Source organism: Mesoplodon densirostris, chromosome 4 (assembly GCF_025265405.1).
Source record: "Mesoplodon densirostris isolate mMesDen1 chromosome 4, mMesDen1 primary haplotype, whole genome shotgun sequence".
Lineage (NCBI taxonomy): Eukaryota > Metazoa > Chordata > Mammalia > Artiodactyla > Ziphiidae > Mesoplodon > Mesoplodon densirostris.
Genome location: NC_082664.1, coordinates 125,013,661 through 125,251,026, shown reverse-complemented (window position 1 = coordinate 125,251,026; position 237,366 = coordinate 125,013,661). Strand labels below are relative to the sequence as shown.

The 237,366-nt window shown below is 47.5% G+C and overlaps 1 protein-coding gene across 1 annotated transcript; it reads left to right on the top strand.

The window, feature by feature from the left end:
• Positions 1-41,373: 41,373 nt before the first annotated feature.
• CORO2B (coronin 2B) lies at positions 41,374-176,560 on the top strand. The gene is made up of 12 exons (XM_060095203.1): positions 41,374-41,425; positions 107,794-107,994; positions 151,292-151,408; positions 164,042-164,191; positions 164,872-165,036; positions 166,941-167,057; positions 167,189-167,293; positions 167,830-167,926; positions 171,380-171,492; positions 171,821-171,911; positions 172,118-172,257; positions 176,429-176,560. Exons 1-12 carry the CDS (start codon positions 41,411-41,413, stop codon positions 176,558-176,560), a joined length of 1,443 nt encoding a protein of 480 aa, XP_059951186.1. The 5' UTR covers positions 41,374-41,410.
• Positions 176,561-237,366: the final 60,806 nt, after the last annotated feature.

Genomic DNA, 237,366 nt, shown 5'->3' with positions numbered 1-237,366 from the left:
AAGTAACCGCAGGCAGTTGTTTTACCTAATGCTTCTCCACTGCATGGATCACCATCTTTCCAGCCTCCAACATCAGTTTTCTCACTGTCTGCCACGGAACTCTTAAGAGTATGCCACATCTTTTTGTTTTTTGTTTATTTCAACAACACCCCACTTTCAAATACAAATTTCTGTCAGTCAGAATAGGATAGGCTAAACCATGCTAACAACAACCCCCAGATGAACAAAACTTGATTTCTGGCTCACACTTCATGTCCAGTAGGAAGGGGACCTCGCTCATGGTAGTCACCCAGCAACCAGGCCACCCTAGTCTCCATCTCAACACTTGCTTTCACAGTTGCCGAGCAGGAAGGGGACACTGCCAAAATTGTACACTGGCTCTTCAAGCTTCCCAAGAGAGTCATACATTACTTCAGCTCACATTTTATAGGTCAGGGCAAGTCATATGGCTTCACTTAATTCCCAAGGAGAGCAGAGATTTTCATTCCTACCATGTGCCAAGAAGGAGGGAAATGGGAATATTTTCCACCAACCCCAATGCCCACTCACATATTGTGTAGCTTCTTCTTTGATAATCAGCAGTCAGTATCGATATGTGATTTGTTGAGTGATACTCCACTACCCGGAATATTTAACAAGAAATGCCTTGTTCCAGACTTCTGCTGGGTTGTCAGAGTTTATTGCAGAACAGAGGAAACTTTTAACTACTAGGGCAGTGCAGATCTGAAAAGCATCAGGCTGGCCAGGTGGAGATAACTCAGGAAGGCTTGGAGTAGGGGAGGCATCGTGAACTGGGAGCACCCACAATCACAGTGACCCTGGGCTTAGTTTCGACGGAGGCATTTTCCAGCACTGGCTCTGCTGCTGCCATGTGATCTTGAACAAGTCGTGTCCTTTCTGTAGCCCTCAGCTTTCTCTCCTCTAAAAAGGGAATAATGTGTGGAAATTTCCAGAAGAGTGGCTGGCTTGCTCCCTCCCCCACCCCAGGGAAACGTCTCTTGCTCCTGGACCCGAGCCTGGGGCTGATTCACAGTCACTATCAGCATCATTCTCAGGCTGGGGCAGGTCAACAAGTTGTTTATCTTGGTGTCTGAGCCCATTCCTGACGTTGCAGAGACACAGACGCTAAAAGCATTCGGGAGGCTGGTGGGTCCCCACCCCCACCTTACCACCCTCTCCCCTCCCTTGTCTCTCACCCCAGGGGCTTGAGGGAATGACAAAAAATGCTACTAGAAGGCCAGCAAGGCCAGTTTCCCAGGGACAGAGTCAAGTGGTTCCCATAGAGACCCTCCCGTTTGCTTCCAAGGATCCATCTCTTGTAATGGCTCTTGAATTTATGCCTCCTTTCCAGGCCCTGTGCCTGTCTCTGAGCTCAGGGCTTCCATTCCTCCCCGCAAGACAATTCTAGAAATCTCCCCTCTGTCCTCCTGCCCTGTTCCCTCCCCTCTTCCCCTCGTCCACCACTGCCTGTGATTGCCAGTCCTGTCTCCCCAGCTTCCCCTTTGCGGCCCCCTGCCCAGCAGCCTTCACTGGCTGCCCAGGTAAGGGGATGAAGCCCTCCTGCAACTCCAGATCCCCCCCTCTCCTCTCCCCAGCCCTCAATTCGGAACAGTCTGCTGGACACGTGGCGTGTGTTCCTCCTGGAATATACCCGCATCCCTTTCTCTGGTTGTCTAAAGGGTATCTCAGACCCCACCCTGGTGTCCACACCAGCCCAACCCAAGCTCTTATGCCCCCTGCTGTAGACAGCTAGCTGTGTAGGGTGGCGGTTGAGAGCAGGGGCGCCGGCACCCCGACTGCGAATCCACACCCTGGCTCTCCTCCTCCTGAGAGAGTGGCTGTATCTCTGTGTGGCTCAGTTTGCCCATCTGTAAAAAGGAGACCATGATGGTACTGATCTTGGGTGGCCTTGGCCTGCAACGGCTTGAAGCAAGATTTTGGTTTCTCAGCCAGAGATTGAAGTCAGGCCGTGGCAGTGAGAGCGTTGAACCTTGCCACTAGACCAACAGGGCCAGTGGCCAGTGACAAGGCCCTGGCCTGTTGGCCTGTTAGCATTCATTGAAATAAATTCCCACAAAGACGGAAAGTAGGGAAACAAGTAAAGTGTTTATTAGGAGGAAAGAGGGTACACATGGATAGACTCACACAGGCGAGATCAGAGAGAGAGCCACACCCTCATGGTAGTTTGAATCACTTAAATGGGGCGTTTTTCCTGTGTTTCCTCTGGCCAGTCATATTGCATTGCCTGGCTCTAGTCCATATTTGGTATATCTGGGGGTCCTCCCATGTGTGCGCACGCATCTCTTAGCCAAGATGGATTCTAGCGAAGAGGCCTATGGGTTAGTTGACATCACATACTATGGGGTGGCGCCCCCTCCCTTTTTGACCCCCAAGGAGTCTTTCTGCGCATGTGTAGTCGGGAAGGTCTCCTTGACCTCGAGAATGAGAAATATGTGGTCTCTTTATCTCCCATCTGGACAGGGCTCAGCTCTTCTCTGCCCCTGCTGTTATCTTAAAGAGTCCACTGGAGGCAGAGTCCAGCTGTTTACCCTGTTCCTGTTGTTATTTTTATCTGGAAGTGTAAACAGGAGGCTTGCTGTAAATGTCTAACCTGGAGCCCATCTATCTCCTGCCTCAGTACCTCCCTTAGAGGGTTACTGGGTGGAGCAATTGCAGGACAGCATGTAACAATACGCAGTGTGTGTGTGTGTGTGTGTGTGACCAGTGACCAGTGGCACTAAGCATCATTTATTTCATCTATTTCATCCATTGACTTACTTACCCGGCACCTGTGTGCTGAGCCCCACATTTTTGCCAGGCTCTGAGCTAGTTGCTGGGGATGCAGAGAAGCCTAGGACTCAGTCCAGGCCCTGAAGTGGGAGCAGAGAACAAGGAATGACCCTCTGTCTGGGGGACAGCACCTGAGCGGGGCTCCCAAGGTGGCCCGGGGAAGGGCACCACACCCCAAGTTGACCCTAAATTCTTAAGAGGATGGGGATGGCACAGTGACATCTCCGTGCTCCCTCTGGCCCCTGGCACCAGGCCCTGCTCACTGCAGGAGTCGAGCAATGGAGTCAAGTCATTGACTAGTAGTGACCTTGCTGTGCCTCATTTTCTGCATCTATGAAATGGTGGAAATAATAGTTCCTCCTTCGTGGGACTCTGAGGCTTGAAGAAGTTATTATGATAAATAAAATCACAATGCCCAGCACCTGCAGAGTATTCAGTCAATGAGGAAGGTACAAATAAATGAAGACCTTGAGCCTTCATGGATTTTCCCCTAACTTTTCAATCTAGGGGCTTAGTTCATTTATTTTCACTTTTTCACTGCATTGATATATAAAGGCATTTGGTGCTATAAATGTTAGGTCTGGGGTTTATATGACTCCAAAGTCTGTGGCCTCCCTATTGCACCCAGCCCAGTCCCTGGCATCCATGAGGTAGTAAATTCAATCCTGTGAATTGAATCATGAATTGAATTGCATTGCCTGTCTGGGTATGGTCGCTCCCCACATTTTCAAGTTCGTGAGATAAAGAATGGGGTTTCCCCACTGACCTCTCCCACCAGCCCAGAAGCTCTCCGAGGCTGAGACCCAGTACTCCCCAACCAGACTCTCTCCTTCCTCCCCTTGGAGCCCTGCCTGGACCAGGGTAGGAAGGGTGGTAATCCTGGGAAAGGGGACAGAGTAGCAGCCAGGGAAGCCCTTGAAGGAGCCAAAGAGGTTTCCCCTTCCTTTGGTCCTGGCAGAAACATTCCTTTTTCAGGAGAGAGAAATCCCATCGTCGAGGTCAGTAGGGTAAAGATCCAGGGTAAATGAGGCCCGTCTGGGAGGCTGTGGGCCCCCCAGGGGGGTGGGCGGCGGGAGCCGAGGTCGCCTCCTGGGCTCAGGCCCAGACATCCCCAGCCCCCAGCCAAAGGTCGTGCTGCGGAAAGTGACGACAGCTGTGCCCGCGCCCAGGAAGCCTGTCAGGGCCAGCGGCCACTCAGAGACTTGGCATTTCCTCCAGAAAGGTCCCATTTCCTCAGCACGGGGTCTCCTAAACACCCAGACCTCACCCCACTCTGCTGTTCCTCTCTTGCCAGCTTGTGTCACTCATTTTCCAGGGCAAAATTCCAACAGGAATTGTGTTGGCTACCCTCAGTCCTCCAGGTGAAAAATGGGCTTGAGGCCCTTTTCTGAATATAGAACCACTGTCTTGTTGATTGTCCATTATATTCCACTCCTCCCCCTTCACATTTCCTGCCTGGAGGTTGACCAGACAAGGAATTGTAGTGGTCCTTGCCAATGAAGAAACCCGTCTAGAGGGCTTCCCTGTGGTGCAGTGGTTAAGAATCCGCCTGCCAATGCAGGGGACACGGGTTCAAGCCCTGGTCTGGGAAGATCCCACATGCTGCAGAGCAACTAAGCCCGTGCGCCACAGCTACTGGGCCCGCGTGCCACAACTACTGAGCCTGCGTGCCACAACTCCTCAAGCCCGCGTGCCTAGAGCCCGTGCTCTGCAACAGGAGAAGCCACCGCAAGAAGCCCACACACCACAAGGAAGAGTAGCCCCCACTGGCCACAACTAGAGAAAGCCTGTGCACAGCAGCAAAAACCCAACACAGCCAAACATAAATAAAATTAAATCTTTAAAAAAAAGAAACACATCTAGAGATGAGTGACTTGCTCCTAGACTTCCCCGAACTCGGTGTAAGGTTCTGTCATCTCATTTCAATGTGTGTGTGTGTATGTGTATATGTGTGTGTGTGTGTGTTTGTGTGTGTAGAGTGACTTTCTGTAAATTGAATCCTGGCTCAGCTACCCCAAGGACTTCAAGGTGTTCAGGGACCTGCATGGAGTCCTGTCAAAGTGGGAACAGTCAGCTGCCTCCAGCCCAGATCCTCTGCCACTCTGTGTTGGGTTTTGGTAATTCTAGAGCCTGGGGGTCTAGGTGGGCCACCAGCAGCTGCTGCTAGCCTCCTACCTGGCCTGTCTTCACTGCCCAACACAGTGATTTTTCTTCTTCTCTCGCAGCCTGCCTGCCTCTGACCCAGTGCCTGGTGCTCAACAGTTACTTGGTGAATGAAAAAGAATGAATGAATGTTGCCTTGTTATGCTCTTGATCCTGCCTTGGTCCTGCCCCTTACTGGTCTTATGCTGACCTTTTCCTCCACTGACTTTAGCCTTGACCTTAGCTAGTATTTGCCCTCTGTCCACCCCACCCCCGGTCCTTTAGGCCAGGACAAAAAAAAAAAAAGCTACAAATACTAGCTAATGTTTTAGGTAAGCAATCAGGATAGTTTCTCTCTCAGGTTGGATCACATCTTACATATCCGATGGATTTGAAAAATAAGAGAAATCACAACAAAGGGGAAGTAGTGGTAAGAAAGGGAAGATAAAATAAGGAATGAGGTAAATGCAAACTGGGAGATCCAGTATAGTTGCTAGAGATAGGCCAGATAGCTGCTGCTGAGCTTCCTGGCAGCCAGTGCAAAGAGGACAACTTTATTAGTTACAGGATTGATAAAGACAATCAGCTAGAGAAGCCCAAGTACTCCTGGAATTATGCCTCCTCATAAAGCGAGTTCATGTGAATCAACTGCACCCAGTAACCACAATTAGAGCAAGAAAGTTCATAGCACTGCTCCCTTTTTTAAAAAAATATAGAAAATAGAGACCATCACAAATATGTGCAACTCTACCATCTATAATGATAGTCATTAATACTTTGTCAGAATTATTTTAGTAAATAAAAGAAATAAAACACCTCACATAAAGTCCCCTATCTCCTTCTTCTCACCTTCCTCTCCCCAAAGGCAACTACCACAATGAATCTGGTGTTTATTCTTCCAGTCAATTTAAAATACAGACATATGTTACATAAATAGTATTAATTATCATTTTTAATCTACATAGCATCCTACTAAATATTTCAGTCACCTTTTTTTTAACAGTGTGATTTTTAGGTCAGTCCTTGTTGATATATAAATCTAATTCTTTTCTTTTAATGTCTGTGCACTATTTTATAGAATAAGTATACCACATTTTATTCATCTCTTCTATTAATGGACATGTGGATTAGCCAATGTCTTTCTATTACAATCAAAGCTGCAAAGAGCATCTTTGCAGTGGTGTAGTGGTAAATGTTTAACCATCAGCTTTCTGTAAAAAAGAGCCCTGGTCTGTAGTGTTTGTTAATTTCCAGGGTATAAATAATCTCACCATGACTGATTTCAAGCTACTGACGTGACATCACTGAATGCAGAGTTGGGAAGAGTTGACACAATCCATCTCATGAGCTGGTGCAAGTCAGCTCCAGCACCACCACTGCATGTACATCTCCCTGCACATATATGTGAGCATTTCTCTAGGGATACATGTCAAAATGAAGCTGCTGTGGGTACTCTCAAATTTATCACAATTGCCAAATTGCTTTCCAAGTTGGCCTAATTTACACTCCTAGCAGCACACGAGAGTGTTCATGTGTCTACCTCTTTACCAATACTCAGTGCTTTTCAGACTTTGCCATTTTTGCCAGTATGATGAATGAGCAGTGGTACAACAAGTGAGGGTGAACACCTTTTCACGTGGTTATCAATGACTTGGATGTCCTCTTTTGCAAATTGCTTTTCATATTCTTAGCCCATTTTTATCTTGATTTATTTATCTTTTTCTTATGCTTGATAGGGGTTCTTCCTACATCATATCCTAATCCCTTGTCTGTTATATGAATGGCAAATATCTTTAGTCTAACTTACTAATCTTTTTTTTACTCGTTTATGATTTTTATAGTTTAAGGAATTCCTCCTCTTCCCCAAATCATAGATACCCTCCTTCCTTCTTTCTTTTTTTGCAGATAATTTTTTTTTCTATTACAAGAGCAATGCAGATTATTTGCAGAAAAATTAGAAAATACATATAAGCAAGGAGATGAAAAATCACTTATAGCCCTACTACCCAAAAATAACACTGTCAGTATGTTGGTATATTACCTTCAGTTGTGTATATATCTGTCTACACTGTCCCTCGAGGTGGCCAGTGACATCAGTGACATCGCACCACCGAGGGCATCTTGCTCTGTGGTGTGCAGCTCTCTGAGACTTTGCTTTAGCAGTTTTTAATCTGTCAATCTTCCTTCCTGGCATTTTAGAGCTGGACTTTACATGCTTGTTTTTTTTTTCCTTTTTATTGGCGGGTTGTTTAATGTGTCTGCTCTTGTGGCACCAAAGCCTCCTGCTGTCTTGAGCAAAGACTTCCAGCTCCTTCCCTCCTGCTCCCACTCTGGCCCTTGGCTAGCCTCTGGCAGAACCAGCTCAGCCTTCTGTGGGGCAGGGGGGAGGGGCCCCAGGGAAGACAGAATGGGAAAGGCCCTGAGCTGGCAATTGGGTCGCTCCACTGCAGCCCCAGCTCCTCCACGAAACTGCTGGTGACCACGGGCAAGTCACTTAGCTTCTCTCAGTCCTACTATGCTTCCTGCTTCCTGGAGGGTGCAACCTACTCTTGGTAGATTTTCCAGACCTGGAAGAAGGTAGAGCCGGCCAAGAGGTGGAGAGGAGAGATGCCAGGCCCCAGGTGTGCTTGCAGCTGAGAGAGCTCTATAGAGAAGCCTCCTTGCCTCAGGCAGATTTGAAGCTACTTCATTTTGCCACATGAAAATGCAGCGTTGCTCAGATGGGCCCCAGAAGCAAGCTTGGTATAATGCTCCCTCTAGTTGATTTAGATTTTCTCCCAGCTTTGTCATTGACTTGCTATGTGGCCTTGGCAAGTCACTCTGCCTGGGCTTCAGGACTCCTCTGAAACTTGCCCATCATGGAGGCTACTTAGTGATGTGAGGGGCTATGGAGTCAGAATGGCAGCATTGAATTTCAGCCCCACCTAAGACCATCTTAGGCAAATTATTTAACCTCTCTAAAGTTCAGTTTCATAATCTATAAAATTGGAACACAATAGCACCTATCTAGTACAATTTGCTGTAAACTTTTAACGAAATGTTCCAGGTGCAGAGTAAGGCTGAGCGGGTACATTTTGACACCACTGAGTTCTGGGATCCTAGGGTCACCTGAGAAAGGATGGGCATCATTCCCAGAATGGCCAGCAGGTGGTGCTGTCTCAGAACAAATCTCCCAGTTGCTCCAGGGGAAGGCTTTCTCCAGCAGACAGGGGAGGACCCTCTGGAGCCAGAGGACATTTGAGACGGAAGGGGTTCTGGAGAGTCCAGCTTTTCCAGAGGGGGACCCTGAGACTAAAGAGGGCATGCTGCTTTCCTGCAGTCATGACAGCCAGGGATTGAACCCAGGCCACATGCATCCCAGAGGGAGACACTTTACTCTCCTTATACCTCCCATCTCTCTCCCACCTGCAGGTTGCCGCCTCCACCACAGGTATGGGCTCTTTGGTGGGCAGAGCCTGCTTGAAGAGGTTGCGATGATCGGCTTCCCACAGCCGTGCTGGGTGTGTGTCTGGGTGGAGAGGAGGCTCCTGACTCTCCAGGGGAAAGGGGCCCAGGGTGTCCGCCCCTTCAGTGACCCTGAACGGGGTTCCCCACTCATCATCTGCCAAGGTGGGTGGGGAAGTTACAGCTGGGAGAAGCTAAGGCATGACCCCAAAGAGAGGCAGCTCAAAGGGCGCAGAGTCAGGATGCTCTAGGGCCTCATTCAGTGTGAGTGCCCAACCCCCAGCCCAGTCCACCCCAGTCCTCACTCTCAGTGTGCTGGGCATCGGTAGACCCAGAGAATGACCCCTAGGCGTCCTCAGTGCAGGCTTAAGGTGCAGCCTGGCACTACGGGTGGCTTGTATCTTGGAGCTCCCTAGGCCCCAGATCCCCACATGGACTGTGCATAAGGTAGTATTGCTCCCAGCTTTGGGAGCAGAGGGATCAGTGGGTGTCTGGGCAGCCCCTCCCCCAGCTCTGCCTTCTCAGCCTCAATTTCTCCTCAACACTCAGCTCCCCTACTGCCCCCCACAGACCTGGCCCTTGACCAGCCACATCACTCCCTCTGAAGGTCCCACATCATCTCCAGGCCACCCAGACCCCCAGATCCCCTGGAAGGGACACTGAGCAGCTAGCCCCCTGGAACTGGCGAGCTAGGACCCTCGCAGGTAGACGGACACCTGGGCTGTTTTCATTTCTTTAGACTGAGGTATATTTGAAAAGTGAAAAATGGCAACTAGAGTTACAAAGACTGCAGCTTATTTTAAATGCTTATGATAACTGATTAATACTTTTCACTTATGAAACATGAGAGTGACTAGAACCTTCTTTGGTATGACATCTGCAGTCTGGATTTAGGGTCCTTCATCAATGTGATGCTCAGAGCCAAATGGCCCTCCTTCCCACTCTCCCCATAGACCAAGACCAGGGGCTGCAGGGTTACTGGGGTAGGGTGGGGCAGACCCCTGGCTGGAACCTGGGGTCTGGTGTCTTGTCCATCTCTGCCCCTGAGGTTCTGGAATCACAGAATGTCAGGCCCAGAAGGGGCCTTGGCTATCAGCTTGCCCAAACCCTCCTGTCACAGATGCAGAAACTGAGAAGGAGGGAGGAAATGTCCTTTGCTCGAAACACTCAGCAGGCGAGAGGCAGATCCAGGCCACGGCACCAGTTCTCCTGACTCCCAGGCTGGTGCTCTTCCTGCTTCACTTTAGTAAAATGGAAAAGGAAAAACACCCAGGAAAGAGAGAGGCTGAAACACCTCCTCGTTCCCCTCCTCAGCTAGGCCACCTCGGTCCTCCTCTCTCCTGACGCTGAATCCACAGCCCTGACCCCAGCCACCGCAAAACAGCCCTTTCATCTGTTACTCTTGGCATTTGGACACAGAGGGAATCTGGCCCCATCTAAACACTGGAGCAATCTAGAAAGGGCTAAAAGCTCCCAAGGGGCAGAAATGGCCATAGGAGGGATGGGGGAGGCAGGGTCTTGTTGCTGGGCAACCAGCTTCATCTGTTGCCTCGGTGACAGCCCCATCAGAGGGAGGCTGTGTGCAGAGTGTGTGTGCTCATGAGTCTCCAGTCTTTTTAGCACCAGCTGGCTGGAACCACCTCCTCCCCAGGGAAGACTGCCTCCTGCACACATTTGAGGCACCCCAAACATGATAAGGACCCTTTCTGGCCTCATTTCTAGCCTCCTCCTCCATTCCTTATCGCAGAATCTCAGGCTTCAGCCACCCCAATTTGTCAGCCTCTCTGATTACAATATCGTTGGTCTTACCTCCAGACTTTTGCTTAAGCAGTTCTCACAACTTGGTGGGCTGGCTGGGGTCTCTGCCTCTGAGCGGCAGAGATCAGGGAAGAGGGACGCTTGCAGCCCAACCGTGGTGCTGGGTGGTTACAGAGACTTCCCACGAACTGGGCTTCTTGCCGCCAGCCTTTGGGTGATTGAAGAAGCAGAGAGGTTGCCATTCATTCACTTGACAAACATTCAGGGAGCACTGCTTACACGCCAGGCATGGTGCCAGGCCCTGGAACATAGGGGCACATAAGACAGCCCAGTCACTGCAGCTCAGCCTAGCAGGGCAGTCAGACAAGAAAAGGGAGAATTGCATAGAGGGAGATGTGCTCCAGTAAAGAGGAGATCTCAGAGAGCTGTGTAAGCACAGAAGAAATGCATCTCATCCATAACCGAGGGAGAGGGGGTGGTGTGGTAGGCTGAATAATGGTTCCCCCCAAAGATGTCTGTGTCCTAATCCCCAGAACCTGTGAACATTACCTTATGTTGCAAAAGAGACTTTATAGATGTGACTAAATCAAAGATCTTGAGATGGGAATGTTATCCTGGATTATCTGGGTGGAACCAATGTAATCACAAGGGTCCTTATAAGAGGGAGGCAGGAGGGTCAGAGAGAGAGAAGAGACAGATGATGGAAACAAGAGAGGCTGAAATGATGGGAGGAAGTGGCCACGAAGCAAGGGATGCAGGTGGCCTCAGAAGCTGAAAAAGGCAAAGATCAGAACCTTCCAGAAGGAGTGCACCCCTGCCAATACCTTGATTTGACCCTGTGAGACTCATTTTGGACTTATGGTCCCCAGAACTGTAAGAGTAAATTTGAATCCTTTTAAGACACTCAGTTTGTGATCATTTGTTACAGCAGCCACAAGAAACTAATAGGAGGGTGAAGGCTTCTTGGAGGAGGTGATGTTTAGCAGAGTTTTGAAGTGTTAGTAGGAGTGAGTCCAGCAAAGGGGCAGAGGAAGCAGCCCGGGCAAAGGCGAAAAAGTGAGAGAGCTCCTGGCACTTTCATGCCCTAAACGTGGTACAGTGAGGATTGCAGGTGAGGGGAGCTGCCAGAGATGAGCAGGGAGACCAGGGCAGGGGCCAGACCACTCAGGATCTTACAAGCCATGAAAAGAGGTTTGGATATTTCCTAAGAGGAACGGGGAGCCATTGAGGACCGAGGTGGCCTAGCTAAGCAGGGGAGGGCTAGATCACATTGGAATCCTCGAAAGGTCCCTCTGATTTCCTAAGGGAGAAAGGATTACAGGGGACAAGAAGGATGTGGGGAGAGCAAGTTGGTGGCTGTGCAGTATTCCAGTGGGGAGGTGAGCATGGCAGTGACAGGCTGGAGAGGCGGTGATGGTCAGAAGAAGCTCAGCAGGTGGACTGGTCAGGTCCTGGTACTATTGGGATATGGGGAGAAGGAGGGAGAAGAGGCAAGTAATACAGAGATTTTAGCTTTGCCAGTAGGTGGTGCCGTTGGTCCCATTTGGGGAACTGGGGTGTGCAGCTGGAGGAGGTCAAGGGGACTGGACTCAGAGGCAACTGCTGGAAGGACCATCCAGGGATTCATGCCTCAGGACCGGGAGCAGGTGGGGGCAGTCCTGAGCAGGCATCTTGGCTGGGTTCTGCCAAGGGCCCCAAGCAAAACCCTCAGGAGATGCCCACCTGGAAACCAGGGAGTTCCCCCCAGAGAATGTGGCTGCCAGGACTGAACAGATCTTTACCTTCCTCCCCGGCCCCTTCCTCTGCACAGTCCTAGCAGGAGAAGCGTTCCAGTCCTAAGACCCGTGACTGCCATTGCTCAGGCTGGGACATTTGTCCAGGTTCCTGGAGAAACAACCCTGCCCTCTTATTCCAAACTCCCTGTTACAGCACATGCAGAGTCAGGCCTGGGCTTTGGGGGAGGCAGGGGCTGTAGAACTGTTAACTCTCACACCGGCAGATCCCCACAATGGAGGAAAGCTGGGGGCTAGAATATCCCCTTCACACCCTGTGTGACCCCGGCCTTAGGTTAGAGGCTTTGAAGTCTCCATTAGCAAATGACAGGAAGCACATGGAGAAAGATGCTAACCTTCATGAGAAATCAAAGAAATAACTATTAAGCTGCAAAGCATCCTCATATTCAGCGATGCCCCGTGCGGGGTGGGACATTGGGGCGTGAATTGGTAAATCTGTCTGGAGAGCAACTTGAGAATCTGTAGCTTAGAAATGCTTGTTTCCTTTCACCCAGCAATTTCTCTTCTAGGAATGTGTCCTAAGGAAATAGGCACAGATGTATAAGGAAAGATTTATGTTAAAAAATGTACCTCACGACAGTTCTTATAATTAGGAAAATGGAAACTGTTCCACAGCAGGGCAATAGTTATGACTCTAGGGCCCCTCGGAGGAAGGACTATTATGAGGCCCTAAAAAAAAGATGTTTGCAAAAAAAATTTTAATGATGTGAGAAAATACTCATAAATATGAATACTCATAATATAAATAAATATATATCATACAAAATTATCTTAATGGTATAAACTCAAGTCTGCCAAGAAAATTGCAAAGAAAGAAATTTAAAAGCAATATGCCAAAGCAAAAACTTGACTGACCATATATTTGGTACTTTGGGTGTTTTGTTTTGTTTTTGTTATTTTGTTTTTTCTTTTTCTTTTCTTTCTTTTCTTTCTTTCCTTCTTTCTTTCTTTCTTCCTTCCTTCCTTTCTTTCTTTCTTCCTTTCTTCTCTTTCTTTTTCTTTCTTTTTCTTTCTTTCTTCTTTCGTTCTTTCATTCTTTCGTTCTTTCTTTCTCTTTTGCTTTTCTATAATTTTCTGAATTTTTTCCTCACATTTTCTACTGATATTCATAACAAAAAGAAAAAAGTTTAAAACCAAAAAGTCTATTTGGAAATCAGGAGCTGGTGTGTTTCATAAGCTCAGGGCTTTCCTCAAATAGATGAGGGTCTAGCCCTCCCCTTCCCACTCCCCAAAGCGGGCAAGTGAGTGACCATGAGCTTCCAGGAGAAGGTGGCTTACAGATAAATCGATCACCTGGGTGCTCCCGGCTCTGATACAGTCACCAGTGCCCCAAGGGAGTGAGTTGACATCTCCGAGTCTCGTTATCCTTGTCTGGTGTTGCTCTCACTTTGTGGATGAGGAAGCTGAGGCTCAGAGAGGTTGAGTAAGCTGACAGTTAAGTTACTCAAAGTACTAACAGCCAGGAAGGGGCCCCAGTGTTTGGAGCCAAGGTCAGACAAGGCCACCCTCCACAGCTAGTAAATGGCAGAGCTGGGATTTGAACCCAGGCCTGTCTGACTCTGAAAGGTGTGATACCACACCCAGGGGTATCAACACGGAAAGTTGTAGATTGAAGGACGTGCTGCTTCTCAGTCCAGGTGCACAGGAAAGCCACCTGGGAAGCTTTTCAAAACTACAGATGCTGAGGCCTTGTCCCCCCAAGCGAATTAAGCCAGACTTTCTGGGTGGGGCCCTGACATCTGCATTTTAAAGTCTCCATGTGGTTTCAATATGCACCCAGGAATGAGAACCACTGAGCTCGATTCTCTCAAGTCCCTTCCCACCTGAGCATTCCCGGGTGCTGTCTTGTCCAAGGTCACACAGCTAATTAGAGGTGGAATAAGAAAGTGGGCCCAGACATCAGGCCTTCCCAGCAGGGCTCTGTCTGCTCCCTGCCCACCCTGGGGCTCAGGTTCGAGGAGCCAGAGCCCCTGTGCTGTTTCCTGTTTCTGGTGTCTTCCAGCTCTTCCCAGCCAGGCCTCTGCTAGTCCCAGTCCTGCAGGGCTGTTGTTTCCATTCTGCTCCTCCACGACCCCCTCCAGGGCCTGGCTCCCCCCCACCTCACCCCGTCCCCCTGCCCCACAGCAGGGGCTGAGGTGGGAGGCCCCCTCTCACACTTTCCAGCCTTGGGCAGGCCCGGCCGTCCCATCACAGGCACCAGCCCTCTCCCTGTCCTCATAGTCACTGAAGACGTTGTCTCAGGAAGGGCCCCTGGCACTGCCTGTGGCTTCCCTGATGAGCTGGCAGGACAGATTGGCATTGTGGGCCCTGAGGGCTGGAGTGGGAAGAACCAGAGCCTCCGAGGAACAGCCTCAGTGAGCCCTGCCAGACAAACCACAAGCTGGGGGCCCTCGCAGCCTGGGCGGGGGGGTCCCTGCAGTGGGACCACGCCTGAGGGGTGTCTCTGCTCTCTGCAGCCCCTGTTAGGGAGCAGCAGTGCCCAGTAGGGAGTCAGTGACCTTATGCAGCTGAAGTCGTTTGTGAAGTGAGCAAACTAAGATGATTTCCAGTCCCTGTGTCAACCGAGAGACCAAGCAAAAATGACTTAGTTACTTGCTCCAGGAATGTTAAGACTATCTACGATGCTAAGACTGTCTGTTAAGACTGTCTGCTTATGAACTGTCTACTCACAAGCAGATCATCAGGACTCACTTCAAGATCCTCACATCCCTGTGGTCTGCAATCGAAAACTGTAAATTTCCCCCAATCCCAACCACTTCCCTGCCAGCTTTAAGCAAGCACAGGCCTTAATGTCCTATCTGTGCTCTTCTGTGACTGCCCCATTTTGGACACAGCCTGTGAGGGTGGATTCTCCTTTACTGCCAGCGGCCTAGGAACCAGCTCTACTTAACAGTTCTCTTGTGTCTTTTGGGCAGTCCACCATCAACTTCTTGCTGACAACCTTGGCTGGTGTGCCAGTGTTGTAAAAATATGTATATATGGTCTTTGTCCCCCATTTCTGGCACAGAGCTCCTAAAACCCTTGGAATTTCCTGAGTATTAGGAGTCTCTTTTGAGCACACCTGCCTGTAGGCTAATGAGATGACTTAGGGTGGGGCTCTAGACAGCCTCAGGATGGGGCTGGTCACCAGAAAAACCAAGTGATTAGAGGGTTGGAACCTCCAGACCCACCTACTGACCTCTGCGAAGTGGGGGAAGGGCTACCGATTAAGCTCTATAAAAACTCTTGAAAAACCAGAATGGATGGGCTTCTGGGTTGGTGAACACATGGAGATTTGGGGAGAGTGGCGTGCTGAGAGGGTATGGAAGCTCCGTGCCCTTCCCACATGCCTTGCCCTGTGCATCTCTTCCATCTGGCTGTTCCTAAATGACATCCTTTTATAATAAACTGGTGGATGTAAGTAAATGTTTCTCTGCGTTCTGTGAGCTGCTCTAGCAAATTGATCAAACCTGCAGAGGGGTTGTAGATACCGCTGATCTATAGCCAGCTGGTCAGAAACACAGGTGGTAACCTGGGACTTGTAATTGGCGTCTGAAGTTGGGGGAGGCAGTCTTGTAAGACTGAGACCTTAACCTGTGGGATTTGATACCATCTCCAGGTAGATAGTGTCAGAATTGAGTTAAATTTTCTGGGTATCCCGTCAGTGTCCGCTGAGAAATGGAGAATTACTTGGTGGTGTGGAAAAACAATACACGCTGGGGTACCTCGATAAATTAGGCTCAGGAAAATAAAGACCTCGTCCACCTTCTTACGCTTTGAGAGCCTGGATTGAACCTCCCCTACTGAATAGTGGCCTGAATAGGTGGGCTAAATATGAGCCTCCAGAAGGAAGCGGCCCTGAGGACACCTCGATGTTAGCCCAGCGAGACTGACTTTGGACTTCTGGCCTCCAGAGCTGTGTGATAATAAACTTGTGCTGTCATTAAGCCTCCAGGTTTGTGGCACTTTGTTACAGCAGCACTAAGAAATGACTGCACCTGCCGTGTCAGATAAAGGTCAGTGCGCAGGCTCGGGGAGAGGAGGGGAGGAGGATGTGAGCCAGGCTCTGAGACGGGCCATCGGGCGCAGGGGGCTCAGTATATGTGGAAGAAACAGCATCACTGGCTGGGGACATGGGGCTTTTGCAATTTTCGGGTGCTCGGTGACAACTGGGTGAGGGTGCGGAGTGAGGGAGGTGGGACCCACTGCAGTGGGCCTTGCAGGTGGGATGCCACAGTGGGCTTTAGGCTGGAAAGGAATGGAGTTTGACTTGAGATCCAGGAAGGTCACCCTGGCTGCAGAGAGGTGGGTGGACCAAAAGCACCTATGGGAAGGCAGGCACAGGGGTCCTAGGAGTGGGGATGAAGGCCAGTGTGAGCAAGGATGCCCACCAAGGAAGGAAAAGAGGGCACAGCTGATGGTACCCACGCCAGCACACACAAGAAGAGCTGAAGGGACAAGATGGGGGGCAGAGGAAACGACCTTGGTGGTGGCAGGATGTCCCCCACGGCCTTCTATGTGTTTGATCCTTTACTCCTCTGGGCCTCAGTTTCCCTGTTGGTACAGTGATCCCTGAGGTTCTCACAGCGAACAGTCTCTGAGCCCGATGCCTCAGGGAGAGCACGCCATGCTCCCCACCGGCTGCAGTATGGAGGTGTAGTTCCACAGCGTGTCCAGCAGGGGGCGGGGCGGCCCACATCCTTCTTAACTCTAGGGCTCACGAGGAACTGTTTCTCCCAAAAGTGTGGCGTGTGCGCGAGGGCCCACGAGTGTGGCTCTTGACATCTGTGTCAGTTTGGGCCCTCTGGTAAGCGGACATTGAGATGGAGTTAGGAGTGCAAGATCTTGGCTGAGGCTTAAACTTGTGAAAGATGGCGGGGGGGGGGAGGAAGCAGGATTGGCAGGAAAAGCCTCAGACAGAGATGCAGGTCTGACAACATCTCCACCAGCCCCTACCCACAGGGAGCTCTGGAGCCCAGACTGCCATCCGAGGAGTCCTGCTGTGGGCTGAAACGGGCAGGCCCTTGAAACTTGCGGTGCTTAGTCATTGGCTGAGGGCTGCTTGGGAAGATAAGGCTTAATATTCTGTGGACAGAAGGTGCTGGAGGCTGTCAGCTAACTGCACTCCCTGCAGCCAATCTGCCCATTCTTTCTTCAAGAGGGATCAGGGATCAAGCGGAACACACATTCTCCTCTCTCTCAAAGCACAGTCCTCCACGACCAACCCATGTTCTTCCTCTCTGCTCCTTGCTAGTGGGGCTCCTCTCTAGCTGCCCTCCCTAAACCCCTCGCTTTCAGGTCAGCTTTCCGGACCTCGAGGGCAGGGAGCCTGGCATAAGCTGGTCTTCGTATTCATGTGTCCGATATGACACATGAGACCAGCCCTCCTCACCCTGTTTGGGGTTTGCACAAATTAGCACCCACTCTTTATGGAATTCCTGTAGCACAATCAGGGTAATCTTCCCTACCAGCCACCAAGGATAGGATCCAAAACAGAAATGTAGGAGGGGCCACACTCCCCTCAAGGGATGGCACACAAAGAGCACAAGAGCCCTGGTGGTTTTAAGGGGTCTGTGCCTCTCCCACACCCCCAGCACAACTTCACCTCTCAGCACTCGTGGGGGCCCAGGAAAGGGAGCTTTGAAAGGGACTTTTCCAGAACCAGATCTGAGGGTGCTCAAGGAGATCAGCGGTGGGTTACACTGGGGGAGTGGGGGGTTCTCCTGCATATGCCACACTGGGCTGCCCCTTCTTCCCAGTTCCTCTCAGGCACCATGATGCCCATCTGCCACTTTGGAGGACTTGGGCAGGGCCTGCAACTCCACTCTCCCAGATCCAGATGGTCATCCCATCCCTTCCTCCCCCTACTCCCCCCACTGGCCTCACCCCCAGCCCCACTCAGAGCAAGGACCTGGGCAAAAGCCAACACTGCCTCCCAGCACCTTCTCCTTCCAGAGAAGAGGGTCCTTGGTTGTCACAGAGACCAGGCCCACCTGCCCATCGTCCCCCAGCCTTCCTGCAGGGAGGGAGGCAGACAGCTGGGGTGGGAGAGTGGAAGATGGACAGTTATCCAGATAGAGATAGCAGGAAAAAAATGTCCCCCTCCCCCCTACACACACACACACACACACACACACATCTAGATCTTGAGAAAGGATGGGCAGAGAGTGCGAGGTTTGTTGTGACTGTGATCTTTTATTGTGTACAGCGTTGAGTGAGCGGCAACAGGGATGCACTCATGTGCATGACCATGTGTCGGTGTGAGTGGAACATGTTTCAGTGGGTCTGCATGTATGAGACCATGTTTATCCTGCTAGTGTGCTTGGCAGCCCTGTGTGTATGGTAGTGTGTGAAAATGTGTATATAGTAAAGGGTGTACCTCTGAACATGAGTGTGCTGTGGTATGTGCACACACACGTGAAAGTGAGTGATTTGGGGGTTGTGAGTGTCCTGTTTTCCCACAGACCTTGTCCCTAATGTGGGCTAGCTGGGACTTCCCAGTTCTACAATGAAGTGAGTGGGGGGGAAACTTGGGAGACCCATGAAGGAGCAGGCACCCTGAGGCAAAGGCCTGGCGAACTCCCCTTACCTCATGGTAAGATTGTGCAGCCTCTTCCCATCTCCATTCTCCTCCTTGAACTAGGAGCCTTGCCAAGGTAGGTCCTAATTTTCCCCCTTAAATCAGAAGTTCTCAGAGGGTAGGGCCTATATCTTTAAATTCTTATTGGAATAGGATTCCCAAATAAAATACAGGATGCCCACTTAAATTTGAATTTCAGATTAAAATATGAATAATTTTTTTAGTATAAATGCACTCCAAATATTGCATAGAATATACTTATACTAAAAAATTACTCACTGTATCTTAAAATTGAAACTTAACTGGGAATCCTATATTTTTATTTGCTAAATCTGGCAACCCTATACTGGAAACCCCCCCCAAAAGACACAAATAGGCTGAAAATGAATGGATAGAAAAAGATATTCCATGAAAATAGTAACCAAAATAGAGCTGGCTGGCTATACATACTAACAGCAAACAAAATAGATTTTAGATAAAAAATTGTTACAAGAGATTGGGATGTTATATATTCATAAAAGGATCAATCCATCAAGAAGATATAATGATATAAACAAAAATGCTCCTAACAACAGAGTCCCAAAATATATAATGAAAACACTGACAGAACTGAAGGGAGAGATACACAGTTCTATAATAATAGTTGGAGATTTCAATACCCCACTTTCAATAATGTATAGAACAACTAGAAAGAAGATCAATAAGGGAATAAAGGACCTGAACAGAGCTATAAACCAAATAGACCTGACAGGCACATACAGAACCCCCCACCCAACAGTAGCAGAGTATACATTCTTCTCAATGCACATGAAACATTCTCCAGGATAGACCACATGTTGGGTCACAAAACAAGTCTCAATAAATTTTAAAAATTTAAATCATCCAAAGGATCTTCCCTGACCACAATGGAATGAAACTAGAAACCAACAACAGAAGGAAAGCTGGAAATTTCACAAATATTTGGAAATTAAACAACACACTCTTAAACAACAAGTGGGTCAAAGAAGAAATCACAAGGGAGATGAGAAAGTTAGAAAACACTTTGACGCAGTGAGAACAAAAACACAACATACCAAAACTTCTGGGATTCAGCAATAGCAGTGCTTAGATGGAAATTTTAGCTGTAAATGCCTACATTATATTAGAAGAAAGATCTCAAATCGGTAACTTCATATCTTAAGAAACTAGAAAAAAGAGCAAACTGAACCCAAAGCAAGCAGAAGGAAGAAAATAGTAAAGATTAGAGCAGAGATAAAATAGAAACTAGAAAAATAGAGAAAATCAATGAAACAAAAAGTTGGTTCTTTGAAAAGATCACAAAATTGACACATCATTAGGTAAGAAAAAAGAAAGAAGACTCAAATTACTAAAATCAGAAATGAAACTGGGGACTTTACTACCAACTACACAGAAATGAAAAAAGATTATAAGAGAATATGAACAACTGTATGCCAAAAAACGGAATAATCTAGATGAAATAAACAAATTCCTAGAAAGACACAAACTACCAAAATTGACTCAAGAAGAAACAGAAAATCTGAATAGATCTATATGTGGTAAAGAGACTGAAGCAATAATAAACAATTTCCCATCAAAGAGAAGCCCAGAACCAGATGACTTCACTGGTGAAGTCCACCAATCATTTAAAGAAGAATCAACACTAATCTTTCTCCAACTCTTCCAAAATAATAGAAGAGGAAGGAATACTTTTTAATTCATCTTATGAGGCCAGCATTACCCTCATACCAAATCCAGACAAAGATGTTACATGAAAAGAAATCTGCAAGCCAACAGCCCTGTGAACATTAGATGGTCTAAGTTCTAAATAATTGCTGTATTTATTGTTGAATGTGTGTGGGGAAGGGGTGCATTGTATGTTGACACTTTTTATTATTTACCCTTTAAAAAACATTGTTTTCAACATGTAAGCTCCCAATTATACAGTGGGCCTTGACACACCTAATCCAAGCTTCTATATGGGATGGTTTGGAGATCAATTTAATTATAGTGAAATCCTTCAAACCATCTTCTGACATAGTTTGTATCTCAGTAGATTCAAAATTATCAATGATTACAATCATAAAGATGAAGAAATAGAACTTGAGTTACTCAATTCTGTCATCCTTTTAAAGCCATAGGTCAAATGTTCTCTGTTTTTCAGCCACTTTCCCTGATTTTTGGAGAAGGAAAACTTCAGAAGTTTTTCCCAAATAGGGTGAAAAAAATTTCTGGTGAAGATATTTTACAGGAAATTTTTGACTACAAAAAACATATAAAAAACACTATTTAAAAAAAAACCCCACTATAATCAGTACCAAAGAAACAAAGATATAAACAGTATTGCAATTTCTGGGATTTGTTGTGACATGGAATTTTTAGAATTTCTACCAAATCTATCCTTCTACTTTTCCTAACTGTTTATTTATCTATTGCTTCATGTAAAAGTAATTTTTAAGTTAAAAATAATGGGATGCACTGGTAGTAGAGGTAGAGGCTCTCCAGAGAGTCAGGTCCCCGATGCCCTCTAGACTAACCAAGGAGTTCCATGAGAGATCTAGAGGTTTTAGGCCTGTTAAATTCATCAAAGAATTTCCTAGGTTTGGGGATCATGGTGCAAGTCAGTAATACGGTTCCAAATTGCTTCTCTTTATATGGACCATTTAAGAGCTTCTAAATGAAGCTGATGCTGATGCAATAAGGATCTACTATATCTTGAATGAAGGCAGCAAGGCAATCAAGGACATCTTCTATTTCTTTGTTGAAGACAGTGCTGTGTGGGTGACAGGGTCTTGGTGCTCTGGCCGGGTGTCAGGCCTGAGCCTCTGAGGTGGGAGAGCCGAGTTCAGGACATTGGACCACCAGAGACCTCCTGGCCCCCATGTAATATCAATGAGTGAGAGCTCTCCCAGACATCTCTGTCTCAATGCTAAGACCCAGCTCCACTCAAGCTTGCTCCACAGCAAGCTCCAGTGCTGGACACCCAATGCCAAACAACCAGCAAGACAGGAACAAAACCCCACCCATTAGCAGAGAGGCTGCCTAAAATCATAATAAGTTCACAGACACCCCAAAACACACCACCAGACGCATTCCTGCCACCAGAGAGACAAGATCCAGCCTCGTCCACCAGAACACAGGCACCACTCCCCTCCACCAGGAAGCCTACACAACCCACTGAACCAACCTTACCCAATGGGGGCAGACACCAAAAACAACAGGAACTATGAACCTGCAGCCTGTGAAAAGGAAACCCCAAACACAGTAAATTAAACAAAATGAGAAGACAGAGAAATACGCAGCACATGAAGGAGCAAAGTAAAAACCCACCAGACCAAACAAATGAGGAGGAAATAGGTAGTCTACCTGAAAAAGAATTCAGAGTAATGATGGTAAAGATGATCCAAAACTTGGAAATAGAATGGAGAAAATATAAGAAACATTTAACAAGGACCTAGAAGAACTAAAGAGCAAACAAACAATGATGAACAAAACAGTGAATGAAATTTAAAATTCTCTAGAAGGAATCAATAGCAGAATAACTGAGACAGAAGAACAGATAAGTGACCTGGAAGATAAAAGTGGAAATAACTACCGCAGAGCAGAATAAAGAAAAAAGAATGAAAAGAATTGAGGACAGGCTCAGAGACCTCTGGGACAACATTAAATGCATCAACATTCAAATTATAGGGGTCCCAGAAGAAGAAGAGAAAAAAAAAAGGGCCTGAGAAAATATTTGAAGAGATGATAGTAGAAAACTTCCCTAATATGGGAAAGGAAATAGTCAATCAAGTTCAGGAAGTGCAGAGAGTGCCATACAGGATAAATCCAAGGAGAAACATGCCAAGACACATATTAATCAAACTTTCAAATATTAAATACAAAGAAAAAAATATTAGGAGCAGCAAGGGAAAAGCAACAAATAACATACAAGGGAATCCCCATAAGGTTAACAGCTGATCTTTCAGCAGAAACTCTGCAAGCCAGAAGGGAGTGACAAGACATATTTAAAGTGATGAAAGGCAAAAACCTACAACCGAGATTACTCTACCCAGCAAGGATCTCATTCAGATTCGACACATAAATTAAAACCTTTACAGACAAACAAAAGCTAAGAGAATTCAGTACCACCAAACCAGCTTTACAACAAATGCTGAAGGAATTCCTCTAGGCAGGAAACACAAGAGAAGGAAAAGCCCTACAATAACAAACCCAAAACAATTAAGAAAATGGTAATAGGAAAATACATATTGATAATTACCTTAAATGTAAATGGACTAAATGCTCCAACTAAAAGACATAGACTGGCTGAATGGATACAAAAACAAGACCTGTATATACGCTGTCTACAAGAGACGGACTTCAGACCTAGGGACACATACAGATTGAAAGTGAGGGGATGGAAAAAGATATTACAAGCAAATGGAAATCAAAAGAAAGCTGGAGTAGCAATTTTCATATCAGACAAAATAGACTTTAAAATAAAGACTATTACAGGAGACAAAGAAGGACACTATATGATGATCAAGGGATCAATCCAAGAAGATATAACAATTGTAAATATTTATGTACCCAACAGAGGAATGCCTGCATACATAAGGCAAATACTAACAGCCATAAAAGGGGAAATTGACAGTAACACAATCATAGTAGAGGACTTTAACAGCCCACTTTCACCAATGGACAGATCATCCAAAATGAAAATAAATAAGGAAAAACAAGCTTTAAATGACACATTAAACAAGATGGACTTAATTGATATTTACAGGACATTCCATCCAAGAACAACAAAATAAACTTTCTTCTCATGTGCTCATGGAACATTCTCCAGGATAGATCATATCTTGGGTCACATATCAAGCCTTGGTAAATTTAAGGAAATTGAAATCTTATCAAGTATCTTTTCCAACCACAACGCTATGAGACTTGATATCAATTACAGGGAAAAAAACTGTAAAAAGTACAAACACATGGAGGCTAAACAATACACTACTAAATAACCAAGAGATCACTGAAGAAATCAAACAGGAAATCAAAAAATACCTAGAAACAAATGACAATGTAAACACAACGACCCAAAACCTTTGGGATGCAGCAAAAGCAGTTCTAAGAGGGAGGTTTATAGCAATACAATCCTACCTCAAGAAACAAGAAACATCTCAAATAAACAAACTAAACTTACACCTAAAGCAATTAGAGAAAGAAGAACAAAAACACCCCAAAGTTAGCAGGAGGAAAGAAATCATAAAGATCAGATCAGAAATAAATGAAAAAGAAATGAAGGACACGATAGCAAAGATCAATAAAACGTAAAAGCTGGTTCTTTGAGAAGATAAACAAAATTGATAAACCATTAGCCAGACTCATCAAGAAAAAAAGGGAAAAGGCTCAGATCAACAGAATTAGAAATGAAATAGAAGTAACAACTGACACTGAAGAAATACAAAGGATCACGAGAGGTTACTACAAGCAGCTCTATGCCAATAAAATGGACAAACTGGAAGAAATGGACAAATTCTTAGAAAAGCACAGCCCTCCGACTCTGAACCAGGAAGAAGTAGAAAATATAAACAGACCAATCATAAGAACTAAAATTGAAACTGTGATTAAAAATCTTCCAACAGGGGCTTCCCTGGTGGCGCAGTGGTTGAGAGTCCGCCTGCCGATGCAGGGGACACGGGTTCGTGCCCCGGTCCGGGAAGATCCCACATGCCGCGGAGTGGCTGGGCCCGTGAGCCATGGCCACTGAGCCTGTGCATCCAGAGCCTGTGCTCCGCAACGGGAGAGGCCACAACAGTGAGAGTCCCGCGTACCACAAAAAAATTAAAAAAAACAATCTTCCAACAAACAACAGCCCAGGACCAGATGGCTTCCCAGGTGAATTCTATGAAATATTTAGAGAAGAGCTAACACCTATCCTTCTGAAACTCTTCCAAAATATAGCAGAGGGAGGAACACTCCCAAACTCATTCTACGAGGCCACCATCAACCTGATACCAAAACCAGACAAAATGCCCCCAAAAAAGAAAACTACAGGCCAATATCACTGATGAACATAGATGCAAAAATCCTAAACAAAATACTAGCAAACAGAATCCAACAGCACATTAAAAGGATCATACACCATGATCAAGTGGGGTTTATCCCAGGAATGCAAGGATTTTTCAATATATGCAAATCAATCAATGTGATACACCGTATTAACAAATTGAAGGATAAAAACCATATGATCATCTCAATAAATGCAGAAAAAGCTTTTGACAGAATTCAACACCCGTGTATGATAAAAACTCTCCAGAAAGCAGGCATAAAGGGAACCTACCTTAACATAATAAAGGCCATATATGACAAACCCACAGCCAACATCGTTCTCAGTGGTGAAAAACTGAAACCATTTCCACTAAGATCAGGAACAAGACTGGTTGCCCAGTCTCACAACTGTTATTCAACATTGCTTTGGAAGTTTTAGCCACAGCAAGCAGAGAAGAAAAGGAAATAAAAGGAATCCAAATTGGAAAAGAAGAAGTAAAGCTGTCACTTTTGCAGATGAGATGATACTATACATAGAGAATCCTAAAGATGATACCAGAAAACTAGTAGAGCTCATCAATGAACTTGGTAAAGTAGCAGGATACAAAATTAATGCACAGAAATCTCTGGCATTCCTATATATTAATGATGAAATATCTGAAAATAAAATTAAGGAAACACTCCCATTTACCATTGCAACAAAAAGAATGAAATACCTAGGAATAAACCTACCTAAGGAGACAAAAACCTGTATGCAGAAAACAATAAGACACTAATGAAAAAAATTAAAGATGATACAAATAGATGGAGAGATATACCATGTTCTTGGATTGGAAGAATCAACATTGTGAAAATGACTATACCATCCAAAGCAATCTACAGATTCAATGCAATCCCTATCAAACTACCACTGGCATTTTTCACAGAACTAGAACAAAAAAATTCACAATTTGTATGGAAACACAAAAGACCCCGAATAGCCAAAGCAATCTTGAGAAAGAAAAATGGAGCTGGAGGAATCAGGCTCCATGACTTCAGGCTATACTACAAAGCTACAGTAATCAAGACAGTATGATACTGGCACAAGACAGAAAGATAGATCAATGGAACAGGATAGAAAGCCCAGAGATAAGCCCACACACATATGGTCACCTTATTTTTGATAAAGGAGACAAGAATATACAATGAGAAAAGACAGCCTCCTCAATAAGTGATGCTGGGAAAACTGGACAGGTACATGTAAAAGAATGAAATTAGAAAACACCCTAACATCGTACATAAAAATAAACTCAACATGAATTAAAGACCTAAATGTAAGGCCAGAGACTGTACAACTCCTAGAGGAAAACATAGACAGAACACTCTATGACATAAATCACAGCAAGATCTCTTTTGACCCACCTCCTAGAGAAATGGAAATAAAACCAAAAATAAACAAATGGGACCTAATGAAACTTAAAAGCTTTTGCACAGCAAGGGAAACCATAAACAAGACGAAGACACAACCCTCAGAATGGGAGAAAATATTTGCTAATGAAGAAACTGACAAAGGATTAATCTCCAAAATATAGAAGCAGCTCATGCAGCTCAATATCAAAAACCAAACAACCCAATCCAAAAATGGGCAGAAGACCTAAATAGACATTTATCCAAAGAAGATATACAGATTGCCAACGAACACATTAAAGGATGCTCAACATCACTAATCGTTAGAGAAATGCAAATCAAAACTACAATGAGGTATCACCTCACACCAGTCAGAATGGCCATCATCAAAATATCTACAAACAATAAATGCTGGAGAGGGTATGGAGAAAAGGGAGCCCTGTTTCAGTGTTGGTAGGAATGTAAATTGATACAGCCACTATGGAGAACAGTATGGAGGTTCCTTAAAAAACTAAAAATAAAACTACCATACAACCCAGCAATCCCACTACTGGGCATATACACTGAGAAAACCATAATTCGAAAGAGTAATGTTCTACAATGTTCATTGCAGCACTATTTACAATTGCCAGGACATGGAAGCAACCTAAGTGTCCATTGACAGATGAATAGTTAAAGAAGATGTGGCACATATATACAATGGAATATTACTCAGCCGTAAAAAGAAACAAAATTGATTTATTTGTAGTGAGGTGTCTGGACCTAGAGTGAGTCATACAGAGTGAAGTAAGTCAGAAAGAGAAAAACAAATACCAATACCGTATGCTAAAACACATATATGGAATCAAAAAAAAATGGTCTGAAGAACCTAGGGACAGGACAGGAATAAAGACGCAGACGTAGAGAATGGACTTGAGGGCACAGGGAGGGGGAAGGGTAAGCTGGGACGAAGTGAGAGAGTGGCATTGACATATATACACTACCAAATGTAAAATATATAGTTAGTGGGAAGCAGCCGCATAGCACAGGGAGATGAACTCCGTGCTTTGTGACCACCTAGAGGGGTGGGACAGGGAGGGTGGGAGGGAGATGCAAGAGGGAGGGGCTATGGGGATATATGTATACGTATAGTTGATTCACTTTGTTATACAGCAGAAACTAACACACCATTGTAAAGTAATTATACTCCAAAAATTTGTTTAAAAAAAAATAAAATGAAACTTTATAACCTCGGAATTAAGTCTTAAATTCCATGTACATATATACAGATAATAAATAATTAAAAATAAACAAATAGTTTGTTTCTACACAGATATATATGCATGTTTTAGGTTATTATGTATATATGTATACATAGGACTCTATCAAAAGAGAAAAATATTTTGAGTCATTTGGAATGGCTGGTTACAATGTTTCTATATTCTTGATGAGATAAAATAGTTTCAAATTCAAAAAAAATTAAATTAATGAGGTTCTTTAATGAATTATGAGCAAAGATAGATGGGCAAATATGGCTTTACTGTCCACTGAACATGAATTTGAGAAGATCAATTTGGACATTGTCATTCACAGATTTACAGAAACTGTAATGTTTTTATTTGCCGCTGTGACTAGTATAGAAATACAAGTTTTTCCCCATTTTCAAAAACACGTTAATGTAGTTGGAACGTATTAATCAGTACTATCTTCCTTTTTTGTGTTTTTATTTAAAAAATTTTTTATTGGCATGGATATATATGAAGTTCAAAAAAACATTTTCACCATCTGCATTTTTTTCCAGCCATGTTTATGATTTCTTTTGGTGCAAGATTATAACTCAGAGTGTTTGTTGTATGGAGGAAGGGATGACCCCCTCACTCTGGGTATCAGATGCACTAGGAGGGTGACTGACTGGGAGAGGCATTTATCTAAAGCCCTGAAGAACAGGCCTGCCCCAGGCTCCATGCCCACCTCACTTCCTTCTGGATCATTCCTGCGTTCTAAAAATAATACCTGCTGGGGCTCCGCTGGTGCCCCCCAGCCTTAACCGATGGTTCGACAATATCCCCCTTCCTCCGGCCTGGCTGCTTCCTCTGCCACGTGGTTCCAGGCCCCCAGCCAGCAGGGAGGCAGACCAGGGTGAGAGCAGAAGGGAGCCTCACGGTGCTAATTGGTGTTAAAGAATTCCCGCAGCCCTCTCTTTCCTCCACAGCCAACGGGAGGCAGCTGAGAACAATGCCAGCTTTGCACTTTGTAGCCTAAAGTCAAGCAGCCCCCATCCCCACGCTCTAGGTGCCCTGTTTGGATGGGGAGAAGGGGCAGGGAGAAGGAGGATGTTAATAATAAAAAGCCAGCCCTTTCTCTGTGCCAGGATCCTTCCTAAGCACTTTTTATGTGTGTTACTCATTTAACCTTGATGACAAAGTGGACTATTAGGAATCCCATTTTTTCTTTTTTTTTTTTTCCTTTTTTTTTTTTTTTTTTTTGTGGTACGTGGGCCTCTCACTGTTGTGGCCTCTCCCGTTGGGGAGCGCAGGCTCCGGACGCGCAGGCCCAGAGGCCATGGCTCACGGGCCCAGCCACTCCGCGGCATGTGGGATCTTCCCGGACCGGGGCACGAACTCGTGTCCCCTGCATCAGCAGGTGGACTCTCAACCACTGCGCCACCAGGGAAGCCCAGGAATCCCATTTTATACCTGAAAGAGGCTAATATGTTCTGAGCCCCTGACCCAGGCCAGGTACAGACCAGACTTTGCCCTGTGGCTTCTGTCCTTATCCCCATTAGATAGAGGAGGATACTGGGGCCCAGAGAGGCTAAGTAATTCAACCAAGGTCACACAGCCAGGGAGTAGCAGAGGCAGGATTTGGACTCAGATCTGGGTGATGCTAAAGCCTTTTGTTCCTGATCACCACACAGAACATCTTCTCTGAGGGGTCCAGTTTAAGGGGTCCACTTAAAATCCAGTCTTGGATCCAGTGGATACCAAGAGGAGGTGCCCATAGGGATGCTGGCCCCTCCCCTCCCCTCCAGCCTCGGGCCACACCTGCTGGGAGTCAGGACGCTGAATGGACTTGCTGGCCCTGGATGCTTTGCTTCCCTGGGCTACTGGCTGCCCTGTCCTCCCACTGTGGCCCATTCCTGTTCCACAAGCCTCCTCTGTGTTTAAGAGGCAAGTTAGGCTCCAAGCTCCTCACTTTCCTTCCCCGGCCTGGAATATGGGGACAAAAAATTGTTCTGGGTGGGGGAAGGGGCCTGTACTGCCATGAGCTCCTGGGGTGAACGCAGCAGAGGGCAGGGCTCTGGAGGCCCAGGTGTGGCCTCTCTTGGCTATTGATTTGGTGGGTCCCAAATGGAAGTGTTGCAGCAACAACACAGCAAAGTGGGCATTATAGACACACACACACACGCTCACTCACTCACTCACTCACACCTGACTTGACTGACCTTGCAGCAGCTGGAGGACCCAAGCTCACCTGGGGGAAGCAGAATGTCCAGTAAAGGACTCGGACCAATTGATCCCCATATTCCCTCTTGGGTCTGACATTTTCTGTTCTTTGAGTTGTTGGCTTCAGTTTGCTCATCTGTAAAATGGGCATAATGATAGTACCTACCTTGTGGAGTTACTCTAAGAACTAAAGAGGAACAGGGCATGTCACATGTTTAAGAATAGTCGTGGCTTATAGTAAGTCCTACAGAAATGTTGGACATGGCCATCATTTGTTACGAAGCCGGTCCCCAGTCATCAGGCAATGGGGCCACCACATGGGGTGCCCTCCAGGGTCAGCCTGGGCAGCGTGGGGGCAAAGCTGACGGTTGAGTACAAGCACTGACTCTTCCAGAACCTACTTTGCTGCTGACCAGCTGTGTGACCCAGGGCAAGTTGCCTGTCCTCCACCCCCCAGCCCTCCCCTCTTCCCCCAACCCCATGCTTCAGTTTCTCATCAGTAAAATCAGGACAATTGTAAGGATTAAATGAGATAATGTGTATAGAGGGCTGAACACAGTGCCTGAGCGTAAATGGTGGCCACCACCACCACTACCACCATCATCATCATTATCATCGTAAGTTGCCACTTACAATCTGAGAGGTTGTCATGGGGATGGGAACGAAGAACAAGCATTATCGTCTTGGTTTGCAGCGAAGGCCATTGGGATGCAAAAGTCAAAATGACTGACCTGAACTCCCACTGCAGAGCTCTGGCACAGCGGGGATTTAAACACATAAGAGTATCAATCTCTTATATCAGTAAACCAATTTGCCGTCCGCAAACTGTTTCCACCGGCATTAGCTTCTTTATCCCAGCCTGAGACCTGGGTGGTTTTGCCCCACTTTTAAAAATAGATTTTTATTTTTTAGAGCAGTTTTAGGTTCACAGAGAAATTGAGCGGAAATTACAGAGCTTTCCCATATACCCCCTGCCCTCACACAGACCCAGCCCCTCTCTATCAACATCCCCCCCAGAGGGTACATTTGTTACAATCTGCGAGACTACCTTGACACATGATGATCGCACAAAGTCCGTAGTTTATATTATGGTTCACTCTTGGCGTTGTATGTTCTATGGGTTTTGACACGTGTATAATGACATGTATCCACCATTACAGCATCATACAGGGTACTTTCACTGCCCTAAAAATCCTCTGTGCTCCACCTATTCATTCCTCCCTGCCCTTAACCCCAACTGCTGATTTTTTTACTGTCTCTAAGGTTTTGCCTTTTCCAGAATGTCATATAGTTGAAATCATAGAGTATATAACCTTTTCAGATTGGCACCTTTCACTTTGTAATATGCATTTAAGGTTCCTCCATGTCTTTTTATGACTTGATAGCTTATTTCCTTAGCGCTGAATAATATTCCATTGTCTGGATGCACCACAGTTTATTTATCCATCACCTGCTAAAAGATATCTTGGTGGCTTCCAAGTTTTGGCAGTTATGAATAAAGCTGCCTACTCCTATAGACATCCATGTGTAGGGTTTTGTGCGGATGTGTTTTCAACTCCTCTGGGTAAATACCAAAGAGTGCGGTTGTTGGGTTGTATGGTGAGGATAGGTTTAGTTTGATAAGAAACTGCCAAACTGTCTTCCGAAGTGACTGTACCATTTTGCATCCCACCAGCAATGAATGAGAGTCCCCATGGCCTCACATCCTCACCAGCATTCAGTGTTGTCAGTGTTTTGGAGTTTAGCCCCCATTTAGCAGATAAGGAGACTGAGGTACATAGAGGTTAAAGGCCTTGCCCAGGTAGTGACAGATTGCCTCCCACTCCACTGCATTCCTACACACGTAACTCTCACAGTGTGCAGGCTGATGTGTGTTCTTTGGCTAAGGAGTCATTTCCCAGTGGGGCCTGTGCCCTTCACAGCAGGCTTGGGGAAGCGTCTCACCTGCAGGGAGAGGCTACTCTGGTGAGTCACCTGAGCAAGGAGTCTTGCAGAGGTGACACTGAAACGAAGGGACAAACCTGCAGGGTCAGCTGTTTCTATTTCCGTCTGTGGCTGGTTGGGTGGTGTGATAGAAGGAGCTGGAGTTGGAAACAAGTCTGAATCTTGGCTCAGCTACTCGAAGCTGTATGACTGCATGTAAGTCACTTAGCCTCCGCACATTAGTTTTCCCACCTGAAAAATGGGTGCAACTTCGTGGGGTTGTTGGAAGGATCAAAATGTCTGCATGTAACACAGCAATTATTTAGAACTTAGACCATCTATATTCATAAGGGATATTGGTCTGTAGCTTCCTTTTCTTGTGATGTCTTTGTCTGGATTTGGTATCAGGGTAATTCTGGACCCATAGAATGTGTTAGGGGCTATTGTAGGTCTTGATCATGAAACTGTAAGACTTTAGGGGAAACTTCTGGGTGGTGATTCATAAACTGTTGTCCTCACTTTGAGACAAGACCAGAGGCTAAAATGTTGGGAATAAGCAAAGTGCCCACAAACTGGGCTGGTCAGAGGGCCTGGGGAACCCCAAGTAGGAAAGTAGGGGTGCTTTCAAGCTCTCCTTTTGTTCTTCCCTGGGGTTCAGTGAAGTCTTGGAAGCTGAATCCCAGCTTTGCTGAGGAGAACACAAGTACCCGGACCTGTTGGGGCCAACAGTGCCATGTAGGCAAGGTGCCTGAGAGCCTGGACTGGACCCTGCCTGGGGCCCCCATTTCTCTCCCTTGGGTATTCTCCGACCTTTCCCCCAGACATGGAGTTGGTGCAATAACGCTCCACCAGCAACCCCAGGACTCACACACAATGGGAAGCTGTCCTAGAGCCCTTGGGGCCAAGCTCCGGGTCTAAGAGAGCGGTCTGGTGAGCTGGTTGCTCCCACAGCCTGGCTGGTGCCATATGACTTTTGCAGGATTGAGATCCTGAGACACTGGGCCACTGAAATGGTGCTGATGTGCTGATTTTGAGTGATCCTCACATCAGACTCAGGACAAGTTCCGGCTTCTGGGCTACCATTAGTCCACTGCTGACCCCAGGGCTTGAGCCCCGTGTGTGGGTCTGTGCGGTGGCTCTTGCCCATCTATGCTTTGATCGTGGTGTCACCTCCGGCCTATACAGCACCAAGAGTGGCAGGGGTGGCAGCAAGCATCCTTTACCCTGGTGCTAATTTCCAAGAGCACCCAGGGCATCCCCCACCCCATTGCAGTCTTCTATGGCCTAAAGCGTTTGTCATTTACACCCGAACATTCTGAACGGTCAATTTATGACCAGAAAACAAATGATCCTTCTCATTCTCCGGCACATTGGGTAAGACTTGCATTTATGGTCATCACCAGTGAAGCTGACCCTTTGAGAGAGTCACTGGAAGCCAGGATTCATGGCAATACAATGGATGATGCAGGGTCAGGAGTAAGGCTGCAACCAGCATTAAGTAAAGGGTAGAAGGAAACTGCAGAGGCAAAAACATCCACGTTGTTTCAATACAAACAGGTTCCTGTGAGCCATGGCATTGTGCATAATAACAGCATTCTCACTTTTTCTTTCATGATGGACGAAAGGAAATTAACCAGGAATGACATATTTGACAATAAAGAACATGAAGAGATGGTTCCTGGACCTGAACAGGAAAAGCTGTTTCTTGGATCCTACAAAGAATCTTCACGTGCACTGATTGGACAATAAACAAATATGTTAAGACCTTTTCTCTACCCATTTGTTGATAAATCACAATACCTCATAAGGGCCAAGAATTTTGTATTATATTTAAAAATCAAATTGTTGATCTAGACAGGGGTGTTAAAGAGAAAAACCGCATGCTCCAAATGGCGTCGCTTGTGTTAAAGCCCACGATACCAAACCTAGATTTAATACCTAACCTAATTGCAGCTTCAATCTTCACCAGAAATGTAATCATAATAAACCAGTCTGGAATTTTCTGGTCACCAACAATGAGGTAATCTGTCACGTAGGCCCTCTCCAGGCCCCAGAGGAAAAAGAGGCAATCTGCATGATAAAACCCTTGCCAGTCCCTTCCCTACAAAAAGAGGACGTCCTGACCTAAAAATAATCCCCTCTTTTCTTTTGTGAATTGCCTCGCCTGTCTTTCTATAAAAACCTTCCATTTTGTACAACCCCTCGGAGCACCCTTCTAGTTGCAAGATGGGATGCTGCCGATTTATGAATCACCTAATAAAGCCAATTAGATCTTCAAGTTTACTCAGTTGAATTTTGTTTTTTAACAAGGGTCCCGCAGACACAAGGCCCTACACATGCTAAGGGCAGATTTGACTGAGAGAGATAAGAGTTGTTCTTGTGAACTAGAGTTCGAACATCTTGGAGCAGGCAGAGAAGGGCTTGGCGACATCTGGTCCAAAGCCTGCTCTTTACAAAGAATGAGGGACTGAGACGCAGCAATGGCAGAGGCCTCGGGGTATTTAACATGGAAGAGCTGCTACGTTCTGGGAGCGCAGTGGAGGGAGGGGACAGAGTATCCCTGCGGCTTTCTGCTGAGCCCTGAAGTGTAGCCAGATCTGGCCAGCCCGGAGGAGAATGGAGGAGAGCTGCCCTGGGGGCAGGCACAGAGGGCCAGGGGTGAGCAGGACCAGGGGTCCCTGCTAGGGGCTGGTCTGGCTGAGGGGCATCTGGGAGAGGCTGCTAGACTCTAAGTGGATCTCCAAGACCTTGCTTTCAGGCTCTGAGACCCCAGCCTTGTTCTCCCACGAGCCTGTCAGGATACTTGCCATTTCCACTCCTGGGTGTAACTTCAGGTTCAACCTGAGAGAAGCAAGTGGGGCTAAACCAGGACAGTACCTGGAGCCACTAAGTTTGCACACAATTTCAAGCCAAAGCAGGAAACGTCAAAGCTACAGTCCCTTGCTGGAGCTGTTTCAGGCACCTGTTGTCACCTTTCTGCCCCCTGCCATACTTGTAATCTTGTCCTCAGAGGAAAGATTTTGAAAGCCGCTGGTTAAGCTATTGAAGGCCAAGTTAAAATTCAATTATATTACCTGAGACATAGAATTTATCTGACGGGGTGCTCACGATACCTTATGATGTAAATCAGTGACTCTCAGAATCCCCTGGAGGGCCTATTTAAACATACTGCTGGACCCTGAGTCAGTAAACTTGGTGCAGGGCTCACAAATCTGCATTTATAACAAGCCCACCTGTGAAGCTGATGCTGGTTTGAGACCCACACTTTGAGAAGCACTGATGTGGGTGTTATCAAAGGTTAGATCCAAAGGATCTAAAGGCTGGAAATTCCCAGGGCCCAAGTGGCTCTATACAAGGGACTGCTTTCGCCTTCTGTTGGTTATTGGTGGCATGGCAGGCTTTTTTTCCTTTTCCCAAACATTTTTCATGTTAAATATAATGTTTGCCAATTTATAGTTCTTAAGTACATGGGTTTTTGTAATCCCATTCTATAAATGAATGAACCATGGCTTGGCTGGGAGATGGGGCTTTGGTAAACCACATGCTTATATGCAGCAACGCTTGAGCAAGAACTCAGATTCCTGACTCCCACCCTGGAGGGGCCCTAATACACAAGATGCTCAGGCAGACACTTGGGGTTGTGGAAAGTGCAGCAAAGACAGAGTCAGGCCTGGGCCCTGGGCCCACTCTGCTACACGTTAGCTGTGAGCCTGGGCAACCTGCATCATCTCTCCCAGCCTTAGTTTCCTTTCCTGAGAAATGGGGAAGATAATAGTTGTTTAGTCCAACACGTACACATATATTATATTTATATTAGTATTAACAGTTCTTGGCACATAATCAGTACTGTATAGATGAACAGAATGATGATGATGATAATGATGGTGATGGTGATGATGACAGTGATGCTGATAATGATTGGCAAGATGTTCTTCCCTATAATGCATATCCTCACATTAACAATTAATTACAGGGCTTCCCCGGTGGTGCAGTGGCTGAGAGTCCGCCTGCCGATGCAGGGGACGCGGGTTCGTGCCCCGGTCCGGGAAGATCCCATGTGCCGCGGAGCGGCTGGGCCCGTGAGCCATGGCCGCTGAGCCTGCGCGTCCGGAGCCTGTGCTCCGCAACGGGAGAGGCCACAGCAGTGAGAGGCCCGCGTACCGCAAAAAAAAAAAATTAATTACAAATTTTAAAAAATAGTTGTTTAGTCCACCCTGACTTAAAAATTATGAGGACTGAAGGATTGAACACCGTTCAAGGAACACTGTTGATTTCTCATAATAATAACAGGATTTATGGACTGGATACACTGCCCCAAGTGCTTTCTCTCATTTACACCTCATAACAGCTCTGTGAAGCCAGAGTTATTATTATCTTCATGATGAAGAAAAGGAGATGGAGTACAAGGAGTTCAAACAACTGTCCTGATGACATTGTTCGGGAGCTGGGGTTTGAACCCACATATGACGGCTCCGGAGCCGGGTGCTTAGCCACTGCACTATGTGAGAGTGCACAGTGTTTCTGAAGCACATCTGTCTCTGGGCTGCACGCACGTGCAGGCTCTGCCAGGGAGCCCTACCAGGGTGAGCCATCTGTCCTCCCTGTGAGTGAATGTGTCTGTTTGCCATCATGGCCCCAGGAAGAGCTGGGAAAGCAGAGCTCCGGGGAGGCTGACCCCGAGGTTCCCTCACTGAGCCCAGTTACGAGGCTCCTCCCTCCATCATCCATTTCCATACCCCCCACCTAGGCGCAGTACACATATGGATCCATCCAGTCCCACACACATGCGCACAAGCTCCTAGAGTGGATTGAGAGCAAAGAGCCTGCTGCCCAGGTGAAGGCATCCCCAGTGAAGGATGCAGCTCTCAGAGGCCCCAGACCTGCCTGCTTCCAGGTGGCTCACCGGTCATCACCTGTCAGATATGGGGTGAGAGAGGACACCCCGAGAGCAGCCCAGCATTTCTCCCACACCAGAGTCAGCATGTGTATGTTGTACAGAGGCCACGGAGAAAGGGGGTGAGGGACAAAGAAAGAGAGCGAGGGGGACAGAGAAGAGAGACAGAGCCACAGGGAGAGGGAGAGGGAAACACACAGAGATGAGAAAGGCTGTAGGACAAAAACAAGCAGACGTGGTGGGATGATAGAGCTGGAGGAGAGACAGGAGGAAGAGAGAAACCATGAAAGTCAAGGGGAGGTGGAGAGGGGAGAACCCCACACCCAGACATGAAGAGCAGCAGAGGGGGTGCCAGGAGGGGAGGGGGCAGAGTGGGAAAGGTAGTCACTAGGGGTTTAGTGAAGAGGCGTGGGGAGGTCACAGACATACAGACTTGAAGCATGGAAAAGTAGATGCACCAGTGGAGACAGGTAAGGGGGAGAGAGCATGGGGAGACAATAAAAAAGAAAGAAAGAAGGAAATGAAGACCAGAAGAATTATATGCAGGGAAGGGTATTGAATAAGGCACTTGCTGTGTGCTGGAATTACCAAGAGAAAGAGCCAATCCCTGTCCTCAAGCAGCTTGTTCTCCAGCAGGAAGTCAAACACACAACCAGGAAATGATAAAAACAGAAAACAACAAAAAATAAAACAATGCAGAAATACAGAAAAGAAGGAGGCTCGGGGAGTTATGGAAAGTAGCACAGAGACTGGGCATCTAAACCATCCCAGTCACAGTGCAGGAGGGCTTCCTGGAGGAGGCAACATCTGAGGAAAGAATGAGGAAGAGTCTGGAAGGTGCTCAGGTGGAAAGAAAGACAAGAGTGTGATGAGAGAGACAACACAGAGATGCAGGGGTTGGGAAAGGTCTTGGAGGACCCGGTTTGGACCTCATCCCAGAGGCAGCTGGGAACCCCTGATGGGTTTCAACGAGGCAGATGTGTGTGCGTTTGGTCAGGGGTGCATGAGCTGCCGGGTGGAGAATGGATTGTTCGGCATAAGGCAGGAGGCAGAAGGACCAGTCAAAACACGATGCTGTGCTAGGGCAGTAACAGCAGAGACGGAGAGGAAGGAAAGGAATTGAGGGACAGTAAGATCTGCAGGGCGTGACACTGAGTGCCTGAGGGCAGGTGGTATATGGATGTGTGTCGGGGGGGTGGCATGAACGAGGCAGCCAGTGAGGACTGGAGGAGAACCTCCCTCCTATGGGCTCCACAGCTTTGGGAATCTCCCTCCCACTGGCCCCGTGCTACAGTGCAGCTCCCACCCATGGTCTGGGATGTGTGCTCACAGCTGCGGGTCTTTCCTAGGAGACTACAAGCTTCTTGCAGGCAAGGACCAAGCCCTCCTCACTCTGCACAGTGGCACCCAATACGGAGCCTGGGAAAAAGCTAGGCAAACAAACATACTGAACGGGTCAGAGCCTGATGTCGAGATGCCTCCCTATGGCATGCTGGGATTTGAGCCAAGGGGTTATTAAGGCTGAAGCTACAGGTGCCCATGGCAGCCCTATTGGATTGGTTGAGCAGTTATTCAGCATCTCCTATGTGTCAACTGCTTTTTGTGATTAAAAAAAGAAAGAGACAGAACACATGGTCACAGCCCCATCAAAAGAGACAGGACAAATATATTTAATTATGATAATTATACTACAGTGTGAATCAGGCAACCGTGGAGGTAGTATCAGGGCAGCTACATAGAGGTAGTGCCTTCTGAGCTGCGGTTTGAAAGATGAATAGGAGTTTGCCATGCAGAGAAAGAGGTGTAAAGGCATTCAAGGCTGAGGATAGAGCATGGTTTACAGCACTGAGGCATGAAAGAGTCTAAAGGACACCAGAGCTTCCACTGCAAACTCTCATTTATTCCACAGTTTTTAACACGTCCCCTCAGCCTCCCTCCAGTTTCACCTGTAGCTCAGTGGATGGTCCAAGAGAGCTCAGACTTGAACAAACAGCATCCCACCTCAAGTAAGAGCTGGTGGGGAGGGGGTGTCTTTCTACTTTCTGCCCCAGGGCATTCTCCAAGCTAAAGTAATGCCATAGGGGCAGCCCTCAAACAGTGGGGAAGAGGGGCCCGTGGATGAATGCCCACTGAATGACTCTTGGCAGGCAATCTGGACACATCCCAGATGCCTCCAGGGAAGTGGGCCCCCTTGGCTCCAGCAGTGACCTTGAGAACACACAATATAAAGCCAATTTTTATGTTGGCTTTTCCTCCTTCCCAATCTCACTAATTACCCCATTCACTCTTCCACTCTTGCTTCCTGGGATCGCCTTCCAATTAAGCCACCTGCATCCAATTCCTTTCTCAGGCTCTGCTTTGGGGAGAATTCAAACTAAGATGGGCCAGGTCGCAGGGGACCAGGAGGCGGGAGGTATTGTGGTATAGACAGTCACACCACAGAAAATGCACACATTTCTGAGTATCTCCTAGGGGCCAAGCCCTTGACTTGCAGAGGGAACGCCAAGTTCTTTGAGAGGGTCCTAGCTCTGCCAGACCTCTGTTCTGATTGGGGAGAGTGACAGAAGGGGCGAGCCAGCAGCATGTGAGGAATCAGAAACATTTTCTTTCTGCTTTGGGAGTGTGTCATGTGGGTTGTGGGCAGCAGATTGATGTTCCTAATTACATTTGGCTTAAGCTGATATTAAGTATTTGTCTTGTTCCCAGAGCCCACAATGCTGGCGGATGGTGGGGAAGGTGCCAAGAGGCATGCTGGGTAGCCGAGGATGACAGTCTGAGATTTTAAATATCCATGAGAGATAAAAATGGATGAGTCACAGTCATGGGGGCAGGGTGACTAGTGTTCCTAAGTTGCCCTTTAACGGTTTCCAGGGGCTGGAGGGGCCTTGGAAAGGTTTTGAGGTCCATCCTCCTGTCTTGAGGCTGACCTGCCCAAGACAGCCCAGACAGGGAATGTGACCACTTCTGATGCTGGAGAGCTTGCTAAGGGCAAATGCTTTCATGTATCCTATTTAAATTTCTTCTGCTGCAGGTCGAAGGTCTATTTTGCTTAATTTGTTCTTGGTGGCATTAAATATTCACTGAGCACCTACTGGCATTAAATATTCACTGAGGGCTACACGGTAAGAGAAGGCACGCCTTGGTGCTCAGAACGCCTGTGGGCTCACAGTCTATATTGACCAGAAGCTCATGAAAACAAGACCAGACACTTGGACCCAAATGCAACACGGGCAACCAGGGGGTTGGAGTTGTCAGGGGTTTGGCAAGGAGGTGGGCCATGAGAGGCTGGGAGGGTTTGGATCAGTGCAGAATAATAAGGAGGGCATTTCTGGCAGGCGAGCAATGTGGTCAAAAGCATGAGGTCCAACATGGGAACACAAATAGGAAGGGTCTGCACAAAGGAGATGCCTGAGGCTTGCGACAACATCTGCTGCCCAAGAGATGCAGTTAAGTCATTCAAGCTCCTCATGGGTGAAAACAGGACTACTAGCTGTCCATCCACCTCCCAAGACAAGTGTGAAGCTCAAATAAGGCAGCAGGTATGAGTGGCCCTGGAATTCACAGATCCAAAGCACAGTGCTGTGCTTGACTGAAAAAGACTCTGTTCAAGTCTTGGGTCTGTCACTGTATCATCTGGGGGAGGTCCTCGCCCCTCTCTGTCTGTTCACTCATCAGCAAACTGAGAATGGTAATTCCTTCTTCATACTGTTGCACTAATTTAGGATTACAGGAGAAAATGTAAATAAAAGTAGCATGATGATCCACAAAGCTCTACAGCTGCTGATTACTTTATTACTGTTGCTCTAAACAGTGGGCTTCTTGAAGGCAGCCATCCGATCTCCTCTCTGTTCTTCCGGCACCTTCCACAGAGAAGGTGTGCGCACCACCGCGACCACGTCGTCTAGTTAATTGAATTGCATGATCATCAGCAGCAGGAATCCAGCACTTCCGGGCGTGGAGGGAGATGGTGATGCGTAGCCGATCCCTCCGCCTCCATCTCCGCTAACCCCGCCCCTCCGCAGTCTCAGCGGTTCAGGAGCTGCCGAAACCGGTTCTGCTCAGGTAGTCGGGAGGAGGACTCGTTTCAGAAGACTTGCGGGGACACTTTCAGGTGATTGTCCCTCAAGTCCCTGAAGCATCTCCAGGATATGGTGTGACTCAGGTTAGGATTAGTTCGCCACAGAGGACGCACCTGTGTTCCCCCAAAGCCGCGCCGCACCCAGGGGTCGTACAGACACACCTGGGACAGGGCCCGTCCTCTCTCTAGAACGCAGCTTTTATCACAGGGGGTCCAGTACAGAGCTTGGCGGCGACGAGGAAAGAGCGGGCTCCTGGAGAAACGCCCGCCCGGCTGCGTGCCGTTGTCTAAGTCACTTTCCACCCTGCCCCTCAGTTTCCTCCTCTGTAAAACTGGCTACGAGCCCCTCTGGGCCACCGCCTCGCTGCGGGAATGAGACTCAGACCAATGCTGGCGCCTCCCATCCCACGCCCCTCGGGTCGAGGTCTGCGCGAGGCAGGGGTGCGGGCCGAGCTCCGGGCGGGCGGCTGCCACGCCCCTCGCCGCCAGCAGCGCGGCACTCCTGGCCGACTTTGCGAACCTCCAGGGGGCGAGCCCGGCCCTCTTCTCAGCCCAAGCGGCGCCTCGGCCGTCTAGGGTGTGACTTCACCAGCGTCCCGGGGCCAACAGGGCACCGAGAGCCCGGGTCGCTGCCCACCCCCCCACCCAGCAGGTGCCAGGACCCAGCCTTGCCCAGCCGCGTGGCGGCCGTGGGCCTGAAGGGGTTAAGGCCGCGGGCCTGGGCGCCGGCCCCCGGCTTCGCCAGCAGCGGTGCCCGGCGGTCGGCGACCGAGCCCCGAGGCGAGGGGCACGGCGGCGGGCGGGCGTGCGCTTCCTCCTCCTCCTCCTTCCGCCTCCTCCTTTGTAGCGAGTTCCCGGCCCCTCTTCCTCCCCCCCGCCCCCCAGCCCGGGCCCTCTCCCTCGCTCCCTTTCTTCCTGCCTCGCCTTCCTGCGGCGAAGGAGGCTCATCTATTATAAATGCACATTCGGGGCTGACATCAGCGACGAGCGGCGGGCGAGCGCCGACGAGCGGTCCCTGCGCGCTGCCCGCCCGAAGTGCTGCCCCCAGGCTCGGCCGAGCCTCCCGCGGGGCGCGGGTAGCGCTCGAGCCGCGCCGGACCCCTTCCCGCCGCCTCCCGGGGCCCGCCGCCGACCCCGGCCGCCGCCCCCGCACGCCGCGCCCGCGCCCCCGCACCGCCCCGGAGTTTCTGCATGACTGTCACAAAGGTAGGCGCCCCTCGCCCGCCGCGCCCGGGACCCGCAGGCGCTTGCAGCCCCAGGCCTGGGCTGCGGGGGGCGCGGGGGTGTGGGCGTGGGGAGGGGGCACTGGTGTCGGGAAGGTGCTGCGTGCGCTTCTCTTGCTCCCCCAGTCGCCCGAGTCGCTCCGGCCCCCCGAGGACCGCGGAGGGAAGGGGGAGGATGCCGCTTTGGCAGACGCCGTGGTTTGGACAGGATCCCTCGCACCGGCTCAACCCCAGGACTGCATTTTTAACCCTTGTTTAGGATGCTGCATTTTTAACCCCTGGAGAGCAGTGTGGGGCAGCTCCGTGGGGTCCCGTTGGTGCGGGCCGCGGGGAGCGTCGCTGGCAGGGACTGGAGCTGGGCAGTGGGTGTGGGAATGGGCTTGCCGCCCTGAGGAGGCCCGCCGAGGTGAAAGCCCACCCCACCTGCCGGCTTCTGCCGCTAATCCCAGGAACTCTGGCCCCACTCCAAAGGCAGCCTGTGGAGAAGGTGCTCCCCAGTCCTGGGAGTTGCTACCCGGCATGGGAAAGGTTCTGCCGTGGCCGGCTTGAAGATATGGGGAGGGACTGTGGCGAGGAAGGGAGCAGCGCACAGTGGCAGCTCCCATGTTGGAGGAGAGTTTTTGGACCTTGTCATAGGTGCCCAGGTTTACTGGAGAGACTTTGGGAGCTTCCCTGCTGTGGGGAAGAAAGAGTTAAGTGGGAAGCAGACCTGGATAGTGGAAAGTGTCCAGGGTTTAGGAGACCTGAGTTCACTCTCCAGCACTATCCCAAATCCCCTGGGTGACCTTGGCTGGGCCCTTCTGCTTTGGCCCTCAGTTTTCTCCTGTGGAATGTGAGGATTAGGATGATAATATGGACCCTGGGGGTGGTGACGGGCAGTTGAAGAACCAATAAAATCAAGGGTGTGAACCCACACTTTTCAGACAGCTCTGTCAGGGTAAGGAGATCACAGCCTGGGCTTGGCCTTGGGTTTGTCGAGCCATGTACCCAAGGCCAGACTCCACCAGCTGCCCCGCTGGCTCTCGGAATTGGAGAGGTGGAGGCCAAAGTGGGAAGGGCAGCTTGTTTGTGGTCGGAGCAGTGGGCCAGATGGTGGGTCAACCATGGAAGTGATGGGAGAGGTGATTCTGGCTCCATCTGATAAGCCAGGGGCTACCCATGCCCCCCCTGAGATCTGCCATAAGACAGTGTGTTCATTCAGGGTCTTTGGGCTCAATTCCGAGATCAGGACTTGGAAACATTGTGGGAAGATGAACTTGGGGGCTGAGGGGCTACCTTAGCTCTGGCTACTACTGGCAGGGCTGCTGAGACCCACAGGGTGATTTGAAATGATACAAATGCTGTTTGTCTGGGAAGGATTATTGTCATTAAGGTTATTAATGTCAAAGACGTAAGCAGGTTGGAGTAGAAGAGTAATGGATGGGCCTGGATGAGAGAGAAAGGATGTGAGATTTGTAATAATAGCACCGAGATTTGACTAGATGCCTCCCCTGTGTCTCTTTATGTATGTGAGCTCAGGCAGCCTTCCTTCCCAGGAGGCCTGCAGGGAAAGTGTGTTCAGGCCCCTTTAACAGAGGAAGAAGCTGAGGCTCAGAGAGGTAAAGTAACTTGCCTGAGTTCACACGGTGAGTAAGTGGCAGAGCTGGGGTTTGCCCTCAGGCCTATCCTGATCTATGGCCTGTGATCTTTCCATCGCCCTGCACCTTGGAGACTGGGTGATTCCAGTGGTAGAGGGGCACTGCTTAGAGGCCTGGGCCCTGGTGGGGGGAGTCCATGAAGGTGAGTACCTGTCTGTTAAACCCATTGGCAGGCCTGGCCTCTTGGTATCCAGTGATTATTCACTAATGCACCCCGTTCCACCCCATCCCCCACCAAATCCCTCTGTCTCTCTCTTCCTGTTCTAACCAATGTGGCATCAGTTTAAGCCTTCTCAGAGGATTAAATAAAACCCCCACCTTAACCCTGTCTTCTCTTCCTTTGCCAGCCCTTCACAGACTAGTGGAGAGGGCTGGAGGAGCAAGAGGGCTGCAGGGGAGGGGCCTGGGGGCAGGCCTAAAAGCCTGCTGGTAGAGGCTCCTCTCTGAGTTTGAGAAGAAACCATAGTGCTCTGGGAGTCTGAAGGCCTGGCCTCTAGTCCTAAATCAGCCACTAACAGGCTGTGTGACCTTGGACCAGTCACTTCCATCTCTAGGCCTCTGTTTTCCCATCTGTGAAATGCAGGAATTGGTCCCACCTTCTGCGGGGCTTTGGGACAGCTTCAACTCTGGCAAGGAAGTCAGCTCTGGTGGAGACCAGGAAGCTCTTTTTTCTCTGGAGTTGGTCTGGTTACAAGAAGAACCCTAACGGGAGTCTGGGAGGTGGGATCACTGCTTAGTGGGGTGGTAGGCTGGGGAGGGAATGGATTAGAGGGTGAGGCCCTGGCTCTTGCTGCCTCTAGGCAGAGTCACCCCTTTTGGGCAAGCCCCAGCTTCCTGCCCCTTGGACCCTTGCTTTGAGCCTTTGTGTCACACCCCCCACAGGGCAGATCCTCAGGGCCAGGGTTAGGTGTGGATTGTATCGTAGGAGGCAATCTTGTTAGCTCAGAGAGCCTGGGAAGTGGAGAAGAGGAAACCAGATGGTCAGTTGCTAGATCCTCAGTCGCACTTCCTTGGGGCAGAGGGGCTCTGTTTTCCGTTTGCCACCCTCCCTTTCATACATACCCCTAGCCCCCTTCATTGTGGAGTACAGCTGGTGAGGCTGCATATAAAACCTGGGGGTTTTCTGGAGGGGCTCCTGCCCTAACACTAGAGAGTCAGAGCCATGCAGATTTTGAATTGTGACCTTCTAGCCTGATGGCATTTTTCCTGGTTATGATGTTTTAAACTATATTTTATTCTGTGTATTTTAGTAAGCTGCCTTAGTTTCTTTATGTAATGAGGAGGAGAAGAAAGGAAGAAAAACTAGAGAGGAGAGGGAAGGACCAGATGCAGCTTCCCAGCCTACAGATATCCACAGGAGGTCAAGGCCCAGCCTTCTCCCAGTTTTGGTCCAGTGTCCTTCCATAGGGCAAGTCAAGTGTGAGGGAGTGAAGGCGGCCCTCCCAGTAACAAGATGATTTTATTCCAGATGATTTTATTCTTTGAATCCTTGTGCCTGATTTTTATAATTTTTCTGTCTCTATTCCATTTCAGTCATATACCTGACTTAGCACTTAGCAGTGCTTCTCTGTGTATAAATATGTTTCTAAATTGCCCTCACCTGGAAAAACAGAACAAAATATATTAGAAATGTGTGTAGAGTACTAGTCAGTAGGCTATAAGAAAAGCCTGTGAGCTGTAACGTAGGCCTTACCACATCCTTTTCGCTGCTCAGGGGTCCTTTGGAGTGATTTCTTGGCTTTTGTCTGTGATGTGACCAGAGATGCAGCTTCTAGGTAAGCAAGGTGGTGGCTTCTAGTGACTGGGTAGCCTTGTTCCCAGGTGTGCCTTGTTAAGTTAGGCGCTACTGAGCTCAGTGCTTTCCAAGTTCCCCAGGCTAGCTCAGTGGGCCAGGGGGCCAAGAACAAAGTACCCTGGGCAGCAGGAATGCCTGCTGCACCTAGGAAGGACTTAGGAGAAGGAATGTGGGCAAAGAGAGGACACCAGATGCCAGCATCCCCCTCTAAGCAGTCGATTCCAGGTCCACAAGCAGTATTGTCAGCCACGCCCTGGCCCTTCTTTCTGCAGGTCAGCCTTCCTCTCCTGCCCCTGTTCCAGTAGAGCTCAGCTCGCTGGTGAGAGCCCCTGGCTCCTGCTGAATGTGATAGGACGGTGTTGTCCTGCCCAGGTAGCTAATAACAGTTAATTGTTTGGCAAAGATCACATGTCTCTAGGGCCCCTGTGGAGCAGCTTATAGGAGAACAGAATGTTCAAGCAGTTAAATCATCCAATTCTCTCCCCTGACAAATGAGGGAACTTAGGCTCAGGGACCAGAACTGTGATTTGCCTAAAGCCACTCAAGCAAGTTTGAGGCTGGAGGGGCTGGAACCTGGGTCCTCCTGACTCCTGATCAGTGCTCTTTCCGCCTGGCTGCCCGGTGAGGGGGGACTTCAGGCAGCCCGAGCAGGAGCAGGTGTTTTTGCCCCCCTGCATCGCCCCAGCCTGGACTGCTAGTGTCTGGGTTTCCCTCTGCTGGGCAGCCTCTCCCTTTTTTGGGTCCAGCTGTGAGGGAGCCGAGGGTCAGGATAGGGAAGGGGGTTACAAGCCCTTCTGCTTCAACTCATGGACCCAGATCCAGTCTACCTAGGGTGCCTGGACCACCAGATATCCCACTTCCCAGTACCTTTTTCCTGTCTGGCTCTTACTGCGAGAAGAGATGAGAGAACCTCAGTTAAAAGGCTGAGAGGTACCAGCACAGACCCAGCTCCCAGACGCGTAGGGGTAGTGTGGGGATTCTGCCTTCTGTACACTCCATGCACTCACTATACCTCCTCCTTCCCCACAGTGCTTTTTCCAGATCGCTAGCATCCTCATGCAGAAGGTATCTAGCTAACATTCACTCATTCGTTCAGCCAGCACCCTCTGAGCTCCTGCTCTGGGCCAGGCCCTGTGTTACGCATTAGGGTCACAGAATGCATAGCCACAGCCCCTGCTGTCCGGGACCTTTGAGGAGATGGATGTGGAAGGAGGTATCTCAGCGTCCTGGGTTAGGAGTGTCAAGGGCCAGTGGACACAAGCTGGGAGAGGCCGGTCTTGGCTGCATGCTATAAGTGCTTAGTAAATACAGGCCCTTTCCTTCCTTGCTGTCTCTCCCTCACTCTCCAGAAAAGCTCTGGTGAGTTACTCCCTTCCTCAGTGTGCCCGGAGGCCCTGTGTTCTCTTGGCTGGGGGGTGTTGCCACCTTGGCATCTATGGCAGCGCCTAGAGGCATCTGGGAAGGGTTGTGAGGCTTCCCAGGGCCCCAGAATCACCCCACAGCCAGCCAGGCCTGTGGAGTCAGCACAGACATGGGCTCGGCCAGTTTGAGTGTACGGACACTGGCTGGACCAATGGCCTGGCAGCATCAGACCCTGGCAGCTCAGCGATGGAGTGAGTTTTTCCACTTCTCTCCCGGGTTGGCCAGCCTGGAGCAGACATGGCCTCAGCTGCCGCCGGCTCCTGGCACCGGGGCAGCCCAGATTCTGATTTGGATACGCTGGCCACAGAATTTGTCTGGTGTCCAGCAGATGAGAGAATGTACAAATTCCCTCTGTGCCCAGCCCCCTCTCCTTCCCTCTTCTGATCAGCTCGTTCTGTTCCCTTCCTTTCCCTGCCCCTGTACCCCGCAGGTTCAGGCCCCAGCCCCGAGCCGCCTGCAGCCTGGGAAGCTCGGAGCAGCTGGCTGGGAGCAGGCCCTGCCAGGGAAGGACAGATGCAAATCCGGTGGCTTCCACATGAAAAGAAGCTGTTTAGAATGAGCCTCTCCTTTGTGGGCCTGGAGTGTGGGACCAGCTGCGAAGGAGGCACAAGTAGGGTGGGAGGTGAGGGGGGGGATTGGGGGTGGAACTGCCACTCACTCTTCCTCTCTCCCTCCCCCCTGCTCCCCCCCCCCCCCGCAGAGGCCCCTGGAGGGACTTGGTAATTGGTTTCTGGCTGGCACCCTCCTTCCCATTAATTAACACAGCGATGGGAGGCGCCCAGGTTTGCTCATGACTGTCCTGTTTACCGAACACAAACATGGGTTACTGCAGTGAATCCCTACGCCCGTCCCATGGTGGGGAGGGTTCCCCCTATTTACAGATGAATAAACAGAGTCTCTGAGTAGAGAGATGACCACACCCTAGTCACAGAGCTAATGTGGGTCAGAGCCGGGGTGCACACCCAGATCTTCTGACTTTGAGCCAGAACCTTCTCAATCTGATCACATAATGGTCCACATCCTGTGAAGATGAGAATAACAGTTTTTAAGCAGGCATTGGACGGGCATGATTGCATTTACTCTGTTCACCATGAGAGTGATTCTATTATTGGATGATCCCATTTTCCAGAGGAGGAAACTGAGGCTCAGTGAGAGTAGGTGAATTGCTCAAGGTTGCAGGTTTAGCGGGTGGGGGAGCAGGGATCTATACCTGGGCTGTCTGACTCCAGAGCACACATTCCTCTGACTTCCAGGCCTCTCCTGCTGGGGCTCTGTCATATTCTGCAGCCCCTACCCCCAAAGCGTAGGGCTCCTGCCTGTGTGTCTGTGTCCCTGCCATGGAGGTGTGCTCGCCTTGAGGGTGACACTCGTGGGTGTATCATGCTTAGACTTTCCTGTGGCTTTTGCTGGAGCTGGGAACAATGTGAATGACTCGGGGAATGGTGCTGGTTAAGGAAGACATCCTGCACGTGGTATCCGGCATTCGATAAGGCTGCTTATAGGTAGGGCGGCCAGCACAGCAGCAGAACAAGGTGGGGCAGAGACAGGGACTTCTTCATTTCCACGAAGCTAGCTTTGTATAGGGAACGCAGGTCTGTGGTCCAGGCCCGCAGCCCTTACCAGAAGCAGCCTTCTCTTGAGATGGCCCTTGATTCCCAGGGGGTGCCTAAGAATGCCAGCTTTCGAGTCAGACAGATGGCACTGTATCATTTACTTGCAGTGTGTTCTTGGGCAGGTTGCCTAACCTCTCTGAACATCTGTTTCCCCATCCTTTAATTGGGATTGATAATAGTAGTACTTAAAAGGATTATTCTAAAGATTAAATGAGCTGATCTGTGTGACGCACTTACCACATGCCTGGCAGTTAGTGTTAGCTATTAACATCGGGAAGACAGAAAATTAAACATATGCTGACAGTGAGTGTCCTGGGGGTTATGAAATGAGCAGTACAGGGAACTCTGGGAATAATAGCAGGGGGCCTGACCTAATCAGGGGGCTCAGAAGTGACTGTTAGCTGAATCATGAAGGATGAGTAGGAGGTAGCAGGTGAAATGGGGGGAGCTGAGGAGAGGATAACAGGCAGAGGGAACAGGGCAGAATAAGACGTCTGGAGTCAAAAACAACTCTCCGGGATCGCTTCCTGCATGCCAGGCATTGGTGAGGGCTAAGCCCAGGTATTGGCTCATTTAATCATCAGAGAGACTTCATGGCGTAGATTACTGTTGTCATTTCCACTTTACAGATGAGGAATCACGCACAGAGAGGCCAGGTAAGCTGCAAAAGCTCGCCCAGTGAGGCAGAACAGAGGTGGGTCCAGACCTGGGCCTCCTGACTCTGGCACTCTTTCCTTCCTCCCTCCTGCAGCTTGAAGATGGCTTGTCACTGGGCCACTTCTTAAACTGACCTGAGGGGTGTGGAAGTGCCACATGCCATTGCCCAGCCTTCTGCTGCCCTCCCAGGGCCTCCCCTGGCTGCGTAAGGGAGGGCAGGGGTCCTCCTGGCTCGCAGGCAGCTCTGGGGAGGGGTCATTTTTTTTTTTTTCCCAAAAGGAAACTTTGCTCTGGCAGGAAAATTTCCACCTTCCATTTTTACTGGGCCCAATTATGACTGATTTTGTTTTTTAAACCTTTCTGATTATCTGGATTGGGCCTTGGTCTTTACAGTAAAACCATAGGGACAGATGCAGAATTTTTAATGTTGGAAGTCTGTTGGGTGTCTGCATTTTGGTTTCTGCCCTGCCCGAGCTCAGAGAAGGTGACATTTTTCACAGGCTTAAACTTAACTGGCCCCTGAGTGAGACAGATGGTGACACTGTGGGAGGCTCTGGCTGCCCGCAGATGGGAATGTGGGGAGGCTCATTCTGCGTGGTGCTCACGCTAATCCCTGGGAAGAAGCCCCCATGCTCAGGGTTTAACTCTAGAGCCGTCTGAGGTCGTCTGGTCCAGCCCTCTGCCTTCGTGAACTCCACACTTTCTAGGAATATGAGAATGACTCCTAATCGTAATAAATACTAATTTCTTAGTAGGCTGTTTGGAGCCTTTCACCAGGTGTTAAGTCCCTGCTTTCAAGGAGGTGACAGTGAAATAAACACAACAACAAACGTAGCTAACCCTTCGAGGGTGCTTAGTTTATGCCAGGCACATAAAAAGTGTTTCATATGTATTTACTCATTTAATCTTCCTGATTACCTCTGAGGTCTGTGCTATTATTGTTCCCATTTCCATAGTAGCAGAAACAGGCCCAGAGAGGGCAGTGAGGTAACTTACTAGGGTCACAAAGCTGGGGAGGGCCCGAGCCTACCTCCCGGGCCTTCTGGCTTGCCATTCCATCAGGCTGGAATGACCCCAAAACAGGGGACCAGAGCAGGGGGCCTGAAGGCAGAAGATCCAAGCCTTGCTCTTGCCTCTTTTTCTTACCTTGTGACCTTGGGTTTGTCCCTCAACATCTCTGAGCCTCTGTTTTCTCATCTTTGAAAATGGAATTAGGACTCAACCTTACTAGGGTGCTGTAATGTGTAAGTAAGGCCGTCGTAGATGTCATGGAAGGGGATGGTTATTGTCATGTCTAATTCGCGCTCCCTCCCGCCCCCTCCCATCACCAGCGTTTCATGGCCTTCGGAATTTGGCAGCTCCATCCAATAGCTAACCCACTTTTCCTGCGCTGTAGTCGTGACTTCAGAATTGATTCATACTCTGTTGGTATGAAAAAGAGGAGTACATCTCTTCCAAACAGCCTCTATCTGTTTTTACTACGTCAGGCTAGTTGGGTGCAGATAAAAAGTTGTTTTTTTCTCTTCCTATTCTATTTTGGCTGTTTTAATACGCTTGGGATAAATAATCTGGCAGTAAAAATTGGGCATCCTGATTTCATTTGAAAAGTGAGCCAAATAAAGCATCCGAACCTTGATCTGTATCATCCTGGTTCTCTGCAAGCCCCAGCTCCCTGTGGAAGGCTGGGGAGGATGGGTCCCAGAGCACAGTCTTGCCTGGGTCTCTGGGCAGAGAGATCCCATCCTGTCCCCAGTGGCAAGTGACCTTGACCTTTGCTCCAGACATGTCCTTATGCCTTTGGGGCTCAGACTTGCTTTTCCTTTAGGTTTATGGAAAGGAATATGCTCTAGTAGCTTGAAGCATTTACAGCAAACCGTTTAAACACCTTAAGTGTGATTTCAGAACTAACAGCTTTATGATCTGGGATCTGGCGGAATTTCTAAGACATGGAACAGCTGATGAAAAGAAAGGTGTTGGTGGATGGGGACAAAACGATTTAATTCTTGAGGTTTTTTTTTAACTTCCTAAAGATAATGCTGTTTCTGCCTGCCCTGCCAACCTCCAGGTGAAAGATCAGTTTGCAGGAATGCATGGGGAAATTTGGGATTCCGAGAAATTTGGAATTCTGGGAAAGGGGATTTCTGTGTACCTGAGGAGCCATCTGATAACTTTTTATTATCACACATCTGTCCTCTAAAGCCCAGGGGTCTACCTTCCTGCCTTAATCATTATTATATCTGAGGACAAACTCAAGTTGTTATGCACTGAGGCTATTTCAGGGCCTCAGTTGTCCTGTTAAACTGGCCTTTTCAGGGTCTGCATCCGTGTTAATTTCTCTGTCCCAAGAACACCTGTAGCACCCAGTCTCCACTACACCAGATACAAATAAAAGCCCAAGGTGTTATGTTGTTTGCTGACTGCTTTATGAGCATGAACCTTGACTCCTTAATTATGAGCTTCCTGAGGCCAGGGATTACATCTGATTCTTTTTAGTACCTTTCACAGTGTTGTGCACGGTAGAAAAGGTGTGATATAGACCTGGTGTAAAGGTGCGAGATGGGGCAGAATTTGAAACAAGCCTAGACTATTCCCTGGATGTTGCTGCTTGGGCTAAGTCCTTACTCCTATAGATCTACGGACTGCTAGAACTGGAAGGGACTCTAAAGAGATGTAATGGGCTCCCTCATTTTGCAGAGGAGAAAACTGAGGCCCCAGAAGGTTTACCCAAAGGGGCACCAGTGGCTGAGCAGGAACTGGGGCTCCCTTCTGCCTAGTGGCAGGTTTGGGTTGGATGAACTTCAGTTTAGTGGGTTTTTCTAGGCTTCTACTAGAAATGAAGCCAAGGACTGATTCAGAAGTGGGGGTGGGAGAAAGTTCCAGAAAGTAGACTTTCAGAACTCAGTCTAGCTGGCAGTGGGCACCCAAATGAAGAGGACTGGCTCCCCAAGTGACCAGCCAGGAGCAGCCTGCCTCAGGGCCTGGTTAGGCCATGGCAAAGGCAGAAGGAATGACTTCTGAGGCTCTTTCTGCTCGGCCGTGGGGCTGTGATTACCCAGATCTGGTGGCCCATGTGTCCTACATGCCAGGCCGCCACCTTGGCCTCCACAGCGGCCCATGAACCTCACTCTCCCTCCTGGAAGCTGGCCCACCTGGCACGCAGAGCTGCAGGCAATCTTTCCCTCCTTTGTTTCTCTGAAACCATTAGAAGGGCCTCTGGGTTGGGAGTCCGGGTTGCTAAGAGCTTTCCTCTGGCCAGGCCTTATCACTGGCTTGAGAAGTCTCCAGACAAAGTTTTCCCTGGAACTCTGGCTTGGAGGGATGGAGGGAGGGAGGAAGGGAGAGTGGGCGGAGGGAAGGAGAGGGGGGCTCAGGAGCCACAAACAAAGCCGGGCCTCTGCAGGCCCTGGGAGGACCAGAGTGCTGGGGCTGGCCGTGGGAGCTGCAAGCTCTGTGGGCCTTTGCTTTAGAAAAGCAGCAGGAATCACACTACTCTGCTGAGCCTGCCCCCCACACTGGCCAGTGCACATCCATTATCGCACGGTCCCCCGCACTCTGCTGTCATTCCCACCTTACAGGTGGGGAGACTGAGCCTCCGAGAGGGCAGCACTCACCCTGGCGCACACAGGGGGGAAGGATGAGCTGGGACCTGAGCTTGGTATGTCTGATTACATAGCCCCACGGACATGCAGAAACTTAGTGGCACGCTGGCCTGGCAGTGGACGGCTGATCTTGCAGTGTGGTTGTTTTTTTAAAGAATGCCCTCCCAGTCACCATGCCCAGAAGCCACTATAGAATTCAGTTCCTTTGGGCCTTCTAGATGTTATTAAAATATAAATTCCCCTGGGAGGGATGATGCCTTAGCTTGCTGATAGCAAGACCCTAAGCAATGAGACTCAGGAGAGGCTCCTGAGGGGGAAGGTGAGACAGGAGGGGAGAGCTGTTTGCCACCAGCCAGTTTTGCCCAGGGAGCGGAAGTGGAGAGGATGACCAGCCTTGTTCTGCACACCTCTGCACCCTGGCCGCCCTGCTCCCTGACCACCGACCACCCTCCCCACCCCTCACCCTCACGAAAATCAAATGAGGCCTTAGATTCATTCAGAAAGCATTTGTTGAGCACTTGTGTGCCAGGCCCAAAGCACGTGGCATTGAGCATGCAGGGATGAACCCAGGCTTTCCCCTCCTCGGGGGAGCGCAGTCTTGTGGAGGAGATGGTGGCTCAGAAGGACACAACGGCCGCAGGGATGTGGGGAAGGGAGGCCGGTGAGCGGGGGAGTGGAGATGTGAGCACAGAACTCTGAAGCCATGGGGACGGGGGCGGGGGGCCAAGGACGCTTTCTGGAGGAAGAGATCTCATCTCAGCTGTCAAGGATGAGTAGGCAGAGGTGGATGAAAGGAGGGGAAGGCATTCCAGGTAGAGGGCTGGCATAAACAAAGGCATGGAGGGGGATGCAGTTCTGGCTTATTCCAGGAGAGAGGCGAGTTGTATGTTGCTGGGTGGAAAGGGTAGGACGGCAAGTGACGAACAGCCTGGGAGGCAGGCAGGAGCTGGGGAGCCAGGGCTGCCCAACCAATGAGCGTGAACTTTGCCCCTGGTGGTGCCAGGAGCCCCCAAGGGGTTTTAAGCAGAAGAGTGATGTGGTCCGACTTGCACTTTATTTTTTAATAAGTTTATTTATTTTTGGCTGCGTCGGGTATTCGTTGCTGCATGCGGGCTTTCTCTAGTTGTGGCGAGCAGGGGTACTCTGTCGCGGTGCGGTGGCTTCTCTTATTGAGGAGCACGGGCTCTAGGCGCATGAGCTTCAGTAGTTGTGGCACACGGGCTCAGTAGTTGTGGCTCACGGGCTCTAGAGCACAGGCTCAGTAGTTGTGGTGCGAGGGCTTAGTTGCTCCGCGGCATGTGGGATCTTCCCGGACCAGGGCTCGAACCCGTGTCCCCTGCGTTGGCAGGTGGATTCTTAACCACTGCGCCAGCAGGGAAGCCCTGACTTGCACTTTAGATGGTCCACCCCAACCCATGTTGCCCTGGAGGCGGAGCGGCGAGTGGACATTGACAAAGCCCGTGTATCATGAGGTAGGAGTGCGGGTTCTGGGCCCCCGGCCCAGATTTCCTGCTGGCATCTTCCCGTGCCTGGGTGAGCACAGCACGTGCCCCTCTCTCCCCCAAGGAAATACCCCTGGCTGGGATCACTGCATGGTTCTGGCCTTTCTCATCTGCCTCTGGCTGCCAGAAAGGTTGAATCTGGGCTTGAGAAGACAGGGTGTGGGGAGGGGGCAGAGAGGCCCTAAGTCTCCTTCTTATGGCCTGGTGAGAAGACTCCTGGAATGGGATTTTGGAGCCCCCTGCTTAAACTCCAGCTCTGACACCATGTGGCTGTGTGATCTTGGGTTGATCCCCTCTGGTTGGGACTCAGTTTTCCCAACTAGCTTAGTATAGTATCACCTGGTTCGAGGCTGGGTGCAGGAGTGAGCTTACGGATGTGCTTATGCCCTATTGCTGCCCAGCTACCCTCCCCCAGCTCTCCCAGACCCTACAGCCAGTCTCCTTCTGAGCTGTCCTCCAGCGCGCGCACACACGTTCACTCCAGACTGCTGAGGGTTTATGAAACTTGGAGGTTGAGACCAGAGTTCGAGTCCCAGCTCTGCCCCTGGCTTGCCCTGTGCCTTTGAGCAAGTCGCTCAGCCTGTCTGAACCTTTGTGCCTACCCCCTCCCATTTGGTGTAAACATCAGCCCTCCACACACAAGAAGGGAATTTTATGAGTCAGCCTCTTCCACATCTCTTTAATACACCCTCCCCTGTGCTGATTCTGCCCCCTTCAGCCAGAGGCCTTCTTTGATGAAAATTCTTTCCAGTTTTCAGTGGTGACCTGGTTGGGGGTTGGGGGTGTAGTATTCACTGGGATAGCGCACGAGAGAACCTTCTGGAATGATGGTGGTTAGGTGAATGTGTACATGTGTAAAAATTTTGCAAGCTGAACACTTAAGACTTGTGCTCTATAGGCATGTTGGATCTATTTTAATATAGGAATATGAAAACATTAATGTTTGGTTTTATATAAAGTAATAATTATTCTATTTATTAATAATAAACATTAATAATTGAATATATTTTTCATGGAAAAAAGATTCTTCTCAGCTTTCTGGTTCCAGCTCCGTATCTCTCCATCCATTCATGTATTCATTCATTCTACAAATATTTGCTTGTGCCCCAGGCAGCCCAGGCTTGCAGAGGTGAAGGAGACGCAGATGCATGCACTGTCTTGGGAGCTCAGAGGTGCAGAATCTTCAGTGGCTCCTCGTTGCCATTAGCGGTGATTCTAATGCTGGCTGCAGACCACCTGGGGAGGTTTATACGCTTGTGCTCAGGGTCAGTGTCACAGGTGTGTGACCTGTGCGATGCTTGGTTTAGTATTCTGCTGACACTGTCTTGAAATTCTTCATAATTTTTGATCAAGCGGCCCTGCAGATTATGTAGTTGGTCCTTCCTGCACCCACCCACCCTGGAACAACAGAATCAGAATCTCTGGGAGGTAGGGCCTGGGCATCAAAATTTCTTCAGAGCTGAGTTTCCTTCTGGAGCAGCCCTGTCCAGATGCAGCCCTCATCCTCAGACACTCGGCTGAAACGAGAGCTAGAGCCTGGCTCTCTAGACGCTTGTAACTGAGTTGGAACGATAAGCTCTCACACATGAGAGTGTCACAGGAGCAGTCCCCAGGGAGGCAGTGGTGGCAGTGAACCACGAAGGAGCTCAGGGGAGAGGCAGGATCACTGTGGGGTGGGATGGTCAAGGAAGGCTTCATGGAGGAGGTGGCGCATGCACCATCCTGAGAAGGGCAAGAGTAAAGAAAGAGAGGCAAAGATAGAACAGCATTTAGGAGAGGGAAAGCCTCCTGGGGGAAGGGCTAACTGGAGTGTGGAGTCTGACTTGGGCAGGGAGAGATGTGGTTGGGAGGCTGGGGTGGGGCAAGGTTGGGAAGCACAGGAGGTGACAGTCTGAGAAGTCAGAGTCCTGTCTGCAGTGGGGAGCCGCTGAATGTTCCGGGTCCAAGAATAATGTGCTCCATGAGCGTTTGAATGGATAAATAAGAGGATTGTTTGAGGAGGCTTGGGGGAACTGGCCCGATAAGTTGCCGAGGTCTCCAGCCAGACTGTGGTCCACCTGTTCTGGGAGGCTCTGTGCCCCCTTCCCCGTAGGTGGTGCCTGTCTGTGTGGAACCCCCTGTCCCCTGCCGTGTGCTCTTGGGCAGCAGCGACTGAAGCGTCCCCAAGAACAATAGACTCTTGGCAGACCATGTTCCCCATTTCTAGGAATGGCAAGTGGTGAGGGGAGGGGCACTTCTGGTAAAACTGGGCTCTGCTCTCCGGCTCCCACCAGGTTCCCCAGCCCAGGTGAGGAGCCACCGTAGGAAAGTGGCTCTCCCTGCCGTCTTGTATTTCCCACGGCCTGGTGGACACTGCAGTGCCTGGGGAGGGGGCGGGGGTCCTGCCTGGGATAGAGGAGTCCTCCTTTCTGAGTGGCCAGCAGATCAAACACAGATCTGTTTGTTTCTTAGTCTCTTGAAATATTTATGCAGGAAGATGAGAAAGGAGCTCTGTTTATTGAATGCATCTTCCAGGAAAGAAGCCACAGGGAATGGGCTGCTTCCTGAGTCTGAGAGCCAGTGAGCAGAGATTTCTTTGGGTTTGAAGCCAGACAGAGCCTGGGTACTTGCAGAATAAAGGGGAGTAGAATTTCTGGAGGCGACAAAGCCCTCTCAACCTCCTGCCTCCAGCCCCAGGAAAACCTTTCAGCACATGCTTTCCTGGTGACTCCAAATGACAATTGAAATCTCAGCCTAGTTTCTATTCTGGGCTTTGTTTCTAACATGCTCTGTGACCTTGGGCAAGTTGCTTAACCTCTCTGGGGTATCAGTCCAGTTCTGTTTGCCCCTTGATAGTGTTTGGAGAGTCAGATGAGCTGTGCAGTGGGTTTGCTCTGAAGCAGTGAAGGGGTAGGAAGGGGTGTAGGGAGCATTGTACCATGCATAAGTCCCAGCCATGCAGTGTTCAAGGCCAGAGAACTGACCAGGAGAAGGATTGAGTGGCCAGTGCTGCTAGCGGCCTCAGCTGTGGCGTGTGGGGTCAGGCCAGAGGGGGTGCTCTGGGACCCAGGCCCACCCTGTGGCCCCTTCCCTCCTTCCTCCTTCAGCTGAGCCCTGCTGTCCCATGTCCCTGAGAATGCTGGCCGGATTTCCTCCCAGGAAGGGGACGGGGGTGTCGGCTTCCATCCCCTGGGAGTTGCAGGCAGCACTTCTCCCTGACAGTGGGATCAGCCTTGTGTTCAGATGTGGAAGTCTGTGGCTCCATGCCCGAGCCTCATGGCCAGCCTCAGATCATCTGCTGTCCACACTCAGGGAACCTGGATCCCTGCCCTCAGTTTGGCCCCTGGGGCTGGGCTTCTGTTCTCAGCTCCAGGGCTGGCTTGCTGTTCCGTCTCCTGTGGTGGACCTTGTAAGAGGTAACAGTTAATAACAGGTCTTAGCATTAGAACAATCTGAATCTTAATATAAACTACCATCCACTAAGCACCTGCTCCATGCCAGGGACTGTGCAGCCTCGGGGGACACACAGAAGAGACCAATCTCCCTGACCTTTAAGGAAGTTGAATTCTGCCTGGGAGGCAGACACAGATACTGATGGAGTGTTTGAAGTAGCGCTGAACTCAGGTCCTGAAGGCCACAGAGCCCTGGGAGACTGGACAAGGCTTCCGAGGGGAGGTGGTGTTTGAGTCTGACTTTGAAGGGTGAGTAGGATTTGGGAAAGGGTGGAGGAGGGAAGGCACAGATGAGTAAAGACAAGGGCAGGGTCACTCCTGGAATGTTCTGTAGCTTCCAGGTTGTCCAGGGAGGCCTGAGCATAGAGGGTCAGGAGCTGGGAAGGTGGGGAGTGCACTTGGGGAGTAGCCAGAGGGGAGGTAAAGGTGGAGGCCAGGGTGAGTTATGCATGAGTTGTACGTGGGAAATGGATGTGATCCCGTCATTAGATCCCACGACAATAAACATCATTAAGCACGTACTGTGCCAGCCACCGTTCTAGATGATGGGACACATCCACACAGGTGAACAAAACAGAAAAAGTCCCTGCCCTCAGGGGACTGGCCCTGGAGGGTGGGGAGACAGGACAGAACACAAATACATAAGCACTAGGTGTCAGGTGGTGGTAAATGCTCTGAAGAAAAATGCAGTGGGGTCAGAGGGCAGAGCGATGGGAGGGGCTGCTTTAGACAGAGCAGCTCTGAAAAGGGGATGTCAGGGCCCAGGGTGGAACGAGGGGAGGGAGGAGGCACGTGGAATCTGGGAAGATCCTTCTGGCTGAGAGAGCAAAGAGCTCCCAGGCTCCGAGGAGGGGGCTGCCTCCCACTCAGGGCACAGCTGTGAGGCTTTTGTCTGGGGAAGCACGAGGGGAGAGGTCAGAAAGGAGGGGCAATCTGGGCCTGGGTCCCTCGGAGTCCTCCTGCCTCCCCCAGGCTAGCACGGGCTTCCTGCTCGCTCATGTTTGTCAACTGACTAAATGAGAGTGACCCCTCAGGGGAGGACGGGCAGGAGAGGGAAAGGCTGGAGGCTGGGAGCTGGTGAGTGTCTGAACCAGGGCCGAGACAGTGGGCCCAGGAAGAGGACTCTCCAGGCCTTGGTGACTGAATAGGAGGAGAGGAAGATGACAGCCAGGGTGGTCCCGGAGCTCCCCGGAGAAGAGCTGGATCATGAATCCGTGGGCATCCCCGCAGTGGGCTTCCCGCACCCCATTCTGTGGGTTACCTGAGCCAGCCTGGCCCTGATCTGGGGCCTGTGGAGTGCAGCCAGAGCCTCCCATCCCTCCTGCCCTCTTGAGGATGCTCAACACTGGGCCGCACCCTTCTGCAGGGCTGGCAGAAGTCCTCAGGGGCTGCCCTCCCCTGCCAGCCTCCCTCGTCTCCAGGCTCATTAGTATTGTGAGCAGAAGCATATTTATTTTTTCCTGTGGGGAACTGGTGTCCTGCTCGTTTCAAATTGAGTAAAACCAAAGAGCAATTAAGAGGCCCAGCCTTCCTGGGTCAAGGAGGAACGACGGAGGGAAATGGTGTTGCCGCTTTGCTGGCTGCTGAGCACATCTGTTCTGGGCTGGCCTGGGTTTGAGCGGCAAGGAGGGCGGCGCTGTAGGACTGGAACCCACCAGTGACAAAATACTAATGATAAATGTTTACTTAGTGCTGACCGTGTTCCAGGGACTGTGCTGTTTTACATGCATCTTATTATCATCCTTTCGACAGCCTGCGAGCCACAGGGATGGGGGAGGGAAGGTGCTACTGTTATGTCCATTTTGTGGATGAGGATACTGAGGCTCAAAGGAGTTAAGTAACATGCCCACGGTCACACAACTGGTAAACTGAGATGGAGCCAAGATTCTGTCCCATCCTTGATGCACCCCAAGGCCCATGCCCTTAACTGCCTGGCTCATTAGTGCCTCAAAAGCATTTCATTTAACCAATGGCTTCTCCCTAAATTGTTTCCCTCCCATTAAAAAAAAAAAAAAAAAAAAAAAAAAAAAAACCAACCAAACAAAAAGCCCTTCCGTTGCTATGGAACACGGAGGCTTCGCCAGAGTTACTGAGGTGAACCAGGGCAGAGAGTGGGCACCGGCCAACATTCCGTCTGGGCTCTCGCTCTGTCCCCGTTCCTCTCCTGGTGGACCGCACAGTTAGATCCATTGCGCTTGGTGGGCTCAAGGGCAGCAGACCCGTTGGGGGCCATTGTGATGGTCCAAGCACGAGGCCTGAGCTGGCCAAAAGAAACAGTGAGGGCTGGAGAGGAAACAGGACTCGGGGTGATGTTTTGGAGGTTGATGAGCCTGTGGAGGTGCCTGAGAGGTAGAAGTCAGTGGGGGTCCAGGGGCTCCTGGGAAACCCAGGAAGAGTCTTCTCTGGTCAGCAGTTCTGTGTCCCAGATCCAGCCCCCCCTCAAACCAGACCATCTCCCTTGTTCCACAGACTTGGCTCTGAGAGCATTTTTGGATTTAGAACATCAGATCCCACAGAGGCTGAAGCTCAGCGCCTCAGGCTTTGTAGGCAACCCCAGGAGAAGAGGGGCAGCAGCCGGCTGGAATTGGGGTATCCTGGTTTCCGGGGAACGGAGCTGGGTTCCTGGCCAGAGAGAGATTGGGGGTGGGGATGGGAGGAGGAGAAAGTGAGAGGGAACAAACAGGAAGTTTTGCCATCTCGGCTTCTCTATCATGCGGGGTCAGTGATTTTTGCTAATAGCAAACTCCTGGGAGAAAAAATTGATCCAAAGACGGTAATCCAGTTTTCTCAAGAGAGTAGGCCTGCCTTCTAAAAAAGCATGGACCTTCAAGAAGCCAGGAGGAGCTTAGTGCCCTAGAGAGGCAAGTCCCTGATAAGCGTTCCTCCCCAGAGCCCGCCAGGCCCAAGTTGCCCCTCTTTGCTGCTGTCTTCTCTCCCCAACTCCTTCCTCCTTACTTTTAATCCTACAGCAAACCTTAACTCTCCCCTCTCCCTGACCCTCTCTCTACTGGGCACCAAGGGGCTGGTCTGTGTTTAGAACACTGGGGGCTTTGTGTAGGAGCCTGTCAGAGGAGAGTTTTGATTCTGACCGGAGCTCCTGGAAGCCTGGAAGGGTGACACTGATTGAGGGAAGCTGGTGGGGATGGGAGCTGGGGCTGCCGCACTGGGAACCTGTCCTGGGTTCAGGTCCAAACTGGGCTTGGGACTGCCCTAGATTAGGGGTGCGTGGGGTTGGGGTCTTATCAGCCTGGACTCCATTGCCCACCTGGGTGGCAATATTCTTTGGCTTCCCCCTGCCCGGGCCACTTAGCTGAGCATTCAATGCCTTCCCTCTAGAGCCACCATTTACCTCCTGGGCCCCTGCCCAGACCCTGCCCTCCAGCCACACTGGTCTGCTGGCTGCCCCCAAACTCAACTTGTGCTTTTCTACTCCCTCTGTGCTCAAAAGGTCTCTTGATCCCTGCTTTCAAGGCCCAGCCAAAATGCCACCTCCTCCAGGGAGCCTTCTCCGATCTCTCCTCACTCCTAACTCCATCCTTCTCATGTCACTGCCATGTTGAGATGGTTCTAGTTGAATATGCCGTTTCCCCTGCCAGAGGGCAAGCCCCATGCCCTGAGTGGGAAGGAGTGTGCGATGCTGCAAACCGCATGGCATATTTCTGGTGTCTGACCCTGTGTATGTTCAAGTAGAGATTTTTGAATGACATATTTGTGTTTTTGCATGGATAGGAGGATCTATTCTGTGCGTGGAGCATAGCTTCAGCCATGTGAGATGCATTTATTGGCAAATTTATCAGAGGATGCAGAATAAAGCCTCCCAACCCTCTCCCTAGAAGGGCCTGGGACAGATATGGAGAGCTTATTTTTCCTTTCTCCCATCCCCCAGCACTGCTCAGACAGAGGCTGTGCTGCTGAAGAATTCTAAAGGAGGGGAAGTGCTCCCCAGTGCCTCCCAGACCTCCCGCCCAAGAGAGGCGGTGGCCTGGTGACCTTGTGGCAGCAGTGTGCTCTCCCGCGGCTCTGCCGTCCCCTGGGAGGCTGCCATATGCTTTCCGGACGTCCGGGTCTCATTATGCTCCAACTCGAAAATTCATCTTGTCTAATTGTGCTCGAGGCCTGAGTGAATTTAGGAACTATTAGCCAGGCTCTGTGGGCCGGGAATCTCCATGGCAACAGAGGATGCGTCCTAATGAACTGCGTCCTTGGAGACTGGCTCAGCGCTCCCCCACCCACCCCTCTGTATGGATTGCTACTATCCCTGTTGCTTGGCAGGGACAGTAGAGGACCTGGGCTGGGGAGAGGTGATGGAAGCAGCCTCTGCAGCAGCCACCCAGGCCCCTGTGGTGTAGTCCACTCTTCCTCCCAGTGCTGCATGGATAAAAGTTACTCAGAGATGATCCCACAGCCTCATTGCTGGCCAGGGGGTTTCCCTTCCTCCACAAAGAAAGAAACACACACCCCTTCATCTAAAATACACACACAGACACATACACACAATTCCAGTGGTTTTAGTGCTGTTTGTTTTCCCAATCTTTCTAAAATGTGGAAGTTGCATTCCCCTCCAGGAGGCCTTCCTGGAATGTTTGCCTCTCTCCCAGCCCTGTTTCGCCACTCTGCTTGGTTTGTGCATCTGAGATGTTTTTCATCACAGTCTGCCCAGAAGTGGACTTAGGCAAGTACATACCAGGTTTGCTTCCTGCTAGGTGACAAGCTCCTCCAACACAGTCAACCCTCACCTTCGTCTTTGGAGGAAGCTCAGCCTGAAGGAGAAAGGGGACTTTGCTAGCAGCCTCTCTCTACCCTCAGTCCCACCCCAGGGACTAGGCCCGGGAGCTTCTCTTTTGATGTGGCTCCCAGGACCTTCAGAGACCTTCCTGCCTCCATGACTGCGGGTGATGGCCCTGCGCCAGGCACTTTGCCTTCCCCATCTGAGGAGGAAGGGGATCTCCTAAAACTGGGCCTTTGGTGAAGGAGTGGAAAAGAAAAGGAGACTTGAGGAAATAAAAACAGTAAGCCAGGGACAGCCCTGGCCCCAGCCCCCAGCCTCCTGGTTGCGAGACCTCCAGGCCCCTGGTCCTACTACCCCTGGCCTGGTCACCTACAGGAAGACTGTGTAATGTGGGAGGAGGGTTGGAAGGCAGAGGTGCAAACCCAGCGATTTCTCCACATCCACAACTCCTTCTCAGCTGTCCTGCTGATTCTCAGTCTTTAGAAATGATCTGGAGAGAGAGGAATGAGTAGGGAGGAGGCCACCTGTCTGAGTTTTAATTAAAAGGGACAGGACACCTCCCAGTGGCACTCGTGACGTGGGTGGGTCTCCATGGAGGAGGACGGTGTGGTATGCAGGTGTGTGGGTGTGTGAACAGTTGACAGAGTAGAGGTCTGAAGATCTATCCAGAAAGCTGAGTTTTCTCCTCTCTCCTGCATATCCACTCCCCTTAGTGCAGCAAACATTTCTTGAGCATCTGCTGTGTGCCAATCCCTGTGCCAAGCCCTGGAGATGTAGGAATGGATGAGATACAGCCCATGGCCTCCATGACTGGGCAGAGGGTGGGCACTGAGGTGTTGAGGGGCCCGCCTCTCACTGGACCCCTTCATTCAGCCAGCATCCCCTGAGCTTTGTGTGCTGCCTTTTAGATGGTCCTGAGGATGAAGTGGTGAATGTGGCGGTGGGGAGCGCAGGGTCTGACCGGGCAACTATTACAGGATTACGCGGGTTGGGGGGTCAGGCACCCAGAGGAGGAGCAGCTAATGCAGCCTAGGGGGCTAAGAAGGCACCAAAGCAGAGACCAGAAGGAGGGGGAGGATTTGGCCAGTGGACAGTTGGGAAGGGTGACCAAGGTAGAGGAAGCAGTGGTGTGTGCCAGGGCCCGGAAGAGAGAGACAAAGGCTTTGAGGAACAGAAAGAAATTGAACACAGTGAGGGCAGAAATGTGCCATGGTGAGGCCAAAGCCAAGAGAGCCGTCAAGATGTAAGGACCGTGGACTTGATTTGGAGGGCAGAGGAGGGAGCTGTGCACTGTGCAGGGGAATGGCACCAGATTTAGGTTTTTAAAAGGCCACTCTGGCAAGGATTTTTTTGTGATTAAAAAATTAAAGTATTCTTAGTTTTTCATTTAAGGCCACTCGGTGCTGTGGAAGGGAACAAGGGAGGGGAAGGAGAGTGTTGGAGTGATTGGGATATTTGGCCCAAATGAGGGTCTGGCCCCAGGCACACACACATACATTGTATGTAGATGGTTTCCTTTTTAATTGGAGTACAGTTGGTTTACAGTGTTTCAGGTGTACAGCAAAGTGATTCACTTATACGTTTATATATATATATATATATATATATGTATATATATTCTTTTTCAGATTATTTTCCATTATAGGTTATTAACAGATACTGAATATAGTTCCCTATGCTCTACAGTAGGTCCTTGTTGTTTATCTATTTTATACATTGTACCTAGATGTTTTAATTCAGTTTGATATGGGAATTTCAGGCCACTAAGAAAAAGAGAGCAAAAAGGGCTCCCACTGCCCTTTGTAATACGTCTTTAACCCCTGCCCATCCCTCTCATGTACCAAGTTAAATAGGATCCAGCTGTCATCGCCATGGTTTTGCCTACTGAGGTTTCCCCTCATTTTGTTGCCCCTCCTGGGGTAAGGATGGTCGCTGTGAGTTTCATGGTTCTCAGTGAAGGGGGAGGTTCAGTGAGATATGCAACGCCCACCTTCTCCCTATCTGAGAACACCGAGAGGCGATTCCTTTCTGTTTTCTAATAGAAATATTTCATGGAAACAAACCTGTTTCCTGGGCAAGAGGGACTGCTTGTATGAGTCTTGCAAGCTGGTTGGGACATATATAATTTTATTTACAGGGAGGGGACACACAGCTTTGCAGTCCCTTGCTTAGAAATGGCTGCCCCATTGGATTTATACCATCTGTTTCCTCTGAGCAGGAAGGTATTAAAGAGCCCCCTGCCCAGTCTGGGTTTGGGACAGGAGGTGAGAGCTGTCAGGTGGCCTGGGGTTAGGGAGTCCAGAAGAGAGAAGTGGGCAGGTTGGCTGCGTTAGGATGCAGAGTTATCGCTGTATCCTGTGTACCATTGAAGTCCCAGGGCTAACACAGGGCCTGGCTCCTAGTAGGTGATTCCTAAACTAGTTTGTGGACAGCAGAGTGAATAAATGAGTTGGATGAATGAATGGGGTGGTATGCACAGATGAGTGAAAATTGGCCTGTAACCTTCAAATAATCATAATCTGGTAAGAAAAAGCTAATACTAGGCATGATGACAGCAGAGCCTTCATGGAGGATGAGCTGTGGGGACAGCGCAGGGTCATCTGGCAGATGTCAGGAGTCTGTGTTCCTCAGGTCAGTAAGGTGTTATGAACTGATTGTGCCCCGCCATTCATATGTTAAAGCCATAACCCCTAGTGTGTTGGAGATAGTGCCTTGAAGGAGGTAATTAAGGTTAAACCAGGTAATAAGGATGGCATCCTAATCCTACAGGACTGATGTCCTTATAAGAAGAGGAGGAGACCCCAGGAGTGTGTGTCACACAGAGGGAAGGTGGCCGTCTGCAAGCCAGGAAGATAGCTCTCGCCAGAAAGCAACCCTGCTGGCACCTTGATGTTGGACTTCCAGCCTCCAGAACTGGGAGTTTGTTTAAGCCATCCGGTCGCTGGCCTTCTGCTATAGCAGCCCTAGCACACTAATACACATGGCGATGCTGTGTCTGAGTTGGGTGGTCAACCTCACAGAATTCAGAAGGGCAGCTGGTCTCCTTTGGAGGCTCTTCCTGGAACACGTGCGCCAGGAGGTTCAGAGTAAAAGCCTGGGCTGCAGAGCCAGACTGCTGGGGTCCTGAACAAGTTCTAATCCCTCAGTGTCTTGTCTGTAAACGGGGATAATAATAGTAGTTACTGTTGTAACTCCTTGTTGTACAAGTAGCATTGTGAGCATTACATTGATTTTACATGTGTAAAGCGCTTAACCCTCAGCCCAGCACATAGTCAATGCTCAACAGAGCTGTCCCTCTTCCTCTTTACTGTTTGCTTATCAGTGTTGCTCCCTTCTCTTAACATGTGTTCCAGGGGCTCCAGACATTGTTAAGCACGTTCTGGGACCACCTTGAGAGCAGCTTTCAGTACCAGCTCCTAAGGTCGGAAATCGGTTTGACACTTCATAGCCGGCCTCCTCCCCCACCCCTAAGCCATCTTCCCCACCTGGAAAGGACCAAGCTTGTGTCTGAATGACTCTAGATGTGACTAAGGAGATGAACCCTATCACAGAAGGGCAACAATATGCCCTGAGGATATCCCTAGCCAGTCCTAAGTGGGATTTCACACCAGGAGTTTAAAAAGTGGTTTTTGTTTGTTTGTTTGTTTAAAAAAGAGGTGATTTGACCTTAACGGTGTGGCAAGAATATGTACATGTCCTTCCCAGGGGACTACTCCAGAAAGGCCAGGGTCTCTCTATGTAAAGCCGTGATTAAAACAACCACCTCGGGACTTCCCTGGCTGTCCAGTGGTCCCATGCTCCCAATGCAGAGGGCCCAGGTTCAATCCCTGGTCAGGGAACTAGATCCCGCATGCCGCCACTAAAGATCCCACATGCCGCAACTAAAGATCCCGCATGCCGCAACTAAAGATCCCACATGCCGCAACTAAAGATCCCGCATGCTGCAACCAAAAGATCCCATGCACGGCAACAAAGATCCCGTGTGCCGCAAGTAAGACCCGGTGCAGCCAAATAAATAATTTTTTTTTTTTTTTTTTTTGTGGTATGTGGGCCTCTCACTGTGTGGCCTCTCCCGTTGCGGAGCACAGGCTCCAGACGCGTAGGCTCAGCGGCCATGGCTCACAGGCCTCTGCGGCATGTGGGATCCTCCCGGACCGGAGCACGAACCCGTGTCCCCTGCATCGGCAGGCGGACTGTCAACCACTGCGCCATCAGGGAAGCCCTAAATAAATTTAAAAAATAAAAATAAAAATAAGACAACCGGGCTTCCCTGGTGGCGCAGTGGTCGAGAGTCCGCCTGCCGATGCAGGGGACACGGGTTCGTGCCCCGGTCCGGGAAGATCCCACGTACCGCAGAGCGGCTGGGCCCGTGAGCCATGGCCGCTGAGCCTGCGCGTCTGGAGCCTGTGCTCTGCAACGGGAGAGGCCACAACAGTGAGAAGCCCGCGTACAGCAAAAAAAAAAATAAAATAAAACAACCACCTCCCTTCTGTGTAAATTCAGTCTGAGTTCCTCATTCTAGCATTCCGATAATGAGTCATGTCTTCTGAGAACCTATGGGAAGGTGGGATTATAGGTGCTTTTGTTTATTTGGTTGTACATTTCTGGGTTTGCCTTTCTGTATTGTGTATTTATCACTTTGATAATTAGGAAAGAATTAAGCAAACTTTTAAGAAGTTTTTAAAATAAAAGAAGAAGAACTCCAGACTCTCAGCTGCCAGGACTGTCCTAGGTCTGTGGTGGCATATTCCAACCTGTATAAGCCATCAAAAAGACACATAAAAGTAAAGTAGTTTCACCCTTTTGGAGAGCAATTTGGCAACGTGCTTCACAAGCCATAAAAATGTCCACAATCCTGTGACCTAGTAATCCCACTTCTGGGACTCTGTCCAAAGGAAATAATCCAAGGGCGGGGAAAGGCTCTGTGCATCAAGATGCTCATCACAGCATTATTTATAACTAAAATTTGGAAGCAAAATAAAGGCTTTACAATATGAGACTGGCTAAGTAAATTAAGCAGCATTTATTCGATGGAGCATTCTGCAGCCATTAAAAAGTATAATACCAAATGCTGTGCATGTGGGAAACTTCCTGCTAAGTGAAAAGGGCTGGATACAAAGGTTTATGCGTACCAGGATTATAACTGTGTAAAAGTTCTTTGGAAAATGCAGATGCTCTGAGATTGAAAAGTGAAGGGAGAATTGACAGGACCTCCACGTGGGCTGAGGGAGAGAAAAAGGGGCAATTCATAGGTGGTTCTCAGGTTTGTGGAATAAAAGTCCCATGTACTGGGAGTCATGGTGGCCGAGGAGGAGCAGCCTGGGGTGGGGAGATCAGTAGTTGGTTCCCAATGTGTTAGGTTAGAGGTGTCTGCGAGAATCTAAAGGGATAGGTCTGAAGCTCAGGAAAGAGGTCCAGGTGTCAGGTGGAAATTTCAGAGCCATCAGCTTGTAGAGGGTGTTTAAATCTCTGAGTGTGGATGACCTCAGGCAGGGAAGAGTAGAGGCAGTGGGTCTCATCCATGGATGCCTTCAGAGTCGCTTGTAGGTCCCTCCAGGTCAGTGAATCAGAATCTCTGGGGTGGTGGCCCATAAGCATTTATTCAGAGCTGCCCAGGTAATTCCCATGGAGGCTAGGGGCTGGGTTAAAGTGAAAGAGAATTGGCAGGTTTGAGCCCCAAGCTCTCTGTGGCTGAGACTGAGGAGGGGAAAAGGCTTCAGAGGTGACTGAGAAGGTGTGGCCAAGGGAAAGTCAAGGAGGAGGGAGAGGTCACCTGCACCAGCTGCCGTCCGGAGGGCAAGCGTGAGGGGGCTTTGGGCTCTGTGTTGGTCAGTGTGGATGAGGCCCATTCAGCTCTGGGATTCCTGAGTCTAGAACTGCATAGATGGGCCTTGCAGTGCCCAGCACAGGACCTTGCAGGCTGTCGGCATCTGTTCTGTTGAACTGAACAAAGCATTTGTTGGTCAGTTGCTTTCCTTAAAGTAAACGTTTTCCATACCCCAAATTCTGGCCCATGGTCTGCAAGATTTTTGAGCTGCTTCTGGGTGGAAGAGGTCATGTAGAAAATGCAGCTTTGGCTATAGAAACATTGAAATGACGCAAATGTTTTGATAGCTCATGGATACAGTGGGTCAGAATATTTGAAACTGGGACAGAGAAAAATCCAGAGCATAAATGAACATTGACTTACACCTCCCCCGATATCTTTGATCAGCCTCTGATGGCTCCAGATAGAGGACAAGTTACTTGAGCCCAGGGAGTGGGCATGGAAGATGCTTTCAGCATCTCCTGGAGCTGCGGGCATGGGGCAGGCGCTTTCCAGATACTCGGTACATCCTCCATTCACTTGATTGATTCAGAGCTGTGGAAAGGGCATCCTGCGATGGAGGGTGCTACAAAAAGGAGCCTTCCCCAAGCGTCCCGAGTCTCCCTGGCTTACCAGGGTGGAGACAGACATTGGGCTTTTGGAGTGGGTGGAGGGGTTAGCAAGGGGCTGCATGGTCTGTTGGTCAGACATCCAGACAGGGCACAGAGGGGACAGCAGTGCGTCCATATTCCACAATGTCTGGGGGTCTCAGCTAGGAAAACACAAATGACTAGGTGTGACTTGAACACGGTGGGGGGCTGGAATCATCTGAAAGTTTCTTCCCTCTCATGTCTGGTGCCTGGACTGGGGTGACTTAAAGGCTGGGCCCAGCTGTAACTGTGGATGGGAGCATCTACACAGGACATCTCCATGTGGCTTGGGCTTCCTCGTGGCATGGCAGCCTCAGAGAGTCAGATTTCTTATATAATCACTTAGGGTCCCAAGAACAAGTGTTCAAGCAAACAAGGCAGAAGATCATGACCTCTTAGGACCTAGCTTCAGAAGTCACATAGTGTCACTTCCATACCAGATTCAAGGGGAGGGGACATGGAACCCACCTCAGAGTCCTTTTCAAAAAGTGCTTTTTAGGCTAGTCGCTTCCAGCCCCTGTCTAAGGTGGGTCAGACTAGGTCTCCAGGAGCACATGCCATCCCATGTTCATGTCCCCGACTTTCCCGAGACCCCAGGGTGTGTATCATCTTTCAGTCAAAATCAGATGCCCTCAGGCATAGAACCCCATGAAGTAGCGTCTTTGGAATGAGGACTCCTGTGTGCCTGGCTGCCACCCTCCAGCTCAGCTGCAGCTACTAGACTAACTTCAAAAAGAGGTTTATAGACTGTGAGATGCCGCCCTTGGGAGGGGGGCTTTACCACACTCTTCCTGCAACGTGCCTCTGGGCAAGTGTTCCCTTTCCCGTGGACCTAGGCAACTGAAACCAGACCCAGGGGCCTCAGCAGGGCCATTGCCGTCGGAGGGCTGGAAGTCAGAGGCTGCGCAGTGCCCAGGGTTCAGTGATCAAGATTTGGCCTCCTATGGCTGGCTACCCATGGCCAGACCCGCAGGTGGTAGTTACAGTGTCCAGGCCTTCTGGAAAAAGGGCCAGCAAGGCGGGTGCTACCTCCCCCATGCTCTGGTTCCCTGGAAGACTGTGGCCTTGGGGACAACTCCCCTGCCAGGCCAATCTGTGCAGCCGGGAGCCCATCTCCCTCTCCCTTTCTGTGTGTGTGTGTGGTGGGGGGCGTACATTTCTGTTTTTCAAGAATTTGTCTCTGGGGCTTCCCTGGTGGCGCAGTGGTTAAGAGTCCGCCTGCCGATGCAGGGGACGTGGGTTCGTGCCCCGGTCCGGGAAGATCCCACATGCCGCGGAGTGGCTGGGCCCGTGAGCCATGGCCGCTGAGCCTGCGCGTCCAGAGCCTGTGCTCCGCAATGGGAGAGGCCACAACAGTGAGAGGCCCGCGTACCCAAAAAAAAAAAAAAAAAAAAAGAATTTGGCTCTCTGTGCACTGCAGGGATTTGTTGGAGGCTGATGTGAGAACCGAGGGTCAGGGAACGCACTCTCCCCTTCTTCCCAGCTCCTCCTCTCCTAAGGAGAGACTGCCCCCAGGAACCAGGATTCTTGAATCCTGAGTGGTTGGAGCCTCAAGGCTTTGTTCTCTGCCCCTCCCCAGCCAGACTCCTAAATGCCTTTGCTCAGGCTTCCCACCAAGGGAGTGATGGGGCTCCAGGAGGGGACTTGGAATTCTTTATCATTGTCATCATCATGTCATCTGCCTCCTGCTGTGTCCACTATTCCAGCCCTCCATCCATCCATTCAACAGATATTGCAACAAGTATTTACTAAAACTCAACCATGTATTTACTACAACTCCTACTCGATGCCAGGCACAGAGAGAGAACTCAGACTCAGACCCTGTCCTCCAGGGGCAGCAGAGAGGAAGCTGACTTGTGATTGCAGCCAGTGCAGTGGGAAGTCCCAAGGGCCCTGGGTGAGAGCACAGCGGGCCCGGGAAGCAGGGCAAGGCTCGAGGAGAAGCAGCACTTGAACTGGGCCTTGGGGATGGCTGAGATTTGGCCTGGCGGGCGGGACAAGGGAACTATTGGTAACGAGAACAGCATGAGTGTGGGGCCTTGTCAGGACCAGGGGTGGAGCTGCCCTGCAGGGGCATAATTGCTATGTCAAGAGAATCTGTGCTCGTCCTCTGGTGTGCCGTCTTCAGCCCTTTCTGGCAGAGGGGAAAGAGGATCTGGTGGACTGGGTCACACCCGCCCATTAGCGACGGTCTTCCTTCTTTCTCCCAGCAGGATCCATATTTAAGAAGAGGGCCCTGGCTATGTGGGTCAATTTGTGGTCCACACCAAGCATCTAGGCACGGGGTAACGAGAGACTGAACCAGAGGAGGGTCAATGGAGAGGAAAAGGAAGGGGGATCTCTGAACCCTGGGGCTGGGCCTTACCTCCCGCTGGTGGCTGGTGACACAGGAAGTACTGTGTTGTCTTTGATGGAAGGTCTCCCTGAGCTGGGCAGTAGATTTGTATTTGGGAGGTCACTGGTATCTCTGTCTTCTCTTTGCCACTGGCCTCCCAGCTCCTTCCACTGCCAGGCCTGTCCTCCTGGTCCTTGGCCCCCTCATTGTTGTTCTTTTCCCAGAGCCTCCTGTGTGACTTAACCAAAGGCACACAAGCTACTGATGGCAGGCTGCTGTGCTGGCTGCCCAGGGGTGAGCTGGGGTCAGCTGGTGAGGACGTGGGATCTGAGAGCCGATTTTCACCGCACGCCTGTGGATGGGCCTTTTGGGACTCGTCACTGGCAGTGATGGAAGACAGGCTGGAATGGGGCGGAGGAGCGCAAAGAGGTCCCGTTCAGTACACTGGCTGGACCTGGAATCCGCGTGAGTCATCCAGATTGGCCAGCTAGCGCATCCCTAGGGGGCCCTGTAATTGTGTAACCAACCTCTCCCCTCCACCCTCTTAGCTCTCTTGGTGGAAACCTGGCCAGAGACTCAGACACAGAGAGAGAAAGGATGTGGTGGTAATTCTACTTGTTATTCAAAATCAACTAGGTGAGTATTTCTGGAGCACCTCTCACAGGGTAGGCATTGAAGATCTCTCAGAAATGGGCCCTGTCCTCAGGGAGTTTGCAGTCCCGCGGCCCGGCACCAGCGGCCCTCAGTAAATGTGGATGGATGCGGCCTAGAGGAAGAGCCCCGGCTCCGCAGGCTGAATGGGGTCTCTGGGGCTTCCACTGGTTTAGGAAGCAAGTGGTGAGCCACTCCCTGCCCTGAAGTTCTGTGTTTTCCTCCTGACCTTGTGGAGGAAGGGCTGGGGGCTGGCTTAGGTCCAGGGGTTCACTCCTTCACTAAGGACCCTTAACTTGACATGCAAGACCCCTGCTGCCTGGCCCCACCTGTCTTCCGAGGCTTGTCTCCAGACTCCTTTGTTCTAGCAGCAGCAGACTCCTTGCCCTTTGCCGATGGCCCATGAACTTGGCCCTCTCTGCATTCACGCCTTGTGCCGTATCCTCTACCCGAAATGCCAGGACCACTCCTCCCTCCCCTTACCCCTGGTTCCGCACTGCAGATCTGGAATCGGAGTCAAGCTTCAGGCAGACTCCATGCCGGCTTTTCCTCTACTCCTTCATCTCTCTGTTGGGTCAGTCAGGCATTGTTCTGCCTCCCGCTCAGTATTGCTGTTCTGTTGGTTGGCTAACTCAGACACTCACTGGACTGTGAGTCCTTTGAAGGCAAAGGTGGAGCTCTTTTTCTTAGCAGGAAGATGAGGCATAGTGGGTTAACTTGGGTTAGGCTCTCAACTCAACCACTTACCATTCTGTGACCTTGGGCAGATGACCGAACAGGTCTGAGCCTCAGTTTTACTGTCTGTAGAATGGACAAAATAATACCTGCCCCTTAGGATTGTCACTAATATAGGGTAGCTTGGTGCCTGACAAGTATTAAATGTTCCGTGAGTGTGGCCTTCCATTCTCCTTTGCATTTTCTCCTTTGGTCCTAACGCTGTGCCTTGCACAGATGATATATGTTTAGTAATTGTTTGATGAACAAAATGAGTGACTTGAGCTCAGAAATAAACCCGAGCATATACAGTCAACTAATTTTCTACAAGGGTGCCAAGAAAACACAATGGGGAAAGGATTAGTCTCTTCAATAAATGGTGTTGGGAAAACTGGCTAACCACACACAAAGGAAAGAAATTGGATCCTTAACAGCATACACAAAAATCAACTTAAAATGGATTAAAGACTTAAATGTAAGGCATGAAACCATAAATCTCCTAGAAGAAAACAGGGTAAAATCTCCTTGACATTAACCTTGGCAATGATTTTTTGGATATGACACCAAAAGCTCAGACAACAAAAACAAAAATAAAAAAGTGGGACTATATCAAACTTAAATGTTCTGCACAGCAAAGGAAACCATCATTAAAAAGAAAAGGCAACCTATGGATTGAGAGAACATATTTTCAAACCATATATCCACTAAGGAACTAATATCCAAAATATAAAAGGAACTCATACAACTCAATAGCAAAAAACAAAAACCAAATTAACAACAACAACAAAAGACAACTCAGTTACAACAGCGGGCAAAGGCTCTGACCAGACATTTTTCCAAAGAAGACATACGAATGGCCAACAAGTATATGAAAAGGTGCTCAACATCACAAATCACTGGGGAAGTGCAAATCAAAAGCACAGTGAGATATCTCCTCATTCCTGTTGGGATGGCTATTATTAAAAAATAAATAGGGCTTCCCTGGTGGCGCAGTGGTTGAGAGTCCGCCTGCCGATGCAGGGGAAACGGGTTCGTGCCCCGGTCTGGGAAGATCCCACATGCCGCGGAGCGGCTGGGCCCGTGAGCCATGGCCGCTGGGCCTGTGTGTCTGGAGCCTGTGCTCCGCAACGGGAGAGGCCACAACAGTGAGAGGCCCACATACCGCAAAAAAAAAAAGTTTAAAAAAAAATTTAAAAAATAAATAAATAAATAAATAAAATATAATAAAGGTTGGTGAGGATGTGGAGAAAAGGAAACCCTGGTACACCATTGGTGGGAATGTAAATTGGTACAGCCGTTATGGAAAACAGTATGGAGGTTCCTCAAAAAATTAAAAATGGGGCCTCCCTGGTGGCGCAAGTGGTTGAGAGTCCGCCTGCCGATGCAGGGGATGCGGGTTCGTGCCCCGGTCTGGGAGGATCCCATATGCCGCGGAGCGGCTGGGCCCGTGAGCCATGGCCGCTGGGCCTGCGCGTCCGGAGCCTGTGCTCCGCGACGGGGGAGGCCACAGCAGTGAGAGGCCCGCATACCGCAAAAAAAAAAAAAAAAAAAAATTAAAAATGGAACTACCATATGATCCAGCAATTCCTCTTCTGGGTATATATCCAGAGGAAATGAATTCGGTATCTCAGAGAGCTGTCTGAACCCCCCATGTTCATTGTAGCATTATTCACAATAGCCAAGATATGGAAGTAACCTAAGTGTCCATCGACAGATGAACGGATAAAGAAGATGTGATGTAGATATACAGTGGAATATTATTCAACCTTAAAAAAGGATTTCCTGCCGTTTGCAACAACATGGATGAAACTGGAGGACATTATGCTCAGTGAAATAAGTCAGACACAGAAAGAAAAAAACCTGCATGATCTCACTTACATGTGGAATCTTAAAAAGCCAAATAAATACGTATAAGCAGAGAGCAGAATGGTGGTTACCAGGGGCAGGAAGGTGGGGAAATGAGGAGGTCATGGTAAAAGGGTACAGAGTTGCAGTTAATAGGATGAACAAGTCTAGAGATCTAATGCACAGTATGATGACTATAGTTAATAATACTGTATTGAATACTGGATGTTTACTAAGAGAGTAGATTTCAGGTGCTCTCACCACACACACATACAAAATGGCAACTATTCGAGGAGATGAATGTATTAATTAGCTTGACCTTAGTAATTGTTTCACTGTGTATAGATATATACCAAATAATCATGTTGTACACCTTAAGTATATATATTATTATTAAAAAATAAAATAAAAAATTTTTTAAATGAGTGAGTTCCCTGAGTTGCACCTGTTTTGGAACCATAGGTGTCCAAATCAGAAAGGACCTTAAAGATCACTTGATTTATGCCCTCTGTTTTTACATTTCCTGACACTGAGTACTGGAGGGCACATGATGTACTGAAGGTCACTTGAAAGAGTCACAATTCAAACCTTAGTCTCCAGGTCCCAGTTCAATGTTCTGACCATTCCTGACGTGTTGGCTGGTCCCTTGGGGCTTCTGGGCGTGGGCACAGCCGGGGGACATCCTGATGGGGATATGGATCCTGTGTGAGAGTCCTGCATCTTCACACCCCTCTGCTTACCTCCACCCCCTCCCTTTTTTCCTACTGATCCAGATACCTCTTGGGAGTTTGGCATGGCATCCAAAGATGGTAGAGATCCGGCATTTCCCTGGCCCTGCAGGGAGGCGGGCATGGACTCTGGCTTGCTGCTTTCCTTGGAGAAGGTTGTCTCCCAGGCACCAGGTTTCCCTTTTCGTGCCCTTTCCTTTGGTGTCATGTCCCTTCTGCATTTTCCCTCACGTCCCCTCCTCTCATTCATTCCCCCCCCACAACTCTCCCATCCCTCCCTCGTCCCCCCCAAGCCCCTTGTGCCTTTAAGTTCTGTTTGTGGAAACCTGGCCTCAGACTAGATCCTACATCCATCTTCAGTACCTGAGGGTACGTCTCCCCCAGGGTCCCATCTCTCGAGGAACTGATGGTTTCATTTCACTTACTGAAATGACTTGTCACCTTGAAGAGTATGATACTCTGCTCCCCAGTTGAGGAAGTTCAACCTCTGTGAGGTGGGTTAGGGAGGCCAGCACGGCCTCAGGCCAGTCCAAAATGTTCACATATAGAGAAATAGGATCTGAGAGAAAATGGACCTCACACACCAGCCTGTCCCTTAACTCCAACTCACAGAGCTGCCAGCTGACACCTTCCATGCCACACCCTGCAGGTGGCCAAGGAAATAACCCAAGAGTGAAAATGAAAGAAACACTTTAAAGCTTCTGTTAGCAAAACATTGGGAACCATCCCATGTACTGAGCAGCAACTAACCTAAGCCAACTGCGGATCTTCAGCATGAGGGAGTGCGACTGTGGGAACTGGCTCTCTGTGGACGTGCACGTGCTTGCCATGATTTTACCCATTCCAGTGGATTTATTTTTATGATTATTTAAAAAAATGATATCTTTTTCAGATTATAAAGACAATGTGTGTTCATTCTGGACCATCCTTTGCATTTTTCTGCTTTTCCTTTCACTTTTTTTTTTCCTATGAGTGTATTTAAGTATATCCTCCATTTTGCATTTATTATTATAACATTGTATCAGGAGCATTTTCTCATAGTATTATTTATACTATATTTCATTGATTACAATATTGCACATTTTGTGATTTCTGAATTTGGGATATATTTTCAATAGACAGCACGTCCTAGTTTATCACTACATGTTTTTCTTTCTCGGAAGAACGTAAAATAATGAAATAATGGTCAGTCCTACAATCAGTTGAGTTAGATTTGATGAAATATGGTATATGCTTCAAAAACACACTTTTCATGCTTGTATTGCAATAGTCTGTCATATGAACATAAATATACTTGATTTTATCAGCCTGTTATTATTGAACAGTTAGGTGGGTCCAACTTTCTACTTTTCAGAAACATCCTGATATGTAAAATGTGTCCACATTGCTCATTTTTTACTGGGGTGGACTCCAGAAATAGATAAAATTAATGAAGGTCTTAAAGGCTCTTGTTGCAGATGCATGTGTGTGTTGATAAGAACCAAAAGTGAATATAGAGGGACCAGTCTCTCCCTGAAGGGTTGAGAACAGATTTGGAATTGCAAGCCCTTCCTTAGAGTCTTAACAGCCAATTAAGCATAATTCCATAAATTTTTATTTTACACCGACTTAGGGAATGAACTTACGGTTACTGGGGGTGGGGAGTAAGGGTGGGGGAGAGGGATAGTTAGGGAGTTTGGGATTGACTTGTACGCACTGCTGTATTTAAAATGGATAACCAACAAGGACCTACTGGATAGCACAGGGAACTCTGCTCAATATTATGTAACAACCTAAATGGGAAAAGAATTTGAAAAAGAATAGATACATGTATATATATAACTGAATCACTTTGCTGTACACCTGAAACTAACACAACATTGTAAATCAACTATACTCCAATATAAAGTAAAAAGTTAAAAAAAATACCAAGGATTATCAAACCATATTTGGTATCTGGAAACCCAAATTAGTACATCCCTAGAGTTTATTGGGGCCTTAAAATTTACAAAGATGGCTGGTGCCTTGCAGTCTTTGGCAAAGCTCCTACTGTGTACCAGAAATCCAGAAATTCTCAGTAAGCGTTCTTTGCCCTCAGTGTCATCTTGAGTTGGCTCCAATGTCCAGTTGCTGCTGTTTCTGCTTTTTAACTGAAAATTGCTGTGAGTTTAACTCTATCATTATGGATTTAGTTTGTTGTGGATTGTTTAGTGAACCACCAGTGTGTAGTACTTATTTGCATATTTGAAACCTATAATTTTTCATTAACCAATACATCTTAAAGCATCATCTGTGCCCACCTGCATTGGAATCTCTGAGGTGCTTATTCAGATGCAGATTCCTGGACTCTCTTCCAGACCTTCTGAATCAGAATTTCTGGGAGCGGGCCTCAGAGTAAGCATCTCTCGGCTAGCGAGACCCTCTGAACACGTCTTCAGTGTGTTTGCATGGTGGTTCAAAAGGGAATCTTCCAGATCCTTATTGCTAAAGCAGCTGTACCTGTAATTCCCCAATTCTGCTTATATAGAGATGACTGCATGTGGATTTATCCTACTTAAATACCCTGCAAGACAAAGGGTGCTGTTTTATCACCTAAAATTGTGCATGGCCTCTTTTAGGAAGTACGTAGTACGTGATGATTCATTATGTCTCTCTCTTATTCTCTGTTATCTCCATGTTGTTTTCCCACTGATGTGTGGGTGTGGGTAGGTGAGGGGCCTCTGGGGTAGCCAAGATCAGGGAGCCCAAGGCCCCAAAGGGAAAAATAGACCCTGACGGTGGCAATGCCTGCTAGAGAAACTCATTTAGGGAAGGAACATGGGGACCAAGACAAGGAGGGGTCCTGGATGACTCTCCATGGGCCACAGGGAGAAACAGCCAAGCCCAGGAGTCAAGGATGTGGCTGGAGGCTGCACTGGAAAGTGGCTGTGAGGATTTCAGGACAACCCCGGGGCCCTCTGAGGACAGCCTTCTTCTCCACCCCTGCACTGTGTGCTGGGGGAGGGGCTGGTTCCAGGGCCCCAGTGAGCCCTTTATCCACTGCCCTCAGCTCTGACTGGAGCACATTGTGTCCTGGCTGTGCCCCTCACAGCCTCTTAGTGACGGGCCTGTTGTCCAAGATGGGCCCGCGGCTGGTCCAGGCCTGTGCCCATGTATTATGCATCAGCAGCTCAGACAAAGCTTCTGTGTGTGGGAGCCGGTGGGATGGGGGCTTGCCCCCTACAGAGTCCTGTTTACCAGGCACTGCATGCCCAGAGGATGGGACGGTGGGCGTGCTGCATGCAGGAGATGGGCTCTGCAGCGGGGACTCTGAGCGGAGAGAGAGGTGAGGCGTCGTGGACACCACGGCCGGCCTTCCTGGCTGAAGCAGGATCGATGGCTCACTGCAAGTTCAGGGCAGTCAGGGAAACGGTCCCCCCTCCCTCCACCGCCCAGTGCTCCCAGATCTGTTCAGAACGCACTGTTTGGTCATTAACAGAGGTTCTCTGGCTAACCCTGGCTCCAGTCAGCCAGTAAGTCCCTGGGGCACCTGTGGTGTGGCCTGAGCGCCTCAGGCACCCAAGAGACGGGACTAATGGGGACCTTCCTAACCAGGGTGGACAGAAAGTCGGTCATTCCCCCGGACGGGGAGCCTCTTGAGGGGTGCAGGCGGGTCTTGCTCCTCTGGAACCCCTAACTTGGGGACCTGGTATGGGGCAACCATACAGTAGATGTTTGTGGAATGAGAAAGGGTCACAAAGTAGATGTTTGTGGAATGAGAAAGGGTTTTCGAGCCTTTGTAATGGGTCCATTCCTGAGCCAGAGGCTGTGGTCAGGCTCAGAGGAACAGGAGAAGGAAGATGGATAGCCTTCCCTCCTAGATGCTTCCTGCCAGATGGAAGACAGACTTCCCCCAGAGGAGGAGGGCGGAGGAGGCTGCCATTTATAGAGCCCCTTCTGCAGGCCAGACCTGCCGGTGGTTGTCACGCAGGCTCACTCCCTCCACCCAGCAGCCCTGGCCAGCAAACCCTTTTCTCCCTTCTGTGCTGGAAGAACCCTTTTTCCACTGCCCTGCACTCTGCCTGGAGCGCATTGTGTCCTGCCTTGGGTCGGTTGAGCGTCGTGCCCTGGTGTAGATTGCGCAAGGACTGACTCTACAGCTTGTGCTTCAGTACTGAACAGTATAATCGTGGGTCTAACTGGGTTGCTGTTGGGGATATGACTAATCAGAATTATCTCAGGGGCCTTTCAAAATAATATTCATGCCTCTTCTCTACCATCCCAGATTCTGATATACATTTATTAGGAGGAGGAGAGTTAAGAACCTTGGGCAGGATGCGTGTAGCTTGAAAAAGCTCTCAGTTGCCCTAGTTCCTTCTCAGACAGGCATGTAGCCTTCAGTGTTATTTATAGGTTTCAGAATTTTACTGTGACTCCTACAGAAGGGAAGTCTTTGCTCAAGGTCACCCAGCCCCCACCAGGGTCTCTTGCTGCCTGGCCTGCTGGCCTTTCTGCCATGCCACACTCCCTTGAAAGCCGGTGGCTGCCCTGGATCCAGATTCAAATGCCTGCTGGATGCTGTGAGCAATTGTGCACATCTTCCAGGCCACAGCCCGAGTGATTCTGACAGGCTGTGAGTGCAGCTGTTGGCACGTGGGCCCCAACACGCACAGGGGGTCCTGCACCGCAGTCTTCACTGAGAGCCCTGGGTGCCTGGACCCAGTGTCACCCAGCGGCCCAAGATCAGGGTCTTACCTCCTGGGCGCTCGTGGTCTCTGGGGAAAGACAGGCCGGCACGCAAGGAGTGATGACACGGTGTGCTGAAGTGCACTCAGTTCTGGAACTAAAGTCACACAGGCAGACTAATTCCAACCGTGTGGATCTGAGAAGGCTTTGGAATTGGGGTTTTTAAGGGAGGATGTGAGGAAAGCAAGTCTGAGGGGAGAGCGCTCTGTGTGTGTGTGCGCGCACGCATGTGTGCACGCACACACACATGTATGCATAAAAGTGTGTGCTTACGTGTGTGTGTGTGTGTGTGTGTTCATTCTCAGCAAACCCTGTGGTCCCAGGTCACGGGATGGACAAAACGGATGGCTCCGTTGATGGACAAAAGGGTTAACGAGGTAAAGAAACAGAATCCAATCCATGAAGGATTTTGAGTGTTTTGCGGGGCTTGGACTTTCTTCTCTTGGTGTAGGACATTGAAGGTGTTAGAGCAGGAGAAGATATGGTCAGAGGTGTTTTGTTATTGTTTGGAAGAAATCTCTGAGGATGGAATAAAGGGTTTCGAGGAAGAGGGAAGAAGGGCAAGAACTAAAGTTTATACACACTTACCAGGTCCTTAACTTACCTCGTCTCCTTTCATTCTCCCAAGAATCATGGAAGTGGAGCAATAATTGTGGTTACCAGATGAGAATCCACAGCCCTGAGGGGTTAAGAAAATGGCCCAGGAATTGTTGGGATTGAGTAACAGCCGGGTCTGTTTGCCTCCAATTCCATGCTTTCCAAAGACATCAGCTCCCTCTGGCTCTACAGAGCAGGACAGGGTGCTGTCCTGGCACAGGTGGCCCTAGGGGACTGGCAGCTGGGGATGGGCCGCAACGCAGGGGCAGCGCGGGAGGAGAGGGGCATGTCGGCCACTGCAGCCTCTTGCCTCTGCAGATCATGCAGTTGGGCCTGACATCGCCTCTCACTCTTGAAAGGGACCTTCTGTGTTTTTCCAAACATCTTTCTGTTGAATACATCATTTGTCCTCTCTTCGTTCTTGGTCTGGGAACCAAGGGACTTGCCTAGTCCCAGCTCTGCCCCTAGTCTGCTGTGTGACTTTGAGAAAGTCACTTGCCCTCACTGGGCCTCCATGCTCCCACCTGTGAAATGTATGTGCATGTGCATGTCTGTAACTGTGTGTGTGCATGTGAGTATGTGCATGCATGTGTATGTGGATAAGCATGTGCTTGTGTGTGTTCTTTCTCAGCAAACTTGATGTGAAGAGCAGGACCAGATCAACTCTAGGCCTTTCCTCACCGCGTTCTCTCCCTGTGGGCTGGGTGCTGCTGGCATCATCACTCCCATCTTATAGAAGATGAAAATGGAGTCTTGTGAGGGGGTCCTGGGTAAGCAGGGACTAAGCCACGCTGTTCTTTTTCCAGCATCCTTGATTTTGAAATCCCCACTGGGTAACTGCAATCCTGCTGGATGGACCCTGTGCCTGAATGGGGCCCCCAGAAATTGTGACTGAACATGGGGGTTTACAGTTGAATCTCGGGCACCTGGAATACCCTAGTAAACACACTGTTCTGGATTACTAGATTTTCAGTTCACTTCGGTTGGTGTTTACTGAGTACCTACTATGTGCCAGGCTCTGTGCTAACTGCTGGGGACACAGAGGTGAACCTGACTTGGTTCCTGCCCTCCACGAACCCACAGATAGTGCTGCGGCTTCCAGACATTTTTTGGCTGTGACTTCTAGTAAGAAAATCATTTTGTGTTGTGACCAAGCACATACACACATATATATGTTATATATACAAAACTAAATATTAAAGTCATGCCATGCATGCTGATATTTTCTAGTCTTTTCTTCCCTTCTCTTTTCTTTTTTTGTGACAGTGGCAATCTACCACTTGGATTCTATAACCTACTAGTAGGAGGTAACCCTCCAGGGTGAGAAACGCAGCTGAGTGTTGCACATAATGCATGTATTGTATTGCATATAAATTATGTGCTGTGGGAAAAGAGAGCAAGGAATGGGTTCTTTTGATTGGGAAGATCAGGGGAAGCCCCTGGTTCAAGTGGCACTTGAGCTGCATCTGGATGAATGATAGGATTTCAGTCAACAAAGAAAGGGGAAAGGCAGCCAGAGCGAAGCCACAGCAAGAGCACAGGCCAGGAGATACGAGAGGGCCCTGCAGAAGAGCTAACGGCATGTGAGCAGTGCCTTTCCAGGGTCATCACACTCGGTTCTCAGAATTACCCCATGAGACAGCTCTTTATGTCTTCATGTTAAGGATGAGGAAATTGAGTCTGAGGGAAGTTATGTGTCTTGTCTGGGGTTACATGGCTTCTAAGTGGTAGAGCCAAGATTTGACTCAGGCAGTTTCCCTGAGATCCAAATATGAGGTTCCCAGAGGTTTGACCCTAAAGATACTTTGGGGCTAGTTCATGATGGTGCATGAATACAAGCCTGAAATTTTTAAATTTCATTCTGGAGGTAAGAGGAAAACATTATACATTTTTGAGAAAGGGAAGTGATCTGATCAAAGTTGTATTTGGGGGAAGAGCACAGTGGCATCAGCACAGGAGCTGGGCTCAAAGAGAGGCAAGGACACCTGTCAGGAGAAGGGAGCAGCATCTTTCTGCCTAGGTCAGCAGCCTCAGAGACCAGCACATCATATTTATCTCAGGGATACAGATGAGGACATTGCTTATATATACCATGCTTATAAGAATGAAAGGAGAATGAATCATGTTTCCATTTTTACCTTGGCTTCTAGGAAGCTCAGAGCTCCAATCTGTGGTACTCTTCCAGGGACCATTCAAGAATTTCAGTAAGCCTTTTATGTATTCATTTTGCCTTGCCTTAGTTCTCCTACCCTGACTTTCCTATAATCTGAATTTTGTCACCTACTTATTTTTTAATCCCACTATAATATATACATTTAGGTATAATGCCTTAGAGCAAACTTTAAATAAAATACAAGTAAAGCACACTGAAGCAACTGGAAAACAGTTTTTCACAAACCAGATTGGAATCTTTTGGAAAGTGGGTATTATCTTACCATCTCCTAGGGCTTCTGTTCCAGGGCTGGGTGCCAGGTGGGTGCATGTAAACCTTGGGCTGTTGGGGCTGGAAAGAGCCTGAAGGATCCTCTCTCTGTGTTTCTTAAAGAATGGACATGGACCACTAGTGATGCACAAGATGGTTTCAGTGGGACCTGGATGAACATGGTTTGGTTTAATTGTCACATATTTATGTAATGTGTATTAGAAACAAATGTAGTTAACACATCAAACCAGTTTTTTTTTTAAAGAAACTGCTTTTTATTTATTTGTTTGTTTGTTTTTGGTTGTGTTGGGTCTTCATTTCTGTGCAAGGGCCTTCTCTAGTTGCGGCAAGCAGGGGCCACTCTTCATCGCGGTGCGCAGGCCTTTCACTGTCGCGACCTCTCTTGTTGTGGAGCACAGGCCCCAGACGCGCAGGCTCAGTAGTTGTGGCTCACGGGCCTAGTTGCTCCGCAACATGTGGGATCTTCCCAGACCAGGGCTCGAACCCGTGTCCCCTGCATTGGCAGGCAGAGTCTCAACCACTACACCACAGGGAAGCCCCAAACCAGTTTTGTCATGTATGAAATTGCTTAGAATGAGGCTCAAGCAGATGCTCAAATTTTAGAAAGAGTCAATTTAAACAAAATTTTAAAATAAATATGGTTCAGGTGATTTGTAGAGATGGTGAAAACGTGTTGACAGGGGTTCACAAATTATGAAGTTTGGAAAGCACTGATTCAGCTGAACCCCCCCATCTGACAAGTGATGAAGCCGAGGCCCAGATAGGACCTTGCCTGTGGGTCTTGTAGGAGATTAGAAGCCACAGGAGTGAAGAGAGCCTTCCTCTTCCAACCTCATCTGGCCCCGCATCTTGGTTTTGAATCATTTTCGTATTTCCAAAGTGCCTGCTGTCTTTTACTCACTCATCCCCTTTTACCCCAGCCCTATAGGGCAGATGAACCAGGGGTTGTTTCTCCTGGTTTGCAGATGAGCAAACTGAGGCCCAGAGATGGGGTGGGCCGGCCATCACCCAGCCAGCTGTGGCAGGACCAAGGTTAGAGGATTTCTAGGTCATCCTGCCGTGTGTGTCAGGCAAGGTTGGGTGGGGAGCCAGTTTCTGTGATGAAATCCCCCAACAAATGGTAGAAAGTCGGCTGGGTGAAAGCAAGGCAGTCTACTGGCCGGACTCCACTTAGGAGCCGTGTGAACGGTACATCCCGATGCCACGCCATCCACTTCTGGGAAGTTACTGCTTTCTGAACGAGCCGCAGATGTTCTCCTCGCCTGCTCACTGATGGGCTTGTTACTCAGCTCCATGTGGGTGGATTATATCAGCAGTGAAAAGTCTCCACTGTATGACCACTACTAACCCTGCCAGTGCCCTGTGTGGGGACCTTCCTGGCCATTAGTAATGAAACCACAGTGTTGACTGGGCATCTTTGCAGTGCCAGGCCCTGCGCTCACAGATGGACTTGCACTGTGAATCAGACACTGCCCCAGCCCCAAGGCACTCACAGTCTGGCAAGGGAGGCAGACATGTAAACAACGAGCCAGAGAACACTGCAGTAAGTACTGGAATGGAGGACTGGAACAAGTGTTATAGAGGGAGCACGGAGGAGGGATGATCAGAGAGGGATCAAAGAGGCTTTGCTGAGCAGGAGAATAGGGTTTGCCAGGAGAAGAGAAAGCATTCCTGATAAGGCAGAGGCCCAGAGGTGACCAGGAAGGGTCCAGTTTGTGATGTACGGTTGAGGAAGGCAGTAATAGAGATGAATTGCAAAGGTGGGTTGGAACCATTCGCAAGCTGGGGTCCATGTGCTGCTCATGCCCCAGCAGGAGTCCACTGCTGGCTGGGGTTCCACACTTGCGTGAACCTGGAGACCAGTGCATGTGCACTTGAGGTGAAAATGTGCCTTTGGGCTCATGACCTACCTTCCCAATGGGCAGGTTTGCTCAGTTGGCCCTGCCATCAAGGTTGGGATGTCAGCTGCGCTGGAATCAGCCTTGTGAGAACCAGTTGAGTTTGCTTTGGTTTGGTTGTTGTTTTGTGTTAGGAAGGCAGTGTGGCTCAAGAGGACAGGCTTTGGAGCAAGACAGAGCTGAGCTTTGCACCCAGCTCCCACCAGCCATGTGACCTTGGGCAAGTCATTTTACTTTCTGATTCTTGGTTTTTCATCTTTAAAATGGGGATAATGAGCCCCTCCTCTTAGGAGTGAGAATTGAATGAGACCAGGTCGGCGGCGGACTTGGCCAAAGCCTGGTTTTCAGTGAGTGCTCAGTACTTCAGCTGCTGCCGTTGTTAGTGGTGATGGTGACAACTGCTTGGTGAGTGGCTGTGTGTGCCAAGTGGAGTAAGTGTGTGTGGACATGAGTGTGGTTTGAGGCCGTGCATCTGGGTGGAGTCTGTGACCACAGCGTGAGGATGCCAGGGCTGGTTTTACATTCACTTGAATGTGAATTGGCTAGAGAAGGCAGTTGGTGGCTGAAGGATTTGGGATGGAATTCATGAACATAAGTTGGAAGGACTCTCGAGGTGTCATCCAGTTCAACCTGAACCTGATGTGTGAGTCCCATCTCTTACACCTGTGCCAAGTGACCTTCCAGTTTAATTGCCTCCAGTGATGGGGAACTCAGCACTTCCCAACATGACCCATTCTGTCATTGGACATCACTGACTACTCATTAGAAACAAAAGCAGCTCATCCCTATGGAGTACCTTCAGAGTCACAGGATACATCCCCACACTTCATTCATTCATTCATATTTGCTAAGCACCTAATATTTCCAGGCACTATTCTAAATCCTGGGGATGCCTCAGGGGAACAAAGCAGACTCAGTCTCTGTCCTCATGGAATTTTCAGTTTTACCTTACCTCACAATACCCCTGTGAGGTTGGCAGGGCAGGGTTTAGAATTATTCCCATTTCACAGACTGAGAAACTGAGGATGGTGGTGGTAATGGTGACAGTTAAAATTTATAGAGGCCTAGAACGTGTCAGGTGCTTTTTATATTTTATGGAATCTAATCTTCACATCAACTCTATGAGGTAAACACTATTAATGACATCCCCATTTTATAGATGAGGAAACTGAGGCTCAGAGAAGTGATGTTACTTGCTTAGGGTCATGCAGCAAGGATATGGCTCTATCCTTTTCACCTTCACCCCATGCCTCTGGAATTGAGGCCCCAAGACTTTCCAGAGTGGCAGAGCCGGGGTGAGAACTGAAGCAGCTAGACAGAGACTGTGGGCCCTTTGCAGCACTGTTGGAAGGTCACGTGGGCATGCTGGCAGTATCCAACATGTGCAAGCTGCCAGCAATGACCTCCAGCCTTTCCCACTAATTGCCCTGTTTATATCCCGCCTCCTCAGTTCCACCCCGTCCCCCCCTAAAGAAACAGAAGTGGGTGGGGCCATCTTGGACAATGTCCAGGAGTCATCTTGGGCATCCTGGTGGGAGAGGCCAAGGGCAGCCTTCAGCTTCCTTTGCTCTGGAGATCCTGCAGGGCTTCTCCATGCCAGCACCCAGGCTCCTGATGCTCCTGGGAGCAGCAGATACAGGCAGCTAGGGCCGGGTGCGATCACTGCTTGCTGGATCACAGCTCCTGGGTAACTCCGGTTCGTGCCACTTGCTAGGAATGAGATGGGAGATGGGCACCTTGAGAAGTCCACCCCCTCAGCATGATTTCAGCAGCTGCTCTGAGCCTGGGCACAGGGAACACAGACAGGTTTATTGACAGCTGGATTGAGAGGAAACCCTTTCTGATTCCTCCCTCTCTGCTCAGCCCTCCTCAGTTCATCCTCCAGTGGGAAGGAGGATTTCGAGCCAGAAGGACAGAGGGATGGAAAGAGAGGAGAGCTGGACTCAAAGCACCAGGGTCACAGGTCCTGCCCCTGCCCCATCTTGGCAGTCAACCTAACCTCTCTGTTTCCTCATCTGATAAATGGGGATAAATCAAGCCAGCCAGCTGCCTGGATTAGATGAGGTCATCCATGTCAGGGCGTTCTGTAAGCTTGAAGCATCCTGCTGAGGTTGGATATTAGAATCAACAGAGAACACAGTTACTAACACAAATAATAATGATGCACAGAGCATCAGTGTCTTTGAAAGCTACCATTCATTGTTTTCCCCAGCCTGGAACTCCTATTGGGAACTACTGTCTGTAGGGCCTAAAACCAATATATCATGTATCTCAAATATTATATGCTGAACGCACCTGAGGGACTTTCTAAACATCAGAGTGGCAGGTTCCTGGGGTCTGACTTCAGAGATTCTAATTCAGTGGCTCTTAGTTTGGGCCAAGAGTCTCTTGTTTTTAGCTCCAGTGCTAGCGGCCGAAAGCTACACCTGTCCAGAGTGGGGACATTATAGGACAAGTGGGGACAAGCAGCAGCATTCCCAGGGACCCTTTCTTCATGCTACACTACAAGGCTCCTTGCAGTGAGTATGCAGAGAACGTCACCGCAGGGGCAAAGGGACCCAGGTCTGCTCCGTCCACCAAACAGGGCTTAGGGATCTCTCACTGGAAGCTTTCTTTTTTTGCAAGTTTCTGTATTGAGAACTAGGACAAAAATTCCTTTCGGTAATTTTTTTAAAGGCCAGGTTTGTTGAGGTATAATTTACAGCAGTAATAGTCATCCTTTTTAGTGTACAGTTCCGTGCGTTTCAACAGCTGCATACAGCATGTAACCACCATCAAAATCATGATATAGCATGTTGCCATCACCCCCCTACAAAATTCCCTTCCACCCTTTTGTAGTCAACTCCTCCTAGGACCCAGCACCTGGCCATGCCACCAATCTGTTTTCTGTCTTTATAGTTTTGTCTTTTCCAGAATATCATATACATGCATACCTTGGAGATATTGCTGTTCTAGAACACTGCAATAAAACAAATACCACAGTAAAGCGAGCCACACAAAGTTTTGGGTTTCTCAGTGCATACAAAAGTTATGTCTACACTATAATGTAGTCTATTCACACTTAATAGTGTGTAATATAGCATTATGTCTAAAAACAATGTACATATCTTAATTGAAAAATACAAAACAAAAAAATTACAATAGTAACATCAAAGATCACTGATCACAGGGACTTCCCTGGTGGTCCAGTGGTTAAAACTCTGCACTTCCAATGCAGGGAGCAAGGGTTCGATCCCTGGTCGGGAAACTAGGATCCCACATGCTGCACAGCACAGCCAGAAAATAAAAAATTTTTAAAAAGGGTCACTGATCACAGACCACCAAATACAATAATAATGAAAAAGTTTGAAATACTGTGAGAATTATCAAAATGGGACACAGAGACACAAAGTGAGCAAATGCTGTTGGAACACTGGTGCCAATAGACCTGCTTGATGCAGGCTTGCCACAGACCTTCAATTTGTAAAAAATGTAACATCTGCGAAGCACAGTAAAATGAGGTCTGCCCGCAAGTGGAATCACTCAGGCAGCCTTGTGTCTGGCTTGTTTCACACAACGTAATGTATTTGAGATTCATCCATGGCATTGGGGGTGTCAGTAGTTCTTTCCTTTTTATTGCTGAGTAGTAGTCCATCGTGTGGAGGTGCCACAGTGTATCCTCTTGGGGTAATTTAATTGTCCCCAGCTGTTGTCCAAAAATGCTGTCTAACAAGAAATGCAGTTTGTTTGATTCACATATAGATCTTGCAGAACTGGCTGCTTCAAAAGTCAAAGTAGACTCATTCTTCAGCAATTTTCTTTTAACTTTATTTTTTGGCTGCACCGGGTAGCATGCGGGATCCCAATTCCCCGACCAGGGATCAAACCCATGTCCCCTGCAGTGGAAGCATGGAGCCCTAACCTCTGGACTGCCAGGGAATTCCCAGCAATATTTTTTTAATTACCTACAGCATACCTCTACCAGAGCTCAGCGTTCAAGTGTCTACAAGATGCAGACAAGAACCATGATGAAGGAGATGGCTTGGGCAGGACTGGGACAACCCACTTAGCCCCTGAAGGAGCAACAGTGGAAGTGTGGGCCCAGAGGGACCAGATCTTCTGATTTCTGGTGTTTCAAGAAATCCAGATTTTTTATGTGACATATCCTGATTTTTTTAATGTTGGCAACCAATTCAGAACATTTTGAATCACTGCGCTGGCCCTTGAGCCTCACATCTGTGGGCCAGCTTGAGTCTGTGGATCTTGTGGCTTGTGCTAGCTAAGTGCTGGGGTTGCAGAGAGGAAGGGTTCTTGCCCCAAGGTCATATACTAGTGGGAGAAACCAGACTTGTAGACCTACAAGTGTAGAAACTACACACTGGGGTAAGGGCTTCATGAGCCATGTGAAAAGATGTTTTGAGAAGACAGTACTGTACCTAGTCCCTAGGACTATGAGGAAAGGCTCCCCAGATGAGGTGACCTTGAATGAGTAAGAGTTTGCCCACCAGGAGGGACAGACCATTCGGAAGGCTGAGCATGGGTAGGGGGTGTGGCATGGAAGAGGCTGGACCCTGCAGAGAATGGCTGGTCAGCGGGTCTGGGCAGGCACTGTGGGCACAGGGGTTGATTCATGATCCATTCCTTTCAAGGACTTGACCCTGAGATGCTGTATTTTCAAACCAGGAAGTTGGCACTGCCCCTGGATTGTTTTGCTCTTGGAACATACTCTACCAAAGGCCTAACTGGCCATTGTCCTGGAAGTCTGGCTGCACCCTTTGGAGGACAAGCTGTGGCCTCATTTCCGGCAGCTTACCCCTTTCCCTGGGAGGCCCAGGGCTCTAGGGCCCTCCGCCCTTCCCCACCAGATATGCTCGGCGGATCAAAGGTACACAAGGACCCTGCAAGTTATACCATCAAAGCCCGTTCCTAGGAAGGGTGAAGACCAAATTGTACAAACATGTAAATAATGGGAAAAAAATAGCACCAATCCCCAGGGGGTTGGAATTATGTCATTATGCCTTAAGGATGGAAACACTGAGGGGGGAAGTTTCAGTGCCCCAGAGAAAGTCGAAAAACCTCTCGAGACTACTCCAGACTCATTCATATCCCAGCGCCTTCTCTGGCTGCAGGTAGGGGGCCTGGTGCCATGACTGGGTTGAGTTTTGCTCTTTTGCCTCCCCTGGGCCCTTTGGGGAGGAGTGGTGTGGACAAAAAGAAGACAGCGGCCTGGAAGATACAGATACAGGACTGCCGGCCTTTGAGTGAGAGGACGAGGTAGCGAGATCTAGCCAGGGCCCCCGTGAGAATCACTGCCTTTACAGCAGCGGCTCTTAGTTCTCACTGAGGGGGCCTCTTAAAAATACAGATGCCCAGATCCCATCATCAACATTCCACCTCCTTGGCTGGGGTGGCCCAGGCATCAATACTTATGAAAAAAAGACCTCCTCAGGTGAATTTAAGGTGCTGCAAGGGCTGAGAACCACTGCTTCAGAGAGTGGCCTGGAGGTCTGACCAGAGGCTGGGGCTGTATCCCTAGCTTCCCAGCTGCCAGTCTCGCTGTGGAAGTTCAGATTTGAAGAGCAGGTAAGAGGTGCATATCATCGAGCCCCTCAGCAATTACTCATGAGAGTGGTGAGGGCTCTGAGCACCGACCCTGGAGCCAGACTCCTGGGTCTAACCTCTAGTCCCACCACTGCTGACTGTGGGACCTTAGCAAGCGACTTGCCTTCTCTCTGCCTCCATTCCTGCATCTGCAAAATGGGTACAATAATGTCAGCCTAAGAAGGATAATACTAAGTTAATTCGTGTGAATTTCTTCTCACAGTGCCTGGCACATAATAAGCACTGAATAAATGTTATTTGTTAAGTTACTTATTACTTATTAATTTTCATTTTTGCTTATTTGTTTTACTTTCATTTTGTATATTCATTATTATTTCTGCCCTGTGTGGGTTTCATATGGGAGATCTGGAGATGACTAAGGCACCATCCTAACCCTTAGGGAATTAATTTAGAGGCAAGATCTGAACACAGGAAAAGCAGTGCACCAGGGTGGAGCACCTTGCTCTAAGTGCCTGCAAGCGCTGTGAAGGGACCCGCAGTGTGGACAGACCCTAAGAAGAAAGAGCATGTTGGTGGGGAGGGCACAGGAACTGTGTGGGAGAGATGGGTGGGACTCCAGGACACAGAGAGAAGAGGCCAGGAGGCCCCTTGGGCCGTCTTGGGGTTGGGACGGGGAGGTAACCACGTGCCTGGGACGAGATGAGTCTGGCTGTAGCAGTTAGTGGGAGGGGAGACCCAGAGTGATGGTTTGGTGAGAGGCACCGGGGCAGGTCTGGTCATTGTCTTCAGGGCGGGATGGGATGACGTGAGGAGGAAGTGTGCAGGAGGTAGAGGGGCCTGGACAGACCCCCAGCCCGAGAGGATGACTGGGTGCTGGCCGAAGCTAGGGCGGGGAAGGAAAGGCGGCCCAGGGTGACACTGCCCTCCTCCCGGTGAGGCCGAGCCCTTGTTGTTGGGAACAGAGGCCGTCATCCCCCATGTCCCCCCCACATTCCCCCAGGCCCTCATGTTTTTCACTTCTCAGGCCAACTCGGGGTCTCAACAACCACACAGTTAGTTGCTCTGCAATGATGAGGCCACAGGAGAGAAAGGCCCCAAGTGGGCAGGAGCTTTGTCTTATTCATTCACTATTCAATTAACAAGCATTCATTAAGCCTCTACTGTACAGAAGGCCCTGTGGGGGATACAGATATTACAGACCTGGTCCCTGCTCTCCAGAATCCTATAGTCAAAAAGACATTTGGCCTCTGTGCTGTGAATCTAAAACAGTAGGCAAAATATGGGTGGGGCTGGGTTAGAAATATAAAGTGATACAGGAGCAGAGGGGAAAGGGGTTGATCCGACTGGGAGATCTAAAAAGGCTTCCTGGAGGAAGGGGCATTTGCACTGGGCCTCAGAGATGGTCTTAGGCGTCTTAGTTATCATTTGCCGAGTTGGATCTTGCAGGGGCAGCTTGGTCCCCCTCCATCTGCTTCCCTATCCCACAGGCCCCTGGGTGCCCCCTGCTTACCCACACCACCCAGCCTCCCCCTGTTGGAGGCAACTTGATTTGCTGTGTGTCTGAGGTATCACCAGTTCGATGAGGCTTGGTGCCGAGGGAGTTTATTCATCCTCTCCTTTGTACCCCAGATCTTCTCTCCCTGCCCCCAAACTGGAAACCCAGCAGGAAACCTTCTCCAAAGAGTGCCAAGAATCCCACCCACCACCAAAACACAGCAACATCAGCGCTGGAGGGAGGGAGAAGAAGAAAGGGCTGCTTGATTTTGGTGGGCACTTTGCATATATTAGTAATAATGATGATGAACATTCAACAATAATGCTACATTAGCATAATGACCGTATATTGAGTGCCTTCTGTGTGCCAAGCACTCTGCATGTGTTTTCTCATTTAGTTCCCACAATAGACATCGATGCCCCACAGCCTACTTGTTAAGCACACACCCAGTGGAGCTGGAAGGCCTGGGTTTGAATCCCTGCTGTACCTCTTCCTGAGGTGACCTTGGGCAAGTTACTGAACCCCTGTACCTCAGTTTCCTCTCCTGCAATTAGGGGAAGATACTAGTACCTACCTCACTGGGGTGCTCTGAGGATGAATTAATATTGTGATATGCTTAGAACTACAGTACCTGGCACACGGCAAGTCCTACACATTGTCCAAAACATTAAAACCTGCAACATACCGCTTTACCCACGTTACAGACAAAGAAACAGGAACTGCTGAGTCAAAGGATTTTACAGTAGCTGCATGTATTGATCACATAGTATGTGTCAGGTGATGATGTAAGCATTTTACATGCATTTTCTCAGTTAATCCTCACATCAAACCCATGAGGAAGCACCACATCTCCACTTGACCTGCAGACAAGGCCCTGAGAAGTAAAGCAACTTATCCGTGACAGTAGCTTGTTAGTGGTAGAGAAGCGCCTCTAACCAGGGTGGGATGCTAACACAAGGACCCCTGTGTCTCCAGCGACAGCTGTGTGATTCACCTCCAGACAGGACAGGGAGGGATGAATTGGAACTGGGTGGCAGAGGTGCTATGACTTTAACTTGTGTGAGCAGAGGGGAGCCCTGCAGGGAGTGCTGAGTGAGCCACAGGATTGTGCTGGGGAGTACTGCACAATCTTGGTCTTGGTGTTCTGTAAAGTTGTTGCCCCTGGAACTGGGACGCTCCATAACGCAAAGTTCTAGGGTGGTCAGTGTCCGAGAATAGCATTTAGGTCAGAAACACAGGAGGCTGATTGGAGAGGCTCCATGCATGGCCGCCACAGACAGTTGTGTGTGTTGTGCCCGGCACAAGGGCACCTGGCAAAGGAGCACCTGGGGCTGCAGTCCAGCCCGTGTTCCACTTATCAAGCTGTGGGCTCTAGCCTGGAGCTGTGTCTGCCCAGAAGAAGAGGCATCTTTGTCTATTCTCACCAAAGCACCATACAGACTGGGATGGTCCTGACTTCATGGATTTTGTCAGTATAGAGAAACTGTATCTGCAAAGGTGAGACTGCAGAGGCCAGATGCTGCCAGTGGGTTGGCACTCAGGGAACCGGAGTGACCTGGGAGGCCTGAAGCAAAGAACCCATCCTGGGCCAGGACTGGGAGGCAATGATGTGTGTGAAAAGGTTGAGCACCCAGCAACTTCAAGGGCTTTGTGATGTGCTCATGAAGTGGACGGGGGACCAGCAGAAGGGTCAGTGATGGTAGCAGCCTCGGTGGGATCGGATCAGGCACATTGGGATGGGGCTGAAGGAGATGCTAATTGAGAACCTGACCCTGTGACCGTGACCCCAACTCACAGTGGAATCAAGGAGCTTGGGCTCTTGAACCAGCTGTGTGTGTGTGTGTGTGTGTGTGTGTGTGTGTGTGTGTGTGTGTGTAACATGAGAGAAAGGAGAAGGTACTTCAGAAACCAAGAACCCCATAAGGACAATGCGAGGGTCCCCTGCCAAAGGCACCCCTGCCCTTTAGGAGCTGCTCGGCGTCTTTGTTTTGTCACCGCGTTGCCATCATGTTGGAAGGGAAAGGCAGGGCGCTGGTGTTTGCTCATTACCCCCCAGGCACTGTGCCAGATGTTTAACATACATAACCTCATTTTCATCTTCACCCCTCTCCCTCATGGTTTCTGTAGTAATGACAGCATTCAGTGGAATAAAGAAAAAGAGGGGGGATGGGGGAAACCTCTTTTCAAGCCTTAACAGTGTTGCTGGGGAGGTGCCGTGTGTTGTGGTTGTGTAGCAACGGGCAGTATGAATCTGATTATCGCATTTTTCCCCCAGCGGTCGTCATTATTAACCCCTGAGCTGTGCAACTTTTCCCACAAGTGCACAGAAGACAGAGGGGGCTGCATCAGACCACCCGGAGGAACTCCACTGGGAGAGGAGAGAAAACCTGGAAAGGGAATGGAGGGACCTTGGTTTCCTTTGCCTTCTGGCAGGGGTGGGCGTGCCAGGCATGAGTGGGGCTGTGTGGTATCCAGGTCTCCTCGTAATCTCTAGGTTCTTGGCTGTGGGAGCAAGAGCCTCTGAGACATGGAGACTTCATGGAGGCAGGTCACGGGCAATGGCTAGAGACCAAGACATCTGCTACCCCTGCCCTTTCTGCTTCATCTCCATCAGTTGGGATGCTTTTGGCTGTAAGTAACAAAAGTCAATCAAGAATGACTCAAGCTGTAGGCATATTTACGATTTATTGAACAAGAGGCCTGGAGGGAGGAGGTCTAGGGTTGGTTTTGTGGCTCAGCAGTGTCATTAAGAACTCAGGCTTTTTCTATTCTTCTGGTCTGCCTCTTCATCATGTTAGCTTTTGATCATGGGCTTGTCACCTCATGGGCCCAAGATGGCTGCCACAGCTCCAGGCTTTACATTCTCAATGCAGACAAAGGCTGGAAGCAGTGTATCAGCCAGTTTGTCAAGAAAGAGTTTTTCTTATGTCTCTCTTCTTTTATTAATGAGAAAATAACTTTCCCATAAGTCCCCCACAAAACTGGGTCATAGGTTCTCTCCTAAGTGTGAGGGATGCTGGGACAGTGAGTATCCCTCCTGTAGTGGAGGTGGGTGGAAAGGGGTGGGGATGGCTGGTATGTAGCCAGTCAGGACATCTGCCACACCTCCCTTTTCCAAGCACTTGTCCCATTGCTCCCAGGGAACACCCAGATGGCAGAGTCACGGAACGGTTAAAGTTGTGCTTGGCTCCCTCCCTCCAACCCCTCAAAAGCCAGTCACTTAGCCGACAATTGGCTATTGACTATATGTGCATGACACTCTGAAAGAGACCAAGAGGCTGGAAACTGCCCAGAGAAGTAGGTATTGTTTTTCTCCATTTTTACAGTTGAGAATGCAAGTTCTGAAAAGCTAATGAACTTGTCCAAAGTATGGTACGTCCCTTGTAAGTGGTGGTACTAGGATTTAAACCCAGGTCTGTCTGATTTTAGAGTTCCTGCTCTTTCCAGCCTTCAAAGCTGGCATGGGGGCCCAGCTTACAGCCTTCTAGAGCCTTCTTTTTGCATGTAAAGAGAACAGATCAGACCATGAAGTGTACACCGAGTGCCCACTGGGAGCTGCAGCTAGGAAATGCTGCAGGTGCTTAGGAAGGGCGAGTCCCCAGGGACAGGGTGGTCAGACACCCACTGGAGCCAATTCATTAGCCTCTTGACACCACCAACCACACCAGAGAAAGTCCTGACACACCCTTGCAAGGGGAGTCACTTCTCTTGAGCTGCCAGGGAAAAGACGCTTCCACTTGCCAGTGTAGACACTTGTCAGTGTAGACTGGTGGCTGGAATGGCCAAGCACAGCTGCCCTAGGAGGGCCACATGTTGTCCCTCTGCATTGATGGAGTGAGATCTCTGTTGGTTGCTAGAAACAGACTCTCTCTGTTGACCATTACTAATGGAAGACAAGAGAGTGACCAGCAGGCAGGCTCCCCAGCTCCCAGGGCAGCCACAAGACATGGCATCAGAAGCCTGGGGTGACGTTTCAGAGCTACAAGTGCACGGGATCCCCTTGGTTATCTTGTTGTCTGCTCAAGCCTGGCCTCTGTGGTTGTGATGGGAGCTCTCTCACCCTGCCTCCTGCTTCTGAGGCCACTTTTTCATTGTGAAGGGACTCGCAGGCAACCCCGCCCCCGCATTGCATAACTCCAGGGGGCGCCATTCACTTGGTCAAGCTGTGCAGTGCACAGCCTTCATGGCTTTACCTGGCGGCCCTGACAACTTGGGTGTGCAAAGAATATACAGTCTTTTTTTTTTTTTAATTGAGGCATGGTTGATTTACAATGTGTTAGTTTCAGGTGTACAGCAAAGTGATTCAGTTATACACAAACACACACACACACACACACACACACACATACACATATTCTTTTTCAGATTTTTTTCCATTATAGGTTATTATAAGATACTGAATATAGTTCCCTGTGCTATGTAGTAGGTACTCGTTGTTTATTTTATATGTAGTAGTGTGTAAGAAGATACAGCTTCTTTATTTTCTCTAAAGCTGATCTGATCTCATTTAGGAGCCCTACCTCGAAGGGTCACGGTGATAAAACACATTCATTCCTGTCCAGTGGAGTTGATCTGATTCAGTGATTTACACAGTCTTGTGATGTAAAGACTCAGCCACTTTGGGCTAATTTGGCTTCTGCTTGAGTGACTCCAAAGGCTCATCTTTCAGAGCTCCTCCTCTTCCGGCTCTTTTGTAAAATGGCATCTGGGGATGTAGACAGCCAGGGTGTCGGGGGAGGGAGACCTCTGGCTCTGTGCCGGTCCTCAGACATGTCCTAGCTGATGTCCACTGAGGTGTGGCTGGTCTGTCCCATCCCAGGGCGTTCTTTGGGTATCTGCCACTGAAGTCTGCTGTGGACAAACTCATGGTCCATTTTCCCTTGGCCCTGATGGCAGGGTCCATCCCCCGCTGGGCCTTTGTCTCACTATTCATCTTGCCCCAGGCCTGTCTTCCCCACAGCCTCTGCTACAGTGCACTTGCCTCTCACCGTGGCAGACTCCTGGTGGCCTGTGGCTCTTAGATCTTCCATGTCCTCCTCTGGGATGTGTCGGGCCTGACTGCTGGGTTCTCTCCACCAGCCAAGAGCTGAAGGAGGCTCAAGAGTGCGTGCCCGGTCCTCTCTGTCTGACCATTCCCCTTGGCCATCTTAATTCTGAGAGGCCACCTCTTATTTGGCCCAGGGCCATCTTGAGTAGTGGTCTCTCTCCTTCTAGAATCCCAGTCAAGAAGTTGGAGAGAAATGCCTCTACCCTTTGCCCTCGGCACCACCCTCAACCTACGGAGCACCACCCCGCTGAGATTCTGGCCCAGAGTATGGAAAATCAGGGCACATGTCTGAACCTGCATTTCCCTCTCTGTTTCCTTCCCATTCTCAGTCTTTCCGTCAGCAAGGAGTGGGCTTTCCCCTCCCTCTGGTGTCTGACCAGGACTTCTCTGCTATCTGGTCAGCCAGGTGACATCCTTCATTTGCTATCAGGGGGAGATGGAAGTCAAGAAGAGCCTCTCAAGTCTTGACTCTTAAGACTGCTGTGTAGCTCAAATCCCATACTGGATGTCAGAACCTGAATTGTTCAGATTCCTGCTTGAACAGTCCTAACCCTTTCTGGGTGAACAGGTGCCATTAAGAGGAAGAGAGGGAAGGTCCACGGTTAGAAAGTGCTAAAGAGTAAAAAGCACAGCGACATATCTAGAAAGTAAAAATGATGCTCTTCACACTTCTCTCTGCCCTCCTCTCCATGCCCTTCTCTCTGTTACCAACCACAGCCTCACATAGCTCACATTTAAACCCCAAGCCAGTCACCACTGAGTGTGGGTCCCTTCTACTGGGCAGAGCTCTGGAGCTGAGCTGGAGGTCCCCTGGGGACACAACACAGCCACCTAGAAGGAGCTGTGTCCCTTGTGAGTTTGGGGAACAGAGGCTGTGCTAGGGGAATTGGCCAAAGATCCAGGAAGAGTTTGCTTTCCTTGCCGAGTCCTAAATTAACTAGTAGATTCTTTTCATAATGCAGTCGGTGAAAGGTAGAACATCATGAGACCGTCATCGGTCAGAGGGTTTTTCAAACAAAAGCCACACACACACACACACACACATCCCTTGCGGACAGTGCAGAGTAATCAATGCAGAGTTTGTCCTTGAATAAGCTTTGTGCATGTGGCCTGGTGTCTGCTCACTGCCCCTTCTTGTACCCAAGATGATTGACAGTAACATAAAGGTTTTCAACCTTTCCTTTCTCATTTGAGCACTGAGAGATGGGCTGGCTTCCTCTGTTCTCTACAGAGATACTGCAGCCCTCCCCTGTTGCAATTTAGATAAGTTATCTCTTGGGAAGGAGAAGGCCCAAGCCACATTACACATTCCCCCAGGGACTGTTTAGCAGCCCATCTTTCCTGCATTTCCAGGCAACAGGGAGCCAAGGTCCTGGTCCATGAGGTGGATGGTCTGAGGGTCCCCTGCATACAGGGACCAACAAGTAGGAGGGCTCCTCTGCAGTGCCCTGGGGAGGCCCATGGGATTCCACCTGTGGGCAGCTCCAATCACCCTCTTTCCTGGGGAGCACACTTGGCACATTGTTTTAGGAGATTTCATTGACACGGAGTAGCATCAGCCCATTCTAGGCCTGACCGTAAACGTACAAGCCCTGCAGTGCCCCAGCTTGGGGATGCCCAGGTGATCTGATCCCGTTGTGGGAAGGACCCCTGCATGGAGGGTGCACCCACCATGTGCCAGGGGCTGGGCCAGGCGCTGTCAATATGGGATCCCAGCTCATCCTGAGAGTCAGGCAGGGCATTTCACGGGGGAGGAGCCTGAGGGGTGGCAGCTGGGGCTGGTGTGTCCCCAGCTCGCCCTTTAGCCTCAACTCTCAAACAACCGTTTTTTCAAAAAAGTTGCTTAGCTTCGCCTACCAAGGGACCAGAGGGCCTTGAAGGAGGATGTGAGAAGTAGAGACTGCAGTGGAAAGTGAGTGGGCCTGGGAATCAGCCATCTTGGGCTGAATTCCGCCAGCCCTTATTGATCAGTTACTCCAGGCCTGGTCTTGTGCTGGACAGTCCAGGAACGCAGAATAAAGCCCTCTAGGAATGCGTAGCTCTTTGACTGACTTGCTGTATGGCAGGGCGGCTGTCAAGGGCCAATGATAGGGCCTATACCACTTTGTAAGGTACAAATTGATTTATATAATAATTTTTATAATAACAATAGTAGTTCACAAAGCACTTTCACACACGTTATTATTTCATTGGCACCTCACAACTGCCCTAGGAAAAAGGTGTGAATTATATCCATTTTACAGATGGGCAAACTGAAACTCAGAGAGGTAAAGGGACTTCTGAAAGGTGAGAGCACTAGGGCTTCAAAGGATACAGTGCCCCTTGCAGTACAGCTCAGGGACTTAGCTTCACATCACCTGGTGACTTGTTAGAAACGCATGTTCCCAGGCCTGCAGACTTCCTGAATCAGAAACTCTGGAGGTGAGGCCTAGCGATCTGTGTTTTAACAAGCCCATGGGGTGATTCTGATGCACGCAGATTCTGCAGGTTCTCCTTCAGTCCTGGGTGGGGCCTGGGATTCTGCATTTCTAACCAGCTCCCAGATGATGCCAGTGCTACTGGTCCACAGACAGTACACTGAATAACAGGGATCACCTGGGGAGCTTGGTTCAAATGCAGAGTCCCCAGCCCACTCCCAGAGAGTGTGATCCTGCAGGCCTGAAGTGGGGCCCAGGAACCTGAATTTGCACAAACACCCCAGATCATGCCTGGGGCTCACACTCTGAGGATCCCTGCTCTGGAGTTCAAGCTTGCAGGCATCCACCCCAGCCTCATTTTCGAAGGTTTTCCTCCTCCACTCCCCACCTCCACTGGCCCTGAACCACCCATCTGATCTCCTGCCAAACTGTGGGTTAAGGGGTGTGAGTGGGAGGCCATCCCTGAGCCAGTGGGGCCCTCAGTTCCTCAAAATAGGTCAGGAGTCTGGCACAGACCAGGCGCAGTGGCTGCAAATAGAAACCATCTGTTGGGCCTGTGCTTTGGGCTCCACCGCCCCCTCCCTCCCTGGGCAGAGGAGTACAGAACTCAGAATCCCAGTAGAAGGCGGGTACTTCCCTGGGTGGGGCCTGCCCACCCCAGACAGTCCCCCCAGGTCTACCTGCAGAGGAGAGGTGGCAGCACCATGTCCTGTCCCCTCACCCCCCCATCCCTTTATCCCCCGCCCTCCCACAAGGAGGCTTGCAGGGTGGCTTGGTCATCAGGTGACCTTCCTGTGTGACCTTGGACAAGTCACTTCCTCTTTCTGGGCCCAAGTCTGTGAAATGAAAGGCTAGATTTTAGTGGACCCAAGGGTCCTCTTCTGCGCTGGCAGGCTATGGTTCTATGAAAGCCTTTTTGTGTTAGGACCACATGTAAGAAAAGCTGGGCCCATAGGGAGGCAGATATTTCCTTCTCCTTGCTTTCTGCCCAGGTGGGATCTTACAAATTGGGATCTGGTCCTGCAGATCCCTATAAGGGGATGGGCGAGGTTTATGATGTGGGAAGACCAAGGGAGTTTTTAGAGGCTTTAAGGGGAAGTGACAGGGTCACTCTCCTTCTTCCTGTCCTCTTATTCCTTTACTCATTCACATATTTAGTAAACATTCATCAATACTATATTAAGCCTAATGGCAAGGCCTGGAAAAAATGGAGAAGAATGAGACATAGTTGCTGCCCTCACTAACATCCAGTGCGATTGGGGAGCAAACATGTAAAGTAAGAGACCATGGTGTCAGGTCGGAGTTCAGATCCCGGTTACTCCACTTAAGTGACTTTGAACAAGCCCAGTTTCATCTGTAAATGGGGATAATAGTTGTATCTTTACCTCGGGGTTATTATAAGGATTACAGGATGTAATGAATGTAAAACGTTTGGGTCACAGTAAGCGCTTAATAAATGTAGGCTATTATTAGTGTGATGAGCCAGAAAAAGGGAACACAGGACAGAATCTGGGGACTTCAGAATCTGGCAGCTGCCCAGCTCAGGAGCCATCTCAGGGGAGATGGGAAGCTCTCCTGAAGAGCTTGGAGCAGAGGAGGCTGGCAGCCCCCTCCTCACGTGTCCAGTCCTGCTCAGTAGAACAGGAAAGGCTGCAGGGATTCAGGGCAGAAGCCTGCTCCAGGAATAGACTCCATATCTGGCTGGACTTGCGTCGGGTGATGGGCAGAGTGCAGCATCCATGGGTGCCAGATCTGAATCCTCCATCTGCAGTCTGTTGAGAAGGTGCCATCCCAACCGTGTTCATTTGCGCTTGACTTTGATCTACTCCCTGATGGTGTAAGGGAGGCAAGGTGGAACATGACAAAGGGGAGGAATCCCCGTTTCATGGTTGACAAGACTGAGGGGCTTGCCCAAGAGACTCTGTGAGTTGGCGTGGAACCTAAGAATTCCACATCTGCTAAGGATGGAGAGAAAGTCAGTGGGGTGACTCCAGATCCTGACCTTCTGTGGTCCCTGTGCATCCCAGCCAGGAGCTCCCAGGTGTGGACGTTGAGTTGGATTCTTTTCCTCTAGGATGTGACTTTGGGGGGCTAATTGATATTCTACCAGCACCATGCAATAGAACTGTCTGCAATGATGGAAATGATTTGTAATCTGTGCTGTTCAATATGGTAGTGGGTCAGTGGGTCAGCTTCCTCCGTCCTGCGTCCCTGCTGAGATCAGCTGTGCCACGGGGTACAGGGACTTCAGAGGCAGACCCTCGAGGGACTCCTGGATCCCTGGAGGCCCAAACCCAGCGGATTCTGCAGTCAGAGAGCATTTAAGCGAGAACACTTGCGGTCCAGCTTCTTCATGCTGGATATTTCTTGAATGGCTACAAGATCTTCTCAGAAGTCCTGGTAGCCACTGAGAACTCAGTAAGACCATTACATGGCAGAGCTAGAGGGTGGGCCATCTGGCCCAAATACCTCCTGTGAGAGAAGAAGGAGGGATCTGCCTGAGGGTCCCTAGTGAGTTAGTGGCTGAGCCAGCTGGAACGTGGGTTTCTGGCCCCTTTCCTCACACCAGAGGTTCTCAAATTGGGTTCCACGGTGCAGTCCCAGGACCATTGCTTGAAGGTACTCCCAGTTTCCTGCTAGATTTGAATGCAAACATCTCCAACTTTGCCCATTTTACATTTTGGAGTTATGAGTAATATTTTATTTAGAGAAAGTGTTCTGCTAAAAAGATCCTAGCCTTTCATTTCACAGAGGAGGAAACTGAAGTGAAGAGTCCGTCAGTAATTACTGTCTGACCTGACGCGCTTCTCAAGACCCCGGGCTGATCCACTTCTGCTCCCTTCAGTTTGGGAACATGCGCTGTATCCCTCCCATGTGTCCAGCCCTGGGCTCTGGAAAGCAGGGCTGCCTAAGAGTTGGAGGAGGACCAGTTGACTAGCGATCGCTCATGAACCCAGAATGTTGTGGGAGAATTCTCTGGAGATACTGATGATAGTATCTGTCGTTCAGCACACTTTTTGCAAAGCCCCTGTCCCCAGTGTTCTCTTGTCCCATCCTGATAGGGATTCTAAGGCGTAGGTGTGGCTGATACCCACATTTCACCAAAAAGGACACCAAGCCTAGAGAAAGAAGATGCCTTATCCCAGGTCACACAGGTAGTGAACCAAACAAGACTAAAAATGTCAGCCTTTCTCTGATAGCACGTGGACAGGGAGTGGCTCTCTCACAGATCCTGGCAGGCTGCCCCATGAGAACAAGTGTCCAGTATCCACCAGGGCAGATCCTGAGGCCTCCTGGGCTCCCCAGCTGACAGCTCTCCCCAAGGATGTAGCCATGAGCTCCCCGCATCACCTGAGTCAGAGACGGGAACAAAAACTGCCCTCATACATTTTTTTGTGTTCCGGTTACAGGACTGAGTTTTAGCCATTGTCATCTAGAAAGTGCACCCGCTGGCCACAATAAATCATTTTTAGGATTGGAGGACAGGATGCAATTTGTCTCCACCTGGAGTGTACACAGAGATTATCTCAGAGAAGAAAAAAGCCTGCTTCCATTTCTTAAGAGGCTATAAGGGCCGTTCAGCTGCAAAATGAACACTTCCTCCTTCCAGGCCCTCCCCCTCTCAGAGGGAGACCAGGATGGCCCTGGGCCCAGGGAGAGGCCGCCAGGGAGCAGGCCCAGCAGCCACGCACATCTGGAGGCCAGAGCCTTTCCCTCCCTCTTCCTGACCCTCGGCCCAGCTCAGCCCCCTCCTTCTCCTGCCAGAGCTTGGCCCTCCCCTAGTAAACACTTAATTGAGGTCAGAGTCTCTCCCTTACAGGAGAAGAGGGGAGGGTAGAACTAGTGTGTGATGAGCACGCCCTCCCCACCCCACCTCCGTGCCAGACACCTTGCCAGGCATTTAGCATTTGGTCACTTCATTGCATCCAGTGATCTGGATAACGTTATTCAAATTTTACAGGTGAAGAAACTGATGCTCAGAGAAGTTGAGTAACTAGTCTGAAGTCACACAGCTAGCAAATAACAGCCAAGATAGAAACCCTTGGATTCTTTCTGACTCCTCCAACCCCTGCTTCCTATACAGTTTCTTTACACTTTTGTGTAGTGCCCTGTACTGTATGGAACAAGTAGGGAGGAGTAAGAGCTTGGGTGGAGAGGCTGAAAGAGGAGAGATGTGTACTATGTTGGAAAGAACAGTAAACCAAGAGTCAGAATTTCCTTTTTTTTGTTTTAGCCTTCTATCCAAATATCTCATTTAATTCTTATTACAACTTATTGGGCAGATAACATAATTGTTTCCATCTTATAGCTACAGAAGCAGAGATTGAGATCAGTTTAGAAACTTGACCAGAGGGACTTTGCCATTAAGTGGTAGAACAAGGACCTGAGACCACCCAAGTCTTTTTTTGTTTTGTTTGGTTTTTCAACATTATTTTATTTTATTTATTTATTTTATCATTTACTTTTTACTTTTTTATTTTTTTAATTTTCATTTATTTATTTAATACAGCAGGTTCTTATTAGTTATCTATTTTATAAATATTAGTATATGTATGTCAATCCTAACCTCCCAATTCATCCCCGCCCACCCCGCCACTTTCCCCACTTGGTGTCCATACGTTTGTTCTCTACATCTGTGTCTCTATTTCTGCCTTGCAAACCGGTTCATCTGTACCATTTTTCTAGATTCCACATATATGAGTTAATATACGATATCTATTTTTCTCTTTCTGACTTACTTCACTCTGTGTGACAGTCTCTAGGTCCTTCCATGTCTCTACAAATGACCCAGTTTTGTTCCTTTTTATGGCTGAGTAATATTCCATTGTATATATGTACCGTATCTTCTTTATCCATTCATCTGTCGATGGACATTTAGGTTGCTTCCATGACCTGACTATTGTAAATAGTGCTACAAGGAACATTGGGCTGCATGTGTCTTTTTGAATTATGGTTTCCTCTGGATATATGCACAGTAGTGGGAGTGCTGGGTCATATGGTAATTCTATTTTTAGTTTTTTTTTTTTTTTTTTTTTTTTTTTTGCGGTATGTGGGCCTCTCACTGTTGTGGCCTCTCCCGTTGCGGAGCACAGGCTCCGGACGCGCAGGCTCAACGGCCGTGGCTCACGGGCCCAGCCGCTCCGCGGCATGTGGGATCCTCCCAGACCGGGGCACGAACCCGTTTCCCCTGCATCGGCAGGCGGACTCTCAACCACTGCGCCACCAGGGAAGCCCTATTTTTAGTTTTTTAAGGAACCTCCATACTGTTCTCCATAGTGGCTGTATCAATTTACGTTCCCACCAACAGTGCAGGAGGGTTCCCTTTTCTCCACACCCTCTCCAGCATTTGTTGTTTGTAGATTTTCTGATGATGCCCATTCTAACTGGTGTGAGGTGATACCTCATTGTAGTTTTGATTTGCATTTCTCTGATAATTAGTAATGTTGAGCAGGTGTTCATATGCTTCTTGGCCATCTGTATGTCTTCTTTGGAGAAATGTCTATTTAGGTCTTCTGCCCATTTTTGGATTGGGTTGTTGTTTGTTTTTTTGATATTGAGCTGCATGAGCTGTTGGTGCATTTTGGAGATTAATCCTTTGTTAGTTGCTTCATTTGCAAATATTTTCTCCCATTCTGAGGGTTGTCTTTTCATCTTGTTTATAGTTTCCTTTGCTGTGCAAAAGCTTTTAAGTTTCATTAGGTCCCATTTGTTTATTTTTGTTTTTATTTCCATTTCTCTAGAAGGTGGGTCAAAAAAGATCTTGCTGTGATTTATGTCAAAGAGTGTTCTTCCTATGTTTTCCTCTATGAGTTTTATAGTGTCTGGTCTTACATTTAGGTCTTTAATTTTGAGTTTGTTTTTGTGTATGGTGTTAGGGAGTGTTCTAATTTCATTCTTTTACATGTAGCTGTCCAGTTTTCCCAGCACCACTTATTGAAGAGGCTGTCTTTTCTCCATTCTATATCCTTGCCTCCTTTGTCATAGATTAGTTGACCATAGGTGCATGGGTTTATCTCTGGGCTTTCTATCCTGTTCCATTGATCTATATTTGTTTTTGTGCTGGTACCATATTGTCTTGATTACTGTAGCTTTGTAGTGCAGTCTGAAGTCAGGGAGTCTGATTCCTCCAGCTCCGTTTTTTTCCCTCAAGATTGCTTTGGCTATTCAGGGTCTTTTGTGTCTCCATACAAATTTTAAGATCTTTTTGTTCTAGTTCTGTAAAAAATGCCATTGGTAATTTGATAGGGATTGCATTGAATCTGTAGATTGCTTTCACTCAAGTCTTTTTAAGAGTCAGGACGTCTTGACTGAGGTCTTGTCTCTGCCACTTTCACCGCTTGTGACTTTGGGCCAGTCTCTCAACCTCTCTGAGCCTCAAATTAGTCACATATGTACCAAATATTTTCAATGGGATTGTAGTATCTGTCCAGCTCTGCCCACTGGACAGCTGCAGCTGGGGGCAAATGAGGTGATGTTGAGGTGGCAGCTGGGGAGCGTCATGGAATTGGTCACCTTGCTGATACTGTGCTGTCAGTGGTAAGGGACTCATTAAGCCCCAGCCTGAAGGGTGTACTGAGTTCAAGAGGCCTTGGCATCCTGGTGACAAGGAGGCCAGAGGAGATGAGGCTGCGTGACCGGAAGAACAAACACTACAAGGAAGGGCTTGGGCCCAGAAGCCCTAATGGGGTAAGAGTAAGGACTAGGCCCTCATCCTGTGGCCAGGAGTGGGGTATCAGCTCAAAACTCAAAACTTCAGTAAACTGAAGTCACAGCCCTGGGGGGAGGTTCACCCTATCGCCTCCAAGGAACTGGGCAGTTGTGCCTGAACTTGGCCCTTGCCCTCCCACCATACCAAGAGATTATTCAACCAGGGTCACTGGGAGGCTCCTATAGACAGGAATCCAGCGCCAGGCCTGGGGTGGAGGGCGGCTGTGCAGGGGCCAGAAGGAGTTGGATGATCGCCTAACTTACAATCTAGTAACAGGAGAGAGAAAACATGCGTACCTTGAAATAAGTGACCGTGCAGTAATCAGCAATGTGGGAAGGCCCAGGGGGAGATGGCAGTTGCCACCAGAGCCGTTGTCCTTCCTTGTCACAGCAACCCAGCCAGGGAGGCATTACGATCCCTGTTTTACAGAGAAGAAATGTCGCTGGCCAGGGTGTCCTGTTTGTTGCTCTCTGACCCCAGCACGCCTCTCGTTGCAACACACTGTTTTTAATAAAGTAGAGGAACTCTTATTATTTGGAGGCTGGAAGGCCATCTAGTCCCATCTGTTGTTCCACACTGCCCTTAACCCAGAGATCATCCACCTCAATCTTGAACCCTTCCAGGGATGGGAAGCTCATTACCTATCCTGATAACTTCCTTTTCCATCTCAGGCAGCTCTAACCATTAAGCAAGTCCTTCCTTTTAGGGAGCTCAAATGTGTCTCAGTCTTGTGCTGATTGCTCCTGTAAGGTTCATAGAGAGTGCCATAGCCTCACTAGAACTAGCAGGGAGGAATCCACCAGGATCTGAGCTGGGCTTGAGGGCAAGGGGCAAAGGGCCAGATTTTCAGGTGACCTCTTGGCTGCCACACTGATTTCCCTGTGAGGTCTGGGTGGCTCTTTCAGTCCCAGCCTCAGTGTGGCCTCCTCTCTCTGCAGAATAGGGAGGAGGCTTTTCTGTTCCCTGCCTGCACACCCGTGCATCTGACCTCAGAATGAAGTCAGCCCCTTGGTAAGCACAGGAGGAAAGGTCAGAACTCTGGGGCCTCCAGATGCTCCACTTCGGCCCACAGTGTGTGCTGGTGCCTGATCTGGCCTCCCAGGTCCTCCAGCTGTCTGTCCACCACCCTCCAGAGCAAACACTTGTCACCGGCCAGCTGGCCCCCTCACTGCCGCCAGCCAGGCCAGGTACATGTTCACAAGTTCCCTCTGTCCCTTCCTCCCTATCCTCACCTCCACGATGGGCTGCCCATCCTGTCCTCCACACACCCACACATGCACATCTGTGTATCTGTGTTCTCCACTGTGCACAGCATGGGACACTCATGCAGTAGGGGCCAGTTGGTCAGTCGGTTGGACCCTGTGTCATGGTTGGTGGGTGGTGAGGGGTAGGGAGGGGTACCATTCCATTCTCTAGAACAGGGGCTCTCAAACTTCGGTGTATTTCTGTCTCACTGGGGCAGGGAAGCTGGATTAAAATGCCTCTTTCTGGGTCCCATTCCCAAAATAATGGATTTAGTAGGTCTGGATTGGGACCCAGGAATCAACATTTCTAACAAATGATGTGGGAGGCTGAGAAACCTCCCCCATCCCGGATGATTTTGATACAGGTGATCTGTGGGCCACACACTGAGAAACCTTGCTCCAAAGGCTAATCTGGCATAAGAAAGAGTCTCAGATTTCCAATCAGGAGACCTGTGTTCATGACCTTACTCATTAGCTGTGTGGCCTTGGACAAGTCACTTTACCTCTCTGGGCCTGGTGGTGATGATGATGATGATACTTATAATGATGATGGTGATGATGTATAGGACTAAGAGATTTCTGACGGTGCACTTGTGGGTTAGAAGCCCTAGAGAGAATCAGAGGAGCGTATGATAATGGGTGGTCATTTGCCTTGCTGCACGTAAGGGGCTGTCTTCCTCCCCCGCCCCTCATCATTAGAAGTGTTCTCTCTCTTTGTGAACAACCAGCCTCCTCTGTCTGCACGTCCCATACTAAATTAAGCACAGTTTCTGACACGCAAGAGGCAGCCCAGACATGTTATTGGATGGATGGTCTGCTCTATCACGTGGCACGTCCCTTGAGAGTGAAAGGATCCTCCATCCTTTCTGGAAGGTGGTGTGGACGTGTATACTGAAAGCAGGAAGTGTGTGGATGCCCTCATGCCAGTCTTTGCCCTTGCGGGACTTTATTGAAAGAGTAAGTCCTCCAGCACGGGGCTGGGCACCCGATTCTTGGAGATTCCTTCCCCTCTCCCCGCATCCTGAGGGCAGATGCTGGGCCTTCCTCACCTCCTGCATCCCTGAGACCTCCCTCACGTGCCCAGCTCAGCCCTTCGGGAAGCAGTTCCCGGCCTGACCCTTGTCTCTTCTGGCCCCTCACAGATGTCCTGGCGTCCGCAATACCGCAGCTCCAAGTTCCGGAACGTCTATGGGAAGGTGGCCAACCGGGAGCACTGCTTCGACGGGATCCCCATCACCAAGAATGTGCATGATAACCATTTTTGCGCCGTCAATGCCCGCTTCCTGGCCATTGTCACTGAGAGCGCGGGAGGTGGCTCCTTCCTCGTCATCCCCCTGGAACAGGTAGGCACCCCTACCTCCGTAGGCCTGATTGCAGCCTCGGGTGGAGAGAAGCCCTGCTTGGTCACTGTTGGGCCTGTTGCCCCTGTTTCTCTCTGACCCCCACCTTTTACTTTCTCATTGTGTGTCCAGTGGCTGTGCCTTCCCCAAGGCTTTCCCCAATGGTCACCAGAGCAAGTGTAGGTGGGGGACCTGAGGAATATCCAAGGAGAGAACAAGTACATCCAGGAGACCTGAGATCTGTTCCCAGAACTTCCCCAACTTGGACAAGTCACTTGCTTTGGGGTACATGGGGTTCCCATTAACCCCAAGGGATCGGATCATCTGATCTCCAAGGCCAGACCCAGCTCTACAATTCTGCGTCCTGGGTGTCCCTTTGGTTTGGAGCTGGAGGGGATAAAGACCCAGCATAGTCACATTGGGTGTCTGCAAAAATGACACACTCATTAAAAATAACATTTCAAACTCTTCATTGAGGGACTAGAAATAATTTACTTTCTCCCTCATCCCCCACCTCCTCTCTAAAAGCTTCTTCCCTTCTGTGGCTGCCTTCGAGAATATAGCAAATTAAATGTGCAGAGCCTAGATCACGAAATTTTGAAGCTTTGCCATTCAGGCAGAGTCCCCGGAGGCCCGTGGGAGGTCACGTGCCTCAAGGAAAGTGCTCGCTGTCAGTCCCGCTTGTTTATGGCTGAGCTCTCCCTCCCTGGCCTGACTCATCACTCCCACCCTCCACCAAACACTCGGGGAGAGGAGGAGGTACATGCCCAAGGAAGCCTCGAAACCCTCCGTCAGCTGGTGGTGGAGGATGGATTTTTCCAGTCTCACCTGCCCACAGTGGGGGAGCACAGTTTTGGGAAAGCCTTAGGCCAGACCCTCCCTTCCACTAAAGGGGGCAGCTGCAGTGACAGGGACTCAGAGCCTGATGCACAGAGAGGTCGGAGGAGCTGTGGACTCGGGAGCAGGAAGTCTAGGTTCTATTCGGGCTCTGCCACTCACCAGGAGCGTGACCTCGGGCATGTCACTTACCCCTCTCTACCTTATTTTCTGTAATGGTAAAGTGGGCATCTTGAATCCCCTTCCACCTACATAGCGATGTTGGCATCAAGGAGGGTAATGGACAGAAAGCTCTCTGAGAACCAAACTACATGGTAAAGACGTTTTGGTGCTTTCTTGGAGTGTCATCAGCTCTGCTTGTCAACTTTGCAGATGCCCACAACAGCTCTATCTCATTGGGAAGGATTCTGAAATGTAGCTTGCCTCCCCTCCTGAACCAGGTGGGCTCAGATATCTGTCCACTTGGGAACCAGCTTAGCTCCAGCTGCAGCAGGCAGGCCTACAGGTCCCCAGCAATGCATGGGCTGGTTCTTACTGGGGCTCAAGCCCATTGCCGGTGCCCTGCCATGATCCACTACATGGATTACAAAGGTCAACAGTCAATGCCTCACACCATAACAAAAATTCAATTCCAGATGGATTGAAGATCTAAATATTAAGAAATAAAAAGAAAAGCTGCAAGTGTATTAGAGGGAAATGGAGAGTATTTTTAAAACCATGCAACAAGGAAAGGCTTCCTAAGCCAGATGAGAATCTATAAAACCATAAAGGAAATGATTAATAGATTAGAATAAATTTAGAATAAAAGTTTTAAAGGCAGTTTTTATACTCTAGTGAGACATGTAAGCAAAATTAAAAGGCAAGCCACATAATTGAGGCAAGCCAATATTTGCAATGTATGACAGACAAAAGATGCTTGTCCAGAATAAATAAAGAGTTAAGAAAAATCAATAAGAAAAAGGACCCAATAGAAAATGGGCAAGGGATATGAATAAGCAATCATAGAAGACAAAATATAACTTTTAGCCTACTAAGTAGAAAAAGATTTAAAAGAATCATAATCTTTGGTTTTGCCAAAGATGTCAGAGGGCAGGCACTCACATACACTCTCAGGACATTTGGTATATTTACATCTTACTCTTGGTGAGGTGTAAATGGAGGTAACTTGTTAATATCTATTAACATTTTAAGATGCGTGTCCATTGACCCAGCAATTCCACTTCTAGGAGTCTATTCTACAGAAATACTCTCAAGTATATATTTTTGAAAGTCTGCAGCATTTTTGTACTCAACTTTTTTACAAACATCGATTTTTTATTGTTTCCTACCTACAGAAATAAAATTTCTCTCTCAAATTGCTTAAAGTTTCTAAACTCCTCTCAGTTTCTGTAATGGTACCAAAGAGTTTCATACCATCTGTAGCACTGCTCTAGAATATGATCAGCTTTTATAACCACTTCATAGACAGCAGAGAAAAAAGGACTCTTTACAGGGCGTAAGTCTTGCTCTCTATGGAAACATATGTATCTGTACACGTATATATATATTCAATGTGCACATAGCCTTTCAACTTTATTTGTTCACATCCTGTGATACATTTTGTTTAATTTGATTAATAATGGACTAATAGTGATGGCTCACCCTTCCAGTTGGTTTCTGTTGTTTTCTGTCATTCCAGGAAGTTTTCACTTTATGTAGGTACTCGATGATTTGTGCAGCACTTTTATAGTAGTGAAAATTGGAAGCAACCCATTTCAATAAGGAAATGGATGAACAAATTAGGGCCCATCCACAGAAAGGGGTGCTATGCAGTCACCACAGGTAATGGTGTAGAGTAGTTGTTCTCAAGTGTTCAGCCTCAGAATCACTTTACACTCTTAAACATTTTTGAGAACCCCAAAGAGCTTTTGCTTATATGGCTATATCTATTAATATTTAGCATATTCAAAATAAAAATGAAGGAATTTCAGGGAATTCCCTGGCAGTCCAGTGGTTAGGATTCTGCACTTTCACTGCCGAGGGCCCGTATTCAATCCCTGGTTGGGGAAATAAGATCCCACAAGCCGCAAAAAAGAAAAAAAAAAAAAAAGGAATTTCAAAAATACGCATTTGTTAATTCACCTAATAATAAACCCATTTTACGTACTCCCAAAAAACATATTTTTATGAAAAATAATTATATTTTCCAAAAAAAATGAGAAGAATGACATTTGCAAATCTCTTTAAATTAGGCTGGCTTAATAAAAGATGGCTGGATTTGCATATCTGCGTCTACATTCAGCCTGTTGCAATATCACACATCATACAGCCTCTGGAAAACTCCAGTGTACAGTCCTGAGAGAATGAGTGAAAAGGCAAATAATGTCTTGTATTATTATGAAAATAGTTTTAACCCAACGGACTCCCTGAAAAAGTCTTGGGGATCTCCAAGGATTCCCATACAATACTTTTAGAACCACTGATGCAGGGGAATATTTAATGAGAGAAAAATTTATCACCCACTGTTAACTGAGGGAAAAAAAAGGTAAAATCTGATTAATCCCGTTGAAAAATATCTATCTAGCCATCCACCTATTTGGAAAAGACACCTAATGTTTTTTTTTTTTTTTGGCTGCGTTGGGTCTTGGTTGCTGCACGTAGGCTTTCTTTAGTTGTGGCGAGCGGGGGCTACTCTTTGTTGCGGTGTGCGAGCTTCTCATTGCAGTTGCTTGTCTTGTTGCAGAGCATGGGCTGTAGGTGTGTGGGCTTCAGTAGTTGCAGCACACGGGCTCAGTAGTTGTGGCACACGGAACCAGTTGCTCCGCAGAATGTGGGATCTTCCCAGACCAGGTATCGAACCCGTGACCCCTGCATTGGCAAGCGGATCCTTTTTTTTTTTTTAATGCTTATTTTATTTATTTATTTATTAAAACATCTTTATTGGAGTATAATTGCTTTACAATGGTGTGTTAGTTTCTGCTTTATAACAAAGTGAATCAGTTATACATATACATATGTCCTCATATCTCTTCCCTCTGGCATCTTCCTCCCTATCCCACCGCTCTAGGTGGTCACAAAGCACAGAGCTGATCTCCCTGTGCTATGTGGCTGCTTCCCACTAGCTATCTATTTTACGTTTGATAGTGTATATATGTCCATGCCACTCTCTCACTTTGTCCCAGCTTACCTTTCCCCCTCCCCGTATCCTTAAGTCCATTCTCTACTAGGTCTGTATCTTTATTCTCGTCTTGCCCCTAGGTTCTTCATAACCATTTTTTTTTTAGATTCCATATATATGTGTTAGCATACGGTATTCATTTTTTTCTTTCTGACTTACTTCACTCTGTAGGACAGACTCTAGATCCAACCACCTCACTACAAATAACTCAATTTCGTTTCCTTTTATGGCTGAGTAACATTCCATTGTAGATATGTGCCACATCTTCTTTATCCATTCATCTGTTGATGGACACTTAGATTGCTTCCATGTCCTGGCTATTGTAAATAGTGCTGCAATGAACATTTTGGTACATGACTCTTTTTGAATTATGGTTTTCTCAGGGTATATGCCCAGTAGTGTGATTGCTGGGTCATATGGTAGTTCTATTTGTAGTTTTTTAAGGAACCTCCATACTGTTCTCCATAGTGGCTGTATCAATTTACATTCCCACTAACAGTGAGGGAAGGCTGCCTTTTCTCCACACCCTCTCCAGCATTTATTGTTTGTAGATTTTTTGATGATGGCCATTCTGACTGGTGTGAGATGATATCTCATTGTAGTTTTGATTTGCATTTCTCTAATGATTAATGATGTTGAGCATTCTTTCATGTGTTTGTTGGCAATCTGTATATCTTCTTTGGAGAAATGTCTATTTAGGTCTTCTGCCCATTTTTGGATTAGGTTGTTTGTTTTTTTGATATTGAGCTGCATGAGCTGCTTGTAAATTTTGGAGATTAATCCTTTGTCAGTTGCTTCATTTGCAAATATTTTCTCCCATTCTGAGGGTTGTCTTTTCGTCTTGTTTATGGTTTCCTTTGCTGTGCAAAAGCTTTTAACTTTCATTAAGTCCCATTTGTTTATTTTTGTTTTTATTTCCATTTCCCTAGGAGGTGGATCAAAAAGGATCTTGCTGTGATTTATATCATAGAGTGTTCTGCCTCTGTTTTCCTCTAAGAGTTTGATAGTGTCTGGCCTTACATTTAGGTCTTTAATCCGTTTTGAGTTTATTTTTGTGTATGGTGTTAGGGAGTGTTCTAATTTCATTCTTTTACATGTAGCTGTCCAGTTTTCCTAACACCACTTATTGAAGAGGCTGTCTTTTCTCCACTATATATTCTTGCCTCCTTTGTCAAAGATAAGGTGACCATATGTGTGTGGGGTTATCTCTGGGCTTTCTATCCTGTTCCGTTGATCTATCTTTCTGTTTTTGTGCCAGTACCATACTGTCTTGATTACTGTAGCTTTATAGTATAGTCTGAAGTCAGGGAGACTGATTCCTCCAGCTCCGTTTTTCTTTCTCAAGATTGCTTTGGCTATTCGGGGTCTTTTGTGTTTCCATACAAATTGTGAAATTTTTTGTTCTAGTTCTGTGAAAAATGCCAGTGTAGTTTGATAGGGATTGCAATGAATCTGTAGATTGCTTTGGGTAGTATAGTCATTTTCACAATGTTGATTCTTCCAATTCAAGGACATGGTATATCTCTCCATCTGTTTGTATCATCTTTAATTTCTTTCATCAGTGTCTTATAATTTTCTGCATACAGGTCTTTTGTCTCCTTAGGTAGGTTTATTCCTAGATACTTTATTCTTTTTGTTGCAGTGGTAAATGGGAGTGTTTTCTTAATTTCACTTTCAGATTTTTCATCATTAGTGTATAGGAATGCCAGATTTCTGTGCATTAATTTTGTATCCTGCTACTTTACCAAATTCATTGATTAGCTCTAGTAGGTTTTTTTTTTTTTTTTTCTTTTGCGGTACGCGGGGCTCTCACTGCTGTGGCCTCTCCCGTTGCGGAGCACAGGCTCTGGACGCGCGGGCTCAGCGACCATGGGTCACGGGCCTAGCCGTTCCGCGGCATGTGGGATCTTCCTGGACCGGGGCATGAACCCGTGTCCCCCGCATCGGCAGGCAGACTCTCAACCACTGCGCCACCAGGGAAGCCCCCTCTAGTAGTTTTCTGGTAGCATCTTTAGGATTCTCTATGTATAGTATCATGTCATCTGCAAACAGTGACAGCTTTACTTCTTCTTTTACAATTTGGATTCCTTTTATTTCCTTTTCTTCTCTGAAGCTGTGGCTAGAACTTCCAAAACTATGTTGAATAATAGTGGTGAGAGTGGGCAACCTTGTCTTTTTCCTGATCTTAGTGGAAATGTTTTCAGTTTTTCACCATTGAGAACGATGTTGGCTGTGGGTTTGTCATATATGGCCCTTATTATGTTGAGGTAAGTTCCCTCTATGCCTACTTTCTGGAGTGTTTTTATCATAAATAGGTGTTGTATTTTGTCGAAAGCTTTTTCTGCATTTATTGAGATGATCATATGGTTTTAATCCTTCAATTTGTTAATATGGTGTATCACATTGATTGATTTGCGTATATTGAAGAATCCAGAATTGCATCCCTGGGATAAACCCCACTTGATCATGGTGTATGATCCTTTTAATGTGCTGCTGGATTCTGTTTGCTAGTATTTTGTTGAGGGTTTTTGCATCTATGTTCATCAGTGATATTTGCCTGTAGTTTTCTTTCTTTGTGACATCTTTGTCTGGTTTTGGTATCAGGGTGATGGTGGCCTCGTAAAATGAGTTTGGGAGTGTTCCTCCCTCTGCTATATTTTGGAAGAGTTTGAGAAGGATAGGTGTTAGCTTTTCTCTAAATGTTTGATAGAATTCGGCAGGCGGATTCTTAACCACTGCGCCACCAGGGAAGTCCCACACTTAATGTTAAAAGTGGTTATCTCTGAGTATTGGGATCATGAGCGCTCTTTGATTTTCTTCTTTTTCTTTAACTATATTATCTAAAATTTTTTTAGATGAACACTTAATGTTTTATACTTTAGAAAAAAAAAGAAAAAGCAATTTGTTGACGTGAAGAGAGAACCTGTGAGGTTTCAGAGAACACATAACCCAGAGTAGGGGCTCAGTTCAGCACTCATTTGATGTATGTGACAAATGTTTCCTTCCAGAGGAACACGTGCTTCTGAGCTGGCTGGAGAAAATGCTAGCAAGATACAAGTACCCAGAGTGAGGGTGAAGGGCTGGAGGGTAGGGGCAAGGCAGCTCCTGGATCTGAACAGTTCCTTTAGTCTGAGGCAGGACCCTGATGTCTGAGACTCTGTGGAACAGGGTCCTGCCCCCAGTGAGGGGCTGCTTAGGAATCAGGCCGACTCTTGCCTTCCCCTGCTGCCTCGGCCAAGGCTGCCAGGCTTCTGCCCTCTGTGGTCAGGGCTGAGCACACTGTTGTGGGCTGGCTGGTCTTGGGGATAGAGAGGGGCAGCAACAAACAGCAATAACAATAATGCCAAGTTCAGGACCCTCATTGTCTGTCAGCAGGAGAGATGAACTGTTCCATGTTGGTCGGTTTTCTAGGAAGAAGGTTATATTATTTTAGCTCCAGTTTTTTTTTTTTCCCCCTCCATTTAGATAGAAATCTCTCTAAAAACAGTTTCCTGTATTATTCAACACAAACACAGGAAAGATTTTGGCCGTATCTTGGTGAGTCCTAATCATTACTTAGAGCGTTACTCATGAGCTGTGAACTCATGGTGGCACACTTTTGTGCCTGCACTGCTTGGGTCCAGACTCTTTTTCCTGAGCAACCAGAAGGCCACAGAACACTGTCTGCTTTTGTAGTTCTTTTCTGAATTTTTGGCCATCTACTGTCAAATGTCCTTCCCATTCCTTTCTTGCTTCTCTGAGAGGTTTGGGGCAGATGAGAATAGCAAGCCTGGCACCCCCAAATCCATGCCCTGAGGCCGAGCCTGAGGCTGCCTTTTCCAAGAGCTTTTCTTCCTTTGTTCAGTTTCCCTTAAAGCCAGCTTGCCTGAGACTTCAATATTTGTGATTAAAAGCTTTTCCGCAGGGTAGGAAGCATGCCCACAACAACTACAAGCAATGATGATGCCTTGCCTTTGTACAGCAATCCAGTCCAAGAAACTCCATCTTCATCAGTCCTCTTGGGGCATTTGGTAGAACCATCCCCATTTTACAGCTGGGGATACAGGCTGTAGAGCCGCCAGCAACCAGTTCACTTATTTCTGAACCCGCGACTCTTTCCACTGCCCGTGACGCTGGGGGATGGATAAGTTCTGGCCGGGCCAGCAGATCTCGAAGGAGTGGATTTGTCTTTCCTGGGGCTCTTGTTCAGGCTGCTGTTGTGAAGGCCCGAGCCGCTTTTTTCCCTGGTTAACATTCAGCCGCCAGCTCTCTCCTCTCTGGAGTGGAATGTTAAGCTGCAGATGGGGGAGCAATCAGCACCCTGATTGCCTGGCACAGCTGGAGGGGCCTTATGAATATTCCAGAGACCAGGCGCGGTGCCCAGAGGCCTGATTAATGACTTGGGCCTCCCCAGGTACACGGCCCCTTTCCTGCTGCACTCCATCAGGGCCGCCTGCCTGCCGCGTCCACATCCAGGCCACAAGAAGGCCGAAGCTGGAAGCCGAGCCTGGCATGCCTAAGCTTTAGCCAGCTACCTACTACCTCCCTGGCACCTGGGAGAAAGGAAAGAAACCTGGCGTGGACATCAGGGGTCTGGGTTTTCCCCGTCACCCAGCAGTCCTCAGCCCTGGTTGTCCACTAGAATCACCTGGGGAGCTTTTGAGGGTCTAACATACCAGCTCTTTTTGAATTTTACCTCAAGTCCCATGATGAAAGTACAGTTATTTCTCCCATTTTATAGATGAAAAAACAGAGCCTTGGAGAAGTCAAGTGACTCCTTGGAGACTGTACAGCACACAAGTGGCAGAATTTAAGGCCAGGGCTCCCCCAGCCACATGCCAGCCCACTTTACAGAGGGTTAGGGAGAGGCGTGTCTCCAGATGTGCCTTGTATTATTATTACTGTCATTTGAATGTCTCCACATGTCCAAGGGTTTCCTTGAACATTAAGTCAGCCAGTACTTTATGAGCTCCTGTGATGTGCTGATGCCTCATGTGTCCATCTTTTCTGGAAGCCATGAGAGCAGATATTTCCTAGATGGTGGGGAAGCTTCCTCTCTGAAGGGCGGAAGCAACAATTTTAGTCAGCAAGGAGAGGTGAGGGAAGGCGTCCTGGAACAGGGGACCACACAAGAGAACGTTACTCCTTCAGTCATGGGGCGTGCGCTGGGCACCCAGCCCTGTGCCAGGCACTGGGGACCCAAGTAGCATCAGACCTTGTCTCTGAAATGTGCAAGGGGCATCCCATTGGTGGGCCAGGCAGCTGGGAGTTCCCTATAGGGTCCTGCCCATGTCTTGTTCAAGGAACCAACTCCATGGTGCATGGAGGGAGCTATGGAACAGGTCCATCTTAACTGCTTCCTGCCAGCAGTTCACAATGATGGGCATTATTGCATTCTCCAGAAACTGGAGTCCCTGGTTAATTTACGTTCAGATTTAGCTTCATATAATGCAAATAACCCAATTCTGAGATTGGGATGCTGGACTTGGTCTACAGAGAGGGGTCACTCCTACTCCCTGTGTAAGCCTTATGGTCTCCACTTTCCCCCCTTCATGTCTGCTTAGTCTCAACAACCTGGTATTGAAGCATTTACCCCTGGGTCTTGGGGCTGGGATGCTGTATTGTCCTCTCCCAACCCAATCAATGGGCCTCCTCTTGCTTCTTCCCCTGTCTGTGGTATTCAAGGGTAGAGGCCTAACCAGGGCTGAGCAGTTGCTCCTGGTCTCCCCAGCCCTGCAGGGGTGGGTGGTGGAGCTGGGCTCCAGCAGAAATGGTAGCAAAATTCCACAAGGCATCTCAGTAAGGAGAGCAGAGCCCTGGAGCAGGAGAGCAGCACAGGATGGGGCTAAGAGATCAGGCTCTAAAAGCAAGCAGACCTTGCTGGAATCTCTGCCTTGTCACTTAGTTACTGTGTGACCTTGGGTGAGTCACTTAACCTTCCTGTGCCCTAGTTTTCCTATCTGCAAAATGATGGGGTTGGACCACGTGATCTCTAGAGTTCAATTTAGCTCTCACAATTCGGTTCCCTTCTGACATCATCTTATGCAAATAGGTCCTCATTCGTGTGCTGGTAGGCACTGTGAAGAGTATAAGAATGGCTCCTTCTCGGGCTTCCCTGGTGGCGCAGTGGTTGAGAGTCTGCCTGCCGATGCAAGGGACATGGGTTCGTGTCCCGGTCCGGGAAGATCCCACATGCTGCGGAGCAGCTGGGCCTGTGAGCCATGGCCGCTGAGCCTGCGCGTCCGGAGCCTGTGCTCTGCAACGGGAGAGGCCACAGCAGTGAGAGGCCCGCGTACCGCAAAAAAAAAAAAAAAAGAATGGCTCCTTCTCATCCCTCAAGGCCCAACTCAGATGAGGCCAGCTCCATGAAGCTTTCCCCATCCCAATACCCATCCGAGGCATTTTGTGTCATCGCTTAGAGTGCTGTCTATATGCTTACTTCTTTTCTAGGTGGTTAGTCCATCCATCTGTCCATCCACACACCCACTCATCCATCCATCTATCCAGCTATCCATCCCCTCACCTATCCATCCATCTACCCACCTACCCACTCACTCACCCATCCATCTTATAAATGTTTATTGAATACCTGCTCTTTCAATCGCAGTTCTAGAATTGGGGATGCCGCAGTAAATAAGACCAATCTCCATCTGCATGGAGCTTGCAGTCCAGTTAGCTGCCTTGATTAGACTGAGAGTCCCTGAGAGTGGGGACATGTCTGATTTGTACAGGGCCTGCACAGAGTAGGTGCTCAGCAGCTGGGCACTGGGCTGACATGAGGCCAGGTCCCAGAGGCACCGTGCCACATCTACCCAGCCAGAGTTTTCTCTTTGCTGGTCCTGGGAGCCCCTCCCCTCCAGGCTCCAGGGACAATGTGGTATCCTACAGGGGCTTCCTGGACTGAAGGGGGGCTGCACCCTCCCCTTAAAGCCCTTAGAACAGTATTGCCCTACCTAGCTGCTCTGGAACAAACCCGGATGTTGGCAGACCTGTTAGCTCCATGACTCACAGTACGTTTGAGGCCTAATATTAAAAGGAGGAGGGGAAAAGTGCCCAGCTCAGTGCTGAAGACTGTAATCAAACCAGGCTTCTTTGCTCACCCAGAGCCTTAGCTTCCACTCCAGATTTCTGTAACACTCCCTCCCCATCACTCCCCACAGTCAGCACTGGGCCTCTCAATCCTCTCTCCCATAAAAAAGTCCCAGATCATTATCCCTGCTCCCCTCTGCAGAGAGGTCTCCCCTCTCCCGAGGAATTCAGAGAGCCTTTTCCAAATCCATTTTTCAGATCTTCCCTCAATCGTTCTTTGTTCTTCAAGCTGCCTTCTGCTTGGTGCAATTTGCATCTCAAAGCCTGTGACAGCATGCGTGTATATATATACAGTAAGTGACTTTGGGAAAGGGGGAGAAGGCACTGGAAAGAGAGAGAAGTCTCAACTGCATTGCGTTTGTCTGAGGCCTGAGATTGACAGCCTTGCTTGGTGTTCTTCCCTTTTTTGGAAGAACATTTTCTTATATTTGAAAAAATGAAGGCAAGCTTCTCAGCAGAAGGGGAAGTGTCACCCCCTGGTTTTATTCCTCGGTTATGGGATGAGGTGCTGTCTCTGGATTGGAGGTACATGGGCCAGGGATACAGCCTGGCTGGTAGGTATCCTGGGGAGTCCAAGAGTCCATCCCTCTGCCTCAGGGCCCGGGCCTCTGCTAGCTTCATTCTTCTCTTTCCTAACAGAGCCAGTGAATCTGGAAGTAACAGGGCCTGGTCCCCTAGGACTGTGAACCCCGGCCATGCGCCCTCCCTCTGACCGCAGGTACCATCCTGGCTTCCAAACCAGCTTGACCGTTAGCTTGCTCTGCTCCCCATCTTCCCTCTAACGGAGACCCCGGCACCTTCAGAAATCAAAGCTCCGTCCCTTAACTGGAAACCCCTGGGCATGTAACCTCTCTGTGCCTCACTTTCTGTTTGTGAAATAATAATGGTACTTGTTTCCCAGGTGCTGCGATGATTAAATAAGGTGCTGTATCAAGCACTTAGCACATAACCTGGCATGGAGTGTGTGCTCGGTAGCTAGAAACTATCGTGATGCCGAGGGCTTTGCCCATCCCCTCCCCTTCCTCAGTCCACTCAGGCCCAGAAATAGCCCTTGGGCACCTGCGCCCACAGTCAGCAAGCGGGGAGGCTTGTCTTTGGCCTTCCTACCAGACAACCCCCTGAGCATTCCTAACAGTGAGCTGCCACCCTGCCCTAGGAAGGCGCCCAGAGCCCTCCAGAGGGGCACACGGATGTAATGTACCAGGCTGAGTACCCGGAGGAAGGGAATTAGGGGAGGGGACTTGCCCGCTTTGGGGCCCAATCATGTACCTCTAAGTCAGCCTGCCTGCTTGTCTGGAGGCCTCCTCTCTGCCAGGGTTAAAAGAGATAAGGCATGCATATCGTGTCTGGTATACAGCCAGTGCTCAATAAACCTGCTCTGTACTGCTTCTATTATTACAACTACTATAATAAGCTCCAGGTTGGTGGTGGGGAAGGGAACTGGGAACAGGGGCTCTCTGGAATCCAGCTGGCTCGGATGCGAGGCACAGGCCTGTTGGGTGGGCATGGGTGTGAGATTCTGTGCCCTGAGCCTGAAGCCACATGATCCTCACAGCCCACGCCCACCCCTCCAATGCCCCAATTCCAGTCTTACATGGTCACTATTCCAAGCACCTTGCTGTACCCAGGAGAAATCCTGGCCCCAAGGAGAAGGGTCTTATCCAACTCTCTACAGCATGCGTGAACGCCTTCAGTGCCCTTACCCAGGAATCCTTGCACTCAGCTGCTCCTGAGTCCAGCATCAGACCTACTGAGGTGTTGGTGATGACAGTGGCTTCCTTTACCAGGGGATTTTTCACTTGGTTACGGTTGCGATGAGTTTTAAGGAGACCACACGCTTGAGACCCAAAGGATTGTGTTGCTAACAGTGCAATTTCACAGACAGCAGGGGGAGCTGTCCACACAGGGCAGCCATCCCCTGCTCTGTCCTGTCAGGCCTGAGGCTGTAGTTTCAGAAGCTCCCTCCTCCTTGGTCCATGGACTCCCACACTTCAGGGAGCAGAAGTGGTGGAGGGTTCAGGAGGGGCACAGGAAGTGGAACTAAGGTGGACTAGCTTGAAGCAGAGCATCTCCTTGGGGGCCAGTGGGGCCCTGAGGCCTTGGCCAAGACCCCTACTATTTGGTCATCTTTTGGCAGCTTCCAGAACAATGAGTATGTGTTAGCCTCAGAAACTCCAGGTCTGATTTAGTCCTTAGGCAGTTTCCTGTTCAGGATAGCTTTCCTCAAGTCCCTCCCCAACCTCAATCCCCATCCCAAGGCTCTTAAAGGGCCAGGCCACCTTGATTGGGAGGTAGGATGGGGTGAGATAGGTCACAGCACTCAGCCTCTTAAGACAAGAGACTGCTGGGTGGCATCAGCTAGCATGATGCTAGCCTGTCCTCCCCACTTTCCATTGTATTCAGCCAAGACCTTGATTTTAGTTACTAAGCAACCTATGCCTAAGTTTCCAAGTGGGTCATCCCTCAAGAGAACACCAGAGGGGGAAGGTATGGGTGGCAGTGCTTAGAACTCTGCATTTTATAGATGGAGACACTGAGGCCCAGAGAGGTCAATGGACTTGGTCAAGGTTGCACAGCTAGTTACAGCCCCATGTGTCAGATGATCAGTTCGGGCAGCAGGCCCTCAGGATCCCATTCCTCCACCACCACCGCCACCAAGAGAAGCACCCAGGCAGTAGCAGCAACACCTTAGGGACTTTTTGTGAGAGGCTCCCATCTACCCAGACAGGGAAGCCATATGCCCAATGAGGAGGCATGAAGGCTCTGGCCTTGGTCTATCTGGATTCAAGTCCCAGCTCTACCATTTACTAGCCATGTACTTTGAGCAAGTGACCTAACTCTTCTGTGCCTCTGTTTTCTCATCTGCAAAATGGGAGAAATACTAGTCTCAACCCCAAGGGCGTTCTGAGGATTCAGTGAGGTGTTACATAAAGCCTGGAAGGATGCCTGTCACAGAGCAAGCCTCTCTCTGTGTGTGGGCTTCCCCACTTGGGACACCAGCCAGCCCTGCCCCCACCCCCAGGCTTACTCCTTTATCTCAAGGGAGTTCAGCCTCAATTTTATCAGTCTTATGAGGTTATAGATCTAGTACAAAAGTTTTCAAACTTTAATTTTCAACCCTGGAACAATTTGTTCAAATAAAACAGGTTCTTAACTTCTGAGGGCAGTAGGCGTAGTTTAGAAAAGCTTATGGACCCATTTACATAACAAAGTTTTTAAGTACATAAAATAAAATATACAGGATTACAAAGGAAACCCATTACGTTGAAATTTAGTTATCAAAATATATACCAGAATTGTGATATAGTAGTCAGTGTGCTTTTATATTAATGCATTAAATAACATGATCAAGTAGACAGCATAATCAGTACTGTAATTTCAAAGCAGTGATGAGCATAAACAATATTGGAGATAGCAGTAACAGGGTAAGGAGATCTGAAAATATCTATGATGTCTATTGATGAAAAAGTTACAGGTGCAGCTAATGCTTCTGTGGTCTGTTACTTCATTTATAAACAGAGGACATACTAATTTTCATTTAGAAGCTAGTGAAAATATAGATGTGATTTTCCTCCTAGCCAAGCTCATAGACCTCTTAAAGGGTCTATGGACCCAGGTTGAAGACCGCTGAAATAAAACTGCAGGCAGATTATAATTGTCTGAAATCAAGACAAGCAGAACTGCTCTGGTGGAAGCTTGGTGTGGAGGGTGCAATGCAACCTGCCTGAGCACCCCTGTGAGGCACCCCAAATCCTACGCTTTGCTGGCAGTGGGGAAGCCTGACTTCTCTGCCTGGTTCTTTGGAACCTTGGGCAAGTCCCATTGCCTTTCTGGGCCTCAGTTTCCCCATCTGTGAAATGAGATGTCGAACCCATTGTCGTTTGAGGTCTTTCTGTCCAGCTCTCACGTTCTGGTAGTCTGTGTTTCTCCTCCCCCTGGAGACAAAGGCCTCAGAAGCATGTGTCTGCAGGAGCCCTGGACCAGGGAGAGCGAACAGCTGGGGCCAGGCTGGCCAGCTCCCAATTGTTCAAGAGAGGAGGAGGAGGATATGCATGGTTCTCTCCAAAGTGACAGCTGGGTGAGCCTGGCTGGGGGCTTCATCCTCGCCTGCCATCTGTGCCTCCTTCCTGCAGTCGGTGGAGGGGTGGGGGTGGGAGGGGTGGGGGGGATGGGGAGGCGGCAGTTGGGAGTTGTGGATGGGGCCCCAGGCCAAATAGCAACCTGGGTGGGAGGGGGAGGGGCTGCCTGAGAAAGAGCCAGGGAAGAGCCCGGTTGCTTGCTCTTGGGTGCTTAACTCTTTCCATCCTCCCTTTTCCCACCGTCTCTTCCAGAGTTCTGGAGAGGGGAGGCTACACAGCCGTGGTCCCAGTAGGCTACGTCATGGCTGTGTGACCTTGGACAAGTTACTTAACCTTTCTGAGCTTTACTTTCCTCCTCTGTCTAATAGACAGAATTCCTAAGACTCCTCATTGGGATGGGAACAAAGTTTAAAGAACACAGGGTAGATCAAGTACCCCAACACAGTCCTGACAGTGGTAGGCACTTCCCTGTGGGCTCAGTGCTACCAGCCATCCCAGAGGGCTTGCACCTGAGACAGTGAAAGCCCCTGCTGCTTGGAATGTAACACTGAGGCTGTGGTGAGGCTGGACATAAAGGTCTCTAAGTGCTGTCGCCTCCCCAGGCATGAGAGACTTGACTTTCCCTCCTCCACACCTTTGCTCTAGCTCTTCCCCACTCTGGGTGGCCCTTTCTCACCAATATTCACATACAGAAAATCTTCCCTACTTAGAATAACGTCTATTTACAGGTATTTCTTTTCAGATAGGTAAAAATCTTCATATAGTTTAAACTTCAAAAGCAAAGGACATACAATGAAAAGCGTGCCTCTCATACTTAGCTTCCACTTACTCAGTTTGTCTACCAGGAGGCAACCAGTGCTCAGTTTCTCAAATGTCTTTCCTGAAATATGTATATATATTCGCACACACATATTCCTTTTTACACAATGACAGCACAGTACTTATGTTGTTCTCTATGTATCTTGCTTTTTTGTGTGTAATTATATATATTGGAGATCTTTCCACATCAAATACAGAAAGTTTCCTCATCCATTTTTACAGCTACACAGTGTTCCCTTGTTTGGACACACCATCATTTGTTGAGCCACATATTGCCCGCTGATGAGTATCTAGATTGTTTCCGAACTTCACTATCACAAACAGTGCTGCAGAGAAGAATTGTGGACATGCCTTGTTTCATATATCTGTAGAATAAATTCCTAGAAGTTGAACTGATGGTTCTAGAGGTATGTACTTTCTCCCAGGAAACACACACACACACACACACACACACACACACACACACACACAGGAGAATTTCTTCCTGACATTGTAGTAGGCAAAGATTGTTCAGTAGGACACAAAAAACAATAATTATAAAAACAACTGATAAATTGGACCTTATCAAAATTAAAAAACATTTGCTCATCAAAAGATACCATGAAGAAAGCGAAAAGGCAAACCACAGACACAGGGGCAATGTTTGCAATGCATATACCTGAGGAATTTAAAAATGGTAAAAAAAAAAGGGGCGGGTGCAAGACTTAAATGGGCATTGCATGAAAGTGGACCTCCAAATGGCCAATAAGCCTATGAAAAGGTACTACTTTCTCAGAGTAGTTTTAATTAGCATATTTTTATCAAGACTGAGGCTGAAAACTCTTTATTTGTTTAACACCTATTTGCACTTCATTTTTGTATAAATTGTTTATCTCCATGCAGTGCCCGTTGTTGCTCACTAGGAAAATGCAAATCAAAACAATGAGTTATATTACTGTACACCCACCAGAATGGCCAAAATTTGAAAGACTGACAATGTTAAGTGTTGATGAGGAGCAACTGGAACTCTCATACTTTGCTGGTGGGAGTGTAAAATGTTACAGCCACTTTGGAAAACTGTTCTGCAGTGTCTAATAAAGTTAAGCAAATGTCCATCCTATGACCAAGCAATCCCATTCATAGGCTTATACCCAAGAAAAATGAGTACATATATCCACAAAAAAAAGAAGACTTGTAGAAGAATGTCCATAGCAGCTTTTTTCATAATAGCCCTAAACTAGAAACAACCCAAACCTCCCTCAGCCGGATAAACAAATTGTGAAAGATTTATAAAATAAAACAGTACACAGCAGTAAAAAAGAATAACTCCTAATACCCACAGCAGCAATGATAGATCTTTAAAACATGTTGAGCAGAAGAAGCCAGACACAAAACAGTACACACTGTATGATTTCATTTATGCAAAGTTCAGAAATAGGCAAAATTGATCTGTGATGTTGGAAATCAGACTAGTGGTTGCATTTTGAGTTGGCATGAGGAAACTTTTAGGGTGATAGAAGTCTTGATTGCAGTAGTAGTTACGTGAGTATGTACTTACGTACAAATTTAAGAAGTTATATAGCTGAGATCTCAGTATTTTATTGGATATAAATATACCATAGTTAAAATTTTCAGGTTGGGGGGAAAAGGTATGTGCTTTTGAAATTTTGATAGACATTGACAAAATTGTCTTTCACTGAGGTTGTAACAATTTATATTCTCACCAGCAAAGTATACATTTCCCTACCCCCTTGAAAATGGAATATTACCATACTTTAAAAATTTTTGCCAAGATGGTGAGTGGGAAACTTTCTCAGAGTAGCTTCAATGAATATCTTATCAAAAACGAGGTTGATATATCTTTATACATTTAAAATCTATTTGCATTTCCTCTTTGTGTGAATTGTCTATCCATATCCTTTACCCATTTTTTCTATAGGATGACTGATTCCTTTCTTATTGATTTTAAAAGTTCTTTATATATTAGGGAAATTAGCCCCTTTTTTTAGGATCTGAGTTGCAAATATATCTTTCAAATGGCGCTTTTTGCACTGGAGATTTCCTCTTTGAAATTTCAAGAAGTCTAATTTACCAGTCTTTTGTCTTTTCTGGATCTTGGACCATGGTTAGAAAGTCCTTTCCTTCTCTGAGGTTATAAAGTAGTCTTCCTACCAGGCCTTCCAATACTTTGATAATTTCATTTTTATATTTAAATCTTTGCTTCATTTGAAGTTTATCTTGGTGTAAAGTATGAGGTATACATTCAACTTAATTTTTTTCCAGGTGGTTATCCAGTTGTCTTGATACCGCTTAATGAAAAATCCATCTTTCCTCTGCTGATTTGAAATGCAGTTTTTACTACACTCTACATTTCTGCATGTATTTGGGTTTATTTATGGACTGTCCATTCTTTTCTACAGATCTGTCTCTGTATTCATGTACCAGTACCACAATGCTGTGTTATTAAGGCTTTATAATGTGTTTTAATATTAGTAAGGCTAGTCATCATTCATCATGATCTTTTCTCAAATGTTAGCTGACCCTTCTTGCCTGTTTATTTTAGTATTTAATTTTGGAATCTGCTTATATAGATACAAAAAACCCTCTTATTTTTATGAGGACTATGTTCAATTCATAGAATAAATTAAAGAGAGTGGACAGCCTTATAATGTTGAGTTCATCTATGAACATAGTTTACTTGTTCTAGTCTCTTGTGGCCTTTTGTAGTGTGTTAAAATTTTTCCTAGATCTTATACATTAGGTCTTATACATAGATCTTATACATTTCTTGTTACACATATTTAGCTTTTCTCCTTGCTATAGTAAATTTTTTATCCCACCATGTTCCTAAATTTGCTGATAGTTTACAGTAGTTTTTCAGTGGTTCTCTTGGGTTGTCTAGGGGTGCTATCTTATCATTTGTGAGTAGTGATAATTTTACCTATTTATTTATAATTTTTATACCTCTAGTATCTTTTTCTTTTCTAATTACTTTGGCTAGTACCTCCAGGAAAGTGTTAAATAATAGTGGTGTCTTATTCCTAACTTTGATGGCAAAATGTCAAATGTTTATCCATTAGATACTTTGGGTTGGGAAGGATAGCTTTTTTCTGCCAACATTTTATTAATGCAACTTTTCAAACATACGTCAAAGTTTAAATAGTTCTGCAGTGAACACCACCTACATTCTACCATTAACAGCTTACTCTACTTGCCAAAACTGGGTGCCCCATTTGTTTGAGGTAGGGAAGGGGCTTCAGACAGAGAATTCCTTGGGGATATTCTGTGCCACTGGCACAAGACCTGGCATATGCCAAGTCATCAGATGATGCTCAGACGTACTGAAAGTGAAGTAGAAGGGAGCTGAGATTTTAGGACATGAGTTGGGTGGGGTGATGCTCATGTGAAAGGCAAAGGATGACAGCCTCCCCTATCCCCCAGTGTTCGAACTTACCGGACCCAGGGAGGGGGTGATAGCATTTTCAAGAGACAGTCTCTTTCCTGACAGCTGGTGGGAATTTCCTTTCTTCCTTTCTTTCTCCAACCCCTGCTCCTGCCCAGCTAACCCCTCCTGTCTGAGCCGAGACAAAGAAAGGGAAATGGCCTGAGAAGGTGCCTCCCTTCTCCCTGAGTGAGCTCTTCCTGGACAGCTGGAGTGGTCAGCAAGGCGGGGGAGGGGAGTGCTGAGGATTGGGGGATGGGTAAGGAAGGGGCCAAAGGAGCTTTGTGTCTCTCTTAACTCCATGGTGGACAGGAGGCCTCTGAATTGTCATTTTTAATGTATACTATTGCAGTCACCTCCTTGAGATAAATATATATATTTATAAAAGTAGTACACAGCTTTATGGTCAGAAGACTCGGCTCCAAATCTTGGCACGGCCAGAAACTAGCTGTGTGACCTTGGGCGAGTTACAACTCTCACCTTCTCCTCAGGGTCATGAGAGGCTCCACAGTCACAATGAAGTGCCAGTCTGCACGGCAAGCAGGCACTGCAGTCCCTCTCTCCAGCCTCGCCCCTCCTGGATCTCCCCTCACTCTCCCGGGGCCACCCCGACTCTGAAAGTTCCCAAGCCTTCCTCTCCCTTTCCGGATTAAGTTCACACCTACCTGGCTCCACCGAATGTCCCACCCCTCCTTCGGGATTCACCCCCTCCTCCATACCAACCCTGAGGCGTCCTGGTCTTTCCCACCTCCATGCCCTTCCCCCTCCCCTTCACGTGGAGGAACCCTGCCTATCCTTTCCGCACAGCTTCAGGGCACCGCCTTGGGGAAAGCTCTCAGAGCTGCCTTGCTTCTCCCTCTGATCTACCAGTTGGTTCTGCTCACACCCGTCCCTCCCACTCGGAGGGTCTCCGTCTGTCTTCACACCTGTTCCTGCTACTACCTCCTGGGCCCCTTGAGGCCAGGGACAATTCCCACTCAGCCTTCTATTCCCAACAGCCAGGGTTCCACCAGGATACTAGACCGAGATCTTTTTGGATGAGGAAACCTCTTGAGGCTCAGAGTGGTGACAGGTCTTAGCCAAAGCCCCAAGTCTGCCTGACTACAGATCTTTGAAATTAAACCCGTGGACAAGGGATGTGATGGGTCAGGCCCTGTGGACAAGACAGAGGCTTCCGGCAGATCCCAGCCCAGCTGCCCACAGCCATCCCCCTATGTGGAGAATCAGCCAGCTTGGGTGTCTGGAAGCAGTATCCGGTGAACCAGCTTTGCACTGGGCTTCTCTGCTCACCCATGTACTCCTTCTCAGCCTCAGTTTGCCTCATCTGTGAGATGGGAGAGTACACTGAAGCCTGGGGTAATGTGGCATTGACTCACGCTGCAAGAATGCAGAAAGAGCTAGTTCTATATTTGTGGGGAGGCAGTTGCTAAAAAGGGAGAGACTTCAGACCGGTTAGGTCTGTCTCTATAAAAAGAATTAGAATATGTGTCCATGAAGTCATAGGCTTTGGGGCTAGAATCCTGACTCAGCTGCTTCCCAGCTGAGCTATAGACCCTAAAACCTTGGTCTTCTTATTTATAAACTGGAAGTAATAAATCCTACCTGAGGGAGGGTGGGAGGGAGACGCAAGAGGGAGGGGATAGGGGGATGTACGTATATGTATAGCTGATTCACTTTGTTATACAGCAGAAACTAACACAACAATGTAAAGCAATTATACTCCAATAAAGATGTTAAAATAAATAAATAAATCCTACCTGGCAGGGTTGTTATGAGAACAATAATCACGCACACCTGTTGAGCACGTGCAGCGGGCCAGGGACTGTTTCTTGTCTTACTGAATGCTCACAGCAACCCTGTGAAACAAAGGCTGCCCCATTTTACAGATGAGGAAACTGAGGCACAGGAAAGTGACGTAACATATCTAAAGTCACTCAGCTGCAAAATGATAAAACCAGAAGAAAATAAGAGGATGTAGGCCAAGAGGTTAGCAGGTTAGTAGTACCTGGCACATAGGAAGCCTCAGTCAGCGAGATGGCCTGGGTCGTCTGCCCCCGCAACCCCCGAATACCCAGACTTGGCAATCTGCAGGCATGGCTGGGGGTGGGAAGAGAGAGCAACAAGGGGAGCTACAGGAGATCAGAGAACCTTCTGGATCATGCATACAGTGCAGACAGGGTGCACAGACGAGGTCCCTGTTCTCAGGAGCTGTGTGGGCCAGTCACAGACAATACAAGGACACAAACTATAAACAAGAAAACATTCCAGTCTGTAAGATTATTTCAGATAGGGATAAGTGCTGTGAAAACAACAACAACTCAGTAATGCAGTAGAGACTTAGGAGGGATATATAAGATCAGATGGTTAAGAAAGATCTCTCTGAAAACTTGGATGGGAAGGAGCCAGTCATGTAAAGACCACAGAGAAAGGTGTCTTAGCCAGAGGGAACAGCATGTGCTAAGGCCCAAGATAGAAAAGAAGGCTGATGTAGGGGGAGCATCGTGCATGAGCAGGAGAGCAGTGGGAGATGCAGCTGGAGAGATAGGCAGGGCTAGATTACCCAGAACTCTAGAGATCTTATGAAGGAGTTAGGATTTTCACCTAACTGCAGAGGGAAGCCTTTGGAGGATTTCAAGCTCAAGCTTGCCTCTTACTTGAGCTGGCAAAGAAATACACATAATAATAGATCCCTTAGGAAGCCTGAGCCAGCACTCTGCCCTTGAGAAGCGAGACACCTTGTTTACACTTGGACAATAGCTTTTTTGCATCTGAGTGTTTGAAATCTATACTGGTACCTTTGCCAACTTACAGATGGGTGGACTCCCTAATGGGAATCTTGACAGGGCCTCTCTCTGTCCAGGGCAAAGTGGGTATAGGTATGAGGAGTGTGGTAGATTATTCTGGCCTAGTGGGTGGAACATATTCTCTGAAAGCAATTGCAGTGCTTTGCATAAACACAGGAGTGGGCCAGGGCCAGGAGAGCTAACAAGAGGAACCCATTCCCGTGACTGCCCCTGACTTCTGGTGTGTCACTGGGTGGCCCCACTTTGAGAGCTATGAGCAAAGCTATCTCTGAGCTAACTATGATTCTGTGCCCCTGGGCCAGGAATAAATCCGAACTTACTGGAAAGATCATCCCAAGGGTGGTTCTTTGGGTTCAACAAAGAAATTCCTAACAGTTTCCTGCTAATAAAAAGAGTATTTATAGATAACCAACTAGATATGGAACTGGATAGGGACCAAGAGACAAAATAAAAAAATTTAGAATCATTCGTTTTTGTAGATGGATCAACAGTGAAAAGGAACACTAAATGCAAAGAAGGATTAATACAAACAGCTCTTATTAAGAAAAAGATAAACGTCCCATGAAAAAAGTTTGCATAACTCATATAATGAGGTAATTCACAAACAAAGAAATGCAGATGTCCAATGAGCAAATGGAGACATAATCAACCCTTCTAGACATCAAAGATTTGCAAATAAAAACAATAAGATCTTATTTTCTTCATCTAAAAATAAGCAAATTAAAGATATTACAACATCCTGTGCTATCAGAGGTGCGAGGAATGGTCTTGAGTTGTTGATGGGAATATAAATTAGTGCAGCTTTTTTCAAGGGCATTGAAAAATGCATAGGAAAAGCATTTTTTTTTTTAGTGCAGTCTCGTTAACCCAACATTTTCACATACAGGAATTTATCCTTATAAAAATATTACAAATGTGTGCAAAGATTCCACTGCGTTGACCATAACCTTTTTAAAGTGTTGGAAATTATGAACTTCTTGTTGATCCAAAAGTAGGGGATTGCTTTATGTACTGTGGTACAGCCATACTATGAAATAAAATACAGCCAATAAAAATGGTGATGTCAAAGAATATTTAATGGCACAGGAAAAAACAAAACTCTCCAGCTGGGTATAAAATGGAGCTGATATTCACCAGGTCATAATAGCAGTTATCCCTCATCTGTATTCCCCAACTTTCCTTTTTCTTTTTTTTTTTTAACTACTTTTTTTTTTTAAGTGAGGAGGGGGCCTCTGAAAAGTCAGGGATTAGAGTTCATACTGGGTACCCAAGAAAGTTCACATATCAGGTTCACTCCTCATTGGCTGTGGACCCACATGTAGGTGAACGTCTCACCCACATGGCTTAGCTCTTCTGTGCCTCAGTTTCTCATGTCAAAATCTGAGATGATAATGCCTGTTCTGCCTGTCTCATGACAAATGGAAACTATGTCTGTATTCGTTTCTACTATTGCATAGCAAATTACCCCCAAACTTGGCTGGGAAGTTCTGGCTCAGGATCTCTCATGAGGTATGCAGTTAAGCTGTCAGCTGGGGCCACAGTCATCTGAAGGCTCAGCTGGGGGAGCTTGTTTCCAAGCTCACTCATGTGGCTGATGGTAGGAGGCCTTACTGCCTCACCACCCAGGCCTCTCCACAGGCTAAGTGTCCTCACTCATGGCAGCTGGCCTCCTCTGACTTGTGATCCAAGAGAGGAAGCTAGCCCAAGGCAGAAACCACAAGCTTTTGTAGCTCTCACTGCATTCTTTAGCATCGCACACAATGACGCTGGTGCAACGTGGGAGGGTACAGTGTGTACACCAGGAGGTGGAGATTGCAGGGGGCCATCCTGGAGGCTGCCTCTCACCACATCCCAGGGTTAAAGGGCTTCACAGGAAGATGTAGTGTTCCAAGGCTGTGGGGGGTGCTGTGCATCAACTCACAAAATTCTGATTATGCCTGACTTTTGGGGGAGCCCTGGAGAGCCTGAGGGGGCGCCCACAGGGATAGTGAACAGGAACGAAAGGCCCCGATTCCACTTGTTCACTGAGTGCAGCTTGGGGAAGACTCACACCAAAAATAATAGTGATTATCCCTGAGGATAGTAGAATAACTGGGTGATTTGGAGTTGGGGTTTGCGTGTGTATGTGTATGCTTTGGGGGTGTTTTCAAGTTGTCTTCTTTGAGTATGGGTAACTTTTGAAATTAAAACAAAAACGTCTTAAGGTCAGTGAGTCCATCTGACTCTCAAAAGAAACCATAAATCATACAGTGGCTGAGCTTTGGAAGTGAGAAGAAAAGGCAGCATGAGAACCAGGAAGAATCCTGGTCCAGGATGAGAGGCCTGGGGAGAGGTGGAAAGGGAATGAGAAAAATTGAGGCACTTCCGGATTATGAAGTGGGGACCTGCCACCCTTGAACCTGTCCTCTCCTCTCCCCACCAAATGTCCAGGCGTTATAGGTGGAATGGTGAGAGCCAGGGGTATGAGCTCAGTGACTCTAAGCAGCCCCCTGCATGGCAGTTGGGTCAGTACACTTAGTGGAAGGTGTCAGGTGTGGCTGGGGCTGAAGATGAGCTCAGGTGGAAGTGGGTGAGTGTGCAGCAGCCAAGACAACCCAAATCCTAAGGAAAAGGTCTAAGAATAGGTTGTAGCTTGGAGGGTGGTAAAGCAGTGCTATGAGTACTGGAAACCCCCCAAGAATGGGGTGCACACTTCTGCCCTTCAGTGGTCACTGTGAAAGGGATGTCGTTTGGAATGTCAGAATTGGAAGGAGACTTAGATTGATCAGAATCCACCCCATTAAGCAACCTCAGTGTCCATCGACAGGTGAATGGATAAAGAAGATGTGGCACATATATACAATGGAATATTACTCAGCCATAAAAAATGAAATTGAGTTCTTTGTAGTGAGGTGGATGGACCTAGAGTCTGTCATACAGAGTGAAGTAAGTCAGAAAGAGAAAAACAAATACCATATGCTAACACATATATATGGAATCTAGAAGAAAAAAAAAAAGGTCCTGAAGAACCTAGGGGCAGGACAGGAATAAAGATACAGACATAGAGAACGGACTTGAGGACACGGGGAGAGGGAAGGGTAAGCTGGGATGAAGTGAGAGAGTGGCATGGACTTATATATACCACCAAATGTAAAATTGATCGCTAGTGGGAAGCAGCCGCATAGCACAGGGAGACCAGCTCCGTGCTTTGTGACCACCTAGAGGGGTGGGATAGGGAGGGTGGGAGGGAGGAGATATGGGAACATATGTATATGTATAGCTGATTCACTTTGTTATAAGGCAGAAAGTAACACCATTATAAAGCAGTTATACTCCAATAAAGATGTTAAGGGTTTCCCTGGTGACGCAGTGGTTGAGAGTCCGCCTGCTGATGCAGGGGACACGGGTTCGTGCCCCGGTCCAGGAAGATCCCACATGCCGCGGAGCGGCTGGGCCTGTGAGCCATGGCCACTGAGCTTGTGTGTCCGGAGCCTGTGCTCCGCAACAGGAGAGGCCACAACAGTGAGAGGCCCGCGTACCACAAAAAAAAAAAAAAAAAAAAAAAAAAAAAAAAAAAAAAGAATCTGCCCCATTGTCTCATAGGTAAGAAGTAAAAACCCAGAGAAGGAAAGTGTCTTGCCAGAAGTCACACAGCACTGCAGGTGGCCAACTAGGTACAGGACTCCAACTCCCAAAAACTGGCAGATTAAAAAAGTGCTTGACTTTTTCTGTGTGGCCTGCAAGCAAAGCTAGGTGCTCATGGTGAGAGTTACAAGAAGGCAGATTTTCATCTCAATATAAAGAAGAATGTTCTAGTGAGTATATCACAGTAGTAAGCTACAGTTGCCTGGAAGCATCCAAGCCAAGGCAGGAGTGTGTCTCAGGAACCAGAGCCTTAGGAAGAGAGAGCTGGCGTGCTAAATTTCCTCTCACCGTCTAGAATTCTGGATGCAGCTGAGAGCAGCGCAGCCACCGCCCTCTGCTGGTGGAATGGCAGTAGCACAGCTTCCCCTGATTGTCCACTATGCCATTCCTCTGGTGCAGGGAGGCTTTCCAGATAGGAAGCAACCATTTGGGGTCTGAGAGCTCCCTGCTGAGGGGACTTCAGGAAGACAGTAGATGTATAGCCCCTGCACATATGTACCAGAAAGGCGGGCAAGGTCAGCAGAATGCCCCACCAGTCTCTGTGACGTGGAGGGAAGCCAGTAAACTGCGCACAAGTAACTGACGTGTGCCCTGTGTCTTCTCGGGGTGACCTTACTGCCCCCTTCTGGAGCATGGCCTCCAAAACTGACAGGGCCGGGACTGGGGACTGACCTGGGTGTCTGGAAACCTGGGTGTGGCCCTGGGCATAGCATCACCTACTGTTCCCTGGGTGACCTTGAGTAAGTGGCCTCGCCTCTCTGGGCCTCACACTGATGGTGAGAAGCTCATGGATAGGGGTGCCTCTGTGAGACACAGCATGAACAACACCAAACTCAGTGGTGCCCAATGACCTCATCAGGCAAGGTCTGAGGTTAAGAGTTCATAAGAATAATAATACGATAATTGACCCAACCACCTTATTCTTTCTCTTTTTCTCCCCGTCTCCACCGTTTCCACTAGTGCCCTCATGCTCTTTCCCCTGAGTTCTGCCTCTAGGAAAGTTCCCAAAGCTCATTCAGAATGTGTTGGCAATGACCAACAACATCTCCCACCACTGTGCCCTGCTCAGTTGTGTCTATATGTTAAGAGCAGCAAGGTGTAGACCCAAAGGAATGAATCCCTAATGGTGGAATTTCAGATCTGAGTCAACTGGAGAATCAGAGTTCTTTTTATAAGGCAGAAAGATCTTACAGTCAAGAAAGAAGGAAATCTTTCCCCCTCCCTTTTGTGCTGGTCAGACCACAAGCTGGAAGAACAGTATTGTTCTCAGCTCCATGAGCCGTACTTTAATTGGGAAATAGAGCAGAAGGTAATCTGAAGAAGGCAGCCATGATGGCGAAAATACTTCTGATCCAGCATGAATTGGAGTGTTTGTATCCCCCTTCAGTCTGCTCTGGAGTTCCCTTTCCAGCGTCTGCTTTTTTGCTTTGCTGTCAGTCCTTTGTGAGGATTTCACAGTAACTGAAGGGAAACAAGCTTGTGTTAATTCCCCTTCCTCAGTGAGTTCAACCTCTGCTTGGGCCTGCAGATCTGTCCCTTCCTCTAGCTTACCTTCCCAGGGAAAGCATAAGCTTCTGAGGGCAGGAACAGCATCTCCTATTCACAGGCAGGGGTGCCTTGGTGTCTGGAAAGAGCTGGGGACTTGGGGGAAGGGTGTGTAATCCTAGGTTGTAGTTTCAGCCCTGGCGCTTTTTTGCTGACTCACCTTGAGCAAGTCAGTTAACCTTTCTGAGCCTCAGTTCTCTCATCTCTAAAATTAGGGGAGTGGTGAGACTCAAGTAAGATGTTAGTAAACATGTTTGTAAACCATAAAACCAAGGTCATCGATAGAATAATACACACACACATATACCCAGCACCTGTTGTCATCTGTAAAATGTCATCTGTAAAATGAAGGTTATAGCAAGTTAATATATGTTTAAAGTGCTTAGAAAACACGAATACATAGCAGGTGTTCAGTAAATGTTAGCCATTATTACATCACCTGGAAAGAATTCACTCACTCATCCAATTTTTACTGAGTCCCTACTATGTGCCAGGCACTGTTGGAAGCAGTGGGGACCCAGCAGAGAACAAAACAGACAAAATTCTGACCTTTGTGGAACCTACATTGTAGTGGAGGAGACAGACAATTAAGTACATCATAGAGTGTAATAGAAGTAACTAAGGCTAGGGAGAAAGATAAATTAGGGAAGCTGACAGAGGTATGGGAGGATGGAGGGAAGTTACAACTTTAAATAGGGTGGTCAGGGAACTTGATTGGCTCGACACTCGAATTAGATGTTCATCCTGGTCCAATCAGCTGAATGTATGTGTGTATTGGGAAGGTGGGGGCGGCGGGCAGATCAGGGAATCTGATTGGCTCAGCTTGAATTAGACGTTCATTCTGATCCAGTCAGCTCTCTGTGTGTGTGTGTGTGTGTGTGTGTGTGTGTGTGTGTGTGTTGGGGATGGTTAACACGACTTCGAGCCTCAGCGTCTATGAAGGCCGTAGTGAGGGAGTTGTTATGAGCTGTGTAGATACTCCAAGAGAGGACGCTGAATTCAAGTGGAACCTCTTCTTCCTCGTCCTGGCCCACCTTGGCCTTCAGCTAGCTGAAGATCATTGTCTTCAGTTGTCAGGACTGAGGTGACAGAGGGTGACCACCTGTCCCCTCTCCTCCTCCTGAGCCTTCCTCCTGCTTCCATGGCTGAGTGGCTAGCTCTCCTCTACCGTCACGTCAAGAGCAGATCCTGATCCTCTGGCTCAGCTGGCCACAGGGTCTCTGCAACTGTATAAAGACGTGAGGCTGGATGGCGCCAGGGCTTCCTCCCCTTCCCAGGCAGAGTTCAGGCTCCGTGAAAAGCCCTTGCCTCCTGGGGCCCAGCGAGGCCCAGAGCCTTGGCCAAGGAGACTGATCGTGGCCTTCTGTAACAGACGAGAGCCCCCCTTTGCACCCCAAGTGCCACTGTCCCTTCCTGACTAAGGCTTAACATGCACTCGGCATCCCCAGGAGAGTCGCTCAGCACCCATGCCGCTGCCGCTAGCTCATTCTGCAACACGGGTGGGTTAGCCCCTTGCCACCCAATCTGGGGAGACCACCAAGCCAGGCATGGCCTAGCGCTCCACAGTGCGGAGTGTGGCCTCTGGAGGACCAGGAAGCCCCAATTTCTACACCGATGGGAGCCCTCTCTGCCGCTTCCCCACACAGAGCCCCCAGGAGGTGGCCATGGGGCCACCAGGCAACCTGAGTGTGCCAGGGATCAGCAGGTGGGGCAGCCAGGGCCAGGCTCAGAGGAGCGGCCCACACCGTCTCCCATGGGGAGCCTCCAGACACACAGGCACCACGCACCCCACCCCCGGCCTTCATGGCTGTGTCCCCTAGTGCCCAACGCAGGCCAAGCCTCACGTCCCATTTATGTTTTGAGAATTAGAGTAGCCCCAGGTCACTGGAAACATAATGGATCTGGCTAGAGGCCAGGTGGCAGGCGTACCAGGGGATGTATTCCCCTCCCCGCCCCCCCTGACAGCCCATCTTGGCTTGACAGTAGGAGCTAATCCCTGCCCTGGCCCTCCAGGTGAGTGAGGGAGGGTGTGGGCCTTCCTGGAAATGTCACCTGCTTCCCACTCATGCATTCATTCAATAAATATTTATCAGTAGAGTCTACTATGTGCCTGGCACTGTGCTAGGTGTTGGGGATACAGCAGTTAAGAAAATCACATATTGTCATGGAGCTGGCCTTCGGAGGAGGGGTTTCTTCTCTAGGTGGCCAGTGCCAAACCCAGGAAGGGTCCTTGTCTGTATCTGATGAGCATATGGGTGGAGGTTCAACTTATAACCATAGACCATCAGAGCTGGAAGGGCCCTGATATTTCAGTTCTGTTCACCAGCCACTTCTGGGCATGTGTGCAGGGGCTGTGCTAGGTCTGGGGTGTGAAGATGGGTTACACACACGCCCACCCTTGGAGAGCTCACCATCGGGTGGGGAGACAGAGCCGTGAGACACTGAGCACAGGGCAGGGGAGGGTGTGCTCCTGGGGGCAGTTGCTGTGCAGAACACAGGGGTGGAGGGGGCACTCAAACCCTCATTTTGCAGATGATAATGATAGCTTATATTGATTGAATGCTTATTTGATGCCAGGCGCTGTACCCAGTGAGCTTATGTTTATTGTGTCACGAGGAAACTGAAGCCCAGGAGGAAGGAACTTGCTCAGTCACTCATCAGTGAGAGCAGAGCTGAAACTGGACCCTGGAGCTTCAGAGCCTGAAGTGCTGCAATAGGTTCCTTCTCCCACCAGCCCCAGCTCCAGCCCCTGAGGATCACCAGCCTCTGCAGATTCAGCAGGGAGAGGGCTTGGGAGAGGAAGGGGCATCTAAGGACTGGGCTGCTCACTTGCTATTTAAAGGGCATTTTCAAGGCCATTGAGGTCCCAGGGCCATTGCCTCGGAGGTGGTACAGCTCCTTCTCTGGCCTCTTAGATGTCCCTGATGGAGCAAGGCTGAGGGTCTGAGCCAGATGGCCCCTGCTCTGCCCATGCATTTCACAGCTTCCATGGGGCAGTGGCAGCCCAGGGCTGAGTCTGTGTGGTGTCTAAGCAAGGAAGACAGTGGGTGTTGGGCCTCAACAGAGTCTGCATGCTCTTGATGGATGGTGGGTTCGCTCAGTCGACAATCCCAAAGAGGTAAGGCAGAGGAGTGGCCCAGCTCGGGAGAATGTGGATGATACCCTGTGACCGTTCCCACTGCTGACAAAAGTAGCATCTGTGCAACTGGCAGCATGTGTTTGAGGAATCATTTGATCTTGGATATAAACTTGACATTGTATTTGTGGCCAGAGGGCATAAGAAGCATGTCTTATACTTCTTAGGTTTCACTTGTATCCCACACTCTGCTGAGAACCCTCCGTGATTATCTCATTTAAGATGAAGGTACTGATAATCTCTTGGGAAAGACAAACAACAACCATGAAACAAAGCAAACAACACAAGGCAGTGCTAGATGAAGAAGCAGGGCAGCATCATGGCTAAGCCCAGAGCACCACAGAAGGCTGCACACTGTGTGAATGGGACCCCCTTGAATTGTGCAGTGTACAACCCATGCAACTGTACAGGGGACCTGATTAGGTCCACAGTTTATGGCATCATTAATTCATTCAAGAAAAATTTACTGAGAGCCTGCCATCAGTCAGGCATGATTCCAGACGCTGGGGTTACAGCAGAGAACTAGACCAAGCACCACACCTCATGTAGCTTACATTCTAATTCAAAAGTCACACAGACTGAAGCTTGAATCCTGGCCTTGCACTGTGTTAATTAATTTCACTGAGCTTCAGTTTCTTCATCTGTAAAATGGACACAATGATATGTACTTCATACAGTTATCATGGTAAATAATTGAAGTAACACTTGGTTTCAGGCCTGACATGTAGAAGACCCTCAGTGAATGACTGCCAGTATTATCACAAATGGTGGGTTATGGGGAGAAGGGCTTGTGAAAGCAAAGGAAAAGGGAAATTACAACATGTGGAGAAGTCAGATGAGACATCTTAGCAGGAGCAGGAGTCAGGGTGCCTCTGGAAAGATGATTAAGGTTTGCAGAGGCCCAGGTCCTTCCAAGGATGGGTGTCGTGAGGAAGGTGGTGAGGCTCTCATGGGACAGTTTGGGGACCATGTTTTCCCAATCCCAAGGGTTAGGAAACACATGATCTGGCAAAGAAGTTCTGTGTTTCTTCTAGATGTGAGAAGCAGTCTGAGAAAAAAAACGTGGTCATCAAAATATTGGGATTTAGGGAGATTTCAGTATTTTATAGGGACCTGAGACACAGCATTTAAAATTGAGAAGTATGACCCCAATAGAGTTGAGCAAACTGGCTGCAAAGGTTGGGTGGGGGAGGGTGGGGAACAGGGCGTGTGGGTCCCTCAAAGGCCAAGCAGACGAGCTGGATCTGATGAGGTAGGGATAAGGGCGCCGACCCAGTCAAGATCCCTGACTAGCCACAGAAGTCGCCCCTGGCCTTTCTGAGCAGAAGGGGGTTTGGGGCCTTCACAGATTCAAGGAGCTGGGGGCAGTGGAGAATTGGACTTGGAACACAGGTGAGCGCCAAGTCAGCTCCTGGGGGCCCAGGGGAAGTTAAATCAGTCCTTGGCCATCCCGGGTGGAAGGTCTGATTGGCCAAGCCAGGCTACGTGTCCCTCCTTGGCCAGCAGAGGACCCCGGGTAGGAGGAGCCCCATTTCAGCTCTCGCGATGGGGGGTAAGGCACTGCATCCCATCAATACAGCACACAGTGGGAGAGTCCCCCCAAATCAGGAAGGGGGCTTGGATACCCAACTGCCAAAATTCTTACAAATGGTTCCAACCGTGGAAGGTTCTGGAGGAGTTGCATAATGCAAGTGATCATTATAGAGCGCCGAAGTCACACTGGGGTTTGGGAAGAGGCAAGCGCAGAGGAGAGCAGTTGGGACAGTGCTGAAGTGCCTCCGCGGGGTGTGAGCATGGTGGGCCTGGAGAAGGGGCAAATGTGTAGGCATTTGTGAGGATTAATTTATCAGAGACCTCTGGGAATCAACTCTGAATGCGGAGAGGTACCGCGATCTCAGAGGCTTAGCAAACAGCTGTCAGAGCTCTAGGGGGTCATGTGGCCTTAGGCAAACATTCAGACTTCATCTCATTTCCCACTCTGATCACCAAGGATGGCAGGGCTCAGGAGGGATGCAGTGGCAGTGAGCTATTAGCAATGCCTGCTGTAGAGCCTGAAGCCTGAGGGGTGGCAAGTGTACCCTGTGTTTGTTCTCACTAGCCCTCCAGAATGTCTCCACTTTGCAGAGGGAGAAACTGAGACACAGAGACTTGTCCCAGGCCACCCAGCCAGTGAGCAGCAGAGCTGAGATGAGCCCAGGGCCCCTGACTCCCGGGCTGCTGACCTGTCCGCTGGGAACAGAGCTTTAGTGATGTTCCCCGAACCCCAGGTGGGCTGGCCGAGAATAATGGCCCCAAATGAGTTTCTTTCATTCTGCAGGAGAAGTAAGTATGTGAGGAGGTTGCCGGAAGGGCTTCAGGCTGGAGGGTCCACCTTTCTCTCCTTTTCCCTGGGCCAGGTGGCAAATGGAAAGAGGGATTTTTATCCTCTTGACTCTGCGGCAGGGGAGAAGGGCAGGGCTGGTGTTGACAGCCTGGAGGTGGTGCGAGCACTCTTTCGCTTTTGCTTCTCTGCCACAGCCAGAAATCTGCTTTTCTACCAATTGTAAAAGAAAAACTATGGTTTCCCCCACAATTTTCATAGATGCTGCTATGTATTTTTTGCCAATTCTTTCACGTTTCCAACAGCTATGGATTTTGGCTCACTCCCCTCCTTCCCCACTGTGGGACACTGGGACATGATGGGGTGACTTGGGTGTGAGGGACTCTCCTTCTCTCTGTGGTCCCCAGCCCCATTATACTTAGGCCCATGGGGTAGAGTCCAGACTCCTTCATGAGACCAGCAAGTTCCTGAACCCTCTGATCTGGGCCTTTCTCTATGGCCTTTCTCTCTACTTATTTGGCTTTCCCAGATATTCCTCAGCCTTTGCAGGGGCTGGTCCTTCTGGGTCCTAAGCATTCCCCACGCCGTCCCTGGCTGTGTGCTATCAATCCTTCGGGCCTTCCACACCTCCTCTGGGAAGGCTTTCTGGATTTCAGAGCCTCAAGTACTTGCCCCTCTCCTGTGCTCTGGCATTTCCCCCACCAAAGCACAGCCCACCCTGTACTTTGTCCAGCTCTTTGTCTGCTCTTTGTCTGTCTCCCCTGTGAGCAGCCAGGGCTAGAAATCCACACCCCCAGGACACCCCATCAAAAACCACCCCCAATGCAGATTCATCAGGCACACCGAGTTTGGAATTTTCTTATTTTCTTCATGTGTTTTAGCACAGAGTTTTATAAGAAGGGGCCAGTAATCAGGAAACCACAGGGGCCAGCATGAGCTCTGAGGTCCCAGGCAGGCCTCTCCCCAGCACGCGCACGCATGCACACACACACACACACTCATGCATCCACTGTTCCTCAACTTCTTCCTATCCCAGCCTCAAGGAGTCTGTTATCTCTTCTGCTGAGCTCTGCAACAGGACACTGCCCAGGACCAAGGACAAAGGTGGCCCCATCACACTTCTTCCTGGAGCCTGGGAAAACCGAGTTCATCTTCAAGTGCTCAGATACCAGGAGAAACAGAATTCCTTACATCTCTTCCCCAAACAAACTCCCCTGCCCCTGGGGACCCACTCCCACACTCTTCCCCAGTACATACGCACGCACACACGCATGCACACACACACATACACACTAGGGATTTCGACTGGAAAAACCAGCAAACCCTTTCCAGCTTGAAAAACACAAAGATAAAAGACTGGGGGGAAAAATCAAAACAGGAAGTCATGAAGTTGGGAGGCTTCCTGAGGTCTCGCCGTGAACTTCTGTCTGACTGGGTGACTGACTTCAGAGCATCACAACCTTTGTTGCACATGCTGCCATTTGACTGTGAACCTACCCTGAAGCTCAGCCCTAGATCTAGGATTTCTCAAGGTCAGAAGAGCAGGATCCAGAATTATCTCCCGGCATGAGGAAGATAGAGGGATGTGTCTGTTCCCTGGATGATATTTTCTGGGTGACGAAAATGGACATGCACAAGAAGGGAAGGGAGTCTGGTCTCAGGGAACAGCGTGAGTAGAGACCCAGAGGTAGGAAACAGGGTGACAGTCATTCACCCAGCTTGAGTTCTTGCTATGAGCTGCCACTGAAGGATGCTCTGAAGATGCCTGGGCCAAGGTCACTGTCTTCGTGGTGCTCACAGCCTGGTGGCAGGGATGAACCAGGAACCAAAGGTCATCTAGGTGGCGGGAGCATTGGAGGCTAGGGGTGTGTGTATAGTCACGTGTGTGTCGTGCAGTGGGGTGGGCTGTTACGTCAAAGTGGGGTCAGGCTGGGACCACAGTAGCTCTGATGTCTCATAAGGAGTTTGGCTTTTAAAGTCGAGATAGTTGGGAGCCATTGAAAGTTTCAGAGTGGAATAGTTATTGCAGCAGAGCTGTATGCTAGAAGAATTAGGCAACAGTACGTAAGATGGATTGGAGAGAATTGCAGAGGGCAGACACTAGAGGCAAGGGGACAAATCAGTGGACCCACTTCAGAAATCCTGCAAGACAGTCCTGGGAGCTCAAGCATGAATAAAGCCCTCTACCCAAAATAGATCTCCTAGAGGACTGCCCAGGAGTCTGAAAACCCAGGAGAGTCCACTTCTGGGCCAAATGGCTATCTCTAAAGGCTCCTGTAAACATGCACATAGATGACCCACAAGGAGAAATGGACTGACCCATTACCCCCCCAGTGTCCTCCTTAGAAGGCTCCCATTTATGATATACATTATTTCAGATTAACGGGCTGAAGACAGCAGGCCACTAAAGTGTGGGACATGAGCCCAGTAAGTTCTGATTGGGATGGAGGGAGGGAAGGAGTGCAGTCAGAGGCCTGGGCAGAAGTGGCGTGGAGAGAAGCTTGTATGGAGGGGGGCTGTGTATAAATGTGTGAGCGTGCGTGCCTGTGTGTGCAGCTGTGTTGGGGACCGTCGCTGGCAGATTGGGCACCCTGGGGTGACAGCAACCCGCACCTTGGACGAAGGACACCCAGTATTTAGGAACATGAAACACCCCTCTCACCCCTGCTGAGAAGGCCACAGTGGTACTCGGAGTTCTGAAGCTGCACAAACTCGTTCTAATGTCACTGCGACGTGGGGTGACCGGAAACTCAAGTTTCCTCGAGTCACCCCTTCCCTGGGCAGTAATAATTAGATAATGCATGTGTAAGGGCTTTGTGAAGTGTCAAGGGCTGTGAGCTGGAGGGTGAGGCCTCCTTCACACCCTGGAGGCTTGGACACAGGGGGCCTGACTTTGCCCAGAGCTTTGGAGAGCAGGACTACAGTGCCCATTGTATAATAACTCTCATTTAATGTCAACTTCCATCCAGAGGAGAGAAGACAGCAGGCAGCCTACCTGGATGGTCTGGGATGCGTGGGGCAGCACGTGGAAGAGGGAGTGTGATGACGGAGGCAGAGGGGTGGGGATCCCCAAACGTCTGTCACACGGAAGCTTGGGGTGCCACCATCAGCTCACCCATCTCCTGTGTCTGGGTTATCCATTGCCCTGGGGCTTCCTTTAAATTGTACAACACCTGACGTGACCATTTATCTTCCTATTTGCTTTATCTGGGCCTGCATTAAACACGCAATACTGTTTTTTGATTTCTCACCCCACCCCCTGCACCTACATCGAGTAACACTGACAGTCTCCGCCCCTGTCCTAGAATGAATGAGTGCAGGCGCTTCCCTGAGGCCCCAGCACAATATGGAGCCTAGTGGTTCCCAAACTTCACTGCCCAATGGAATCACTTGGAAATCTTAAAAAAAAAAATACTGATGCCTGGCTGCCCACTCCCAGACACTGTGATTAAATTGATATGGGGTACTCATCGGGGCACTGGGGTTTTTTAAACTTCCCAGGTGATTCTAAAACAAAAGCAAAGTTTGAGAACCACTAGGGGGACGGGGGAGACGGAGTGGGGGAAGTGAGAGTCTTCAGGAGCAAGTATAATGGTCTTCACAGCTGAGTTGCCTGCCAGCCCCTTCTGAGAACCTTATGAGAAATTCTGAGGCCCTACTTCTGATGTATGACTTTCCCCCCTAATTTATCAAGTCTCTCACATTCTGAAATAGGAGGGCAGCATAGCCAGACAACAGCCAGTGCAAACTGCAACTCCTCCCAGCCCAGCTGCATCACCTTTGGCAAATCATGGCCCAGAGCTTGGTTTTCTCATCCATAAAATGGATTGTTACAGGAGGGTTGTAAGGATTTACTAAAACTTAAAAAAAAATTTTATTTTATATTGGAGCATAGTTGATTAACACTGTTGTGTTACTTTCAGGTGACAACAAAGTGATTCAGTTATACATATACACGTATCTATTCTTTTTCAAATTATTTTCCCATTTAGGTTATTACAGAATATTGAGCAGAGTTCCCTGTGCTATACAGTAGGTCCTTGCTGGATTTAATAAAACTTTGTTTCAGACTTAAATACAATGATGTATACAAATTGCTGAGCACAAGGCACTTTTGAAGCACTTGTCAAATGGTCCTTTATCACCATCGTCTTTTTTGTTATCATTAGTATTTCCATCCCGTGACTTGACGTGCATCCCTAACTTCTGTCCTGGTACGCCAGAAGCAAGGCCCTCCAGTTGCAGGTGTGCCTGGCTTCATACAGTAAAAAGGGCAGCCACGAAGAAGCAGAGAGGGCATTAGCCCAGAGTCTAGGAATCTGGGAAGCCCGGAGAGGCTAAGGGCCATGTTCAAGGTCATTCAGCTGGTGAGGTGAATTGGGACTAGGCCTAGAAACCCTACCTCTTGCTCAGTCTGTTCTTTCTGCCTCACTAAGCTGATACCCCAGGTAAGAAAACATTTTGCTTCTGTGTACAGAATTCAGCTTTGCAGCCATGGGAAATTCTAGGAAGCTGAAGCTGTAGTGCAGGTTGTTTTGAAAATATCTCATCCTCAGTCACTTCACTGGGTTCAGATAAAGCCTGGACTGAGGCCCAGGGCATGCGCCGTTCCCCTGGCAGCCTGCTGGGTGAGCCATACCTACCAACCCGCCAGGGCAGGGCCTGGCCTGCCCTGCCCACATGCACGCCACACACACGCACTCTAAAACCTATTTTCAATTAGTTATATAATTTTACTCAGTTTCAAGGATCTTATTTTCCCCTAAACTATCTGCATCGTAATAAGGGAGTAAAGAAGCCTATATAAGCAGATACATCTGTGTTCCACAGAAGCTTCTGGAACATAGATCTGGTCAACCCCAGTCTGCATCTCATTTCTGTTTGACCTGTTTGACCAAAACCAGAGAGGAATAGTTTTCAATCAAAACTGTGGTGATCACCTCCCACCTGGGGTACCAAAAACAAAAACAAAATAAAAAACTATGGTGAGTGTGTATGTGTGTGTTTTAAATAACATCTATATCTTTAATAGAAATTGTAAATGTTCATTGGGGAAGAATTAGAAACCACATATCCAACTAGCCAGAGATTGCAACTCTTAATTTTTTTATTATTATTATTATTTTTTTATTTGGTTGCACCAGGTCTTAGTTGTGGCAGGCAGGCTCCCCAGTTGTGGCATGCGAACTCCCAGTTGTGGCATGCAATCTCCCAGTTGCAGCATGCATGCAGGACCCAGTTCCCCCACCAGGAATCAAATCTGGGCCCCCTGCATTGGGAGCACAGAGTCTCAACAACTGCGCCACCAGGGAAGTCCTGCCACTATTAAATTTTGATGTATTTTTCTTTTAATAGCTAAGGATCATTTTGCATATATAACTTGATTCTGACTATTTCACTTACCATTAGAGCTTGAGCAATTCCCATGTCATTAAATATTTTTTGAAAATATGATTTAAATTACCTCATAATATTCCATTATATTGGTATTCTATAATTCGTTTTGGCAATGCCCCATTGTTGAGCATTTATTATTGTTCCCTATTATAAATAACATGGCACTGAGTGTCTTAGTATGCTTTCCTGTTGACTGGGATAAATTCCCAAAGTGGAGTTATTGCTCAAAGGCTATGAACCTTTTAAAAGTCTTTGAGACCCTGTCAAATGGATCTGCGGGAAAGTTGCCATGCTTCGCACTCCCCTGCACCCTGTTGAGAGGCCATGTCCCAGCACTCCCCAACTCTGTCTTTGGCAGCTCAGCTGTGTTTGACATGCAGCCTGATCCCCAGCACTGGGCTCCTCCTTGAGAAGACTTGGGGTACATAACAACTGCCATCCAACATTTGACATTGAAAGTCTGTCCCAGTGAAGGGGGATTGGATTTGTCCTGTGAGGCCTCCAGGATAAGGCCCATCCTAACAGCATTAAGATCTCCCTAATGATTATAGATGCTGTGTAACAGGCATCCCGACCCCACCCCATGCAGCAAGGTCTGTGCCCCAGCTCTGTTGAGACTCAAGCTCTCTTTGAGGTTCAAACACCAGCTGGCAGGTTAGACCCCAGGACCCCTGAGAAGCCTCCCACTGGGACAATTCTGTGAGCTGACCATCTCAACAGTGATTCTAAAGTTATAAAACAGTGCAAAACCTTGACTCCGCTCCTGAGAAGCTCTTTACACATCTGTTTTCTCAGATGTAAGGTGGGGTTGTTATGAGGATTAAATTTGATGATATCTGTAAATCAATATAAATTTGACTGTATTAATATATTAATAATAGCTATTAGTGTTGGCTTGAGCCCAAGTATGAGAAGGCAGTATTGGGTAGCAGTTAAGAACCAGATTCGGATTTGGTCTCTAGTCACACCCCTATCTGGAAAGTAGAACAGAAAACAGAAGCATTTGGAGGGTCTGAGGAGAGGATTGTTCACATTTATTTAAATTCAGAAAAAAAAAATTTCAGAACAAGCTTCCTTTAGAACACCTATACATGCACTTTATTGGTTTGTTCTTTAATTTTCATGTCTATCAGAGTAATAATTGTGCAGAGTTCATGAAGTCTAATAGTACTGCAAGGCCTATAGCACTACAAGGGAGGGTTGGCTTATACCAGGTCATGAGAGCTTACTGTTAAATTTTTAGGAGTTTTGCAAGCCAGTTTTTAAACACGACCATTATTAAAAATTAAATTATGCAACTTTCAATTAAATGAATGATGTTAAAAACAGAGGTACTAATGTTAAAAATTTATTCCTTACTATCTTACTACTATCTGGTGTGCTACTGTGAGTCTCTTTTTTTTTTTTTTTTTTTTTTTGCTGTACGCGGGCCTCTCACTGCTGTGGCCTCCCCCATCGCGGAGCACAGGCTCCGGACGCACAGGCCCAGCGGCCATGGCTCACGGGCCCAGCCTCTCCGCGGCATGTGGGATCTTCCCAGACCGGGGCACGAACCCGTATCCCCTGCATCGGCAGGCGGACTCTCAACCACTGCGCCACCAGGGAAGCCCTGTGAGTCTCTTTTAACTCTACTTTTGGTGAGATCACCTTGGTAGCTTGAAGTTAGGCACAGTGGGCATTTGCCACTGAAATTGGCAAATGTTCCAAACCATGGCCTTTTTTTCCCTGGAAAACCAGTTGTTAAACATTTACCAGCACACCAGGGCCTGTACCCTCGATCCCTATCCTACTTTGCTACGCCCCTCGTTTCCCACTCCCTAAAGGTAGCTGCTTCCAATGTTTTGAGCTGTTTCTTTTTGTACTTCTCCTCGTATTTCTTAGTTACGTGCTTTCACGGCTATGTTTGGTTTTTTAAATCTTAGACATTGTCTATTGACTTCCTATTATGGAAGATGAGGATCTGGCTGTCTACCAGCTCTATCTCCCCTCTTAACTGTACACACACACATTTTTCCTACCTCTGCCTTCCCAGTATATTATAGCACAACTCGTGTTTAAATAAATATTCAGGATTTACATTATTACCATGATGTAAACATTGTACACAAGTCATTATCACTATGATTGTATTAGTTTTCTTATACAGCTCTTTTCCTGGAGTGAATAACTGCATTTTAAAAGTTGCATGGTTTCTCTATAAAACTGTGGCTTTCATACTTTTCTTCTTAGCAATGAAATTTGTCTTTCAAACAAAATTTGGGGAATTTCTTGGCAGTCCAGTTGTTAGGACTCAGCACTCTCACTGCCATGGGCCCAGGTTCAATCCCTGGTCAGGAAACTAAGATCCCACAAAGCTGCACGGCACAGCGAAAAGAAATTTTTTTTTATATGAACTCTATAAAATGGGAAAATCAAAGCTGCCAGGTTGAAAGGAGGTCCCTCCCCTTGAGGATGCTGCATATAGCAGAGCAGGTTGTGCACTGCACATGACCATGACCAACAGTATGATTCAGTCATGAAAATCATCATTACACACCCCTTTGGGGGAAGGCATTCACAGAGGTCCACCTGTAAGGATACATTACGTCGGAATCATCCGCTACTAATTCCCTTCCTGATGCAGGGCCCTGACCTCTCCCCATTCTGAATCCATTCCAGTGATGTGGCTTCACCTGTCCCTCCAGGACATCACCTGCAGGCTGCTGACCAGAAGCTGCTGCTAGCTGATGGCCACCTGTTGACTGATTCAGATCTGCCTGGTTGCCAAAAGCTTAATGCAGATAGCTTTACTCAGGGGCCACTCAGGGCAGCCTTTGGGACCAGATATAAAGAGAGGAGGCTCTGTCAGAGAGCAAGTGAGCTGTGGAAGCAGACAATGCAGGGCCCGTCTGCCTGTGGACGTCAGAGCTGGAGAGAGGGGAGCTGGCTAGCAATAAGCAGTAGGATTCAGCTCAGCTTTGAGGGCCATACCTGTGTGGGAATCCTAGCTTTGCTTTTAGCTGGGTAACCTTGGACAAGTGGCTTAACCTTTCTGGGCCTTAATTTTCTCATGCGTAATTCCCAGGGTTTTGTGAGAGTTACAGAAGCTGCTGTGTAACCCTAATAAATCCCAGGGCCACATGTGGCTTGGTCTCTGCTCAAGAGTCTCAACTAAAGAAACATAGTCCAACGGCCTAAAAGTCATTGAAAAAGATATTCCAATTCGAATTGCATCCCTCATGGAATGTCAAAGGGGATCCCATCCTTAACTGAGAGCAATACACCCCCAATCCTTTTCCTCCATCCTCTGATTTCCCCCAGTGTACAGTGTCAGTGAAGTTCTTCTAAGTACAACCTCCAAGGCCTTTTGCCTCTCTCTTTCTCTGCCTCATTCCTCACCCTCCATACCACTGCCATTTTCTCTAGTTTTTTTTTTTTTTTCCTCTACGCACCTTGCCATTGCGGTATCACAAAAAGTCAAATGATGTGGAGATGAGCTGATAGACATACAGGCAAGAAGTGGCTGGGGAAGAGGTTATGGCAGAATGCACACTCTGAAAGAACTCTTGCCCATCACACTGGTGAAGTAGTGATATAAGGCACGTGTAGCAGGGGCTTGGCAAAAACTGGTTGTCTTCCTCCTTATTCAGTTGAAGAACCTAAAGGACGGTGAGGTTTGACCTGCCTCAGGTGCCTCTGACCACCTAACCACTGTTAGCAGATGGGCAGTGACTGGAAAAACCCTCCCTATTTCCTCCACACCCCACAAAGCTAATATTAAAAAGACCTGGGAATGGAGACACAGCCTCTGCCTGCAATTTCCCCTCCCTTCCCTGCTGCCTTTATAGACAACTAAGCATGGAACTACCCATTACCCCCACACCCTTTGTTCCATCTTTTGTGGACTTCATCCCCCCTGCAGGATGTCTTTCAAGTCATGTACTGAGCACCCACTGTGTGCCAGGCTTGTAAGGAGCTGGAGATTCAGAGACAAGGAAGCCTGTCCTCAGTTGCTTATAGACAGATAGAAACAGACTGCAATTCTGCATGATGGTGCCTATAATAGAGGGAAGCACAGGATGCCCTGAGCTCACAGAGGAGTTCTTAATCCATTGAGGGATCAGGGGAAACTTCCTGGAGGAAGTGTCGTCTAACCTGTAGGATAATAACTAGTATTGTATATTGAGCATTCACTGTGATGACAACCTCCACACTAAGTACTTTGCTAAGCACATTAGCTCATTTAATCTTCACAATACTAATGAGGAACCTCTCTCATGACAGCTGCACTCTCAAGCTTTCCAGCTGATTTTGTATCCATGTGTCTGAAAATAAAGTTGCTGAAGCCTTAAAAAGAAAGAAAGAAAGAAAAAGAAATGAGGAAACTGAGGCTCATTGACTTTCCAAAGGCCACCAGGCTAAAAAGTGGCAGAGCTGTGATTCAAACACAGACCTGTGTGGCTCCAAAGACTATGCTTTCAGCCACAGGGCACTGGGTACAGGTGTTTTAAGATGCACACTGAACAAGCATGCCGCGTCTGGGAATGGCACCGCTCACATCCCAGGCAGGATAACATATGAGAGTGTATGGGTGGACCCTGAGATTCAGGCCTCTCTGCTCATTCCCGGAGCAGCAGGAAAGAGCCTCCTCTTGATCCAAACCTGGCTGTGTCATCCGCCCTGAGAGGCAGCAGGGAGTACAGGCACATGGCCCAGTAACTACCAGGGCTGCTGCCCACCAGGCTTTGGTCGTTCAGGTGGATAGGTACACCTTACCTTTAAACATTTTTACTTGAGGAAGGGGCACCTTTCTCTAAGTTGCACACAGGTGTTGTGTGGACACATATGGCCCCACCCACCACCCTGCTGTGGGACCCTCCCCACGACCATTCGGTGTTGGGAGATTGCAGCCACAGAGCAATATGGCTCAGCTGGATGCAGGGACCCAAAGACATTAGTGGGCCCTCAAGGACCTTCTGGTCCAGTATAGAAGCCCAGGATAAAGGCTCTTCTTTCAAGTCACCCCAGGGTCATCAAACTAATTCCCTTCTCTCTCTCTCTCTCTCTCTCTCTCTCTCTCTCTGTCTCTCTGTCTCTCGCTCTCCCCTCTGCAGACGGGCAGGATTGAACCCAACTACCCCAAGGTCTGTGGTCACCAGGGCAACGTGCTGGACATCAAGTGGAACCCCTTCATCGACAACATCATTGCCTCGTGCTCAGAGGACACGTCGGTGAGCAGGAGGGGTGCTCCCTGGGGAGGGTGGGTGCATGGGGGCACCTCCCTGCTTCTTCTTGGAGGCCTTCCTCCCTAAATTCCCTCCTTATCCCTTCTTTGCCCTTCGTCTTGTTCTCTTGGTCATCCCTTCAGCTAGCCCCAGGATGGGGAGTTAGGAAGAGGACAGAGGGAACGAATCCATGGACGATTTGTGCCCTTAGCATGATTTCATTTGGAGGTGTTGACTTTGTAGGTGAGAATCAGAAAAAAAAGATTAAGTGTGTGATTTGGCACTCATCTGTAGTCTCAAAAGGAGAAGGATAGGAAGAGGAATATGGACAAGGAGGAAGGGGGAAAAGGGAAGAAATGCATGAGCCATGAGGAAAAGAGGCCCTGGTCTTGAAGGCTGGGCAAGTGTACCATCTAGTTTTGTCCTCTGTGAGCCACGGTTTTAGGGAAGGACACTGGGCTGAGAATTGTCATGACTTATCCAAGGACCCAAATGGTGGTCCAGGATTTGAACACCATGTGTTCCACCACTTAATGGGGAGAGAGAAGAAATAGGAGAAGGGAAATGAAGAGGAGGGAACAGAGGGGAGATGGAGGGAAAGGGAAGAGGGAACAGGTAGGAAGGATGAGATAGAGGGAAGAAAGGCGGCAGAGAGTTTGAAGAGGGGAGTTGAAGAATCCAGGGAGAGTAAAATGTGAAGCCGCTGTCTGGCCACCCTTTCCCCAGGCTCTGCTGACTTTCATACGTGGAGGTAGAGTCAGGTGTTGGCAGCAGGCTCCGTGTTTCTGGAGAGGGGCCCCATGCCTTTCCTTAGTTGCCCTTAAGCAATGTCAACACCCCAGCTTGGAAGCAAGAGGGGATTTCAGAGCCTCAGCTGAGCTGGTGAGGAGGGGCTGCTCCAGCCCCTGGTGTTCCCGGGTGAAGGAAGATCAGGCCTCAAGCACCTCTCTAGTGCCCACTGGCATAGCCTGGGTGCAGGTCGTAGACTCCCAGGATATTGGAACTAGAAGGAACTTTGGAGCTCATGTCTCCTGTCTTTCCAGACCAGCCTGAGAGCTCCTGAGAGTAGAGGCCATGGCCTTTTTGGTTCTGAATCCCAAGCATCCAGCACAGAGCCTAGTACATGGTAAATACATAGTAGGTATTCAATGGAATGGATACCTGGATGGATGGATGGATGGATGGATGGATGGATGGATAGATGGATGGAGAGATGGATAGATGAGTGACTAGATGAATGGATTTTTGGATGGATGATTACATTGATGGATAGAAGACTGAATGGATGGATAATGGATAGATAGTTGAATGGAAGGAGGAAGGATGATTGGATGAATAGATGACTGGATGAAGTGAATGGATAGATGGATAGAATGGAAAGATAAATGAATGCATGAGAGAATGAATATAGCCCAACTAATGAATGAGATTCACAGTAAATAGTCTCCATTGGTTAATAAATTAGGGGGTATGGAGGAGGTCAGCTGGCACAGTACCTAATAAAAGGGAGTGGTGAGGAGGGGCTAAAAGAATGGGCTTGACCAACTCCTGAAGGTCAAAGCCCTGAGTCAACCCAAGAGGATTCCTGAGAGCAGCATCACCAAGGGCAGGGCCCATGTGAGCAGGGAGGGCAAGAACTTGTGATGGGCACGATCCATCAGGTTTGGCTACTTTCTTCAACAGACAGAGACAGTGACCAGGGGTCAGAGAACCGACAGGCCAGAGGATGAGCACAGGGTGATGGAGCCCAGGACAAGTGAGGAAACCCAGAGGGCAACGAGGACACTGGTTGCTTCCTGGGCTGAGAAGGAGGCAGCTGGGGTTGATGGGGGCTGGAGAGCTCAGTGGTCAGTATAGGTTAGGACTGGGCTCAGTGGGAGAGAGGGCACTTGGAGGTGCTGTCCATTGTTCTCTTCTGGGTGCAGGGAGTCCAAGGAGTGTCAGTGACCACAGCCCGCTCCATCCCTGCTTGTGCTGAAGTGTTGATCCACTGTCACTGGTCATTGAAGAGCAAACACCCCTGAAACTCAGGGCTGCCTTACACTGACTTTTCCAGCCACTCTGGGCTGGACACTCTATACGCCATTAGCCCTCATTGCCACCCTGTGCGACAGGCATTGCCACCCCAAGCTGAGGGCTGGGGTCAGGTCACAGAACTAAAGAGTAGGGAACTGCTGGCCCCAGAGCCCACACTCTTCCTGATCTATGAAGTCTTGTGATGACATGAATCCACAGAGTCCATGTTGGAAGCCTCAGGCCCCTCCTGGTGTCTCGTATTTCACCAGGGAGCCAGCTGGGAAGGAGAAAGGCAGTGTCCATCTGGGTGTGGGGGGACAGGTTAGGCTGGGCTCTCAGAGTTGCTGGCTGTCCTGGCTCCACCTCAGGTCTGAACTTCCTGAATCAGGGTGAGGGTGGGAGGGGTCACTCACCCTGATGGCCCTGCCGGGTTCTAGCTCAGCACCTTATTTCACCTGAGTCAGGTGCCGCGTCCTCCAGGACCCAAACTAATAAACCAGACGCCCATGCTGTGTGCTCAAGAAAAGCATAGGGCCCAGCCCTGGCCACACGAGCCAAGCGGCTCTCTTCAGCTTCACACACACTGGACCACAGTGTGCCTGCCTAGGATGCTGGCTTCAATGACAGCTTGACTGTGGACTCTGCTGGACCTGAGATTGAATCTCAGCCTCACCATTTACTAGCTGGGTGACCAAGGGCATGTTATGTACCCTCTCTGAGCCTCAGTGTTGCTCCTCTTTTTATAGCAATAATACTGGTACGTCCCTTAGGCAGTTGCTATGAGGATGCAAGGAGGTCTGTGCCTAGCACTATGCCTGCAGGTCTCAGGATGCAGAGTGAAGTCGTTGCATCCACAGAAGGTCAGACAGAGGGCTATGTGCACAGGGAGGACAGAGGAATTACTTTTGGCCGAGGTACAGGCAGGGTAGAGGGGGTTAGAGGGCTGAATAGACCCTGGAGAAGCAGGACTTTGACAGCAGAGAAAATGTTCTAGGAGGCCCAGGAAAGGACATAGGCAAAGGCCTGGAGGGAGTATGTCTTAGTCTACTTGGGCTGCTATAACAAAGTACCACAGACTGAGTGGCTTTTAAACAACAGAAATGTATTGCTCGTGGTTCTGGAGGCTTGAAGTCTGAGATCAGTGTACACCATGGTCAGGTAAGGGCTCTCTTCTCATTGTGTCCTCATATAGTGGAAGGGGTGGAGCTCTGTGGGGTCTCTTTTATAAGGTCACTAATCCCATTAATGAGGGCCCCACCCTCATGACCTATTGCCCACCCCCAAAGGCCCCACCTCCTAATACCATCAGCTTTGGGGGTTAGGATTTCAACATATGAATTTGGGGGCAAGACAAACATTCAGACCATAGCAGAGTGCATATGGTGTGCTTGGAAGACGGGGTCATCTGGTGTGGCTGGGGTCCTGGGGTGGTGATCAGGGAGGGGAGTGGGCAGGAGGGGCGGCTGCAAAGGGAGGTTGGGAGCAGAGAGAGAAGGCTTGGGACACCAGGGTGAGCAGCTGAACTTTGAAGTGAGACTTGTGCTTCTCAAGCCATCCGAACATGAGCCAGGACACCATGTACACAGTGTGGAGACACTGCACGCTCTGGGGGTCAGGGAAGGGGCTGGGGGGTGGTCACAGGGGCTTTGTGGAGGAAGTGGAGCCCAGGCAACCTGGGCAAATGCTGGAATATGGCTCAGCAGAGAGAAGGGGAGCACCCAAGAGAAGGGTATGGCTTGGGTACATGTCAGGGTGTAAAGAGAAAGGACACCGGGCTTAGGGGCACAGGGAGAGAGAGGATGGCCCGGAGCCACTGATCCAGAGAGAAGGGGATAACGTCATAGATCAGCGAGGAACTAAGCTCTTGCTCTGGCTGCCAGTCCAGCTGCCCAGAAGCAGCTGCTCACAACCCTCGCTTTGCCCCTCAGTTCTCCGCCCCTCCCCAGCCGCAGGGCCAAGGATCTTGGCATTGGAGTCAGCACCCCCCTGACACCCCGAGGCTGGAACCATGCCCCTCCTGGAGAAGGGCACACTGAGGGCCCAGGGGAAGCCCCTGCCCAAGGTCACACAGGGAGTCACATCTCAGACAGGGCTGGAACCCAGGTCTTCTAACTCCCAGCCAGCACCCTGAGCACCTACCCACAGCCCTAGTTTTAAGTGAGGAAACTGAGGCTCGGAGTCTGGAAGGGCTGACAGTTCAGATCCATCCAACACTCAGTGTTTCGATCTCAGCGTACTCTCTGTGCAAATCCCGTGTGGAGCACCAAGAGCACATGGAGCCGGGCATCCTCACACAGGTCCTGGGAGGGGGGCTGTAAAGGCAGAGGACCAGTGGCCCCCAAGGTGGGGGGAGGAGGCCAGTCAGCGCTGCCAGGACCCCTCTGACTGACCTTCCCGCCTCTGCCAAAGCCCCCTCCACGGGCAGGCCTCCCTCGAGCCTCTCCAGACCACATGGTCAACTTACTGCGCATCAGACATGACACCCAGAACCAAGGTTAAGAGGTCAGTCAGCACACCTACTATGTGCCAAGCACTGTGATACACAACAGGGCTAGGGAGGGAGTCAGACCCAAGGGGCCCAGAGAGATGCCGTTTGCAGCACGCCAGGCCCACGTATCCCGGCAGGCCCTGCACACCCGCTGCCACCCCTCTCCCGCCCTCTACTTGTCTCACAACATTCAGAGGACACTGAAGGGATCTAGCCAGCCTCCACCCCCTTCCAGCTCCTTTTCCATATCCCCATCCCTTGAAAAATCTCCAGTGATGTCCATCCCCCATGTCCCTCAGGATCAGCCTCCCCTCCCGCCAGCCTCCCCTCCCCGACAGCGTGAGGAGGTCCTCAGGAGTCTAACCCCATCCTTCCAGGGAGCCAACGGAACATACCCAAGCCCTTTCCCAAGGGGCTCCCATCCTGAGGGAGAGATGGGGGCTGTAACTCTCCCTGGCATCTGGCAGAATCCAGTTCTTTCCGCTGCTGGGTGATGTCACCTATTGTTGAAGGGCTGTGCTTTTTATAGCTTCTGCTGCAGCTAGGGAGGGCGGCTGGCAGGCGGTAGGGAAGGGCGCTATGGGTTTCCAAGCCTCGTGCTCCCAGCCCTTCTCCAGCAGCCACAGAGAGAGGTTTCTGACATCTCAAGGAGAGGAGAGAGTGACCCCAGAGGGAGGAGGAGGAGGGAGGCAGGCCCCTCTCCCAGGCTCAGCATCTTTCCTTTCCCTTCTGTTCCTCTGCTTCTCCATCCAGCAGCTGCCCTCACCCCCAGGAGAGGTGATGCTCCTCCCAGAGGAACCTGGGGGTGGGCTGGGGCAGGATGTGAACCCTGCTGGAAGCAGCCGGAAGCCACCCACCACCCTGCTCCTACACACACACACACACACACACACACACACACACACACACACACACACACACACACACACACACACACACACACACACACACACACACACACACACACACACACACACACACACACACACACACGCTTGAGAACCACCTCTCTGAGGTGAAAGGGAGCAACACACTCGGAAGGACAGCAGCCCCGAGAGGCCTTACCAATGCACTTGGCAACTGCAGAGACACTACCAGTGTGCAGGTGTGGCTCAGTCGTTAGGGAGCCAGGCTCCGGAGGCCATAGGCCTAGGTTCAAATCCTGACCCTGCCACTTCCTGTGTCTGTGATCTTGAAACAGTCCTGCTATAAAATGGGGACCATATTGGGCTTATCATGAGAACAAAATGAATATAGTGTTTCTTGGCTACCAAGAACTCCATAACCATTAATGTGGGGACCAAAGAGTTTAGGTAACCTGCCCTGGTGAGGGCTGGCCGGCGGGTTGGAAGAGAGAGACACAGTGCTCTTTCCACTATATCTCACTCTTTGCTTCTTGAGGCCCCACATAGGCCTTCCATCACTGGTTTCCAAAAAAGACTAAGCTGAATGCTAAGCCTTAAAATGTAGGAAAGAAATCCCCACCAGGTCTGCCTTCCCATTCAGAACTAAAGGGGTGATTTGCCATCTATCTAGCTCGCCACCAGCCAGAGCAAGGGCTAGTCTGCTTCCTTACACATGACTCATTGCTGAATCTGCTAATGGTCCGAAGGTTTCTGGGCTTCTCAGCTTCTTCCATTGGTTTGTTCATTTAACAAGTATGTCTTAGGTGCCTATTATATTCCAGGCACTGTTCCTCACCCTAGAGATAGAGCAGTGAATTTAAAGACCCCACACCTGTATGGAGGAGTTGACCGTCAGTGGGAGGCCTTGAAGGTTGTCTGTGACCCAAATGGGATAATTCTTAGATTATTGAGGCCAGGGAGTGGCACCTCTTTTTTGGAATACATGAGCAGAAAGACAGACCATGCCTTCCCCAGGTTGTCAGAGTCCATCCAGGGAAGAAGGAAGGGACTGGGCAGGGGCAGGTGTTCAGAAGAGAGAAACAGGGCAGTTTGCCTGATTCAAATCCTGAGTTTGAATCCCAGCTCCCCACTTCCTGGCTGTGCAACCTGGGCAAGTTTCCTAACCTCTTTGTGCCTCATTTCCTTACCTGTGTAAGAATAGTCATTAATAATAATAATAATAATAATAATAATAGGTAGCACATATCCTTTCATATGTTCAGCCTCACATGTACCATTTCATTTAATCTGCTGGCAGCTACCTCACAAGACTCTCAGCAGTAGATGCTCAATCGTGCTTCCTTCTGGGCCCTCAGGTGGCCTCTCTCACCTCCCTCTCTTAGGAGTGATTTGTTTCCCATGTTGGGAAACAGTTAGGTGGTCAGAAGATATCAACATTAAAGAAGACTTTGAGGTTCTACCTCTTGTTTAGGTGAGTGAACGGTAAACTCAGTTTCTAGTAGTAAACGGAATAGTTGGCAAGAAAGGAGGAGGTGGGAGTTCCAAGACCCTCTGGGCAAGACCCTCACGGTTTCTTTCTTCTCGCTGCAGAAGAGACATGAGAGTTGCTCTGATCTCAGCCCCCGGCAGTGTTTCTGTGGATTTGTTGGATGGAAATCCTAGGGCCAATGGCTGTGGAATGTAGTACAGCTAAATTGGATACCATCAGAGGGCAGTAACCATATCTTATACTCGCCTATTCCTCCCGCACTACTCCAAACGGGGTTGTTTTTGAAGTAAATACTAAGGAGTTGGAATCCATATCTTCTCCCAGCTACTCAGGACCACTGTGAACTCCAACTCCTTCTCTTAGCTCCTATACCCCAGATACAGATGATAAGTACTGTTTGTTTGCTGTAGCTGTGTAACAAACAATTCCCCTAACCATAGCATTCTTTCCCTTAGAACAGTGTTGTCAGAGGGGCTGCGTAGGCCCTCACTAGGCCCTGGCCCTAAGTCACTAGCAGCCACAATCCTCAATGTATCAGAAAGCAGAGAGACCCAGCCAGACACCTTCCTAATCACATAATAATTTTAAAGAGGAAATGTATTTGCATTCCATAAAATGGAGGCAGACTTCATACCACATTCATTGACTACACAGGGGGCCACAAAGCACAGATGAAAAATAGAAATCACATCTAAAATCTGACCTATCTAAAACTTGTATATAATCCTTAATTAATATTAAGCAAGCATTGTTAAGTATTACTAAGAGTGCTTAGTAATCTGCTTCGTAGGGTATATATTTAGCCTTCATAACAACTGTAACGTAGGTGTAATTATTCTTACAGTTGGGAAGACTGATGTTCAGAGAGGCTAATAAGTTGGCTGAAGTCTCACAGCCGATAAGGTCAGAGCCTGGATTCGAAGGGAGCTTGTAAGGCCACAAAGCTCTCACTTTCTTGGCCCAGCTGCTCCCTCACCCATGCTCAGGGACACTTGGTTTTGCAGCTTTATAAACTGTCCCTTTCAGCCGCCTTGGCTTAGCCTTGTCTGCACGTGTCTGCTGTCAACCCCACAAGACTGTGAGCTACTTGAGACCAAGGACTGGCCCCCGCTGGCCAACAATGTGACCCAGGGAGGGGGTAGGCATATTTCGTTGGATTGACTGGAACTGAATTTAACTAAACAGGGCTCTGACCCAGGGACCTATGAAAGGGACAGTCCCAGGCACAGCTGGTTTGCTGGAGAAAGCGCTTTTGCCACTTCTCCCCTCCGCTTCCTTCCAGAAATCCCGTCTGGCAGACTCTATTTGGTTTCCTGTTGAATTGAAGTAACCTCTCTGAGAGCAACCTCTGAACAGATCTGTAGCGCTCCTCCCACACCCATCCACTCTTTGTTCCCAGCAAATCCCTTGAATATCTAGGGACTAGAATTCCTTTTCCAGCTACTTAGGCCCACTGTGAACTCCAGCTCCTCCTCTGAGCTCCTGTCGTGCGTGCTGCCAACTGTTAGCTGTAGTGGCGGATCAAACGGAGCTAGTCTCTTCCCCCCGGTGATAACATTCAATGATGTCAAAAGCAGAGAAGTTTGGAAGATTAATACTGTCTCAGTGTGCAGAACAGAAAACTGGGGCCCAGGGAGAGAAGTGGCTGGAATCAAATGGAGTTATGAGACAAGACGCCTCTCTCCTTCTCTGTGGGACATTTTCCATTTGAGACCCAACTCGAGCAGTTATTGGTGAAAACAGCTCTTGGCTTCCCCCCTGCAGCCCTTCATTCCTCTGGACTTGGCGCCAGTCCAGGGGCTGTGCCTGGTCACAGACAGTGCCTGCCCTCTCCATCCCCTTGGCTTAGCCCCTCGGTCCCTAGGCAGAGCTGACACGCCAACAAATCAGCTCCTATGGCTAGAAAGCCTCAGACTCACAAGGACCCTGAAGCTCAGTTTAGCTCAACCCACACACCTCTAAAAGGTACGTACCTCTCAAGTCATCATCTGGATGAGGAGCCTGAACCTCGGAGAGGTTAACTGGCTTGTCCAAGGTCATCCAGCTGGTCAGTGGGATTAGAGCCTGAGTGGACCCGCCCTTCACAGCTTCCCCCGTGTCTCTACCTTACCCTGCACGTGATGCCATCCAGGGATGCCTCCATTAGCTGGCTCCTCGGGAATTAGGCTGTTCTGGAAAAAGGCTTCCTTCTGAGCCTCAGCCCGAGCAGGATTCCCTGGGACGTCAGTAACCAAGGATGACACACATGGCCTCTGGCCTCCTCTGCCACCTGCTAGCCTGCCCCACACCAGCCGGGCTGACCCTCCTGCAGTTTCTCTGCCCACTGTGCCTGAACCCACACACGGGGTCATTTTTCTGTCTCATCCTTCTCCACATTCCCAGCCCGTCTTTTCAAATGTGGGTCACATCCCCTCTTGTAATAACCCTGTGCCTCCTGACCCTCCCACCCCGTCACCACCAAGACCGGATTCAGGGCCCCCAGCTCTGTGCTCCTGTAGGTTCTCTGCCATGTGCGCTCAAGAGCAGGCATGGGGCAAGCTCAGCGCCCCTCCCATTGGCTCATTATCCCACGGCCTGTCTCATAAGAGGTGTGAGTGGAATGAATGAGACTCAACTTTCGGTTTCAAAGATTTTCTCAAAGGCCAGATTTTCTCCCCTTCCTAATCAACACTTATACACTGAATGACATAGGTTCGCGTGTGTATGTACTTGTCTGGCCATAGACAAGATCCTCTGCCCGCAAATGCCTCCACGCTGGCCTGCCTTTCTGCTCCTTCAAGTTTCGTCCGCTTGACCCTGATAGCATCTCAAGCTTCCTGCTCAAGTGTAAACAAGTGTAGCCTATCAACATGGAAAAAGATGCCTGGTATTTCTAAGAATCAAAGACATGCAAATCCAAACAACAGGGAGATGGCATTTTTGATCTGATGGGCAAAAACCTGTTTTCGAAGGTATAGTTTTAGAGACATGGGTAAAGAAGCACTCTCAGACTCTGCTGGTAAAAACTGGGACAGCTTTTTTTTTTTTATTAAATTAAATTTTTTTATTTTTGGCTGCGTTGGGTCCTTGTTGCTGTGCGCAGTCTTTCTCTAGTTGCAGTGAGCAGGGGCTATTCTTCATTGCAGTGCGCGGGCTTCTCATTGCGGTGGCTTCTCTTGTTGCAGAGCACAGGGTCTAGGCGCTCTAGCTGCATAGGCTCAGTAGTTGTGCGCACAGGCTTAGTTGCTCCGCAGCACCTGGTATCTTCCCGGACCAGGGCTCGAACCTGTGTTCCCTGCATTGGCAAGGGGATTCTTAACCACTGCACCACCAGGGAAGTCCCTGGGACAGCTTTTGAGGACAATTTTACAGTAACTAAAAAAGTGAAACACTTCTAGGCATGTGTCCTACAGGAATACTCACAGCCATGCACAAACTTGTATGACAGGCCTGATCATCATAGAATGAATTGTAACAGTGAAAAAAAGTGGGCAGAGCCCAGGTGTCCATTAACAGAAGTTGATTAAATCCATCACGGCATGGCCACATAACAGCTGTCCCTCTGGCCACTTAAAAAGATAAAGTAGAGCCATGTGTAGTGTGGAAAAATGCCCACTAGCACTTGTTACATGAGAAAAGGAAGTTGCAGAAGTACATGTATCATAGCATACCTTTGGGTAAAAAAGAAAGAAATGTGGAGGATGGGGGAGGTATTGTATGTATGATGTGTATGTGTGTGTGTGTGTGTAACACAAGCATTAGTCTCTGCTCTTCAAGGGTCAGCTTCCTGGAACATTTGGGGACAAGAAGAATGAGTGTCTTATTGGTGACTACTACTGAGTCATCTACCTTGGTCCCCACTCCACCCTCTCTGCCATTTCCAGATGAGACCTCATCTCAGAAGGCCCTTGCACAGGGCTCTCGGGGAAAGACCGTAGGGCATGCTGGGCCCCCTTTCCATCACCTCCCTCCCCCAGGCTCCTGCCACCAGGCAGGCTTATGTGAGTGTTGGGCTTTCCTGGAGAGCTGGAGCAACCACAGGAGATGATTCAGTGAGGACAGGAAAACCTCAAACTGTCCCCTAATTATAAACTTTTTCTCAAGTATGTTTTTGAAACTGAGAATGGTGCTCCTAAGGGTGACCCCTAATCCTTGACTGGACCTGGAGCCTCCCGTGGTCTACATGTGCCGAGCTGGGTCTTCAGGCGAACATACATGTGGGAAATACTCATTTCTACAGTCTGAGAGTAAAGCACCAAGAAGGGAAACCCACAAGGGAATTCCCTTAGAGGTACCCCCGGCTCCCAGCCTTGCTCCCCTGTCTTTGGGACTGCCTTTGGCTTTCTTTAACATGTTTTTCCTCTTTATTCATAGCCTTCAGAATTATCGTCAAATGGCTAATATTCCATATTGCTATGACATATTAAATTGTTTCCCTAATGTTGGTCACTTGGAGTATTTCTGAATTTTCTGTATTGCAATGAACATCTTCATGCATGGAGATTTGGGCTTATTTTGAATTTTAAGAGTGAAATTACTAGATCAAGGAATATAATACAAATGTCTCCATTGTTCCTACTAAAGATTGCCGAATTGCTTCCACAACAGAGTTACTCTGATTTGTAATACTCCCAACACCAACTGAATCTATAAGTTCCCGTATAATCTTGTCAATACTGTTTTTTTTTCTTTCAGTTGGCTATTTTAGAAGATTATAAATGGTATCTCAAAGCTGTCTTCCCTGTTTTTCTCCTTACTAGCAAGGGTAGAGTTCAGATTTTCAAAACGTTTGTGTTAAAGGTGTCCTAAGCTATAGTCACATGTTCTTTTTCTTCTCCACCCAGTTAGATCATGATAAATAGCATTAATGATGATGCTAACAATTATAACAAGAACTATAATTCCATAGGTCTTTAGAGCACTTTATAGTTTACAAACTTTTACAACCACTATCTTATTTTATTCTGCCATTAGGCAAGGCAAGGCAAAGACTCCCCCCGCCCCGCTCCATTTATAGATGAAACAGTTGAAACTTGCAGGGTATGCTTGGCTTGAGAAACAGAAGCCTACCAGCGTTAACGTAAATAATCAGTGGGTTATTCAAAGATCGCAGAGAAATTGCTCAGTTTCTCTCTCTCTGGGGCCACATGATTGCTTCTCTCTGCTTCTCTCCATGAGTTGCACCGTCTTCTCTCTTCTTTGCTTCTTCTTCAGCTTCCATAAGACTGATAATAGCTGCATCCAGGCTCTGCATCCTTTCGGCTCAGGCTCCAACATCTCATCGGTCTCTGCCCCTCGGTTCCTCATCTTTCAGGAGAGACTCTGGGCCTCCCAGTCTCCCAGATGGGTTTCCCTCTGCTCAGGTGTCCATCCCGGGTGGGGAACGTAGTGAGGGACAGGCCATGTGGTACAAACAGAGGCGCTGGGGCCGAAGGCACTATTAAAAGGGTGTGGAAGGGAAGCAGAGATAGGCTTTGAATACAGCACTTGCTAAAAGCTGCTCCATGTGTGATCCTCTGGGCCTGGCTAGACAATAACAATAACGATATGCCAGTAAGAACAGTCGCCAAGGTCTGCAGAGACTTCTTGGAGAAAACCCTCCCAAAGGCACAGTGGAGATGGTCTCTTTTCTCTCTAGCGACACCCTGCAACCACCCGCCCAGGCCTCAGTTGGGCTCTGCCCACCACCCTGGCCAGATCTCACTAGGCAGATCTCCGAAAGCCTGGTGTCTGAGGAAGAGGGCAGCAGGGGTTTCTCCTGGCCCTGCCCAGCCAACCGAGGCCCTCCTTCCCCTCTGCAGGTGCGGATCTGGGAGATCCCCGAGGGCGGGCTGAAGCGGAACATGACAGAGGCTCTTCTGGAGCTGCACGGGCACAGCCGGCGCGTGGGGCTGGTCGAGTGGCACCCTACCACCAACAACATCCTGTTCAGTGCTGGCTATGACTACAAGGTGGGCAGCCGGTGGGCACTGTGGCCAGAGCCGACTCGGCGGGGAAGTGGAGGGAGAGAGAAGGGCACTTTGGGGGGCCTGTAGGGAGCACTGTTACTTTCCCGAGCCTGTTAACCAGTATTGTGACATCCATTCATTCGCTCATTCAACAACACAGCTGAGCATCTTCTGTGCGCCTGTCATTCCTGGGGTTCACAGAGGCTGGAGGCATCTTTACTGCCTTCTCCGGCACTGATACATTGGAGAAGGATGCCCACTCCGTGCCCACACTCTCTACCTGGCTACTTCTTAACCAAGAAGTGGCTGCTGCCCTCCTAGTGGGAAAAAGAAGCATCCAAAGCTGCTGGTGGGGAGAATGGAGCCCCAGTCCCTACCCCCAGGCATGCCCTCAAAAGAGGTGTGCCAGCCAGTGGAACCTGGCCAGGAGCACTCACCCTTCTTGCTAGAAGCAGAAACTGAGCCCAGGCTGGGGCTGGGATCTGCCCAAGGATAGTTGTGGATTTGTGTGACAGGGACACATCAGCCTTTGATATAGAACCCACTGACACCATCCTGCACCCCAGCACATCCAACCCCGCATGGGGCGTCTCTCCCAGGGCCATCGGGTGCAGACTGGGGACAGCCACCCCATGCCAGCAGCAGCAGGGCTGAGCCCGCCTCCTGTGTAACCACCCTCCCAGGTCCTCATCTGGAACCTGGACGTGGGCGAACCGGTGAAGATGATAGACTGCCACTCGGACGTGATCCTCTGCATGTCCTTCAACACTGACGGCAGCCTGCTTACCACCACGTGCAAGGACAAGAAACTGCGTGTGATCGAGCCCCGCTCCGGCCGCGTTCTGCAGGTGAAGCCCCTCATCTTTCTCGAGGGAAAGGAAAGGTGTTGGGACCCAGGGCTCTGCTTTCAGCCAGTCCTGGAAGGAAAGGCTGTGCCAGCTTCCCTCTCCCGAGCACCTGGCCTGCACATCTGGGGACCACCCCATCTGTTCTGGGCCCTTCTCCGCTCATAGGAGCCCTGCCTTGTTCTGGAAGCGGAGGGACCTCAGTAGCCTTCCCACGGACTCCACCCCTCTCCCCAGATGGGATTCTTCTGCCTGCTCTGGGGGCCAAACTGGTAACCCCCTTCAGCGCATGAATCCCTGGGTGTTGACCATCGTAGGCACAGGAGGAGGGGACTTTGGACTCACTGCCCAGCCACCTGCATGGGACGAGCCTGGAGTAAGTGGCTCAGGGTGCCAGTCCCAGGGACAGCTCCAAGAGGGGAGGTGGATGGTGAACTTAGCTCCAGTTTTGGTCTTTGACTCTGGGTCTTAACTCTGAGGAAGGGATTAGATGTCGTTTGGGAGTAAGAAATTTACATTTCTTGAGCACCTACTGTGTGCCAGTCATGGAGCTAGATAGGATGGAAAATTTGGATGAAATCTGAGGTTTACCTCCTAACACAAGAAAGATTGGTGCGTGACCTGGTTGTGTTTATCTTGGAAAAAGCCAATATTGCGGGACCAGAATGTCATCTACTACTACTACTACAAACAATAATCACCATAGTTATTAGTGTCATTAGTATTAGCCACCATTTACTCAGAGCTCATTGTGTGGCATGCACTGTGCCAGGGGCTCCCCATCGTCCCTTCATTTAATCCTCTGAGGTGGGTACTGTTACTCTTCCCATTTCCCACATGGAAACGCTGCCCCTTGGAGAGGGGCTGACCTGATTCTCACAGTTACAGGAGGAGCTAGAATTCAAACCCAGACAGTTGGACCCCAGAGCCCATGCCAAGCAGAAAAGATGTAAGAGAGCAGAGACCCCAACCTCCTTCTCACAGATGTGGACACATGCCCAGAGAGGGTGAGGGACTCCTCCAGGGTTACACTTTTTCAGCAGAACTTGGAACTAAAATCCAGGGCAAGTGACGCCAGCCCGGGTCTCTACACTGCTCCACCAGCCTCTGGTTCCTGCCTCATGCTGACTCATCCTGGCAAAGGGCCACCATATGTTAGGAGGAAAAGGAGGTGTCATGAGTCCAGAGGCAGGAGAGAAGGCAGAGGATGGCCCAGTTAGAAGGAGACCCCGGCGAAGTGAGTCACCCCGCAGTGAACCAGCATGAGTCCCCGGCCTCCGGAGCCTCGAGCTCCCCATCCTCAGAGAGTCCTTGCAATAGGTATTGTTGTGACAGTTCAGAGATGCCTTGGTGAGAGCACCTGGCACCCAGCCCAGCTCAGGCCCTGCCTGGGACTTGGTCCAGTTAGTTCCCTCCTTCCCCATCCCCCATCCGCTCTGGGACCTGGCAGCGAGGCCTGGTTTCTTGGTCCCCGGCCTCCACTGCCCCACAGCACCTGTAGTCGTTGCCTGTGGCTGCTGTGATAAACTACCACAAGCGAGGTGCCTTACAGCAACAGAAATTGATCCTCTCACAGCTCTGGAGGCCGGAAGTCCGACTCCCTCCGGCGGCTCTAGGGGAGAAGACTTCCTGGTCTCTTCCGGCTTCTGGTGGCTTCCTTGGCTTGTGGCCTCACCTCTCCAATCTCTGCCTCCGTGGTCACACTGCCTTCTCCTTTCTGCGTCTGTGGAATCTCCCTTTACCTCTCTCTTCTAAATAAGGACACTTGTGATGGCATTTAGGGCCCCCGTGGATGACCCAGAGGTTCCGGGGATTAGGACATGGACGTACGTTTGGAGGCCACCAGGCAGCCCAGTCCAGTACCCTATTGTCTGGGGCCTGGCTCACCAGCTCTCTGTCCCTGCCAGGAGGCGAACTGCAAAAACCACAGAGTGAACCGGGTGGTCTTCCTGGGAAACATGAAGAGGCTTCTCACGACGGGGGTCTCCAGGTGGAACACGAGACAGATTGCCCTCTGGGACCAGGTCAGCCGCAGGGAGGCTGGAGCGGGTGGGGCAACATCAAAGCATTGTTACTCTGGGGGCTTTGCTGGGATTGGGGAAGGCGAGGTGCCATCCTGCCTGGATACGGGCTGATACTGGCCCCCGGCCCGCAGGAGGACCTGTCCATGCCCCTGATCGAGGAGGAAATCGATGGGCTCTCCGGCCTCCTGTTCCCCTTCTACGACGCTGACACACACATGCTCTACCTGGCTGGAAAGGTAGAAGAAGGTGGGGGAGGGACAGGGACAGCCTGTGGGAGACCCCTGCCCCCATTGGGCCCCTGCTCCTGCCCTACCTCCCAAGAAGAGCCTAACCTGTCTGCCCTTCCCCTGACCCAACATGGGTCAAAACCTACCCTCAAGTTGGACACTCATTCTGCTGAGGTGTCAGTGACTGAGAATTCCTTCAGGGGTGGATTGGAGTGGGGTTTTACTTGGGAATAAGGATCAGAACCTGACGTGAATCATCCCTAATGATGGGATTGGAGGCACCTGCCAGGAGATCTTGTTAGAAAGTCTGTCAATAGGCCCGTGACCGTGCACGCACACACACAGCACCCGACCTCCACCCCACCACCCCCAGCAAGTCTCCTACGGCAGCCCCACTGGGGGCCTAGAGGCCAGGCCTCCCTGGTCTTTTGACCACCTCGGAGGCATGGCAGAGGCTCTTTTCAGCAGCCCGCTGGACCAGGACCTGCTGAGCCCGCCCCTCCCTCTCTTCCTTCCTCACCTCCCTCCCCACCCCCGGCCCCTAGGGAGACGGAAACATCAGGTACTACGAGATCAGCACCGAGAAGCCCTACCTGAGTTACCTCATGGAGTTCCGCTCCCCAGCCCCGCAGAAAGGCCTCGGTAAGGGGGTCCGGGGGCTCTCGCGGTTGTTAGGCTGTAGAAGGAGAGACTGGAATTTGGCTCTTGGGCCACCCTGCCCCCAAAATGAAAAGTCAGACTCAGAAGGCCACGGCTCATGGGCAGGTCAGAATAGAACCTCTGGGTGCTGCCCTGTGGAGGTCAGCCTGCTCTTCTTCAGCCAGCCTGAAGACCGGCTCCATCAGCCCACGGCGCTTGGTGTCCTCCACCATCTCTGGCCATCAGCAGCCTGCAGGGGTGTGGGCAGTACCTTCATTCCCATTTGCAGATGGGGAGGCCGAAGCCCATTGTTGTTCTGACATAGTGGGAGGAGGTTCAGTAACTAAAGGTCAGAACAGGGTCCAGCAGCATGTCCCTTCCTGAAGCCTCTGGGAAGTCAGGACCCTCAGTCCCCCAAAGCAGCTCTGTCCTTGCCTGAGAAGACAGGAGGAATTCCAGGGTGTCCCCCTCACTGCATCCCCAGGTTCTCAGGCAAATCCCATAGAGGGCTCCAGGATTGACAAGTGTAGTGAGTCCGTCCTTCACGCCCTACCCTCTCCCACCGCTAAAGCCTTACAATGAAATCTTCATGCCCAGTGACTCACACTGGCAGTGCATCCGATTCAGCATTCCCCCATTTGGGGTCCAAATCACCCAGGGGAAGGAATCTCTTCAGGGATCTGTTCCCTCCTCTCCTTAGAATTTGAGTCTGGCTTTGTCCCTCTGAGGATCTGGGATTATGGACACGGCCTGAGGGCCAGCTTCAGAGACATCAGGGCTGGAGGGGCCCAAGGACCCCTCTCAGGGACTAGCAGCAAAATGGAGGCCCAGAGATATGCCTGAGGTCCGAATGACCATTCCACTGACTTCACCCTTCCCCAGGGCTCTGTCATCCCCACCTCCCTCACTGTCACCCCATCATCAAATAGTATAACAAGCAACCTGGACTTTGGAGTCCAAGCTAGGTTTATATTCTGATTAAACTGTGTCCCTAACCCCTCTGAGTCCCAGTTTCTTCGTCTGTAAAATGGGGATAATTAAACCTACCTTGAAGGGCTGTTGTAAAGCTTAGAGATCATGTATACAGAACACCTGGCAGAGTACTTGTCTCCTTCTGTTCCTTCCTGTAGTCATTCAACAAACATGTACTGGGTACCAGCTGTGTGCCCGACTCTGGACTGTGCCAGACCCTGGACTAGTCCAGGAGTAAAGTGATAAATAAAACAGAACACAGCCTCACTCACATCCCACTGAGGGACAGACAGACAGTAAACAAATAAGTAAGGGAAATATTGGATGGTAGTAAGTTCTAAGAAGAGAATCAGATGGGGTAATAGAACAGAGAGTGACGGGGGCTGTTTTAGACCAGGTGGTCGGGGGAAGCCTTGCTGTGGAGGTGACATTTTAAACTGAGATCCAAAAGGCAGGAAAGGGGAAGAGTAGTGCCAGCAGAAAGAACAGTTAGTGCAAAGGCCCTGAGGCCAGAAAGAGCCTGGCATGTTCTAGGAGCAGAAGGGAGGGCAGTGTGGCTAAGCATAAACATGCGGAAGATGGGTAAGTGTTAGGGGATTAAGCTGGAGAGGTGTGCAGGGGCCAGATCCCATGGGATGCATTAGACAGGGTATATTAGAGTTCTCCAGAGAAACAACCAAGTATATTTATAAAAGGGGAATTGCAAGGATTTGGTTCACGTGATTATGGAGGCTGAGAAGTCTCACAATCTTCCCTCTGCAAGTTGGAGGCCCAGGAAAGCCAGTGGTATAATCCAACTCAAGTCTGAAGACCTGAGACCCCAGGGAGCCGATGGTGTGAATCCCAGTCCGAGGGCAGGGGATGAGATGAGATGTCCCAGCTCAAGCAGCAAGGCAGAGAAAAAAGGGAAAATTCCTCCTTCCTCTGGCCTTTGTTCTGTTCAGTGCTGCGACGGATTGGAAGATGCCCACCCACATTGGGGAGGGCCATCTACTTTACTGGGTCCACCGACATTAACCATCACCCAGGGGAAGGAGTTGGGGTTTCACCGGGAACTCGTAGAATTTTCTTTTTCTTGGGTGGATGGGTAGGTGGGAGTGGGACAGTGTGATGTGATCTGAAAGGTTGGTTTAAGATTGCTCTGGCTTCTGTAGGGAGACTGGATCTTGAAAGGGCAGGAGGGAGGCAGAGAGACCAGTTAGGAGGCCACTGTGGACTTCTAGGCAAGAGAGGATGGTAACTAGGGGGATGGCGTGGGGATGAGGAGGTGAGGATGGATCCAGGAGATGTTTAGAAAGTTGGGTCAGCAGGACATGGGGAGGAGAGGAGGGAGGGGGGACTGAGGACAGCTATTTCTCCTTGTCCTCCTCACCTGTGGCCACTGTTGAGCATTTGCCACGAGCCAGGCACTTTCCGTAGGTTCCAAGTGGCTTTGTCACTCACCCCAGGCAGGTCACTTAGCTCCTAAGTGGCAGAGCCAGGATTCAAACCCAAGTCTGCTGGCTCACTTGGTACCATGATGCCACTTCTCTCCAGCTCCTGGAATTCCCTTCTCTGGAAGAGCAGCCTTCTGCTCCAGCCGAGGAGAGGTAGAACCTTAACTCATATTCACATCACGGAGAAAGAAACTAATGTTATCTGTGCTCATCACTGCCGGGCAGTTAACAAGCATCTTCGCACTCAGTCCCCCGACCATCTCAGGAGGGGCCACTACTGGACTCCTCTAGGCAACCAGGGAAGCTGGAGCTCAGAGAGCAGTGATTTGCCCAAGGACTCCCGGCCAGAAAGAGGGGAGAGTCGGGATTCAGACCCAGGATTCTGTCCCACCCCAAAGCTTGTGTTCCTAACCCCACACTGCACTGTTGCCCCAGCCAGTGTTCAGCTGATGCAGCTGTTAGGGATGTTGTATCTGGTGCCCACGCAGATATACATGCACACACGCACCCCTGTCGATCCTATAAGACACATGACGGAACGGCAGTCTTGGGCTGCGTTTAGACCTCTGGGGTGCACGGGGAAAGCTTTCTCCCTCCTTCTCTCTCTCTGAAGACTGGGGGCACAGAGGCTTCAGGAAACCAGTTCATTTCACAAGGTGATGGTCTCTCTGGCTTATACAGTGACAACACTGTGTGACCTCGGGCAAAAGCCCCTTCCCCTCTGACCCTCAAGAGTCTCATCTGTAAAAAGAATGGATTTGATTCAAATAGTTCTGCAGCCCCTTCCAGTTCTCAAATGCCCCAAATCTATAGCGTGCCCCTTGGTGAGGCAGGGGCTTGCCCACGGGGCTTATTTGAGAAGTTACCACCCAGAGACAGAGCCTGACTCAGGAAGCCCCCAGCCCCCTCCTGTCTACTGTATGGGTCATTGCCTGCAAACCTAGTGCCCTCCACCTGTGCCTTTCCCCTGGCCAAGGTCACCAGGAAGGAGGGGCGCTGAGGGGGGATTCCCGGGACCCCATGTAGCCGTATGTATGCCTGTCCACAGGGGTTATGCCCAAGCACGGGCTGGATGTGTCTGCCTGCGAGGTGTTCCGATTCTACAAGCTGGTGACTCTCAAGGGCCTGATTGAGCCTATCTCCATGATCGTGCCCCGGAGGGTGAGTGGGGCTGGTCTGGCTCCAAAGGGCCCCTGGCATTGAAGCCTAGCTTTCTCGCCACTGACTGTAAGCCTGGCGGAGCCCGGAAGAAGGAGCCCTTTTCCTGTGGATGGGGGTGGGGGGTGGAGGCCGCTCCCAGGTGAGGACAGTTTGGCTGGCTACGGAAGGCAAGGTGGGAATTCCAAATGGGAGACACTGTGAGTACAAAGGCCGGAGGCAGGGCAGCAGGTATGCGGTTGGACGTCAGCAAAGAGGAGAATCTGACTGGAGAGCAGGGGCTTTCTCAGCAGCCCCCCATCTGTCCACTCTTCTGCTTCCCCCGCTGCAGTCGGATTCCTACCAGGAAGACATTTACCCCATGACGCCAGGCACAGAGCCAGCTCTGACCCCCGATGAGTGGCTGGGAGGCATCAACCGAGGTACCGCAAGGGGTGGGCTTCCCAGAAGAGGCTAGGAGACTGCAACCTTGGCATTCGGTCTAGCCCACCCCCTTCCCCTTGCATATCCTCCTCATTGAACTTGCCCTCACCCTCCGCCGACTGTCGGGCGTGGTGTTAAGTGAGAGCCACCATCACTTGACAGTCAATGGAATTGTCAGTGAGAACACATCCCTTGCCTTTCTTAGATCCTGTGCTGATGTCTTTGAAAGAAGGCTATAAGAAGTCCCCCAAAATGGTATTCAAGGCTCCCATCAAAGAAAAGAAGAGCGTTGTGGTCAACGGAATAGATTTATTAGAAAATGTCCCACCCAGGACAGAGAATGAGGTAAGGAATATAAGTTATTGCTGCCACACATCCTGGCAGAGCGAGACCTTTGCATTTCAATTATGGGCTTCAGGCCTTTAAGCTAGCTCCGTTCTGAGGCATTTTTCTTTCTCTGACAAATACCATAAGTAGCCTGCTGTTGGCTTCCATTGCCTCTGACCCCAATAACTAGAGGCTGGGCTATGGTAGGGATATTGATGCCCCTCAAACCCGCGAACCTAGAGTTATGTGTCCCCTCCTGAATCCATTTCAGAATGTTGCTGTCATCTGGAGTTATAAATTCCTGACTCATGGGGAAAGCCAGCCTCATGCATTACAGCACTGCTTTCCTCCCTGGAATGGCAGCAGCAGCAGGGTCTGATGATTTCCTGTTTTTGTGGAAGAGGCTGCGTGTTGATGAAAGTACTCTTTGTACCATTTGGAAAGGGAGCAGCTCATCAGGGGTGACTGGAGCTGGGCCTTGTCCACGCCCCCCAGAGGCCTCTCCTTCCAACCACACCCTTGGTCCCTGGCACCAGCGTAGTTCAGCTCAGCCAGGATTCACGGAATGCCCACTGTGTGCCAGGCACTGGGCTTGATGCAGCTGCGGTGGAGATGGCTGCAGGGACCCACCTGCATTTGGATCCTGGCTCTCTCATTTCTTGGCTGTGCCTGAACATGTTTCCTGACTTCCCTAAGTCCATTTCCTCACAGTAAAATGGGGATATGAAATGCTGGGAGCATTAAAGAGACCATTGCTAAGTATCTAGCACTCTTCCTACTCACATTAAATGCATAAAGAGGCTAACTGTATTAGCTCTCGATTACCATGTAACAAATTACCCCAAGACTTAGGGACTTAAACCCCAAACATTTATTATCTCATAGTATCTGTGGGTGCCCGCGGCTCGAGGTCTCTCATGAGGGTGTGAACCATCAGCCAGGGCTGCAGTCACATCTGAAGACTCACCTGTGGAAGGATCTGCTTCCAGGTTCACTCACTTCGTTGCTGGCAAGACTTATTTCCTCACAGGTCATTGGACTAAGGGTCTCAGTCCCTCAGGGGCTGTCAGCCGGATGCCTCCCTCAGGTCCTTGCTATATGGACCTCTCCATAGGGCTGCTCACAGCATGGCAGTGAGGAAGAGAGGGTGTCCAAGATGGAAGCCACAGTCTTTTTGTCAACTCCCCTTGCAAATGACATACCACCATGTCTGCCATATTCTATTCATTTGAAGCAAGTTACTAGGTCCCGTCTACCCATGAAAGGAAAGGATAACATGGGGCCATCTTACAGGATTTCTTGTCACACCAACTTATAATTATCACTGTTATTCATAAAAGTAAGACCATTCCTAACCTCTGGGACCTCACAGTCTTAAAGGTGAAACTGGCAGGTAAATTGATAATTGCTATAAAATATGTTTATGTGCCATTATAGAGGGATGTTCAGATTTCTAAGGCTGGATGAGACCGTGTGATCAATGGGACTTGCTTCAAAATAATCGCGAGGAGGGTGGTACAGGGGAAGTAGGTAAGAGTAAAGCCAAAGCAAGAGTGGTCACATGGGGACTTCCCTGGTGGTCCAGCAGTTAAGACTGTGCTTCCAGTGCAGGGGGTGCAGGTTCAATCCCTGGTCAGGGAACTAAGATCCCGCATGCAACGTGGAACGGCCAAAAAGTAAAAAAAAAAAAAAAAAAGAAGAGTGCTTGCATGTTATTTGCTGAAATTGGATGATGGGTCCTTGTTTTTGTTTTCCATTAAAAAATTTTTTTTTTCTTTTAAGTACCTTGAGAAGGTAGACATAGTTGAATTGCTGCGATAGCCCAGGGCCATAACAAGAACCTGAAGTTGGTTCTAGTACTGGGTGTGGAGAAGGCAGGGTGAATAGCAGTTACAATGAGTAACCTTGAGCTATGGACTTGTCTGTATCAATCAGAATGGAGGACCTGGAGAAATATTTTAAAGGGTCTCTGAGCAGACCACACAGGTGGCACAATCTCTCTACACTACAGCCTGGATACTTTGCTTGTTGGGAAAAAAAAAATTTGCTCAGAGCCTGTTACTCTGGTTTTACCTACAATTTTAATCATCACAGAAGACTGGAAGCAACCAATGAGATAATGGGGCTGTGAACATTGGTCTAAGTGTGAAGAGACGACAGGTAGCTTGACACAGGGGAGAAGACATCATTGTACAGCTCTGTAATTTTACTAAAACTCACTGAATTGACTTAAAATGAGTGAAATTTATGGTACATGAATTACACTTAAGTAAATCTGTTTTTTAAACAAAAGTAGATCCAAAAAATTATACAAAGAAATTTTGAGAACTTGGAAGGCACAGGAGTGTGTAGAATCACTTAGTGCAGGGCAAACATCACAGCATCCCTCTGAACAGATGTAACCAGGACTGGTTTGTTGGTTAATGAAAAAAAAAAAGTCCGTTAAAGGAAAGAATCACAAAAATTATATATATATATATATATATATATTTTTTTTTTGTGTGGTACGTGGGCCTCTCACTGTTGTGGCCTCTCCCATTGCGGAGCACAGGCTCCGGACACGCAGGCTCAGCGGCCATGGCTCACGGGCCCAGCCACTCCGCGGCATGTGGGATCTTCCCGGACCAGGGCACGAACCCGTATCCCCTGCATCGGCAGGCGGACTCTTAACCACTGCGCCACCAGGGAAGCCCTATATATATTCTTTAAACAATTTATTTTCATTTAAAATATAAAACATATACATTCATTCCACACGTTTTGATGTAGGACCAAGACCTTTTCTTTGAGGACGTCCCAGTTGGGATCTGCTATGTCTTTGTCAAATGCACCACACTTTAACTCCAGTTTCCAGTTTCAGTTTCTTTTAAGTGGAACTTAAAATCAATCTGAAAACAAAGCTCTTGTTTTTTCAAAGCTTTCCCCAGTTGTTTTATTTGTGTGTTTTTTTAATATTTATTTATTTGGCTGCTCCGTGTCTTAGTTATGGCATGTGGGATCTTCGTTGCAGCATGTGAACTCTTAGTTGTGGTGTGTGGGATCTAGTTCCCTGACCAGGGATTGAACCCAGGCCCCCTGCATTGGGAGCGTGGAGTCTTAGCCACTGGACCACCAGGGAAGTCCCCCGGGTTTTTTTTTAAGACAGGTTTATTGAGGTGTAATTGACCTACAGTAAAATTCATCCTTTGTAGTGTACAGTTCCATGAGTTTTGACATATGCCTACAGCTGTGTGACCACTACCATACAATCAAGATATAGAATATTCCCCAACCTTTTATGTGTATATCATCCACACCTAATTCAGTAACAACTTTCTTAGCACCCCCTTCTTCAAGATTCTCGAATGCATTCAACTTAGTTTTTATAGAAACAGCAACTCTTTTTGTATTCCTATTTCATCAGTTTATGTCATATTTAATTAAACTGTGCAATCATCATACAAAAACAGATGCAACTCACAGTAGGCAGTTTGAGGACCAACACGACTGCTTGTTGGTAACTTTCAGCTCAAGTGTGTGGGGTCCTCCAGGAGCCTGTGGAGGCTGTATTTCGCGGGCGTCAGTCAGTCTGTTTTATGGAAGAAATGGAGAGGCTGGTTAATCCAGGGAGCCATCTAAGCGAGGGTCTGTCAGATTCCCATGCTTTGCTCATGGCCACTCCAGCAATGGCTGGTGCATACTTCGGTGCACTGTGCTAGTCCCCTGTCAGCAGGAAAAAAAGCTGGATTCCATTCTGTATCCTGAGCTACGTTAAGAAGAGAAGGATGCAAAACATTTTAGAAAGCTTTCTATTCCAAGTGGTAGGTAAATGAAGTATACGGTTTGAAGCCCTGAAAGGGTGAGCTTGGGATATTGGAAAACTGGCCTGTGTGGACTCATCCCTTCTTCAGTGACCCTGGAGCAGTGCCCGAGGCGGGTCTGCATATGCCAGAGCTTTTCTTCTCTGCCTCACGGTGCGGGCTGGGGGTGGACGTGGGTGGGAGCCATGAGCTGAATCTGGAGAAGGGAGAGCGGCAGTGACCTGAGTCACCTGGGGCACCGGAACGGAGGAGGTGTGGGAGGCCTGGGCCAGGAGGACAGCGGCTGCAAGGGGCATGGGGGTGGAGTTGGGGGTCTGGATGCCCCCTCGAAATGTCACCTTCTCACCTGCTCTCTTTGGCTCACCGGCCCCCTCTCTCACCCACCCCAGCTCCTCCGGATGTTCTTCCGGCAGCAGGATGAGATTCGGAGGTTGAAAGAGGAGCTGGCCCAGAAGGACATCCGCATTCGGCAGCTACAGCTGGAACTGAAAAACTTGCGCAACAGCCCCAAGAACTGTTAGCTCCCCGGCTGAGCTGCTTTCTAAGCCGATCTCTCCGTTGTTTCTACTCGTCCCTTAACTTCCCCTTCTCCGGTGACCCCAGAGACAGAGCCAGGACTGGAGCTGGGGGAGTGCCTGAGGACCCCACCTGCCACCTCAAGAACTGGAAGCTGACCTTTGACCTCTCGACCTCATGCTAACAAAAGCCCTCAGCCTCTCCCGGAGACCCAGGCTGGCAGCCCCTTCCCCTGCCACCCCAGGAGCCTCGGCTTCCCCTTGGCTGGCAAAGACCTCGGACTCCCCGAGGGGTGCCCTCAATGGACCAGGGATCGGAGGGGGAAGCCTGGACCCCAGGAGACTTAGAGGTTGAACTTTTCCCCTGCAAAGGGGGCTGCCAGGACATCTCCGTGCTCCCTGCTGGGGCTCACAGTGGCCCTGATGGACGCACAGTAAGGGCTGGATTGCCAGCATCAGCTGTTCTCCCTCCCATCCCCCACCTCCCTCTCCCCCGGCAGCCCTGGAAGCCCACTCACCTGACAAGGGTTGCGAGCAGCCCAACTCCTTCCTGTCTCTTGCCCCCTCTCTCTTATCTTCAGGGAATTAAGAGGATCGCTCGCCAAGGCCATAATGCCCCCTTGCTTTCCCCCGATGCTCTTCAAAGCTCTGGCAACACCCTTCTCCCACTGACTTTGTGAAGCAGGCAGGGTAGGGAATCGTGTCTCCATTTTACAAGTGACAGAACTGAGGGTTGCAATGGGGTAGTGACTTCACTAAGTCACCCAGCAGATGAACAGTGGACCCAGGCCCAGGACCAGTGGTGTGCAGACCTCAGGCCCAGACCCTTCCCACTGCATCAAGATGCCAATCCCACGGGGGCATCACCAGGGCCCAAGTCTCCGTGGAGGAGAGGACTGGGAGCCTCCCAGCACCAGTAGTGCCAATGTGTGTCACTGCCCAGTCGAGGCCCCTCACACTCAGTGCTCCTACGTCCTCCTGGCCCCCACCTTCTGCTCCCACCCCCCAGGGGACTCCCTCTGAGATGAGGCCTCTTCCTCCTGGAGGCTGAGGCTGAGAAGGGTGGAGCTGGCCCTGGGGAGGCCGAGCAGGGGCCTGATGGCTCTGAGGGCTGCTCTGCGTGCATGTCTCGGCCCTGCTCTCTCAGTCACGGTCAGCCTTACAGTTGTAGGATGACCACAGCCCCTCACGTGGGTGTAGCACTTTAAAGTTTACACAGCCCTTCGACACTTAGGATCCCATTTGAGCCTCATCTCAGCTCCCAGAGGAAGGGAGCATTCTCCCCACTTTGCAGATAAAGAAACCGAAAAGGAGCCCAAGGTCACAGGACCCTGGGAGATGCCACATTTCACTTGGTCTTCTACAATTTTCTTTTTTTCCTCTTTTTCTCCCTTCATTTGTCACTACCTACGGAGTCCATGAACACTGTTCTTAGAAAAGTCACAGTTTAGGGGTGAGGTCTGGCCTGGGCACCAAGAAGTGGGTGTCCACTCTTCTTTCTCATTAGCTAGGACCTACTAGATGCATTGTGCTCCACACTGCTTGTCCCACGGCTGCCCTGCAGAACATCCATCCACAGAGGCGGGGCTCCCTAAGCACCCCCAGTGACCTGGGCAGGGAAAGCCCCCCTGACCCCTCGGGCTTCTCCTCCAAGAGCCTTCTACCCTCTCGGCCAGCTAAAGCAGGGTCTCCTCACCCCCCAGACCCCGCAGCTAGACTGTGTAAGCTTACATCTCCTCTTCCCCACACTTCTGAAGCTTTTTTTTCTTCCCCACTGACCTTTGTGGTCTTCTGTGATTATTTATGCTGCCTCCTGAGGATAGAATTGAAATAAAATGTTTTCAACTTATCAGACCCGGGCACGGCCAGCTCATTTCACCTGAGAGGTTCCTGCTCTTGGTCACCATGGTATCTTGATGGTCAGCTCCCCAGCCACAGCTCCTTTGCTTTAGTGGAACAACAAATCACATCTGTGTCTACAGATATAATTTCACACTTTCATCCATCTACAGCAAGGCTTCTGAACGTCAGCACTGTTGACGTATGGCACTAGATAATTCTTTGCTCTGAGGGCTGTCCTGTGCCCTGTAAGCCATTTAGCAGCATCCCTGGCTTCCACCAGTCAGATGCCACAGCACCCCGAACCCAGTTGTGATACACAAAAATGTCTCCAGGTATCACCCAGTGGCCCTTGGGGTGTCAGAATCGCCCCCAGTTGAGAACCACTGTTCCACAGTTATCCAGTAGGCATCTGCTATATGTCCAGCCCTGTGTTGGGGTCTGAAGGACACCAGTGTTTCACACTGGAATGGTGCTTTGCAGTTTACAAAGCACTATTCCACGTATTTGACTCGTTTGATCTTCACAGCTCTAGGTGCTATGTTCTAACTGTTCCCCTTTTCCAGAAGAGCAGTCAGGTCCAGAGTGTGACATGCTCAAGGTCATTTAGCGGGTATAACAGAGAAGACACACAGGGACGAGGATCTTCTGAGCCCAGAGCCAGAGGAGGCACGTGCTCCCGGTCCTCAGCCAGGCTCAGCGCTGGGCAGGGTGTCTTCTGGGCGGAGGGCTGGGGCCCGTCGTGAGACCAGGGGCTGCCAGGCTGCTGGGACACCCTCGCTCTCTCACCCAGCCAGAGTTGGCATGGAGCAGAGTTGTCAGGCTGCAAAGTGGACAGGCATGTGGCAGTGTAGACAGCACAGGAAACTCAGAAGAGCCAGAGGAAAGCAATGAAAGCCTTAGAAAAAAGGGCAGGGGAGGAAATGAGAAAAGGCAGTGGAAGAGCAGTGGGCAGGACACTGGGACAGGGCGGGTGTGGTCCAGGCCCAGCTCTGCCTCTGACGGGCTGTGTGACAAGAAGAAGTTCACTTCTCCTCTCTGGGCTTCACTTTCTCCATCTATAAAATGAGGGGATAGGGACTACCCTGGCGGTCCAATGGTTAAGACTCCATGCTTCCAACGCAGAGGGCGCGGGTTCGATCCCTGGTCGGGGAACTAAGATCCCACGTGCCACGCAATGCAGAAAAAAAAAAAAGGTGGGGGGGATAGGAAAATTGGAGGGTCCATTCCTGGTCTAACACTTGAGTTTCCACTACACCAGCATTTGGAAGAATGGGACAGATCCCCAAGACCACCCATTGTCTAGCACGAGTGATACAAACAAGAAGTATATCAGGAGAAGGGAAGCAGCAGGGTGGCTTCCTACACGGCTTGGGTGCAGAAAAGTACTTTTGCTAAACATGAATTTGAAAAGGACACTCCTGGAGCTTCTGTTGTAGATCAGTTCACAGTCCTGGGCTTGAAAGAAATGCTAAGGTCATTGAGAGTTTGGCCTTCGTAAGCTCCTTCTCCGGGGATGCCAAGGAAGGTGGGTGGAGCTGGGTTCTTGACTGAGGCTTCCTCCCATCTGCGCCCAGGGGAGCAGGTGAACGCACAAGGTGATCTGTCCCATGTGTGCCTCTGTACCACAGGACCCCCAATTCTGAGCCCAACTGGGCGGCTCTTTAATCATCACTTATTATGGCAGATTGTCCAAGGTCAGAGTCGAACGTGGTTTCTCTCCAGGCAGCCCATTTCCCAGCTGCATTTGTTGATGAACCCATCAATTGCTTGTTGGTTGTCCACGTGTCCTTTAGTTCTTCACGTACCAGGATGTACTCCATGCCTCATCTGTTATGCTGATCCTGCTGACAGTTACAGCCTTGCCCACCACGTTGCTTGGATTATTATAACCATATAGGAGAACAAGGCCCTCTAGCTCTTTGTACCCCTTCCCACTGCCATGTTCCCCACCAGGTGCTTGCTCCCTTCTTTTCTCCAGGTGAGAACATCTTAGGCTAAACTCCAGGCCCTTCTCTTGTATGGAGAGGTCCCTCTGGGGCATGCCTAGAATTCTTGTCTCACAACCCTCCACATACCAACACCTACCTGGGTTTTCAACTCAGCTTAACACACCCTGAGTGGCTGGATCTACTCAGTACTGGGCGCTGGAAACCTAGAGATGGGAAAGAGCCAGGCCTGCCCTTGAGGGGCTCCAACCAGTGGTCCATCTATGGGTATCGTGTCACCCAGCAGGAGGTGGAGCCCCTGGAGGCTGGGGTGAGTTCCACCCTCTGCCAGGTTCTGTGTGGAACAGGCAGCTGTTAGGGATTTGCTGACTCCCAGATTCCCTTCAGCCAGCCTCCCAAGAGCCCAAGATGGGCTTAGGCATTTTTAAACTCTCTCCTGGTGCTGGGCAGACATCCCAGACTGCCAGTGGACCGTGCAGAAAGTGGCTGCTTCTTCACTGTGGAAAATGCCTTCATATTGCAGACACCTCCATCACAAGGGCCCTGTCCCTTAGCCTTCCTGCTTGGAAGGGCTGCGCTGACAGGGCTGTCTGGGGCAGAAGCAGACACTCACCTTCACCCCAGGAAGCGTTACCAGATCCCTGTCCTCCACCCCTGCCCCTCCAGTCCACCAGCCCAGGGAGGGGGGATGCAGGCCCTTGGAGCAGGGAGGGGAAGAGGGCGATGTTGACAGAAGCCCCTCATTCTCTGTGCATGTGTGTTTCTCTTTGGGAACAACCTGCAGACTATCTTCCCTTGGAATTTTAATTCAGTAACAAACACCAATGCATCAGCCTTACTTTGAGAGAGAAGGTGAGCATCTACAGGGTCGGGTCTGCAGAGTTCTACGAAGCTCCTGTCCCAGAGCCCCTCCCTTATAGCTGGCTGTCCCATTGCCTGGATCCCCCCAGAAGCACAGTCCTTTTGGGTTAAGCATTGCCCTTACTTCCAGAGCCTTACCTATACACATCCCCCTGGGATTGGGATGTGGACGTGAACAGGGTTGAAGGATCCAGGAAAGGAAACAAGGGGGCAATGAAAAAGGGCGGGCTCAAGTGGGAGGAGGGAGATGGAGACACTGAAGACAAAGATCTTGGATTTCAAGGTCACAGTGGTTAAGGCAAGATTCAAAGACCAGGAAGCTTGCTAGGAGCTTGAATCCAGCCAGCAGGTGGCAGATTATGGCCTTCTTATCAAGCCCATTTTTTTGGAGCTGGGTCCCTTCTGTCACCTCCCACTTCACCCCAGAATGAATAACCCAACCATAGGCACGAGGGCCTCGTGGCAAAGCAGGCACACCGAAGGGCCAGCATCTGAAACGCCCCAAGTATCAGAGAAGGGAGGCTCAGACAGGGGCAGCAGGACCCTCGCTGACCCAGGTCAGCTCTCGCCAAGGAACGGCCAGAGGAGGGCGCTCACCTCACCTTCCTCTGAGGCTGCCTGTTCTGAAGAGCTGGAAAGAGGCTGGATGGGGGTTCCTGTCCCAGCCCAGCCCCTGACCTGCTCTGTGACCTTGAGCGGCTCCCCGCTCCCTGCTCTGCCCAAGGGACAATGGCGGGGAGGGGCCTGGTGAGTCTGCAATTCGAAGAGGCTGGGAGCTGAGGAGGTGGCGGAAGGAAGAGCCGGGAACATGAAGGGAGGGAAGAGAAGGTAGGGAAGGAGGAGAAGGGGTCTGAGCCAGACCTCTGCAGCCCGGTGGTCACAGCCTAGCCCGGGCCTGGTGCTCACCAGCTCTAGCCCCTCGCAGTCTCCAGGAAGTCGCCGATGAGAGAAACGGGAGCTGCGTCCCAGGCAGGGATACAGCCCGGGGCAGAGGAAGAAGGGTCTCGGCCAGACCACGGAAGCCCTGAATCCTTGCCCCGGGAGGCTGGACGCCACTCAGATGAAGCAGGAATGAACCCCTGCCTCTGGCTGATGCAAAGGGAAGGGATCAGGGGCGGCTCTGAAACAGGGAGCCAGGCGAGGGTGGTGGTTTAGTGGTGGGTGGGGGAGGAGATAGGGAAGGGGTGCCTAGGGCACTGGTCGGGGCGGACTTCAGGATGTTCATCTTAGGGGAGGGGGAGGGGAGGGGAGGAGGGGAGGAGGGGGATGGGGAGAAGAGGGAGAGGAAAGGGGTCGTGCGAGGAGACCTCCCAGGAACGGATCCAGAGCTGGGATGGGAGATGAGTCACCCCCTGCCAACAGACCTAGGCACCTTGCTAAGAGAGGTATAACTCTCTTAAACCGGCACCATCCCCAGCGGGGGACCTAGGACAGAGCTGGCTGCACCCTGCTTCACAAGTGACCTTCAGACTAGCTCACAGAGGAATGGCCGTTCTTAACTCCGTTGGGTTCTTTTTGTCACTAAAAGAACTGTCCACCTCTTGGGGCTGCTTGGCACTGTCCTGTGAAAGTCCCCCACCCACCCTAGGGTCTCCCACCCTAACCTGTCCCCCACCTGCCTCTCAGGATGCCTGACATTCATACATTTGTCCACCCTTTGGTGAAGTCATTTGTAATGATAATGAAAGTAGCTTATTTGTCTCTCTTTGCCTACTGGGAGGCAAATAGTTTCCATTCAAAAAACTATTTTATGAAATATTTATCAAGCGCCTTTTCTACATCAAGTATTATCCTAGGTTCTGGGACAAAAGAGATGAATAAGATATAGCTCTTGTTCTCAAAGAGATTCCATTCTAATTTATAATTAAAATTCACATGCAATGCAGAGAGGAATGTCTGGGAGGACCTAGAGGACTAACAGTGATTTTCTCAGGGTGATGGGATAACGGGTTAACTCTACCCTTTTTGAATACCTGCATTTTTCTACAATAAACAAATTTTTTCAATAAGAGAGGAAGGTTTGGGTTTTTTTTTTTTTTTTTTAAGATTTTAAACACATGTAATAGCATAGGACTGGCTACTAACTGTTTCCCTTGGGATGAAACCTCAGGCTTATTCTGCTCAGTTCACCAGGAATGGGAACTGGGGCTTTTCCTCCCATGTCGCCATGGCCCCTCTGGACCAGAAGAGATTGCCCACGTGGGTAGTTGGATGGGGTGAGCAACTCACGTATGGCCACGTGTCACTTCTGTTGGACACTTGACGGGAGGGAGCCTGATAGGGGACCTCTCCTCTCCCCACCCCACCCCCAGCTCCCTGCCACCAAGATGCACAGCTCACATGGATTCCTGCACAAGCAAAGGTGACAACAGATTTTCACTGGGCTTTGGCTCAGCCTTCTCTGGATCCTCTTGATGGTGACTTGGCCTTCCCTGATCCCTCTAGGTCTGGTGCCACCCTAGAAGGACCTCCTCCTACCCTAGGACCCTAGGGTAGGACCTCCTCCTACCCTACCCTAGGTGTCCCCAGTCCCTAATCTTGCCTAAGGAGGAGCAGGGCTCACTGGCACTTCACCTATCCTCTTCCCAATCTACTGTTTGTGGCATAAAATCCGTGACCTGCTTCCTGTGGCATTGAGCCCCTTCTCCTCTTCAAATCAAAATCCTAGGCTGTCAAAACTCTTTATTGTCTCAGCCATGAATTTTTGAAAATATGTTTGGAAACTCAGAAGCTGAGTATTGATTGTTTTTTATATATTCCTGCTATCAGAATCCTAGTTTTCTCTCGGGCAGTGAATATCTCTGGCTGGGATGGGGAGAAGGGACATCAGGCACTACAAGATCAACAACTGTTGTTTACAAAATCCATCCGTTCACCCACCTCCCACCCCACTAACATGCATGTATGCATGCATGCACACACACACACACACACACCTAGATCATTAAAATGGTCAGAGATTAAGATAATATAGAACTGGAGAAATTTAATTAATGACATGGAACTGGAGAACATAGTTCTTTTGCCAATTTTCAGTTAACATGTGCTGGACAATGACATTACATTAGGTGCCAGTGATATAAAACCGATGCAGATACACAGATTGCTGGCCTTGGGTTTATTGAGAGATGTAGATATGTGAATGAGTAATTACAGTTCAGTGTAGTAAATGAAACAAGAGGGAAGGGGGCAGGGCACAACCTTTGAAAGAATGACATAGCCCAAGGACATGACATAAACTGATTAGAACCAAATGGGTCCAAGATGGCGGACAAGTCAACTTTTTCCACTAGACCTTGAGCCTCAGTATATGCTCACATCAGCAAGCTAAATGACACACCCACAGGCACCATGACAGTTCCAAGACTGACCCTAAGGATCAAAAAGTGGGCGGTGGCCCAATTCCTGGAAATCCCCGCCCCTTCCTAAAATAGCTGGAATACCACTCCCACTCATTAGCCTATGAAATTACCCACTCCTATAAAAACTGACAACCCTACGCCCTGGTGCCTTTCTCACCTTCTGAGATGGCCCACACTCTGTCTGTGGAGTGTGTTTCTCTCTAAATAAATCCACTTCTTACCTACCACTTTGCCTCTCACTGAATTCTTTCTGCGATGAGACATCAAGAGCCTGAGCTTCATTAAGTCCTGAAACCAGGTGTGTGATCTCAGTTGGAAGTCTGGGTTTTGGCCAGGTTCGAGTCCCAGCCATGTGGGTTCGAGTCCCAATCAGGGTTTTGGCCGGGTTCGAGTCCCAGCCGCATGAATTCCAGTCCCAATCTGGTTTTAGGCCAGGTTCGAGTCCCAATCTGAGGTGCACAGTTTCATAAGTACTATGTAGGAGCAATCAAAACACCACTTCATGGTGATAGGTAGTCTGAGTTTTATTTTTTATTTATTGAGATATAATTGACATATAAGATTGTGTAAGTTGAAGGTGCACAAGGAGTTGATTTGATACATTTGTGTATTGCAGTCTGATTACCACCATAGTGTTAGCTAACACTTCTATTACTTCACATAATTACCATTTCTTTTTTGTGGTGAGAACATTTAAGATCTACTCTTTTAGCAGTTTTAAAGTATACGATACTATATTTTTGACTATAATTACTAGGCAGTGCATTAGCTTCCCATCTTCTAGTTACAAGTTTGTACCCTTTGACCAGCATCTCCCCAGACCTGTGGTCCCCCCATTCGCTGGTAATCACCATTCTACTCTCTGTTTCTATGAGTTTAGCTTTTTTTAATTCCACATACAAGTGATATACAATATTTGCCTTTGTCTGGCTTATCTCACCTAGCACAACGCGCTCAAGGTCCATCCACGTTGTCACAAATGGCAGGATTTCCTTCTTTCTAGTAATCCGAGTTCTTAAAGTGAAAGTAGTTTTCCACCAGAGAAGAGAGAGAGGCCTTCCAGTCGGGGAACAGCATGTGCGAATTCACAGAGGAAGGAAACAGCTGATTCTGACTCAGGTGAGTGAGGGGTCGAGGGGGGAGGGGGGAGCCCAAAGGGCCTCGACTTGCTGAAGATAAGGAGAAAGCCAGTGAGCAGACAGTCTGCAAAGGACCTTTTCCTCAGGCAATTTTCTGGAATGCACTATGGAAAGCCTCAGGAGGTTTTTATGCATCAGACTGATCAGATGAAGTTTGCATTTGAGAGAAATCTATGGGGAGGATGTAAAAGAGAGTGAGACACTTAGGGCAAGAGGCTGGTGAGAATCTCCTGGGAGTACCCAGGTGAGATATGAAGGGAACTGACCTCGAGGATCAGGAGCAGTGGGGAGGGGCGGTGGGGGGGGGGTGGAGGCTGCAGTGTATGATAAAGTATCACACTGCGTTGCAGAGAGATCAGGGGAATGATTATTCTTAGTGGGTCATGAAGTCAATTTAATGCATTCCAACCAGCATTTTTGGTAGAAGAGAAAAGAATTAAGTAGAATAGAAAAGATATATTAGTGTGTATCATATGAAATAAGAGTAACTGTGCATGAAACTTTGTTCAGTGCTATACATGCATGTATTGCTCTGTGTGGGGGGGAGAGGGGGAGCTGTGTACTGAGATGCAAGGTAAAATATGTTTTTCACTGTGGGTCGCAATCAAACAAGTTTGGAAGCCACTGATCTAGAACGCACTAATGGTGCAAAGCAGAGAGTAATTGCCATTGGGATTCCCAGAAGAGAAAGATTCAATCCACGTGTGGCTGTCAGGGATGGATTCCCAGAGAATTTTTTTTTTTTTTTTCTTTCTTTTTGCGGTATGCGGGCCTCTCACTGTTGTGGCCTCTCCCGTTGCGGAGCACAGGCTCCGGATGCGCAGGCCCAGCGGCCATGGCTCACGGGCCCAGCCGCTCCGCGGCATATGGGATCCTCCCAGACCGGGGCACGAACCCGTATCCCCTGCATCGGCAGGCGGACTCTTAACCACTGCGCCACCAGGGAGGCCCCCCAGAGAATTTTGAGGAGTGGAAAGTGGGCCTTGAAGGAGGACAGTGTATGGATGGGGGAGAAGTGGGAAAGGCATCCATGCCAGGGAGAAGGGGGTAATCTGGCTGGATTCCTCCTTAGCCTTAGCCTTTCCTAACAGCCTCAAGATAGTTATCTTGAGGAGGCTAACATTTCAGTCTCAGCACAGAAAAGCATCTGCTGACAGCATATCTTTTCCTCCAGCACTTATGTAAAATAACCCATGTCTCTTTTGACCTTCTACACAGGGGCACTAAGTTCATTCTCAAAACAGCTTACGTGACTAACAAACAAGGGATGTTTTCAATTTTCATGAAAACTCTCAAGGGAAAGAGAATTGAATGAGCTGAGATCTGGGTTCAAGGTCTAGCCTAGAAGCTCATTCATCCAGTCACTTGTCATTTCTAAACCCTGTTTTTGCCCATCATAAAATGGGCTAATCAGAACTACCCAGCCTTTCATCCAAACTTGTGAGCATCAAATCAGATAACATAAGGGGTGCAAACCTAAATTACCAGGGATGCAGACAGGTTACTTTTCCCATTTGCCAAAAGACCCAACTAATGTCAGATCCTCTGAAAAATAAACATGATCTGGCAACCTTGTCATTGTTGTAGCGGATACAAGACGCTATTGTTTTATCAGCTGGCACCAGAGTTCTTTTTAGGGAAGGAAGTGTCTTTGTTTAGGAAAATACCTTGACAGACCCCTTGGGGATAGAAGGTGAGGCCCTAAGGACATGGGTGGGGAGGAAACAACAAAGATAGCTAAATATTCAATAGCTCTGCCTAAGAATTGAACAAGAATTTGGTGGGAATTCCCTGGAGGACCAGTGGTTAGGATTCCACGCTTCCACTGCAGGGGGCTGGGGTTCAATCCCTGGTCGGGGAACTAATATCCCACATGCCACACTGTGCGGCCAAAATAAAAAGAAGGAGAAGAATTTGGGGATGAGGAAGAACAAAGGAGAGATGAAAAGGGAAAACTAAGCAATCTGGTCAGATACTAATGCCCTATTCTGTGAAAAATTGGGGAAGGTTTTTAAGAACAGAGAGATCTCTGGACTGCAATTTTGCAAACCAACCCTCTCTCCAGTGTAACCTATTCTCCAAATCTCCAATAAATGTCTATTACAAAGCTGCCTTTGTGGGAGCAGGGCTAGTGGGCAGCAAAGAGTACGGGCTGTGTTCAACTTTGGGGGCAATTCTGGGATAAAGGTGTGTCCACAAGACAGCAAAGAAAGAAATTTAGAGTCAGGTGACACTGAAAAACATAGGTCCAGGGAATTCACAGAAATCTTGGAGGAGGCCTGGGTTTTCCCTACCTTGTGAGATGGGGTTCAAACCAATCACATGTACAGTTGAGGTGTTAGGATTACCCCAGTAGGTATATGAAACCATTGACCATCCAACTCAATTACCACAATAAACATTTTTCCAGGCTTCTCTCTGGCTGAAGTCAGTATTATGTGGCCATTATTGATTGAACTTCAGTCATAATTTAAGAATCAACCACACAAGAGAGACCACAGCAGCTTTTTTCTTCTCTTTTTCTGACTGCATCCTGACCAATATACACTCCGGGCAGTACTAATCTAATGCAGATAGGTAATCCCTTTCTGAGCATCATCTATTACAGCTGCATGCTATTTAAAGCATTTCACCATCATCTCATTGAATACCAGGTCTTCAAAATAACTTTATGAAGCAGGAAAAGCCTGGGTTATCAACTCCACGTTAACAATAAGGAAACTGAGGCCCAAAGAATCAAAAAAAAAAAAAAAAAAAAGAAAGAAAGAAAAAGAAAAAAATTACATTTGTATTAGGTATGAGCGAGAATCTCAGATTTTAAGGAATGTTGGAGTCATAGATATAAATGCATGAAAAGTCAAACAACAACATTAAAGAAGTAGGAATAAATGTAAAAATAAATGTTGTAAGGGAGAGCGCAATTAATTTCTGGAAGAATGATAGAGATCACAGGCATCCAACATCAAAGTCAGGCCAGCTCCACCTTCTCGTGACCCCACCCATTTCTTTCCATCTTCTTGGCCTCCCAAAGCCATCATTGTCTCCACCAGGATTACCATAATATCTTCCTTACTAGTCTCTCTGACTCTAGGTTTGTCACTATAATCAGTTCTTCAAAAGGCATCTTTATAACATGCAAATCTCACCCTATCACTCCCCTACTTAAACCCTTAGGGGCACCCCACTGCCCTAAAGTAGAAATTGTTTAACCTCATCTGTACACAAATCTTTCTTGATCTGGTCCTCGTCTCTCTCAGGCCTCAGCTGTTGCCATTTGCTGCCTGAAACTCTGCTCTTATAGACTGCTATATAATTAAATAAATATTTGGTCTCTGTGCTTTTCCCTGGCACAGAGCTCCTGAAATCCTTGGGATTTCCTGAGTGATAGGAGTGTCTTTTGTTATTCATAAGGAATCCCTTTCTATCCTAAGTTTATGCTAAAGAAGTGATTTAGGGCAGGGCCCCTAAATTGCCTCCAGATGGGGCTGGTTACCAGAAGGACCAGGTGATTAAAGCATGAGAATTTCCCGCTGGGAGTTGGTGAGGAAACGCTGGAGGTTGAGATCTATAAAAACCCTTGAACAACAAGAGAGAGAGAGCACTTTGCAGTTGGTGAGCACGTCCGCGTGCCGGGAGGATGGTGCACCCCAATTTCACAGAGAGAAGTTCCTCTGCTCGGGACCCTTCCTGATCTCTCCCTGTGTACTTCTTTATTATCAGCTGCTAAGTGTAAGTAAAGTGACTTCCTGAGTTTGGTGAGCTGATCTAGCAAATTATCAAACCCAAGGAGGGGGTCTAGGGAGCCCCTTATTTATAGCCAGTAGGTCAGAGGTTTGGGTGGCCTGACACAATTGGTATCTGAAGTGGAGGTCGTCCTGTGGGACTGAGCCTTAAGCTGTAGGGTCTGCGCTAACTCTAGGTAGTTAGTTTCAGGGTGAATTGAATTGTTGAACACCCAACTGGTGTTAGAGAGTAGGTTATTGTCCAAAAATGTGTCAGGTGGATACTTTTTGTTTTGCTTTTGTTACTGAACTGAAGTTCATGTGCCCAACACACAGTGAGGCCAAACAAACTGAAACGTCGGAGTTTGGAGCAGAGAAAGATTTATTGTAGGGCCAAGCAAAGAGACCAGGAGGCTTCTGCTCAAAAATCCCAAACTGCCTGATGGTTTTTGGGGAGAAGTTTTTATAGGCAAAATTTGAGGTGAGGGCTGCAGGGTGTGTGACTTTCTTCTGATTGGTTGGTGGTGAGGTAACAGGGTGGTGTTCCAGGAATCTTGTGCTCAGCCTGAAGTTACTACCCTCCACCTGGTGGGGGGCCTGCAAAAGAACTCAAAGATATTGTTATGTATATTCCTTTTGGAGGAACTGGGACCCTGCCCCATTGCTGCACTATCGTTTCTTGGCTGATCCTCCCATGTTTCTACATTCTCTTACTTTCCTGATGAGTAATTGTTTGAATCTGCTCTTTGGAACATAGGGAAGGTCCAGGAGGCTGAAGGAAACCTATTTCCAACAAACAAGTAACAGGGGGCACAGAAAGGATTTGTACCCAGGAGGGTCCCCACAGGGTGCTGCTTGGTTTCACTTTGTTTTCCTGATTTCATGAACTATTTTTCCAGGCACTCTTGCCTCCTGGCCTTTGTATGCCATGTCCCTTCTGCTTGCATCACTTTAAAAAATATATATTTATTTACTTATTTATTTACTTAGGCTGTGCGACATCTTTAGTCATGGCACGTGGACTTCTTAGTCGCAGCATGAATGAGGGATCTAGTTCCCTGACCAGGGATCAAACCCGGGCCCCCTGCTTTGGGAGAGTGGAGCCTTACCCACTGGACCACCAGGGAAGTCTCTGCTTGCATCACTCTTGCCCACTCTCCTGGTCTAGCTAATTTCATCTTATCCTTCAGGACTTGACTTTGATATCCCCTCCAAGAGGTTCTTCTTATCACTAGAATAGGTTAGAACCTACACCCTGCTATTTCACAGCATCCTTGATATCCCCATCCTAATGCTCATCACACTTCACCGTTGTTACTTGTATAACTGTCTTCTCCAAGAGTGAAGGCAGCTCTGTAAGCTCATTGATGGGTGGACTGGATGGTCTGTCTTGCTTGCCTTCATTTCCAGCACCCAGCACAGTGCCTAGTGTGTTATAAATACTTAAGTGTATTGAGTTCAGGATGAATGAATGGATGCTGTAGGAACTTGGAGGGGAAAAAAAATTGAGGTGGTCAGGAAAGAGGTAGGCTAGGACTTGAATGACAAGTGGAGAAGCTTCCATAGTCCCCCAGTACATCAGTGACAAACCATGGCTCCTTGCCTCCCCAGGGAGTGCCTGCAGAATGGAGGAAAGAGGAGGAACTATGAGAGAAGATCAGGCTCTACTGCTGCCTCTGTGCCTCACCGAGTGACTCTGAGAGTGTCAGTTACCCTCTCAGAGTCTGAGTTTCCTTATCTGTAAAATGGGGCCCCTACAGCCTACTGGTGGGTTTCTGTGAGGTTCGAGGAGGTCCAGAATGTGTAAGTCCCCAGCACAAAATGTACCTGACCAAACGCATGTGAATTTGTTTTCACACAGCATCCCCATCCAAGATTTCCCAAGCCACTGGCTAAAAGCCAGCCTGGGAAAAGCCAGCATCTCTAACCCCAGCTCCCTGGCCCTGAGCAAACCCACTTTGCCCAGTCTGATCAACAACAGGAGCTGGGCCATCTGCTCTGTCCACCCCAGAAACAGCAGACAGTACCCAGAGGCTTCCTCACACCAAGCTTTAGGAGTACCACCAGCCAGAGCCACTGACTTTAAGGGATTTACCTCCCACAAGGAGGCGGTATCTCTTCCCCTATTAATTTGAATAAAGAACCTTTTTAAAACTAAATTCTCAGGAATTTTAACCCTCTCTTTAATCTTCTTTGTTAGACAAAAGGGCCCCCCCAAATCCTCTGAGAAACAGAATTTATTAGGTACCTGCAGTGTCAGGGTTGTGCAGTATCCCCACTCTGCAAGGAGATTCCAAACTAATTAGGGGTGTGGTAGACCAAGCCATGCTCCCCCAAAGATAACCATGCCATTATCCCTGAAACCTATGAATATGTTTTGTTACATGGTAAGCAACTTTTCAGTTATAATCGAAGTTTTGGATCTTATGGTGATTATAGGGAGATATCCTGTATTACCTGGGTGGGGCCAATCCAGTCATGTGAGCCCTTAAAGGTAGAACACTTTATCTTGCTGGAATCAGAGATGAGGAAGAAGAGGAAGCTGGAGATTCAAAGCATGAGAGGGCAACCGTCTATTGCTGGAGGGGTGGAGGCGGCACATGGAAAGCATGAGAAGAAATAAGGCAGCATGTAGAAGCAAAGACCAGCCCCCGGCTGACAGCAAGGAAACAGGGACCTCAGTCCTACAACCACAACAAACAGGATTCTATCAGCCACCTGAAGGAGTGTGGAAGTGGATTCTCCCCAAGAGCCTTCAGACAAGAGCCCAGTCCTGACACTTTAATTTCAGCCTTATGAAAACCATAAGCAGAGAACTCAACCAAGCCTGCCTGGACTTGTGACCTACAGAAATGTGAGATAATAAGTGTGCTGTTTTAAGCCACTACATTTGTGGTGATTTGTTACCATAGCAACAGAAAACTAATACAGGGAGACAGGGCTTATGTCTTCGGGTCCTTCAACCTAGAGCTTAGACTTAAGCTGCCACAGCTGTGAATTCCTGTGCATCCGAGCATGTCTGGAAAGTTGGAGGTTGTGGGTAGGCCATAGACAGGAAGATTGAAGTGGGGAGAATCATTTTCCATAAAGGTCAGGTCAGAGAGCCTCTCTCGGGAGAGATACCCAACCCACAGACTTGGTACAGGGACCCAGTTCTGAGAGCAGGGAACAAAAAAAGCCCCACCACACATGGAGGGTATTTAGAGCAGATGAGAGGAGGATGAGAGATCCTCCCTGTGGAAATTCTGGTCAGTGACCTTTGGCCCGCAGAAGGACAAATGGGAGAAAGGCAACCTACTGAGTTAAGGGCCTGGTGGACTAACTGGGAAGCACATAAGAGACCCACCTGGATACTCCCTAAGCTGGTTGAGAGAGATTTGAGAGCCTCTGGGGGTAGAGACTGGGTCATAGAAACATTGTTTTATTCATGTTATTTATGATGCAGTTATACTTGCTGCCCTCCAAGCTGGTGTGGCCTAGAGAAACAGAGTGCCCCAAGGTCTATTAACCTCCAAGGGCAAGATAAGAGGCTTTACAGTGTCAAAGATGGAGCAGGGTGGAATGGGCAGGGGCATGGAGAGGGGATGGCTTGGTTGGACACAGCTGGGTGCAAACTCTTCCTCCAATTACTTGTGTAGCTTACTTTACCTTTCTGAGGTTGAGTTTCCAAACCTAAAAAATAGAATGATAAAGATGACTTTCATCACAAATGATTATGAAGAAACAATAGGTTACTGATCACTACAGCACATGATGAAAAATACATTCCATGCTATACTTCAACTCAAAGACCCTCATTTTTCCCATCTTAATTCTCCAATATTAGGGTGTGACTCATATTGGCCAGGCAGCAGTCCTGAGGTAGTTTTATTGCCTGCACTTACAAAATTAGTGTCAGTGGTTAGAAAGAAAATTCCAAAGACTACTGACTAGTGAAGTGTCCTTTTAAGAAGGGCTACCTCTTCAACCCACAGAGCACAGAGGATAACCTCATACAGAAAAACACAGACAGTGATGATGCTGAACCATGGTGATTCAGAAGGGTTAGACTCTAAATGTGGACAAGTTTTAGGGATGCCAAAACCAATGTATTTTTCTTCTTTTTTTTTTTGATGTGTAAAAGAGAGATGAATGCTAAAAACATAACTCTTTTTAAAAGAGTACTTTCAATAACTACAAAATTGAAAAAAATTCTAAGTGATAAAAAAAAAGCACTGATAAAATATGGGAATTATTTATTATGCCCAACTAACTTACACAGAAATCAAGGCTGAGAGAACGCTTGCAGCAAATAGCAAGACTAAGAAGTGAAGGAAATACTCTTAGGCCTATGGCAGATGCCTGTTTGGTATGACTAGAATCTATTAACTATCCCCCAAATCCTTCACAGGAGTCCAAGAGGTGCAGCCTTTGGCCCACCAAAGATATTACACTTCAGTTTTGTCCACTGAGCATGTGTGTGCACAAAATTCAAAAAATAGGAGTTGGGGTGGGCGGAGTCAAGATGGCGGACTAGGAGGACACAGAATTCCCGTCTCTTCACAACTAGGGCACCTAGCAGGCACCGGTGGGGGACCACAGACACTCAACAGGACAGGAGGAACCCCTAGCGACTGGGTAGGACGTGGGGCATTGTGGGGAGTGAAGAGGGAGGAAAAGTGGAGGTGAGACTGACTGGCGCCCCTGAAGGGCGGCTGGGGGGAGGGAAGGGATCCTATGCCTGAAGGGGGAAATTGGGGAACCACATGGAGGGCAGAGGATCAAAAGGGAGCATGGCCACCATTTCCCCTGCCCACTTGGGCCCCCGGAGCCTGCTGAGATCCCGGGCATGATCCTCTGCCCACCGAGGCCCCCTCCAGATGCGCGGGTCCTGAGGGAGTGAGAGGGAGGGAAGGGGGAACAAAAGTAAAGGCCAGACCTCCGGGACCGGCACCCCTGAGGAGCAGCTGGGAGAGGGAAGGAATTCCTACAGCCTGTGGGACCCACCCACGGTTAGGTGTCCAGCGGCGATGGGGGAGACTCTGGGGGAGACAGTGGGGAGGGGTATGAAGGAATGGAAGGGAACACGGCCAGCACTTTCCCTGTCCCCTTAGGCACCAGGAAGCCTGTTGGGCTCACTGGCCTAATGCTCTGCCCTCGGAGCCTCCCTCCTGCTGCACAAAGCCCAAGCCCCACCCCTAAACCCCCAGCCAGGGCCCCACCTCTACACTCGGAGACCCCCTCCCTCCAACTGCGCTGGGCCTGAACCCACCCACACACCCTCACTCAGGGCCCTACTGCCAAATTCCAGAACTCCACACTCCAGAGGCCCTCCTTTCCACATGCCGCCTCTCCCCTTCTGCGCAGGTCCTAAGCAGAGGCCCCACCCCACATTCAAACGTCACCCCGCCACCCACCTAGGTCCCGGCTCACCCTAAACCCCGCCCCTGCCTAAGTTCCACCCCCTGCCTAAATTCGGCTCCCATAGCCAACTCTTTTTTTTTTCTTTTTTCCTCTTTTAGATTGGGGTTCTGTTTTACCTTGTTGATTCATAGTTGTATATTTTTATTATTCCTAATAAATCTTTTATTTCTCTAATTTTATTTTATTCTTTATACTTTGTTATTGTTCTCTCCTTTTAGCTTGTTCCCACCCCACCCCCCTTTTTTTTCTTTTTTCTGTTGTGGTTTTATTTTACCTTGTTGCAGTTGTTTCACTTATAGTTTTATTTTTCCTAATATATCTTTCTAATTGTATTTATTTATTTTAAATGCTGAGCCTTCTTTTAATTAATTAATTTATTATTATTATTATTTTTTGGCTGTGTTGGTTCTTCGTTTCTGTGCAAGGGCTTTCTCTAGTTGTGGCAAGTGGGGGCCACTCTTCATCGCGGTGCGCGGGCCTCTCACTATCGTGGCCTCTCTTGTTGCGGAGCACAGGCTCCAGATGCGCAGGCTCAGTAGTTGTGGCTCACGGTCCTAGTTGCTCTACGGCATGTGTAATCTTCCCAGATCAGGGCTCGAACCCGTGTCCCCTGCATTAGCAGGCAGATTCTCAACCACGCGTCACCAGGGAAGCCCTATTTTGTTTTTTATTCTTTGTTATTGTACTGTTCACTTTTTTCTTTCTTTTTTTTTGCTGCACCACAAAGCTTGAGAGATCTTGGTTCCCAGGCCAGAGGTCAGGCCCGAGCTTCTGTGGTAGGAGCTCTGAGTCCAAACCGCTGGACTAACACAGAACCTCAGACCCCAGGGAATATTTATCAGAGTGAGGCCTCCTGGAGGTCCTCATCTCAGCACCAAAACCCAGCTCTATCCAACTGCCTGCAAACTCCAGGGCTGGACGTCTCAGGCCAAACAATCAGTAAGACAGGAATATAGCACCACCTACCAAAAAAAAAAAAGAAAAAAATGAAACAACAAAAAAATATGTTACAGACGAAGGAGAAAGGTAAAAACCTACAAGACCAAATAAATGTAGATGAAATAGGCAACCTACCTGAAAAAGAATTCAGAGTAATGATAGTGAAGATGACCCAAAATCTCGGAAAAAGAATGGAGAAAATACAAGAAATATTTAACAAGGATCTAGAAGAACTAAAGAGCAAACAAACAGTGATGAACAACACAGTTACTGAAATTAAAAATACTCTAGAAGGAATCAATAGCAGAATAACTGAGGCAGAAGAATGGATAAGTGAGCTGGAAGATAAAATGGTGGAAATAACTGCCAGGGAGCAGAATAAAGAAAAAAGAATGAAAAGAATTGAGGACAGTCTCAGAGACCTCTGGGACAACATTAAATGCACCAACATTCGAATTATAGGGGGTCCAAAGAAGAAGAGAAAAAAAAAGGGTCTGAGAAAATATTTGAAGATATTATAGTCGAAAACATACCTAAAATGGGAAAGGAAATAGTCAATCAAGTCCAGGAAGCACAGAGAGTACCATACAGGATAGACTCAAAGAGAAACAGGCCGAGACACATATTAATCAAACTATCAAAACTTAAACACAAAGAAAAGATATTAAAAGCAGCAAGGGAAAAGCAACAAATAACATAAAAGGGAATCCCCATAAGGTTAACAGCTGAAATTTCAGCAGAAACTCTTCAAGCCAGAAGGGAGTGGCAGGACATATTTAAAGTGATGAAAGGGGAAAACCTACAACCAAGATGACTCTACCCAGCAAGGATCTCATTCAGATTTGACGGAGAAATTAAAATCTTTACAGACAAGCAAAAGCTGAGAGAGTTCAGCACCACCAAACCAGCTTTACAATAAATGCTAAAGGAACTTCTCTAAGCAAGAAACACAACAGAAGGAAAAGACCTACAATAACGAACCCAAAACAATTAAGGAAATGGGAATAGGAACATACATATCAATAATTACCTTAAATGTAAATGGACTAAATGCTCCCACCAAAAGACACAGATTGGCTGAATGGATACAAAAACAAGACCCATATATATGCTGTCTACAAGAGACCCACTTCAGACCTAAGGACACATACAGACTGAAAGTGAGGGGATGGAAAAAGATATTCCATGCAAATGGAAATCAAAAGAAAGCTGGAGTAACAATTCTCATATCAGACAAAATAGACTTTAAAATAAAGACTATTACAAGAGACAAAGAAGAACACTACATAATGATCAAGGGGTCGATCCAAGAAGAAGATATAGCAATTGTAAATATTTATGTACCCAACACAGGAGTACCTCAATACATAAGGCAAATTCTAACAGCCATAAAGCGGAAATCGACAGTAACTCAGTAAGAGTAGGGGATTCTAACACTCCACTTTCACCAATGACCAGATCATCCAAAATGAAAATAAATAAGGAAACACAAGCTTTAAATAACAAATTTAACAAGATGGACTTAATTGATATTTATAGGACATTCCTCCAAAAAACAACAGAATACACTTTCTTCTCAAGTGCTCATGGAACATTCTCCAGGATAGACCATATCTTGGGTCAAGCCTTGGTAAATTTAAGAAAATTGAAATCGTATCAAGTATCTTTTCCAGCCACAACACTATGAGACTAGATTTCAATTACAGGGAAAAAAACTGTAAAAAATACAAACACATGGAAGCTAAACAATACACTACTAAATAACCAAGAGATCACTGAAGAAATCAAAGAGGAAATCAAAAAATACCTAGAAACAAATGACAGTGAAAACACAACGACCCAGAACCTATGGGATGGAGCAAAAGCAGTTCTAAGAGGGAAGTTTATAGCTATACAAGTGTACCTTAAGAAACAAGAAACATCTCAAATAAAAAACCTAACCTTACACCTAAAGCAATTAGAGAAAGAAGAACAAAAAAACCCCCAAAAGTTAGCAAAAGGAAAGAAATCATAAAAATCAGATCAGAAATAAATGAAAAAGAAAGGAAGCACACAATAGCAAAGATCAATAAAACTAAAAGCTGGTTCTTTGAGAAGATAAAGTTTATAAACCATTAGCCGGACTCATTAAGAAAAAGAGGGAGAGGACTCAAATCAATAAAATTAGAAATGAAAAAGAAGAAGTTACAATGGACACCACAGAAATACAAAGCAGCCTAAGAGACTACTACAAGGAACTCTATGCCAATAAAATGGACAACCTGGAAGAAATGGACAAATTCTTAGAAAGGTATAACCTTCCAAGACTGAACCAGGAGGAAATAGAAAATATGAACAGACCAATCACAAGGAATGAATTGAAACTGAGATTAAAAATCTTCCAACAAGCAAAAGCCCAGGACCAGAGGGCTTCACAGGCGAATTCTAGCAAATATTCAGAGAAGAGCTAACACCTATCCTTCTCAAACTCTTCCAAAATATAGCAGAGGAAGGAACACTCCCAAACTCATTCTACAAGGCCACCATCAACCTGATACCAAAAGCAGACAAAGATGTCACAAAAAAAGAAAACTACAGGCCAATATCACTGATGAATATAGATGCAAAAATCCTCAACAAGGGCTTCCCTGGTGACTCAGTGGTTGAGAGTCTGCCTGCTGATGCAGGGGATACGGGTTCATGCCCCAGTCCAGGAAGATCCCACATGCCGCAGAGCAGCTAGGCTCGTGAGCCATGGCCGCTGAGCCTGCGCATCCGGAGACTGTGCTCTGCAACGGGGGAGGCCACAACAGTGAGAGGCCCGTGTTCCGCCAAAAAAAAAAAATCCTCCACAAAATGCTAGCAAACAGAAACCAACAGCACATTAAAAGGATCATGCACTATGCTCAAGTGGGGTTTATCCCAGGAATGCAAGAATTCTTCAATATGTGCAAATCATCAAGGTGATACACCATATTAACAGATTGAAGGATAAACACCATATGATCATCTCAATAGATGAAGAAAAAGCTTTTGACAAAATTCAACACCCATTTATGATAAAAACTCTCCAGAAAGTGGGCACAGAGGGAACCTACCTCAACATAATAAAGGCCATATATGACAAACCCACAGCCAACATCATTCTCAATGGTGAAAAACCAAAACCATTTCCACTAAGATCAGGAAAAAGCCAAGGTTGCCCACTTTCACCACTATTATTCAACATAGTTTTGGAAGTTTTAGCCACAGCAATCAGAGAAGAAAAAGAAATAAAAGGAATACAAATCAGAAAATAAGAATTAAAATTGTCACTGTTTGCAGATGACATGATACTATACATAGAGAATCCTAAAGATGCTACCAGAAAACTACTAGAGCTCATCAGTGAATTTGGTAGAGTAGCAGGATACAAAATGAATGCACAGAAATCTCTTGCATTCCTATACACTAATGATGAAAAATCTGAAAGAGAATTTAAGGAAACACTCCCATTTACCATTGCAACAAAAAGAATAAAATACCTAGGAAAAAATCTACATAAGGAGACAAAAAGATCTGTATGCAGAAAACTAAGACACTGATGAAAGAAATTAAAGATGATACAAACAGATGGAGAGATATACCATGTTCTTGGATTGGAAGAATCAATATTTTGAAAATGACTATACTACCCAAAGCAATCTACAGATTCAGTGCAATCCCTATCAAACTACCATTGGCATTTTTCAAAGAACTAGGACAAAAAATTGCACAGTTCATATGGAAACACAAAAGACCCCAAATAGCCAAAGCAATACTGAGAAAGAAAAATGGAGCTGGAGGAATCAGGCTCCTTGACTTCAGACTATACTACAAAGCTACAGTAATCAAGACAGTATGGTACTGGCACAAAAACAGAAATATAGATCAATGGAACAGGATAGAAAGCCCAGAGAGAAACCCTCACACATATGGTCACCTTATCTTCGGTAAAGCAGGCAAGAGTATACAATGGAGAAAAGCCAGCCCCTTCAATAACTGGTGCAGGGAAAACTGGGCAGCTACATGTAAAAGCCTGAAAGTAGAACACTTCGTAACACCATATGCAAAAATAAACTCAAAATGGATTAAATACCTAAATGTAAGGCCAGACACTATCAAACTCTTAGAGGAAAACATAGGCCGAACACTCTATGACATAAATCACAGCATGGTCCTTTTTGACCCACCTCCTAGAGAAATGGAAATGAAAACAAAAATAAACAAATGGGACCTAATGAAACTTAAAAGCTTTTGCACAGCAAAGGAAACCATAAATAATACGAAAAGACAACACTCAGAATGGGAGAAAGTATTTGCCAACGAAGCAACTGACAGAGGATTAATCTGTAAAGTATACAAGCAGTTCATGCAGCTCAATATCAAAAAAAAACAACCCAATCCAAAAATGGACAGAAGACTTAAGCAGACATTTCTCCAAAGAAGATATCTAGATTGCCAACAAACACATGCAAAGATGCTCAACATCACTATTCATTAGAGAAATGCAAATCAAAACTAAAATGTGATATCACCTCACACTGGTCAGTATGGCCATCTTCAAAAAATCTACAAACAATAAATGCTGGAGAGGGTGTGGAGAAAAGGCAACCCTCTTGCACTGTTGGTGGGAATGTAAATTGATACAGCCACTATAGAGAACAGTATGGAGGTTCTTTAAAAAACTAAAAATAGAACTACCTTATGACCCAGCAATCCCACTACTGGGCATATACCCTGAGAATACCATAATTCAAAAAGAGTCATGTACCAAAATGTTCATTGCAGCACTATTTACAATAGCCAGGACATGGAAGCAACCTAAGTGTCCATCAAGAGATGAATGGATAAAGAAGATGTGGCACATATATACAATGGAATATTACTCAGCCATAAAAAGAAATGAAACTGACTTATTTGTAGTGAGGTGGATGGACCTAGAGTCGGTCATACAGAGAGAAGTAAGTCAGAAAGAGAAAAACAAATACCGTATGCTAACACATATATGGAATCTAAAGAAAAAAAAAGGGGTTCTGATGAACCTAGGGGCAGGACAGGAATAAAGACACAGATGTAGCGAATGGACTTGAGGATGTGGGGAGGGGGAAGGGTAAGTTGGAACGAAGTGAGAGAGTAACATTGACATATATACACTACCAAACGTAAAATAGATAGCTAGTAGGAAGCAGCCGCATAGTACATGGATATCAGCTCAGTGCTTTGCGACCACCTAGAGGGATGGGATAAGGAGGGTTGGAGGGAGACGCAAGAGGGAGGGGATATGGAGATATATGTATGCATATAGCTGATTCACTTTATTATACAGCAGAAACTAACACCACATTGTAAAGCAATTATTCTCCAATAAAGATGTTAAAAAAAAAAGGAGTTGGTTGAAAAATACAAAAAAAAACCCCTAGATGTTGCAGAGCATTACAAAAGATTGGAGTTACTTTAAAGCAGGTCTATTGTGACCTAACTGATAAACCAAGAATGACACAGATTTAATGTGTGCAATTTTATGAGTTTGGACACATGCCCACACTTGTGAGATCTTTACAACAACCAAGGTAATAGACATACACATCACCTCCCAAAGTTTCCTTATGTCCCTTTGTTTGTTTGTGATAAGAACACTTAACACCCTCTTTTTTAAAAAATTAATTAATTTATTTATTTTTGGCTGAGTTGGGTCTTCGCTGCTGTGCGCGGGCTTTCTCTAGTTGCCGTGAGCGGGGGTTACTCTTCGTTGCAGTGCGCGGTCTTCTCATTGCGGTGGCTTCTCTTGTTGCGGAGCACAGGCTCTAGGCCTGTGGGCTTCAGTAGTTGTGGCACGTGGGCTCAGTAGTTGTGGCTCGTGGGCTCTAGAGGGCTGGCTCAGTAGTTGTGGCGCACAGGCTTAGTTGCTCCACGGCATGTGGGATCTTCCCGGACCAGGGCTCGAACCCATGTCCCCTGTATTGGCAGGCGGATTCTTAACCACTGCACCACCAGGGAAGTCTCACTTAACACCCTCTTAACAAATTTTGAACGAGGGACTAAAATCAGGCGTTGACTTCCAAGTACACTGTAGGTGACAAGGACAAATTTGAATAGGGAAGTTGTTGGTTCAGTGGGATGCTGGCCTCCAGGAAATGATGCAATCCAGGAAGTTATATATTTCACATAAAGACACAACCAGGAAGTGGCGCTTTAGTTCCAGTGGAAAGCACGGGAGGCATTGTGGCTGAGGCTGCACAGGGAGCTTCCTGAGCAAATGGCTTGGGGTTGGACGCTGAGCTTTGCAGGAGAATTGATGGCAGGTGCATAAAGGAGAAGAAAGGCAGGGAGGGATGGACCACCCCTTGGGGAGGAGGCAGACCCTGAGGGGGGCGCCCCATCCGCAAGCATATTCTTGAAGTGACACAGGATAAGGAAGCAGTATCCATAGTTGACCCCTTTCATCATGAAAGAAGAACAGCTGAAAAGAATAGATGTTTTGAATACTACCGTGAAGCAGAAGAAAACCAAGACAATGTTTTAGTTAAATAAGGAAAGTAAAGAAAAGGAAAGGAAGTACAAACCTCAAAGCACCAGTAGCAAATATCCACCAGGAAGATGAGCAGTTATGGGCAAGATCTCAAAGAAGACAGCAAATTCTGTCCTTTTTGTTGTAAAGCATCAAATATGACTTCTAGCTTTAGGGCTCCAACCATGGCCAGAGAGTGTGGATCCCTCTGACCTCGGGACACAAAGGGAGTTTACGAATTCAGAAACCATATCTGTTCCAGAAACCACTTCCAGTCACCTCCAAGACACCAGCACAGAATAGTAATGGGACAGTAAAACAGGGTTCCCAGGATACAGTGAAATCACATTTTTAGACCAACGAGAAAGGAGGCAGAACATTTTTCTCCTAAAGTTTTCCAAATGCCCCATACTCCAAAAAAAAAACTCTCAGCAGAAGTATGAAAGAGAAAAAAAGCTAACAATGAAAGAAAAGCTAAGATGAAGTTGGAAGGAGAGCTGACCACTTTAAGAAGTATGAAAAGGGTGACAAAAAGAAGAGAGGCATGAAAAATTAGGATCTCCTGATGGGAACTTTATCCAGAGCCTGAAGTGAGTGGAACAGCTTGGACCTCAGAGGGTTGGGTGGACTGGAAGAGATGCTTCCTGCTGAGAACCTCGGTAGCCCAGTTCTTTACAGGAAGATGAAACTTTAGTCCTCTTCTTGGCTTTCCTGGTAGAGAACTGATTCCTTAAAAATTGCCTTTAGGGACTTCCCTGGTGGCACAGTGGTTAAGAATCTGCCTGCCAATGCAGAGGACACGGGTTTGATCCCTGGTCCGGCAAGATCCTACATGTCACGGAGCAGCTAAGTCCGTGTACCACAACTACTGAGCCTGTGCTCTAGAGCCCATGACCCACAACTACTGAAGCCTGCGTTCCTAGAGCCCATGCTCTGCAACAAGAGAAGCCACTGCAATGAGAAGCCCACGCACCTCAATGAAGAGTAGCCCCTGCTGTGGAAGCGGAGAGTCCTACCCACTGGACCACCAGGGAATTCCCTCTCCTGAAATCATCAATGACTTTGCTCTGTGTGCTCAGACCTACTCCACCACCTCAGCCTAGACTGGACCTTTCAAAAAAAAAGTATTCCCTTTAGGATCATTCATAGACAGCCCCCCACCCCCGCACATCCTGGTGTAAAAGATCTTAAATTTTACTTTAATTGGTATCTGGTGAAAGAGAAATTCAAGTCAGCTCGGGAAGATTCCAGGGGGTCAAAAGAACTTAGAAATGGAGGAAACAATACAAAAAGTGCTAAAGGAAATTGAACTGTCTTGTAGTCATTTAAATACTATTAGTATTTGATAAGTGACTTTAGTAGATGATTGTGCTGAATCATTTCCCAAGTAATACAGTAGTACAGGTCAATGCTATATTTCTCTGAATCTGGGTTGGTTCTTCTTCTTCTTTTTTTTTTTTTTTTTAACTCACAAGGTCCGTAGTGTCCTTTTATACCCAATCATTTCTTGGTGTTTCTGATGACATTGGTGCAAGGATGAAGGAAAATTTTGTCTGGAATTAAATGACCTTCTAACAACAACAACAGGCTCAGTAAAAGGATTCAAATAATTTGGAAGTATACAAAGTGAAGTCCCTATCACTCGCTCACAATTGGGGATTTGGAGTAAATATCCTTAATTGTTTAATTATCCTTCTAGACCTTTTATTATCTATCTGTCAGATTGATACATGACTACTGACATCTATTGGAATGTCCTCAGCCTGTGCTAACTGCCCTGCAGACTCCTTTTAAATTTTTTTAACAAGACAATACATTGTGGACATGTGTTAAGGTTGCCATATGAAGATCTACTTCATTCTTTTTTTTTTTTTTTTTTTTTTTTGCGGTACGCGGGCCTCTCACTGTTGTGGTTTTTCCCGTTGCGGAGCACAGGCTCCGGACGCGCAGGCTCAGTGGCCATGGCGCACGGTCCGAGCCGCTCCGCGGCATGTGGGATCTTCCCGGACCAGGACACGAACCCGTGTCCCCTGCATCGGCAGGCGGACTCTCAACCACTGCGCCACCAGGGAAGCCCTACTTCATTCTTTATCATGGTTACACTGTTTCCCACAGTGTAGATTTATAACAATACATATATATATTTTATTGAAGTATAGTTGATTTACAATGTTGTGTTAGTTTTAGGTGTACAGCAAAGTGCTTCAGATATGTATATATATATTTTCTTTTTCAGATTCTTTTCACTTGTAGGTTATTATAAAATATTGATTATAGTTCCCTGTGCTATACAGTAGGTCCTTGTTGGTTATCTGTTTTATGTGTAGTAGTGTGTATATGTTAGTCCCAAACTCCTAATTTATCCCCCCCCGAATAATAATATTAACTAACTCACTTCGGAACATTCAGGTTTCTCAATTTTTTTTTTCACTATTTCAAAAGAGTATATTTGTATCATGCTAAGAGCACAGACTAGAAGCAGGCTGCCTGGGCGCAGTCCTCTTTCTGCAGCTTTCCCCTCTGTCTCCAGTCTCCGTAACTGTAAAACGGGGAGAATTAGCCCTGCCTCATAGGACTGTGAGGCTTAGATGAGTTTATACTGTGGAGCACTGTGCTCTATGTCTCCACGTCACACATTCTTGCTATAGTTATTCCATATGTCTTTGCAACTCGTGCTAGAATTTCTGTAAGATGGCTTTCTAGAGTGAGAATTTGCGAGATTAGACTGACCATTTAAACTGGAGCTTAGAATACCTGCCAAAATTTCAAATATGTGTGCTCTTTGACCCATCAATGCCAGTTCTGGAAATTTATCCTACAGATAGACTATCAGGCGTGCAAAATGACTCGTCTGCAAGGTTATTCATTGCGGTATTGTTTGTAACAGCAATAGACTGGAAACTAATAGGAGACCGTTAAATAATTTATGGCTCAACCACACAATGGATTACTATATAGCCACTTAAACAAAAAAAAGGAGAGGCTCTCTTTGCACCAATAAAGAATGATATCCAAGATGTATTTTTAAGTGAAAATAAGAGTGTAATAGCTAACACTTGTATCCCATATTTCATCAATTCTAAGATGTGCATGTTTTCACTTTGTGACATACTTGTAATGATGATGTGTTATAGTCAAAGGCATGTCATAATTTAATTGGATGCTTTTTTTCTTTCCTAGTCCATAAAATAATGGTGTGTCTTACATACATGGCATTTCGGACCTGAGGAAATACAGCCATGCTTACCCAGTGTGAGGCACTGTCCATTTCAATCTCACAACAACCCTGTGAGGGTAAGTACTATTATTTTCTACATTTCACATGTAAGGAAGTAAGATTTGATTTTGGGCAGTCTCACTCCAGAGCCCACGCACTTAGACTTCTGATACCACACCTTCCTATGGTGACAGCACCACATGTCACATATAGGTGGCTCACTGTGTGCCAGGCCCTGTCCTAAGTGCTTCATACATATATTTGCTCATCTAATCCTCACATAACCATATGAGACAACCTTATTATACAGATGAGGAAACTGAGGCACTAAGAGGTTATGAAACTTGCTTAAAGTCACAGCTAATTTGTGGAAGAAATGGGGTTTAAACATGGGCAATCTGGCTTCAGAGATCATGCTCTTAATGCTACCTTTTGTGTAAAGAAGGGGGGGAGTTATGATATATTCCTTTTTGCAAAATATCTTAGAAGTAATTTAAAAAGTGATGCAAGTGTATTATCAGTAGGGTAGCACATTGGAACTGAGTAATTGGAGGATGCAAAAGTTTTTATTGTACACCTTTAAAAATTCTTATTTATTTATTTATTTTTGGCTGTGTTGGGTCTTCGTTTCTGTGTGAGGGCTTTCTCTAGTTGCGGCAGGTGGGGGCCACTCTCCATCGCAGCGCGCAGGCCTCTCACTATCGCGGCCTCTCTTGTTGCGGAGCACAGGCTCCAGATGCACAGGCTCAGTAGTTGTGGCTCACAGGCCTAGTTGTTCCGCGGCATGTGGGATCTTCCCAGACCAGGGCTCAAACCCGTGTCCCCTGCATTGGCAGGCAGATTCCCAACCACTGCGCCACCAGGGAAGCCCTTAAATTTTTAAATTTAATTTTATTTACTTATTTTATTGAGGTATAGTTGATTTATAATGTGTTTGTTTCAGGTGTAAAACAAAGTGATTCAGTTATATGTGTATATATATATGTATATATATATATATATATATATATATACATATATATATATATGTATATATATATATATATTGTGTTGGCCAAAATGTTCGTACAGTTTTTCTGTAAGTTGGCTCTAGTAGCACTTAGTTGTCTTTAACTTCATTCGAAACAATTTTGTTAGATTGTATGTGACAGCTGTCATATCAGTGTGCCTTTAAAAAAAGACATCAAAATTGGTGAATTTTTGTGTAGCCATTTTAATATTGAAGATGGAAGAAAACAGCATTTTCAGCATATTATGCTTTATTATTTCAAGAAAGGTAAAAACACAACTGAAACGCAATAGAAGATTTGTGCAGTATATGGAGAAGGTGTTGTGACTGACCAAACTTGTCAAAAGCGGGTTGCAAAGTTTTGTGCTGGAGATTTTGCGCTGGACGATTCTCCACGGTTGGGTAGACCAGTTGAAGTTGATAGTGATCAAATTGAGATGTTAATTGAGAACAATCAATATTGTACCACGCAGGAGATAGCCGACATACTCAAAATATCCAAATCAAGCACTGAAAATAATTTGCAACAGCTTGGTTATGTGAATCAATTTGATGTTTGGTTTCCACAGAAGTTAAACGAAAAAAACCTTCTTGACCATATTTCTGCATGCGATTCTCTACTGAAATGTAATGAAAACGTTCTGTTTTTAAAACAAGTTGTGACAGGTGATGAAAAGTGGATACTGTACAACAATGTGGAATGGAAAACATCGTGGGGCAAGCGAAATGAACCACCACCAACTACACCGAAGGCTGGTCTTCATCCAAAGAAGGTGATGTTGTGTGTATGGTGGGATTGGAAGGGAGTCCTCTATTATGGGCTTCTTCCGGAAAACCAAATGATTAATTCCAACAAGTACTACTCCCAGTTAGACCAACTGAAAGCAGCACTCGATGAAAATGTCCGGAATTCGTCAACAGAAAATGCAGAATCTTGCATTAGGATAATCCAAGACCACATGTTTCTTTGATGACCAGGCAAAAACTGTTACAGCTTGCCTGGGAAGTTCTGATTCATCTGCTGTATTCACCAGACATTGCACCTTCGGATTTCCATTTATTTAGGTATTTACAAAATTCTCTTAATGGAAAAAATTTAAATTCCCTGGAAGACTGTAAAGGGCATCTGGAACAGTTCTTTGCTCAAGAAGATTAAAAGTTTTGGGAGGATGGAATTATGAAGTTGACTGAAAAATGGGAGAAGGTAGTGGAACAAAAAGGGTGAATATGTTCTTCAATAAAGTTCTTGGTGAAAATGAAAAATGGGTCTTTTATTTTTAGTTAAAAACTGAAGGTACTTTTTGGCCAGCCCAATATATATATTTTTCAGATTCTTTTCCATGATAGGTTATTACAAGATATTGAATACAGTTCCCTGTACTATACAGCAAGTCCTTGTTGTTCATCTATTTTATATATAGTAGTTTGTGTCTGTTAATCTCAAACTCCCAATTTATCCCTTCTACTCTTTCCCCTTTGGTAACCATAAATTTGTTTTCTATGTCTGTGAGTCTATTTCTGTATTGTAAATGAGTTCATTTGTATGATTTTTTTAGAGTCCACATATAAGTGATATTGTATGATATTTGTCTTTCCCTTCTGACTTACTTCACTTAGTATGGTAATCTCTAAGTTCATCCATGTTGCTGCAAATAGCATTATTTCATTCTTTTTTTATGGCTGAGTAATATTTCATTGTGCATATATGCCACATCTTCTTTATCCATATAGCTGTTTATGCACATTTAGGTTGCTTCCTTTTGCTGGCTATTGTAAATAGTGCTGCTATGAACATTGGGGTGTATGTGTCTTTTTCTTTTTTAAAATTTTTATTGGAGTATAGTTGATTTACAATGTCATGTTAGTTTCAGGTGTACAGCAAACTGAATCAGTTATACATATATCCACTCTTTTTTAGATTCTTTTCCTGTAAAAACCATTACAGAGTATTGAGTAGAGTTCCCTGTGCTATACAGTAGGTCCTTATTAGTTATCTATTATACATATGCATATGTCTTTTCAAATTAGAGTTTTTGTCTTTTCCAGATATATGCCCAGGAATGGGATTGCTGGATCACATGGTAACTCTATTTTTAGTTTTTTAAGGAACCTCTGTGCTGGTCTCCATAGTGGCTGCACCAATTTACATTCTCACTGACAATGTAGGAGGGTTTCCTTTTCTTCACACCCTCTCCAGCATTTATTACTTGTAACCTTTTTGATGATGGCCATTCTGACTGGTGTGAGGTGATACCTCATTGTAGTTTTGATTTCCACTTCTCTAATAATTAGCAATATTGAGCATCTTTTCACATGCCTGTTGGCCATCTGTATATCCTCTTTGGAGAAATGTCTACTTAGGTTCTGCCCTTTTTTTTTTTTAATTGAGCTGTATGAGCTGTTTGGATACTTTGGAAATTAATCCCTCCCTTGTCAGTCTCATCATTTGCAAATATTTTCTCCCATTCTATAGGTTTTCTTTTCATTTTGTTGATTGTTTCCTTTGCTGTGCAAAAACTTTTAAGTCTAATTAGGCCCCATTTGTTTATTCTTGCTTTTACTCTAGGAGATGGATCCAAAAAACTATTGCTGCAATTTATGTCAGAGAGTGTTCTGCCTATGTTTTCCCCTAGGAATTTTATAGTATCCTGTCTTACATTTAGGTCTTTAATCTGTTTTGAGTTTATTTTTGTATATAGTGTTAGAGAATGTTCTAATTTCATTCTTTTACATGTAGCTGTCCAGTTTCCCCAGCACCACTTATCAAAGAGACTGTCTTTTCTCCATTATATATTCTTGCCTCCTTTGTTGTAGATTAATTGACCATAGGTGTGTGGGTTTATTTCTGGGCTTTCTATCCTGTTCCATTGATCTGTGTCTGTCTTTGTGCCAGTACCATACTCTTTAATGACTGTAGCTTTGTAGTGTAGTCTGAAGTCCCAGGGCATGATTCCTCCAGCTCTGTTCTTTTTTCTCAGGATTGTTTTGGCTATTCAGAGTCTTTTGTGTTTCCACACAAATTTTAAAAGTATTCTAGTTCTGTGAAAAATGCCATTGGTAATTTGATAGGGATTGCATTAAATCTGTAGATTGCTTTATGTTATATGGTCATTTTAACAAGATTGATTCTTCCAATCCAAGAACATGGTATATCTTTCCATCTGTTTGTGTCAGCTTCAATTTCTTTCATTAGTGTCTTATAGTTTTTGGAGTACAGGTCTTTTGTCTCATTAGGTAGGTTTGATCCTAGGTATTTTATTCTTATTGCACAGCTCTTTGTTTGATTTTTGACCCATGTGAGTGTATTACTTATTTAAACTGTAACAGAACAATTTAAACTTTGCTTCAAATTAATATGTCAGTGGTTTGAGAGAAGTGATCCTAAGTAATCAGTTAATGAGATTTCTGTACCCATTTGCTCTTTTAATATTTATCTTTTAAGCCTCAGAAGGATTCTGTTTTATTGTTTTTAAAGTAGCAATGGGTAACAGATGAAAACCTCCATTAATTCTGATCACAAATACCATGATTTCAAGGCTTGAATCCCATCATAACACCTATATATGGCTCTGCCAGACCATGCCAATATGAAGATGGTAACATATAACCCACACATAATTCCACCTTTCTCTTTTTTTAAAATAAATTTATTTATTTATTTTTGGCTGAGTTGGGTCTTCGTTGCTGTGCACAGGCTTTCTCTAATTGCGGTGAGCGGGGGCTACTCTTTGTTGTGGTGCGCAGGCTTTTCATTGCGTTGGCTTCTCTTGTTGCGAAGCATGGGCTCTAGGTGCGTGGGCTTCAGTAGTTGTGGCTCACGGGCTCTAGAGCGTAGGCTCAGTAGTTGTGGTGCATGGGCTTAGTTGCTCTGCAGCATGTGGGATCTTCCTGGACCAGGACTTGAACCCATGTCCCCTGCATTGGCAGGTGGATTCTTAACCACTGTGCCACCAGGGAAGCCCTCCACCTTTCTCTTTGATCACAGTGCTGCCTCGGGCTGTCACCTCCAGTGAGTGAACAGTGGAATGGTGTGAACGTCAGTTGTGTTGTGGACTGATTTTTTTTTTTTTGTCTTTTAACTCATGACAGTGTTCAATTTAGTAAGGCCATTAACTCTCCTGACATTTTCCTCTATTCTCCATAATTTGGAGGATATGAATTTTTTAAATATCTAGATTCACCTGAAAAAATCCCATCTTGAAGGACTGGAGCTTGGTCCTTGGCCTGTATTTATATTACACAGTCGTGGCATCAGCTTTCAAGTGGATTTTGAGAAAGCTTTTGGCTTTCCAGAAAAGGTGATAAAATGTCTACTTTGTATTTGTATCTAGTTTGAGAATCTGCCTGCTATTACAGACATAAAGGACAAGATGTGATACATTTTAGTTTTGTTAAATGGTTTATTTGAATTGGTAGATCAGCATCCCAGCCTGATGTTTCATGAGGGTGGGTAGAAAGCAACCCTTCTAGTGTTGATTCTTCCAGGGTGCTGTTCCAACACAAGGGGAAAATACCTGGGCTCTGCTTCTTTCTAGATAAAAGCCCAAATAATCAGCTAATATGAATCCAGTCATCCTAGATCAGGGCATACTATACTCAAAGGACTCAGGACTCACCAGAGCCATCAAAAGAGAACTCTGTTAATGCCATTTTTAAGGAATCCTGGTAAGTTAAATGAAGAAATGTCTGAATGGGGCCACAAAAATTAAAGCATATTTTAAATATCTACATTTTAAAAATTGGCCATTTTAATACAAAAAATCAGAAATAATAAAATTTACTATAATTGTGCTAATTAGAAGATAATTACAGAATTCATAAAAATATTAATTCACAACACAGAATCAGCAATGTGGTCCAATAATGGGCCACAAGTTTAAACTTCCTGGATAAGCCTCTTTCAGTTTTGTTTGCATGCCTCTGTGGTTATATGTATGGTTTCATTTGGAAAAAATATTAAAATTCTATATTTAAGATCTTTTGTGAATGTGAGGCCTGGGAGAATCCAGCAAAATTCTAGAGGTTGGGAGAATCATCACCATAAAATACAAATTAGGAGAAGATCTCTGACTGTAGTTCTGTTCTTTGGCATAAATTCTACAAGGATTGGTATAAGTCAGCTTTGAATCAGGCATATCAAAGTTACTAGGATTCATTTCTTTTTTTTTTTTATTAATTTGTTCACCCACAAGAGAGCACATGGGGAGTAAAATAAGTAAATTCAGCAATGCTGCTTGGTCTTTGCAATTTTGGGTTCTTTTCACTATGGAAAACTAAAAGTTTACTCTATTTTTTAAAAAGTATTTAACTAGAATTCTCATCACCTATTTTCCATTTTAAAGAAGCTCTTTAGAAAATATAACTCCTATGCAGATAGCAATCAAAAGAAAGCAGGAGTGGCTATATTAATATCAGATAAAGTAGACTTCAGAGCAAACAATTTTACCAGGGACAAAGAGGGACATTACACAGTGATAATGGGACCTACCTACCAAGAAAGTGTAACAATCCTAAATGTATATATACGAACAACAAAGCTGCAAAATATATGAAGCAAAAACTGATAGAGCTAAAAAAAAAAAAAAAAAAAAAACCTGATAGAGCTGAGAGGAGAAATAGACAAATCCACACTTGGAGTTGAAGACTTCAATAGTACTTTCTCAACAAGTGACAGAACTAGACAGAAAATCAGCGAGGATAAAGAGGAAAACAACAACTGACAGGATTTCATTGACATTTTTAGGACATTCCACCCAAAAACAGCAAAATTACACATTCCTTCCAAGCCCTAACAGAATATACCAAGATATGCGAAGATAGACCATATCCTGGGCCATAAAACAAGCCTCAACAAATTTAAGAATTAAAATCATAAAGAGTTTCTTCTTTGAACACAGTGGAATCAAACTAGATATCAATAACAAAAAGATAACAGTGAGATTTTTAAACAATTAGAAGCTAAACAGCACACTACTAACAAAAAATTCATGGATCAGAGAAGATGTCACAAGAGAAATAAAAAAATACATTGTACAGCACAGGTGTAGAAGACTAACTTTTGGTTACCAAAAGGGAAAGAAGCGGGTGGTACGGATAAATTAGGATTATGGGATTAACAGATACAAACTACTATATATAAAACAGATAAGCAACAAGGATTTACTGTATAGCACAGGGAACTATATTCAGTATCTTGTAATAACCTACAATGGAAAATAATCTGAAAAAATATATATAACTGAATCACTTTGCTGTACACCTGAAACTAACATAATATTGTAAATTGACTTTACCTAGATAAAAATTTTAAAAAATACATTGAACTGAATTCAAATAAAAATAAAATATATAGAAATTTGTGGAATGCAGTTACAGGAATGCTGAGCAGGAAATTTTAGCACTAAATGCATACATTAGAAAAGAGGGGAAAATCCCAGATCAACAATCTTAGCTCTCAAGAACCTCAAGAACCTAGAAAGAGACTAAAATAAACTCAATGCAAGAAGAAAGGAAATAATATGGACAAGAAGAGAAATCAATGGAATTGAAAACAGAAAAATCTATAGAAAAAAATCAATGAAACAAAGAGCTGGTTCTTTGAAAAGATTGATAAAATTGACAAAACTAGGAAGACAAAGCAAAAATGAGAGAAGACATGAATACCAATATCAGGAATGAAATTGAGGTTATCACTATAGACCCTGCAGAGATCAAAAGAAAAATAAGGAAATACTAAGAACAACTCTACACACATACACTTGACAACTTAGATGAAAAAAGACCAATTCCTAAAAAAACACAAACTGTCACAACTTACTTGAGATGAAACAGATAACTTGAGTAGCTAGCCCTATAACTATTAAGGAAACTGATAAAAACTCCCCCCAAAAGAAAGCTTCAGGCCCAGGTGGTTTCACTGGAAAAGTCAACAAAATATTTAAAGAATTAACACCAATTCTACACAGTCTCTTCCAGAAAATAAGAGAGAATACTTACCAATTCATTTTATGAAACTAGTATTCCCCTGATACCAAAAATAAATAAAAATAGTACAAAAAAGAAAACTACAAACCAATATTCATCATGAATTTACATGCAAAATCCTTAACAAAATATTAGAAAATAGAATTCAGCACTATATAAAAAGAATTATACACTACAACAAAGTGGAGGTTATTCCCAGGATGCAAGGTTGATTCAACATTTGAAAATCAATTACTGTAATCCACTTTAACAGTCTAAAGGAGAAAAATCACTCAGTCATATCAATCATTTCAGGAAAAGCATTTGACAGACTTCAACATCCATTCTTGATAAAGACTCTTAGAAAAAAAGGAAGAGAAGGGAACTTCCTCAATTTGATAGAAAAAATCTACAGCTAACATTTTACTTACTGGAGAAAGACCAAATGCTTTCTCCCAAATTTCAGGAACAAGGCAAGTATTTCCACTTTCATCACTCTTAGTCAACATACTGCAGGAAGTTCTAGTCAGAACATTAAGGCAGGAAAAGGAAATTAAAGGAATAAAGATTTTAGGAAAGAAACAAAAAAGGCACTATTTGCAAATGATATGATTGTCTGCCTAAAATTCCAAAGAATCTACCCAAAAAATCCTTCTAAAACTAATAAGTGAGTTCAGCAAGTTTGCAGGATACAAGATCCACATAACAAAATCAATTATATTTCTATATTCTAGTAATGACCATGTGAACACTGAAATTAAAATAAAATACCATTTTAAATTGTTCAAAAAATGAAATACTTAAGCATAAATCTAACAAAAGATGAGAGGGCTTGTGTGCTGAAAACTCAAAACACTAATGAAAGAAATCAAAGAAGATCTAAATAAATGGAGAGACATTGCGTGAATGGATTGGAAGGCTCAGCACAGTAAGGATACCACTCATCTCTAAAGTGATGTATAAGTTTCATGCAGTTTCTATCAAAATCACACAAAGGGCTTCCCTGGTGGTGCAGTGGTTGAGAGTCCGCCTGACATTGCAGGGGACACGGGTTCGTGCCCTGATCCGGGAAGATCCCACATGCCGCTGAGCAGCTAAGCCCGTGAACCATGGCCGCTGAGCCTGTGCGTCCAGAGCCTGTGCTCTGCAACGGGAGAGGCCACAGCAGACAGAGGCCCACGTATCGCAAAAAAAAAAAAAAAAAAAAAAAATCACACAAAGATTTTTTTGTAGACATGGGCAAGATTTTTATAAAATTTATATGGAAAGGCAAAGAAGCTAGAATAACTAAAACAATTTTAAATAAGAAAAAATGGAAGGGATTCATCTACTTAATTTCAAGATTTATTAAGTAGCTATACAGTAATCAAGACTGTGTGCTATTGGCAGAAGGATAAACACTAGATCAATAGAATAGAGTATCCAGAAATAGATAGATAGATATAGATCTCCACATATATGCCTAATTGATTTTTTTACAAAGGTGCAAAAGTAATTCAATGGAGGAAAGACAGACTTCTCAAAATATGGTGCTGGAGTAATTGGACATTCATAGGTTAAAAACAAACAAACCCTCAACCTTAGCCTCACACCTTATATAAAAATTAACTCAAAATGGATCATGGACTTAAAAGTAAAATGTAAAACTATAAAACTTTTAGGTAAAAACATAGGAGAAAATCTTCCACATATAGTGCTAAACACAGAATTCTTAGTCTTGACACCAAAGGCATCATCCATAAAAGGATTAACTGGACTTCATTAAAATTAAAAACTTGTGCTCTGCAAAAGACCATGTTAAGAGGATGAGAAGAGGATGTTAAGAGGGGCAGAAAGTATTTGCAAACCACATATGTGACAAAAAACTAGTAACTAGTATGTATAAAAAACTCTCAAAATTCAACAGTTTAAAAAAAAGAAGAAGAAAGAAAAGAAATAAGAAGAAAGAATCTAACAAGAAAACAGACAAAATACATGAAGCGACATTTCACCAAAAAAAGGATGTAGTGATGGCAGATAGGCACATGGAAAAAAAATTTTTTTTAATTGTGGCTGTGCTGGGTCTCCACTGTGGCACATGAGCTCTTCATTGTGGTGCGAGGACTCAGTATTTGTGGCAGGTGGGCTTAGTTGCAGTATGTGGGATCTTTGTTCCCCAACCAGGGATCAAACCTGGGCCCCCTGCATTGGGAGTGCAGAGTCTTTACCGCTGGACCACCAGGGAAGTCCCTGGAAAGATGTTTAACATCATTAACCATTAGGGAAATGCAAACTAAATCCACCATAAGCTACCACTACACAACCAGCAGAATTTCTAAAATTAAAAAAAAAAAAATTGTGGCATCACCAATGCTGGCAAGGATGAGGAGAAACTGGATCATTTACATATTACTGGTGGGAATGTAAAATGGAATGGCCTCTCTAGAAAAGAGAGAGTTTCTTTGAAAACTAAACATGCAGTTTCCCTACAATCTAGTTATTGCACTCCTGGGTATTTATCCCAGAGAAATGAAGACTTATGTTTACATAGAAACCTATACAGGAATTCTTATACAGTTTTATCATAATAGCCAAAAACTAGAAAATACCCACATGTCCTAGAATGGGTGGAATGGTTAAGCTCTGGTACATCTGTATCATGAAATACTACTCAGCAATGAAAAGGAGGGAGCTATTGATACAACAACTGGGATGAGTCTACAGAGAATTATGCTGAGTGAAATTAGACAATCCCAAACATTTACATATTCTATGATTCCACTTATACAAAATTCCTAAAAGATGAAATTATAGAAATGGAGAACACAATCATGGTTGTCAGGGGTTAAGGAGGGTTTGGGGGCAGGAGGAAAGCATGACTATAAAAAAGGCAACGTGAAGGATCTTTATGGTGATAGAAATGTTCTGCATATTGACCGTATCAATGTTAATATCCTGGTCATGATATTTTACTATAATTTTGCAAGATCTTACCATTGGGGGAACTGGGTGAAGAGTGTGCAGAATTTCTCTGCATTATTTCTGACAACTACATGTGAATCTACAAGTATCTCAAACTAAAAATTTCAATTAAAAAAAAGAAGCAATAGGGCCTCCCTGGTGGCGCAAGTTGTTGAGAGTCCGCCTGCCGATGCAGGGGATACGGGTTCGTGCCCCGGTCTGGGAGGATCCCATGTGCCGCGGAGCGGCTGGGCCCGTGAGCCATGGCCGCTGAGCCTGCGCGTCCGGAGCCTGTGCTCCGCAACGGGGGAGGCCACAGCAGTGAGAGGCCCGCATACCGCAAAAAAAAAAAAAAAAAAAAAAGAAGCAATAAATTGGGGAAAATATCTGTAGCAAGCACATAAGTCATGGGATAATAAACTCATTCTATAAAAAGCTTTAATATAAATATTTTTTTAGTTTTAGTTAATCAATAATTAAAATAGTAAAAATCCCCCAGAATGATAGGGAAATAGATATGGATAGATAATTCACAAAATAAATACAAATCACTCTTAGAATTTGGAAAAAGAAATGTTTGGTAGCAAAGGAATACAAATTAAAACTATAATAAGATACAATCTTCCATCTATGAAATTGACAAAAAAAACTGAATTAAAAAAATACATATCCAAAGGTGACTAAGTTGCATGAAAAAAAAGACTCTTGTACACTCCTTGGAGTATGTAAATTTGTAGTGTTAAATATAAAAAATGTGTCTAACTTTTGACCTAGTAACCCAACTTCAAGGAATCCATCCTAAGAAAAATCAAAATGTGGTCCAAAATGTACACACAGAAATGTTCATCCAACTTTGTTTGCAGCAGAAAAACTTGGAAACAAGCCAGTGCTTAACAATAGGGAAAGATTTTTATAATTTATATATAGTATATACATACAATGGAATATAAGATCCAAAAATCATGCTTTTAAGAACATTTAATAACAAGAAAATGTTCAAGATATATTAAGGAAAAAAATAAACTAATATGTCACTAAGTGATTCTCTATGGGTTTACAGACTTAAAAATTTTTCTTTCTACTTTTCTGCATATTCCAAAATTTCTAAAATAAGCTTTTGTTTTTTAATTTGGTAATGCAAGAATGATGTTAAAGTATTTAAATTGAATATAAAACACAATTTAATGTTTTAAGTGATTTTAAAAAGTCCTCCATAATCTTAATTCTACAATATCTTTGTTTTTGCATGTTATCTTCTACATTATTTCATCCTGAAATTTTTCATACATACAGACAACCTGAAAAAATCGTACATTAATCACTCACATGTTTGCCATTTAGATTCTATAATTAACATTTTGCTTATTTACTTGATCACATATCCATCAAGTCATCTTATCTTTTTAGGTGTTTAAAAATAAGTTTCAGGGCTTCCCTGGTGGCACAGTGGTTGAGAGTCCACCTGCCGATGCAGGGGACACGGGTTCGTGCCCTGGTCAGGGAAGATCCCACATGCCGCAGAGCGGCTAGGCCTGTGAGCCATGGCCGCTGAGCCTGCGTGTCTGGAGCCTGTGCTCCACAACGGGAGAGGCCACAACAGTGAGAGGCCCGAGTATCGCAAAAAAAAAAAAAAAGTTTCAGAAATCAGTGCCTTTCGTCACACCTAAATACTTCAGCAGGCATATCCTTAGCTAAAATTCAATATTTATGTACAGTTCTAAATTTTTTAGTTAAAATTTACACCCAGTGAAATGCACCAATCTTGTGTTTGATGCATTTTGACAAACGTGTACACATGTGTAACCCACACCCTAATCAAGATATAGAATGATTCCATCACCCTGATAGTTCCCTCATGCCCTTTCCAATCAATCCCCAGTCTCATGCTCCCACATGCAAATCAGTATTTGACTTCTTTAACTATAGATTGGTTTTGCTTATTATTAAATTTTATGTAAGTGGAGTGATACAGTATGTACTCTTTTGTGTCTGGCTTGGTTGCAGCATGTGGGCTCAGTAGTTGTGGCTCACGGGCTCTAGAGCACAGGCTCAGTAGTTGTGGCTCACGGGCGCTAGAGCACAGGCTCAGTAGTTGTGGCTCACGGGCGCTAGAGCACAGGCTCAGTAGTTGTGGCACACGGGCTTAGTTGCTCTGTGGCACGTGGGATCTTCCCAGACCAGGGCTCGAACCCGTGTCCCCTGCACTGGCTGGCAGATTCTTAACCCCTGCACCACCACGGAATTCCAGTGCATGAGTTTATTTCTGGGCTTCCTATCCTGTTCCCTTGATCTATGTATCTGTTTTTGTGTTTTGATTACTATAGCTTTGTAGTATAGACTTAAGTCAGGGAATGTGAGTCCTCCAACTCCATTCTTCTTTCTCATGATTCTTTTTTTACTTTTTACATACACTATTTTAATATTTATTTATTTATGTTTACATCTTTATTGGAGTGTAATTGCTTTACAATGGTGTGTTAGTTTCTGCTTTATAACAAAGTGAATCAGTTATACATATACATATGTTCCCATATCTCTTCGCTCTTGCATCTCCCTCCCTCCCACCCTCCCTATCCCACCCCTCTAGGTGGTCACAAAGCACAGAGCTGATCTCCCTGTGCTATGCGGCTGCTTCCCACTAGCTATCTATTTTACGTTTGGTATTGTATATATGTCCATGCCACTCTCTCACTTTGTCACAGCTTACCCTTCCCCCTCCCCATATCCTCAAGTCCATTCTCTAGTAGGTCTGTGTCTTTATTCCTGTCTTACCCCTAGGTTCTTCATGACATTTTTTTCCCTTAAATTCCATATATATGTGTTAGCATACGGTATTTGTCTTTCTCTTTCTGACTTACTTCACTCTGTATCACAGACTCTAGGTCCATCCACCTCATTACAAATAGCTCAATTTTGTTTCTTTTTGTGACTAGGTAATATTCCATTGTATATATGTGCCACATCTTCTTTATCCATTCATCCGATGATGGACACTTAGATTGTTTCCATCTCCGGGCTATTGTAAATAGAGCTGCAATGAACATTTTGGTACATGACTTTTTGAATTATGGTTTTCTCAGGGTATATGCCCAGTAGTGGGATTGCTGGGTCATATGGTAGTTCTATTTGTAGTTTTTTAAGGAACCTCTATACTGTTCTCCATAGTGGCTGTACCAATTCACATTCCCACCAGCAGTGCAAGAGTGTTCCCTTTTCTCCACACCCTCTCCAGCATTTATTGTTTCTAGATTTTTTGATGATGGCCATTCTGACTGGTGTGAGATGATATCTCACTGCAGTTTTGATTTGCATTTCTCTAATGATTAATGATGTTGAGCATTCTTTCATGTGTTTGTTGGCAGTCTGTATATCTTCTTTGGAGAAATGTCTATTTAGGTCTTCTGCCCATTTTTGGATTGGGTTGTTTGTTTTTTTGTTATTGAGCTGCATAAGCTGCTTATAAATTTGGAGATTAATCCTTTGTCAGTTGCTTCATTTGCAAATATTTTCTCCCATTCTGACGATTATCTTTTCGTCTTGTTTATGGTTTCCTTTGCTGTGCAAAAGCTTTTAAGTTTCATTAGGTCCCATTTGTTTATCTTTGTTTTTATTTCCATTTCTCTAGGAGGTGGGTCCAAAAGGATCTTGCTGTGATTTATGTCATAGAGTGTTCTGCCTATGATTTCCTCTAAGAGTTTGATAGTTTCTGGCCTTACATTTAGGTCTTTAATCCATTTTGAGCTTATTTTTGTGTATGGTATTAGGGAGTGATCTAATCTCATACTTTTGCATGTACCTGTCCAGTTTTCCCAGCATCACTTATTGAAGAGGCTGTCCTTTCTCCACTGTACATTCCTGCCTCCTTTATCAAAGTAAGGTGACCATATGTGCGTGGGTTTATCTCTGGGCTTTCTATCCTGTTCCATTGATCTGTCTTTCTGTTTTTGTGCCAGTACCATACTGTTTTGATTACTGTAGCTTTGTAGTATAGTCTGAAGTCAGGGAGTCTGATTGCTCCAGCTCCATTTTTTGTATTCAAGATTGCTTTGGCTATTCGGGGTCTTTTGTGTTTCCATACAAATTGTGAAATTTTTTGTTCTAGTTCTGTGAAAAATGCCAGTGGTAGTTTGATAGGGATTGCATTGAATCTGTAGATTGCTTTGGGTAGTAGAGTCATTTTCACATTGTTGATTCTTCCAACCCAAGAACATGGTATATCTCTCCATCTACTTGTATTATCTTTAATTTCTTTCATCAGTGTCTTATAATTTTCTGCATACAGTCCTTTTGTCTCCTTAGGTAGGTTTATTCCTAGATATTTTATTCTTTTTGTTGCAGTGGTAAATGGGAGTGTTTTCTTGATTTCACTTTCAGATTTTTCATCATTAGTGTATAGGAATGCCAGAGATTTCTGTGCATTAATTTTGTATCCTGCTACTTTACCGAATTCATTGATTAGCTCTAGTAGTTTTCTGGTAGCAACTTTAGGGTTCTCTATGTATAGTGTCATGTCATCTGCAAACAGTGACAGCTTTACTTCTTCTTTTCTAATTTGGATTCCTTTTATTTCCTTTTCTTCTCTGTTTGCTGTGGCTAAAACTTCCAAAACTATGTTGAATAAGAGTGGTGAGAGTGGGCAACATTGTCTTATTCCTGATCTTAGTGGAAATGCTTTCAGTTTTTCACCATTGAGAATGATGTTGGCTGTGGGTTTGTCATATATGGCCTTTATTATGTTGAGGAAAGTTCCCTCTATGCCTACTTTCTGGAGGGTTTTTCTCATAAATGGGTGTTGAATTTTGTCAAAATCTTTCTCTGCATCTATTGAAATGATCATATGGTTTTTCTCCTTCAATTTGTTAATACGGTGTATCACGTTGATTGATTTGTGTATATTGAAGGATCCTTGCATTCCTGGAATAAACCCCACTTGATCATGGTGTATGATCTTTTTAATGTGCTGTTGGATTCTGTTTGCTAGTATTTTGTTGAGGATTTTTGCATCTATGTTCATCAGTGATATTTGCCTGTAGTTTTCTTTCTTTGTGACATCTTTGTCTGGTTTTGGTATCAGGGTGATGGTGGCCTCATAGAATGAGTCTGGAAGTGTTCCTCCCTCTGCTATATTTTGGAAGAGTTTGAGAAGGATAGGTGTTAGCTCTTTTCTAAATGTTTGATAGAATTCGCCTGTGAAGCCATCTGGCCCTGGGCTTTTGTTTGTTGGAAGATTTTAAATCACAGTTTCAATTTCAGTGCTTGTGATTGGTCTGTTCATATTTTCTATTTCTTCCTGATTCAGTCTTGGCAGGTTGTACATTTCTAAGAATTTGTCCATTTCTTCCAGGTTGTCCATTTTATTGGCATAGAGTTGCTTGTAGTAATCTCTCATGACTTTTGTATTTCTGCAGTGTCAATTGTTACTTCTCCTTTTTCATTTCTAGTTCTATTGACTTGAGTCTTCTCCTTTTTTTTTCTTGATCAGTCTGGCTAATGGTTTATCAATTTTGTTTATCTTCTCAAAGAACCAGCTTTTAGTTTTATTGATCTTTGCTATCATTTCCTTCATTTGTTTTTCATTTATTTCTGATCTGATTTTTATGATTTCTTTCCTTCTGCTACTTTTGGGGGGTTTTTTTTGTTCTTCTTTCTCTAATTGCTTTAGGTGCAAGGTTAGTTTGTTTATTCGAGAGGTTTCCTGTTTCTTAAGGTTGGATTGTATTGCTATAAACTTCCCTCTTAGAACTGCTTTTGCTGCATCCCATAGGTTTTGGGTCATTGTGTCTCCATTGTCATTTGTTTCTAGGTATTTTTTGATTTCCTCTATGATTTCTTCAGTGATCACTTCACTATTAAGTAGTGTACTGTTTAACCTCCATGTGTTTGTATTTCTTACAGATCTTTTTTTGTAATTGATATCTAGTCTCAGAGCGTTGTGGTCGGAAAAGATACTTGATACAATTTCAATTTTCTTAAATTTACCAAGGCTTGATTTGTGACCCAAGGTATGATGTATCCTGGAGAGTGTTCCATGAGCACTTGAGAAAAATGTGTGTTCTGTTGTTTTTGGATGGAATGTCCTATAAATATCAATTAAGTCCATCTTGTTTAATGTATCATTTAAAGCTTGTGTTTCCTTATTTATTTTCATTTTGGATGATCTGTCCATTGGTGAAAGTGGGGTGTTAACATCCCCTGCTATGATGTGTTACTGTCAATTTCCCCTTTTATGGCTGTTAGTATTTGCCATATGTATTGAGGTGCTCCTATGTTGGGTACATAAATATTTACAATTGTTATTTCTTCTTCCTGGATCAATCCCTTGATCATTATGTAGTGTCCTTCTTTGTCTCTTCTAATAGTCTTTATTTTAAAGTCTATTTTGTCTGATATGAGAATTGCTACTCCAGCTTTTTTTTGGTTTCCATTTTCATGCAATATCTTTTTCCATCCCCTTACTTTCAGTCTGTATGTGTCTCTAGGTCGGAAGTGGGTCTCTTGTAGATAGCATTTATATGGGTCTTGTTTTTGTATCCATTCAGCCAATCTGTGTCTTTTGGTGGGAGCATTTAATCCATTTACATTTAAGGTAATTATCGATATGTATGTTCCTTTTCCCATTTCCTTAATTGTTTTGGGTTCGTTATTGTAGGTCTTTCCCTTCTGTTGTGTTTCCTGCCTAGAGAAGTTCCTTTAGCATTTGTTGTAAAGCTGGTTTGGTGGTGCTGAACTCTCTCAGCTTTTGCTTGTCTGTAAAGGTTTTAATTTCTCCATGAAATCTGAATGAGATACTTGCTGTGTAGAGTAATCTTGGTTGCAGGTTTTTCTCCTTCATCACTTTAAATATATTCTGCCAGTCCCTTCTGGCTTGCAGAGTTTCTGCTGAGAGATCAGCTGTTAACCTTATGGGGATTCCCTCTGTGTTATTTGTTGTTTTTCCCTTGCTCCTTTTAATATGTTTTCTTTGTATTTAATTTTTGACAGTTTGATTAATATGTGTCTTGGCGTGTTTCTCCTTGGATTTATCCTGTATGGGACTCTCTGTGTTTCCTGGACTTGACTAACTATTTCCTTTCCCATATTAGGGAAGTTTTCATCTATAATCTCTTCAAATATTTTCTCAGTCCCTTTCTTTTTCTCTTCTTCTTCTGGAACCCCTATAATTTGAACATTGGTGCATTTAATGTTGTCCCAGAGGTCTCTGAGACTTTCCTCAGTTCTTTTCATTCTTTTTTCTTTATTCTGCTCTGCATCAGTTATTTCCACTATTTTATCTTCCATGTCACTTATCCGTTCTTCTGCCTCAGTTATTCTGCTCTTGATCCCATCTAGAGTATTTTTTATTTCATCTATTGTGTTTATAATCGATGCTTGATTCATCTTTAGTTCTTCTAGGTCCTTGTTAACTGTTTCTTGCTATTTGTCTATTCTATTTCCAAGATTTTGGATCATCTTTACTATCATTATTCTGAATTCTTTTTCAGGTAGACTGCCTATTACCTCTTCATTTGTTAGGTCTGGTGGGTTTTTACCTTGATCCTTCATCTGCTGTGTGTTTTTCTGTCTTCTCATTTTGCTTATCTTCCTGTGTTTGGGGTCTCCTTTTCACAGGCTGCAGGTTTGTAGTTTCCGTTGTTTTTGGTGTCTGTCCCCGGTGGCTAAAGTTGTTTCAGTGTGTTGTGTAGGCTTCCTGGTGGAGGGGACTAGTGCCTGTGTTCTGGTGGATGAGGCTGGATCTTGTCTTTCTGGTGGGCAGGTCCACATCTGGTGGTGTGTTTTGGGGTGTCTGTGGACTTATTATTATTTTAGGCAGCATCTCTGCTAATGGTTGGGGTCGTTTTCCTGTCTTGCTAGTTGTTTTGCATAGGGTGTCCAGCACTGTAGCTTGCTGGTCGTTGAGTGAAGCTGGGTGCTGGTGTTGAGATGGAGATCTCTGGGAGATTTTCACCGTTTGATATTACATGGAGCTGGGAGGTCTCTTGTGGAGCAGTGTCCTGAAGTTGGCTCTCCCACCTCAGAGCCACAGCACTGACTCCTGGCTGCAGCACCAAGAACCTACTCAATTTGGGATGATTCGTTGTTTATTCAGGTATTCCACAGATGCAGGGTACATCAAGTTGATTGTGGAGCTTTAATCCGCTGCTTCTGAGGCTGCTGGGAGAGATTTCCCTTTCTCTTCTTTGTTCTCACAGCTCCCGGGGCTCAGCTTTGGATTTGGCCCCGCCTCTGCGTGTAGGTCGCTGGAGGGCGTCTGTTCTTTGCTCAGATAGGACGGGGTTAAAGGAGCAGCTGCTTTGGGGACTCTGGCTCACTCAGGCCGGGGGGAGGGGAGGGGTACGGAGTGTGGGGTGAGCCTGCGGTGGCAGAGGCCGGCGTGACGTTGCGCCAGCCTGAGGCACACAATGCGTTCTCCTGGGGAAGTTGTTCCTGGATCCCGGGACCCCGGCAGTGGCGGGCTGCACAGGCTCCCCGGAAGGGGGGTGTGGATAGTGACCTGTGCTCGCACACAGGCTTCTTGGTGGCGGAAGCAGAAGCCTTAGCATCTCATGCCCGTCTCTGTGGTCTGCGCTTTTAGCCGCGGCTCGCGCCGGTCTCTGGAGCTCCTTTAAGCAGCGCTGTTAATCCCCTCTCCTCGCGCACCAGGAAACAAAGAGGCAAGAAAAAGTCTCTTGCCTCTTCAGCAGGTCCAGACATTTCCCTGGACTCCCTCCCAGCTAGCCGTGGGGCACTAACCTCCTGCAGGCTGTGTTCACGCCGCCAACCCCAGTCCTCTCCCTGTGCTCCGACCCAAGCCCGAGCCTCAGCTCCCAGCCCCCGCCTGCCCCGGCGGGTGAGCAGACAAGCCTCTCGGGCTGGTGAGTGCTGATCGGCACCGATCCTCTGTGCGGGAGTCTCTCTGCTTTGCCCACCACACCCCTGTTGCTGCGCTCTCCTCCGCGGCTCCAAAGTTTCCCCCTCCACCACCCGCAGTCTCCACCCGCGAAGGGGCTCCTAGTGTGTGGAAACCTTTCCTCCTTCACAGCTCCCTCCCACTGGTGCAGGTCCCGTCCCTATACTTTTGTCTCTGTTTATTCTTTTTTCTTTTGCCCTACCCAGGTACGTGGGGACTTTCTTGCCTTTTGGGAAGTCTGAGGTCTTCTCCCAGCATTCAGTAGGTGTTCTTTAGGAGTTGCTCCACTTGTAGATGTATTTCTGGTGTATCTGTGGGGAGGAAGGTGATCTCCGTGTCTTACTCTTCTGCCATCTACCCCTCTCTCATGATTCTTATGGCTATTTGGGGTCTTTTAGTTTCCACACAAATTAAAAAAAATTTTTGTTCTAGTTCTGTGAAAAATGCCATTGGTGATTTGGTAGGGATTGCATTAAATCTGTAGATTGCCTTGCGTACGGTCATTTTAACAAGATCATTTCTTCCAATCCAAGAACATGGTATATCTTTCCATCTGTTTGTGTCATCTTCAGTTTCTTTCATCAGCATCTTATAGTTTTCAGAGTACAGGTCTTTTGCCTCCTTAGGTAGGTTTATTCTTAGGTATTTTATTCTTTTTGATGTGATGGTAAATGGGATTGTTTCCTTAATTTCTCTTTTTGATATTTCATTGTTAGTGTATAGAAATGCAACAGATTTCTGTATATTTATTTTGTATTGTAATTTTACAGAATTCATTGATGAGCTCTAGTAGTTTTCTGGCAGCATCTCTAGGATTTTCTATGTATAGGATCATGTCATCTGCCAACAGTGGCAGTTTTACTTCTTCTTTTCCAATTTGGATTCCTTCTATTTCTTTTTCTTCTCTGATTGCTGTGGTTAGGACTTACAAAACTATGTTGAATAAAAGTGGTGAGAGCGAGCATCCTTGTCTTGTTCCTGATCTTAGGGGGAATGCTTTCAGCTTTTCACCGCTAAGTATGATGTTACCTAGCCGTGGGTTTGTCATATACTTTATTATGTTGAGGTATGTTCTCTCTATGCCCACTTTTTTTTTTTTTGGCTGCATTTAGTCTTCGTTGCTGCGTGTGGACTTTCTCTAGTTGCAGTGAGCAGGGGCTACTCTTCGTTACAGTGCATGGGCTTCTCATTGCAGTGGCTTCTCTTGTTGTGGAGCACAGGTTCTAGGCGCACGGGCTTCAGTAGTTGCAGCATGCAGGCACAGTAGTTGTGGCTCGCAGGCTCTAAGGTGCATGGACTTCAGTAGTTGTGTCGCGTGGGGTTTGTTGCTCTGTGGCATGTGGGATCTTACTGGACCAGGGATCAAACCCATGTCCCCTGCATTGGCAGGCGGATTCTTAACCACTGTGCCACCAGGGAAGTCCCTCTCTGCCCACTTTTTGAAGAATTTTTATCATAAATGGATGTTGAATTTTATCAGAAGCTTTTTCTACATTTATTGAGAGGATCATATGTTTTTTATTCTTCAATTTGTTAATGTGGAGTATCACATTGATCGATTTGTGGATATTGAAAACTCCTTGCATCCCGGGGATAAATCCCACTTGATCATGGTGTATGATCCTTTAAATATATTGTTGGATTTGGTTTGCTAGTATTTGGTTGAGGACTTTTGCATCTATGTTCATCAGTGATACTGGCCTGTAATTTTCTGTTTTGTGTGTGATACTGTTGTCTGGTTTTGGTATTAGGGTAATGGTGGCCTGATAGAACGAGTTCAGAAATGTTCCTTCCTCTGCAATTTTTGGAATAGTTTCAGGAGGATATTAACTCTATTAAGGCACTAACTCTCCTCTAAATGTTCATTAGAATTTACCTGTAAAGCCATTTGGTCCTGGACCTCTGTTTGTTTGGAATTTTAAAATTTCTGATTCAATGTCAGTATGGTAATTGGTCTGTTCATATTTTCTATTTCTTCCTGGTTCAGTCTTAGGAGATTGTACCTTTCTAAAAATGTGTCCATTTCTTCTAGGTTGTCCATTTTATTGGCATATAGCTGCTCATAGTAGTCTCATATGATCTTTGTATTTCTGTGGTGTTGGTTGTAACTTCTCCTTTTTCATTTCTGATTTTATTGGTTTGGGCCCTCTCCCTTTTTTTTCTTGGTGAGTTTGGCTAGGTTTATCAATTTTGTTTATCTTTTCAAAGAACCACCTTAATTTCATTTATCTTTTCTATTTTTTTAGTGTCTATTTCATTTATTTCTGGTCTGATCTTTATGATTTCTTTCCTTCTACTAACTTTGGGCTTTGTTTGTTCTTTCTCTAGTTGCTTAGGGTGTAGGGTTAGGTTGTTTATTTGAGATTTTTCTTTTTTTCCTGAGGTAAGCTTGTATTGCTATAAACTTTTCTCTTAGAACTGCTTTTGCTCTGTCCCATAGGTTTTAGATCATCATGTTTTCATTTTCATTTGTCTTTACATATTTTCTTGATTTCCCTTTTGATTTCTTCAGTGATCCATTGGCTGTTTAGTAGCATATTGTTTAGCCTCCACGTATTTGTGCTTTCTGCAGTTTTTTCTTGCAGTTGATTTCTAGCCTCATAGTGTTGTGGTTGGAAAAGATGCTTGATATGATTTCAGTTTTCTTAAATTTACCAAGGCTTGTTTTGTGACCCAGCATGTTCTCTATCCTGGAGAATGTTTCATGTGCACTTGAAAAGAATGTGTATTCTGCTGCTTTCAGATGGAATGCTCTATAAAAATCAATTAAGTCCATTTGGTCTAATGTGTCATTTAAGGCCTATGTTTCCTTATTGATTTTCTGTGTGGATGATCTGTCCATTGATCTGTCCCTTGATGTAAGTGGGGTTTTAAAGACCCCTACTATTAGTGTGTTTCTCCTCTTATGTCTGTTAATATTTGCCTTATATATTGAGGTGCTCCTATGTTGGGAGCATATATATTTACAATTGTTATATCTTCTTTTTGGATTGATCCTGTGATCATTATGTAGTGTCCTTTGTCTCTTGTCTTTATTTTAAAGTCTATTTTGTCTGATACAAGTATTGCTACTCTGGCTTACTTTTTTTTTTTTTTCTTTTTTTTGTGGTACGTGGGCCTCTCACTGTTGTGGCCTCTCCCGCTGCAGAGTACAGGCTCTGGACGCACAGGCCCAGCGGCCATGGCTCACGGTCCCAGCTGCTCCGCGGCACGTGGGAGCCTCCTGGACCAGGGCATGAACCCGCGTCCCCTGCATCGGCAGGCGGACTCTCAACCACTGCGCCACCAGGGAAGCCCCCTGGCTTTCTTTTGATTTCCATTTTTGTAAAATACCTTTTTCCATCCCCTCACTTTCAGTCCATATGTATCTCTAGATCTGAAGTGAGTCTCTTGTAGGCAGCATATATATGAGTCTTTGTTTTTTATCCATTTAACCAGTCTGTGTCTTTTGGTTGGAGCATTTAGTCCGTTTACGGACTAAATTTAAGGTAATTATCAATATATATGTTCTTATTGCCATTTTGTTAATTGTTTTTGATTTGTTTTTGTAGGCCTTTCTTTTTTTCCTTTTTCTCTTGTTCTCCTCTCGTGTGATTTGATGAGTTTCTTTAGTGTGATGGTTGGCTTCCTTTCTCTTTTCTGTGTGTCCATCTATTATAGGTTTTTGGTTTGCAGTTACCATGAGGTTTCTGTGTAGTCGTCTCTATATATACATGATTGTTTTGAGTTGCTGACCTCTTAATTTCAAATGCATTTTAAATACCCTGCTTTTGTACAACCTTCCCCTCATGATTACTGTTTTTGATATCATATTTTACAACTCGCTGTTTTGTGTATCCCTTAACTGCTTATTGTGGATACAAATGATTTTACTACTTTTGTCTTTTAATCTCCCTGCTAGCTTTGTTTTGAATGATTTCCTATCTTTACTGTATGTTTGTCTTTATTGGTAAGCTTTTCTATTTTGTAATCTTCTTGTTTCTAATGTGGCCTTTTCTTTTTTGCCTAGAGAAGTTCCTTCAACATTTGTTGGAAACCTGGCTTGGTGGTGCTGAATTCTTTTCGCTTCTGCTTGTCTGTAAAGCGTATGATTTCTCCATCAAATCTGACTGAGAGCCTTGCTGGGTAGAGTATTCTTGGTTGTAGGCTTTATTCTTTCATCATTTAAAATATATCATGGCATTCTCTTTGGGCCTGCAGAGTTTCTGCTGAAAAATCAGCTGATAGCCTTATGGGAGTTCCCTTGTATGTTATTTGTTGCTTTTCCCTTGCTGTTTTTAGTATTCTTTCTTTGTCTTTAATTTTTCTCATTTTGATTCGGTGTGTCTTGGTGTGTTCCTCTTTCAGTTAATCCTGTATGGGACTCTCTGTGCCCAGGCAGCTCTTTCTACACAGTCCTTAGGGCTTATAAATTACAGCTGGAGCCCCCACAGCCAGACGAATGAAGCAGGGGTTGGTGTCCAGGCCAGAACCTGACCAATAAGTGAGGTTCCCTACTGCCCATGACTAAGCAGCTCAGGCAGCTTATTTTTGCCTGGGGAGGGGAACGTGGGGTGTGCAGAGAGCAGCAGAATCTACTGAATGGCTGAGGCCCCAGAGCTGCCATTATATCTGAGTGACAAAGGAGCCTTTGCTGCAATTTTCCAATATGCCTGTTGTATAGTCTGTGAGGGGCTAGGACCCAGACGGGCTAGGCAATGGTGGTGTTTCCTGCTTTCCTCCCTACCATCTGAATCCCACTGATAAAGTTGGAACACTGGCCAAAGTTGTGCAAGTAAGAGGGGACATCTGCCTTAGACATTTGGCCAATGGATGCATATCTGGATGCTCAATCAGCCAGCATCTTGCCAGGGTGGGTGGGGCTAAGTCAACAGGCAGAGACCACCACCTCTATCCGGCTAGAACAGAGATGTCAGGGGTGTGAGGTCACAGGGAGTTGGCAGCCCCTGAGAGGAGAAACCAGCGAGCTCCAAAGAATCTGAGACAACAAAGAACACAAGACAGCCAGCTCCTCTGTGGACTCCCACAAGCACCAGAATGGAAAAGACCCAGCCTTCTCTCCTGCCTTAGCCCTGCCCCACCACCAACCTGAAAGTATGTGGAAGTTGTGTTAGGGAGAGCAAGGGCTGTTTCCCACACTCTTCATCTCCTCAATCTTTCTGGAAGCATGTATGGTCCATCAGTAAGCAGCTGATGGACCTCCTCTCTTATCCTAACTGAAGCCTAATGATGCCACTTCCCCTGCAGTCTTCTCATGAGGGGGCCACAGGGGTGGCTGGCCCCCTCCTTCATGGAACTGGAGAATTGTTCTTGTTCCCCATCACTGCTTCCATTTTCCCTCCTGCCTCTTTTAGAGTCATGTCTACCTCTTTGTTGCTGTCATCTGCCTCCTCATTCGTGAGGGCTCTAGCAGTTAGTTTATTATCTTTTTTCCTCTTATTGTTCCTGTTATCTTTCTTGGCAACTTCAGTAACCTCATGGGTGAGCCATCCAGGGAACTTCCCTGGTGGTCCAGTGGTTAGGACTCTGTGTTTCCATTGCAGGGGCCACAGGTTTGATCCCTGGTCAGGGAATTAAAATCCCATATGCCTCGTGGTGTGGCAGAAAAAACAAAAACCAAAAAAAAAAAAGCTAACAGTTAAAAAAAAAAAAGAGCATCCAATACCTTGGCCTCTCAGTTCTGCAGGCTCCTCACTTCCACACCTCCAGTGAAGATATGCTTCTCCATCCTACCTACATGGTCATTTCCGTGACCTTCTCACCAATAAGTGCACCACCTTGGACACCTCCACTCTCTGACCACTGCCTCTTCTTCTTGCCACTCACGTACCTTGGTGCTCCCATCCCAACAATCCTTCAGCTCCAGCCATTCTCCAATCTACTGACCATCTCCTGCTTTCTCACTCTCAGTCATGACTCACTTCCCTCTTTAGCCAATTTAGGACACATGGTCCACTTTTACAACTTTCTAAACACCCCGTCTTCCTTGACTCACGCTCTGTGCATTACAGTCGTCCGGCTAGTTAAACCCAACTGTCTGCCACCTTGGTGCCTGCACTCTAGCAGCTGAGCCATGCTGACAGGTCCTCCTTTAAAGTCGTGGTCATCTGTTGCAGGTAAATAGGAGTTCACCCGCCCCCCCACGACCACCAGGCTTCCCAGGGGTGGTGGTTTACCTAGCCTCCAGAACAATATCTCATACCTTCTTGTCTCTCTTCAAACCACTACTCCCATTCTGCCCCTCTCTGACTCCATACCCGACTGGTGACCTTGGCTCATATGTCCTTCAAAAGCTGATGGAACTCTACCTTCTTCCCTCCACCAAAGCTACCCACCCACCTGTACCCATAACCTTTCTCTCCCTTCTTTCCTGTTGCAAAGGAAGAAGTGTCCTTTCCTCTACCAAAGGCTAAGCTTCTATTACAGGATCCCAGGCCTCTGATTTTCTCCCAGATTCTGTCTCTTCTACATCATTGATGCCTCCCTCTCCACCGGACCAGTTCTATCATCTCTGTATCTCCTGACACTTTTGGGAGGTACACACTCCAGAGAGGTGGCTCGCCCCCAGTCACACAGGCCTCCCAGCTCTAGCCCAGGATGGTACCATCCGCCTTGCTGTCTCTTCTATTTTTCAAGCATTAGAAGGAGCTGCTGTTGATCCTTCAAAACATCTAGGGTCCCTCTCTCCAGAGGTAGCGATCCATCCTCCTTGTTCCCGAGGTTCAGATCATTTTTGTCGTAAGACATCTGTTCCCAGGGACCATGGAGAGGCTGATTTTGTCAGATGCAGAAGTCTGGAGAACTGCAGAGATGAGTGGGAGGAGTGTGCTAGGCCTGACAGCTAGATTCTTGAGAAAAGGTATGAAATTAGTCCACCAAGATCTGGAGGAGATGAATCTCCCTGCAGTTCATTGTAGGCTTCACAGAACCTGAGAATTGAGGAAACACTTCCGTATTTCGGGCCAGGAAGCTATGGGTTCTGATACTAGCTCATGCCTTCCTGGGCTGTATGATGTTTAGCAGATGATGTAATGTCTCTGAACCTCAGTGTATTCATCTGGAAAGTGGGGAGAATGATAAATACCTCAAAGGAAATTCTACAACGAGAATGAAATGAGAGCACCCGTGTCGAGCTCTGGGCACCTAGTGAGCACTCAATTCGGATTAGTTTTCTCTCTGCTTCCTTATTGGCCCAGCTGGATGACCCAGGCAATTGTGGGTGGGTATAGACTGGGCTGTCTACTCGTTGGGACCTTAGAAAGTCATCAGAGAGCTCCTGCCTCAGCAGAAAGGCTGTTTCTCCCACATTAACCCTTCTGTCACCTCGAAGTTTTTACCAGGGAATGCCTTTCCTAAACTCACATTCAACAAAGCCCTAACTAGAGCCTCAGGGCAGGGAGGGAAAGAATGTAACAAACTATCGACTGAGGCTGTCAGAAGTCACGCAGTCTGCATCACTCTTCTCATAGGACGTAAAGGTGACCTGTCTGCAATTACCCAGCTGTTAATCTCAGAGCGAAGATGAGAGTCTAGGCCTTCTGAGCCTTGGCCAAAACTTGTAACACCTTCAAAAGGCCATCAGCAAGACTTAGGATACCCCCCAGAGTGCAAATCTATTTCTTTTTACAACTAAGATATTCTACAAACTAAGATCTAGCATGACTATGGTGGTTTATACAAAGAGTGAATCTTATTACATGTAAATTTTAAAGGGAGGAAAAAAAACCTTCCACTTAGATTATCTTAATTACCAAGTGGCTTTTAGGACTTCTGTTTTTCCCTGGTTAGAGAAAATATTTGAGTTGCTTGGGCTTTTTTTTCATAAACAGCCATTTCTCTCTCTCTCTGTAGTGGTTTTCACTTTCCATTTTGCGATGTTCTTTCCATCTTTTGCATCATCTCACAATCTGTGAGATACACAGGCAGTCATTATCATCCCTGTTCCCCAAGGAGTGTGAACTTCATGTAGATCCAGGTTCAAACCCCGGCTCTGTCACTCACCACCTATGTCAGCTTGGGCAGGTTATATAACCTCTCTTGAGCCTCACTTTCCTCAACTTTAGATAAAAATGGCTGTAATACCTTCCTCAGTAGGCTGTGGTGGGGATTGAGTCGAATGCATTTCCCAAATGTCCTCGATGATGAGAATCCTCTGGGCACTTGTTAAAACACAGACTCCTGGGCACCGCCTCAGAGCCACTGAACCAGAATTCCCAGGGGTGAGACCTGGCAGTCTGACAAGGCCCAGGGATTCTTACCAGGGAAATTTGGGAAACACTATGCTGATTTTTATAAAGTATTAATTGTGTGCCTCTCACTAAGCAGCTAATATTTATCAAGTACTTATATGTGCTCAATCTTCGAAATGGGGGTAATAATGACTACCAGATAGGACATTATGAGAAACGAACAAAATAATGTATAATGGGGCTTCCCTGGTGGCGCAGTGGTTGAGAGTCCGCCTGCCGATGCAGGGGACACGGGTTCGTGCCCCGGTCTGGGAAGATCCCACGTGCCGTGGAGCGGCTGGGCCCGTGAGCCATGGCCGCTGAGCCTGCGCATCGGGAGCCTGTGCCCCGCAACAGGAGAGGCCACAACAGTTAGAGACCCGCGTACCGCGAAAAAAAAAAAAAAAAAAAAGTAATGTACAATGCCCAGCAAACAATAGGTTCTAAATGTATGCGGGTGTCCTCACTTCACTGTGTTCTCAGGCTGAAATGGAAACATCTAGAGGTTTTCTCCAAGGGATGTGCCTCCATCCTCCCAGCCCCGTACCCCCAGTAGGAGGTTTCTCATTTTCCAAGCCCCAGGGACCAAGCCTCATTTAACCAGTTTGGGTTCCAGGCTCCTTCTTGTAGCAGTCACTATAGTCAAAGTTTGGAATATGCTGACTGGCCAGGACAGTGTCACCTGCTCACCCCAGGAACCAGAGCCGTGGGTAAGCCCCATCTGAGCTTCAGGAATGGGAGTGGTCCATATCCATGGGAGTCCTTCCAGCGGTCCCTTGTAGTGTTTTTGCCAGACCAAGAGCAACAGATGCTTGGCCGGCAACTGCGCTGATGTCTCCTTCATCAGCTCCTAAAGTCAGAGACAGTTAGCAGTCTACGGATGCCCCATCAGGTTTGAATCTTTCTCCAGTCTCTCCCCTTGCTGGCATATTCGTGGCTATCTTGAGGGCCTCAGGCCTATTCAGCCTCAGACCTGCCCTCATCTGTCCCATCATCTCCAGCCCTCTCCTTGGCCCCGCTCACCCCTGGGTCCAGCCGGCCACAGGGGCCTGTCCAAGGGCTGGTCCAGGGACTCAGGTCAGCCATTGTCCAAAGCCGCTTTATTAGGGACCCACTGGAATCCTTCCAACCAAGAACAATGAGTTTCTGAATCAGGATAAAAACAGCCTTTTCAAGTCAGCAAATGAGACAAACTGAATTGCTCATCCCCTCTTCCCCCATCTGCCTGGCTCTTTCAACACAGTGGATGAGAACAAGGTCTCTTGCATCAGAAAGACATAGGTTTGAGGCTAGTTGTCTCACCTCTCTGAGCTTTGGTTATATCTATGAAATCTGTATGAGGACTGAGGGAGGCAATGGATATAGCACATGACACAGAGTAGGAACTCATGATCAAGCATCATCACATTACCAAGAAATGCACACCCTTTTCGGGGATGATCAATCTCAGATACTACCGGGAAGGCAAACCCACTGTGAATATTTAAAAACATAGGATGCACTCCAAAGCCACATGAAACAGAGAGATGTGCCATGCATTCACTACATCCTGTCCCCACAAGGCTTGGTTGTGTTCTGGAAGACACTACACTGTGTACCTCCTGCATCTCATGATAGCTGGCTTCCCTGCAACCACACGGTGCAGCTGCGAGAGATGTGGTGCTTCAGAAGCCCAGGAATGGGAGTCCTGGGCTCCAGCTGGGCTCTGGCACTGCCTTGCAGGGTGACCTTGGGCACATCACTTATGCTCCCTGGGTTTTGGTTTCCTCTTTCATCAAATGAGAGGGCTGGTTGATGACTAGGTGGTTTCTAAGGGCACTTCCATTTCAGGGGTCCGTCCTATGGCATTCGCTAGACCCGGTGGGGAAACCTGTCACCGGGGCTGTGCTGGGCAGGGGGTGAGGAACTGCTTGAACACAGCTGGCCCACACAGGTGGTTGCAGCTGGGGGAGGAGTCGACGGGAGGCACTCTAGTGGAAGGCAAGAGGGCTGGTGCTGGAACCACACACCCCTGGTTTATTACTGATGCTGCTCTTTTCTGGCTGCAGGACCTTGGGCAAATCACAATCTGAGCCACCTGTATAACAAGGGCAATGGCACCCACCTAAGGTGGTTGTAAGGATTCATCTCAAATGAATGAGATGCTGCACGTAAACCATGGTACCCGGCACACAACAAGAACTCAATAAAGGTCAGTTCTTACTGCCTCTCCCCCTCTGGATGAGCTTCCTCTTCCTCCTTGCCATTCATGACTAAGTTCGATGAAATGGAAATAGCCCAGACAGGTTTAACCCTGCCTCCCCCTCTTCTTACCTCCAAGTCACTGGACCTAGGTTTTCCTCATCAGTAAAATGGGCACAAGACCGTATCTCAGGTGCTGATGTAACTGCTTGATATGACTGACATAGATAGGGTTTTCCTCCCTTGGTCCCATCAGCGTTAACCCATCATCATCCATTTTACCTTACATTTTATAGCATTTATTTCCATATCTACATGAAGATAACCAATCCTTAAAGTCCCCATGGAGTCAGGGCCAGAAAACCTGAGTCCAGGCTTGAGTGCCTCTGGATTTCACTCCACTGCCATGTTCCTTCACCAGCTCTGGGAGGGACAGAGCATGCCTGGCCAGTTCGTCCTCATAGTGCTGATGCCTAGCACAGGACCTGGCCTCAAGGCCACCTCCCAATCCTACACCTGGAGCCAGAGGATGTCTGTCTGCTCCAAAGAAGAGGGCAGTAAGTGTCAGGGTACCACCCAGAGGGTGGGGTGGGCCAGTCTCTCCTGAGAACACCTCATTCTGCTGGAATTACACAGGATCTAGGGCTTGCTGTCGGGTTCAAGGCCATATGGCTGAGAATGAATATATGTGTATAAATTACCACAGTACATTGGTATAACCCTTCTGGAAAACATGGAACCTTGCACATGAGCCTTATAAATGTCACCTTTTGGTGTAGTGACTCTGCAAAGTATAACAGAATGTCTAGTGGTAAGTTGGAAATAACCCAAACATCTTACCATTTGGTTAGAATTAAGCAAATCAGAATAGTTACTGGACTACTGCATAGCCATTTCAGATACATGCTTTTAAAGACTCTTTAGAGGTAGAGAAATTATAATTAACATTAAGTGAAAAAAGGAACAAATTTGTTTTGTACATTCCTCAGGTTTTCCTGTATTCTTTTTACAGTCTGAACAACAAAACAATGAAAGATATTCCAAGTAAGGTCCCAAGGCTGGCCTTTCTGGTGTTTTTTTTTGTTTGTTTGGTTTTTTTTTTGTGGTACGCGGGCCTCTCACTGTTGTGGCCTCTCCTGTTGCGGAGCACAGGCTCTGGACGCGCAGGCTCAGCGGCCATGGCTCACGGGCCCAGCCACTCCGTGGCATGTGGGATCTTCCCGGACCGGGGCACGAACCCGCGTCCCCTGCATCGGCAGGCGGACTCTCAACCACTGGGCGACCAGGGAAGCCCTCTGGTGAGTGTTTTTTAATAACTCTTTTTATATCTTTCTCTCTTTACATCACCACCCAGACTTCCCCGCCCAAATGAAGTTTTTAATGAAGATAGCACACCACCGAGTCTCAAGTTGAGACCCAAAGTATCCAAACTTAGTATATCAGGTTATATATCCTGTAAGAAAAACGATTGTATCAGGTAACCAATGTGAAGCTCGCCCCTGCACCCCCATCAGCTAGCAGGTTATCTGGAATTCATCCTAGATCAATGACCTGTTGGACTCAAAGAAGCCACCCCCAAAAAAATTGTATAAAAAGATTTATTGAAATTTATCAATGACAAACAGACATAAAACTCAAAGTTTGGCTCTTCTGAGGGGGAGGAAA

Coding starts and splice junctions, on each gene's coding strand:
- CORO2B (XM_060095203.1), top strand. Junction 164,192..164,871: donor GTGCTGGCTATGACTACAAG/GTGGGCAGCCGG, acceptor CCACCCTCCCAG/GTCCTCATCTGGAACCTGGA. Junction 165,037..166,940: donor GCTCCGGCCGCGTTCTGCAG/GTGAAGCCCCTC, acceptor TGTCCCTGCCAG/GAGGCGAACTGCAAAAACCA.